The sequence below is a fragment of the Ranitomeya variabilis genome, chromosome 2 (assembly GCF_051348905.1).
Source record: "Ranitomeya variabilis isolate aRanVar5 chromosome 2, aRanVar5.hap1, whole genome shotgun sequence".
Classification (NCBI taxonomy): domain Eukaryota; kingdom Metazoa; phylum Chordata; class Amphibia; order Anura; family Dendrobatidae; genus Ranitomeya; species Ranitomeya variabilis.
Genome location: NC_135233.1, coordinates 431,231,193 through 431,474,985, shown reverse-complemented (window position 1 = coordinate 431,474,985; position 243,793 = coordinate 431,231,193). Strand labels below are relative to the sequence as shown.

Genomic DNA, 243,793 nt, shown 5'->3' with positions numbered 1-243,793 from the left:
TCCACCACCTGAGGGTCCTTCTGACCTGTGGGGACAGAGTGAAACGGCGGTCGAGGGAGGACGGGTTCCCGTTCCACGCCGACAGCAGCGCATGTTGTAGGGGACGGAGGTGAAATTGCGTGAATGGAACCGCTTCCATGGCTGCTACCATCTGCCCGAGAATGCGCATGCTGAAACGAATGGAGTGGGAGACTGGACGGGAAAGACTCCGAGCTCCCTGCTGCAAGGCCAAGGCCTTGTCTTGAGGGAGAATGACCAGACCGCGGGAAGTGTCCAGTGTCATTCCAAGAAAGGAGATCCGTTGAGCCGGGATCGGAGAGGATTTTTCGAAGTTTATCTTCCAACCCAGGCGAGAAAGAGTATCCACCGTGAGATAGACGGACTCTTCGCAAGCTGGGTAAGATGAACCTTTTATCAGTAGGTCGTCCAGGTACGGAAGTACCACCACTCCCCTGGAATGAAGAATGGCCATGGCAGCCGCCATGACCTTCGTGAAAACTCTGGGAGCGGTGGTGAGGCCGAAAGGTAAGGCCACAAACTGGAAGTGTTCCCCGCGAAATGAGAAGCGAAGGAACTGCTGTTGAGGAGGAAAAATTGGGATGTGGAGGTAAGCATCTTTGATGTCTATAGATGCCAGGAACTCTCCTTTTTCCATGGACGCGACGACAGAGCGGAGGGATTCCATTCTGAATCGCCAAATTTTGACAAATTTTTTCAGAAGTTTTAGGTCTAGAATTGGACGCAGCGATCCGTCCTTTTTTGGGACCACGAATAGGTTCAAGTAGAACCCTTTGAACCTTTAGTCTTTGGGAACCGGAATGATGACTCTGTCCCTTTGTAGTGCCCGTATGGCCTGGAGAAAGGCTGTTGTCTTTGGTTTGGGAGGACACGACTGGAAGAAACGTGTAGGGGGGAAGGAAAATTCTATTTTGTATCCGGAAGACACCAGTTCCCCGACCCACTCGTCGGAGACGACCGAGAGCCAGGCTTGACGGAACGAAAGTAGACGACCTCCTACTTTGTTGGTGCCCTCCGGATGTTGCAAAGAGTCATTGAGTGGAGGATCTAAGGGATCTGGATCCCTTAGACCTAGATGGTCTCGGTCTGGGTTTCCAGTTACGGTTAGGTCTGTAAGAGACCTGGGGACCTCGGTCACCGCGCGGACCTCGTCCTGATGCCGAGGAGAAGGATGTAGATGACCAGTTGGGATTGTTGCGAAAAGGCCAGAACCGAGGTTGTTGTTGGTACCGAAACGGCCGGGTAGGCTTTTGTTGGGGGAGAAATTTACTTTTTCCCCCGGTGGCATCCGAGATTATTTGGTCCAATTTTTGTCCAAATAAACGACTAGCCTGGTAGGGCAAAGATGTAAAAGAACGCTTGGAGGTCGAATCTGCTCGCCAATCCCTGAGCCACAGGGCTCTTCTAATGGAGATTGCATTTGTGGCTGCCTGTGCAGCGCAATTGGCGTCTATTGAAGCGTTGACTACGAAGTCCCCAGCCTGGGCTATCTGGTTAGCCAGGTTGATCGCCTCTGGAGGGAGATTGTTGTCTTGGATGGTCGTGGTAGCACCTCAGCCCAAGCGACCATAGCCTTAGCCACCCAAGAGACGGCGAAGGATGGGAAGAGAGAGGCTCCTGTGGCCTCGAAGACGGAGCGAGCCAGGTAATCAATTTGACGGTCAGAGGGGTTCTTGACTGAGGAACCGTCTGACAGGGTTGGATAGTTTTGGAAGCGAATTGTGATACAGCAGGGTCCACTGAGGGGGACTGCAGCCAGTCCTTGATTAGTTCCAGAGCAAAAGGGTATTTGGCCTCGATGGGCTTTTGACCCATGAAGCGTTTGTCAGGACGGTCCCTGTGTTTTTGTACAATCTTCTTAAACTCAGGATGAGTGACGTTTAGTCTTTTTAAACGACACCACGTGTTCTGGAGTAGATACGGATTCCTTGTCCACCTTCAGGGTTTTGTTGACCGCCTCAATGAGAGAATCGAGTGTGTCTTGGGAAGTGGAGGAATCCTGGACGTAAGAATCGTCGGACTCATATTCAGAGTCGTTTAGGTTCTCTGGAGAAGGGGACCGGGATACTGAACTCGCAGATGCTGAAAAACCAACTCGTCCGTGGTCAGGGGATGGAACATGGGTACGTTTTCTGGAGCCCCACATGGGTACGTTTTCTGGAGCCCCGAGTCGTTAGTGACAGTACGCCCCCTGCTGGTGGATGGATCCGTACCGTCGCCCGAGTCCTCCGCGGTCTGACTTGAAGGAGGACCCCGGAGGGAGTCAATTGCCTTGGCTAGGGAAGCCATAGATCGTGACAGGGAAGTGGCCCACTCAAAGGAACTAGGCTCTGCAGGGTTGGCGGGAGGCGGCTGCACACAGGCCTGGTCACAATCCGCACATAAAGGGGTACTATGAGCTCAGGGCAGAGCCGTATTGCAAGTGGCACATGAAGTGAAAAACACTGTGTGCTTCTTGTTACCCTTTTTGGTCTCCTTAGATTGAGACATAGTGTCTTTAGAGACAGAGCAGGATATGCAGTATGTGCAGGGAAAGGGTTAAGCTTTCTTGAAGCAGCTTACCCACGGTCCTTGCCTGTGTCCCCGGGGAGGTATGTAGCCGTGGCGATTCCGGTCAGCGTGAGCCACCTTGCAGGAAGATGTGGCAATATGGCCCCCGAGATCTGCAAGGCGCCTCTCGTCCCAAACGAGAAGCGCCGATATAGGGGGCGGGGTTACGGCCGTGGGCGGATCTGCTCACTGCGGCCTAGTCCGGCTGAAAGCCGGGGACTAAATTTCTGGGCCTGCCCGGCGATGCGTGGCGGCAGCCGCGACGGAGCGCCGCTGATCCCCGACCGACGGCGCCTCTCCCCAGGGACCCGGACCGCACCTCTGTCGCAAAGAAGGAGCGCAGGGGGGGTATGTACTCACAGTTGTGCAGGTGCTCCTGTCACTGAGAGTGCACGCTCAATCCATGCACCCATGGGGGATGGAGAGGCCTCTGATAATCTTCCTCTGTCCGCTCAAGGGGGGGGGCTTTTGTTGGTTGTGCAACGCCATCAGCTGTGGGCCTTGTCTGTCAGGCCCCGGAGAGGGACATCAGAGCCAGGCTCTATGTGCTCGCAGTCTTGCAGGGAGGGGGACGGGGAGGAGAGGGACGGGGAGGTATACTCGCCGTGCTCGCCTGTTGCTGGTCCGGGGGAGAGCGGACCCTATAAAATAGGGATTTTTGTGTGTACTCACCGTAAAATCCTTTTCTCCGAGCCACTCATTGGGGGACACAGGACCATGGGTTATGCTGCTGTCTCTAGGAGGCTGACACTAAGCTGAGACAAAAAAAGGTTAGCTCCTCCCCTGCAGTATACACCCTCATACTGGCTTCCAGACACCCAGTTCAGTGCAAAAGCAGTAGGATAATAACAATAAAATATGAAGAAACATTAGAATATAACATGTCAAACAAACAGTCAAAGACCAAAAAATGTAACGAGCCGCAAGGCTACCAGGGTGGGTGCTGTGTCCCCCAATGAGTGGCTCGGAGAAAAGGATTTTACGGTGAGTACACACAAAAATCCCTATTTCTCCTTCGCCTCATTGGGGGACACAGGACCATGGGACGTCCCAAAGCAGTCCCTGGGAGGGAAACAATACAACCAAATAACTCCGTGCACCATCTGACTACAAATGCGCAACAGCCGCTTGCAGAATACGCCTGCCAAGGGCCGCGTCCGCAGAGGATTGGATGTGGACATTGTAATGCTTTGTGAAGGTATGCAGGCTGGACCACGTTGCGGCCTTGCAAACCTGCTCCGCTGTTGCCTGGTGCCGGATGGCCCAGGAAGCACCCATCGACCGAGTGGAGTGAGCTCTAATCCCAGCCGGGATAGGGCTGCCCCTGACCCGATAGGATTCCTGGATAGCAGATCGAATCCATCTGGCTATCGTGGATTTAGACGCAGCCAAACCCTTTCTGTGACCCTCAGGGAGCACGAAAAGGGCATCCGATTTTCTGAAATGAGCCGTTCTGGAGATGTACCTTCTGAGGGCCCGTACGACGTCTAGAGTATGGAGAGCCTTCTCGACCCTATGCTTGGGCTGCGGGCAAAAAGAAGGGAGGATGATGTCCTCGTTAAGATGAAACGACGAGACCACCTTCGGAAGAAAAGCCGGAGAAGGGCGTAAGACCACTTTGTCCTGATGAAAGGCTAGAAACGGTGCCCGGCAGGACAAGGCGGCGAGCTCTGAAACCCTTCTGATGGACGTCACCGCTACCAGGAAGGCAACCTTCCAAGAGAGGACAGAGAGCGAAACGTCTTAAAGGGGTTCGAACGGGGGTTCCTGAAGAACCCCCAGGACCAAGTTGAGATCCCAGGTTTCTATCGGCATCCTATAAGGGGGAACCACATGGGAGACTCCCTGGATGAAGGTCTTGACTTGGAGGTTGGCGGCGATCCTGCGCTGAAAAAGCACGGATAACGCTGAGACCTGGCCTTTGAGGGAACTGAGTGCCAAACCGGAGTCAAGACCGGACTGAAGGAAATTCAAGATGCAAGGGATAGAGAAAACGAGCGGAGGAAGCCCTCGGAGCCTGCACCATGAGAAGAAGGTTTTCCAGACGCGGTGGTAAATGGAGGCGGAAGACGCCTTACGAGCACTTAACATGGTGGGAATGACCTGCTGAGAGAAACCGGCACGAGTTAGAATCCAGGTTTCAACAGCCACGCCGTTAAACGTAGGGCCCCTGAGCTCTGATGGTAGATCGGTCCCTGGCGAAGTAGATCTGGGTGGTCTGGTAGCCGCAAGGGCACGTCGGCTACGAGCTGGACGAGTTCCGCGTACCACGCGCGACGAGGCCAGTCTGGAGCGACCAGGATGACCGGAACTCCCTCCGTCTTGATCTTTCGGATAACCTTCGGCAGTAAGGGAAGAGGAGGAAACACGTATGGGAGCTGAAACTGATGCCACGGGAATATCAGCGCGTCCACTCCGATGGCCTGGGGATCCCGAGAACGAGCAACAAAGTTGTGAACCTTGGCGTTCAATCTGGACGCCATCAGATCCACGTCCGGGGTCCCCCAGCGAAGACAGATCTGTCGAAAGACCTCTGGGTGGAGTTCCCACTCCCCCGAGGCAAGGCCCTGGCGGCTCAGGAAGTCCGCCGCCCAGTTCTCGACTCCCGGAATGTGCACCGCGGAGATGATGGAATGGTTGATTTCGGCCCAACGAAGGATGTGAGAGACTTCCTGCATCGCTGCCCTGCTGCGGGTACCCCCCTGGTGGTTGATGTAAGCCACCGCCGTGACGTTGTCCGATTGGACACGTATAGGGTGACCCGCAAGCAGGGTGTGAAAGTGACTCAGGGCAAGTCTGATAGCCCGAATCTCCAGGATGTTGATGGGGAGACTGGATTCCCGACCTATCCAACGGCCCTGGGCAGAGTGATGAAGAAACACCGCCCCCCAGCCGAGGAGGCTGGCGTCGGTAGTTACCACTAACCAGCGGATCGGGAGGAAGGACTTCCCCTGGAGAAGAGATGGACCCAGGGTCCACCATATGAGGGATTGTCTGACCCGCGGAGACAGCGGGCAAGGACGGTCGAGAGATGGGAGACTCCTGTCCCAGTTGTACAGCAGAGCCTGTTGTAAGGGGCGGAGATGGAGTTGAGCGAAAGGAACCGCTTCGATTGCTGCAACCATCTTTCCCAGGATCTTCATGGCGAACCGAATGGTTCGCGGGCGAAGATGACGGAGCGTTCGGGCTCCCTGCTGAAGCGCTTGAGCCTTGGACCGAGGAAGCAAAACCAGCCCCCTTGAAGTGTCCAGGATCATTCCCAGAAAGGAGATCCGACGGGCAGGAACGGGAGAGGACTTGTCCAAGTTGATCAGCCAGCCCAGGCGCGAGAGAGAATCCAGGGTAATGTGGACGCTTGACTCGCAGGTTTGGAAAGACGGACCCTTTATGAGGAGATCGTCTAAGTAAGGTAACACGACGACTCCTCGCGAGTGAAGGATGGCCATGACAGCCGCCATGACCTTGGTGAATACCCTGGGCGCTGTGGCAAGACCGAAGGGTAAGGCCGTGAACTGGAAGTGGTCGTTCAGAATGGCAAAGCGGAGGAACCTTTGATGAGGCGGGAAAATAGGGATGTGAAGATAGGCATCCTTGATGTCTATCGAGGCCAAGAATTCCCCTCTTTCCAACGAAGAGATGACCGATCTGAGTGATTCCATCCTGAAGTGCCGGACTCTTACACACTTGTTCAGGAGTTTCAGATCCAAAATGGGGCGCACTGTTCCGTCCTTTTTTGGCACTACGAAGAGGTTTGAGTAGAAACCTTTGAACCTCTCGTGTTCCGGGACCGGAACAATGACCCCGCTCTGGCGGAGGGAGTGGATAGCGCAAAGAAGGGCGCGAGACTGAGCTCCCGAGCTGGGGAGACGAGAGGGGAAAAACCGGGTTGGAGGAGGAGAGGAGAACTCTATTTTGTAGCCCGACGATACCAGGTCCCTGACCCATCCGTCTTGAACGACGGAGAGCCAGGCCTGCTGAAAAAGGAGTAGACGTCCGCCTACTCTGGTGGTATCGACTGGCGCCGTTCCCGAGTCATTGAGACGGGAATCTGGGAGGTCTGGAACCTCTGGTTCTGGGCTGCCTAGGTTTTCCGCGCCAGGAAGGGATCGGCCTGAAGGAGGGGCGAACGTCTCTGTCTGTGCGAGCGGATCGGTCCGATCTGGGGCGACCGGTAGGATTGGACCAGGCTGGGCTGGTACGAAAGGACCGAAAGCGAAAATAAGGTTGACGCTGGAAAGCCGCCTTGGGCCTCTGTTGGGGAAGAAACTTGCTCTTTCCTCCCGTGGCGTCGGAAATAAGCTGGTCAAGCCTTTCGCCAAAAAGGCGCCCGCTTTGAAAAGGGAGAGAGATCAGAGATTTTTTAGAGGAGGAGTCTGCGCGCCACTCTCTGAGCCAAAGAGTCCTTCTAATAGCGATGGCGTTAGCGGCCGCCGATGCTGCGCAATTCGCCGCATCAAGAGATGCGTACATCACATAATCACTAGCCATGGCTAACTGCTTAGCCAGGTCCGCCATCTCAGACGGGAGGTCCTGTTCGTGAATAGATTTCGCTAGAGCATCCGCCCAGGAAACCATTGCCTTAGTCACCCAAGCCGCGGCGAATGAGGGGGACAGGGAAGAGCCTGAGGCCTCATACACTGAGCGAGCTAGGGAGTCTAGCTGGCGTTCAGTGGGACTCTTAATTGAAGCGCCGTCCGGGACTGAGAGAAGTGTTTTAGAGGCCAGGCGCGAGACCGGAGGGTCTACTATAGGGGGATCCGTCCAGTCTTTCACGAGATCTGTTGAGAAGGGATACTTCGATACCAGATCCTTCTTACCCGAGAAACGTTTATCTGGACGCTCCCTGTGACGCTTGACTATATCAAGAAAAGCTGGGTGAGAGGCAAAAGTCTTGTGGGAACGCTTGGTTCTGGTAAAAGAAACCGCGTGTTCCGGAGCGGAATTAGGGTCATCATCCACCCTAAGCGCGTGATTGACTGCTACAATGAGGGAGTTAACCGTGGCTCTGAACTCCGGAGCCTCCGGGTCCAATGATACCTCGGACTCATGTTCAGAGTCTTGAACGCTGCGAGCCCCCAAAGAGGGTGAGCGAGAGGTGGAGCTGCCAGAAACTGAGTGGCGAGGTGAACGCCCAGGAGAGGTAGTACGGATCCGTTTTCTGGACGACCGTGCCTCTATAAGTGGAGAGCGGCCCCTGCTGGTAGACGATTCCCCTGCTACGTAGGGATCCCTTAGGACCTGTAACGGATTGCCCCGTTCCCCGGGAGGATTTTGAATGGATTTGATGGCGTTGGCTAAAAAATCCACGGACTGCGAAAGTGAAACAACCCACGGGGGGGGGGGGCTAGGTACACCGGACTCGGTGGCGGTGGAGGGCTCCTGGGCACCTGGGGCATCGCAGGCAGAGCAGAGGGGAGAGCTTTGAGGGCGGGGAAGAGGAGCCTGGCAGGTGGTACACGCAGAAAAAAAGGTCGAATGCACCTTTGTGGATTTCTTAGTCTTAGACTGAGACATGGTGTAAACTAATGCCAGGGGCTAGCCTGATTCCCTGGGAGGGGAAGCGAGAGCGAGACTGCAGGAGAGAGCTGACGGTCTCCTTACTCTGGTCCTGTGTCCCAACGAGGAAGAGGGAGGCGGCAGGAGAACTAGGCGACAGCCGGCGTGCACAGAGCTGCACGTGGGGGACGCTGCAGCTGGGAGACCTGGTGCTGCAGCGTGCATATGAGATCCAAGATGGCCGCCGAGACCTGGGGGAAGATCTCGCACACAGCGAGAAGCGCCTGGACCGGTGGGCGGAGCCACGTGATGACGCGAAAAGGGGGCGGAGCCGCGCGATGGCACGAAAAGGGGGCGGAGCCTAGCGAAAAGGGGGCGGAGCCTAGCGAGAAGCGCCACTAGAGGTGGGCGGAGCCGCGCGATGACGCGAAAAAAGGGGGCGGAGCCTAACGGGAAGCGCCAGGTTCCCGGTCGTCTAGGCCGAAGCCGGGGACTAAATTTGTACCATCGGCCTGGCGCGCTGCCGCTGAAGGCCGCGGTATCAAGAGGCCCAAGAATAAGGAGTGCCACTAGAACATGGGGAGCCCTCCGGACCGCCGGACCAGTGACCACCCCCCCCTACCCCCGAGACACTTACCCTGATGGAGCAGCACACCGGGACTGAGGTAATTGGGGTGGAAGACAGGGACGGTGCAGGGGATGGGAAGCCTCCATCCACCAGCCCCAGAAACGGGGGGTGGAGAGGAACCGTCCACCCCTGAATCAGCCGCATGCAGTGTTGATGCAGGGAATATCGCACGGACGCCACGGGTACTAGTGCCTCTGTACAGCCGAGGGTGAAACCTGGTGGACAGGGCAGTCCGGCATAAAAAGGCCTGGCTGCAGAAGAGGGTACTGGAGGAAAACACCAGTGCTCGTCTGGACTAAGTGGGGAGAACGGTGCCCTTCTAGGGAAAAAACCGTCGCCCCAAAAAAGATCAGCTCAGGCAGTGGCTCCCACGTCGCAGGAGAGGATACGGAGAGGTGAAACTCCCGTGCTCGCCTGTTGTTGGTTCGGGGGAGATCGGACCATGAAAGAATCCGTCGCCCCCTTCGTCCGGAATAGATTAAAAAGAAAAAATCCATGAGAATAAAAATCAGTGTGCCTCCTACGGACACTAAGCTTGAACTGGGTGTCTGGAAGCCAGTATGAGGGTGTATACTGCAGGGGAGGAGCTAACCTTTTTTTGTCTCAGCTTAGTGTCAGCCTCCTAGAGACAGCAGCATAACCCATGGTCCTGTGTCCCCCAATGAGGCGAAGGAGAAAAAGGAATCCATCGCCCCCCCTTCACTCCGTTAGATAAAAAATAAAAATTTACAGAAAAATAAAAATAAAATAAGAAAGTTGGGGGCTGAAAAAAATCAGACCCAAGTGCCTCCTACAGACACTAAGCAAGAACTGGTTGAATCCTGGCCAGCGAAGGGGTGTATACTGCAGAGGAGGAGTTAATCTTTTTGTGTTAACTTAGTGTCCTCCTAGTGGCAGCAGCATAACACCCATGGTCCTGTGTCCCCCAATGAGGCCAAGGAGAAAAAGAAAACCCCTAAAAGTTAAAATCACCCCACTTCTCCCCATTAAAAATAAAGATATATATATACACATAAAAAAAAAAAATAATATTAATAATAATAATACACACTGTGGTATCGCCACATTCAGGAAAGTCTAGTCTATCAAAATAAATAATTAACTCTATCAGTTAAACGTAAAAAAAAATTTAGAACGCCAAAAAATATTTATTTATTCCACCAAAAACGCTGTAACACGCAATCAAAAAGTCACATCTACCGTATCTCAAAATGATACTAATAAAACCGCTTGCCCCTTAAAAAAAAATAAATAAATAAAGCCATCACACAGATCAAAAAAGGCAGAAAAATAAAAATGTTAAGGGTCTTGGAAAATGGCGACAATCCCAAAAGTTTTTTTTTTTTTTTTTGCAACCTTCTGATCCCCCACCACCACTAAAATAATAAAAAACTGGACATGTTTGGTATCGGCATAATCGTATTGATGAGGAGAACCATACTGCATGGTCATGGTTACCCCCAAAATCTGCACCGTAAAAACAATGTCAGAATTGCATTTTTGGGGATTTTTTCCCCCCCCATTTTCCAGTACACTATGTGATAAAATGAATAGTATTTTCAAAAGTACAACTCCCGCACAAAAAACCAAGCCCTCATATGTCTATGTGGAGTTATGGCTCTATTGGATCTTTCCGCAGCATTCGACACTGTGGATCATCAGCTCCTCCTCACTATGCTCCGCTCCATCGGCATCAAGGACACCGTTCTCTCTTGGTTCTCCTCCTATCTCTCTGACCGATCCTTCACTGTATGTTTTGCTGGTTCCTCCTCCTCTCACCTTCCCCTTACTGTTGGGGTTCCTCAAGGATCAGTCCTAGGCCACCTCCTCTTTTCTTTGTATACTGCCCCTATTGGACAAACAATCAGTAGATTTGGTTTCCAGTACCATCTCTATGCTGACGACACCCAATTATACACCTCTTCTCCTGCTTTCACTCCGACCTTCTTAGAAAACACCAGTGATTGTCTTACCGCTGTCTCTAACATCATGTCCTCCCTCTATCTGAAACTGAACCTGTCAAAAACTGAACTCCTCGTGTTCTCTCCCTCTACTAACCTACCTTTGCCTGACATTGCCATCTCCGTGTGTGGTTCCACCATTACTCCAAAGCAACATGCCCGCTGCCTTGGGGTTATCCTTGATTCCGAGCTTTCATTCACCCCCTACATCCGATCACTGGCTCGCTCTTCTTATTTGCATCTCAAAAACATTTCGAGAATTCGCCCTTTTCTTACTTTCGACTCTGCAAAAACTCTTACTGTTTCTCTTATTCATTCCCGTCTGGACTATTGTAACTCTCTACTAATCGGCCTCCCTCTTACCAAACTCTCCCCGCTCCAATCTGTCCTGAATGCTGCTGCCAGGATCATATTCCTCACCAACCGTTACACCGATGCCTCTACCTTGTGCCAGTCATTACACTGGCTACCCATCCACTCCAGAATCCAGTACAAAACTACTACCCTCATCCACAAAGCACTCCATGGCTCAGCACCACCCTACATCTCCTCTCTGGTCTCAGTCTACCACCCTACCCGTGCCCTCCGCTCCGCTAATGACCTCAGGTTAGCATCCTCAATAATCAGAACCTCCCACTCCCGTCTCCAAGACTTTACACGTGCTGCGCCGATTCTTTGGAATGCACTACCTAGGTTAATATGATTAATCCCCAATCCCCACAGTTTTAAGCGTGCCCTAAAAACTCATTTGTTCAGACTGGCCTACCGCCTCAACGCATTAACCTAACTATCCCTGTGTGGCCTATTAAAAATAGAAAAAAAAACAAAACACATAATCAGGTTCCTTGCATCGTGTTCTCATACACTTTATGCAGTTAATAGCACTCTGTGTCTGTACTGCTACATACTTAGGCAGTTAACTGGTTCATGCAGCTTTACATGAACACCCGAGCCTTACACTATGGCTGGTCCAAATAACTAAAGCAATTGTTACCATCCACCTCTTGTGTCTCCCCTTTTCCTCATAGTTTGTAAGCTTGCGAGCAGGGCCCTCATTCCTCCTGGTATCTATTTTGAACTGTGATTTCTGTTATGCTGTAAGGTCTATTGTCTGTACAAGTCCCCTCTATAAGTTGTAAAGCGCTGCGGAATATGTTGGCGCTATATAAATAAAAATTATTATTATTATATTATTATGGCTCTGAGAAGAAGGGGAAGGAAGAAAAAACAAAAAAACAAACAAACAGAAATTAGCAGTGGTACGAAGAGGTTAAAAGAAAAAAAAAACACCACGTTTTTGAAGTTATCCATATCCTTTAAGCACTTGTAGTGCAACCCCCTAACCGGCCCCCTGAAAGGATCTGCTGAGGTGATTTCTGCAGATGTAATCCTTGTGCATGGTGGTTTGTAGACGCTTTGTATAAGGCAGACGACGTGAGGACGATGTGCTGCAGTACAGCAGAGCTCAATAAACCAGACCACAAAGAACTCTGCAGTTGACGTTAACACAACTTTATTTGAAACTCAAGCAACAATTCACAAGTTTGAAATTTTTTGGGGGGGGGGGAAGAACTGTAATAGCAGGGGGTAAAAACAAATTTTTATTTAGTTTTTGCTTGCAAAAGATAAAATGAAGAAAAAAAATATGAATGTACACAGCCCCATCTTAGTTGGGAAAAAAAAATAGTTAAAGTTTGAAGAAGAAAAAAAATTAAGTTAAAACTTCAAGTTTTCAGGAGAGATTGTTAAAACAAAAAAAAAAAAAGAAAAAAAAAAAAAAAGCCAAGTCACTCTAGCAAAAGGCAAAGTTTGTTTGTGTTTAACTGAGAGCTAAATTGATGCTCAGTGGATTTCAATGGATCCTATACAAAAAAAGCGGAACGTCTCGCTCAGCACCCGAGGGGGCTTTAGAGTTACTACACCTCACACTAGATGTGGTGAGGGACTTTTGGTGGCCGACGTTATCTAGGCATGTTATTGTAGGGGCATAAAAGTTTTCCTTCTGCTCCTCAGGCTTGAAACAGTGACGCCTGGAAGCTGTATTAGGAGTGCATCGCTTGAGAATTACCTCGAGGGGCGCCCCGAGGACCTCCTTGTCCAGTGCCACGTTTAAAGTTTTGTTGGTAGCCATCCTAAAAAAGGAGAAGATTACAGCGGGTCAGTGTTATCGGGGAATAATACAGGTGACAAGTTATGAAGACGCATCTTTCACTTCATTTTCTACAGAAACCTTTTCACTATGCAAAGTTTGTTTCTTCCACTGCTATTGGCATTCTACTACGTTCCAGCCTGACCCGAATACTAGGCTAAAGGAAAAGTCAGATGGCCATATAACTCGGATCAGGATCGCAACGCAGTTCTCGGACTGGTTGGCGGCTCTCCCGACCAGAGAATGACGGGTGCATAGAAACACGTGTGTCACGCTGAGGTCAGGAGAGCCGCCAGCCAGTCCGAGCTCTGCGTTGCGATCCTTGCCCAAGTTATACGGCCGTCTGACTCTTTCCTAAAGCTTAGAGATTACCTTTGGTCACCTGTGAGAGGTGGAAAAATAGCACCGCTGCCCCTATTTGTTTACGACTCGACTTGCTGGCCTTGTCAGTAATCTACTGCCGTCTCAAAAACCACCTCCTTCCTGACGGCATCTGCGGCTCTTCTTCCGACCTAGCACGACGTTGCGCCATACTGGCTAATCAAAAAGACGATTCAAGGTTGCAGACACGAAAAGAAAGGGGTCCTCAGGGCTCCCATCTAGCGGCCACAGATTACTGATGTAGCCAAGGGATGGGTGTGGTGAAATATGTGTATATATATATCTATATGTGTGTAGTGACCTATGTCTAGGGTTATATGTGTGACTAGTGATAATGTAACATCTGTCCTGAAGGCAAGTCGCACCTAGGGTACTTCCTTGGGACTAGTAGGAATTGTGTCTCCATATCCCACCAGGAGGTCTAGCTAGAGCCAAGAAGAAGGTAACATTTGGCACCTCTTAGGTCTTGGAGGGGAGATGCTAATTGCGGCCGGAGGGCATCTATTCCTGAGAACCTTTCCACACATATCTCAAGAGAAAATAATGTATTCATGGGGGGCGCGGCCGTGGCCAATCAAAAAGCCAGCAATTATGATATTAATCTGAGGGGCCGGTCTAGAAACCTGACCTCCAGACCAAAGTTATAAATTTAGGCTGCAGACAGAGAATTGTGTTCACATGTGAGGGCAGCCTGAGAAGCTGATATGTTCCACCAACTCCATTCACCCCCCCTCAGGGAGCAGAAAGCAACTACCAGTTAGATAATTTCTGTAAGATTCTCCTGTTTATTTTGATACTGTTTTGCATAAGTTGTATGTCTTTTTATTATCATATTTTTATACCTTTTTCTTATTGTAAGCATTGAACCTTTTGTTATTAAAGTATAAAACTTTAACAAGTTGAACCTTGAATGTTCTAAAAGAATCCATAGCCTAAGGTGTGTGAGCCTTATGAGTGATAGACATATTTTTATTAGTATTATTATTTCTGGGACTCATCACCCGTGTATTCGATGAGTGGTGGCAGCGTGTATGAGTGGGTGTGTGGCCTGGGTCGGTGTGTGATTTATGCTCCTGTTACAGCATAGGACAGAGGTTGAATGCTGGACTGAGAGTGGGAGATAGATTAACCCTTGCAGGCACAACCCCAAGTGTGAGAGCAGGCACGTGACAAATAAGTGACACCACGGAGAAGGGATCCGTGACAATTGGCGGCAGAGCGGTGGGATAGAATTATTTCTATTAGAACATTAGTGCATGGTTTAAGCAATTATTCCCTGTACTAAAGAATTGGTATCCTTGCGAAGAGTGCACCAGTTATTCAAGGTTCAACTCAGTACTTAGACATACTTGCAAACAGTTTCCGCTCCCCGTTTTTCTTTTATTTGGCAAAGGCTGTTCATCGATATGGCAGCCCAGTACAAGAAGCAGAGCAAAGAGGCTCTGACCGAACTCTGTGAGCAGAGATGAATAGAGACAGCTGACAGATCCAAGGAGCTGCTGATACGCGCCTTGGTCGAGCAGGACATAGAGCAAAGTGCTGGAACATCTGGGCAAGGAGAGAGCCCACCTCAGAGAGACCCAGCAATGCCAGCTCTTGCACCGGAGATGCCTGATGGAAGTGTCAGCAATGCCAGTGCTGAGGAGCCTATGGACTGTACTTTGCAAATGGACTTACAACGGCTGGGAACAAGTGATCCCAATCTGCGCATGCAGCTGATTCTACAGCACCGACAGGCTGAGAGAGAGGCTGCAGAACGCCGGGGGGACAGAGCGTTCCAACTTCAGATGGCTCAAACAGAGCGGGGTATCAGTCCTCAGATAACCCCCTCCCAGGACGTAAATCTAAGGAGACCACGTCTAGAAAACGTCTCTGTGATGGAGAAGGATACGGACTTAGATACTTTCCTGCAGGGATTTGAAAAAACTTGCAGGCAGTACCATCTACCCCGTGAGCAGTGGGCACAGTATCTAACCCCAGGGCTGAGAGGCAAAGCCCTGGATGTTTTTGCTGGCCTCCCACCAGAGCTAGATGCGAACTATGAGGCCATAAAAAGGAGATTTTTGTGTACTCACCGTAAAATCTCTTTCTCTTAGCCTCTAATTGGGGGACACAGGACCATGGGTGTTATGCTGCTGTCCACTAGGAGGCGACACTATGCATAATCTGAAAAAGATTAACTGTGGCTCCTCCTGTGCAGTATACACCCCTGGACGGCATCAGCCTTCTCCAGTTTTGTGCAAAAGCAGTAGGAGGAACGTAACATGAATAACATAATTATGCCTGTAAGAAGGCAACTATGTACGAGCTCAAGAAACAATATGAGAACTCAACAGTTACAACAGCCCGGAAAGGGCAACAGGGTGGGAGCTGTGTCCCCCAATTAGAGGCTAAGAGAAAGAGATTTTACGGTGAGTACACAAAAATCTCCTTTACTCTGTCGCCTCATTGGGGGACACAGGACCATGGGACGTCCTAAAGCAGTCCCTGGGTGGGAAGCAATGGACGAATATTGTGCAGACAGGCCCGTACACTTAGGGCACCGCCGCCTGCAGGACACGTCTACCCAGGCTCGCGTCCGCTGAGGACTGGGTATGAACCCTGTAGTGTTTAGTAAACGTGTGTAAGCTAGTCCAAGTGGCCGCCTTACACACTTGTTGTGCCGAAGCCTGGTGCCGAATGGCCCAGGAGGCCCCTACCGCCCGTGTAGAGTGTGCCGTAATGCCGGCTGGAAGAGGAGAATTCTTAAGGCGATATGCCTCTTGTATGGTGGATTTGATCCACCTGGCAAGAATAGCTTTGGAAGCTGGCATACCCTTGTGGCCGCCTTCCGGAAGGAGGAAAAGGGAATCTAGACCCCCGGAAGGACGCAGTCCTAGACACGTATATACGCAAAGCCCTGACAAGGTCAAGCGTATGCAGAGCCTTCTCCACTCTATGAACCGGAACCGGACAAAGGGATGGTAGTGAAATTTCCTCATTGAGGTGGAAGTCGGACACAACCTTCGGGAGGAAGGATGGGACCGTACGAAGAACTACCTTGTCCTGGTGAAATGCCAGGAAAGGCCGTCTGCAGGAAAGTGCTGTCAGTTCAGACACCCTGCGTAGCGAGGTGATTGCCACCAGGAAAACCACCTTCTGGGAAAGAAGGCGGAGCGGGACCTCCTTAAGAGGTTCGAAGGGTGGTTCCTGCAATGCTGTCAGGACCAGGTTGAGGTCCCACGTTTCTAGTGGTCGTCTGTAGGGGGGAACCAATCGGGAAACCCCCTGAAGGAAAGTCCTTACTTGCGGCTTGGTAGCAATGCGCCTTTGGAAAAGCACTGAGAGGGCTGACACCTGGCTCTTAAGCGAGCCCAAGGACAGCCTGGCCTCCAGACCCGATTGGAGAAAACCAAGTACTTTTGGTATGGAATAAGGGAGTGGGATCTGGCCACAAGATTCGCACCAGGTAAAGAAAGCTTTCCAGTTACGGTAATAAATCTTGGCAGAGGCTGGTTTCCGTGCTCTGATCATGGTTCCAATGACATCTGCCGAGAGCCCTGCCTGGGTTAGAACCCAGGTCTCAAGGGCCACGCCGTCAAATTGAGAGCCCCTGAGTTCTGGTGGTAGAACGGCCCTTGTGATAGAAGATCGTGGCGGTCGGGGAGACGCCAAGGGGCGTCTGCTGTGAGTTGTACGATGTCGGCGTACCATGTGCGTCTGGGCCAGTCTGGTTAAATGAGGATGGTTGGAACTCCCTCTTGTTTGATCTTCCTCACCACTCTGGATATCAGGGGGAGAGGTGGAAAAATGTACAGAAGCTGGAACTGGGTCCAGTCCTGAACCAGAGCGTCTGCTCCGAGCGACCGCGGATCGTGTGTTCTGGCAATGAAGTTGGAGACCTTGGCATTGAAATGGGATGCCATTAGGTCCACATCCGGGGTCCCCCAGCGGAGACAGATCTGTTGAAAAATTTCGGGATGGAGAGACCACTCTCCCGAGTCTATTCCTTGTCGGCTGAGGAAGTCTGCTTCCCAGTTGTCCACACCCGGAATGTGGACCGCCGAAAGAACCGACCCTGTGTCCTCCGCCCAGCGGAGGATATGTGACACTTCCCGCATCGCCTGGGTACTGCGGGTCCCCCCTTGATGATTCACATATGCCACAGCCGTGGCATTGTCCGACTGTATCCTGATGTGAGAGGCTGCCAGTAAGTGATGGAAGGCCCTCAATGCCAGTAGGATGGCACGAATTTCCAGGATGTTGATGGGCATGGTCGCTTCCGCTGGGGACCATTTGCCCTGTGCCCTGTGGTGTAGGTGCACCGCACCCCAACCCGTCAGGCTCGCGTCGGTGGTCAGGACCTTCCATTGACCTGAGAGAAAGGATTTCCCCTTTGCTAGCGAGGTTGGCTTGAGCCACCAGTGCAGGGACCTCCTGGTTGACGACGTTAGCTGGAACTCCCTGTCGAGAGAAAAGGGATTCCGGTCCCAGGACTTGAGAATGGCTAGTTGGAGAGGTCTGAGGTGAAACTGGGCAAATGGGACAGCTTCTATTGCCGCTGCCATCTTGCCGAGAACTCTCATGGCAAACCGGAGAGATCGAGGGGGTTTGCGGAGGAGGGTGCGAACTGCTAGTCGGAGAGCCAGTGCCTTGTCCTTGGGAAGGAGCACTAGACCCCTGGAGGTGTTGAATAACATTCCCAGGAAGGTCAGGGACTGACTCGGGGTTGGTGATGACTTTTGTAGGTTGATTAACCAGCCCATGCGACTGAGAGTATCGGTTGTGATTGAGACGCTGAGCTCGCAGTCCTTGAAGGTGGGAGCCTTGATGAGTAGATCGTCCAGGTATGGAACGACTACTATGCCTCTGGAGTGCAGGACGTCCATGGTGGCTGCCATGACCTTGGTGAACACTCTGGGAGCCGTGGCGAGTCCAAAGGGGAGAGCCACGAATTGGTAGTGGTCCTGGCCTATTGCGAACCTGAGAAACCTCTGATGGGCAGGTGCAATGGGTATATGCAGGTATGCGTCTTGTATGTCTATGGAGGCGAGATATTCTCCCTTCTCCATGGACGCAATGATGGACCGAAGGGACTCCATGCGGAAATGACGGACCCGTACATATTTGTTGAGCTGTTTTAGGTCTAGTATGGGCCGTACACTGCCTCCTTTCTTGGGAACTACGAACAGATTGGAGTAGAACCCTCGGAAACGGTCGGTCGTGGGTACCGGTACTATGACTCCTGATTGACAAAGCGAGGAGACCGCTTGGTGGTAGGCTCGAGCCTTGGCTGGCGGTTTTGGGGGGACAGAGAGGAAGAACCGGTCCGGTGGGTTGGAGGTGAAGTCTATTTTGTATCCGGAAGACACTAGTTCCGTGACCCACCTGTCTTCTGTAATAGGCAGCCAGACTTGATGAAAGAGCAAAAGTCGGCCGCCTACTGGTGTGGTGTCTTCCGGAGTCCGTGAGTCATGAGGAGGAGAAGGTCTGAGATTTTCCTCCTCTGGGCTTAGACTGGCCTGCTTTTGACTGCCAGGTCTTGTCCGACCTTTGCGTCGATCGTGAGTTGTCCCTGCGTGGGGAACGGTTACGATTTTGTACTGGACGCGAGACGGACCAGCCGGAGGAATTCCGAAAGGATCGGAATCGAGTTTGGTTACGCTTCTTGTAAGTGCGTTTAGGTTTCAGTTGGGGAAGAGAAGTACTCTTACCCCCTGTGGCGTTGGATATCATAGTGTCCAACTGTTCACCGAAAAGTCTCCCACTGAGGTAGGGGAGGTGCGTGAGGGACTTCTTTGAGGCTGCGTCCGCTTTCCATTCCCGCAGCCAGAGGATACGCCGAATCGTGATGGCGTTTGATGCTATCCCCGCGACTCCCCTTGCTGAATCCAGAGCTGCATGGAGCATGTAATCTGCTACAACAGCAATTTGAACCGCTTGGTCCGACAGTTCAGGAGCGGATGCTTGGAAGGCTTGTAAATTGTTTGCCCAGGCCAGGATGGCCTTGGCAGCCCAAACTGAGGCGAACGCGGGAGCCAGGGATGCCCCTGCAGCCTCGAAAATTGAACGAGCCATGCGTTCTACCTGCCGGTCTGCTGCGTCCCTTAGGGTTGAGCTATCTGGCAGTGAAAGGAGGGTCTGTGCTGCTAGCCTGGAGACTGGGGGATCCACTTCAGGTGGATCTGTCCATTCCTTGGTGTCCTTCTGTGGGAAGGGGTACCTCGCCTCCAGATATTTGCGATTAGCGAATTTTTTCTCAGGCTGTGAGAGCTGTTTTTTTTAAGGATCGCCTTAAACTCTGGGTGGTTAGAAAAAACCTTAGGCGGCTTCAGAGGTCCTTCAAAGGAAATCTGATGTTCTGGGGCCTCTGGTGGCGGATCAGAAATGTCCAGCACCCGATGGATGGACGATATTATGTCCTCAACTAGCGCTGTATTGCTAGGAGGGATTGGGATCAGGGACCCCTCAGTTTCTCTGTCTGAATCAGAGTCGCAGATGCCTTCCGAATTCTGTGTATCACTGAGGCGTCCCCTGCTGAGTGAGCTGGGGAGGAGGCCTTCTCTGGTTGGGGATTGCGGAGATCTGCATTGTCTGTCCCTGGAATGGGACGGTCTAGATGACCTGGAGCAACGGTGTCTCTCCCTAGAGGGGGATGACCGTGTGCTATGGGATGACGCAGATGGACTTGATCTATGGATCCGCTTGCGTCCTGACCTAGACGTGGATGTGCCAGGGGCATCTTGTTCCTGAGTCAAGCTCTCCCGTTGTTGGGTAACGGTCATAGCCGGGGCATGACCCTGCAGAGCCTGAAGCAATGTGGAAGTTAGGTTATCTATAGACTGCGTCATAGATTGCGATAACTGAGTAGCCCATTCCGGTGTGGCATTAGACACCGAGGCATTGGCAGGGGCTTCTTGAGGCTGTGACACAGTAGTTTGTATACAGTTCTGACAATGCGGGTACGTGCTGCTACTGGGGAGAGCGGTCCCGCAGGCTGTGCAGAATGCATAATAGCAGTTCTGCCTGGTTCTCTTAGACCTTGAGCCCGGCATAGTGCACAGAGTGCAGAAGTGCTGCCAGCAGATGGACCTTACAGGGGTAGAGAACCTACAGGGGAGCCTTATAGGTAATATGGATTCACAGCTGAGTAAAGATAACCCAGCTGTGATCTTACCCCACCAGTGTACCCCTAGGTCCAGCGCCGAAAATCCACAGTCCTGTGCCCCCCGGAGACTGGCTGCCTGGTCCTGCAGACCGGGAGATGCAGGGTTAATCTGCAGCCGAAAATGGCTGCAGAGACAGAGGAGAGAGGAGGAGAAGGGGGCGGAGAGCTGGAAAAAGGCGGCAAGGCTATAAAAAACCCGCCCTTTCTGTCTCGATCCGCCCCTTGTATGACACTGTAGAGTGTCATATTTGTCATCCGGGGGGCGGGCCGGGGGGCGGAGAGGAGGCTGCTGCTTCAGCTAGGCCGAAGCCGGGGCCTAAATTAGATGCCTGAGGCCCAGAAGGGCTCCAGGCCGGCGCGAAAGTCCGGGAGGGGGTCGGATCTGAACCGGACCCCTCCGGATTTGAAGGCAGGATGGCGGTGGGGCTATAAGCGGAAGGGGGAGCCCGGCTGGGGTCCCCCTGAGGCAGTATAGAGCTGGTGCTGCCGCAGAGACAGGGACGCAGGGAACCCTGTGTCTGTATGTGCCATGCCTGCCTGCACTCCCCCCGGCCCCGACAGGAGCCCGCAGCTGGGCTGGCTGTCCCTGGATGCAGGCGCAGTGTGCTGGCCCATTGCTGGGAGCTGTAGGATGCTGCCTGTACAGGCCTTACCTGAGGTGTCTCAACCTAATACCCCCAGAGGGGGATAGGGAGGGTGCTTTTGTCACACACCTTCAGGGGCCTTTATCCTCGCCTCGACCTCAACCCAGAAACCAAAAGGAATTGGGGAAGGAGGGGGGTCTCGACTTCGAACCAACACCCGAGAGGTTGGGGAAGGAGCAGCATGGGGAATAGCCATCTCAACTTCAACTGGGCACCCCATAATAGGGGGCCGAGGAAGGAGCCATGCCGGGGGTCTCACAGGAGACCCTCTTTTCTTCATCTGTAATCCCGTCGGAAAACGGGAAACGGAGTAAAAAGGAGTAAAAATCTTTAGGTGTGCCTCCTTTGCGACACTAAGCAAAAACTGGAGAAGGCTGATGCCGTCCAGGGGTGTATACTGCACAGGAGGAGCCACAGTTAATCTTTTTCAGATTATGCATAATGTCGCCTCCTAGTGGACAGCAGCATAACACCCATGGTCCTGTGTCCCCCAATGAGGCGACAGAGTAAGAGGCCCTGATCAGGAAATACAACCTGACACCAGAAGTGTATCGGAGAAAGTTCTGGAACCTGCAACGTGGATCAACTGACAACTATGCGGATGTTGTGAGCACCTTGAGGACCACGTTCCACCAATGGATTAGGGGACTTTCGGTTAACAGTTTTGAGGACTTAAAGGATCTTATGGTCAAGGATCAGTTTCTTCACATGTGCCCCACGGATGTACGACAATTTGTGTGTGATTGGGAGCCACAAACTGCGGATCAGGCTGCAAGGATTGCGGACTGCTATGTGGCTAACAGGATGCCTGAGGTGCGGAAGCCATCGGGATTCAGCTGGAGGGGAGGTAAGCCAAACGGGGACCCTTCTCCCTCTGCCGGCCGATCACCAGCGCTGTCCAAGCCCACCTTCTATGGGGCCCCGGGGAATAGACATTCTCTAGGCGATGCACGCCGGTGCTTCTCCTGCAATAAAGTGGGACATGTTAGCGCTGTCTGCCCTGATAGGGAGAAATGCCCAACTACCACCACAAAGCCGTCTGTGCCCCCACCGTCTGTCCTCTTTGTAGCCGGCTCTGATGCGAGGGCAAATGAGAACTGCCAATCTGTCACTGTTGGCAATAAAGTCACCATTGGTCTTAGAGACACAGGGCAGAGGTGACCCTGGTGCGTCCAGCCATGATAACCCCTGCCGATATCATACCAGGAAAGACTATGTCTATAACCGGGATTGGAGGGGTCAGCCCTGTCGTGCCCATGGCCCGTGTGTACCTGGACTGGGGAGCAGGGAGAGGACGGAGAGAAGTGGGAGTATCAGAGGCTATTCCCACCAATGTGTTGCTAGGCACGGACCTGGGGAGGATGGTGACCCACTATGTTCCTCCCTTGCAAGTAAATGATGCAGAGAAGGTGGAAGAAAGAGACCCACCTGAGATCCCGTGCGAGGAGGGAAAATGTCCCAATGCACAGGACTGTAATTATGTGGCAGCTGTGACCCGGAGTCAGGCTGCGGCTCAGACTCAGGCCCAGAGATTAGAGGATGAGTCTCAGACAGAACTGCCAGGACAGGAGGCCCATACTGTGGTCCCGGAGCCTCCATACATGGCAGACCCACCAAGGTCCCTGATAACAGACACTGAAAACTCAGCTTCAGACCAGGGACTGGCAGTCACACTAGGCCAGGGCCTGCAGGCTGACCGTCAGAGCTTCCAGGAGGCCCTGCAGACAGATGTCAGTCTGGAGGAGCTCAGATGTCTCGCAGACCGACCCCCTGCTGCTTCTGACAAGGAGAGAGTATACTGGGACCAGGGCAGACTGTATACAGAGACTATACCCACGGATACTACAAAATCTTGGGACCATGAACGGCGGCTCATCGTTCCCATTTAGGGAACAATTATTGAGGATTGCCCATGAAATTTCTTTGGCCGGACACCTTGGAATACAAAAGACTAAGGGTATGTGCACACGTCCGGATTTCTTGCAGAAATTTCCTGAAGAAAACCGGAAATTTTCTGCAAGAAATCCGCATTTTTTTTTTTTTGCGGTTTTTTTTTGCGTTTTTTTAGCATTCTGCAAGCGTAATTAGCTTGCAGAATGCTAAAGTTTTCCAAGCGATCTGTAGCATCGCTTGGAAAACTGACTGACAGGTTGGTCACACTTGTCAAACAGCGTTTGACAAGTGTGACCATCTTTTTACTACAGATGCTGCCTATGCAGCATCTATAGTAAAAGATAGAATGTTTAAAAATAATAAAAAAAATAAAAAAAATGGTTATACTCACCTGCAGGCGTCCGTTCCTATAGATGTCGGTGTGGTTCAGGACCTTCCATGACGTCGCGGTCACGTGAGCGGTCACATGACCGGTCTCGACCAATCACAAGACCGTGACGTCATCGTAGGTCCTTCACCGCACACCAGCTATAGAAACCGAAGCGGCAGCATGCAGCGGAGAGGCGGGAAGACATCGAAGGTGAGTATAGGACTATTTTTTATTTTAATTCTTTTTTTTGGACCAATTATATGGTGCCCAGTCCGTGGAGGAGAGTCTCCTCTCCTCCACCCTGGGTACCAACCGCACATAATCTGCTTACTTCCCGCATGGTGTGCACAGCCCCGTGCGGAAATAAGCAGATCAATGCACTTCCAGGTGTGCGGAATCCCCTGCAATTCCGCATTTTAATGAACATGTTGCTTTATTTTCCGCAATGCGATTTTTTCGCGGAAAAAAAGGCTACATTTGCACAAAAAATGCGGAATACACTGAAAATAATGGGAGGCATATGTTAGCGTTTTTTTCGCGTTTTTATCACGTTTTTATAGCGAAAAAACGCGAAAAATACTGAACGTGTGCACATGGCCTAAAGCTCGCCTGACATAACTTCTATTGGCCCAAGATGGGGACAGATATTGCCAATTACTGACGATCATGTGTAGTTTGTCAGAGAGTTGGGAAGTCCGGGAATATACAGAAAGCTCCATTGATACCACTGCCTGTGATCGATGAACCTTTCCAGAGAGTGGCTGTGGATATCATAGGGCCACTTGCAATCCCTAGCAGCTCTGGCAAAAAGTACATCCTCACAGTGGTGGACTATGCTACACGATACCCGGAAGCTGTGGCACTGTCCTCCATCCGAGCAGACAAAGTGGCAGATGCTTTACTGTGTTCTCTCGTGTGGGTTTCCACAGGGAAATGTGGACAGATCAGGGAACCCAGTTCATGTCTGATCTGATGGAAAGCCTCTGTGAAAGAATACAAGTACAGCATTTTGTGGCCAGCGCCTATCATCCCCAAACCAACGGACTCTGCGAGTATTTTAATGGAACATTAAAACATTAAATGCTCAAAATGCTGGTGGAGACTGAAGGGAGAGACTGGGAGCGGTACCTCCCTCATCTGTTTGCCTACAGAGAGGTACCCCAGGCGTCTGCTGGATTCTCCCCCTTTGAACTGGTTTATAGGAGGAGGGTCAGGGGGCCACTTGATTTGATTAAAGGGCCACTGTCACCCACCAGGGTCGTATTTGCCACTAGGCACTTGAGGGCACGTGCCTAGGGCTGGGACAATGCAAGGGGCGGCACCTGAGCAAGGTTTTTTTTTTTTAAGTACTGGGTCACCTCCCGACCGACCGCCCCTCGTGCCCCCCCCTGGCCGCCCGCCCGCCGCCTCCCACCCAGGGCCGTATTTGCCACTAGGCACTAGAGGGCACGTGCCTAGGGCGGGGACAATGCAGGGGGCGGCATCTGAGCAAGGTTTTTTTTTGTTTGTTTGTTTTTTTTTAAGTCCTGGGTCACCTCCCGACCGACCGCCCCTAACCCCTGGCCGCCCGCCCACCCTCCTTGAAGACGATACTAACCCTGCTCCAGCGATGCCTGGTCTTGGCTTCTGCAGCGCTTCTGAATGAGAGGTCACGTGGTACCGCTCATTAAGGTCATGAATATGCGCATATTCATGACCTTAATGAGCGGTATCATATGACCGCTCACGCAGGAAGAAGGTGCTGCGCCGGGAGTCGGGACAGAGCCAGAGGGATGTAGGCGCAGCCGCGCGGTGAGTAACAGGTAAGTATGAGGGACGGGGGGACAGGGGATGATGGAGGACGTTAAGCCGCGCCATGCAAGATGGGAGCAAGGGGAGCGGGGAGGAGAGATGAGCCATGCATACAGGGGGAAGGGGGGGTGGAGGAGAGATGAGCCATGCATACGGGGGGGTGGAGGAGAGATGAGCCATGCATACAGGGGGGGGGGGGGGGGGGGAATATGAGCCATGCATACAGTGGGGGGAATATGAGCCATGCATAAAGGGGGGGTGAAATATGAGCCATGCATTCGGGGGGGGGGGGGGGGGGAATATGAGCCATGCATACAGGAGGGGGAATATGAGCCATGCATACAGGGGGGGGGGTGAAATATGAGCCATGCATACAGGGGGGGGGGGGGGAATATGAGCCATGCATACAGGAGGGGGAATATGAGCCATGCATACAGGAGGGGGGGTCATTATACAGTATTGAGCATCATGTGGGATCATTATACAGTATGGAGAACTGTGTGTGGCCATTATACAGTATGGAGCATCATGTGTGGCCGTTATACAGTATTGAGCATCATGTGGGATCATTATACAGTATGGAGCACTGTGTGGCCATTATACATTATGGAGCATCATGTGTGGCCATTATACACTATGGAGCATCATGTGTGGCCATTATACAGTATTGAGCATCATGTGTGGCCATTATACAGTATTGAGCATCATGTGTGGCCATTATACAGTATTGAGCATCATGTGTGGCCATTATACAGTATTGAGCATCATGTGTGGCCATTATACAGTATGGAGCACTGTCTGTGGCCATATTTTTTTTTGTTTATAATTATTGTATATAAAACAGTGTAATCAGCAGTGCTAAATGGCTGTGGTTGGGACGTGGATATGGGTGTGATTAGTTGTGAAATGGGTGTGGTCAGAGGCGTGGCCTAAAATTTGCCACGGCGCACTACGCGCGCCACACACTTTATACCGCCTTCCCTTCTTCAAAAGTTGGGGGGTATGGTACCGCATTTGCCAGATCAAGGCAACTGCCGCAAATCCCATAGGGAATGAATGAGGCCGAACGCAGTGTTGCCGTAAGTGATCCGTTACGCGGCACATGCAGAAAAACTGCCGGATCTGCTGCAAAAGGCGACTTCCACAGCAGTGATTCTTGCCAAAGTCACTGCCAATAGTGTCACACTCACCAAAGGTGGAGGCAGCACTAAAAGTGCCTAGGGCAGCAGAAACTCTAAATACGGCCCTGGGTGGCAGCGTGTATGAGCGGGTGTGTGGCCTGGGTCGGTGTGTGATTTATGCTCCTGTTACAGCATAGGACAAAGGTTGAATGCTGGACTGAGAGTGGGAGATAGATTAATCCTTGCAGGCACAACCCCAAGTCACGTGTGAGAGCAGGCACGTGACGAATAAGTGACACCACGGAGAAGGGATCCGTGACAATGGGGTTTTGCGGATCGAATCGCACTCTCTCTAGAAGAAGGGATTCTTTTTAGTTTTACTTTATTTTTGGAAAAAAAAAATAAATAAAATCAGTGAAATTCTGCAATTTACTTTCACGTAATAGCCGGACACCTAACGGAAACCCAACAAATCCCATTATAGTCAATAGTGATCTTGAGGAGTCATTTGTGTCCATGTGACTTATCCATCACCCTGTTCCTACTAGGAAAAGTAGACGTTCTAATGCTTGTGTGATACCAGACTTGAAATGTTGCATTTTAAAAGGTGTATAGAAATCTGTGTAGAAAAACTAACAGGGTAATAGCATCAGCTATGGAGAATATTTCTGCACCGAAACCGACAAATGATGTGGATTTTTAACATTTACAAGATGTCAATTCTTTATATGGAATTAACTCTTGGAAAGTTCTGCTGCAAATAAGCTGCACCAGATCTGCTACATGTGAACATGCTGTTAAAATGTGAGAATGACGTATAAATGAAAAATTTGAAGTACAAGATAAATATGCAGGCTGGAGTCATACATCCATGTGTCGCAGTACGGGTACGGACCGTGTTGGCCGCAGGTCTCCTCATCAGACATATATACTTAGGAGTCAGCACTTACCCGCTGATAGTTGTTGGTATAATCCCGGGGAGAAGTGAACTGTGGCTGTGAATAACCGCTGTTTGGAGTGTTGGAGAAGGCAGGGCGGTAGCCATCATAACCTCCTGTTGGTGTGAAAGCCGCAAGATTAAATGCAAATCTACAAGACACAGGCACAATTCTGTGTGTGAATCCTGCCCTGAGGCTCCAGAGAGTAGAGAAAGCAAACCCCACACATGCATTCACCGAAGCTATCACCCTGCTGCGATAAAAGTGGTGGTGAAAATCCGCACAATGCTGCAGGTTTTGCAATTAAAAGCAGAAAATTTCTGAGCATGTGAACGAAATCTGCAAAGTCTCATCTGCTTTGCCTGCTGGTGTGTTCTGCGGCGGATTTTACATGCAAAAAGCCACAGATAAAATCCACAGCATTTTAGTCCAGCTTAGAGAAGCAGCTGCATTGGTCTTGGTCTGACATTTCTTGATATCGAATGCACCATAGCATCATCCGAGGATCAATGCACATCTGAAATGATGGGAGGTTGTTTCTATACATACCTCTGAAACCATTAGATGGCCCTCTGTAGCCATTCATCAAGCCTCTGCTGCCACGCTGTCCGCCCCGGGGCATCCCTCGGTTGTTGTAGAAGGGTTGGGTGTTGCGAGGAAATCCGGCGTTTTGCTGTTGTGCCTGCTGATGCCCAGCAGAGGCTTGGTGAGACTGGTCCGATGCGGCATGGTAAGGGTTTACCACTACAACAGGCGGAGGAAAAGCAATGAGCATCACTGTCTGCCTTATAACCTGCAACTCTGTGTGCATACAGCTTTACATTTCCAGTCACCTGAGCCGTTACCTGTTTGTAGCTGCTCTTGTTGAAGATCAGGTTGTTCCACTTGATGCGGCTGGCCAGGGAAAGATGGATTGTAACCAGCTTGGTACTGGTTCTGTTTAAGCGTTTCTGCCTCATTCACAGGAGGGACAGGAGCATTCATATTAAATACCTAAAAGATTAGAAAAAAACACATTGTAGACTTTTGGATGAAGAAGCGTAAGGAACAATCAAAGCCATCCATCCCCTCCCATCATAATGACTTACAGTCTGCATGGACTGGAATGGAGCAGCATTCACATTGATACCACTGCTGTGCAGCGGCTTGTTGGACCCGGTCTGAAACACCTGAGGTTGGGAAGCAGCAGGAAGCGACGAGGAAGTCTGTGTTGGATCTGCACTTAAGGATAGCGATGCCTGCAAGCAAGACATGCCCATACAGAGACTGATCCTGGAAGGGTGGGAGGCATTTGGATGATCTACAATGGGTGGATGCTACCTGAATTTGCTCCATTGCATCTTTTGGGGACCTCTGTTCCGTGGGATGAGACGTTTGGTACATCTGTGCAGAAGCGGCGTAGCCTTCACTAGTGGAAGATACCATTGGGACCTCCCAAAAAGAAGCAAAGAGGATGTTCAAATTAATAGACAGTTTTAAAGAACTCCTTTGCCAACAAAACGAAGCATATAAATACTGTCGTCCCTCCGTGGAGGGATGAGGGACCTGTGTTGGCCGTGCTCGTGTCCATTACACTGGTTTGTGGGCATTTTTCAGGAGGGCGACCTGCAGATTATTTTAAATGGCAGCACGGACCTCTCGGTTGCACTACAGGAGTCAGCCAGGATGATTCTCCTTGTGCACAGAAAAGGACGGACTGATTCCGGTCTGCGCTGCTATTTAGGAGGAGACTCTGCAGCGCTACGTATTAATGCCCTGTACCATAATATTTTCTATAGAAGGTGCACTTTAACACTATTCAGTGTATCTCACCTGTGTGCTATCTGGGACTTGGCTGGGCTGGGATAGTCTGGTCTCAGGGTGAACTAGAATAAGAAAGAAAAAAAAAAGTTTAGTTACACTCCAGTCCGCTCTAGTACATTTCTTATGTCCCCGGACAAATTGAATGTTCTTAGATAAATTTAAGAAGTATTGACCTGTAATACCTGGCTGACAAACCATCTGTGGCAGATCCAGGCTCTGAGCTGGATTCATGGGTTGTGCAGACACAATGGCCGGGTCAATCGGTTGGTTGTCAAAGTCCAACATAGAGTCCTATGAAGACAGGAGGATGCAAGAGTCCAATATAGGTGATGTGTGGGAAGGTGGAGGGAGAGGGGGTCTTTTTACTAACCTGCATGAAATTGTATGGACCTTGCATTTGGGCCATCAGGTCCTGAACCCTTTGCCTTCGGACAATGGGATCAGGCTGAACTTGAGGGATAGCATTTAGCGGAAGGGTCTCGGGATTCGGAGGGGATGCAGCCTGCTGTTGCTGGAGTGAGTTCACAACCTTTAAAAATTAAAAAAAAGGACAAATTTTATTATTTTATTTTTTTTTACTGCAAAAACAAAGCTGATCAGTCTAGTAAAGTCTCCCCCCCAAAAAGGTAACACCCATTTACCATAAATTAAGCCTGCCGCGTTAATGTGCAGCAAGTCGTGTAAACTCAGGAATCCAGCTTATAAGGTGCCTGCGCATTTGTGAAAATACAGCAAGTTGTATTTTAAATCCCTTTACGGCCCATGACATATAGGTAGGTTGTCCCAAAGCCTTTGATGCTGCTCTGGCGCTGAGCCTGCATCTTTCCCAGCACATGACAGCTGATCTGAGCCCATCACGTGATCGCGTGGCGCCAATGAGTCATGACAGCCGGGGGTTTGCAGATGAGCCCCGTGCCCGTCATTGTGAGTCTCCTGTGAACGCTGACCCGTGGACATAAGCATTTATGTCGCAGCTTCATATCTCTTCAGGGAACTATTGAAGCCAGTAAAAAAAAAAAAATTGTTTAAAAAAAAAAAAAAACATAAGTTCAAATCACTTCCCTTTTGTCCCATTGAAAATGACAAATGGCATAATGACAAAAAAAAGCGCCAGAATTCCATTTTTTTGGTTGCCGCAACATTGCAATGAAATGCGATAAAAACAATGTATCTACTCCAAGATGGTATCAATAAAAATGTCAGCTTGGTGCACAAAAAATAAGTCCTCACACAGTCCCAGATCAAAAAAAAATGTAAATGCTACAGATCCTGGAAAATGTCGCCTTTTTTCCCCCCTTACAAACTTTGGAATTTTTCTTCACCACTTACGGTAAATAAAAAAGAACCTACACATGTTTGATATCTATGAACTTGTAATGACCTGGAGAATCACAATGGCAGGTCAGTTTTACTATATAGTTAACATGGTAAATATTTAAAAAAAAACAAAACACAAATGTGGAATTGCACTTTTTTTTTGCAATTTCACCACACCGACATTTTTTGCCTGCTTTCCAGTACACAATGTGGTAAATTCAATGGTGTCATTCAAACGTAAATGCTAAAACTGGAAAAATTGGGAGTTGGTGTAGGGGTTAATAATGTGCGAAATGCATAAAAAAAAATATAAAGAAGAGGGGAAAAACTAAAGAAATAAAATGTACTAACTACTTTTGAAAGCTTTGATGGTTACGCTTTTTGAAGGGTGGGAATGAGCCGCACTTACTTCTACAGTTTCTACTGTCCAGTCATCAACTTGTTCCTTCTCGCTGCTGAACTGGCTTTCTGCCATGAACTGTCTGTTCACAAACTGTAGGATAAAAAAAGCAAGATGGCTCCACAAGCAAACTACATAAATCGTCTGTCTGTGGACAGGAGGCTTAAAAAAAAAAAGACAAAAGCAGGAATCTGAAAGTCTAAAACCACCCAGAAAATAGTAACAAAAAAGCATCAGACAAGCCCTCGCCCACCGTTCCAAGGATAGAAGAACTTTCACCGAACACAAGTGACTGATAACTTTACGCCACTGTTTAATTCACAAGATGAAAACAAAGGAAAACCTTACAGGAGTCATGAGATTTTCTGTATATGATCATGCCTGTATGGGGACGGCGCAAATGTTCCACCCCAGAACTGCATGCAGGAAAACCACAGTATTTTACAGTAGCAGCATTTTTGTAAAATCTCATCCTCATGCTGCCGTAAGACAAAAAAAAAAAAAAGAGAGGGATTTTTGGTACTCACCGTTAAATCTCTTTCTTGGAGCCTTCATTGGGGGACACAGATAACCGTGGGTGTATGCTGCTGCTGCTAGGAGGCTGACACTATGCAAAAAAGGAAAAAAACAATAGCCCCTCCCCGGCAGTATACACCCACCGACAGTCACTGAGCACCTCAGTTGGTGAAAAAAGCAGTAGGAGAAACAACAATAACTGAGAACACACCAACTCAATCAGGACTTGTAGGCCCAAACACGATACCAAGAACAAATAACCAGGGAGGGTGCTGTGTCCCCCAATGAAGGCTCCAAGAAAGAGATTTTACGGTGAGTACCAAAAATCCCTCTATCTTTATCGCTTCATTGGGGGACACATAACCGTGAGACTTCCAAAAGCAGTCCCGGAAAAGGGTGGGTAGAAAGGAAGCGAGAAAAGGACTCAGTTCGGCCAGTGTGCAACCTCCGCCTGCAGTACCTTCCTACCAAAACCTGCATCTGACGAGGTCTGGGTATGAACCCTGTAGAACCTCGTGAACGTATGTAAAGACGACCAGGTGGCAGCCTTGCAAACCTGCAAAGCGGAGGCCTGGTGACGAACAGCCCAGGAAGCACCGACAGCTCTGGTGGAGTGGGCCCGTACCCCAGGAGGGGGCTGTGTCTCTCGAGCACGGTAGGATTCCGTTATAGCAGAACGAATCCAGAGAGAAATAATGGATTTGGACGCTTGAAGGCCTTTCCGGCGACCCTCAGCAATGACAAACAGAGAGTCGGATATGCGAAAATGGGCAGTTCTAGAAAGATAGATCCGAACGGCCCTGACAACATCAAGCTTGTGAAGAGACCTTTCCAAGGGGTGAACAGGAGAAGGGCAAAAAGAAGGAAGAATGATATCCTCATTGCTGTGGAAAGTGGAAACCACCTTGGGAAGAAATTCGGGGACAGGTCTTAGAACGACCTTGTCCTGATGAAGAATCAGGAAGGGGGAGCGGCAGGATAATGCTGCCAACTCGGAAACTCTTCTAATTGAAGTGATGGCAATGAGGAAGGCCACCTTCCAGGAAAGAAAGGAAAAAGAGACGTCCTGAAGCGGTTCAAAAGGAACGGTCTGAAGGGCACTGAGAACCAAAATTGAGGTCCCAATGTTCCAGCGGAGGACGAAAAGGACGAGCAAGATGAGCAACTCCTTTCAGAAAAGTCTTCACTTGAGAGACGGAAGCCAAGTCCCTTTGGAAAAGAATGGACAAGGCGGAAACTTGACCCTTTAGGGTACTGAGGGACAAACCCGAGTCGAGACCCGACATGTCGTGTGTCTCGCACCAGCGGAAGAAAGCCTTCCAGTACCTGTGGTAAATGCGAGAAGAAGCTGGCTTCCTGGCTCTGATCATGGTCTGTATGACCTGATGAGAAAAACCAGACTCCCTCAGAACCGCGGCCTCAACAGCCATGCCGTTAAATGCAGGGACTGAGAACTGGAAGTGTGGGCCCTGTGAGAGAAGATCTGAGCGGTCTGGGAGTCTCCAAGGGGTATCCGCGAGCATGTTGACCAGCTCCGCGTACCAGGGGCGCCTTGGCCAGTGTGGAGCTATGAGTATGAACCGGAATCCCCTCTAACTTTATCTTTTTTACTACCCTTGGGATCAAGGGAAGTGGGGGAAACAGGTAAGGAATCAGAAACAGCGACCATGGGATTACCAGGGCGTCGTGGCAGATGGCCAGAGGGTCCCGGGATCTGGCGACAAACTGAGGAACCTTGTGGTTCATCCGAGACGCCATAAGGTCGACGTCTGGGGTGCCCCAACGAAGACAAATCTGGTCGAATACTGAGGGATGGAGAGACCACTCGCACGCCGCCAGGCCCTGGTGGCTGAGGAAGTCGGCTGCCCAATTTTCGACGCCCGGAATGTGGACAGCTGAAATGACCGGAATGTGACGTTCCACCCAATGAAGTATCCTTGCTGCCTCTGCCAATACCTGACTGCCGCGCGTCCCGCCCTGGTGGTTTAAGTATGCCACGGCCGTGGCGTTGTCCGACTGGATGCGGACGGGACGACCGGCCAGGAGTGATTGCCAGTGGAGTAGGGCAAGGAAGATTGCTCTGATCTCCAGTAAGTTGATAGGAAGAAGAGCCTCCTGGTGGGTCCAGCGACCCTGCGCTGTGAGATGTCGGAACACCGCTCCCCAATTGAACAGGCTGGCATCTGTGGTGATGACCTGCCACTGAAGCGGAAGGAAAGACCTCCCTCTGAGGAGCGATGAAGACAGGGTCCACCAGGTCAGTGACTGCCGAACCTGCCGAGGCAGACGAACGGGGCGGTCCAGTGAGGTCGTGGATCTGTTCCAAGTGGAGAGAAGAAACAGTTGGAGGGGACGTGTGTGGAATTGGGCAAAGGGAACGGCTTGAATGGTTCGAGTAGAACCCCGAAAAAGGCTCGTTTGAAGGGACAGGAACGACTACGCCAGCTGTGACCAGGGAAGAGATGGCCTGAAGAAACCCGGGCAGTTGAGAGGGTTGCCTTGGTGGACGAGAGAGGAAGAAACGATTTTCCGGAAGGGAAGAAAATTCGATCTTGTAACGGAAGGTAACTACCTCTCTGACCCAGGCGTCGCTGACTACAGACAGCCAGGCGTCCCGGAAGGAAAGAAGTCTGCCTCCCACCCTGGAAGTCATCTCAGGTGGGGGCGACCCGTCACTTGGAACGAAATCTATCGGAACGGGAGCCAGAGGACCTGAAAGGTTGGCTCTTAGTTCTCCATCTGGGGGCAGGCTTGTAAGAGGGTCTCCTCCGCTCTCCTGAAGCGGAAGGTTGCTCCTGCTGGGAAGAGGAGTCAGAGGTCCGAAATTGACAAAAGTGCCTAAAAGGCCTAGGGCCCTTTTTATTGAAGAAGCGTTTCGGTCTAGACTGAGGGAGGGAAGTACTTTTTCCTCCCGTGCCATCAGAAATGATCTAGTCTAAGCGAAAGCCAAAGAGTCTGGAACCCTGAAAGGCTAGGTTGGTGAGAGACTTCTTAGAAGTTTTATCTGCGCTCCATGCTTTGAGCCAAAGAATGCGGCGTATAGCAATGATGTTGATACTTGCCCTTGCGGAACAGGCCGCTGCATCCAAGGAGGCAGCCAAAACATATTTGCCCGCGTGGCCAATCTGGTCCGCCAAATCAGCCAGTTCCTGTGGGGAAGCCGAAGCCAAAATGCCTCGCCGAAGAATCTTAGCCCAGGCGGAAATGGCCTTTGCCACCCAGGTGGAGGCGAAACTGGGGCAGAGGGAAGCTCCTGATGCCTCGAAAGCTGATTTGGCTAGAGTCTCAATCTGTCTGTCCGTAGCGTCTTTAAGCGACGCACCGTCAGGTAAGGACAGGATCGTCTTGGATGAAAGACGGGAAACCGGCGGGTCCACCTTTGGAGATTCTGCCCATTTGGCAAGAAGGTCAGCACTAAACGGGTATAATACGTCCAGGTGTTTTCTACCTGGGAAGCGCTTCTCAGGATGTTCCCAGTGCTTAGACAGGGTAGACTTAAATTTCTTGTGATTGGGAAAGGAGCGAGAAGGACGCTTGACCCGTTTGAAGGAGACAGAAGGATCCTGTGAGGGAACCTCGTCCTGTTTAAGCTTAAGAGTTTGGGAGATAGCCAAGATGAGACTATCCACAATAGCCTGTATACCAGACGTCTGGTCTGATTCAGAGTCAGACCCGGACTGGGAATCTATGTCTGACCCAAGGTCCTCCTCCGAAGAGTGGAATTGGGAAGAGGTGAGCAGCTTGGGAACTGCTGAGGGACCCAGAGAGCTGGAAGAGGAGCCAGACAGGGACCTCTTTCTAGAACTGCCGGCCGGAGCGCTCTTCTGAGGGTCAATAACAGGTGCGTGCGACTCGCCATGACAGACGGTCGGAGCACTGGTGGCTGTAGCTAGATGCGGAAGTCGTTCAAGCGCCTGGACCAGAGATTGGGATACTTCAGTGAAGTCAAGTCAGAGACTGACTGGGACATAGCAACTGCCCACTCTGGGGGAGGGGGAGTGCACTCATCCCGAGGTACGGAAGCTTCCTGCGGAGCAGACATGGTAGGCGGACTGCAGGATTGGCAGAAGGGTGACGACTGACCTGCTGACCACTTTTTCTTGCAGCGTGAGCAAGCGTAATGAATGATGGTGGGTTTGGAAACAGAAGCCCCAATAGAGTTGGACATATATAAGCTGTGAGCTTATACTAAGAAAAAAAGGGTTGGAAAGCTGTGCCTGTGTTAAGTCTAAACTACTGCAGCGCTGCCTCCGGAGTAGGATATACTGCAGGGGAGGGTTGCTAGGGTACGGATGAAAGCCAACCGTACAGGAAGGAAAGAGCTGCAGCTGAGCCAGTATCTGTGCCCCCCGAGTGGAGTAGCGTCCGGATAGGAATGGATGAATGAATCCAGGATGGAGGAATAGAGGCCTCGTGGGGAAGGGGGGGGGGGGGGGGGGGGGGGAAGGGTGGTTAAGCGCACAGCAAATGACCGAGAAGGGAGAAACCCCTGATAGGTCCAGCGGCAGAAGGGGGCGTGTGAGCTGTATTAAAATATCACTGGGTGCCAAGAAAGGGAGGGCAATTAGGAGGCATGGCCGACCGGCCCGAACTGAGGGAAATTGAAAGTAAAAAAGGGGAGCCGCGGCGCTGAATGGACAACGCATGGAATAGACGGCAGGGCAGCGCTCACGGATCCAGGGGAGGGAAGGAAGCCAGCGTGTAATACAAACAACAATCCCCTTCCCCCGGATATATCTTCATTACCTTGATCTTCAGAGCTGTATGAGGGTCGTCCAGGGGCCCAAGGGAAGGCAGGGAAGCTGGAGAGAAGAACCCTTTTCCAGGAGACGGCATCAACCCCCTTAAGGTACCGTCACACTCAGCAACTTTGCAAAGAGAACGACAACAATCCGTGACGTTGCAGCGTCCTGGATAGCGATCTCGTTGTGTTTGACACGCAGCAGCGATCTGGATCCCACTGTGCCATCGCTGGTCGGAGCTAGAAGTCCAGAACTTTACTTCGTCGCCAGGTCGGCGTGTATCGTCATGTTTGACATCAAAAGCAACGACGCCAGCAATGAACATAGGGGGCGTCGCAGCGTCTCCTTCTAGCCAGTCGGTACACTCCGGCTGTTTGACATGGAGCTAACAACCAGCGAGAAGGAGAAGTGAGTCGCCGTTACGTCACTGGATCGCTCCTGCATCGTTCTGGAGCTGCTGTGTTTGATGTCTCTACAGCGACCTAAACAGCGACGCTCCAGCGATCTAGTTTAGGTCGGCTCGTTGTCTATATCGCCGCAGTGTCGCTGAGTGTGACGGTACCTTTAGGGAAAAAGGGAGGGGGGGGGGGGTCACCGCTGGTGACTACCGTCTCCCTCTCAGCCCTGTCCGAGGAGAGGGGTGAGGAGGAAATTCGGCTAGGACCGGCCACCAAACTCACCCTGAGGCACCAATGAAGGCACAGGGGAGAAATGTCCTGCCAGCAGGCCTGAGTGTTGCGATGTGGGTGACACCACACTGCTCGCTCAGCCGCTAATAATGGGAAGGCAGAGTGAATTAACACCCTGATTCCCTAAAAGCTGAATCTGGAAAACAAAATAAATACTTAGTAAAAACACAACAAACCTGCGAAAGCAAAAAATGATTAGCTGTGGATCTGGGAGATCCAGGTCCGCCTCCTACAGACACTAAGCACAAACTGAGGTGCTCAGTGCCTGTCGGTGGGTGTATACTGCCGGGGAGGAGCTATTGTTCTTTTCCTTTTTTGCATAGTGTCAGCCTCCTAGCAGCAGCAGCATACACCCACGGTTATCTGTGTCCCCCAATGAAGCGATAAAGAAATCTGAGCTGCACTCCGTCATCTAAAGTCACTGAACCGGCACGTCCATTTAAATGGGGGACTCTGGGACCCGGTTTCTCGTGGTCTGAGCAGTTGGATCACCAGCGATCAGACCAACCCTTTTAAGGTGGTTTCATTTAATGAAACCTTGAAACCACAGAGGCAATATCTCCAGCAGGATAAGGCTATGTGCCCACATTGCGGATTTTGCTGCGGATCCGCAGTGGTTTTGACGCTGCGGATTCGCAGCAGTTTTCCATGCGTTGTACAGTACCATGTTAACCTATGGAAATCAAAATTCGCTGTGCACATGCTGCGGAAAATTCTGCATGGAAACGTTGCTGATTATTTTCCGTAGCATGTCAATTCTTTGTGCAGATTCCGCAGCGTTTTATACTTAATCCATTATAGGATTCTGCAGGTGTGAAAAAACAGGTGAAATCCGTGGAAAACCCGCAGGTAAAGCAGGTCAATTTTACCTGCGGATTCTGCGAAATCCGCAACATGTGCACATACCCTTAAAATTCACCTCCCCCACCTGATCTGTAGGAGCCATCATCCTGGGAAGCATTTTCATGTCAGCACAAATGCTATCACTAGTGTGTAAAGGGTGGATGTAAGTAAGAGCTGCCATTATCTGACAGCTATAGTTTTAGACAGTCTGGCAATTTTTCTCCCCAATCGGCTGTGACTCCAGACTCCTTCTTTCTGCAGCGCTGACCGTTCTGGATGCACTTTTTATTTGCTACCGGCATCAGCACAAGTCAGTCCGAGAATCTCCGTGGAAAAGCCCTTACCTCGGTGGACTCGACTTCAGTGGGCTCAGCATATTCCTCCACAGGTTCTGGTTCTAGGCAGAATGAAAAAGAAAAAAAAAAACACATTAGGAGAAAAATACGACTAAACACAAAGCTGTTTTAACTTTTCAATTTTTGGCTATTTTGCAGCAATTTTGTGATACTGTTGAGAAAAAAAACAATGTGGCGATGCCGTTATATTACAGGGGTATTCTCATCCTCCAAAGTGGGGACAGATCGCCAACAATGGGTGTTACTCAGTGGTCAACGGGGCTCTTGGAACTGACTGCATGGCCGCCGTGTAGGAATATACAGCGAGATGGATGCAGAGCTACATCAGCTTTATTTTCGGGGGGACTCCAGCGGATATCGACCCTAATAAAGTGACGGCACACCAATGATACGTCACCACTTTCTAAAACGTATCATCCAAGGAAAAGAGGGATTTTTGGTTCTTACCGTAATATCTCTTTCTTGGAGCCTTCATTGGGGGACACAGGTAACCATGGGTGTATGCTGCTGTCGCTAGGAGGCTGACACTATGCAAATAAAGAAGGAGTAACTCCTCCCCGGCAGTATACACCCTCCGACAGGCACCAGGCAACTCAGTTGGTGCAAAAGCAATAGTAGGAACAAGTAATATCAAACTCAACCTATGTACCAACCCACAACAACGGCACGTTAGCCAACACGGTACAACTTAAAGGGAGGGTGCTGTGTCCCCCAATGAAGGCTCCAAGAAAGAGATTTTACGGTAACAACCAAAAATCCCTCTTTCTTTCTCGCTTCATTGGGGGACACAGGTAACCATGGGACGTCCAAAAGCAGTCCCCAGGGAGGGATATTCCGCAGAAAAAGAGGAGTTAGGTCGGCCGGTGAGAAACCGCCGCCTGCAGTATCTTCCTACCCAGGCTCGCATCCGCAGAAACCTGAGTATGCACCTTGTAGAATTTTACAAAGGTGTGAATGGATGACCATGTTGCGGCCTTGCAAACCTGCGAGGCCGAAGCTTGGTGACGAACTGCCCAGGAAGCTCCCACGGCCCGGGTAGAGTGAGCCATCACCCCCGAAGGAGGCCGCTTGTCTTGAACACGGTATGCCTCCAGAACCGCCGAACGGATCCAACGAGCAACTGTGGACTTGGAGGCGGGGAGCCCCTTTCGACAACCTTCCGAGACGATGAACAGAGAATCGGCCTGACGAAAGGAAGCAGTTCTGGCAAGATAGATCCGGATAGCCCTGACCACATCCAACTTGTGAAGAGATTTCTCCAAGGGATAAACCGGGGAAGGGCACAAGGAAGGGAGGACAATGTCCTCATTGATGTGAAAGGCTGAGACTACCTTCGGTAAGAAGGAAGGAACCGGTCGAAGAATCACCTTGTTCTGGTGCAGGACTACAAAGGGGAAGAGATAGGACAACGTTGCCAGTTCAGAGACTCTCCTAATCGAGGTGATGGCGACCAAGAAGGCTACCTTCCAAGATAGAAGCTAGAAGGAAATGTCCTGAATAGGTTCAAAAGGCACACGCTGGAGAGAGTCTAACACGAGGTTGAGATCCCAAGGCTCGACAGGAGGATGATAAGGGAGAGCTATATGCGAGACCCCCTGAATAAAGGTCCTCACCTGAGGAAGGGAGGCTATGTCTCTTTGAAAAAGGATGGATAGAGCAGAAATCTGACCCTTCAAGGTGCTAAGGGAAAGTCCCGAATCGAGACCAGCTTGAAGAAAACTGAGAAGGGATGGAAGGGAAAAGGTCATAGGAAACAGACTGTTGACCTCGCACCATCGGGAAAAGGCCTTCCAACATCTGTGGTAGATAAGCGAGGAAGCCGGTTTTCTCGCCCTTATCATAGTCTGGATGACGCTGTGAGAAAAGCCCGCGTCCTTCAGGACCGCAGCCTCAACGGCCATACCATTAAATTCAGAGACCGAGAATTCGGGTGGAAGAGAAGCCCCTGCGAAAGAAGGTCCGGTAAATCCGGTAGCCTCCATGGAACGTCCGATAGCATGTTCACCAGTTCCGCGTACCAGGCCCTGCGAGGCCAATCTGGAGCTACCAAGAGCACGGGGACCCCTTCCGACTTGATCTTTTTGACGATTCTCGGGATCAAGGGGAGGGGTGGGAACAGATAGGGCATCTGGAACTGGGCCCATGAGATCACGAGAGCGTCGCATCCGACAGCCATCGGATCCCGAGATCTTGGCTGAAGATTGAGGGAAGGAGAGACCACTCGCCCGCCACGATGCCTTGGCGACTTAGAAAGTTGGCTTCCCAATTGTCCACCCCTGGGATGTGGACGGCTGAGAGAGCGGGAACGTGGCTCTCCGTCCAACGCAGAATCTTTGCCACTTCCGTCATGACTTGACTGCTGCAAGTCCCTCCCTGATGGTTTATGTAGGCCACGGCTGTGGCGTTGTCCGACTGAACGCGGACCGGCTTTCCCGAGAGGAGGGACTGCCAGCGGACGAGGGCTAGGAAGATGGCTCTGATTTCCAAGAGGTTGATCGGAAGACGTGCCTCTTGAACAGTCCAGCGGCCCTGGGCCGTGAGATGGAGAAAGACCGCTCCCCAACCCTGGAGACTGGCGTCGGTGGCGATAACCTGCCAGCGGGGAGGGAGAAAAGACCTCTTGCGCAGAATGGAGGTGGACAGCGTCCACCAAGAGAGGGACTGTTTCACCTTGGAAGAGAGGGGAAACGGGCAGTCCAGGGAAAGCGGATTCCTGTCCCAGGCAGTTAGAAGGCAGTTGGAACTGAGCATAGGGGACCGCTTCCATAGAAGCGACCATTTTCCCCAGAACCCTCATGGCGAGGCGGAGGGACGGAGGGTTCGGGCCCTTTAGTGCTCTGACACCCCGACGAAGAGAAAGGAACTTCTCCTTGGGAAGGAAGACCTGAGCCTGAGAGGTGTCGAATTCCATGCCCAGGAATTCCAAACGTTGGGTTGGAATCAAGGATGACTTCTGGTAGTTGATTATCCAACCGAGGCGAATGAGAGTGTCCAGAGTAAGCTGGAGGCTCTGGCTGCAATCCTGACGGGACAAACCCTTGATCAAGAGGTCGTCGAGGTATGAAATTACCAGAATCCCCTTTGAACGTAGAATGGCCATGACCGCTGCCATGACCTTCGTAAAGACCCTGGGAGCAGACGCCAGCCCGAAGGGAAGAGCCGTGAACTGGTAATGATGTTCTTGGATCGCGAACCGAAGAAACCACTGATGCTGTACGCAAATCGGAACGTGGAGGTATGCATCCCGAATGTCCACGGAACACAGAAACTCTCCTGGTTCCATGGGCACGACCACCGAGCGTAGTGATTCCATCCTGAAGTGTCGAATCCTGAGATGGCGGTTTAACCGCTTGAGATCCAAAATTAGACGGAGAGAGCCGTCCTTCTTTGGGACCATGAACAGGTTCGAGTAAAAACCTGAAAACCGCTCGTGATAAGGAACTGGAACTACGACTCTTGAGGCGAGGAGTGAATCGACGGCCTGGAGAAGCCCTGAGAGATGGGAGGACTGTTTGGGAGGACGAGAGCGCAGGAAACGTCTTCCTGGGGGCGAAGAAAATTCTATCTTGTAGCCTGAAGTGACGATCTCCCTGACCCAGGCATCGTCGACTACAGATAGCCAAACTTCCGAGAACAGAAGAAGTCGGCATCCCACCCTGGAAGGATTTCCAGGTGGGGGCGACCCGTCATTTATTAGCAAACCTGTGGCCCCGAGATCCAGATGGCTTTGAGGGGTGGCTCTTACCTCTCCAGCACGGGTGAGGCCTGAAAGAAGGCTTCCTCCGGTCTCCCTGTGAGGAAGAGCGGTCCTGATTGGGGTTTCCAGAGGAGGTAAAGGACCGAAAGGACTGGGGGCCTCTCCTGTTGAAGGCACGTTTAGGCTTGGACTGGGGTAGGGAGGTACTCTTACCACCCGTAGCGTCCAAGATCATTTGATCCAGCTGCATGCCGAAGAATCTAGAACCCTGGAAGGGCAGACCAGTGAGGGATTTTTTTGAAGCAGGATCTGCGTTCCACGCTTTAAGCCATAGTACCCGGCGAATGGCCACAATGTTACTGTTAGCCCTAGCTGAGCAGGCTGCCGCATCAAGGGAGGCATTCATGAGATATTTACCCGCCAGAGAAATCTGGTCCGCTAAATCAGACAGTTCCTCGGCAGGAGCCGAGGCCAAAATGCCTCTGCACAGGGGTTTTGGCCCAGGCTGACACAGCTTTCGCTACCCATGAAGAAGCGAAACTAGGACAGAGAGAGGCTCCAGAAGCCTCAAACGCCGATTTGGCTAATGCCTCGATCTGTCTGTCCGTGGGGTCTTTAAGAGAAGCCGCGTCCGGAATAGACAAAACCGTCTGAGAAGATAGTCTGGACACCGGCGGGTCGACCTTAGGAGACTTGGACCATTTGCTGACAAGGTCAGAGTGGAAAGGGTATAAGACGTCTAGCCGTTTCCTGCCAGGGAAACGCTTACCAGGATTTTTCCAGTGTCAAGAGGTAGTGTTGTCAAACTCCTTGTGATTAGGAAACACCCTAGAGGGACGTTTAATCCGTTTAAAAGCAACGGTGATGTCCTGAGAGCTTGCCTCGTCCTCCTTAAGAACAAGCGTCTGCATAATAGCCGAAATAAGGCTATCGACCATATCCTGAGCACCGGAAGTCTGATCTGCATCCGAGTCAGATTCCGACAGAGGTTACGTCAGACCCGAGGTCCGCCTGCGGGGAGGGGGAACGGGCAGATAGGGGTATCCCGGTGTGGTCCGGGGAACTGGAAGAGGATCTAGATAGAGTCCTTTTTCTGTCTCCTTTGTCAAGTCTGCCTCTGTGAGGGTCTTGGACAGGTGCGATCGAATCGCCGTGCGAGGCGTTCGTGGCACTGGTGGCATTAGATAGAAGAGGGATACGTTCAAGTGCCTGGACCAGGGACTGAGACACCTTAGTCAGGTCTGACACTGATTGAGACATTGCAACAGCCCACTCCGGGGGAGGTGGGGTGCACTCATCACGAGACCTAGGAGCTTCCTGAGGGATGGACATGATGGAAGGAACGCAGGACGGGCAGAAAGGAGAAGGCTGACCTGAGGCCCACTTTTTCTTACAGTGAGCGCAGGCGTAGTGGACGACCGTAGTGGAATAGCCTGGAGTGGGGTCGGACATAGGTAGAGGTATTAACTTGTGCAGGTGCAGAGAAGTACTGCCGGGAAGGGTAGAGTCCGAGAGAGCAGTAGCGCCCAGTCTACCGAAAAAACAGTGACAGCGGCAGCCGCAGGAATCTGTGTCCCCCAGAGATCCTTGTGTCCCACGCGATGCGCAGGAGACGCTGGCAGGAAGAGGAAGTCGGCCTGTGGAGCGCGGGAACCACGCGACGTAGGTGGGCGTGTACAAGCGTCGAGGGGGGAGAAGAACGCCCCCGAGAGCGCTGGACTCTGTGAAAAGCGTTTCCGCGGGAAAGCAGGGCGGAACAAGGCCGCAAGGGGGCGTGGTCAGCCGGGCGTCAAAAAGCTGGTTGTAGAGGAAAAAGGGAAAATAGCGCGTGCGACCGGTTTGAAATAGAGGAACAATAATGATGCCTGCTGTGCGGGCGACTGACTCCGAAAAAGGCAGAGGAGATCACTAGGGGGGGGGGGCATGAGGCACGCTCCGGTCACATCCCCTGTCTTCAGAACGTAAGTTGCTTCAACCATGAGGGGGCAGGCTGCGCGTTCACACTGAGAAACAGTCCCCAAATGTTGCTTGAAGATTCCCTACCTGAGGAACGACGCATCAGGAGCCCTTGTCCGAGGAGAGGGTCCTGGGATGAAGTCCTCCTTCCCGCGCCACGACATCGGCGCAGAAGACGGCGTCAACCCCTGAGCAGGGGGAGAGGGTCACTGGAAGTGACCGCCGTCTTCCACTCAGCCCACTCCGAGGAGAGGGATGAGGAGGGGAAAACGGGCAAGGACTAGCCACCGAGAAAGGTCACCCTGAACACCCGAAGGGGTGACAGGGGACGAAGTCCTGCCCAGCAGGTCCGAGAGGGTGCGATGTGGGTGATACCACACTGCTCTCTCGGTCGCTCAAAGTGGGGAAAACAGGGTGAGAAAAACTGCACCCTGTTACCCTGAAGAAAAGTATCTGAAAAAGAAAGGGGAAAAGGTTAATAAAACACAACAAATCCCTGCAAAAGAAAATACGGATCTGGGGCTAGATTCAGGTCCGCCTCCTACAGACACTTAGCAAAAACTGAGTTGCCTGGTGCCTGTCGGAGGGTGTATACTGCCGGGGAGGAGTTACTTCTTCTTTATTTGCATAGTGTCAGCCTCCTAACGACAGCAGCATACACCCCATGGTTACCTGTGTCCCCCAATGAAGCGAGAAAGAAAGCCTACAATCACGCTACGTGAATGAAGACGGCCAAAGTGTTAGCGTGTGCGACGTGTACCGTCCCTATTCACCGTGCGGTGGGGACTCCCTGTTTGCACACTGACTAGATTCTCCTTTGCTAAAAAAAAATAAAAAGGAAAATACAAAGGAATTGTGACAGTAAGCACATTACACACTGTCAGGATTCAGCAGTCACTGAGTGATCTGTAGTGATCCACTGTTTCATTCACTGTCTATGGAGCTGCTGGAGATCCCCAGCTACAGTCCCATAGAGAATAAATCGAGAGATGGCGTGTATGCCAAAGTTTGGACACCCACAGATCAGAAGCCTATCACCTGTCCACATGTTGGGGAATAACCCTTTAAATACTCCACAAGTCAGCCACTTATATGCATCTATTCAAGAGGTCTGCACCCACTAAGCACCCTACAGCCATGCTCCCTATTCAGCGACTCTCCAGCATGATGGGAGTAGTAGTTTTACAACAACTGGACAGCTGCACGTTAGGGAACACTGCTCTACAGTAAAAGCATCTGGACTGGGAATGACAAGCGAGTCATGACAATACCAAGCTCGGGCGCTTGTTCTTCTGCAGGCGGCACTGCTAGGGCTTCCTCCTCCTCGCAGAGCCCATTCTGGTGATTCTGGGGGCTATCAAAATATCCACTCTGAAGGACACGATCCAGGAGTTCATGCAGGGTTTTATCTAGAGCAAAAAAGACGAGATCTTAGCAGTCGTAAATGCACAGGGAATAAAACCCTCACATTTCCATAAGCAAACTAAGGCCAAGAAACGCTGACACAAAGTCGGCCTGCTCATTATACATTTAGCTATTTTATAGAGCGCGAATCTACATGACCGTACTGTAACCGTAATCCTTTATCCACATTACAGATGCTTATGATGCCACAAGTTTGGTGTCACGAGACCCACAGTTGGGCTGGAAATTGCACTTTTAATAAAAGCAAGAAATTACAGCCTCAATGCAGTCATGTCAGCTCTCGCCTTCAGGAGGAATGCGAGAGGGGCCCGGAAGTTAGGTGGTGTTCTCCGATGTCGCTCGCTGATGACTGTCAGCAGGTGACTGACGTGTGCGTGCACGACTGGCAAGCATCGGTCGTGCGTCCTAGGCGAATGACTACACAGATGCACGATACCAGCCATTCATGCATCGTCATCACTCCTGACGCAGAAGCGAGCGACCACCGGAGAACCCCCTCTCACAGATCAGCTTCAGAGGTGAAGACATAATTCTTGCCAATTTATCGCAGCTTCTAGTCTGATTGCTAGAAAGAGGTCACATTGTACGCATCAGCAGCAATAATCCTGCTGAGAGAGCAGAAGCTGCCGTACAGCCCGGGTCACTGCTGACTAAGGAAGAGCCAGAACAGGCAATGCAGCATTGTATACGGTGCTCTCCGGCACAGACCATGCAGAAGCTCAGCCCATGGACATTTCTGGAGGAGCCTTACATGTGGTTCCACACACGGCCTTGTCTTTCCCTTCTAGGACGTCCCACAAGTGAATGGAAGCCTGTTCATACTGCTCATTCAACCTAATGGAAAAAGGAAAAGAAGAGGTTTCAGATTTGTCCCATTTGGTATCATAGGATCCTAAAGTGTTAAGAGTTAGATGGGACCTCCAGGGTCCTTGTGTCCACCCCCTGCTCAATGCAGGAGTCACTAAACTGTCTCAGACAGATGTCTGTTCAGCCTCTGTGTGCAGACTTCCATTGGAGGAGAACTCACCACCTCTCGTGGCCGCCTGTTCCACTCATTGATCACTCTCAATGTCAATTTTTTTTCTCCTAATATCTAATCTGTATCTTCTCCTTTCAATTCCATTCCATTGCTCCTCGTGTTTCCATGTGCAAATGAGAATAATGATGACCCTTCTATACACTGTGACAGCCCTTCAGATATTTGTAGATGGCTATTAAGTCTCCTCTTAGCCTTCTTTTTTGCAGCTAAATATTCCCAGATCCTTTAACCATTCCTCGTAGGACATAGTTTGCAGTCCGCTCACCATACGGGTCGCTCTTCTCTTAACTTGCTGTTTGCAACAGACTCTGCACCTGACGCAACGGCAGCCGCAGTACAGGGTGATGGACACGTTATATCCAGCATTCATCTAGTCCCTACATACACCATGCAAATGTACGAAGCTGCTGAAGACCTAGACAGGTCCATTATCCATCCTCAGCCCCAACCAGGAGCTTCTATGTGAATCCATCACCCCCAATTTACCAGCTCCCTTTTAGCCCTGTCTCTTCAGCGTCCACACATGACATTGCCACATCGGATGGTGCAGAATTCCTGCAGATTTCAGCTCTTTCATTGCAAAGGGTCAAATCTGCATTAATTGAGGTCAAATCTCATCCGCAATGCTGATGCTACAAAACTACTAAAAATGTTTCCACCTGAAAAATCGGCTGTATGTTCACCTTGGACACCTACCATCTCGGCTTTCAGAATACCCTCAAAGCCAAGCGGATAGGAGTCTAAGGCTATGTTCACACTAGGTGCTTTTTCAGCAGCAAAACCTGCACTCTTGGCAGAAAAGAAGCAGCGTCAAAAATGCAGGCTTTGGAGCTGTTTATTTTTTCTTTTTCAGGATCTCAAAGTTGAGCTCTGCTTTCACCGAGAAGAATGAACACAGGCCATCAATGTAAGACAAATGTTCATGAAAAAACGGCCACATGCATTAATCAATCTCACACCTTGGTTGGCCACATGCATTGTTCAATTTCACACCTTGGTCAGCTACAGGCATTGTTCAATCTCACACCATGGCCAGCCAATGCTTACTTTGTGTGCATCAATAATTTTAATTAAACTATACTAATCCCAACAGCTATCTCAGGTGCCTAAAACAAGATGCTAAACCTGGGAGAAAAAAAAACAAAAAAAAAATAATGGGTTTCATATAGTGCTGTACTTGCTTTTTTCCATTAAAAACACTTCAAAACCTGATGCCTGCATTATTTCAGTGGGGATTTTTTTCACCACCCATTACTTTCAATGGATGAAAAACGCTGAAAAAAAAAAAACCGCTGAACCAAGTGACATGCTCCATTGTGCAAAAAAAAACAAACAAACAAACATGCAAACCAAAAAATACTGAGGGCAAAAAAAAAAAACAAGGTGTGTGCATGAGATTTCGGAAATCTCATAAGACTTTGCTGGTACTGTAAAACACAGCTGAAAATTTGCTTTAAAAAAAGATGAAAAAATGCCTAGTGTGAACATAGCCTAAGGGGTTGTGCAAAATCCCAGCAGCTTTCTTCTAGAAAACTAGACGACACCTGCCCATGGGTTGTGCCATCAATATTTGAGAAACCCTTTAAGACCATTCGGCCCGTGATCAACATTTGATGCATATTTTTACCTTATCGTTGGGTCCCGATCAGGCTCCACCAGCTTGTAAAACTCGTCCAATACAGTAAGTTCTTCTTCGGATAAGACAGGCACGCCATTTAAGCCTTGCTTCAAGTCGCTGCGGACCTCCTCGTCTCCGAGCTTATCCAAGATGAACTGGAGCTCTAGCACGGTCTTTAAACGCTTCTGTTCCGCTTCTTCACGCATGAGCTGCTCTCGCCGACTCGTCTTTTTGAGAGTTTTCTGAATCTACAATGGTTAAAGTACTAATTAGAACAAACTAAAAGTAATCTGCAAGAAGCCGGAGGGCAAAATAAATCCGCACTAGAGGGGTCAGATGTATTTCCGCCTCCGTATAGCTGTCATAAGTCCCGTCCTGAACCAACAGCATCAAAGACCCCTATGATACGGTCAGTCTGGATCATAAAAGCTGCAGTTGAGCCGTAATACGGATGATAAAATGCCCCCAGATAATGGCAGAGGCTTTATCCGAACAAAGAGGAAGTCACACCCAGTAAATCTACGCCACACGTCTAAGTTATATATATATATATATATATATATATATATATATATATATATATATATATATATATATATATATATATATTACACACACATATATACATACACATAATAGTGTGTGTGTGTGTGTGTGTGTGTGTGTGTGTGTGTGTGTGTGTGTGTGTGTGTGTGTGTGTGTGTGTGTGTGTGTGTGTGTGTGTAAAAATAAAACAACAAGCACTCCTAATGTGAACAGGTGCACGCCGCAAAACTGTATTATATATAAAAAAAAAAGAACACAGCAGCACATGTGCATGAATCTAAGCCATGTGAAAACACAGAAAAACATTAAAAACAGTAAAATAGATTACACTTCTCAAAAACATTTTTTCAAAACAAGGTTTTAAAAAAAATTGTTTTGACAAAACTTACAGTAATAGATGAAAATGAATGTTCTTAGCGCATAAATTGGCCAATTCATATGTGCCCATCAACCACGGCAAGGTGACCTCCCTCTGATGGGTCCGGCTCTACTGTACTTGCCACTTTTGGGCCACCAGCCTACAACTATGGACAAAACATGTCACTCTCGGGCTAAGCCCACAATTTATGGGCAGGTAGTGCTGATTACCGCCACCTGCAAGGTCAATGGGAGGAGTGCAAGATCAGTCTGGAGGCAGCCAGCATCCAGTAACTAAATAGAGAAAAAAACAAACAGCCAGCACTCCTAATGTGAACACGTGCACGCTGCAAAACTGTATTATATAGACAAAATAGGACAAAATAGAACACAGCAGCACATGTGCATTAATCTAGGCCATGTGAAAACACAGACAAATATTCAATTTGAATTATACTTCTCAAAAACTTTTTTTTTTTTAATTTGTAACAATTTTTTTTTTTTTTTTTACAAAACTTGCAGTAATAGATGTACGTGCCAGTAGAGTAGGACCCATCAGAGGGAGGTCACCTTGCCGTGGTGATGCCGATAGAGACAGACAGATGACAGAGACAGACAGATGACAGAGACAGACAGATGACAGAGACAGACAGATGAGAGACAGACAGATGAGAGACAGACAGATGAGAGACAGACAGATGACAGAGACAGACAGACGACAGACAGATGAAAGAGACAGACAAGATGACAGAGACAGACAGATGACAGAGACAGACAGATGACAGAGACAGACAGATGACAGAGACAGACAGATGACAGAGACAGATGACAGACAGACAGACAGATGACAGACAGACAGATGACAGAGACAGACAGATGACAGAGAGACAGATGAAAGAGAGACAGATGACAGACAGATGACAGACAGACAGATGACAGACAGACAGATGACAGAGACAGATGACAGACAGACAGATGATAGAGACAGACAGATGATAGAGACAGACAGATGATAGAGACAGACAGATGATAGAGACAGACAGATGACAGACATGACAGGAGACAGATGATAGAGACAGAACGATGATAGAGGTAAATGATAGCGGTAGATGATAGAGACAGATAATAGAAACAGATGATAGGGAGGAATAGTCGGGGTCGGAGGTATCAACTACTTACATCTTGTCCCAAGGCCATGAAACTTTTTTGAAGTTCACGAGCAAATTCCATGTTTGTCACAACCTCTTGATATTTCGCCACCGCATCCTTATAAAAAAAACGTGTAAACAATAAAGAAAAGAAAAACAAATAAAAAAAAAACTTAGCGACTCCTAATGCGACGTTATGCTGAATTAGCAAAAACCAGATGGCGCCACTATCATTAAAAATCAGAGCTACAATAAGAGGTTCACTCTGTAATTACCAGTTGGTCCTGATTCAGCCGTTCTCCTTTGTTCATTCGATCCCGGTAGTCATCCAACTTGCCCTGTGAGACACAATGTACAATTATGGAGGATGCACAGTCGAGACTTTCATTCATTGCAGGCGATAGGTGTACGGATGAGTGCAGGAGGGTCCCATACTGTAATGTCTTACACTGCATCACTTTTCAGCCAAATAATTTGCAAGTCTCCTGGAAACACCAAACCCAGACTCCTCCATCAGACACAGAGAATCTGTCACTGCACAGAACACGTCTCCTCCAGAGTCCAGTGGTGGCGGCTTTACACCACTCCATCCGACGCTCAGCATTGTGCTTGGTGATGTACGGCTGTATGCAGATGCTCAGCCACGAAGCTCCCGGTGGGGGCGCAGCATTTGGTAGTCCCTATTACAGGACCGCACTGGTATCAGGGGCTGGATGTTATAAACCAGAATTCAATGACTAGGAGGTGCGACCCAATATTGGCCTCCATACAGTGTATGGTATGTGTTCTGCACAGAGTACAATGACAGGCCTAGTATATAGAAAAGAAAAAATCAGGTTGGGAGCAAAAACTTTTAGGAATATGTTTTTTTTTTTTTTTTTTTTAAATGAAAGGAGGAAGAATGGTGGAGATTTCTGGTCAACATAAAACCAAGTCATTTTTTTGTGCATACACACCCTTTAAAAATGCTCCAAATTTCTATAAACTCTTCATTCAGAGCAGCTCTGCTTTTCAGCACTTTTTTCAATCCTACAATTTTTTTTTTTATTTAAAAAAAAAACAAACCTGCATATGATTGGAGATTAAATGTGTAATCCAGTTAAATAAATTACCAAGCTGTGTACTTGAAGGGGGGGATAAATGTTCAATGAATGAGGGTCCAACAAAGGGGACTGAGTGCTCCCCGTCCTCTATGATGCGAGACTGCAGCCGGGCGTTGTATGGAGCGCAGGTTCAGCACTGAGTACAGCACCGGATCGACCGCCAACAATTCAACGGACTCATTACATTCATTACACTAATGAATATGCGGCTCCACCCCTATGGGAGTAGAGCATATTCATTACTTTAATGAGCGGTACCATGTGACCGCTGAACAGAGGAAGAGCTGCCAGAGACCATCGGACACGCAGGGACCGCGCCAGGAGCAGGTGAGTATGTGACAGTCGCCGCTCCCCCTCACCCGCCTACAATGACTCGAGTATAAGCCGAGAGGCGCACTTTCAGCCTTAAAAAAAAATGGGCTGAAAATCTCGGCTTATACTCGAGTATATACGGTATGTTGAATCTTGTGTCACATCTGAAAGAACGTGACAGGCCGGGGTCACAGTTGCGAGTGAGTCTCTCGCATCAACACCCGGCACTGCCGTTGGCACTCGGGACATAGAAATACATGCAGCCGCACGCTCCGGTCCCGAGTGCCGGTGGCAGTCCCGGGTGATGATGCGAGAGACTCACTTGCAAGTGTGACCCCGGCCACACAGGATGTTCCTGAAAGCAGAAGGGTCAGTAATATGTAATGTCCATTCCTTTTTTTTACAAAAATAAAAATAAAATAGCGTGGCATCCCCCTTTGGTAACCAGCCAGAGTAACGCAGACCACTGGAACTGGTATTTCAGGCTGGTAGGGATCCAATATCCATGAACCTTCTGGAGCAGTCTGCTTACCTTGGATGGTTAGCAAAAAGAAACAGCGTGTGGTCCCCCTATATTTGTTAACCAGCCAAGTAAAAAGCAGACTGCTGCGGACTGGTATTCTCAGACTGGCGCGGCCCATGGATTTTGGCCCTCACCAGCCTAAAAGTAACAGCCCGCAGCCACCCAATTCGTGCATCCAACTTTACCCGGCTCTTCCCACTTGTCCTGTAGCGGTGGCAAATGGGGTAATAGTTGTGGGGCTGATGTCACCTGTGTATTGTCAGGTGACATCAAGCTCGGCTTAGTAATGGAGAAGAGTCAATAAGACACCTCTCCATTACTAATCCTATAGTTGGTACATGTTTAATAAAGACACAGCTAGAATAAAGTATTTTATTGAAATAAAACACAGTTTCCCCATCTTTATTACTCTCCTAATTCATGTGACGCCCTCAATCTCCTGTAATAAACATAAATTAATAAACCAACACAAATACTCCCTGGTCCGACGTAGTCCTAAGTAACGAGTGTCCCACGACGAGTTCAGCTCTGCTACACCTTATGCCTGACATCCAGACATAGCAGAGCTTGTAGATAACTCTCCGGCGGTAACCTGCACTGCAGTTCTCACGATCTATCAGCTGACCGTGAGAACCAGCCTAGTGACCGGAGATAACCCTGGCGATCACGTGTACCGCAGGTCTCACGATCTATCAGCTGACCGTGAGAACCGGCCTAGTGACCGGAGATAACCCCGGCGGTCACCTGCACTGCAGTTCTCACGATCTATCAGCTGACCGTGAGAACCAGCCTAGTGACCGGAGATAACCCCGGCGGTCACCTGCACTGCAGGTCTCACGATCTATCAGCTGACCGTGAGAACCAGCCTAGTGACCGGAGATAACCCCGGCGGTCACCTGCACTGCAGGTCTCACGATCTATCAGCTGACCGTGAGAACCAGCCTAGTGACCGGAGATAACGTGCACGGCAGTTCTCAGGATCTATCAGCTGAACGTGAGAACCAGCCTAGTGACCGGATAACCCCGGCGGTCACGTGCACGGCAGTTCTCAGGATCTATCAGCTGACCGTGAGAACCAGCCTAGTGACCGGAGATAACCCCGGCGGTCACCTGCACTGCAGTTCTCAGGATCTATCAGCTGAACGTGAGAACCAGCCTAGTGACCGGATAACCCCGGCGGTCACGTGCACGGCAGTTCTCAGGATCTATCAGCTCACCGTGAGAACCAGCCTAGTGACCGGAGATAACCCCGGCGGTCACCTGCACTGCAGGTCTCACGATCTATCAGCTGACCGTGAGAACCAGCCTAGTGACCGGAGATAACCCCGGCGGTCACCTGCACTGCAGGTCTCACGATCTATCAGCTGACCGTGAGAACCAGCCTAGTGACCGGAAATAACCCCGGCAGTCACCTGCACTGCAGGTCTCACGATCTATCAGCTGACCGTGAGAACCAGCCTAGTGACCGGAGATAACCCCGGCGGTCACCTGCACTGCAGTTCTCAGGATCTATCAGCTGACCGTGAGAACCAGCCTAGTGACCGGAGATAACCCCGGCGGTCACGTGCACGGCAGTTCTCAAGATCTATCAGCTGACCGTGAGAACCAGCCTAGTGACCGGAGATAACCCCGGCGGTCACGTGCACGGCAGTTCTCAGGATCTATCAGCTGACCGTGAGAACCAGCCTAGTGACCGGAGATAACCCCGGCGGTCACCTGCACTGCAGTTCTCAGGATCTATCAGCTGAACGTGAGAACCAGCCTAGTGACCGGATAACCCCGGCGGTCACGTGCACGGCAGTTCTCAGGATCTATCAGCTCACCGTGAGAACCAGCCTAGTGACCGGAGATAACCCCGGCGGTCACCTGCACTGCAGGTCTCACGATCTATCAGCTGACCGTGAGAACCAGCCTAGTGACCGGAGATAACCCCGGCGGTCACCTGCACTGCAGGTCTCACGATCTATCAGCTGACCGTGAGAACCAGCCTAGTGACCGGAGATAACCCCGGCGGTCACGTGCACGGCAGTTCTCAGGATCTATCAGCTGACCGTGAGAACCAGCCTAGTGACCGGAGATAACCCCGGCGGTCACCTGCACTGCAGTTCTCAAGATCTATCAGCTGACCGTGAGAACCAGCCTAGTGACCGGAGATAACCCCGGCGGTCACGTGCACGGCAGTTCTCAGGATCTATCAGCTGACCGTGAGAACCAGCCTAGTGACCGGAGATAACCCCGGCGGTCACCTGCACTGCAGGTCTCACGATTATCAGCTGACCGTGAGAACCAGCCTAGTGACCGGAGATAACCCCGGCGGTCACCTGCACTGCAGGTCTCACGATCTATCAGCTGACCGTGAGAACCAGCCTAGTGACCGGAGATAACCCCGGCGGTCACGTGCACGGCAGTTCTCAGGATCTATCAGCTGACCGTGAGAACCAGCCTAGTGACCGGAGATAACCCCGGCGGTCACCTGCACTGCAGTTCTCAGGATCTATCAGCTGACCGTGAGAACCAGCCTAGTGACCGGAGATAACCCTGGCGGTCACGTGCACGGCAGTTCTCAGGATCTATCAGCTCACCGTGAGAACCAGCCTAGTGACCGGAGATAACCCCGGCGGTCACCTGCACTGCAGGTCTCACGATCTATCAGCTGACCGTGAGAACCAGCCTAGTGACCGGAGATAACCCCGGCGGTCACGTGCACGGCAGTTCTCAGGATCTATCAGCTGACCGTGAGAACCAGCCTAGTGACCGGAGATAACCCCGGCGGTCACCTGCACTGCAGGTCTCACGATTATCAGCTGACCGTGAGAACCAGCCTAGTGACCGGAGATAACCCCGGCGGTCACGTGCACGGCAGTTCTCAGGATCTATCAGCTGACCGTGAGAACCAGCCTAGTGACCGGAGATAACCCCGGCGGTCACCTGCACTGCAGTTCTCAGGATCTATCAGCTGACCGTGAGAACCAGCCTAGTGACCGGAGATAACCCTGGCGGTCACGTGCACGGCAGTTCTCAGGATCTATCAGCTCACCGTGAGAACCAGCCTAGTGACCGGAGATAACCCCGGCGGTCACCTGCACTGCAGGTCTCACGATCTATCAGCTGACCGTGAGAACCAGCCTAGTGACCGGAGATAATCCCGGCGGTCACGTGCACGGCAGTTCTCAGGATCTATCAGCTGACCGTGAGAACCAGCCTAGTGACCGGAGATAACCCCGGCGGTCACGTGTACGGCAGGTCTCGCGGTCAGCTCAGTCATTCCGAGAACTGCAGTGGACGCGGACTTCTGGCGGTCACAAGGTAAGACGTTATTTAAATTACTACACATGTGTAGTAAGCTGTGTTTCCGCAGTTATTACGCATGCAACTAATCATTAGATGCGTTTTTACCGCATCTAATGATAGTCTATGGGAAATTTATGCTGCGGGGACGGAGCGTCTCCGCATTGTAACCAGACATGCTGCGTTCTATAAGGACGCCCCGGTTACATAGGTCTGCCGCCTGCATCTCCAAACGCATAGTGGATGAAATCCCCTCCACTACGCTGTAACATCTGGACGCTGCAGATATACACAATGTCAAACCTGAAGCGTTTACTGACCGTGGAAACACACCCTTAGAGGCTTTGTATTTTACCTGCACAAAAAAAAAGTTTTGAAACAATATAAAAATATTAAATATACAAAAACCTTGAATCAGTTTTCCCCAACTGGAAAAAAAAAACACATCAAAATATAAAAACCCTATCAGTAAACAAAGAAAAACAAAAATTAAAATGTCAGAACTGCAGTTTTACTGCAGCCACTAATAAATAGCGATCAGATCAGCGCAGGCACCGCAAACGGACGTCATAAATCTGACGGATGAAGATTTGGGCAGAAATTTATAGGGGAAAATAAAATAGTTGTATCTTTGGCAAGAAATAAAAAGAATGAAAGTGGGCAAAGAAAAACACCCATGGAGAGAAAGGGTTAATCCGTGTGTTAGATGCCTGGTGAGGAGACGCGGAGCTGCGAACCCCTCGGTCTCGGGATCTTACACACGTATGTCGCCGGTTGCAGTTTGCTATAATAAGGCTCTGATGTATCAGACACAAGAAATCCAGCAGAAGACATATGCAAATCAGGTTAGAGGAGCAGCAATGCAGGTGAACTCCTCTTTGCCCCGCCCCCAGCGCACCTCCAGCCTGATTTGCATGTGTGTGAGGCTCCTGGATTGCTGATGACAGATACATTGTTACTGGGGGGCAGACGCCAGGATCATGACTGCCAGGTATTAAACCGGCTGACAGACACAAAGGAATAAGAAAGCTTCATCTGCTCCTTACACCCAAAGCTCTGCTGGTTACTAAGGGGTTAAACGTCCATAGCAACCACCCCTCTGCCGCAAAAGTGAACGCGCCACGGTTGCTATGGGCGACCAGGAATCTCGGTGCGGCATTAGCCCCGTGCACGCTGGGACTCGCGGGGCATGCCGGGAGTTGTAGTCCCCAGTTTCCCCCCCTCAGCCGAGCACCCGGGGCCCCACGGCGTCAGCAGCATCGCCACATCCGGCCGGGACACAATGAGGCCGCGGACGCCCCTCCCCCTCCGTGCCTGACACTGGGAGCCGCCATGTTTCCCCGCGGCCTAGTCCATGTGCGGCGGCGGCGGCGGCGGCGCCCCGGCACACAAAGAGCCGTGCGGCCTCCCAGCATGCCCCACGCCGGGCAAGGCATGCCGGGACTTGTAGTGCCACCGCCAGCTCTGTGCCACTCCCAGTGCTTTAACCCCTCTCTTTATGAACTACAACCCCCACTAGAAGGGGTTAAAAATCATATATGGGGGCACAGTATGGGAACATTACAGTGTAGTAGAAGGCCAAGTAAGGGTTAATAGCGGCTTACTGGGAATATGACAAAATCAGACCGGAAACAAATGATCTTTAACCCCCCCAGGAGGAGTGATGAGGTCACCTGACAGCTACAGCCAATCACTGGCCTCCATGGAGAAGCTATCATGTGACCACAACAGCCAGCAATTGGCTGCAGCAGACATGATGTCATTGCGGCAGGAATCGGGGGTGATGGGGTCACGTTGTTTTCTTCCGCTGTCCTCCGCCCCAGGGCGGTGCAGTAAGTGGCCATTAGCCCCAGGACGTAGCGACACAAAGCTGCACTTTATTCTTAGCAGGTTTCCCTGTGGACGGCGGCAGCAGCTCCCAATGTTATCAGACTATAACTCACACTGGCAGTAGTCAGCACTATTGGGAGTTGTAGTTCAATAACAGCGCAGGGGAAATCCCGCTCCACCTGTGAGTGTTGGGGTCCCGCAGGGGTGTCCGCTCCGCTCTCAGGCTGCATCGCAGCTGACATGGAGAGGTCAGGTTTATGGGCGGCAGACAATGGGGCCACAGGAGCAGGTAAAGCCGCCCACCCAGGACCAACACGCAGCTCCCAGCTGTGACTCCAGCAGAAAATACAACACCCAGCAACGGGGCGAGGTGCAATACGCCCGGGGTCACAAACCAGCAGCACAAGATGGTGGCTACAGCTGTGTCCAATCCTGTACAAGACTACAACACCCAGCATGCCCAGGCCATTTCACAACAGAGATCCGAACACCATTGCTCTAGGGAGAAGGACCAAAGAAATGCCCAGAAAGGGGGCAACCAGAGACCCTGGTAGAGGGGAGGCCGGTACACAGGTCAGGGGCCCAAGTTGGGAAGACAAAAAAATAGCACCTAGCACCCTCCATGCGGAGACCCCTCACACAAGCGCTCGTGGGGGGGACAGATTAGCATCTATATTACAACCATAAGTCAAGAAGCCAGTGTGCACAAAGCCTTAACCGCAGGCGTCGTACTGCTGTGTGAATGGCGCCTCAGCCACCAGCCTATAGCAGTAAGCAGGTGAATATATAGAAGCAGTCAGACTTTTTCTACAGCCTTCACCGTGCTGACTACTAAACACCGGCCAGCGCAGATTTGAGAAGGATTTTGCAGGCGACAGTGGATGGCCAAGAGACTACAATAGGGCAGCAAAGTGATCCAGGTGCTGAAAATGCTGCAAAAGCGCAACAGACAACGCAGCAAAAAATAATAGACACATTTCCAAGGCAAAGAGCGGTTAGCATTGCAGTCACACATGACAAGGAGATTACGTTACTCCACCTGGAGGGCGAATAATATGCACAAAAACATACAGGCTACCAGGCGCCGAGCGGGTCCAGCCAGGCACTAGGAGCTGGGGCAAGAACTCCCCTAGATCATCATGCTCATTAGTAACACACATCCGCCACGAAAAGTACAAACCTTCTTCTTTTCCAGGTTCCGGATTTTCTTGTCCAGGACCACCAGGATCTGTTTCATGGCCTCACTCTGTACGTTCCCAGTACCAGTCGCTGCTGCCTCGCCGGAGCCCGGCACAGCCTTGCTGCTTGTGGCTGAGGGCATCTGAAGAAAAATATACATATTAGCATCCACCGTAGCAAGTACAACCACTGTAGCAGGTTACTAATGATTTTTAACCATCTAATGAAAACAGGCGAACATACCCTCCCTTTGGTGGCGTTCACACACTAAACAAAATAATGCAATTTTGCACTTTTTTTTCCACAACGTGTAAGCGCAGATGCGGATAATGTTGAGTGCAGGATTCTGTCGATGTTGCATAAATCTGTGCATCCGTAGGGATGACACCAGATAGAGGCAAACAGAAGCCGGTTTGCTTTATATTCAGCATCGGCACAAAGCTGATAAACAGCAGCCGCATCATGGGCAGCAGTAGTTGGCACTGCTATTTACCAGTGTGTACAGGGCTAGACATCTGCAGTTGGGCGCACAGGGTTTTTTCTATTATTTTTTTACATGTTCTTGACGCAGATTCTGTTTGAAAATCCACAAAGAAAACTTCAATGTGAACCCGGCATTCATGTTGGGAACAGGATGACAAATGCTGCAAATATATTGTGTGGATTTACACTTGGGGAACCCGAAAGAGGAAAACGACCCTCTGGGGCAGATCATAAAGTCAGCCGGCAAGTCAATTGCTGCTGCAGATGTTGCAGTAAGGAGATCACATATATGCATCAAGTCTACATTCTGCACAGACAAAATCCACAGAAGCTTTTGCAGCAGGGTTTTCCGTGGACAAACGAGCGAGTTTTGCTCCTTTTCAACATACATTTTTGGTTAAATGCGAGTCGGGGGGCGATCACCATATTTAAAGGGACCAGCACCCTCAACCCTCATACATAAAGGGTCCAGCACCCTCAACCCTCATACGTAAAGGGACCAGCACCCTCAACCCTCATACGTAAAGGGACCAGCACCCTCAACCCTCAAACGTAAAGGGACCAGCACCCTCAACCCGCATACGTAAAGGGTCCAGCACCCTCAACCCTCATACGTAAAGGGACCAGCACCCTCAACCCTCATACGTAAAGGGACCAGCAGCCTCAACCCTCATACGTAAAGCGACCAGCACCCTCAACCCTCATACGTAAAGGGACCAGCACCCTCAACCCGCATACGTAAAGGGACCAGCACCCTCAACCCTCATACGTAAAGGGACCAGCACCCTCAACCCTCATACGTAAAGGGTCCAGCACCCTCAACCCTCATACGTAAAGGGTCCAGAACCCTCAAACGTAAAGGGTCCAGCACCCTCAACCCTCATACGTAAAGGGTCCAGCACCCTCAACCCTCATACGTAAAGGGACCAGCACCCTCAACCCTCATACGTAAAGGGACCAGCACCCTCAACCCTCATACGTAAAGGGACCAGCACCCTCAACCCTCATACGTAAAGGGACCAGCACCCTCAACCCTCGTACGTAAAGAGACCAGCACCCTCAACCCTCGTACGTAAAGGGACCAGCACCCTCAACCCTCGTACGTAAAGGGACCAGCACCCTCAACCCTCGTACGTAAAGAGACCAGCACCCTCAACCCTCGTACGTAAAGGGACCAGCACCCTCAACCCTCGTACGTAAAGGGACCAGCACCCTCAACCCTCGTACGTAAAGGGACCAGCACCCTCAACCCTCGTACGTAAAGGGACCAGCACCCTCAACCCTCGTACGTAAAGGGACCAGCACCCTCAACCGTAAAGGGACCAGCACCCTCAACCGTAAAGGGACCAGCACCCTCAACCCTCAAACGTAAAGGGACCAGCACCCTCAACCCTCGTACGTAAAGGGACCAGCACCCTCAACCCTCGTACGTAAAGGGACCAGCACCCTCAACCCTCGTACGTAAAGGGACCAGCACCCTCAACCCTCGTACGTAAAGGGACCAGCACCCTCAACCCTCGTACGTAAAGGGACCAGCACCCTCAACCCTCGTACGTAAAGGGACCAGCACCCTCAACCCTCATACGTAAAGGGACCAGCACCCACAACCCTCATACGTAAAGGGACCAGCACCCTCAATCACCAGATCCTCCAGACCCATTGTGATCACTTATTGTCAGGGGGGATTTAAAGCCACATATCAATTACACTAAAGTTGGCCGAGTATAGGGGGTCCTCCCGCTAGATGATGTCAGGTGACAAAAAGATCCAGATGTCGGGCTGGTCAGATTTCTAACGATCGATCCATTTATTTTTCAGGATAAGAAAAGTCTGACAGCGGAAGCTACATAGACGACACCGGAGAACACGGCCCTGTGCACGGAGCAGCCGGGAACGACAGCAATCGGTATGGATGAGTTTTATTTTGAAGATTGGACCAGATGGAGCTGTAGAAGTTACTGCACGGCAGCTTACCATCAGAGACAATACATTGGTGGGGATGCAATGCTTAATAGGACCTCCCCCCATTTATAAATAATATTTAGTGAATTTACTATGTGCAGCCTTTACATTAAACTCAAACTACAAAAAAAAAAGTTTATTTAAAAAAAAGAAAAACAAAAGATTTTTCTCTAAGCCACAAAATTAAGACACCGGTTTAGTTTTAAATAAAGTTTTATGAAAAAAAAAAATCTTGTGTTATAGTTATTTTTAAAAAATATTATAATAAAATATTTAATAAAGATAAATATTTATATTATAAAAATATAGAATATATAAAACCTTCTCGGCCCCCTATGAGGGGTTTATTAGAGCCCCCCACCAGGGACCACGGCGGACTGGAGAGGTCACTGCGCTCCATCAGAACCTCATAATTCAAAAATATGGGGATATATATCCATCCGCCGATACAGAAAAGAATCCCCCTCTCGTCCCCATTCTCCCTCCACACATCATTATCATATCGCCCGGAGCACCGGAAACATGGCCGCGCTGTCGCCCTCACATTGTGCCGCCATCACCCTCCCTCCCCACCTTTCAGGGTCTCCGCGGTGTGTCGGTCACGGGGCCTGAGCGCTGGTAGCGGTGTGAGGTTGAGAGAGGAGTCGCCGCCGCCACTGCCGCCTCACCGAGCTAATGAGGCCGAAAGGCAGGAAGCGGAGGGATTTACACAGCCGGGGGCCTGAGAGAGGCTGCCCCCACGCGTGCCTGCCTGAAGTGTGTGAGGCCGCGGAACGTGTTGGCCCCTACCGTTCGCCTGCTGCCGCGCGTGTGAGGCTCCGGAGACGCCGCTCTGCGCTCGGACACTACGTGCGATCTGACTGATAGGGTGAAAGAAAGCGTCGGGCGCCGCGAGGTGAGCCTAAACGGACAATGGAGGCGACAGGGAGGGCCTGAAAGAAGGGGAGGGGTTTATAACCGCGAAAGAGGCGGGGTTAGGAGAAGCGATACCTATAAGCCACGCCTGTTTTTAAAGGGCCTGCTCCTCAGTTATTTTGTACTTTTTCTTCCTGGAAGTTCCTGTCTTTCGAGATCCAGGACATTTTTATTTCCCCGGAGCCGTCTGTGTCTGAGGACTTTTTGTTTTTCCTGTTACAAATTTTGCAATAGAAACATTTTTTTTTATAGCTTCTTAGTGTATTTTTTTTTTGTTTAGTGATGTATGCCACCCAAAAAAAGTTCTGGTGTTTAGATTTTTTTTTTTTCATTAAAACATTTAATGAATAGATGAAATAATTAATTTTATATATTGATCGCACTTTTTTGGAGGTGGCAAAGATATAAATATAAATATACAAATATGATGGGGGGGGGTTTCCCATTTTATTTTTAATGAGAGTCATCTAATTTTTTTTTCTTTGCTATATATAGGGGAAATGACGACGTCCTATGAAGCCCCTGGCCATTTGCACTCCACGATTGTCTCACGGGGGTGAGTGGGGGGTGAAGAGTGACCAATACACAGATATTTGTCATTTATTTTTTAATAATTTATACATATATATATATATATATATATATATATATATATATATATAAAGAGAAAAAACTGGAACAACATCAGATACTACCTTAAAGGGGTTGTCCACTACTTTCAGTTAACCCCCCAATGTATCCCCCCGGGGCCCCTGATGAATTGTGTAAATACCTTCCGTTGCCGTTTTCGCCTGTGAGCGGCGCTATGCTGGCGGCTGAGTCCGGGTCACGTGACCCCCAGGCTGCAGCCACCGCTAATTTCCGCCGACGTCACGTCAATTTCCAGGCTCTGGAAATTGACATGACGTCATGAGCAGGCGTGACCCCAGGCTCACAGTCAGCAGTCACTCATCAAGAGTGACTGGGCTGGGGGCTGCCTGCGGGGCTGTGCTGGGGGGCGGGCGGGGCTAGGCAGGGATGTGCCGGGGGTCTGCGTGCCGGCACCGGTATGTGCGGGGGTCTGCGTGCCGGCACCGGTATGTGCGGGGGTCTGTGTGTCAGCGCCGGTATGTGCGGAGGTCTGTGTGCCAGCGCCGGGGGTCTGCTGCCGGCGCCGGTATGTACGGGGGTCTGTGTGCCGGCGCCGGGATGTGCGGGCGGTGCTGGGGTCTGCGGTGGGTCTGCTGGCCGTGCTGTGGTCTGCTGTGGGGCTGTGCGGTGGTGGTGGCGGCGGGGGTGTCTCTGTGTGCAGGCTTCATCCGATGGGACTACAAGTCCCATCGGGCTCTGCCTGCTACAGTGACAGTGAGTGACACATTAGCCAATGATGGGACAGTAGTATTCCCATCATCCGGCTAATGTGTTGAATGTAAAAAAAAAAAAACACATACACACATACAGTACATACAACATACACCATGTGACATGCAACATGTGGCAACATGCGATGACATGCAACAACATGCGACGTGACGACATGCACCATATGACATGCAGCATGCGAAAATGCGACATGTGATGACATGCAACAAGCGACATGCGACGACATGCAACATGTGACATTCACCATGCGATGACATGCAACATGTGACATTCACCATGCGACAACATGCAACATGCGATGACATGCAACATGCGATTATATGCGACATGCAGCATGCGACATGCGATGACATGCACCATGCGATGACATGCCCCATGCAACAGCATAAGACATGCACCATGCGACATGCAATAGCATGTGACATGCGACATGCGACGACATGCAGCATACGACATGCAGCATGTGACATGCGATGACATGCACCATGCGACGACATGTGACAGCATGCGACATTTGATGACATGCAACAACATGCGATATGCACAATGCACCATGCAATGACATGCAGCATGCGACATGTGACATGCGACGACATGCAACATGCGCCTACATGCGACATGCTATAACATGCGACATGCGATGACATGCAGCATGCGACATGCTATAACATGCAACGACATGCAACATACGACATGCCACATACAGTACATACAGTGCCTACAAGTAGTATTCAACCCCCTGCAGATTTAGCAGATTTACACATTTGGAATTAACTTGGCATTGTGACATTTGGACTGTAGATCAGCCTGGAAGTGTGAAATGCACTGCAGCAAAAAAGAATGTTATTTCTTTGTTTATTTTTTTTTTTAAATTGTGAAAAGTCTTTTCAGAGGGTCATTTATTATTCAACCCCTCAACCCCCCAGAATTCTGTTTGGTTCCCCTAAAGTATTAAGAAGTAGTTCAGGCACAAAGAACAATGAGCTTCACATGTTTGGATTAATTATCTCTTTTTCCAGCCTTTTCTGACTATTTAAGACCCTCCCCAAACTTGTGAACAGCACTCAAACATGGTCAACATGGGAAAGACAAAGGAGCATTCCAAGGCCATCAGAGACAAGATCGTGGAGGGTCACAAGGCTGGCAAGGGGTACAAAACCCTTTCCAAGGAGTTGGGCCTACCTGTCTCCACTGTTGGGAGCATCATCCGGAAGTGGAAGGCTTATGGAACTACTGTTAGCCTTCCACGGCCTGGACAGCCTTTGAAAGTTTCCTCCCGTGCCGAGGCCAGGCTTGTCCGAAGAGTCAAGGCTAACCCAAGGACAACAAGGAAGGAGCTCCGGGAAGATCTCATGGCAGTGGGGACATTGGTTTCAGTCAATACCATAAGTAACGTACTCCACCGCAATGGTCTCCGTTCCAGACGAGCCCGTAAGGTACCTTTACTTTCAAAGCGTCATGTCAAGGCTCGTCTACAGTTTGCTCATGATCACTTGGAGGACTCTGAGACTGACTGGTTCAAGGTTCTCTGGTCTGATGAGACCAAGATCGAGATCTTTGGTGCCAACCACACACGTGACGTTTGGAGACTGGATGGCACTGCATACGACCCCAAGAATACCATCCCTACAGTCAAGCATGGTGGTGGCAGCATCGTGCTGTGGGGCTGTTTCTCAGCCAAGGGGCCTGGCCATCTGGTCCGCATCCATGGGAAGATGGATAGCACGGCCTACCTGGAGATTTTGGCCAAGAACCTCCGCTCCTCCATCAAGGATCTTAAGATGGGTCATCATTTCATCTTCCAACAAGACAACGACCCAAAGCACACAGCCAAGAAAACCAAGGCCTGCTTCAAGAGGCAAAAATCAAGGTGTTGCAGTGGCCTAGTCAGTCTCCTGACCTTAACACAATTGAAAACTTGTGGAAGGAGCTCAAGATTAAAGTCCACATGAGACACCCAAAGAACCTAGATAACTTGGAGAAGATCTTCATGGAGGAGTGGGCCAAGATAACTCCAGAGACCTGTGCCGGCCTGGTCTTATAAAAGACGATTATTAGCTATAATTGCAAACAAAGGTTATTCCACAAAATATTAAACCTAGGGGTTGAATAATAATTGACCCACACTTTTATGTTTAAAATTTATAAAAATTTAACTGAGCAACAAAACTTTTTGGTTTGTAAGATTTATGCATCTGTTAATAAATCCTGCTCTTGTTCGAAGTTTGAAGGCTCTAACTTATTTGCATCTTATTAAACCTGCTAAATCTGCAGGGGGTTGAATACTACTTGTAGGCACTGTACATACAGTACATACATACTACATACATATAGACATACAGTACATATAACATAGATTACATACTTACCATCACTTGTCACTTTGATCCCTGAAGCCAGTGTCATCTGTAAAAAATATTAAAATAATAAACAAACACTATACTCCCTGATCCGCAGAAATCCAATTAAAACGATTGTCCCTCGACGATCTCCCGTGGAGAGCAGGAGCATCAGGTGAAACGACCGCTCTCCAGGGGCTCCAGGAATACAATGATGGAAGGTATCCTTCCACAATATATTCCTCACAATGTATTCCTTCACCCCCGGTGAGAAAATAGTCCATAGTCTCACTTATGGCATTGCTGTGTGAGAAATTTTCCCAGGCAGCAATTGCCATAAAGTGAGACTTTGTCCTAATGTAACCTCTCAGTGATGCACTGCAGGAGCCATTGTCTCCTGTCAGTGTGTCACTGAGGGTCCTATAGAGCAGTGACATCACCCGATGTCACTGTTCTATAGGGGAGATCGTCGTGAGACCCTCGTTATTAATTGGACTACGGCGGACAGTGTTGTGAATTTGCTTTTTGCTCCCTCTAGTGGTTACTAGTTTTTTGACTCTGGTTTTTCTGTCATTCCTTTTATCCGCACCTGGGTCGTTAGTTAGGGGTGTTGCTATATAAGCTCCCTGGACCTTCAGTTCAATGCCTGGCAACGTAGTTATCAGAGCTAGTCTGCTGTGCTCTTGTCTACTGATCCTGGTTCCAGTTATATCAGCTAAGTCTGCCTTTTGCTTTTTGCTATTTGTTTTGGTTTTGTATTTTTGTCCAGCTTGTTCCAAATCTATATCCTGACCTTCGCTGGAAGCTCTAGGGGGCTGGTGTTCTCCCCCCGGACCGTTAGACGGTTCGGGGGTTCTTGAATTTCCAGTGTGGATTTTGATAGGGTTTTTGTTGACCATATAAGTTACCTTTCTTTATTCTGCTATCAGTAAGCGGGCCTCTCTGTGCTAAACCTGGTTCATTTCTGTGTTTGTCATTTCCTCTTACCTCACCGTCATTATTTGTGGGGGGCTTCTATCCAGCTTTGGGGTCCCCTTCTCTGGAGGCAAGAAAGGTCTTTGTTTTCCTCTACTAGGGGTAGCTAGATTCTCCGGCTGGCGCGTGTCATCTAGAATCAACGTAGGAATGATCCCCGGCTACTTCTAGTGTTGGCGTTAGGAGTAGATATATGGTCAACCCAGTTACCACTGCCCTATGAGCTGGATTTTTGTATTCTGCAGACTTCCACGTTCCTCTGAGACCCTCGCCATTGGGGTCATAACAGTTTGCCAGGACAGTATTAAATGTTTAATGCATTGCAGAAGAGGGATTATAAGAAAGAAGATTCTGAGTTTTTTTTTTCTTTTTCCCCTTTACCTCAGAGTGGCTATGCTTGCTGCAGACATGAATGTCCAGACCTTGATTACAAGTGTGGACCAGCTGGCTACTCGTGTGCAGGGCATACAAGACTATGTTATCAGAAATCCTAGGTCAGAACCTAAAACACCGATTCCTGAACTGTTTTCCGGAGACAGGTTTAAGTTTAGGAATTTCGTGAATAATTGTAAATTGTTTTTGTCCCTGAGACCCTGTTCATCTGGAGATTCTGCTCAGCAAGTAAAAATTGTTATGTCGTTCTTACGGGGCGACCCTCAGGATTGGGCTTTTTCGCTGGCGCCAGGAGATCCGGCATTGGCTGATCTTGATGCGTTTTTTCTGGCGCTCGGTTTACTTTATGAGGAACCCAATCTTGAGATTCAGGCAGAAAAGGCCTTGCTGGCTATGTCTCAGGGGCAGGACGAGGCTGAAGTGTATTGCCAAAAATTTCGGAAATGGTCCGTGCTGACACATTGGAACGAGTGTGCACTGGCCGCTAATTTTAGAAATGGCCTTTCTGAAGCCATTAAGAATGTTATGGTGGGTTTTCCCATTCCCACAGGTCTGAATGATACTATGGCACTGGCTATTCAAATTGACCGGCGGTTGCGGGAGCGCAAAACCGCAAATTCCCTCATGGTGTTGTCTGAACAGACACCTAATTCGGTGCAATGTGATAGAAAAACCGCAAATTCCCTCATGGTGTTGTCTGAACAGACACCTGATTTAATGCAATGTGATAGAATCCTGACTAGAAATGAGCGGAAAATTCATAGACGCCGGAATGGCTTGTGCTACTACTGTGGTGATTCTACACATGTTATCTCAGCATGCTCTAAACGTATAGCTAAGTTTGTTAGTCCTGTCACCGTTGGTAATTTGCAACCTAAATTTATTCTGTCTGTAACTTTGATTTGCTCACTGTCATCTTATCCTGTCATGGCGTTTGTAGATTCAGGTGCTGCCCTGAGTCTCATGGATCTCTCATTTGCTAAGCGCTGTGGTTTTACTCTTGAACCATTAGAAAATCCTATTCCTCTTAGGGGTATTGATGCTACACCATTGGCAGCAAATAAACCGCAGTATTGGACACAGGTTACCATGTGCATGACTCCTGAACACCGCGAGGTAATACGTTTCCTGGTTTTACATAAAATGCATGATTTGGTTGTTTTAGGGCTGCCATGGTTACAGACCCATAATCCAGTCCTGGACTGGAAGGCTATGTCAGTCTCAAGTTGGGGCTGTCGTGGTATTCATGGGGATTCCCTGCCTGTGTCTATTGCTTCTTCTACGCCTTCGGAAGTTCCGGAGTATTTGTCTGATTATCAGGATGTCTTCAGTGAGTCTGAGTCCAGTGCACTGCCTCCTCATAGGGACTGTGACTGTGCTATAGATTTGATCCCAGGCAGTAAATTTCCTAAGGGAAGACTGTTTAATCTGTCGGTACCTGAACATACTGCTATGCGTTCATATATCAAGGAGTCTCTGGAGAAAGGACATATTCGTCCGTCTTCTTCCCCTCTTGGTGCGGGATTCTTTTTTGTGGCAAAAAAGGACGGATCTTTGAGACCTTGTATTGATTATCGGCTTTTAAATAAGATCACTGTCAAATTTCAGTATCCTTTACCGCTGTTGTCTGACTTGTTTGCCCGGATTAAGGGTGCCAAGTGGTTCACCAAGATAGACCTTCGTGGTGCGTACAACCTTGTGCGCATTAAGCAAGGTGATGAATGGAAAACCGCATTCAATACGCCCGAAGGTCATTTTGAGTACTTGGTGATGCCTTTTGGGCTCTCCAATGCGCCTTCAGTTTTTCAGTCCTTTATGCATGACATTTTCCGGAAGTATCTGGATAAATTTTTGATTGTTTATCTGGATGATATTTTGGTTTTTTCTGATGATTGGGATTCGCATGTGGAGCAGGTCAGGTTGGTCTTTAAAATTTTGCGTGAAAATTCTTTGTTTGTCAAGGGCTCAAAGTGTCTCTTTGGTGTACAGAAGGTTCCCTTTTTGGGGTTCATTTTTTCCCCTTCTGCTGTGGAGATGGACCCAGTCAAGGTCCGAGCTATTCTTGATTGGACTCAGCCCTCGTCAGTTAAGAGTCTTCAGAAGTTCTTGGGCTTCGCTAACTTCTACCGTCGTTTTATCGCTAATTTTTCTAGCATTGTGAAACCTTTGACGGATATGACCAAGAAGGGCTCCGATGTAGCTAACTGGGCTCCTGCTGCCGTGGAGGCTTTCCAGGAGTTGAAACGCCGGTTTACTTCGGCGCCTGTTTTGTGCCAACCTGACGTCTCACTTCCCTTTCAGGTTGAGGTGGATGCTTCGGAGATTGGGGCAGGGGCCGTTTTGTCGCAGAGAGGCCCTGGTTGCTCTGTTATGAAACCTTGTGCCTTTTTCTCTAGGAAGTTTTCGCCTGCCGAGCGAAATTATGATGTGGGCAATCGGGAGTTGTTGGCCATGAAATGGGCATTTGAGGAGTGGCGTCATTGGCTCGAGGGTGCTAAGCATCGTGTGGTGGTCTTGACTGATCACAAAAATCTGATGTATCTCGAGTCTGCTAAACGCCTTAATCCGAGACAGGCCCGCTGGTCATTGTTTTTCTCCCGCTTTGATTTTGTTGTCTCATATTTACCAGGTTCAAAGAATGTGAAGGCCGATGCTCTTTCTAGGAGCTTTGTGCCTGATGCTCCTGGAGTCGCTGATCCTGTTGGTATTCTTAAAGATGGAGTTATCTTGTCAGCTATTTCTCCGGATCTGCGACGTGTGTTGCAGAGATTTCAGGCTGATAGGCCTGAGTCTTGTCCACCTGACAGACTGTTTGTCCCGGATAAGTGGACCAGCAGAGTCATTTCCGAGGTTCATTCCTCGGTGTTGGCAGGTCACCCGGGAATTTTTGGCACCAGAGATCTGGTGGCCAGGTCCTTTTGGTGGCCTTCCTTGTCAAGGGATGTGCGGTCATTTGTGCAGTCCTGTGGGACTTGTGCTCGAGCTAAGCCTTGCTGTTCTCGTGCCAGCGGTTTGCTCTTGCCCTTGCCTGTCCCGAAGAGACCTTGGACACATATCTCCATGGATTTCATTTCTGATCTTCCGCTATCTCAGGGCATGTCCGTTATCTGGGTGATATGTGATCGCTTCTCCAAGATGGTCCATTTGGTTCCTTTGCCTAAGCTGCCTTCCTCTTCCGATCTGGTTCCTGTGTTTTTCCAGAACGTGGTTCGTTTGCACGGCATCCCTGAGAATATTGTGTCTGACAGAGGATCCCAGTTCGTTTCCAGGTTCTGGCGATCCTTTTGTAGTAGGATGGGCATTGATTTGTCGTTTTCGTCTGCTTTCCATCCTCAGACTAATGGGCAGACGGAGCGAACCAATCAGACTTTGGAGGCTTATTTGAGGTGTTTTGTCTCTGCTGATCAGGACGATTGGGTGACATTCTTGCCGTTGGCTGAGTTTGCCCTTAATAATCGGGCTAGTTCCGCCACCTTGGTTTCGCCTTTTTTCTGCAACTCTCGTTTCCATCCTCGCTTTTCTTCGGGTCATGTGGAGCCTTCTGACTGTCCTGGGGTGGATTCTGTGGTGGATAGGTTGCAGCAGATCTGGAATCATGTGGTGGACAACTTGAAGTTGTCACAGGAGAAGGCTCAGCGCTTTGCCAACCGCCGCCGCGGTGTGGGTCCCCGACTACGCGTTGGGGATTTGGTATGGCTTTCTTCCCGCTTTGTTCCTATGAAGGTCTCCTCTCCCAAATTTAAACCTCGTTTTATTGGGCCTTACAAGATATTGGAAATCCTTAATCCTGTATCTTTTCGTCTGGATCTTCCTGTGTCGTTTGCTATTCACAATGTATTTCATAGGTCCTTGTTGCGGCGGTACATTGTGCCTGTAGTTCCTTCTGCTGAGCCTCCTGCTCCGGTGTTGGTTGAGGGCGAGTTGGAGTACGTGGTGGAGAAGATCTTGGATTCTCGCCTCTCCAGGCGGAGGCTTCAGTACCTGGTCAAGTGGAAGGGCTATGGTCAGGAGGATAATTCCTGGGTGGTCGCCTCTGATGTTCATGCGGCCGATTTAGTTCGTGCCTTTCATGCCGCTCATCCTGATCGCCCTGGTGGTCGTGGTGAGGGTTCGGTGACCCCTCACTAAGGGGGGGGTACTGTTGTGAATTTGCTTTTTGCTCCCTCTAGTGGTTACTAGTTTTTTGACTCTGGTTTTTCTGTCATTCCTTTTATCCGCACCTGGGTCGTTAGTTAGGGGTGTTGCTATATAAGCTCCCTGGACCTTCAGTTCAATGCCTGGCAACGTAGTTATCAGAGCTAGTCTGCTGTGCTCTTGTCTACTGATCCTGGTTCCAGTTATATCAGCTAAGTCTGCCTTTTGCTTTTTGCTATTTGTTTTGGTTTTGTATTTTTGTCCAGCTTGTTCCAAATCTATATCCTGACCTTCGCTGGAAGCTCTAGGGGGCTGGTGTTCTCCCCCCGGACCGTTAGACGGTTCGGGGGTTCTTGAATTTCCAGTGTGGATTTTGATAGGGTTTTTGTTGACCATATAAGTTACCTTTCTTTATTCTGCTATCAGTAAGCGGGCCTCTCTGTGCTAAACCTGGTTCATTTCTGTGTTTGTCATTTCCTCTTACCTCACCGTCATTATTTGTGGGGGGCTTCTATCCAGCTTTGGGGTCCCCTTCTCTGGAGGCAAGAAAGGTCTTTGTTTTCCTCTACTAGGGGTAGCTAGATTCTCCGGCTGGCGCGTGTCATCTAGAATCAACGTAGGAATGATCCCCGGCTACTTCTAGTGTTGGCGTTAGGAGTAGATATATGGTCAACCCAGTTACCACTGCCCTATGAGCTGGATTTTTGTATTCTGCAGACTTCCACGTTCCTCTGAGACCCTCGCCATTGGGGTCATAACAGGACAGGTAGTATACGGTTTATTATTTTGCGTTTTTTGCAGGCGCTGAAGTATGGCAAGTATGGTTAAATGAAGAATATTAAAATACTTTTTTCCTAATGTGTGTGTGTGTTTTATTAACCCTTTATTAGTATTGGATTAATAATGGATAGGCGTCTTATTGACGCCTCTGCGTTATTAACCCGGCTTAATGTCACCTTACAATAGCAAGGTGACATTAACCCCTTATTACCCCATATCCCACCGCTACACGGGAGTGGGAAGAGAGGAGCTAAGTGCTGGAATTGGCGCATCTTACAGATGTGCCATTTCTGGGGCGCCTGCGGTCTGGTATTTGTAGCCGGGGGGCCAATATCCATGGCCCTCCCTAGGCTATGAATATCAGCCCGCAGCTGTCTGCGTAGCCTTTCTGGCTATAAAATATAGGGGGACCCCACGTCATTTTTTTGGGGGTCACCCTATTTTAATAGCCAGTAAAGGCTACGCAGACAGCTGTGGGCTGATATTCATAGCAGGCTACAAATATTGGCCCCCGGCCGTCGGCTTTCTCCCTCTGGCGCAAAAAATTGTGCGGGAGCCCACGCCATTTTTTTTTTTTTTTTGTTTAACTGAACCATATTGTTCATTAACCCCTTTCTGCCAGCTGACGGAATAGTACGTCAGCTGGCAGTATCCCCTGCTTTGAGGTGTGTTGTGATTCGGTTATTTGGCTCCCCCAGTGGTCGCTTGTGGTACTGGTGTCTTGTGAGCTTTTCACCTGTTTCTATCAGGATGTGGGAGTTTCCTATTTAGCCTTGTTCCTCAGTCATTCCAATGCCGGCCATCAATGTAACCAGAGTCTTTCTGTTGCATGTACCTGCTCCCAGTCTGCTGACCAGCTAAGTTGGATATTTCTGTTTTTAGTCTATTTTTGTATGTTTTGTCCAGTTTGCAGTTATGTGATTCTCTGCAGCTGGAAGCTCTTGTGGGCTGAAATTGCCACTCCGGTGCCATGAGTTGGCACATGAGTTTAAGGTAATTTCAGGATGGTTTTTGATAGGGTTTTATAGCTGACTGCGAAGTCCACTATTGTATCCTTCTGCTATCTAGTTAGTGGGCCTCGCTGTGCTAAATCTGTTTTCATACTACGTTTGTCTTTTCACCTTAACTCACCGTTATTATATGTGGGGGCTACTATCTCCTGTGGGGAATTTTCCTCTGGAGGCAAGCCAGGACTGTGTTTCATCTATTAGGGGTAGTTAGTCCTCCGGCTGGTGCGAGACGTCTAGCGAAAACGTAGGCACGTTCCCTGGCTACTATTAGTTGTGTGTATAGGTTTAGCATCGCGGTCAGCTCTAGTTTCCATCACCCGAGAGCTTGTCCGTTTTTCTATGTTTCTGATGTTCCCCTGCCATTGGGAACCATAACAGTATGGCCGGCCAACATGTTTAATCTATGGGCTGAAGCAGGAGAGAAAAAGGAACTGTGTGGAATTTTTTTTTTTTCTCTGAAGTTGCACTCCAGCTCTAATTGCAGTCTCCTGCTTTCCTCTCCTCTTAACCCCTGAATGGCTCAGATTTTATCTGTTGAAATATGGATCTCCAGAGTCTGGCTACAAATTTGAATAATCTTGCTGCTAAAGTTCAGAATATACAAGATTTTGTTATACATGCTCCTCGGTCTGAACCTAAAATTCCTTTACCAGAGTTTTTCTCCGGAGATCGATCTTGTTTTCTGAATTTTAAATACAATTGTAAATTGTTTCTTTCTCTGAGATCTCACTCTGCTGGAGATCCTGCACAGCAGGTTAAAATAGTGATTTCATTGTTGCGGGGTGACCCTCAGGGTTGGGCATTTTCATTGGCGCCAGGGGATCCTGCGTTGCTCAGTGTGGATGCGTTTTTTCTGGCCTTGGGGTTGCTTTATGAGGAACCTAATTTAGAGATACAGGCTGAAAAGGCCTTGATAGCCCTCTCTCAGGGGCAAGATGAAGCCGAAATATATTGCCAAAAATTTCGAAAATGGTCTGTGCTTACTCAGTGGAATGAGTGCGCTCTGGCGGCAAATTTCAGAGAAGGTCTCTCTGATGCCGTAAAAGACGTCATGGTGGGGTTTCCTACGCCTACGGGTCTGAATGAGTCCATGACAATGGCTATTCAGATTGATCGGCGTTTACGGGAACGCAAACCTGTGCACCATTTGGCGGTGTCTTCTGAGAGGGTACCAGAGAGTATGCAATGTGATAGTTTTCTGTCCAGAAGCGAACGACAGAATTATAGGCGCAAAAATAAGTTGTGCTTCTATTGTGGGAATTCAACTCATGTTATATCAGCATGCTCAAAACGAACAAACAAAGTTGCTAAATCCTCTGCTATTGGCACTTTGCAGTCCAAGTTTATTTTGTCTGTGACTTTAATTTGTTCGTTATCTTCTATTGTCGCGGATGCTTATGTGGATTCTGGTGCCGCTTTGAGTCTTATGGATTGGTCCTTTGCCAGGCGCTGTGGGTTTGATCTAGAGCCTCTGGAAGTCCCTATACCTTTAAAGGGTATTGATTCTACACCATTGGCTTGTAATAAACCACAATACTGGACACAAGTGACTATGCGTATGACTCCAGACCATCAGGAGGTGATTCGCTTCCTTGTGTTGTTTAATCTACATGATGTATTAGTGCTGGGATTGCCATGGTTGCAAACCCATAACCCAGTCCTTGACTGGAAAACAATGTCTGTACTAAGCTGGGGATGTCAGGGAAATCATGGGGGCGCACCTTTGGTTTCCATTGCTTCATCTATTCCCTCTGAGATTCCGGCTTTTTTGTCTGATTATTGTGATGTTTTTGAGGAGTCTACTCTTAATTCTCTTCCCCCTCACAGAGATTGTGATTGCGTCATAGATTTGATTCCTGGCAGTAAATTTCCTAAGGGTCGTTTATTCAATCTGTCTGTACCTGAACATGCTGCTATACGAGAGTATATTAGGGAGTCCTTGGAAAAAGGACATATTCGTCCTTCTTCGTCTCCTTTAGGAGCAGGGTTCTTTTTTGTAGCCAAAAGAGATGGTTCTTTGAGACCTTGTATTGATTATAGACTCTTAAATAAGATCACAGTCAAATATCAGTATCCTTTGCCATTGCTGACAGATTTATTTGCTCGCATTAAGGGAGCTAAGTGGTTCTCTAAGATTGATCTTCGCGGTGCGTATAATTTGGTGCGAATTAAGCAGGGGGATGAGTGGAAAACCGCATTTAATACTCCCGAGGGCCATTTTGAGTATTTGGTAATGCCTTTTGGTTTGTCAAATGCCCCTTCGGTCTTTCAGTCTTTTATGCACAATATTTTCCGTGAATATCTGGATAAATTCATGGTTGTGTATCTGGATGATGTTTTGATTTTTTCGGATGACTGGGAGTCTCATGTTCAACAGGTTAGGAAGGTTTTTCAGGTTTTGCGGACCAATTCTCTGTTTGTAAAGGGTGCAAAGTGTGTTTTTGGGGTTCAGAAGATTTCTTTTCTGGGGTACATTTTTTCCCCTTCTTCTATTGAGATGGATCCTGTTAAGGTTCGGGCAATTTGTGACTGGACGCAGCCGACTTCTCTTAAGAGCCTTCAGAAATTTTTGGGCTTTGCTAATTTTTATCGTCGATTCATAACTGGTTTTTCTAGCGTGGTCAAGCCTTTGACTGATTTGACTAAAAAAGGTGCTGATGTGGCCGATTGGTCTCCTGCTGCTCTGGAGGCCTTTCGAGAGCTTAAGCGCCGCTTTTCTTCTGCCCCTGTGTTGCGCCAGCCTGATGTTTCACTTCCTTTTCAGGTGGAAGTTGATGCTTCCGAGATTGGAGCGGGGGCAGTTTTGTCACAGAAAAGTTCAGATGGTTCAGTGATGAGACCTTGTGCGTTCTTTTCTCGAAAATTTTCGCCCGCCGAGCGAAACTATGATGTTGGTAATCGGGAGCTTTTGGCGATGAAATGGGCATTCGAGGAGTGGCGTCATTGGCTTGAGGGTGCTAGACATCAGGTGGTGGTCTTGACTGATCACAAGAATTTGATTTATCTTGAGTCGGCCAGACGTCTGAATCCTAGACAGGCGCGCTGGTCGTTGTTTTTCTCTCGGTTTAATTTTGTGGTCTCGTATCTGCCAGGTTCTAAAAATGTGAAGGCTGATGCCCTTTCTAGGAGTTTTGAACCTGATTTCCCTGGTGATTCCAAACCTACGGGTATCCTTAAGGATGGGGTGATATTGTCTGCTGTCTCCCCTGACCTGCGACGTGCTTTACAAGAGTTTCAGGCGGATCGGCCTGATCGTTGTCCGCCTGGTAGATTGTTTGTGCCGGATGAGTGGACCAGTAGAGTCATCTCGGAGGTTCATTCTTCTGCGTTGGCAGGTCATCCGGGAATTTTTGGTACCAGGGATTTGGTGGCTAGGTCCTTCTGGTGGCCTTCCCTGTCTCGGGACGTGCGTGCTTTTGTGCAGTCTTGTGATGTTTGTGCTCGGGCCAAGCCTTGTTGTTCTCGGGCTAGTGGATTGTTGTTGTCCTTCCCTATTCCTAAGAGGCCTTGGACACACATCTCTATGGATTTTATTTCTGATCTCCCTGTTTCTCAGAAAATGTCTGTCATCTGGGTGGTTTGTGACCGTTTTTCTAAGATGGTTCATTTGGTACCTTTGCCCAAGTTGCCTTCCTCATCTGAGTTGGTGCCTCTGTTTTTTTCAGAATGTGGTTCGGTTGCATGGTATCCCGGAGAATATAGTTTCTGACAGGGGATCTCAGTTTGTGTCCAGATTTTGGCGGGCGTTTTGTGCCAGGATGGGCATTGATTTGTCTTTTTCGTCTGCATTTCATCCTCAGACGAATGGCCAGACGGAGCGTACTAATCAGACCTTGGAGACTTATTTGAGGTGTTTTGTGTCTGCTGATCAGGATGACTGGGTCACCTTTTTGCCGTTGGCAGAGTTTGCCCTTAATAATCGGGCCAGTTCTGCCACTTTGGTTTCCCCTTTCTTTTGCAATTCGGGGTTCCATCCTCGTTTTTCATCTGGTCAGGTGGAATCTTCGGATTGTCCTGGAGTGGATACTATGGTGGACAGGTTGCATCGTATTTGGGGTCAGGTGGTGGACAATTTAAAGTTGTCCCAGGAGAGGACTCAGCATTTTGCTAATCGCCATCGTCGTGTTGGTCCTCATCTTCGTGTTGGGGACTTGGTGTGGTTGTCTTCCCGTTTTGTCCCTATGAGGGTCTCTTCTCCTAAGTTTAAGCCTCGGTTCATCAGTCCTTATTGTCATGATCTCTGCAGGCAGAGATCATAGCAAGCCTATAGAGGGACAAGCTCTCGGAAGATGGAACTATACTGACCATGAACTAAGCCTGCCGCGCAACTAGAAATAGCCAGGTAGCATTTCCTATTTATCGCTAGATGCCCAGCTCTGGCCTAAGACCTAAATAGCTAGCAGAGGGAAATATAAGACCTGGCTCACCTCTAGAGAAATATTCAAAGAAGACAGTAGCCCCCCACATATAATGACGGTGAGTTCAGATGAAACAACAAACGCAGCAGGAAAATAGTCTTAGCAAATTTGAGGTCCGCTTACTAGATAGCAGAAGACAGATAGTATACTTTCATGGTCAGCAGAAAAACACTAACAAAACACCATCCAGAGATTACCTTAAACTCTGGCATTAACTCATAACGCCAGAGTAGCAATCCCTGATCAACGAGAGCTTTCCAGACACAGTAACAAAACTTCAGCTGTGAACTGGAACAAATAGGCAAAACAAAACATGGACAAAAGTCCAACTTATCTAGTAGTAGTCTAGAAGCAGGAACAAGCACTGAGAGACATCAGATAACATTGTTGACCGGCAAGAAACCACCAGAGAAATGAGCTTAAATAGCGACACCCACTACTGATGGAACCAGGTGAAACAGGAAAGAGGATGACAAGTCCAATTCCACAAGCGGCCACCGGGGGAGCCCAGAATCCAAATTCACAACAGTACCCCCCCCTCAAGGAGGGGGCACCGAACCCTCACCAGATCCACCAGGGCGACCAGGATGAGCCCTATGGAAGGCACGAACAAGATCAGAAGCATGAACATCAGATGCATTGACCCAAGAATTATCCTCCTGGCCGTAACCCTTCCAGTTGACCAGATACTGGAGTTTCCGTCTGGAAACACGAGAGTCCAAAATTTTCTCCACAACGTACTCCAACTCACCCTCAACCAACACCGGAGCAGGAGGCTCAACTGAAGGTACAACAGGTACCTCATACCTGCGCAATAACGACCGATGAAAAACGTTATGAATGGAAAAGGACGCAGGGAGGTCCAAACGGAAAGAAACAGGATTAAGAATCTCCAATATTCTATAAGGGCCGATGAACCGAGGTTTAAACTTAGGAGAAGAGACCCTCATAGGGACAAAACGAGAAGACAACCACACTAAATCTCCAACACAAAGCCGAGAACCAACACGACGATGACGGTTGGCAAAACGCTGAGTCTTCTCCTGGGACAACTTCAAATTGTCCATAACCTGCCCCCAGATGTGATGCAATCTCTCCACCACCGCATCCACTCCAGGACAATCCGAGGATTCCACCTGACCGGAGGAAAATCGAGGGTGAAACCCCGAATTACAGAAAAACGGGGACACCAAGGTGGAAGAGCTGGCCCGATTATTGAGGGCGAACTCTGCCAATGGCAAAAAAGCAACCCAATCATCCTGGTCAGCAGAGACAAAACACCTCAGATATGTCTCAAGGGTCTGATTAGTCCGCTCGGTCTGGCCATTAGTCTGAGGGTGAAAAGCAGATGAAAAAGACAAATCTATGCCCATCCTAGCACAGAATGCCCGCCAAAATCTAGACACAAATTGGGTACCTCTGTCAGAAACAATATTCTCAGGAATACCGTGCAATCGGACAACATTCTGAAAAAACAGAGGAACCAACTCAGAAGAAGAAGGCAACTTGGGCAGAGGAACCAAATGGACCATTTTAGAGAAACGGTCACAGACCACCCAAATGACAGACATCTTCTGGGAAACAGGCAGATCTGAAATAAAATCCATCGAGATGTGTGTCCAAGGCCTCTTAGGAATAGGCAAGGGCAACAGCAGTCCGCTAGCCCGAGAACTACAAGACTTGGCCCGAGCACAAACGTCACATGACTGCACAAAGACTCGCACATCTCGTGACAGGGAAGGCCACCAGAAGGATCTTGCCACCAAATCCCTGGTACCAAAAATTCCGGGATGACCTGCCAATGCAGAAGAATGTACCTCAGAGATGACTCTGCTGGTCCAATCATCCGGAACAAACAGTCTATCAGGCGGACAACGATCCGGTCTATCCGCCTGAAACTCTTGCAAGGACCGCCGCAGATCAGGAGAAACGGCCGACAAAATTACTCCCTCCCTAAGGATACCTGTGGGTTCAGAATTACCAGGAGAGTCCGGGTCAAAACTCCTAGAAAGGGCATCTGCCTTAACATTCTTAGAACCCGGTAGGTATGACACCACAAAATTAAAGCGAGAAAAAAATAAAGACCAGCGCGCCTGTCTAGGATTCAGGCGTCTGGCAGTCTCAAGATAAATCAAATTTTTGTGGTCAGTCAATACCACCACCTGATGCCTAGCCCCCTCGAGCCAATGGCGCCACTCCTCAAACGCCCACTTCATGGCCAAAAGCTCCCGATTCCCAACATCATAATTCCGCTCTGCGGGCGAAAATTTGCGAGAAAAGAAGGCACAAGGCCTAATGACGGAGCAGTCGGAACCTTTCTGCGACAACACTGCCCCAGCTCCGATCTCCGAAGCGTCAACCTCAACCTGAAAAGGCAGATTCACATCAGGCTGACGCAACACAGGGGCAGAGGCAAAACGGCGCTTAAGCTCCTGAAAGGCCTCTACAGCATGAGGGGACCAATTAGCAACATCAGCGCCTTGTCTGGTCAAATCAGTCAGTGGTTTAACGACATCCGAAAAACCAGCAATAAATCGGCGGTAAAAGTTGGCAAAGCCCAAAAATCTCTGAAGACCCTTAAGAGAGGAGGGCTGAGTCCAGTCACAAATAGCTTGCACCTTGACGGGATCCATCTCAATGGAAGAGGGAGAAAAAATATACCCCAAAAAGGAAATTTTCTGGACCCCAAAAACGCACTTAGACCCCTTCACACATAAAGAATTAGACCGCAGAACCTGAAAAACTCTCCTGACCTGCTGGACATGAGAGTCCCAGTCATCAGAAAAAATCAGAATATCATCCAGATATATTATCATAAATTTATCCAGAAAATCGCGGAAAATATCATGCATAAAAGACTGGAAAACTGAAGGGGCATTAGAAAGACCAAAAGGCATGACCAAATACTCAAAGTGGCCCTCGGGCGTATTAAATGCGGTCTTCCACTCATCCCCCTGCCTGATCCGCACCAAATTATACGCCCCACGAAGATCAATTTTAGAGAACCACTTAGCACCCTCTATACGAGCAAACAAATCAGTAAGCAATGGCAATGGGTATTGATACTTAACAGTGATCTTATTCAGAAGCCGATAATCAATACATGGTCTCAAAGAGCCGTCTTTTTTTGAGACAAAGAAAAACCCAGCTCCCAAGGGAGAAGAAGATGGACGAATATGTCCCTTTTCCAAAGACTCCTTTATATATTCCCGCATAGCAGCATGTTCCGGCACAGACAAATTAAACAAACGACCCTTTGGATATTTACAACCCGGTATCAAATCTATGGCACAATCGCACTCACGGTGCGGAGGTAACGACCCAAGCTTGGGTTCGTCAAAGACGTCTTGATAATCAGAGAGGAACTCAGGGACTTCAGAGGGAATGGACGACGAAATAGAAACCAAAGGTAAGTCCCCATGAATACCCTTACATCCCCAGCTCAACACAGACATTGCTCTCCAGTCCAAGACTGGGTTGTGAGACTGCAACCATGGCAATCCCAGTACCAAATCGTCATGTAAATTATACAGCACCAGGAAACGAATAATCTCCTGGTGATCCGGATTGATACGCATGGTTACTTGTGTCCAGTATTGTGGTTTATTATTAGCCAATGGGGTGGAGTCAATCCCCTTCAGAGGAATAAGAGTCTCCAAAGGCTCTAAATCAAAACCACAACGATTGGCAAAGGACCAATCCATAAGACTCAGAGCGGCGCCAGAGTCAACATAGGCGTCCGTGGCAATGGATGACAAAGAGCAAATCAGGGTTACAGACAAAATAAACTTAGACTGAATGGTGCCAATGGAAACAGACTTATCAAGCTTCTTTGTACGCCTAGAGCATGCTGATATAACATGAGTAGAATCCCCACAATAGAAACACAATCCATTCTTCCGTCTAAAATTCTGTCGCTCGCTCCTGGACAGAATTCTATCACACTGCATACTTTCTGGCGTCTTTTCCATAGACACCGCCAGATGGTGCACCGGTTTGCGCTCCCGCAGACGCCTATCAATCTGAATAGCCATTGTCATGGACTCATTCAGACCTGCAGGCACAGGGAACCCCACCATAACATCCTTAACGGCATCAGAGAGACCTTCTCTGAAAGTTGCCGCCAAGGCGCACTCATTCCACTGAGTAAGCACGGACCATTTACGGAATTTTTGGCAGAAAACTTCAGCTTCGTCTTGCCCCTGAGATAGTGCCATCAAAGTTTTTTCTGCCTGAAGTTCCAAATGAGGTTCCTCATAAAGCAAGCCCAAGGCCAGAAAAAACGCATCCACATCGCGTAACGCAGGATCCCCTGCTGGCAATGAGAAGGCCCAATCTTGAGGGTCACCCCTGAGCAAGGAAATCACAATCCTAACCTGCTGAGCAGGGTCTCCAGCTGAACGAGACTTCAGGGACAAATAAAGCTTACAATTATTTCGGAAATTCTGGAAGCTAGCTCTATTCCCTGTGAAGAACTCCGGCAAAGGAATTCTCGGCTCAGATACCGGAGCATGTACCACAAAATCTTGTAAATTTTGTACTTTCGTGATGAGATTATTCAAACCCGCAGTTACACTCTGGAGATCCATTATTGTCAGGTGCACACAGAGCCATACAGAGATTAGGAGGAGAGAGAGAAAAAAGACTGCAGCAAGGCAGACTGGAGGAAAAAAAAAAAAAAAAAAAAAAAATTCCAGCAGACTTCTTATAACTCTCCTTTCTCAACCTGGGTCTTTAACACTTTATTGGCCGGTCAAACTGTCATGATCTCTGCAGGCAGAGATCATAGCAAGCCTATAGAGGGACAAGCTCTCGGAAGATGGAACTATACTGACCATGAACTAAGCCTGCCGCGCAACTAGAAATAGCCAGGTAGCATTTCCTATTTATCGCTAGATGCCCAGCTCTGGCCTAAGACCTAAATAGCTAGCAGAGGGAAATATAAGACCTGGCTCACCTCTAGAGAAATATTCAAAGAAGACAGTAGCCCCCCACATATAATGACGGTGAGTTCAGATGAAACAACAAACGCAGCAGGAAAATAGTCTTAGCAAATTTGAGGTCCGCTTACTAGATAGCAGAAGACAGATAGTATACTTTCATGGTCAGCAGAAAAACACTAACAAAACACCATCCAGAGATTACCTTAAACTCTGGCATTAACTCATAACGCCAGAGTAGCAATCCCTGATCAACGAGAGCTTTCCAGACACAGTAACAAAACTTCAGCTGTGAACTGGAACAAATAGGCAAAACAAAACATGGACAAAAGTCCAACTTATCTAGTAGTAGTCTAGAAGCAGGAACAAGCACTGAGAGACATCAGATAACATTGTTGACCGGCAAGAAACCACCAGAGAAATGAGCTTAAATAGCGACACCCACTACTGATGGAACCAGGTGAAACAGGAAAGAGGATGACAAGTCCAATTCCACAAGCGGCCACCGGGGGAGCCCAGAATCCAAATTCACAACACCTTATAGGATTTTGGAAATTCTTAACCCTGTGTCTTTTCGTTTGGACCTCCCAGCATCCGTTGCTATCCATAATGTTTTCCATCGGTCGTTATTGCGGAGGTATGAGGTGCCAGTTGTGCCTTCTGTTGAGCCTCCTGCTCCTGTGCTGGTTGAGGGTGAATTGGAGTACGTGGTGGAGAAAATCTTGGACTCCCGTGTTTCCAGACGTAGACTTCAATATCTGGTTAAGTGGAAGGGCTACGGTCAGGAGGATAATTCTTGGGTTTCAGCTTCAGATGTTCATGCCTCTGATTTGGTCCGTGCCTTTCATAGGGCTCATCCAGATCGCCCTGGTGGTTCTTGTGAGGGTTCGGTGCCCCCTCCTTAAGGGGGGGGTACTGTTGTGATTCGGTTATTTGGCTCCCCCAGTGGTCGCTTGTGGTACTGGTGTCTTGTGAGCTTTTCACCTGTTTCTATCAGGATGTGGGAGTTTCCTACTTAGCCTTGTTCCTCAGTCATTCCAATGCCGGCCATCAATGTAACCAGAGTCTTTCTGTTGCATGTACCTGCTCCCAGTCTGCTGACTAAGTTGGATATTTCTGTCCTTAGTCTATTTTTGTATGTTTTGTCCAGTTTGCAGTTATGTGATTCTCTGCAGCTGGAAGCTCTTGTGGGCTGAAATTGCCACTCCGGTGCCATGAGTTGGCACATGAGTTTAAGGTAATTTCAGGATGGTTTTTGATAGGGTTTTGTAGCTGACTGCAAAGTCCACTATTGTATCCTTCTGCTATCTAGTTAGTGGGCCTCGCTGTGCTAAATCTGTTTTCATACTACGTTTGTCTTTTCACCTTAACTCACCGTTATTATATGTGGGGGCTACTATCTCCTGTGGGGAATTTTCCTCTGGAGGCAAGCCAGGACTGTGTTTCATCTATTAGGGGTAGTTAGTCCTCCGGCTGGTGCGAGACGTCTAGCGAAAACGTAGGCACGTTCCCTGGCTACTATTAGTTGTGTGTATAGGTTTAGCATCGCGGTCAGCTCTAGTTTCCATCACCCGAGAGCTTGTCCGTTTTTCTATGTTTCTGATGTTCCCCTGCCATTGGGAACCATAACAGAGGTGGGCTTTGTGGTGAGCCCACTTCAAAGCCGCAACATGTCAGCTGTTTTCAATACAACCAAAAAAATTTACATGATCGCTAAACGGCGTAGCGAGAAAAAAAAAATCAAAAGCCAAAATTATGTTTTTTTTGGTCACCGCGACATTGCATTAAAATGCAATAACGGGCGATCAAAAGAACGTATCTGCACAAAAGTTGTATCATTAAAAACGTCAGCTCGGCGTGCAAAAAATTAGCCCTTACCTGACCCGAAACCACAGAAAATATAGACGCTAGGCGTATCAGAAAATGGTGCAATTATTTTATTTCTTTTTAGCAAAGTTTGGAATTTTTTTCACCACTTAGATAAAAAATAACCTAGACATGTTTGGTGTCTATGAACTCGTAATGACCTGGAGAATCATAATGGCAGGTCAGTTTTAGGCTGTGTGCACACGTTGCAGATTGGGGTGTAGAATTTTCTGCACAAAATCTGCATCTCCTTGCAGAAAACGCAGCTGCGTTTTTGATGCATTTTTTCACGGTTTTTTCACGGTTTTTGCGCGGTTTTGATGCCGCTTTTTTGTGCGGTTTTCGGTGCGCTTTTTTGTGTGGTTTTGATTCAGGTTTTTTATGCTTTTTCATGCAGTTTTTGGTGAAGTTTTGATTCAGTTTTTGATGCAGCTTTTGGTGCAGTTTTGATGCAGTTTCTGGTGCAGCTTTGATGCAGTTTTTGCTGCGTTTTTGGTGCAGTTTTTGCTGCAGTTTTTGGTGCAGTTTTGATGCAGTTTTGATGCGCTTTTGGTGCATTTTTTGCATGGTTTTGATGCTTTTTTTTAAGTTTTTTGGTGTGGTTTTTGCGCGGTTTTTCTTCTGGGCTCTGTCGCAATCCGTCGTTATGGGCAAAAAACGGATGTGCTCGCAGGATGTGTGCTCGCAAATGTGCTCGCAGGATGCGTTTTTTGCCCATACACTTGTATTAGCGACGGATCCGTTGTGTTTTAACGAACGTGACGCACAAAAAAAGTTCAATGTAACATTTTTTGTGCGACGTGTCCGCACATGCGCTGCCGGAACGCCGCCCCCTCCTGGGCAGCAGATGCGTTGTAAAAATTTAGCACAACGTCCGTCGGGCCGGCGGTTTGCGACGGCCCCGTACCGACGGAAGTGTGAAAGTAGCCTTACATCTGAATTAGCTGCAGATTGGATGCTGCGTACTTGTAGTCCCATCGGATGATGCCTGCACACAAACCCCAAAAGACCCCCCGCACAGCCCTGCACACACCCGAACAGTCCCGCAGACCCCGCCGGCACACACATACACGCATAGCTCCCAACCGTCCCTCATTGTGCGGGATTGTCCCGGATTTCATGCTGTGCCCCGCTGTCCAGCGCAGGACGCTGTGGTCCTGGACACAGAACAGGAGAAACTCTGCCACGCCCCCTTTTGTTAGGCCACGCCCCTTCCCCTGTATGTTCCTGAGTCTCCCAGCGTCACCATTCAGAGAGGGGGAGAGAGAGGGGACACTTGTAGTTTGAGGTATGTAACAGCAGAGCCTGGGTGCCGGCGGCAATGTAAGCAGCTGCCAGCAGACCAGTGTGGACTGCTGACAATGCCTGCTAGTATAAATCGTGCGTGGAATGAGTCTGGGGCTGAGCAGGGAGGGATGGACACTCACAGCCTCCCTGTTTGCCTCGGCTGCTCAGTGCTCACAGATCGATGACTCACTGACACTCCAGTCAGTGCATTTCAGAGGAGGAGAGGGTGACGACGCTATTGTGGCTGCTTTTTTCCCCACGCAAAAAAGGGCAAAGCCAAAGCCCCTGTGACAGTCTGACACTATCATCATGTGCTATAATGAGACAGCAAATCATGGCACAATTAAGGTGTGTGTGCGAGGTGTATGGAGCGGAACTGTGTGTGTATGAGGTGTATGGAGCGGAGCCGTGTGTGTACTAGGTGTATGGAGCGGAGCCGTGTGTGCGAGGTGTATGGAGCGGAGCCGTGTGTGTGCGAGGTGTATTTAGCGGAGCCATGTGTGTGCGAGTTGTATGGAGTGGAGCCATGTCTGTGCGAGGTGTAAGGAGCGCAGCCGCGTGTGTAGGAGTAGCTATGTGTGGCTATTATATAGTACGAAGTATCATGTGCAGCCAATATACAGTATGGAGCATCATGTGCAGCCAATATACAGTATGGAGCATCATGTGCGGTCATTTTACAGTATGGAGCATCATGTGCAGTCATTATACAGTATGGAGCATCATGTGCGGTCATTATACAGTATGGAGCATCATGTGCGGTCATTATACAGTATGGAGCATCATGTGCGGTCATTATACAGTATGGAGCATCATGTGGGGTCATTATACAGTATGGAGCATTATGTGCGGTCATTTTACAGTATGGAGCATCATTTGGGGTCATTATACGGTATGGAGCATCATGTGTGGCCATTATACAGTATGGAGCATCATGTGCGGCCATTATACAGTATGGAGCATCATGTGCGGTCATTATACAGTATGGAGCATCATGTGCGGTCATTATACAGTATGGAGCATCATGTGTGGCCATTATACAATATGGAGCATCATGTGTGGCCATTATACAGTATGGAGCACTGTGTGGCCATATTTTTTTGTTTATAATTATTGTATATGAAACAGTGTGATCAGCAGTGCTAAATGGGTGTGGTTGGGACGTGGATATGGGTGTGACTAGTTATGAATGGGTGTGGTCAGAGGCGTGGTCTAAAATTTGCAGCGGCGCGCGTTGCGCGCCGCTAACTTTGTCCCTCTTTCCCATCTTAAAAAGTTGGGAGGTATGCATACACGCACACAGTCACCGCCCACACACTTCCCTCCTCCTGAGCTGCAGGGTTTTCGGACCCACATCCACAGCAAAACTGCAGATCTTTTTTACATCTGCAGTTTTGCTGTGGATGTGCCCGACTCAATGAAATTCTAAGGCCGGAGTCAGACTACAGCGAGATACGGCCGAGTCTTGCAGGTTAAAAACAAGCTCTGGCACTGGCAGTCCGGAGCGGAGCGTGCAGCTCCATGTATTGCTGTGTGGCTGCACGCTCCGTTCTGGAGTGCCGGTGCCAGAGCTTGGTTTTAACCTGCGAGACTCAGCCGTATCTCGCTGTGTGTGATCCCAGCCTAAGGGTGCAGAAACGCTGCAGTTCCGCACAAAAGAAGTGACATGCTGTGAGAAAAAAAAGCTGCGTTTCGGTGCAGCCTTTTCCGCAGCATGTGCACAAGTCTGCGGCTCCCATAGACTTACATTGGTTGTGCACTACACTGCGGATTTGATGCAATTCTGTGCAGCAAAAAAACGCTGCGGATCTGCAATCAAATCCGCAACGTGTGCACACAGCCTTAGCATTTAGTGAACCTAGCAAAAAAGCCAAGCAAAAAACAAGTCTCGGATTGCACTTTTTTTGCAATTTCATCGCACTTTGACTTTTTTTCACATTTTCTGTTACACGACATAGTTACATAGTTACATATGGCCGCGGGATTCCGCGCGTGCGCAGATGGAGATCGCGGCGGCCATTTTCCTGAAGCCCCGGGCAGCAGAGCGCTCCATCTGCGTAGGCGCGGCCACAGGAAAGATGGCCGCGCCCACCGGTAAACGGCTGAATAGCGAAGACCGCGCTGTTATTCATCTCCTGGGCAGTGGATTCATCTGCTGGACATGCGCACACCACTACGCCACCAACGTAATGATGAGCAGGATCCTGGGGGAGAAACAGCGCTGTGACCACGCCCATCCGACCTGACCAGCTTGAGTGACAGGACAAAACGGACACTTCACAAAGGTATTTCGGCAGCCTAACGGGGGTGTAAAGGCACCGAAAAGGCAGTAATGTAAAGCCCAGCTCTGCCCCTATTTCACACTATTTTTATCTAATCTTTAAAAAACGGGGTGATAGGTTCCCTTTAAGACAGAGGGGGGAGAGGAGGGAGAGGTTGGGGTGTGTTTTGGAGTGGGTGTGCCAGGTGCAGAGTTACAGGCGAATGCAATGCATCATGGAACTTGTAGTATTAGAGCACAATAACTCAGGAGAAAGGAAGTTGTCGATTAACCCCATGAGAGCTGGATCCAGCACTGAAGATGTGCTGCTACAGCATGATAAAAGGTAATATTGCTAAAATAAACACAGTGGATGTTTTCAGTGGCACATAATAGCAAGATTTATGAAAAAAAAAAAAAAAAGTTATAGTAGTGGACAACTTCTTCTGTCGTGCAAAGCTTCCCCAACCAGTAATCAAATGGTTTTCAAAATAGAATTAAAAAAAAAGGAAAACGGCACAAAAAACTGAAAAAAAGGTGGACTTTATTGCCCAAACGGCGTGGCAACGTTTCGGATGTAATATATAGTGAATACATAGGTGTGACAAGTTTTTATAGGAAACACATACATTTCTGATCAATACAATCATTAGAATCAATAATAAAAAATACTAAAAAGTGCATCAGTGACAAGTGATCCGTAAAAGTGCATATGTGCATGTTGAAGCAATCCCTTCAAATTTATTATCCATACGAATAAAACATAATATAATATGTCATAATCATAAAGGTTCACTAGATGATCAATTAAATAAATTACCGCATCCAGGTGTCCCAGTCCCATGAAACATAATGAGACTACACTTACAATAGCATATTCCTCATGCGTGCCATATTCTCGGCGTGTGCCTACTGCGCATGCCCATGACATTAATGTCTAGGACCCACAATGCTCGAGTACGCAGTTGCGCAGAGCAATTCCAGAGAGTAAGGCGCCATATCAGTTAAGGTATTCCAATACTATGTACCTATTACGCATGTCTGACGTTTGTGTTTAAGACCCATAATGCTCAGTACGCAATTGCGCAGTACCATCTCAAAATGCCATATTAACTATGGTACTCCATTATTGGTGTATCTATATACGGTGGAACTAAAATAATAGAAAACGAAGCAAAATTTTATGAAGGACTCCAATTATCTCTCCAAGAGGGCAATATGAGGTAACATTAACCAAAAGAACGCAGCAAAGTTCGCTTATGGGATGGACTTACATGTGCTGCAGAGATACAGGGTCAGGACATAAGCCCATTTATGTGTCACTAGGTCCGGGATGACCCTCCCCAATTAAGTGGGGTCTCCCATTCCAATGCATGGACCCAGAGACCTTAGGAGGCGGTTAGACCCCTGTGTTTCTCCAATCCATTGCATGTGACACATGAAGACCTCAGATCTTTAGCCCCATAATCCAAATCCCTTCTAGTGAATATAAAGAAAAATGCCACAAAAAGTTTAAAACTGCTAATGAGAATTTATTTTTTTTTTTATTTTTTATATCTTTTACCTTTACATTGCCATCGAGAGAAAGTGCATATACATTATAGTTCCATCAATTTCAATATACGACATTGATTACAAAAAACAAAGGAAAATAAGGAAAATAACAAATAAAAAAATGAAAATAAGAATATTTGTTTCATAGGATGGGACACCTTGAAGAAAAAATAAAAAGGAACAGACATTACTTTAAATCCAAAAGGATGTCTATATAAAAACAAGGTATAAAATGCGGAGAAGAATATATACAATGTATGATTACATAAGCTGATTTAATTTAAAATCTACATTCAGACCATGTGGTTTAAGAGTATTCAATGTCACTATCCATTCCAGTTCCCTCTTTTTCAATAATCGCACACGATCTCCTACTCTCCTTTGGATAGGTATCATATCTATTATGCGGAAACGCAGTTGTTTCTCAGTATGTGATTTCTCCGCAAAATGTTTAGAAACCGGCAGGTCCATGCTTTTTTTCCTTATGGTATGTCGGTGTTGATTGATTCTTGTCTTAAAATCACAAGTGGTTTCACCGACATACCATAAGGAGCAAGGACATTGTAATAAATATACAACAAATTCTGAATCACACGTCAGGAAGTGTCGTATGTTGAACTCCTCATTTGTTACAGGATGAGTGAAATTTGAGCCCTTGAGCATTAGACAACAATTAACACAAGATAAACATGGAAAACAACCCTTTCTGCCATAACCAGTAAATGTTGGTTGACAAGATTGACAACATACGACACTTCCTGACGTGTGATTCAGAATTCGTTGTATATTTATTACAATGTCCTTGTTCCTTACGGTATGTCGGTGCTGTTTTCCTTTATATATATATATAATTTTTTTTTTCATTTTATTATTTATTTTTATTATTATGTAATTATTATTATATTTATATTTTTACTGGGAGTAATGTAAATGACCATGACCATGAAGCCTCGCCATTTTCGCTCCACAATTGGCTCACCGGGGTGAGTGGGGGGGGGGGATGAGCAGATGCTACACAGATTTTTTTATTATTATTTATTTGATTTATTTTTTATTTTATTTTTATTACTTTTTTTTATTTGTGTTACTTATTTATTCTTTCAAATGTATTTATTTTTCATATTTTATTTTATTATTTTTATTTTATTTATTATTTATTATTATTATTTTTCTGGGGGTGATTTATATGACTCTCTCTAGCCATTTGCACTCCTCGATGGTCTCACAAAGGTGAGTGGGGGCGATGATGACGCTTCACTGATTGTAACCATTTAATCCCCACTGTCACAGATTGACAGCAGCATTTCCATGGTTAAGCAGCAGTAAACATCGTGTGTGCACCCTCCCTAATAGTGCTGGCAGGACGCTTTTTTGTGTGTTGCACTACCCCATTTTCTCCACCAGATGGAGCCTCTCACCTGCTTTACTATAAACACAGGCCAGATTCATTATTACATTTGCACCTGTTTTTTTTGGGCCATATAAATCTTTCCATTTGCACTTTTTTAATGTCAGGTTTGTTTGTTTTTCCTGTTTGTCAAAAGAAAAAAAATGCAACAATAAAAAAAAAGTGATTAAAAAAACATAATGTGATGAATTGGACCCACAGTTTTCAAACATAATGGCCCTCGATTTGTCATTTACATTTTTTAAAGTCACTTTTACTTTTTTTTTTACTTGTGGTATCGGTTGACGTTTTTTGCGACAATTTCTATTAAAATGGCGGACGTGGTTCATGAATGAAAAACTGTCTTTTTTTGTCTTTAACCTTTTCTTTGTGCATTCCTAGACCACAAAGTCACGTTTTAGAAAAAATTTGCATAAAAAATTCTGCAAAAACAAAAGTCATTCCATGTTGGGACTGGAGTACATATTCGCAAAAATATAAAAAAAAAATTGCAACTTTATAAAAAGTCGCATGGGATAAGTCAGCAGTCTGCGCCTTTGCTAGCTAGTAGTGGGGATGAGTAGCACTCCCTGATATATCGTAAGGGCAAGGAAGAACAAAGCAGAAATCTTCAGTCTGTACTGCCATCGGTCAAGGAGACCATCCCATCGTGTAGCAGACAGGACTATTCTTGTGAGTGATGTGCATGCATTCTCCTGACTGTGAGGATAGCCGCACCAGAGGAGTATGACAAATCATACCACACCACAGAGAGGGCGAAGGGTCTGGTATCTGAGCGTGAGAGACCGATACACTGTGACCATGTTAGTGTAGGAGTGCGCAAGATTGTCGTAACTTTTTTAGACTGACATGGAAAAGCTGGCTGCGGAGCGGCTGAGGTCATTGCCAGCAGTTTGTGTAAAATGCCGTAATCCCACTGTTGATGTCATTGTCAATCATCCATCTCTGTTCAAGGTGTTGCCTCTTATGAGAATGACTGTCACCACCAAGCTCGTTTCCTGAATTGTCTCCAATACCCGTCTGCAGTACTTCCACCATCCTTGAGAGGGGGCACTAGACACCACTCTGTGTCCAAGACACCAGTATCCCCTACACCACAATTGTTCTGATCTTTGAGCTCGGCCTGGGTTGGCAGCGGGGTCTCTGAGCCTTCGGGGGGCGGCTGCATCCTCTGCACCCCCGATACCCACCCTATTAATAAATGGCCGCTGTGTTTTTGCATCTTTTCTCACCACTGCGATACATGAATGCTGAGATGGGATCTCCTACGGGCAGAGGAAGGAAGCTTCATCATGATAGCGCCCCCAGTGATGATCAGATCTCTTCCTGATTGCCGGGTGTAGATCGGTATCTAACGCAGCGAGGTTTTCCCACCCACCAAATAAAGATACAGGTCCTGGTTTTCGGCACATCACAACTCTACGAACCTCGTCCTATGAGCCGGAGCAGCGCCGCCATAAAGCAAATACAACACGAGTATGATATCACTGCCTAAAGGCATGTATTTGGGGCTAAGAATCTTTTACTATTGTGTTTGTTATAAATTTTGCACCCTTTACCTTCTATAGTGTCTGCATGGTACTGTCTATTGCTGTCTGCAGAATGAGTTAACTGAGAATCTGCCAGTGAGCTCATTCTGTATTTTTCTGAGCTCCTCTCAGTAGATTTATGACCACAGACCACCTCAAAGTTGAAAAATTAATTAACCTGTATTATAAAAAAAAAAAATCAAAATGCCTAAATTGTCGGGGTTTTCGGTAATATCGTATTCAATCCCCCCAAAAAAATGGAATAAAAAGTGACCAAAACAATGTTCTAATAATATCCACAACTGACCATCATAAGTAAATGAGTCTTCAAACAGCTGCAGACAGAAAAAAATGTTAAAAAAAAAATAAAATTTTGTATTTTTTTTAACCAGTAAAATTATTAAAAAAAAAATAAAAAATACAAGTTTGGTATAGACACAATCGTGTCACAGTGAACAATCATGTTTCCAGGTAATTTTTAACTTTTTTTTTTTTACATAATGAACATCATAATAACACCCCCCCCCCCAAAAAAAAAATAAAAAAATAAAAAAAATAAAAAATGGTGCATTGTATTTTTGGGATAATTTTTTTTCTCTTATTTTGTTTGGTAAAATGAATGGCTTCGTTCAAAACAACAAATTGTCCTACAGAAAAAAATCAAAGCTATATCGATGGAAGAATTATTATAAGTTACATCTCTTGGAAAAACGAAAATGCAAAAATTGGAGGCGACGGGAAGGTTTTAGAGGGTTCTCCGCTTTGAACTCTCTTTACCAGGTGATCACAGAGTTTCTATTCTGGGAATGACCAGTTGCAATCTATGAAAAAAACTGGCAGCAAGTGTTCCTACAGCGCCTCCGCAGGGGAAATGAAGAATTACACTATGTCCATCTGCAGGATGGAAAAGACAGGACACTTGGCCAAGAGATGAGGATCCTGAAGTAGGGCGTATGAAAAGGGGTTTTCCTATCTGGACACCCCCTTTAATCCCATGGGTAAAGTCACCATACACATGGATTTTATTTTTAAACCATACTGGGTGTGAAGTAAGAAGGAGAGAGGGTGAATACGTGGTCCGGTACCATGTGCTAGTGATCACGGGGGTCCGGGCCCCGCAATGTTTGGCATATACAGGAAGCAGTTTACATGGCTACGCCGGGCTCTGGGTCCGCTGTCCCTCTCGGAAATGGTATTATTGTAAAGGGATCATACAGATTACGGGGTCTCCGGGAGACGCACTGGCCTTTTATGGCTGACTCATTTCCTGAGCCTGCACAACTTCATTTTGATATGGCTCTGGAGAGAAGGCACGCCCTGGACATCCTCGGGGGGATCTGTTCTGACAGAGAGGCCCTATGGGTGTGCACAAATTGGGGTCCATGTACCCAGCAGCATATGTGGAGGAAAGGGGCCCCCGTGCCTGCGATAGAACTAGGGCTCCATTTTTTTGTCATATGCAGCAGCTTTCTTGGCAAGTATTCAGGAGGATCCAGTTTACTTAGTGGCGGCAAAGTTGAACCATAACCACACTTTTCCTTGAAGCTCTCCACCTCCCTAAATGAAGAAACCCAAGAAGATAACACGTTTTTGCAAGGTTTCGGGCAGGTTCGACAATTACCTTTCCAAAGAGGGAGGTATATGCTATAAGGGGGCTCCCTTTATACTGGAAGCCCCCAAAAGTTCCAGGAGAGTTGGCAGGTATAACTTTTAGTGCAGGTTCTTTCTTTCCTTCCTTCCTTCCTTCCTTCCTTCCTTCCTTCCTTCCTTCCTTCTTCCCTTCTTCCTTTCCTTCCTTCTTCCTTTATTAGGGTTGAACAATTAATATAATGTTCAATTCTCTAGTTGCCTACTCCTGGCCTAATGGATATTGATCATGTGCACTAAAGAAATACACCAGACACAGTCAGCTGTAACTCTCCTTGATCAATGTGTGGCTCAGCTCCAAGAAGGGAAGTTTATTAGTCAAACACAATGTTATATATCTCCTGTAAGGGGGCTCGGTTAGCTCTAAAATGGGAGTGATCGGATGTATTCCATTGGTTAGTGGGTTGGGCATGAGCAAGTCCATGGGTGGATCCATGAGGTCATCAGGGTGGGTTGGTCCGTGAGGTCATCAGGGTGGGCGTCACTGTGGGTGGATCCATGAGGTCATCAGGGTGGGCGTCATCTTGGATACCAGAGCACACGGCATGCTGAAACAGGAAATGGCGGCCATCTTCAGTGTCTTCATTGTTCATCTTGGATACCAGAGCACACGGCTCTGGTAGAGGAGATGGCAGCCATCTTAAGTGTCTTACTTTGTCTGAGGAAAACTTATGTAAGGTTAAACAATACATGTTATGGGTTGCTTCCCTCAATTACCTTATGTGTTGAGGTTAATTAAGTATTTGATCTTATGGCTCTCCTCAACAGTCCCCCCTAAATACTTTATTAACCTTTTCTTTTATCTTGATCCCACCGTGGTTCCCTAACCCATCGATGTTAAGTGTTATTATGACATCAGAAGCTTCATGACAATATGGATGCTATAGACACCAGAGAATGTGTGACCAATTACGGGTATACCGGAGGTATATCGGAGCGCGTTACCCATGTCTTCGGGACTTCCCTACCTGCTGGATCTATTACTCTCCAATCTCCCATCTCCATGGTGACTTAGAGTAAAATACACATGTGCGACTAACCCTGATGTACACATCCTAGATCTGACCGTCTTGCCCGGGAGGGGGAATTGGAGTTTTCACCAGTTTGAGACAAGTTTTCCCTTGTGGAAAACCTCCCTTTGTAGCTGGACTTTGACAAGCAAGTCAGATCCTACTCTGTCCCTAACTGTCTAACAAATTTACAATGTGAGAGATGGATCCAGGAGGCGCTCAGCAATCCTGACCGAAGTAGGAGTAGTCAGGAGCACTTGGTAGGGACCCTTAAATCTTGACTCCAGGAATGTCTTTTCTGATGAACTTCTTTACCAGCATGTAGTCACCAGGTTAGAAAGTATGGGTACCGTCACTGGAATCTGGACCTGGAATGGATGATAAAACTTGTACATGTGTTACTGACAGTTCTTTAGTAACAACAATTACATAATTTACAAGAGTATCACTTCCCAAGGCTAGCTGTTGTGGAAAATATTACCCAATCTTGGAGGCCCCCCCAAAAAAAAAAATCTCGTATGGTGTGAGTTTAGTGGGACCCCTTGGAGTGTTTCTGACTTATAAGGCAATGGGCAAAATGTCTGTCCAAGGAAGTCTGACCTCCTGACTGGCTTTCAGTATTTTATTTTTCAAGGTGCCATTCAATCTTTCTACTTTCCCACTGCTCTGAGGGTGATATGGAGTATGTAAACCCAAATCCGCTCCCACCAGTGTCCATAGTTCCTTAGTCAGTGCTGCAGTGAACGCAGGTCCTTGGTCACTCTCAATTACCTCTGGGACCCCATATCTGCATACTACTTCAGTCACCAGTCTCTTAACAGTCACTCTGGCAGTCATGTTTGTTACTGGATAGGCTTCGGGCCATCCTGAGAACATGTCAGTCACTACCAGTACATACTCGTACTTCCCTACTTTTGGCATTTGAATGTGATCAATCTGAATCCTCTGAAAGGGATAAAGTGGTTTAGCCAAATGTTTCTGAGTAACTTTCTGAGGCGGTGCTGGATTGCATGTTGCACACACAAGGCAGGACTTGCAATATTTTTGGGTAACAGTAGAGATTCCAGGTGCCATATAAGTCTTCCAAATTAGGTCATTCATCTGATTCTTGCCTCTGTGGGTGATACCGTGTGCCCATTCTGTCACTGAAGGGTACAGATTACGGGGTAGACAGACCTTTTTGTTCATCCTCCAGACTCCATCTTCATCCTTTTTAGCTCCTCCTTCTTGCCATGACTTCTTTTCATCATCTGATGTCTTGTCTTGATGTAGATGGATGATCCTCATAAGAGAGCCTTTAGTCCCTTCTTCAGTGTCTTGTGACACGTACACCGCTGCTTTTTCTTTCCCAAATGGATCCACAGCATAGGTTTTTGCTGTTTTGTCAGCAAAGGAGTTCCCCCTTGCTTCTGGAGAATCCAATCTCCCGTGAGCTTTGATCTTGATCACTGCAACCTCCAAAGGTAGATCTAGAGCGGCCACAAGTTCTTGTATGATAGCAGCATGTTTTACAGGAGTTCCACTGGACGTTAGGTATCCTCTGGCTGCCCAGATACTGTCGAAGTCATGAGCCACTCCAAAAGTGTATCTTGAATCCGTGTAGATGTTGACCACCTTCTCCGTCGCTTCCTGACAAGCCAACGTCAAAGCTTTAAGTTCCGCTTCTTGTGCAGACATGTGCGGTGGTAGCGATCCAGCTGAGATGACCTGGTCATGTGTAACCACGGCATATCCCGTATGGAATCTTCCTGTTTCATCTGCAAATCTGGAACCGTCAGTGAAGAACGTCAGGTCAGCATGTGGGAGTGGGTCTTCAGACACGTTTTTCTTGGAGGTTGCTTCTTCCTGCATTTGTTCGAGACAGTCATGATCCTCTGAGTGTGTAGAGGCATCTTCTCCGAGAGCATCAGTATCATCATCCACATCCCCCCTGGAAAGAGGAAGCAGCGTGGACGGGTTGAAGATGGTGCAGCGGACAAGAGTGACATTATCCGGAATCAAGAGGGAACATTGGAGTCTCATATGACGCTGTAGCGACAGGTGTTTAGGTTCAGTCTGGCCTAGAATAGCTTTTATGTCGTGTGGAGCCATTAAGAGAACCGGATGTCCTAAGATGATATCAGAAGTTTTGTCCAGAAGCATATGTGCAGCATGAACAGCTTTGAGGCAAGTCGGGGAAGCTTGAGACACAGAGTCCAGGCGGGCAGAGTAGTAGCCGATTGGTCTTGTTCTTCCCCCATGTTTTTGTGCTAGGACTCCGGAAGCATGTCCTGCTACTTCACTGACAAACAAGTAAAAAGGTAGTTGATAATTTGGGATTCCAAGAGCTGGTGCAGACTGTATGGCCTGTTTAAGAGCATAGAAGGCTTCAACAGATTTGGGACATAGTGGAAATGCTGACGTCTTAAGGTCATCGTACAATGGTTGCATCAGCTTGGAGGCGTCTGGAATCCATTGGCAACAATAATAATTGATAGGTCAGCCAACTCATCCGAGGCCCTTGTCTTAGGTTCTTGGCAGAACTCAACACCAGAGTCCCATGTCTCGTCATGCTCCTGTAGAAAGGCATCGGCTGTTTTTCTGGATCTGGAAGCTGGTTCAACAGAGTAGCAGCTTGCTGGGGTGTAAACTTGACATAGAGGGTGGGCACTTCAGACATGAGCATCGGCACTGTTGGTGGTGGCACCTGAGGCGGGAGTAGAGATGGCACCGCGAGTACAGATGTAATCCCTTGTTTATGAGGAGCAGGAGGAGGTAACAGTCCTGGAATGAGGGGCTCTATTTGGGCAGCTCCAGTATCATGGTGTGGGCTCCAGGTGACGCAGGCAGTCTTAAAAGCTTTAACAGTCCTGTCCTCATTAATGCGAGTTATTGCTGCATTAAGTTGTTGAGCACTGACGTCTGGATGAATAGGGTCATAAGTAGGGGTCACAGTGTGTATGATCATTCTACATGGAAGATTGCCAGCTTTAGTCACCGCTATGTCCCCAACAGCTATCTGACCACGTGACTCAACAATGATTTGACTGTCAGCTTGAATAGTCGCCCCTCCTGCTTCCACTATAGCTCTAGCTACACCTCCATTGTGCTCTAACCGAGAATTGGCAGCATTAACAATAGCGTCTGTCTCCATTGTTGTTATGTCACCCTTTCCCACCACTAACAAGGGTCCCTCAGGAAGTTCTTTTTCAAAAAAAAAAAGGTTGCCAACATTCCCTCCCTGCTTCCTGTGCTATTGGTATCCTCCTCCCAGATTGAGCCCCCCCTTGATACAGTCGCCACCGTCCCATACAGGTGTGCGCTTGGCTGCGAGACAGCCTGTGAGGTACCGGGTATAGGGTTAGGTAGACTGCATGAGACTGCTGTTGTGGAAGCATTGGGAGGAGAGGCCGCTGCTTGGAGCATCTCATGTGGGTGTGCGGCTAAATTGGCATTGGAAGTGATAGTAGAAAGGGTTGGTGCCTCATTGGAAACCACTGAGATAGGAAACATGGGTAAAGCCTTTTTATTTCCCGAAGGAATATAGTATTGGCCATCAGTGGTCATTACTGGGTAACAAGGATTTGGTGATGTGGCGTGTAGCCTTAATCTGAGATGTTCACCACCAGGAGCAGCACATTCGCCATCCACAACATGGCTGCCGTCAGAATTACATTTGCCATCCACGAAATGGCCGCCGTCAGAATTATATTTACCAACAACAAAATGGCCGCCGTCAGAATTATATTTACCAACAACAAAATGGCCGCCGGCAGAATTATATTTACCACCAACAAAATGGCCGCCGGCAGAATTATATTTACCACCAACAAAATGGCCGCCGTCAGAATTATATTTACCACCAACAAAATGGCCGCCGTCAGAATTATATTTACCACCAACAAAATGGCCGCCGTCAGAATTATATTTACCACCAACAAAATGGCCGCCGTCAGAATTATATTTACCACCAAAATGGCCGCCGTCAGAATTATATTTACCACCAACAAAATGGCCGCCGTCAGAATTATATTTACCACCAACAAAATGGCCGCCGTCAGAATTATATTTACCACCAAAATGGCCGCCGTCAGAATTATATTTACCACCAACAAAATGGCCGCCGTCAGAATTATATTTACCACCAACAAAATGGCCGCCGTCAGAATTATATTTACCACCAACAAAATGGCCGCCGTCAGAATTATTTTTACCACCAACAAAATGGCCGCTGTCAGAATTATATTTACCACCAACAAAATGGCCGCCGTCAGAATTATATTTACCACCAACAAAATGGCCGCCATTACATTTAGCACATGGCTCTGGGCCACCATTTTGGCTGCTATTACATTTAACACATTTGCCATTAACAAAATGGCCGCCATTACATTTAGCACATGGCTCTGGGCCACCATTATACGGTGGTGGCCGCTCACAGGATATATTTTTGCAATACACAACTCAAAACTCTATTCTTTCTATTCCTTTTCTCTTCCACCCAATTTCCAATTTTTTTTTTTTTATTTTTTTTTTCTATACAGACTTTCAGAGACTCTTTCTCCTGCCCTAGCAATAGACAACAATCCATTATCTTCTAGGATACCTTTTCTTTTATCTCAAGACAAGCTTCCACTCCAGGGGCTGTAACCATCCCCCCTTCTGGCATTCCACACAATTTCCACTAATGTGCATGAGTCTAACGTGCCATCTGAATTTGGCTTAGTGCCCATACGGCAGAACTGCATTAATTTCTCCATCTTTCTATAGATACACAGTATATATATCTATCTATCAAGATAACAAACACCAAACAAACAATAAGACGGGGGAGATGACTCAAACCTGAGATTCTAAAGGGAACTGAGTCTGCAGTACTCAGTTCCTATTGCTTCTTCTCACGTGGTCCCTGTCTGACTTCCGTGCTCCGTACTTTACAAACCAATTATTCCCTACTTTGTCAAATTGCTCCCTAACTTACCGCTCCCCGTGCAGAGTCACTCACTCGATGTCACGGGGCAAAAAAAAAGAAAAACTATAAATTTAATTGGCTCAAGCTGAGTCAATCACTCCAAGCTTTGACGAGCCGCTACACAATTTATTATGCCCGAACTGAGCCAATTCGCTCCAAGCTTTACCAGGCCCCCCTAGGCCGAGTCAATCACTCCAGGTCCTAGTCTCTCTTGTACAGAACTGAAAATCTTATCACAGGCGACAACCGTATACCACAGACAAAAATTATTATTATTTATTTTATTTTATTTATTTATTTTTTTTCTACTTGCTTGCTTTCCTTCTCTAAAAACAAACTTGTTTTTCCCGTCCTACCACATGCTTATCCTTCTGTAAACACTTGCTTATTCTTTCCTAGAAACCTGCTATTCCTGTTCCAAACACAATGCTTTTCCTAACTACCAGTCATCTCCTTCTGTAAAAACCTGTTTTTCATGTTTTATCACACATTGCTTATCCCTCTGTAGAGAAAAAAAAAACTTGCATCTTTTAACCTACTAGTCATCTCCCCTCTTCACAACATGTAACAGGCAGTAGGCAACTAAAACGTGACGGTTCTTGCAATTAAATGACCAGCAGCGGAGAGACCCTTCTGCCGTCTTACAGATACCAAGGAAACCGGACACGGTCAGGCAATCTGCACAGGATACCCCGAAGGACACAGGTAAAGACTACAGATTATAAAAATCAGCAGACTTACCGTGTTCTGTTAAAGAGGTGATCAGTCTCCAGGTTCGGGGTACTCAGTGCATCCAGCCGTTCCACTCGCCGGTCCTCACGGTTCAGGGCTCTTCCTCTGCTGGCCCCACGTTGGGCGCCAAATATTAGGGTTGAACAATTAATATAATGTTCAATTCTCTAGTTGCCTACTCCTGGCCTAATGGATATTGATCATGTGCACTAAAGAAATACACCAGACACAGTCAGCTGTAACTCTCCTTGATCAATGTGTGGCTCAGCTCCAAGAAGGGAAGTTTATTAGTCAAACACAATGTTATATATCTCCTGTAAGGGGGCTCGGTTAGCTCTAAAATGGGAGTGATCGGATGTATTCCATTGGTTAGTGGGTTGGGCATGAGCAAGTCCATGGGTGGATCCATGAGGTCATCAGGGTGGGTTGGTCCGTGAGGTCATCAGGGTGGGCGTCACTGTGGGTGGATCCATGAGGTCATCAGGGTGGGCGTCATCTTGGATACCAGAGCACACGGCATGCTGAAACAGGAAATGGCGGCCATCTTCAGTGTCTTCATTGTTCATCTTGGATACCAGAGCACAAGGCTCTGGTAGAGGAGATGGCAGCCATCTTAAGTGTCTTACTTTGTCTGAGGAAAACTTATGTAAGGTTAAACAATACATGTTATGGGTTGCTTCCCTCAATTACCTTATGTGTTGAGGTTAATTAAGTATTTGATCTTATGGCTCTCCTCAACACCTTTCCTTCCTTATTCCTTTTCTTCCTTCCCTTTTTCCTTCTTCCCTTTCTTCCTTTCCTTCATTTCCTCTTTCCTTCTTCCCTTTCTTCCTTTCCTTCCTTTCTTATTTATTTCTTCCCTTTCTTCATTTCCTTCCTTCTTCCTTTCCTTCCTTTCCTTTCCTTCCTTTCATTCCTTCTCTTTCCTTTCTTTCCTTCTTCCTTTCATCCTTCTTTCTTTTTTCCTTCCTTCTTTTCTTCCTTTCCTTCCTTCCCTTTTTCCTTCTTCCCTTTTTCCTTTCCTGATTCCTTCTTCCTTTCCTTCCTTCTTCTTTTCCTTCCTTCCCTTTTTCCTTCATCCCTTTCTTCATTTCCTTTTTTTCCTCTTTCATTCTTCCCTTTCTTCATTTCCATCCTTCCTTCTTCCTTTCCTTCCTTCTTCCTTTCCTTTCCTTCCTTCCCACAAACAATTAGGCAGTAACATTGATGATAAAACAATCTCCATTAAGTTGCCCTATTATTTTTCTTTGCAGCCATTGTTCTTTGGTGGTGTTTTTTTTTAGCTCTATGGTTCCCATCATTACTGTACAGCTGGGAAAAATAAAAAAAAAATTGGGTAGGAGACGAGAGTTTTTTTCATGAGAATTTCCATTAAGGGCCCCTTTAAATTTCCATTAACAACTGCAGGGAGATATGAGAACCTTGTAATCTCTCAACAACTTCCCTCTTCTCTGTATCTTTCTTCTCGGTGCTACATTGTGGTCATTATAAGAATGGGTCTTTCTTACTTTTGCTCCATTACATAGGACAAGGTAACCGCTGCCATCCAGTATTGTGCAAAGACCCTGACTCCACCAGTGACTTTTATTATAGGTTATTAAAGTTACAGTTAGAGGAATAAACTGTGAAACGTTACTACATCAATCCTACAGATGCACAACAGCAACATTAATGGAACAGGAAACATATAAAATGCTAAAAAAATATCCAATCACTTTCTTCTTTAATGCCCTCTAATTGAATCCATTTTATTTTGTCTCATAGATAAAGTAAGAAATATGCCAAAAAACCTCTATGAAGAGCTCAGCTGTGTCCCCCCTCCTTGTGTGTGTGGATGTAAGATAACTGGCTGCAGCAGGAGCCCCCCCCCTCCTCCTCACTGTCCTATGTCTGGCTGTATGATAACTGGCTGCAGCAGGAGCCACCCCTCCTACTCACTGTCTTATGTCTGGCTGTATGATCACTGGCTGCAGCAGGAGCCCCCCCTCCTCCTCACTGTCCTATGTCTGGCTGTATGATAACTGGCTGCAGCAGGAGCCTCCCCCTCCTCCTCACTGTCCTATGTCTGGCTGTATGATAACTGGCTGCAGCAGGAGCCTCCCCCTCCTCCTCACTGTCCTATGTCTGGCTGTATGATAACTGGCTGCAGCAGGAGCCTCCCCCTCCCCCTCACTGTCCTATGTCTGGCTGTATGATAACTGGCTGCAGCAGGGGCCTCCCCTCCTTCTTCTCCTCACTGTCCTATGTCTGGCTGTATGATCACTGGCTGCAGCAGGAGCCTCCCCTCCTTCTCCTCCTCACTGTCCTACATCTGTGTTGTGAATTCTATTTTTGGGCTCCCTCTAGTGGTCACAAGCGGTACTGTGTAGTGTTGTCTTTCTGCAGGTTGGCTGCATCAGCTGGTTCGTTATCCTTGGTTGGTTTCCTATTTAGCTCACCTGGAGACTCAGTTCCTTGCCTGCTATCAATGTATTCAGTGCTCTTCAGATTCCTTGTGGCTACCTTGCTCCCAGTCTCTCCAAGACAAGCTAAGTTTTTGTTTGATCATTTTTTGATTATCAGTGTTCATTATGTTTTTAGTCCAGCTCACTAAAATGTGATTTCCTCACTTGCTGGTTGCTCTAGGGGACTGAGTTTCTCCCCCCACACCGTTAGTTGGTGTGGGGGTTCTTGAAATCTCAGAGTGGATATTTTGTAAGGGTTTTTTTACTGACCGCATAGATTCCCTTTTCTATTTTCTGCTATCTAGTATTAGTGGGCCTCATTTGCTGAATCTGCTTTCACCCCTGTGTATGTGCCTTCCTCTTACCTCACCGTTATTATCTGTTGGGGGCTTCTATATCTTTGGGGATTGTTTCTCTGGAGGCAAGAGAGGTCTTTCTTTCTCTCTAGGGGTAGTTAGTTCCTCAGGCTGGCTCGAGATGTCTAGGATTTTTAGGTACGTTCACCGGCTACTTCTAGTGTGTTTGGATAGGTTCAGATTTGCGGTCAGTCCAGTTTGCCACCTCCCTAGAGCTTGTCCTATGTTTGTTACTTAGCTGGAGTAATTTGTGATCCTCAACCACTAAGGATCATAACAGTATAGCAGGCCAAAAAGTGTTTAATGCATCGCAGAAGTGGGATAAAAAGAAGACCTGAGTACATTTTTTTTTTTTTTTTTTCCCTCCCGCTTTTCCTTTGCTGCAGTCTGTTTAGCTTCTTTCATCCCCTTGAACTCTGGGTGGTTTTGAGCTCAGCTGCAGACATGAATGTTCAGACTCTGACTTCTAGTGTGGATCGTCTTACTGCACGGGTGCAAAGTATTCAGGATTTTGTTATTCGTAGCCCTATGTCAGAACCAAAGATACCCATTCCTGAGTTGTTTTTTGGAGATAGATCTAGGTTTCAAAATTTTAAGAATAATTGTAAGTTATTTCTATCTCTGAGACCTCGTTCCTCTGGTGATTCTGCTCAGCAAGTTAAAATTGTTATCTCCTTGTTGCGTGGCGACCCTCAAGATTGGGCTTTCTCTCTGGCGCCAGGAGATCCTGCTTTGCTTAATGTAGATGCATTTTTTCTGGCTCTTGGACTGCTTTATGAGGAGCCTAATCTTGAGAATCAGGCAGAAAAAGCGTTGCTGGCTATCTCTCAAGGTCAGGATGAAGCAGAGGTGTATTGTCAAAAATTTCGGAAATGGTCGGTGCTTACTCAGTGGAATGAGTGTGCCCTGGCTGCAAATTTCAGAGAAGGTCTTTCTGAGGCCGTTAAGAATGTTATGGTGGGGTTTCCCACCCCTACAAGTCTGAGTGATTCTATGGCTTTAGCCATTCAGGTTGATCGGCGTTTGCGGGAGCGCAAATCTGCTCATCCTTTGGCGGTATTTTCTGGACAGAGACCTGAGTCTATGCAATGTGACCGAACTCTGACCAGAATTGAGCGACAAAGTCATAGACGTCAAAATGGGTTGTGCTTCTACTGTGGTGATTCTACTCATGTTATCTCAGCATGCTCTAAACGCTTAAAAAAAATCGCTAAACCTGTCACCATTGGTACTATACAGCCTAAATTTATTTTGTCTGTTACTTTGATTTGTTCTTTGTCGTCCTACCCGGTTATGGCTTTTGTGGATTCGGGTGCTGCCCTGAATCTGATGGATTTGTCGTTTGCCAGGCGCTGTGGTTTTGTCCTGGAGCCTTTGGAATTTCCTATTCCTCTGAGGGGAATTGATGCTACGCCATTGGCTGAGAATAAGCCTCAGTATTGGACGCAAATGACCATGTGCATGACTCCCGTACATCAGGAGGTGATTCGCTTTCTCGTTCTGCATAATTTGCATGATGTTGTCGTTTTGGGTCTGCCATGGCTGCAAGCTCATAATCCAGTTTTAGATTGGAAAGCTATGTCTGTGTCAAGTTGGGGTTGTCAGGGAATTCATGGCGATACTCCGTTGGTGTCTATTGCTTCTTCCACTCCTTCTGAGGTCCCTGAGTTTTTGTCTGACTACCAGGATGTATTTGATGAGCCCAGGTCCAGTGCCCTGCCCCCTCATAGGGATTGTGACTGTGCTATAAATTTAATTCCTGGTAATAAATTCCCTAAGGGACGACTTTTTAATTTGTCTATACCAGAGCATGCCGCGATGCAGAGTTATATAAAGGAGTCTTTGGAGAAGGGACATATTCGCCCATCCTCTTCCCCTCTTGGTGCAGGATTTTTTTTTGTGGCCAAGAAGGACGGTTCTTTGAGACCTTGTATAGATTATCGTCTTCTGAATAAAATTACAGTCAAATTTCAGTATCCTTTGCCACTATTGTCTGATTTGTTTGCTCGGATTAAGGGTGCCAGTTGGTTCACCAAGATAGATCTCCATGGTGCGTATAACCTTGTGCGCATTAAGCAGGGAGATGAATGGAAAACAGCATTTAATACGCCCGAAGGCCATTTTGAGTACTTAGTGATGCCTTTTGGACTCTCTAATGCTCCTTCTGTGTTTCAGTCCTTCATGCATGACATCTTCCGAGAATATCTGGATAAATTTATGATTGTTTATTTGGATGACATTTTGGTCTTTTCTGATGATTGGGAGTCCCATGTGAAGCAGGTCAGGAGGGTGTTTCAGGTCCTGCGTGCTAATGCTTTATTTGTGAAGGGCTCAAAATGCCTCTTCGGAGTACAGAAGGTCTCCTTTTTGGGTTTTATTTTTTCTCCTTCTACTGTGGAGATGGACCCAGTCAAGGTCCAGGCTATTCATGACTGGACTCAGCCCACGTCTGTTAAGAGTCTTCAGAAGTTCTTGGGGTTTGCTAATTTTTACCGTCGTTTCATCGCTAATTTTTCTAGCGTGGTTAAACCTTTGACGGATTTGACCAAGAAGGGTTCTGATGTGACTAATTGGTCTCCTGCGGCCGTGGAGGCCTTTCGGGAGCTGAAGCACCGGTTTTCTTCAGCTCCAGTCTTATGTCAGCCAGATGTCTCTCTCCCCTTCCAGGTCGAGGTTGATGCTTCTGAGATTGGAGCAGGGGCTGTTTTGTCGCAGAGAAGCTCTGATGGCTCTGTGATGAAGCCATGTGCTTTCTTTTCAAGAAAGTTTTCGCCTGCCGAGCGGAATTATGATGTTGGTAATCGGGAGTTGTTGGCTATGAAGTGGGCATTTGAGGAGTGGCGACATTGGCTCGAAGGAGCTAAACATCGTGTGGTGGTCTTGACTGATCACAAAAATCTGATTTACCTTGAATCTGCCAAGCGCCTGAATCCTAGACAGGCTCGTTGGTCGTTGTTTTTCTCCCGTTTCAACTTCGTGGTCTCATACCTGCCTGGTCCGAAGAACATGAAAGCTGATGCACTTTCTAGGAGTTTTGTGCCTGACTCTCCGGGAGTTTCTGAGCCGGCTGGTATTCTCAGAGAGGGAGTGATTTTGTCTGCCATTTCCCCAGATTTGCGACGAGTGCTGCAGAAATTTCAGGCGGATAGACCTGACCGTTGTCCACCAGAGAGACTGTTTGTCCCGGATAGATGGACCAGCAGAGTTATTTCCGAGGTTCATTCTTCGGTGTTGGCGGGTCATCCTGGGATTTTTGGTACCAGAGATTTGGTGGCTAGGTCCTTCTGGTGGCCTTCCTTGTCGCGGGATGTGCGTTCCTTTGTGCAGTCTTGTGGGATTTGTGCTCGGGCTAAGCCTTGCTGTTCTCGTGCCAGCGGTTTGCTTTTGCCTTTGCCTGTTCCGAAAAGGCCTTGGACACACATTTCCATGGATTTTATTTCGGATCTTCCAGTATCTCAGAAAATGTCTGTCATCTGGGTGGTGTGTGATCGTTTTTCCAAGATGGTCCATTTGGTGCCCTTGCCTAAGTTGCCTTCTTCCTCCGATTTGGTTCCTCTATTTTTTCAGAATGTGGTTCGCTTGCACGGCATTCCTGAAAATATTGTGTCTGATAGAGGATCCCAGTTTGTGTTTTGGCGGACTTTTTGTGCTAAGATGGGCATTGATTTGTCTTTTTCGTCGGCCTTCCATCCTCAGACTAATGGCCAAACCGAACGGACTAATCAGACGTTGGAAACTTATTTGAGATGTTTTGTTTCTGCTGATCAGGATGATTGGGTGACTTTTTTGCCTTTGGCCGAGTTTGCCCTTAATAATCGGGCTAGTTCTGCTACTTTGGTTTCACCTTTTTTCTGCAATTCTGGTTTCCATCCTCGTTTTTCCTCGGGTCAGGTTGAGTCTTCTGACTATCCTGGGGTGGATTCTGTGGTGGATAGGTTGCAGCAGATTTGGAACCATGTGGTGGACAATTTGAGGATGTCACAGGAGAAGGCTCAGCGCTTTGCCAACCGCCGCCGCGGTGTGGGTCCCCGACTTCGTGTTGGGGATTTGGTGTGGCTGTCTTCTCGGTATGTTCCTATGAAGGTCTCCTCTCCTAAATTCAAGCCTCGCTTCATCGGTCCTTATAAGATCTTGGAAATCCTTAACCCGGTGTCTTTTCGTTTGGATCTCCCAGCATCGTTTGCCATTCATAATGTGTTCCATAGGTCTTTGTTGCGGAGGTATGTGGTACCTGTGGTTCCTTCTGTTGAGCCTCCTGCTCCGGTGCTGGTCGAGGGCGAATTGGAGTACATGGTGGAGAAGATTTTGGATTCTCGTATCTCTAGACGGAGGCTTCAGTATTTGGTTAAGTGGAAGGGCTATGGTCAGGAGGATAATTCCTGGGTTGTCGCCTCTGATGTTCATGCGGCCGATTTGGTTCGTGCCTTCCACGCGGCTCATCCTGATCGCCCTGGGGGTCTTGATGAGGGTTCGGTGACCCCTCCTCAAGGGGGGGTACTGTTGTGAATTCTATTTTTGGGCTCCCTCTAGTGGTCACAAGCGGTACTGTGTAGTGTTGTCTTTCTGCAGGTTGGCTGCATCAGCTGGTTCGTTATCCTTGGTTGGTTTCCTATTTAGCTCACCTGGAGACTCAGTTCCTTGCCTGCTATCAATGTATTCAGTGCTCTTCAGATTCCTTGTGGCTACCTTGCTCCCAGTCTCTCCAAGACAAGCTAAGTTTTTGTTTGATCATTTTTTGATTATCAGTGTTCATTATGTTTTTAGTCCAGCTCGCTAAAATGTGATTTCCTCGCTTGCTGGTTGCTCTAGGGGACTGAGTTTCTCCCCCCACACCGTTAGTTGGTGTGGGGGTTCTTGAAATCTCAGAGTGGATATTTTGTAAGGGTTTTTTTACTGACCGCATAGATTCCCTTTTCTATTTTCTGCTATCTAGTATTAGTGGGCCTCATTTGCTGAATCTGCTTTCACCCCTGTGTATGTGCCTTCCTCTTACCTCACCGTTATTATCTGTTGGGGGCTTCTATATCTTTGGGGATTATTTCTCTGGAGGCAAGAGAGGTCTTTCTTTCTCTCTAGGGGTAGATAGTTCCTCAGGCTGGCTCGAGACGTCTAGGATTTTTAGGCACGTTCACCGGCTACTTCTAGTGTGTTTGGATAGGTTCAGATTTGCGGTCAGTCCAGTTTGCCACCTCCCTAGAGCTTGTCCTATGTTTGTTACTTAGCTGGAGTAATTTGTGATCCTCAACCACTAAGGATCATAACACATCTGGCTGTATGATCACTGGCTGCAGCAGGATCCTCCCCTCCTTCTCCTCACTGTCCTACATCTGGCTGTATGATCACTGGCTGCAGCAGGATCCTCCGCTCCTTCTCCTCACTGTCCTATATCTGGCTGTATGATAACTGGCTGCAGCAGGAGCCTCCCCTCCTTCCCCTCACTGTCCTATATCTGGCTATATGATCACTGGCTGCAGTTGGAGCCTCCCCGCCTTCTCCTCCTCAGTGTCCTATATCTTGCTATATGATCACTGGCTGCAGTAGGAGCCTCCACGCCTTCTCCTCTTCACTGTCCTATATCTGGCTATATGATCACTGGCTGCAGTAGGATCCTCCCCTCCTTCTCCTCCTCACTGTTCTATATCTGGCTATATGATCACTGGCTGTAGCAGGATCCTCCCCGTCTTCTCCTCACTGTCCTACATCTGGCTATATGATCACTGGCTGCAGCAGGATCCTCCCCTCCTTCTCCTCCTCACTGTCCTATATCTGGCTGTATGATCACTGGCTGCAGCAGGATCCTCCCCTCCTTCCCCTCACTGTCCTATATCTGGCTATATGATCACTGGCTGCAGCAGGATCCTCCCCTCCTTCCCCTCACTGTCCTATATCTGGCTATATGATCACTGGCTGCAGCAGGAGCCTCCCCGCCTTCTCCTCCTCACTGTCCTATATCTGGCTGTATGATCACTGGCTGCAGTAGAAGCCTCCCCTCCTTCTTATCCTCACTGTCCTATATCTGGCTGTATGATCACTGGCTGCAGTAGGAGCCTCCCCTTCTTATCCTCACTGTCCTATATCTGGCTGTATGATCACTGGCTGCAGTAGGATCCTTCCCTCCTTCTCCTCCTCACTGTCCTATATCTGGCTGTATGATCACTGGCTGCAGTAGGAGCCTCCCCTTCTTATCCTCACTGTCCTATATCTGGCTGTATGATCACTGGCTGCAGTAGGATCCTTCCCTCCTTCTCCTCCTCACTGTCCTATATCTGGCTGTATGATCACTGGCTGCAGTAGGAGCCTCCCCTTCTTATCCTCACTGTCCTATATCTGGCTATATGATCACTGGCTGCAGTAGGATCCTCCCCTCCTTCTTATCCTCACTCCATTCCAACAATCCCAATATCTGGTTATTCCAGTACCCCGCCTGAATGCAGCAGAGGTTGATCACGTGCACCTCCCTCCATCTATCCATTGCTGAGGAATGTCGAGTACACCCCCATAGACAATGAATATAGCAAAGGTGCATTTGGTCAACCTCTGCTCCATTCAGATGCGGTTCGGTAGAGCTCCACTCTCGGGATCTCGGGGGTCCCAGCAGTCAGACTCCCATCGATCAGTGAGTTACCCCATAGCCATTGGATAGGGAATTAACTATTACTTTGGCAAATAAGACTTTACACAGTAACCGACCTTCTAGCAAACTTTATAACGTCAGGATCGATGGGTATCCAGGTGCCGAGACCCCATGAATGGACGCGAGTGCTCAGCTGCTCAAAGGTGCTCTTTTTAAATCATAATGACAACCCAAAACATCCATGAGTGGAGAAAAAGTATTGGTGTTATCATTCATATTCCCTAAAAAAATACCAAGAAAGCAAAAATTCTGCCTGGGTATGCAAACTTCTGAGCACAACTGTAAGTTTCTCCCTTGGTGATGTAATGAGGACCTTCATCTAAAAACTGGCCATGAGCAAAAGAGAAAAAAATGGCCAAGTGAACATTTTTAATATTTCTACAGATCAGATAAGATAAGCGGCCCCAGATATAAAGACTCCGCTTATCCCATGAACACAGAAGAGAGGATGTTTTTTTTTATATTAGTTGGTCCCATTAATTTTCAAAAAGTTTTCCACAGTCCAATAATGGATACAGAACATTTCTCCATAAAGTCTTCGGCAATTTTTAGTTTTTGCGTTTTTGTTTTTTCCTCCTCTTTTATCAGTAACCAAAAGTTTATTTCTCCATTTCCACGGCCGTACAAGGACTTGGTTTTTTTTTTTGGCGGAAAGAAAATATAATTTTGAAGGACACCTTTCATATAAAAGTACTGAATAAGGGGGTGAAATTATGGGGAAAAAAATTCCGCCGTTGGTTTCTGGGAGGATTTGCTTTCACAGTGTTCTTTATGCAGCAGCAATAACCTGGCCATACGATTCTACGGGTCGGTGCGATTACGACGATATCAAACTTGCATAGTTCTTTTAAATATATTTTAGTGGTGAAAAATATTCAGAACTTTGTGAAAAAAAAAAATCACAAAAACATTTGTGTCTCCATTTTCTGAGACCCGTAACTTTTTTATATTTCCATAGATGGGCTTTTTTTTCTGGGGTGCGTTCGTTGTTTTGATAACTTTTTATTGCATTTTTAGGAGGAGTTTGGTGCCCAAAAATGGCAATTCTGGGGTTCAGGTTTTTAGTTTTCTTCTCATTGTTTAATGTACAGTTTATATTATTTTGATAAATTGATTTTATGACACCAAATACGTTTTAATTTTTATTTATTTATTAATTTTTGAACTGGGAAAAGGGGGGATTTAACCCCTTAACGACCAGAGGTATTTCAGGTTTTCGTTTTTCGCTCCCCTCCTTCCCAGAGCCATAACTTTTTTATTTTTACGTCAATATCGCCATGTGAGGGCTTGTTTTTTTTTGCGAGACAAGTTGTATTTTTGAACGACACCATTGGTTTTAACAAATTGTGTACTGAAAAACAGGAATAAAAATTCCAAGTGAGGTGAAATTGCAAAAAAAATTAACTAGTTAACAGCCGCAGGTGGATTGTGATTCCACCCGCGGCTGTTGCAGGCACATATCAGCTGTATATATAAGCTGTCATGTGCCCGGAAAGGTGCGGGCTCAGTGCCAGAGTCTGCACCAAACGGGGAGTACTATTATCCCAATGTCGGAAAGGGGTTAAACATATATTTTTTATTTTATTTTTTAGAGGACTTGAATCTTTGATCATCTGATCTCTTCTTTCTATGAAGCCCCACCACAGGCACAGGGTGGGCTTCACAGGGCCACCTTCATGTCGGTGATGTAGGCTTCCGGCAGGCCTTCTGATCTGTCTCAGTTCCTCCTATTTCGCTGCTGTTTTCCCTGTGGAAGAAACAATATTTTTCTGTTTGGACAAAACTTTGTAGGATGCAGCTGATCAGCTGGCAGTGATTGGCTGCAGTGGTCACATGACAGTGTCCATGTCAAATATTTTTGCTGCATTTTTTTTCTGGGTTTTCCCCTTTAAATGATGATTTGAAGCATAAAAACAACTTAGACTCTGCCCTTAAAAAAGCAAATGCATTTTTTTATCTGCATTTTTTGGGAGCGTGATGGAGAAAAAACGCACCATAAACGTCACAGTTGCACAGCATCTTCAGACGCACGGCGGGCATCAGTTTTTATGAACTCACTGTTGCTTTTCTTTAATTTCTTGAATAAATGCAGAAGATTTTTTGCACAAAAAGAAAATGCAGCGGAAAAAGGCAGAATTTACTCTATGTGTGAACACGGCCTAACGTTCCATGTTTCTACAGCTCATAGACCGATGTATAAAGTCGCAGCTTGAGGCGCGCGCCCCTTTTGTCTGCCGACCTCGTGACCCTTATCCTGGAGGTGCAGCCGCTTCTTAGGGACGGAGCAGGAAACTGTAGAGATATTAACGCTTGAAAAGGAGCCAGAGAGTTATCATAAAACAACAGAGCGGGGAGCGTCCGAGCAGGAAGAGGATGCCGGGGAATCTTTAGTGCTCGCCAATTAGCCATTTATGTGATTAGTGTGCGAATAATGGAGCCGAAGAACCACCAAGTGCTCAGGGTCCAGTCCGTAAGGAAGCGAGCGCGGGCCTGAGCCCTCTGGGGTGCTGCCCCCCTGGAGCACAGGATGGGGGTCCTTATACTTGTTAACTGCAGGAAGAAGGGTCTGTAACAGATTTCCTTGTGAATATTAATGACATCAACCCATTCACCTGCAGGCTATGCCATGTCCATGCCAAGGAGACCGCACAGGCCCGGGCCCAGTGGTCAGTGGTGCATGCAGTAATTTATCATGGGGGATGTCACACATCCAGAACATATGGCAATTTTTTTTGTTTACATCTAAGCCTCAACCCTAACTAGACTAGGTCTTTATTGTGAGCCCCATATAACAGTCTCTTAATACTCCCCAACGGTATGATGCCCCAACATGTCCTACAATTACACTAATGCCACCTTTATACACATTACGAGGCCCCCAAAGTTCCCCAACATGATACAATACCTATGTAGTGCCCCCACACAGTATAAAGCCCCCATAGAGCCTTACCACACAATATGATGCTCCTACAGTGCGCCTCACATAATGATAATGCCCCCACTTCAGCCCACACAGTATGGTGTCCATAGAGCGGCCCCCACACAGTATGATGTCCCCACAATGCCCTTACACAGTATCATACCCCTCACTGCCCTCACACAGTATGACGACCCTACAGTGTCCCACATATAATTATGTTCCACACATAATTATGCCTCCACATCACCCCACACAGTATGAAGCCCCTACAGTGACTCCAAAATAATGATGCCCCTGCTTCACCCCACACAGTATGATGCCCCCACAATGCCCTTACACAGTATCATGCCCCTCACACAGTATGATGACCCTACAGTGTCCCACATATAATTATGCTCCACACATAATTATGCCTCCACATCACCCCACACAGAATGAAGCCCCTACAGTGCCCACCACGGTGTGATTCCGCTACAGTAACCCCCAAATAATGATGCCCCCGCTTCGCTCCACACAGTATGATGCCTCTCCAGTGCCCACCACACAAAATGATGCCCTTACAGTGCCCCACAATGATGCCCGCACTTCACTCACAGTGTGCTGCCCCTGCAGTGACCTCCGCATAGTATGATGTCCTCACAGTGCCCTACACACAGTATGATGCCATCACAATGCCCCCATACAAGGATGCCCCCTTTGTGTCCCCACACATTATAAAGCCCCCATAGTGTCCCCTCAGATTGTACAATGCCCCTGCAGTGCCCCACACACATTATGATAACCCCACAGTGCCCCTCGTACAAGGATGTCTCCACGGTGACCCCCCAAGTAATAATGCACTCTGTGCCCACAACACATTTCGATGCCTCCAGTTCCCCAGACACAATATGATCCTTGTGCTGTGACCCCCGTATAGTATGAAGCCCCTAACATAATAATGCCTTCCCGTATAGCTGGTTGGGTAATTTATCGATACTGGCATTTCATACTCCAGTCTTGTACCCATAACCATCTGTAAAGAATACATTTGCGCTGTCCATGTGCCAGAAGGTGAAGCCTACGCCAGCTCTGATCTCGGACACAACGTGCGCCAAGTCTTCTGGAGCAGGATACAGCACGCTGTGCGGGATTATGCATTGACGCCCCCATACAGTTTACTGTATCCCGCCATATAATGTCCAAAACTTGTATCAATGGCACATTCCAGTAGCTTCGGGCACAAGGTTTTCTCTGGGGCCATCACCTGCATTATCCTCCCCTCCCTGAGCTCCCACATGTGTGAGTTTTGTGACGCCGCCAGGTCCTTGTTCCACCTCACAAAGAATTTTCAGTAAAAACAGGAAACAAGGCATCTATTACCCGGGTGTCAACTCTTCAACGAGGCCACATTTCAACATCACATCTGTAATTTCCTGCCTGTCACTGGCAGGGGGCTCTTATACTCTGCCTAATGGGGGGATTGTACGCAGGGAACATTATGTAGTAATCCTCTTCCTGAGTGGACGGGGGAGGGGAGCACTAGATTGCAGTGACTTTCATGGTTTCCATCTCCCAGGTATTATTTCTGTGGTATCGGAATGAGACGTTTCTACGTTGACTTGATGAGACCTTCAGGGGCAATTCCACTCATTGCTGCTATTAACTTCGATGGTGCGGTAAATAATCCTAAACGTAAAGGTAAAGATATTTTATTAAATATGTTTTGCTATATATATATATATATATATATATATATCCATATATACTTTATTTATTCAAATGTAAGAATAATACAATTAATAAATAATAGTAAGAAAGAACAAAAAATGGCTGCACTCACCAGCTCTTGACAATTCTTGACAGTACGGCACATTTCTGATTGGTCGCTCGCGGCAGGCGACAACCAATCAGAAAAGTGCCGCGCACCACGAAGGCATATATCTTTGTCCACCCTGAGCGGGTGTAGGACGCTGGTGACGTCACTTATCTCCGGACATTATCTCCGGACAAAGCCACGGAAGTTGGCACAAATTGCCGGAAGTAGTATTCTAGGCAATTATATATTAGATTTTAATGTTATCAGTGTTTACCTTTGAACGTTTATATTGTATTGTCCTGTCACCAGCCATGTGTACGATTATCGGCCGAAAGCCTCTCTGGAACCAATAATCACCCCATGTAAAGGTATCTTTATAAGTTAAAGATTCAGAATACTATGACTTTTATCATATCCTGAACAGTCAAGTTTTTTATGAACCGTTAAGGTTTTCTGGTTGAAGTAAAAAAAACTCTGAGTGTTTACAGTTTGAAACCATAAAATGTTGAAAAACTATGTCATTCTTGAGTATATCACTCAATGGTGCTCATAAACGTGTCACATTTGATCTATAATATACTTTAATATACGTTACTTTAATCTTTAATATACTTAAGAACAGGGCCCCAGACATCACACAGGGGGTCTAAAACACCGCACAGTGGTCCAAAATATCGCTGTGCTCTGCCTGGGGCCCCATATGCTGCCTGGGGCCCCTGTGCTCTGGCTGGGGTCCCTGTGCTCTGCCTGGGGCCCCATATGCTGCCTGGGGCCCCTGTGCTCTGCCTGGGGCCACTGTGCTCTGCCTGGGGCCCCATAGGCTGCCTGGGGCCCCTGTTCTCTGCCTGGGACCACTGTGCTCTGCCTGGGGCCCCATATGCTGCCTGGGGCCCCTGTGCTCTGCCTGGGGCCACTGTGCTCTGCCTGGGGCCCCATATGCTGCCTGGGGCCCCTGTGCTCTGCCTGGGTGTAGGACACTGGTGACGTCACTTATCTCCGGACATTAGCTCCGGACATTAGCTCCGGACATTAGCTCCGGACAAAGCCACGGAAGTTGGCACAAATTGCAGGAAGTAGTATTCTAGGCAATTATATATTTGATAGCAGTTTTTGGGCTGATCCATAGAATTCAAACTCCTTTTACACTAGAAGAAGCTTTCTACCATGATCACCATCGCCCCCTAGTGAAGTGGAGGGGGAAGAGACAAACAAAATGGTGTATATTTATGGTTCAAAAATGGCATGACCGCTTTTAGGGCTTGGCGATGTAAAGAAGTGCAACCAAAGAAATGAACGGTCCCTGATGATAAATTCTCTATTTTCACGCTACAAATTCCTTTTTCTTCGTCGCCCTCCAGTCAGTGTTGCCGGGGTGAACGCCGTGTCGGTGCCAGTCTGGTCCCCCTGGTATTTCCTTAGCTCCACAAGGCGTAGATAGGCTTTATGCTATTTTTGATTGCTCCCTCTTGAGTGAGGAGGGAACATAAGTGCGGGATGAGTCAATGCGACATCTTATCCGGGGCCTCGAAGCCTCATTGTGGATCTTCACTAATTGTCTCTGCTCGGGATGACGAAAAACTGCTCATTAAGATGTAAACAAGGCCTAACGTCAGCCATTACCCAGGCGGCCCTCTGATTAGGCCCGGCTCTGTGGCAGCTCCTGTCATTAAGCTCCAGAGTAAACAAACAGCGCTAATTGCTGAAGAAAGTCAGTAGCCTGTGTTAACCCTTCCTGGACCGGATCGACCCCTGAGATTGCAAAATCTGTATCATCAACCTATTTATGGCCTCCGGTAGTGAGACCGCACCACACATTACACTGCGGCCTCCATATTTACTGACACTTATGGACCTACATTATAACGCCAAACCTTGACAGTAAAGAGGGACACATAAGGCGGCACGCAGCAACATTTTATTGTTTTCAGTTTGCAAAGTTTAACCCTTCATCTGGACAGTCACTTTTCTGCGCAGTCACAGAAATATTGCCCCTGGTGAAAGCTCATAGTGTTCCTACCCACTATAATAGCCCTTCAATAGGTGCCATACTGTATCATGCCCCCATAAAGAATGATGCCAACACAGTGCTCCTCACACAATATGATGCCTACACAGTTCCCCTCATTAAGATGCCCCCACAGTGCCCCTCACAGTATGATGTGCCCACAGAGCCCCTCACTCAGTATTGTGCCCCCTCACTGCCCTCACTGCCTTCACACAGTTTCATGCCCCTAGAGTGCCCCTCACACAGTATTGTGCCCTTCACACAGTATGATTCCCCCACAGTGCCCCTCACACAGTATGATTCCCCTAGAGTGCCCCCACACAGTATAATTCCCCCAAAGTGCCCCTCACACAGTATGATTCCCCTAGAGTGCCTCTCACACAGTAATGTGCACCTCACACAGTATCATGCCCCTAGAGTGCCCCCACACAGCAGTGTTCCCCTCACACAGTATGATTTCCCCACAGTGCCTCTCACACAGTATGATGCCCCTTGAGTGGCCCTTACAAAGTATTGTGCCCTTCACACAATACGATGCCAACCTATTACCCTTCCTTAAAATACCCCCAAAGTGCCCCTCACACAATGGTGCCCGCAGTTCCCCTCATTAAGATGACCCTACAGTGCCTTTCACACAGTATAATGCCTCCACAGAGCCCGTCACACTGTATGATGTCCCCCACAGAGCCCCTCACACTGTATGATGTCCCCCACAGAGCCCCTCACACTGCATGATGCCCACACAGAGCTCCCCACACTGTATGATGCCCACACAGAAACCCTCACACTGTATGATGCCCCCACAGAAACCCTCACACTGTATGATGCCCCCACAGAGCCCCTCACACTGTATGATTCGCCTGGAGTGCCCCCACACAGTATGATTCCCCCAAAGTGCCCCTCAAACAGTATGATTCCCCTAGAGTGCCTCTCACACAGTAATGTGCCCCTCACACAGTATCATGCCCCTAGAGTGCCCCCACACAGCATTGTGCCCCCACACAGTATGATTTCCCCACAGTGCCTCTCACACAGTATGATGCCCCTTACAAAGTATTGTGCCCTTCACACAATACGATGCCAACCCATTACCCTTCCTTAAAATACCCCCAAAGTGCCCCTCACACAATGATGCCCGCACAGTTCCCCTCATTAAGATGACCCTACAGTGCTTTTCACACAGTATAATGCCCCCACAGAGCCCCTCACACTGTATGATGCCCCCACAGAGCCCCCCACACTGTATGATGCCCCCACAGAGCCCCTCACACTGTATGATGTCAACACATCCATCATTAATATGTCTCTCACACAATATGCTGCCCCCACAGTGCCCACTATACATTGATACCCCAGCAGTGCCCTTCATACTGTTTGTAACTCTGCTGTAATACTATAATTTCCCTGGGGATCAATAAAGTGTATCGTATCATATTATAATGCCTTCACAGTGCCCCCGGACAGTACGATGCTCCCACAATCCACACCCCCAAGCCCATGCCAAAATGGGCTAAAAAACAGACACCTATCTCTGTAGCAGAGCAGACCTACTGCCCTGAACCTCAGAGGGCAGGCATGGGCTGGATGGTGGAGTGGGGGGGGAGGGAGGATGGCCATCCAATGGTATCTGTGTCCTAAGGATGCAGCTACAGTTGAAACCAGAATATACCCACGACCTCCCGGGACAGAAGGACAGCTCCCCAAATCTGGGAATGCCCCTCGGGATCCGGGCCGTTGGGCGGTAAGGCTGCATTGTGACATGGAAATCAGAGTGTCACATAATGATATCTCGTATAATGATCGTCCGTGTGACTGACGCCACTTCAGCACAAAATAACACCATGTTAGATGTTTGTCCGCAGGTCTCATGCACACACGGTGATAAACTCAATGTTGACATCATGGCATGGAAAAACTAATTTGTGAAATGCCTACCTGAATCAAGCGCTTTCTAATGTCAGAGGTTAATGGAAGCCAAAGATCCAATTCTGTGTAATGTCACTGGTCAAAGGAAGCTCCTACAAGGAAAGAAAGGCCACATCCTGCCTTCCCGTCCATCACTTTTCTCCATCCTAATAAACCTTTCCTGTTTTCTCTTGTAAAATAACCAAATTGCAGTCTGTGTGTTATTTACTATAGGGCTACAAAGGAGCCGTCGTATCCAGGGCCGTATATATATGCACACTTGCAGCAGACGAGTGTGCATGTGTTCACAATAGGGAGTTGGGGAAAAGTGGCTGCCAGATACCTCTGACGGAATCAAAAGAATGGGGCATGATGGAATCCAACAGTCCAATCATTCTTTTCACCAATAGCAGGTCTGCCAATGACACAGCTTACACATTACATGGTCGGCCTTTGGTGTTCCTACAGCTTTGATTTGGTGGTCTTATTGTAGTTCATTTTCATAGCAAAGCCACCATATCTGGATGGGTTAAAGACCCCGATCAGATGAAAATCTCTACAAGAGGGGACTGGCCCATCATCTGACGTGTATGTGAGTCTTCCGACTATTCCGGGCAGTTGGAATTTCAACAACCGATCCTGTTGCTTCATCTGTGATAGGCCACCACTAGAAGAGTCCGGATGCAAGGACATCACACGCTCGGCCAGGCCAAGTGGTTATGTGTACGGAGTAGACGGGAAAGATAGCTGCCGACTGTACAAACGTTTGCACACCAACTTTTGATTCCTGCAGTCAATTCGATAATTCTAAGACAAAAACTTGGGTCCTGGGATCCAATTCAACCAAGGAGGAAATCTGCTGGAAGTTTGAATGTTCTTCCTATTTTTCGTGGGTTTCCTCCCATACTCCAGAAACAGAACCTAGAGTTTATTGGTTTCTTATGAAGTTGACCTTAGCGTACATGACTGATATACTGTAATATTCGCCCATTGGGCCAGTCTGTCCCTAAATATATTGAGGGACAGGCAATGGGAAATAAATATTTGGGGTGACCTAATGAAAGCTTTAATGCAAATCGTCTAAGTCCTTTTTTAAGGTAAATTCTCGAAAATAGGATGAATTTGTCTCCCGATCTTAATTCCACCTCGTTACTTGTGAGCTGGAGGTGGAGTGATAATTGGTATGTGCCACGTAAATGAATCTTACCTCCCGCAACTAATTAAGAGCTATGGTTTCATCTAGGCACCTCTCAGTTTGACGTTGTGTGCCTTAATGAATCAACCAATTTAGGAGCATAGTTGCGTCTAATGAAGCGGCTAATTACTGTGCAGCGTTGAGCCTAATTAGTCGATACGTTAGAGAATGGCCTTGGGGCACGCACAGTATGTTGGCTCCAGAGCTCAGCGGAGGACCTGATACATGGAAACGAATATCATCTGAGTAAACAGGAAAAAAATGAAAAAGCTAAGAAGCATTCGGAAACTCAGACACAATTCACGTATATGTTTTGCATGAGGACATCTCACCGTTACATCCATGTCAACTTGTCAACTTAGACATCCCATTCCAAAACTAAGGGCTTGAATATGGAGTTGGGCGCTCTTTTGTGGATGCAAAACCTGGATGAAAAAGAAATGAGACAGAAGAAGAATCTACAACGTCGAAATGTGGTGCTGGAGAAAGATGTTATCAATACCATGGAAGGCAAGAAGAACGAACAATTCAATTTTGGAACAAATCAAAACAGACATGTCACTCGAAGGAAGGATCACCAAGCTACGACTTGTCTACTGTGGGCACATCATAGGAGGAGAGCAATCACTGGAGAAGGACATCATGGTGGGAAGAATAGTAGGAACAAGGCCAAGAGCAAGACCAGATACCATCAAGGTAGCGGCAGAGAAGACCCTGGTGGACCTATCTAGATTTGCACAAGATCCATCAAGTCACCATGGCTCAGGATTGAGCTGAAGGTCATTAAATAAATAATTAATTAAATTGAGTCATTGAGGTAGGCTTTGTACAAAACTTTGTAGTTGTGCTCATTCAGACCAAAAAAGAATTTCCATGATTAGCATCCCAATTAATCCGAAAAAGTATTGGATTGGGTTGAGGTCATGGCTCTGTTCCTCAACGTCAAACTCTTCATCCCATATCTTTATGGCTTTGCTTTTTTCATGGGAACAGGGAAGGATGTTTCGTAAACTTTTGCTACAGTTGTCTAAAGGGTTATTCTCAAAATTCGTAAGTTATTCCCTATCCATAATATTGGGGCTCTGACTGATGAATCAGACAACAACGATAAGACAACAGGACTCTGGATCCCAGAAAACTGGGTTCTGTAAACATCGCTGTCTTGAATGAGGCAGAGTTGAACACGCTTGATCCCGATGCCGAAGTCGAGTACAGCGCTGCACTTTTTCCCTTGGTCCCAAAGACAACGAATGGAGGCCAAGCATGCGAACCTCCACTATATTCAAGAAAGCACAGTTTCCGAGATCTAGAGTCCTGTTCTCAGGATTGCTGAGGTTCTAATGTGGTAGGGTCCTGATTGTCCCCCAACTGCAGACGTCGGCAGAAAGCATTCATGTGTATGGACGGGTAGTAGAAATAATTGTTGGTCTGCAATGAAGTCTGCTTCTCCGACCGAATACCCTCATCTTAAGTCAGTGTACCTGTCTATTGACCCGAGGTTTGGTTTTCTGCACCAAAACTAGGACCGAGTTTGGCCATGCGACCTTGACACTATTGCCCCTTGAGGTGCCAGTAGGTCAGTAGACAAGATAGCGATGGGCAGACAGTCCTCAATGTCTGTCTGCACTGGACAGCGACACAAGTCCTTACATCTGGGGTCGCTGTGTCTGGGGAAGGGGTTCTGGAGTTTGAGTCTTATCTACAAGGCGTGAGATAGGGCGAGGACAGGTAATGGCTTTATCTATCCCTCCTCAGTCAGCAGAAGAGAGAGATAGATCCAAGTCATGAAAATGTGCTACTGATTCCACCATGAGGTTACAACTGAGGGACAAAACCAGCGAAGGGGCAGAGGTCGAAGTCGCACCCAAGTCCAAGTGCCTAAGGCGACCCAAAGGTGCTTAGGACAGCACTAAAAGTCTTGCGGAGGACCAGCAGAAGTTGTCAAGTATGCCAATAATAGACATTGCTTCATAAAGTGACTCACCTTCCCCAGGTCCAGCACTGAGTCTCTGCCGATTGCTCTTGGTGTCTGGTGTGGTCTGCTGTGCTGCAGCCAATCACTAAGCTCTGCCAGAGTTAACAGCACGAGCCACCAGAACTCACTGATTGGTTGCAGCGCTGTAAACGTGACGTCAGCGCTGCAGACAATAGCAGACACCGAGAGCTGCGACAGAGACTTGGACCTGGTAAGGGTGAGTAAAGTCAAAGTTTAAAAAAAAAAACGAAGTGCAGCCGGGGAGCAGTTTTTTTTTACAAAGCTAGTTATGTCTGTAGGGGGAGGAGGGGTGTGCAGCTGCAGAACACATGATGTCATAAAAGATTGGCGGTGCTAATGACGCTATACATTGAGCGCTAACTTCCCATGTTTGAAGAGTAAAGCTGGTTGGGTCACATGTCTACATGTCTCATGTCAATCACCTTAGACCACGTTATAGGGCGTAACCGTATACCGACACATTTCAGCCAAGCAGATGCCACTTTTTGAGCACATTTGCAGAACGAAAGTCTAGGGGCACGGTTAATTTTTCCTAGTATAACATGGGAAGACCCCAAACATGATGTGAACCCTATAGGCTGAAGGCCAGATCATGGAGAGTAGAATATTAAGTCTTATCTGAGCAAATCATGCTGAGACCACACAAAATGTGTCAGCTCCGCGCCCGGCCCCTGTTATCAGCGGGTGGCAGGCACGGGGCGCACAGCCGCTCCCTGCATCAGAAGCCTCGGGGAAAAGTGAGACCAGCTCTGGTTTTGGCTCCTAGGAGTCAGTGTATAACTGTGACCTGGGGCGCATCTCACTGCTCTTCAAAGTCTCCTACCGGGGAATTAATGGGTGTGATGAGGAGACAGAACCATCGCTACAGAAATGATGCAAAAGTCTGCGGCATATTAAGACTTGGTTATAGATTTATGGGGCGGATTATCGGCAGAATATTCACCACATGCGTGATCCCAACCGGGCCTTACGGATCCAGGAGTGTTCTGCAGCACCAAGGCCGGCTCCAGGTTTATGGGGTCCCAGTCAGCCTCTATTCACTTTCAATTTTTCCACCACCGCAATTTTTTGTACCACCACCATTACTATAGACAGTGAATGGAGAGGTAGTGAAGAAGTGCCATCACCTCTACTATAGACAGTGAGTGGAGCGTTAGTGAGCGAGTGCCACCTCCAGTACTATAGACAATGAATGGAGCGGTAGTGAGCGAGTGCCATCACCACTACTATAGACAGTGAATGGAGCGGTAGTGAGCGAGTGCGACCACCTCCTATAGACAGTGAATGGTGCGGTAGTGTGCATGTGCGACCACTTCCTATAGACAGTAAATGGTGCGGTAGTGAGCGAGTGCCACCACCACTACTATAGACAGTGAATGGAGAGGTAGTGAGCAAGTGCCTCCACCACTACTATAGACAGTGAATGGAGCTGTAGTGAGCGAGTGCCATCACCTCTACTATAGACAGTGGAGCAGTAGTGAGCGAGTACCATCACCTCTACTATAGACAGTGGAGCGGTAGTGAGCGAGTGCCACCACCACTACTATGGACAGTGAATGGAGCGGTAGTGAGCATGTGTTACCACTTCCTATAGACAGTGAATGGTGCGGTAGTGAGCGAGTGCCACCACCAGTACTATAGACAGTGAATGGAGAGGTAGTGAGCGAGTGCCACCACTACTACTATAGACAGTGAAAGGAGAGGTAGTGAGCGAGTGCCACCACCACTACTATAGACAGTGAATGGAGCGGTAGTGAGCGAGTGCCATCATCTCTACTATAGACAGTGGAGCGGTAGTGAGCGAGTGCCACCACCACTACTATAGACAGTGAATGGAGCTGTAGTGAGCGAGTGCCATCACCTCTACTATAGACAGTGGAGCGGTAGTGAGCGAGTGCCACCACCAGTACTACAGACAGTGACTGGGGCGGTAGTGAGCGAGTGCCACCACCAGTACTATACACAGTGACTGGGGCGGTAGTGAGCTAGTGCGACCACCACTACTATAGACAGTGACTGGGGCGGTAGTGAGCGAGTACGATCACCACTGCTATAGACAGTGAATAGAGCGGTAGTGAGCGTGTGCCACCACCACTGCTATAGATAGTGAATGGAGCGGTAGTGAGCAAATGCGACCACCACTACTATAGACAGTGACTGGGGTGGTAGTGAGCGTGTGCCACCACCTCTACTATAGACAGTGAATGGAGCGGTAGTGAGCGTGTGCCACCACCACTACTATAGACAGTGAATGGAGTGGTAGTGAGCGAGTGCCACCACCAGTACTATAGACAGTGAATGGAGTGGTAGCGAGCGTGTGTGACCACCTCTATAGATGGTGAATGGAGCGGTAGTGAGCAAGTGCCACCACCACAACTATAGACAGTGAATGGAGCGGTAGTGAGCGAGTGCCACCACCAGTACTATAGACAGTGAATGGAGTGTTAGCGAGCGTTTGCGACCACCTCTACTATAGATGGTGAATAGAGCGGTAGTGAGCAAGTGCCACCACCAGTACTATAGACAGTGACTGGAGAGGTAGTGAGCGAGTGCGACCACCACTACTATAGACAGTCAGTTGAGCGGTAGTGAGCGAGTGCGACCACCACTACTATAGACAGTCAGTTGAGCGGTAGTGAGCGAGTGCGACCACCACTACTATAGACAGTCAGTTGAGCGGTAGTGAGCGAGTGCCACCACCAGTACTATAGACAGTGAATGGAGCAGTAGTGAGCGAGTGCCATCACCACTACTATAGCCTTTACAATGCAGCTTTTCCTGGGGTGCAGGTCACTACAGGACACTGAGCATTTGCAGGAAGATGCAGCTTTCTTATTGTCCCAAGAGAAAGGGAATAAGTGTTGGGTAAGTTTCCATCGGCTTCCAGGTTATTTTATCTCCTCCTCACACCAGGTTCTGACGTTTCAGCTGAACCAATGTGAACTTTGTGAGCAGAGAACACTGACATTTTAAAGGGGCGATTAAAAGTTTAGCGAAATAAGCGGCTTCAGTTAATCAATACATAAAGCCGCCATCTCACATATCTTTCAGTCTGACATTTGGATTGACACAACCTCCGATATTCAGAAATGGAAAACAAGTCCAGACGCCCTAATGTGCCCTGTATAAATGTAGGTTACTTACAGGGTCAGAGGAAAACCCACCGTGGACGAAACCTCCAGGAACCGCGGCTGACGTCCGCCCTTCCCCGGGGCTGTTCTGGGCAATGGCGGCTTGTGTCATAGATTGAGGGTGATGATGCAGCTGGAAACTCACCTATTTTGTGATCACTTCGGACCACAGAAAGTCCGGTAATCAGAACAGATTCATTTCATGATATATCTTTTCTAGCTGGAGCTTATTCTCCTGATACAGAGCTATAAAACCTTTGTTTTCTATCACCATAAAGTTATACATCCGTCTTCCACTAGGGGGAGCAATGGAGCTTCTGCATACACATCAATGGGGCCTGTACACTGAGGTCAGCGAGAGCTGCCCCTAGTGGTGGCCGCAGGCAGTCAGAATATTAACAAGCATTTTACCAGAATTAGGTTTTTCTGGGTTTGTGTGATGTGGACCTTCTCTGGGTCCGGATCAGATACCAGATTCAAGCTCTATTTGGTGCTGAAGACCAAATACTTTCCTGCAAAAATCATTAGTGAGATCAGGGAACGGTTGCACCTCACTTTGTCCACTACTGACCTCTGGTGACGTGGGGGATCCGATCTGCTGCAATGTTCTGTAACTTTTCGATTTTTAAGGTTCTGATACATTTTTACCATTTTCTCATTTTTACACATTTATCATGAATATGATGCTCATTGCCCAGGAATTTTATTTCATGGCGTCATCTGAAGTTTGCAACTTCTAAGGAAAAAGCTCAATGTAGCTTCACACTTTGCACACAAAAAAAAAGCATTATGGAAAATGTGGTTTGGAGATGACGTGTTCGTCCCCCGCACATCAACCCCTCAGCAGAGCGCAGGATGGAGATGATTCAGCGACATGACCCATGATGCTCCGCATCCAGGCTGCTACATGGTGCATTCAGCAAATCAACAGGATTAATGTCTGAGAAGCTACAGGGAAAAGTATATATACAGCAAACATACACTAATACCAGCCGACGAGGTGTGCCTGTCCCCGACCCGATCAGCGCCATCATAAGAGACCCCCGAAAAGTGACCGCGACATTCCCGCATCAGCCACACGCAGATGGCTATCCACAGAAGAGAGTAAGTGGACACTGCAAGGATTGAAACCTTTGGCTTAAGGATTATTTGCAAAAAATAAAATTCATCCCCCATCTGTAGGCTGGAGGTTACTTGCGGATTTCTGGGGATGCAACCGCGGACAGCAATAACGAGAGCTGCAACCCCATCCTGAATGGAAGGAGCGCTGTGCTCGACTGTCCCATAGATGGGAATGGAGCGAGCGCTGTGCTCGACAGTCCCATAGACCGGAATGGAACGAGCGCTGTGCTCGACAGTCCCATAGACGGGAATGGAGCGAGCGCTCGACAGTCCCATAGACCGGAATGGAACGAGCGCTGTGCTCGACAGTCCCATAGACGGGAATGGAGCGAGCGCTGTGCTCGACAGTCCCATAGACCAGAATGGAGCAAGCGCTGTGCTCAACAGTCCCATAGACCAAAATGGAGCGAGCGCTGTGCTCGACAGTCCCATAGACCGGAATGGAATGAGCGCTGTGCTCGACAGTCCCATAGACGGGAATGGAGCGAGCGCTGTGCTCAACAGTCCCATAGACCAGAATGGAAAGAGCGCTGTGCTCGACAGTCCCATAGACCAGAATGGAAAGAGCGCTGTGCTCGACAGTCCCATAGACGGGAATGGAGCGAGCGCTGTGCTCAACAGTCCCATAGACCAGAATGGAAAGAGCGCTGTGCTCAACAGTCCCATAGACCAGAATGGAAAGAGCGCTGTGCTCGACAGTCCCATAGACCAGAATGGAGCAAGCGCTGTGCTCGACAGTCCCATAGACCAGAATGGAGCAAGCTCTGTGCTCGATAGTTCCATAGAAGGGAATGGAGGAGGCGCAAATCCGCTTTCGTCAGGACATGGCTGCAGCTTTGCTCCAGAGCCCCGATTTTGGATCAGTTGGGGTCCCAGTCAGATCCTCAGATTCCCGTAGTGGGCAGAAATCCCCCCCATTCACAGGGACAGCGATGCATCAGAGCTTCCAGGGGAACCAAGACACAAACTGGCCATAAGCATAAAATGCAGCATTCATCATTTAGCAACTGTATAGCAGTATTATTTGCCCAGTAAAAGGCTGTGTGGACCATATGAGAAATATTACTGTGCTTCTGTATAGCATTATCGTGTGGCCTATGAACAGCTGCACTGTGTAGAAGTATTATTTGACTATTATATGGCGGTATTATTTTGACCATTTAATAGCTGTCCTGTGCGGTCTGTTGACATATTTTTGATTGCTTTATGTCAGTATTATTTGACCACTGAATAGCTTTATTGTGTGGTCTCTATGTGGAAGTATTTTTGGCTACTATTTGGCGGTATTATTTAGCCATGGAATTGATGTATTATGTGGCCCCTATGTGGATGTATAATTTGGCTACTGTATGACGGTGTTACTAAATAACTGTATAGTATGGCTCTCGTGTATTTTGGATACCGTCTGGCATTATTATAAGGTCAATGAATAACTTCATTATTTTGGCGCCACGTGGAAGTCGTATTTGGCTACTGAGCGGTTGTACTATTTGGCATTATACCTATCAGAGGGTTCGGTTCCCTGAATTTCCATTATATCCATTCTTATTTCTGCTAGATGGCGGTAACAACCTTTCCACCATGCGACAAAAGACGCATCAGTCGCAAAATTTAAAAAAATGAAGAAATGGTCGAAAAAAAAAAAAGGAGAACAATGAGACATATCCCATAACTGCATTGGTATCTGCATGTGGCCCTATCTAGGGGCCACCGCCGTCCTGACAGCAGGTATCGCTGCTGCAGTGACAGGAGGTCAGGCTGCGACTTTACTGATGACGGCGCCGTCTCCAATCCTCCGCGAGCTGCGTGCAAATGCAATGCAGCCCCTATACATGATACTTCACTGTATATACACCGCCATATAACCATGGAAGAGTTAACCTTTGCAATCCTAAAAGCTACGTGCAATGTAAGGCAGCTCTCCATTTTCTCCCCCCAGGGATCCAGGGGGTTAATGAATCAGACAGCTGCAATATAACAGTCTTCTGAGCCTGGTGCCCTGGAGGGCTGGAGAGAAGTGAGCATCTGTGCCTTTAAATACCATTTCCTTCTATTGTATTTGAATGGTCATCAGGAAAAAGGAAATGAAAGCAAAGGGGCTGAGCTAAGGCGGTGATGCTGCAAAGGGGACAGCAAGCCGCTATATAAGTGACAGCGACACAGGCTTCCCTCTCAGACCTGCCCTTCTTGTACCAGGACTCCTCCATCTGCCAGGAATACAGATGTGGCTGCTCAGTGATGGAGACAGGCAAGCGGCCATCTCCATTGAGTGACACCGGCAGTCGGGGGGCAAGCAAAGTCATTAGGGGACCCCGATCCATGGACTCGTGACGGCGGAATCCTCGATCGTGGCTCGGTGCAAAGAAGACAACGGGTCGTCGATTTGGATAATAAGGGGGGACGCACAGGAGAAGGCAAATGTCATCAGCCATAGAGCGGAAGAGCCTGGACCCTGCAGAGTAAGCACATGGGGTGGGGGGGTCTTATTGTTATAGCACATGGGAGGTGCGGGGTGCCACCTTGACGTAGGACCCAGGTAACGGTTATGTGGATATAGAGGGTCGTTGGAGACAGGTTACAGGTATAGAGATGATTGCCAAAACGAAAGCTGGTGGGCAATGGTTTGCATTGGGGCTGCAGTACATTAAACGGGGCTGAGTGGGCAGCTTGAGGCGTGCGGAGAGAAGACTGGCACACTAGAGGCTGGAGTTTTGGCATGACTTTTGCGCTACAGAATGATCGAGCCCCAATATCATGCAACGTAAGACCCCAACAATGCCCACGATACATAGTAACACATGGGATGCCAACGCCGAACACAATGCAGGAGATTGATACATCGTGTCCAGTTGTCCAGGGCCGGGAGATGAGATGTAGCAGAGACTGATACTTATGAGATTTATAAGACTTTATTCACACATCAGTATTTCATCAATATTTCTATGCCAAAACTCAGAACAAGTATCAGTCGTCCGCTCCGGGTTTTGGCATAGAAATCGGGACATGTGAATAAGCCCTTAGAGGGGATTGCAGGTAAAACCTAGACGTCAACTTAAAGTCAAAGAGCTCAAATGAAAGGGTTAAAATGCAATCTCCCCCTTGGCTGTATGCACGTGATTAACCCTGAATTGCCTGGCAGAAAGGTGATGTGTCAAACAGAAAGTAGTTGGGTTCTGGCACATAGCTTCATGGCCATTAAAAGTAGGAAAAATGGAACGCAAGAAAAATAGACGTAAAAAATAAGAAGAGAAAAATAAATAAAACGAAAGGAAAAATAGAGAGAAAGAAAGAAAGGAAAAGAAAGATAACATGTTGAATATTATTGTAGGTAAAAACTAATATACCGTAGATAGGAATACAAAACAATGTAGGCAGCTCCAAAGAATATTCAATGCAACCATTTATTTTACACATGGGCAAATACATTTTTGAACTTCTCGCATTGAATACTTCCTGGAGAGCTGCCTACATTTTCTACAATTTTTTTTTATAGATGCATAGATAGTAGATAGATACATATTTATGAAAGATTAGATAGTTATTATATAGAAAACATTGATTTACAACAGAGAGATAGATCTGCCAGATGTGTAACCAGGCTCGGACTGGCCGGTAGGAGGACAGGAGAATCCTCCGGTGGGCCGCCCCCTTTTATATGAGCAATACTTGGCACAGTATACATGAATCACTATGTACAGACATTCAGCATCTTATTTATCTAATAATCCATCCAGTTCATTGTTATATAGATTTGTGATTGAGGATAATGTCACATTTTCATGTAGCTGAAAAGTGGGGCCCTGGAGTTGGTTACTGGTGGCCCCTTGGCCCCCAGTCCGGCACTGTCTGTAATGCCGTCATTCCAGTGGTCACTGTCCTTCCCATACATTTATGAAGCAGCTGAATAAACTTTTGAACAACTTATCAGCGGAGAACAGAACTTCATATTTTCGTTTTTTGCTGCTCCCATCGTTTCCTATCTTCCAAGCTGATGCATGACTGGGGGGTGTGTGAGAACCAGGGGTGGTCTTTGCCTCTGGACCCCAATACCCCTGTATCCCAGGCACTGTGATTTAGACCTCAGGAGCCATCGGATTTTAGTTTCTTCACTTATTTAGCGTCTTTCTTGTCCTGCTGTAGGGAGATTGAGGACTCCTTGCCAAAGCCCTTCACAGATGACAGCTTTTAGTTGGGGGGCCACAGAGGCGGCCCCTTATAGTAACTGCCCTACCATGTAAAATGAGAAGTGGAGTGGCCCCATACGTTCTGAGGATCACTGCAACCAGTTCAATCATGCAACCCTGATTATAGTGGTTGGAGACCCCCTCGGATCTGATATTGGTGCCATATTTTAGTACCACTATGCTACACACAACTTGAGTAATGGTCGTAGCCACATGCACGCTCAGTTCAGCACAGTGCGCATGTGTTCTTCATAGGGAGAGTGGTGTAAGCTACTGTCAGAGACCTCTACTGATGGCCTACAGTGCAGAAACACTCCCGGGGGGTAAGTCAGCATTCTGTACCCCAGTATTAGTCAGGAAGACCCCAGATTAGAGGTGAGACATTTAGTAGCTGTTTGGAATTTTTTCCTAAAAAGGTGAATGTTTCTTGCCAATACCGTCAGTCCTCCATAAATGGTTTAGTACTAGATACGTCCCTGAGGTCAGGATGCAGAGTGGACGCCATGTGCTACTCCATCGGGCCACGTGCTTTACTCGTCTTGCTTTTTGGATCTGTGAATTCTGGTTGGGGGATAGGAAGTTCTCCGATGGCTTCAGGAATAGGACGCTCACTGGCCCATTAGGTAAAGAAATAGTTAAGCCACACTATTGTGTTAAAATTCCCAAGTGCGGGTAGTGCAGTGTTCACACGGCCATTCTGCCCCCGGTGGGTGACCTTCATCCAGAGGTGACAGCCACTTGGTGGTCCTCACCGCTAATGACTTCTCCTTGGCAGGTGATATGGGAGGATGTGGGAAGACACCTTACAATGTCCACACACTGTGACCTCTGTGAATATTTATTCCCAACAGTGAGCCCGTGGATGAAGTCCTGCAGATCCCACCCTCACTTCTGACATGTGGGGGTTGCCAGCAAAATATTGGGGACCGCTACTTCCTAAAGGCCATCGACCAATATTGGCACGAGGACTGTCTAAGCTGTGACCTGTGTGGATGCCGGTTAGGGGAAGTCGGGAGGAGACTTTACTACAAATTAGGACGCAAGCTGTGCCGGAGAGATTACTTAAGGTAGAAAAATGGTTTACGTTCTGTATACCGTCATCATACATTGTAGAGCACAAGCGATATACTGTATGATTGTAATGTCCATCATCCCACATTGTAGAGTCATTTTACATTGTACAGCCCATCATCATCCCCCATTGTATAGCCCATCATCACACATTGTACAGCCCATCATCCTATATTGTACAATCCATCATCATCCCACATTGTACAGCCCATCATCCTATATTGTACAATCCATCATCATCCCACATTGTACAGCCCATCATCACACATGGTACAGCCCATTATCCCACATTGTGCAGCCCATTATCCCACATTGTACAGCCCATCATCACACATGGTACAGCCCATTATCCCACATTGTGCAGCCCATCACACATTGTGCTGTCCATCATCCCACATTGTACAGCCCGTCATCCCACATTGTACAATCCATCATCATCCCACATTGTACAGCCCGTCATCACACATTGTACAGCTCATCATCTCACATTGTACAGCCCATCATCATCCCCCATTGTATAGCCCATCATCACACATTGTACAGCCCATCATCCTATATTGTACAATCCATCATCATCCCACATTGTACAGCCCATCATCCCACATTGTACAGCCCATCATCACACATGGTACAGCCCATCATCCCACATTGTGCAGCCCATCACACATTGTGCTGTCCATCATCCCACATTGTACAGCCCGTCATCCCACATTATACAGTTCATCATCTTACATGGTACAGTCCATCACCCCCCATTGTACAGCCCATCATCCTATATTGTACAATCCAACATCATCCCACATTGTACAGCCCGTCATCCTACATTGTACAATCCATCATCATCCCACATTGTACAGCCCGTCATCACACATTGTACAGCTCATCATCTCACATTGTACAGCCCATCATCCCACATTGTACAGCCCATCATCACACATGGTACAGACCATTATCCCACATTGTGCAGCCCATCACACATTGTGCTGTCCATCATCCCACATTGTACAGCCCGTCATCCCACATTATACAGTTCATCATCTTACATGGTACAGCCCATCACCCCCCATTGTACAGCCCATCATCCTATATTGTACAATCCAACATCATCCCACATTGTACAGCCTGTCATCCCACATTGTACAATCCATCATCATCCCACATTGTACAGCCCGTCATCACACATTGTGCTGTCCATCCTCCCCCATTGTACAGCCCGTCATCCCACATTATACAGTTCATCATCTTACATGGTACAGCCCATCACACATTGTACAGCCCATCATCCCCCATTGTACAGCCCATCATCACACATTGTACAGCCCATTGTACAGCCCATCATTTCACATTGTACAGCCCATCATCCCCCATTGTACAGCCCATCATCACACATTGTTCAGCCCATCATCACACATTGTACAGCCCATTATCCCACATTGTGCAGCCCATCATCACACATTGTGCTGTCCATCCTCCCCCATTGTACAGCCCGTCATCCCACATTATACAGTTCATCATCTTACATGGTACAGCCCATCACACATTGTACAGCCCATCATCCCCCATTGTACAGCCCATCATCACACATTGTACAGCCCATTGTACAGCCCATCATTTCACATTGTACAGCCCATCATCCCCCATTGTACAGCCCATCATCACACATTGTTCAGCCCATCATCACACATTGTACAGCCCATCATCACACATTGTACAGCCCATCATCACACATTGTACAGCCCATCATCCCCCATTGTACAGCTCATCATCCCCCATTGTACAGCCCATCATCACACATTGTACAGCCCATCATCCCCCATTGTACAGCCCATCATCCCACATTATACAGTTCATCATCTTACATGGTACAGCCCATCACACATTGTACAGCCCATCATCCCCCATTGTACAGCCCATCATCACACATTGTACAGCCCATTGTACAGCCCATCATCCCCCATTGTACAGTCCATCATCCCCCATTGTACAGCCCATCATCCCCCATTGTACAGCCCATCATCACACATTGTACAGCCCATCATCACACATTGTACAGCCCATCATCCCCCATTGTACAGCCCATCATCCCCTATTGTACAGCCCATCATCGCCCATTGTACAGCCCATCATTCCACATTGCGCAGCCCATCATCCCCCATCGTACAGCCCGTCATCCCCCATCGTACAGCCCGTCATCGCCCATCATACAGCCCGTCCGTCATCCCCCATCGTACAGCCCGTCATCCCCCATCGTACTGCCCGTCTGTCATCCCCCATCGTACAGCCCATCTGTCATCCCCCATTGTACAGCCCGTCTGTCATCCCCCATTGTACAGACCGTCATCGCCCATCGTACAGCCCGTCATCCCCCCATCGTACAGCCCGTCATCCCCCATTGTACAGCCCGTCATCGCCCATCATACAGCCCGTCCGTCATCCCCCATCGTACAGCACGTCTGTCATCCCCCATTGTACAGCCCGTCATTGCCCATCGTACAGCCCGTCATCCCCCCATTGTATAGCCCGTCATCCCCCCATCGTACAGCCCGTCATCCCCCATCGTACAGCCCGTCATCCCCCCATCATACAGCCCGTCATCCCCCCATCGTACAGCCCATCATCCCCCCATCGTACAGCCCATCATCCCCCCCATTGTATAGCCTGTCATCTCCCATCGTACAGCCCGTCATCCCCCCATTGTGAAGCCCGTCATCCCCCCATCGTACAGCCTGTCATCCCCCCATTGTATATCCCGTCATCCCCCCATCGTACAGCCCGTCATCGCCCATCGTACAGTCCGTCATCCCCCCATTGTATAGCCCGTCATCCCCCCATCGTACAGCCCTTCATCCCCACATCGTACAGCCCGTCATCCCTCCATTGTATAGCCCGGCATCCCCCCCCATCGTACAGCTCATCATCCCCCCATCGTACAGCCCTTCATCCCCCCATCGTACAGCCCGTCATCCCCCCATTGTATATCTCATCATCCCCCCATGGTACAGCCCGTCATCCCCCCATCGTACAGCTCGTCATCGCCCATCGTACAGCCCGTCATCCCCCCATTGTATAGCCCGTCATCCCCCCATCGTACAGCCCATCATCCCCCCATCGTACAGCCCGTCATCCCCCCATCGTACAGCCCGTCATCCCCCCATTGTATAGCCCGTCATCCCCCCATCGTACAGCCCGTCATCCCCCCATTGTATATCTCATCATCCCCCCATGGTACAGCCCGTCATCCCCCCATCGTACAGCTCGTCATCGCCCATCGTACAGCCCGTCATCCCCCCATTGTATAGCCCGTCATCCCCCCATCGTACAGCCCATCATCCCCCCATCGTACAGCCCGTCATCCCCCCATCGTACAGCCCGTCATCCCCCCATTGTATAGCCCGTCATCCCCCCATCGTACAGCCCGTCATCCTCCCATTGTATAGCCCGTCATCCCTCATTGTATAGCCCGTCATCACCCCATTGTATAGCCCGTCATCCCCCCATCGTATAGCCCGTCATCCCCCCCATCGTACAGCCCATCATCCCCCCATCGTACAGCCCGTCATCCCCCATCGTACAGCCCGTCATCCCCCCATCATACAGCCCGTCATCCCCCCATTGTATAGCCCGTCATCCCCCCCCATCGTACAGCCCGTCATCCCATCATACAGCCCGTCATCCCCCCATCGTACAGCCCGTCATCCCCCCATTGTAAAGCCCGTCATCCCCCCATCGTACAGCCCGTCATCCCCCCATCGTACAGTCCGTTATCCCAAATTGTATCATCCATTGGACCATTCCCATGGTGGCCGCCGTGACTCCTACCACTGTGTGCTGCCCCTATCAGTACCCTGTTTGTGATTCTATTTCCAGGCTTTTTGGCCAGGACGGTCTGTGCGCCTCATGTGACAAGAGGATCCGAGCCTACGAAATGACCATGCGGGTGAAGGACAAAGTCTACCACTTGGAGTGCTTCAAGTGCGCGGCTTGTCAGAAACATTTCTGCGTCGGTGACCGTTACCTGCTCATCAACTCGGACATTGTGTGCGAGCAGGACATCTACGAATGGACCAAACTGAACGGGATGATGTAGCATCGGACGGACCCTCTGAGTAGATCACACACTATGACATTCACAACTGACATGGAGTTACTTAGGACACTGAAGTTATTCATCCAAGGTGGTCTCGGCCAGCGCAGTCACAGGATGGTCTGACTTCAGGCCTCACCATGGTGCTTCTACAGTGACTAGAATAGGGCAATATTTTGGGGTGCATTGTGGAAAACCTACAAGCTACTGAAAACCCATCTGGTGACACCGGTGCCAGGCTATGCTGCAATTTTTGGCAGCGACTGGAAGAATAATTTGTAAATATCATTGGCCGATGCCGGATAATCTATGCAATACAAAGGTCTCCGTCCTTAGTTTCCACGTTTTGATTTTTAACATTAATCTTTCTTTGTTGTTGAAGGGTCAATGACCATGTAAACGTAACTGACATGCTCCTTCCTGCGTGGAATGGTATATACAGTATATACAGTATCCTCCGAAGCTCCAAGGTGAGGGAAACCACTGACCTCATGGATATTGCATTACAGAAAGTTAGCCTCACATTTGCACTTTCACACAATTTTATTATTTTTACAACAGAATGCAGAATTATGTCTTAATGCTCCAGAGCTGCACTCACTATTCTGCTGGTGCAGTCACTGTGTACATACATTACATTGCTGATCCCGAGTTACATCCTATATTATACTCCAGAGCTGCACTCACTATTCTGCTGGTGCAGTCACTGTGTACATTACATTACATTACTGATCCTGAGTTACATCCTGTATTATACTCCAGAGCTGCACTCACTATTCTGCTGGTGCAGTCACTGTGTACATACATTACATTACTGATCCTGAGTTACACCCTGTATTATACCCCAGAGCTGCACTCACTATTCTGCTGTGCAGTCACTGTGTACATACATTACATTACTGATCCTGAGTTACATCCTATATTATACCCCAGAGCTGCACTCACTATTCTGCTGGTACAGTCACTGTGTACATACATTACATTACTGATCCTGAGTAACATCCTGTATTATACCCCAGAGCAGCACTCACTATTCTGCTGGTACAGTCACTGTGTACATACATTACTGATCCTGAGTTACATCCTATATTATACCCCAGAGCTGCACTCACTATTCTGCTGGTGCAGTCACTGTGTACATACATTACTGATCCTGAGTTACATCCTATATTATACCCCAGAGCTGCACTGACTATTTTGCTGGTGCAGTCACTGTGTACATACATTACATTACTGATCCAGAGTTACCTCCTGTATTATACCCCAGAGCTGCACTCACTATTCTGCTGGTGCAGTCACTGTGTACATACATTACATTACTGATCCTGAGTTACATCCTGTATTATACTCCAGAGCTGCACTCACTATTCTGCTGGTGCAGTCACTGTGTACATACATTACTGATGCTGAGTTATATCCTGTATTATACTCCAGAGCTGCACTCACTATTCTGCTGGTGCAGTCACTGTGTACATACATTACATTACTGATCCTGAGTTATATCCTGTATTATACCCCAGAGCTGCACTCACTATTCTGCTGGTGCAGTCACTGTGTACATACATTACATTACTGATCCTGAGTTACATCCTATATTATACCCCAGAGCTGCACTCAATATTCTCCTGCTGCAGTCCGTGTACACCAGCAGAATAGTGAGTGCAGCTCTGGAGTATAATACAGGATGTAACTCAGGATCAGTAATGTAATGTATGTACACAGTGACTGCACCAGCAGAATAATGAGTGCAGCTCTGGAGTATAATACAGAATATAACTCAGGATCAGTAATGTATGTACACAGTGACTGCACCAGCAGAATAGTGAGTGCAGCTCTGGAATATAATACAGGATAAGTAATGCATTGTATTTACAAAGTTACCGACTTTTTACCTAGATGAATTCTATGTATGTTGGTAACGGATTCTCAGTTGGACATAAAAAGTAAATAGGAAACAAAATAAATACTTTTAGATTCTGGAATAACAGAGCAAACGTATAATGTGTTATGCATTTGACACAGCTCAGTACAATGTGTGCCGCCATATGATGCTGCCGTGATACAGTGCACATTAAAACATGTGATCACTGTATTATGGATCTGTAATTCGTCAATATGAATGAGGCCGGACCCTGAAAGGACAAGGAGCAGAACCAAATACTAAGTATAATGTGATGTATTTTTTTGTGCCAGCAGACAATTTACTGAATTATATGTAAATGGTGTGTAATAATGTTATTTTCTGTTAGTCGGTTATAAATTCTCGTCTGCTTTCAGTATCCTGTGTCCTAAGTGTCCTAATAGATTATTTCCCCAATTTAATGACATCGTACATAAAAGAAGCAATACTCACCTCTCCGTGTCCCTGGAGCAGCGGGAATCCGGGCAGTGTGGGTACACGAGTGCAGGGGGATCAGTGAGAATAAGGATCGTTCATCATGCTTAAAGGGGTTTTGTTGTCCACTCCTATTAATAAAAAAAAGTCTCAGCATGGGCAGTAAGATAATAATCCTATCACCTATCAATCCCACTCATCCTGTATGAATGATCGTGTAACTACTGCAGCCGATGAATGGCCAGATCTGCAGCTCTGTACATCCTGTTCCAGTTTTATACACATGTGACCTCTGCAGCCAATCACTGGCTGCAGCGTTCATATGCCTGGGAAGATATGCCATAGAGCATCAATATCTGGTCAGTTGGTGGCATCCCCACCTATTAGATATTGAAAACCTATCCTTAGAATAGGCCATCATTATAAAAGTCCCGGACAACCCCTTTAAACTAATGTATTTGGGCTAAAAAAAAAGTTTGTTTTTTTTTTCCCTGCACATTTAACTTTGATGTGGTCTGTGGTCATAAAATAGCTGAGTGGACGTCAGGAAAAGATAAGAGTTACAAAGTCTCCTTCCAGACCATCAGAAGGAGCTCACTGACGGATTTTCAGTTAATCCATTCCGCATCCAGCAATAGACAGTGCAACACGGAGACTGTAAAAGGCAAACGGTGTAAAATGTTTAATGAAAGCCAATTACAAAAATGATGGTTAGCCATCAATACATGCATTTAAGCGAGAATAACAAATATTCTCAAAGGTCGACAACCCCTTTTATAACATCACCAGTTAGCATTAGTGGGGATCCGATGCTGCACAGTCCTCGCTTCTAGGGTTTAGATGTATTTGCATTGTAGTAAAAGATGTCATCTCAGTAAAATGCTTACTGATTTTGGGGTCCGCCTAACTGGACCCTTGCCAATGTTATAACAGTTTGAATGATAGGGGTCTACCTGTAGGACCCCCACTGATTGAATATTTTATACCTATTCGCCCCATACACATGCACACTGGGCTCAGCATGTCGTGTTTTCAATGGGGAGAGGTGAATAAGTCGTTAACAGCTAATAAGAAGATGGGTCATATTGAAGTCCAACAGCCCGATCCTTTTTTCGCTCGAAGAGTAAACACCCCATACAAATTAGATGACTCTATGGTGCCACTGAAATCTGCAGGTTTGGTTGGCATTGATATAAAGTAAATGGCCTCCTCTGACTCTGTGTCTGGAGACATTACGCTACACTCTCTCAGACGCCAAGGAAAACATGATGCAAGCGTGAACATAGCCGCAAAAATGACCTGTCACATACCATAAATATGTAATTTTTGCTATCCAGGGTAAATCCCGCTGTTCTCCTGAGTCCGGCTATGTTTTTGTTTTGTTCCTACTCCTCTCTGTTCCTGAGATATGGCCCACTTTTATCTATACATAAATCTTGTCTTTTCAGCCAACTGGGCGTGACCCTTAACACCTTTCTTGAGTATCACACCCTCTTGTAAATACAGGGAACAAAGGGCCATATCTCAGGAACGGATAGGCGTAGGAACAAAAGAAAAATATCATCGGATTCAGGAGAACAGCGGCGTTTACACCAGATAAAGCAAAAATACTAATTTGTGGCAAATAACTTGTTTTAAATTCCCTATTCCAGTATGATCGATGGGCAGTGGACACTGATCACCATGAGTCTGTGAAAGGTGACATATATGCATGGACATCAATGCTGCCAGTATCAACCCCACATCAAAGTGCTCTAGAGATCCAGTGATAGTAATGTGGTGAGATCAGAAGAGACTGCTGTCTGCCAGGATTTGGCCCCGGCAGCTTATCAAACCCAGGCTTCACTTCGGGCTGATACTTTGTCACTGCACTCATTGCCTCCTAAGATCGCTGATACTTACAGATCATTCGTAATGATAGCAGGAGAGGAGTGTGCTGAGGTTCCTGGAGACAGTGACCACATACTCATCAGAAGATATTTCAGTGGAGGAATGGGTAGAAGGAGAGCTTCAGTAAGGCCGGCGTCACACTGGCGAGTTTTACGGACGTATGAGCGCAGAAAATACACCCGTAAAATACGCTTAACACACGGCCCAATTATTCCCTATGTCCCAGCTCCTATCAGCCGTATTTTACTGATCCGTATTATACGGTCTTGTACGGCCGTACAAAATCGCAGCATGCTGCGTTTGTCACCGTATTGCACAAATAAATCGCCAATGAAAGTCTATGGGGGCGAGAAAAATACGGATTACACACGGACCAGCAGTGTGACTTGCGAGAAATACGCAGCGGTGTTCTATAGAAAAGCCGGTAATTCAATTGCCGGCTTTTCATTTCTCCTTCCCAAACCCGACATGATATGAGACATGGTTTACATACAGTAAACCATCTCATATCCCTTATTTTTTTTGCATATTCCACACTACTAATGTTAGTAGTGTGTATGTGCAAAATTTGGGCGCTGTAGCTTGTAAAATAAAGGGTTAAATCGCCGAAAAAATTGGCGTGGGCTCCCGAGCAATTTTCTCCGCCAGAGTGGTAAAGCCAGTGACTGAGAGCAGATATTAATAGCCTAGAGAGGGTCCATGGTTATTGGGCCCCCCCTGGCTACAAACATCTGCCCCCAGCCACCCCAGAAAAGGCACATCTGGAAGATGCGCCTATTCTGGCACTTGGCCACTCTCTTCCCACTCCTGTGTAGCGGTGGGATATGGGGTAATGAAGGGTTAATGTCACCTTGCTATTGTAAGGTGACATTAAGCCAGATTAATAATGGAGAGGCGTCAATTATGACACCTATCCATTATTAATCCAATAGTACGAAATGGTTAATAAAACACACATTATTACAAAGTATTTTAATGAAATAAAGACACATGGTGTTGTAATATTTTATTAGACTCTTAATCCACCTGAAGACCATCATCCTGAAACAAAGTTAAAAAAACAAACAATATTCCATACCTTCCGTCGTTATGTCCCACGATGTAAATCCATCTGAAGGGGTTAAATCATTTTACAGCCAGGAGCTGTACTAATGCACTCGCTGGTGCCTGTAAAACCCCGGGTACTGAATGGAAAGCAGGGTGCTGCTTTCCATTCAGTACCCGGGGTTTTACAGGCAGAAGCTGCTGCATTAACAGGCTTCTGCTTGTAAAATTAGTTAACCCTTTCAGATGGATTTACAACGTGGGACAGAATGACGGAAGGTATGGAATATTGTTGTTTGTTTTTTTGAAACTTTGTTTCAGGTGACAAGGGTCTTCAGGTGGATTAAGAGTCTAATAAAATATTACAACAACATGGGTCTTTATTTCATTAAAGGACTTTGTAATTATGTGTGTGTGTTTTATTAACTATTTCGAACAATTGGATTAATAATGGATAGGTGTCATAATTGACACCTCTCCATTATTAACCTGGCTTAATGTCACCTTACAATAGCAAGGTGACATTAACCCTTCATTACCCCATATCCCACTGCTACACGGGAGTGGGAAGAGAGTGGCCAAGTGCCAGAATAGGCGCATCTTCCAGATGTGCCTTTTCTGGGGTGGCTGGGGGCAGATGTTTGTAGCCAGGAGGGGGCCAATAACCATGGACCCTCTCTAGGCTATTAATATCTGTCTTCAGTCACTGGCTTTACCGCTCTGTCGGAGAAAATTGCGCGGGAGCCCACGCCAATTTTTTCCGCCATTTAACCCTTTATTTTAGCAGCTACAGCGCCCAAATTTTGCACATACACACTACTAACATTAGTAGTGTGGAATATGCAAAAAAAAAAGGGGATGTGAGATGGTTTACTGTATGTAAACCATGTCTCATATCATGTCGGGTTTGTGAAGGAGAAATGAAAAGCCGGCAATTGAATTACCGGCTTTTCACATATATCGCGCTGAATTAAATATAAATACAGAATATATATATATGTGTCTCAATGACATATATATATATATATATATATATATATACTGTATATATGTTTTAACGAACATTTGAGCACATAAATCCATTAGATGTCGGTTTTGCAAGCCTGCGAGAAAATATCGCAGTACGGATGCCATACGGATTACATACGGAGGATGCCATGCGCAAAATACGCTGACACACCCTGCCTACGCATGACATACGGATCACTATTTTGGGAACATTTCTGCGTATTACGGCCGTAAAAAACGGACCGTATTTACATACGCTGAGTGTGACGCCGGCCTAAGTATGAGGAAGTGTTACAGCAGCACAGAGTATTTTTGGAGAAGAGGCCTGACTAGCGATGATTGCGCTAGGTCCTGGAGCATCAGAGGACCCCATAAAATGAGACCAATATTATAAAATGACCCTGTTACCATTTTTATTTTATTTGCGGCCAAGAACTTCAAGTGTCTCCCCACCACCACCCCAATTTTGGGCACCAATGTGCCAACATATTTAACTTTGGGCCATGTTTTCCTTAAACACAGGAATGTACATTTATGCTATATCTCAATGAGGTGCAGTCTGATGTTCTGTTACTCCCCCATGCTGTACACTGCAGTTCTGTTTATTTTTATTATGTGTGAAAATTATAGGGTTATTCGCATCTTAACAGGCAGATATTGTCGGATAGTGCTTTAAAAAATAACTACTTTTGCAATTTACTGCTTTTTAAAATTCGCAGCCGTTCTTGAGATATTAGCATTTTCCTTTTTGCTTACAGTTCAATTCCTAGGAGACCGACCACCGATGCTAAAGAGTAGAACATGCGCAGCGCTCACAAGCTCTTTTATAGACAGCTTGTAAGCACTGCTCTGAAGCTGGCCGGGATTAGTAGGTAGCAGCTGTAGTGCAGCGGGGTTGGTGCACTGTGACAGACAGGCAGTGACCACAGGAAAGTTCAAAACAAAGTGTCTTTAATGCCCAACATGCTCACAAACGGAAAAAAAAAATGGTATCCTCTGGATCGCAGCCAGGAAACAAGACCGTCCGTATCCGAGACCAGTTGCTGTGGGCGACTGCACCACCGTGCTACTCTCAGGAGTGCCAGGCCTTCTGGCTTCACTTGGCTCCATGTTACTTCACACCGGCTGAGCTCCGCAGAGCCACCTGCTCTGCAAGTTTGCAAACCAAGACTGATACACCCAACCCTTTGCTGCAGGGCTTTTAAAATGGGATCTGTGGCCATGGGCCACTTGTAAGGGCTTGTGCACACGCTGCGGATTCCATTACGGAATTTTCCGCAGCGGATTTCATAAATCCGCAGTGCAAAACCGCTGCGGTTTTTACTGCGGATTTATCGCGGTTTCTATTGCGGTTTCCTCTGCGGGTTTTCACCTGCTGCGTTTCCGCGCGTTTTTTTCCGCAGCATGTGCACTGCGGATTTCGTTTCCCCTAGGTTTACATTGTACTGTAAACTAATGGGAAACCGCTGCAGACCCGCAGCTACGGAAACGCTGCGGTTCCGCAGCAAAATCCGCAGCGTGTGCACATTCCCTAAGACCCGGCCTGGAGGGAGCGAACCGCCCCACTACCACCCTGTAGTTCGCTCCAAAAATAAAAGCCCATGCCGGGTTTTCTTAAATCTGCCTTGGGAAAATAGCTTGCCCAAGTCCAAACTTACTTTTATTTTGCACTGCAATCACAGCTATGCCTGTGACTGCAATGCACTCCCACGGCCTTAATAAGCTTCTGAGCACATCCTGGGGGCCTCAATACGCTTCTGAGCGCATCCTGGGGGACACATAGTGCATATAACACCTGTCTCTGCCTCACACAGCTTTCTCCTTTGATTCTGGCCAGCTTCAAATCAGCGCTTACAAGCTATCTAGAAAAGAGCTTGTGAGCTCTCTGCATGTTCTTCTTTTTAGCAGCGGAGGTCGGTCTCCTTGGCAACGAGCTGTAAACTAAAGAAAAGTGTTAATATCTCTAGAATGGTTGAAAATTTAATTGAGCAGTAAATTGCAAAATTGGTTGTATTTACAAGCACAATCCATTCATGAAGGTGATAATAACCCCATTAACTCAGGTGGAAGTTTGTGCATTGAGAACTAATTATTAAAAAAAGATTTTCAGGTAACGGGCACACTTCAGTGAGTGGTAATATGGGGCAGTGACATTCACCATTTTTTTCAGATGTGCTGTTACCTTGTGAGGCCCCCAAATATCTGCTTCTACCGGATCTCACTGCCAGCTACTGTCCTCTGTTATCAGCCGCTAGGGCTTCAACGCTTCTGCATCAAGATGTGTCCTCATCTGCTGAGGCTGAACCAACTCCTGATAATTAATCCCTAATCTACAGATAACGCTATCAGACCCCATTTACATATATAGCTGACAGCACACGCTGCAAGACGGGCAGATATCTGCAGCTATCGGTGGTTCTGCGAGTGAAGACAGGTCCTGATCCCAATAATCGCTGCGGGTGAATGTCAGAAGATGGATTATGGCCCACAATGATTCAATAGTTCTGCCATTTTTTTATGTGTTTTTTTGGGGGGGTACAATTTTTTAATTTCACAGGCCTCATTTATCCAAACTATCTAAACGAAAATCTTTGTTGCCCATAGCAACCAATCCCAGCATAGATTTTATTTTACCAGAGCCCTTCATGGAATGAAAGCTGAGCTCTGATTGGTTGCTATGGGCAGCCATGACAGTTCTTGTTTTTTTTCTTTTAGACTGCCCATAGCAACCAATCAGAGCGCAGCTTTCATTTTTCCAGACCAGTTTAAGACATGAAAGCTGAGCTCTGATTTGTCACTATGGTCAACACAGAAGACAGTTTTGATAAACGAGGCCCGGTGTGTTTTTGTACCGGTAATTTTTAATTGGACATCTTGTGATATGACATTACATTACAGGCAGGAGCTAAAGCGATTGCAGCCACTAACCCCACAGGCAGGTGCTACTGATACACTGCTGTGTGCAATGTATGTCCTCATATTCTAAGGAATAAAAGAGATATTTTTCTACCTATAAAATGGCTGCTGGGGGCCGCACGTGCGCAGATTTAAATCTCGGCGGCACTCGGCTTCAGGGAAATGGCCGCCGAGATTTCAATCTGCACGCGCGTGGCCTCTGGCGGCCATTTTCCTGAAGCCTCCGGTGGCCCATGGCTTCAAGAAGATTGCTGCAGGGAAACCTGTGATGCACTCGGCTCTGCTCACCATGGACACCGGACCGCGGCGTCGCCACATTTCTGCCGCCGGCATCCTGAAGAAGGGACCCTGCTCCAGCTGTGCCTCACCGCCGACACTGGACGCACAGCATCGCACCCTGGGACTGCAGCATTGCCCCACTTCTGCCACTGCCGGCTTTCTGAGGAAGTGATCATGCCTTCTGTGACCCCGCTGTACCACCACCGGCGCTCAGGTAAGATACCTTAATTTCGGACAATAAGATGGACCCCTATCTTATAAAAAAATCTTTTTTCTGCTATTTTCCACCCCAAAATTTGGAGTGCGTCTTATGGTCTGGTGCGTCTTATAGTCTGAAAAATACAGTACTAAAAAATAATGAAAAACAATTACAATATTGTCATCTTTAATGCACTTTAAAAATAATAAATATAATAAATATCACAAATCAGCAAATAACATGGACCTATTTGGTTCTCCTGTTATCATAACGATCCACACAACACAGCAATCAGAATATCTACGAGGATCGGAAAATTGTGTTAAAAAAGGCGAAATTGATTTTTTTCTATATTAAACCCATAAAAAATGTAATAAAAATGTAGCACTGAGGCCGGGTTCGCACGTAGCGTAAATGCTGCGTTGTTTCTACTGCATATTTTCTACAGGTTTTTCTGCCAAAACAATCTTCTCTGATTATTGCGTGTTTGCTGCGTTTCTTTTATGCGTTTTTTTCCCTTTATTTGATGCGTTTTGGGGGGCAGATGTGAAGCAACGGTGTTTACTGGGTTTTTTCACCTTTTTTCAAGCTCCACATAGAAGCTTATTGAGATAAAAAGCACCAAAACCGCTCACTTCAGCGGCGTCATTAGACACAGTTTTCACGAAATCACATTTACTTTGCTTGGACATTTTAAGAACAGAATTATAACTTTTCTGTACCATAAAATAAAAACACATTAAAAACGCAGCTTCACATCTGCACAAAAAAATGTATCTGCTGCCAGCTACCACTGACCCGCACATTGGACCAAGACCCTGAATCGATCCGCTCATCTCTAGTCCCAAGTGTCCCAGATACAGCGGACAGTCCCGGATTTGGTTCTATGCCCATAGTATTGCCCCTTCACCCGCCATCAGTGCCATCATGGTGATATTTAGCGCCACTGTGCCAATCTGGTAACTGTGACTGACATCTAGTGGCAGAAATGAGGTCCTACAGCATCACATTTATGCATGCAGTGCAAAGATAGACCCAGGTAATAACAAATGGATACAACACAAGTTTATAAGGTTTTGAAAACCCGTTTCTCAGATATCGTACCTCTTCTGCATTTTTGTTTATTCCTTCCCTTCTTCCAAGAGTTACATATATTATTTTATCATTCTGTAGTCTTATTTTTCTATTTGCAGGACAATTGTAGTTTGGAATGACACTGGTCACTTTACCATAAAATGCATTGAGGAACGGAAAAAAAATCCAATAGTGGAAAAAATGCACTTTATCCATTTTTTTTTAGGGGCGTGGGTTTGTTTTACTTTTTTTTTGTGCAATAAAACTGACCAGGCAGCATGATTCTTCAGGTCGGTATGATTACATTACCAAACTTGTGCGTTTTTTAATTATCTTGCCTTTTTGTACTTTGTATATATAATGTTATTCTCTTTATAAATTGGACTTTACAGACTTTTGTGAGATTTTTCCCCTGTTCTAATGCATTTATTACATTTCGTTACATTGCACTTTATTCCCCCACCAGCAGTCATCTGATCGCTGGCATTTCAGTATTGCAGTATTTAGGGTAAATTCAGATATCCTGCGAAGTCTGTCGCTTCCTGACGACATGTTGGTGTTTGGGAGTATTGGATGAATGCTACAATGGAATCATTACCAGGAGTGACCCATTTCTTATGTATTTACTTTTTTAAACTGTTATTTATGAGATTTTTGATGTTATAAATGTAAAGAAAGTGTCATTTAAGGGAATCTGGCAAAGAAGGGCCTTCTGCTTATATCAGCTTTTTGTGTTACATGTATTAAAAAAAAGACAATGTTTTTCTCTCCATATCACAATCTATATTCATTAAATATGAGGAATCTTCCTATTTTCACACAGGCTATTGTGACTTTATAAACTAACTTCCTGTTGTTTCAGGAAAAAAAAAACACATGTATATTATCTGCAAAGACCAAACACTGACACTTTATTTTTATTATAATTATGACAGAATATTGATATAATAATGATAATATTATTCTCAAATGAGCGTGTGCAAAAGTCATTGTGTAAAGAGGAGGAGGAGGTGAGCTGTGACATCACCTATTGTGAATGGTGGATCCTGTGTTATCTACTGTATATAGCGGTGTTATCAGTCATTGCACAGGAGGAGGAGGTGAGCTGTGGTATCACCTATTGTGAATGGTGGATCCTGTATTATCTACTGTATATAGAGGTGTTATCAGTCATTGTACAGGAGGAGGAGGTGAGCTGTGACATCACCTATTGTGAATGGGGGATCCTGTGTTATCTACTGTATATAGGGGTATTATCAGTCATTGTACAGGAGGAAGAGGTGAGCTGTGACATCACCTATTGTGTATGGTGGATCCTGTGTTATCTACTGTATATAGAGGTGCTATAAGTCATTGTACAGGAGGAGGAGGTGAGCAGTGACATAACCTATTGTGAATGGTGGATCCTTTGTTATCTACTGTATATAGGGGTATTATCAGTCATTGTACAGGAGGAAGAGGTGAGCTGTGACATCACCTATTGTGTATGGTGGATCCTGTGTTATCTACTGTATATAGAGGTGTTATCAGTCATTGTACAGGAGGAGGAGGTGAGCTGTGACATCACCTATTGTGAATGGTGGATCCTGTGTTATCGACTGTATATAGAGGTGTTATCAGTCACTGTACAAGAGGAGGAGGAGATGAGCTGTGACATCACCTATTGTGAATGGTGGATCCTGTGTTATCTACTGTATATAGAGGTGTTATCAGTAATTGTACAGGAGGAGGTGAGCTGTGACATCACCTATTGTGGATGGTGGATCCTGTGTTATTTCCTGTATATAGAGGTATTATCAGTCATTATACAGGAAGAGGTGAGCTGTGACATCACCTATTGTGAATGGTGGATCCTGTGTTATCTACTGTATATAGAGGTGTTATCAGCCATTGTACAGGAGGAGGAGGTGAGCTGTTACATCACCTATTGTGAATGGTGGATCCTGTGTTATCTACTGTATATAGAGGTGTTATCAGTCATTGTACAGGAGGAGGTGAGCTGTGATATCATCTATTGTGAATGATGGATCCTGTGTTATCTACTGTATATAGAATATAGAGGTGTTATCAGTCACTGTACAGGAGGAGGAGGTGAGCTGTGACATCACCTATTGTGAATGGTGGATCCTGTGTTAGGCCTCTTTCACACGTCAGTGTCTCCGGTACGTGTAGTGACAGTCTTCTCACGTACCGGAGACACTGACACCCGTAGACCCATTCAAATTAATGGGTCTATGCACATGTCTCCGTGTTTTCACGGACCGTGTGTCCGTGTGCAAAACACGGAGACATGTTCGTTTTTCTCCCGCAGCACGTACTGCAATACGTCCTGCACACGTGCACACGGAGAACAGTGTGCACTCTCCTCCGTGTGCTCGTACCGCCCGCAGGAGAGACAGCGCTACACTAAGCGCTGTCCCCCCCGCATGTGGTGCTGAAGGCAGAATTCATCTCTTCTCCCCCAGCGTTCGTTGGAGAGAGGAGATGAAAGATTTTTTTTTTTTTGGGGGGGGGTGAAAAATAAAGTTTGCATGTGCCCCCTGCCTCCCCCCCAGTGCGCCGCCTGGCCCCTTGCTGAAGAAATACTCACCTAGCTCCCGCGATGTCTCCTCTGTCCTCTCCGCGCTGGCAGCTTCTCCTGTGTGAGCGGTCACGTGGTACCGCTCATTACAGTCAGGGAATATTCACTGACTGTAATAAGCGGTACCACGTGACCGCTCACACAGGAGAAGCTGCCAGCGCGGAGAGGACAGAGGAGACATCGCGGGAGCTAGGCGAGTATTTCTTCAGCAAGGGGCCAGGTGGCGCACTGGGGGGGAGGCGGGGGGCACATGCAAACTTTATTTTTCACCCCCCCCCCCAAAAAAAAAAAGATCTTTCATCTCTTCTCTCCAACGAACGCTGGGGGAGAAGAGATGAATTCTGCCTTCAGCACCACATGCGGGGGGGACAGCGCTTAGTGTAGTGCTGTCTCTCCTGCACGGTCCGTGTGGTCCTCAGGCGGCACACGGGCTGCACACGGATGCCGCACGTGTGCCACACTGATGTGCCACTTGAGCACACGGACACACGGACACGGATAACTCCGGTACCGATTTCTCCGGTACCGGAATTATCTGGACGTGTGAAACCGCCCTTATCTACTGTATATAGAGGAGTTATCAGTCATTGTACAGGAGGAGGAGGTGAGCTATGACATCACCTATTGTGAATGTTGGATCCTGTGTTATCTACGGTATATAGAGGTGTTATCACTCAGTCATTGTACAGGAGGAGGAGGTGAGTTGTGACATCACCTATTGTGAATGGTGGATCCTGTGTTATCTACTGTATATAGAGGTGTAATCAGTCATTGTACAGGAGGAGGAGGTGAGCTGTGACATCACCTATTGTAATCCTGCCTCTGATGATAATGAACCTGCTGAAAACTCTTCCTCTAAGTACAGGAGGTCGGTGTGAAGATTACAGGTTTGCTTTTATTATCTACAGATTGAGATATAAAAAAAAAAAACATTTCCAGCAAGTTTAAGGCTGGTTTCACATTTGCGGTTGTGTCCGCAGCATTTGTACCGCATATATCCGCATGCGTTGTGTATTCCTATATTTAACATTAGGGACGCATGCATTTTTGTTTGTTCGCATTTTGCCGCGTTTGACGACGCATGCGTCGTTTCGTCGTTTGCGGCTTGGCGCGGAAATGCAACATGTAGTAATTTTTTTTTTTAAATCAGATATTTTTTATTGTACATACCAAATACAACAGTATCCATACAAATAAACAAGGTACATTTGTGTTTTTGTTTTAAAAGAAACAACCCTTCCCCCTCCCCCCTCCCCTCTAAAGACCCATCTCCGACCAAACATTACTCCTGGAAAGAAGAGAAAACAAAAAAAAAAAAAAACAATACATACATACTATAATATTTGCAACTTTTTATCACAATCTCTGTCAATACGAGATAGAGAGCCACATGTCGCCGAACAGCGTAAGAAACAGTATGTATCAGTATTACGCCCTCTCCACAAGTCTTTCCATGCCACTTCTTTCAAATAACTACCGAACGCTGTCAAATTCCCCTCCTTCCTCAACATAGCATGCTGCCCCCTATCCCAATGATAGTCAATGACATTGCCAACATCCCCCACTATGAGCAACGGGACTCCTCCCCACCTGCCAGATAAATTTAGGATTTCCTGTAGTTTTTTCCCCCCCCGAGAACGGTGGAGGAATATACACTGACACGACACATATCAGTCTAGCAAACACCTTACACACAAGAAATATATACTGTCCATCACTATCTATTACCACCTCCACCTCCTTGAACGGAACACTTGTATGCACGAGGATTGACACTCCCCTGGCGTAGATCGAGAATGTCGCATGGTAGGCCTTCCTCACCCATCTTTTATGCAATATACCCGTTTTTCCTTTTAGTGAGTTTCTTGAAGGCACACCAGCGAGGGTCTCCGTTTTACAATATATTGCAAAATAGCCTTACGTTTTGTATCATTGGATAGACTTCTAATATTCCAGCTCAAAATTTTAACTCTATCTCCCATCATTTTGCATAATAGTTAACCATCTCTTCCTCTTTCCATTGGTCTTCTTTACCCCCCTAAACTGGGCCCTCTTACCCAAACCTCCCCCCCAAGCCCTCATTATTACAAAATAACCCCTAACCCTACCCTTCCCTTCCCTCAATAACTTCCTCCCCCAAAACGTTATAACAGACAACGTACAATCTCCTACTCCCTCTCTGTATGAGAAAGGGGAACGCGCTGTTGCTATCCCAGCAGTGGCTCAGAAGCCGATACCAACCAACAGTAGATTTCCCTCTATCTTTCATTCGTTCCTCCCCCCGCCCTTTAGAAACAGGATATATAAACATTTGCGCCGCCGAACACAACCTTAGCGCCTAAGAACCATACATCAAATTCTTTTAGTAGCCAATCAGTATTAACCATCAACTCGATTTTCCTCCCCCCAACCTATCACAATAGCCAGAAGACCACATTTGACCCTCCTCAGCGGTTCTTTTCTGCTCCAATACGTTTTGAATTCAAGTCCAGCCAATGTGATACTTCCTCAGGATTTTGAAAAAAGTGGACCTTGTCCATGGCCACCACACGTAATTTAGCCGGATACAGCATAGAATAAACCAGGCCCAGTTCACGTAAGCGTCTTTTAGCCTCTCCAAACTTCATCCTGAGCTTCTGTACAATTGTAGAATAATCAGGATATATAGATACTCGGTTGCCGTCAATAGACAATACCTCCATATTCCTGGCCCTCCTTAGCAGAATATCCCGGTCTCTGTAATTCAGGATTTTAGCTAGAAAGGTCCGTGGGGCGGAGCCAGGGGGCAGAGGTCTGGACGGCACCCGGTGAGCTCTTTCGACCGCAAAAAGTTTAGTGAGACTGTCCCCTCCAACCTTAGTTTTCAGCCATGTCTCTATAAACTCAGTGGGGTTGTTTCCTTCTGTCTTTTCAGGCACACCAATAATTCTCAAGTTGTTCCTGCGCGAACGATTCTCCAAATCGTCAGTTTTAAGCTCCAACTCCGCTATGCGCTGGACATATTTTTTCTCTCTCTTTGCCAGTTCAGCAATCTGATCCTCCGCTCCTCCCACACGTTCCTCCAACAATTCAACTCTCCCCTCCATCTTATGCATAGCTGAGCGAAAAGAGGCAACTTCCCCCCTAAGGTCATCCACCTGGACAGTTAGGGTTGTCAAAGCAGACTTACAGAACATGACCGCAGAAAAGATATCCTTCAGGGTCGGCTCCCCAGTCTCATCAGCACACACATTCCCCATTTGAGCAGCATATTTCGGGGTCAGCTCAGCTAACTCAGTCAGTGGGGCATTTCCCATAACTGGAACATTGCTGGGTGTCATGGTGGATCCGCTCATCCTCCCCTCTGCCTGTGCCCCAGCCTGCTCACACACCTGTTCCCCTGAGTCCGCCGCTCCTCCTGACCCCTCTCCACCGGCTCCCTGCATCAGCTGTACTGCACCTTCTGTCCTGGCAAATTGCTCCAGTCTGGTGATCACCTCCAGCCGCTTCTGGTAGGCAGCGCTTGCTTTTGCCGCCTCTTCCACAGCGCTGTCGGCACCATCCTGGGAGCGCGTGCTGCCCGCCATCCCGACCTCCTTCTGCCTCTTGCGCATCATTCTTTGGCTTCCTCGCTGTGCGGCTGGTGCCCACCGCTCCCCGGATACTCAGGGACTCCTCCACTGGTAATTGGCGTTCGGCAGCGCCTCTAATATTAGCGCTGCTCTCCTTGCTGCTGGAGAGCACGCTGCAGTAATGGCTGCTGTTTCCCGGGTGCCGCCCGCCGCTCCGGGCCCAGCACCTGTACCTCAGCGTTCCACAGCGCTCCCGCCTCAGCGCAGGTGTCCGCTCCCTCCAGGGGAGATGTGTCCGGCTTCAGCAACCGCCGGCGCCGCGTCCCTGTGTAGTGGAACACGCGCCCAAGATGGCCGCCGCAGCCCGGGGATTACACTGCCCGTCCAGGCCACTTCACTTCCCGGCGTCTCCGGGCTCCAAAACCGCCGCTTTCAGGGGGTCGCCGGTCTCCTGGGATCCTAAGGGCACCTCTCCAGCCGGTGCAGCCGGTGAAACTGGAATTTATGGCAGGATTCTGTTCAGGATAACCGGAGCTCTCCTAAGGTGCGTCCTTTCTCCTGGACTACATAGCCACGCCCCATGTAGTAATTTTTAGAGGCGTCAATTTGCCGCCTGGAAACGCATGCGGTCGATTGCGCAAGGATTGCAGAAGAAAAACGCATTGCTGTCTATATGAATGCATGCGTTTACAAGCACATGCGTTTGCTTGCGTTCGTGAACGCATGCGTTCCACAAGAGAAAAACATGTCTAGACTCTGATAAGCCACCCCCCACATACAAGGTGATAAAGGGAGGGAGTGGACATTTGCAGGTCACAACCCAGCAGACAGCCAAGCAGAGCAGACAGACCACAGCAGACAGCCAAGCAGAGCCTACAGACCACAGCACCTTTGAGAAAACAAGCCTCTGAACAATGTGAGTATATCGTAGCCAATGCCTTTATTTTCTATTTTCTTTCTCTACATGTCCTAATTTCTGCCAATTCTTTCTTTCTGCATGTATCAGAATGTCTTCATCTTCTTCATCTGATGAGGAGTTTCGTCCTGGGCCGTCGGAAGTCGAGCATGTCAGTGAGGTGAGTACTTGCCTCGTCAGATTGGTAAGTATTCACTGTCACATCGACACGTGACAAATTGAATTTTTCTTTTTTTAGAGCTCTTCTTCTACTGCGGCAGAGACAGGGCAGGAGCAGCGGAGTCAAGGTCCGGTGGAAAGACGGCAGCGGGTACGTATACAAGGCTGACTGTTTACTGTATCCTCAGTGTAATATTCTTGAATCTTCCTTTCTTTCCATTCGGATTTCTTTACTTTTTTCTTCTGGAATCCTTTTGTATGTTGACTTTCCTATTCATGCCATTTTTCAGCATCTTTTTTTCTTTCTTTTCCTTATGTTAATTGAGCAAACTTTAATGACTTTATTAAATTTTTATGTTTCACAACGGGAGGATGATCTAATTAAGAATGACCTCCTCATCTCCCTGGTCCAGGAGCGAGTCCCGTTGTGGGACACCAGGGATCCACTGTATTCAAACAATGTCACGATCCGGCGCTTATGGAATGAGGTGGCCCAAGCGATGTGGGATGGCTGGGACAACGCCCTGATATGGGTCCGAAATGCATTTGGTAAGTATTGCACTGCAGTGTGAAGCAGCAGAGACCTTGGCCGTGCTCACTCGACTGTGTGTGATGAAAGAAACTCTCAGGAGTTTCTGTCTTCACACACAGTTGTGTGAGCATGGCCAAAAGTCCTTTTTCTGACCACAATTTTTTTTTAACAGTGGCCAAAGTCAAAACACGTTGGCGTTCGATGAAGGACTGCTTCAACAAGGACCTGCGTCAAGAGAGCCGTGTTCCAAGTGGTTCAGGAGGAAGGATCAGAAGATACAAATACCATTGAGTTCTGGCATTTTTAAGACCGGTCCTTGCCCAGAGAACGTAAGTATTTATCACGTGCATTAGGTTGTATTGTATTGCCATAATCTGTATTTTTATATTCCACAGGATTTTGCGTCTGGTTAATTTTTGGTATTAATTTTATTTTTCCTTTTTTCACAGCACATACAGCACTACTGTTGGCCCAGGTTCTGGAGCGGTCCTTCATCCGACAGCCACGGACCCGTCCCAGCCATCCAGCAGCGCTGCAGCAAGTGAGCCTTCCACACTAACTGGAGACCAGGGAGCTGGTCCATCAGGTCTTCCCCTTTCGCAGTCCTCTTTCACTGCCCCTTTTTTTTTGGGCTCCTCCCGGCAGCGGCAGAGGGCTTCGGACAGGTCACTCATTCCCGAGTTTTTGCACTTGAGCTCGGTTTTACACGAAGCAATCAAGGCTTTGGGTAACCGAATGGATGTTTCACATAGCCTCTTGAATGCACGTATCCAGGAGGTCAGCAAAAGCCTTGACCAAGTGAAAGCCGGCCTCCAGATGCCAGCACATCATTTTTTTAACCAAATTGAGCAGGGCATGTCGGAACACCTTACTCCTGATCTCCAGCTGAGTGTCATGTAGGCCTGCAATGCTGCTTACGTGCAGGCTATGCAGCAGAGTCTGTATTTCCAGCAGACAGTGTTGGCATATCCACCTGTGCCTTCACTGTCACGCTTAACCTCAATGCCGACCTCTGCTGCATACCACTGCACGGCCACCTCAATTCCTAGCAGTGCCGGACACCACTACAGCACCACCACCATGCCGAGTACAGTTGGACATCCCACCGCCACCACCATGACAACCGCTGCTCCTGCTTGGACCTCCTCCACTGACACCACGATGCAGCAGGACCCTGGCATGGCCTTCCGTACCGCCACCACCACGATGCAGCAGGACCCTGGCATGGCCTTCCGTACCGCCAGCACCACGATGGAGCAGGACCCTGGCATGGCCTTCCGTACCGCCACCACCACGATGCAGCAGGACCCTGGCATGTCCTTCCGTACCGCCACCACCACGATGCAGCAGGACCCTGGCATGGCCTTACACTCTACAAGCGCTATGGACTCTGGCATGGCTGCAGGTTCTACGAGCACTATGGACTCTGGCATGGCTGCACGCTCTACGAGCATTATGGACTCTGGCATGGCTGCATGCTCTACGAGCATTATGGACTCTGGCATGGCTGCACGCTCTACGAGCACTATGGACTCTGGCATGGCTGCACGCTCTAAGAGCACTATGGACTCTGGCATGGCCTTACACTTTACGAGCACCATGGACTCTGGCATGGCCTTACGCTCTACAAACGCTAAGGACTCTGGCATGGCTGCAAGTTCTACGAGCACTATGGACTCTGGCATGGCTGCACGCTCTACGAGCACTATGAACTCTGGCATGGCCTTACACTCTACGAGCACTATGGACTCTGGCATGGCTGCATGCTCTACGAGCACTATGGACTCTGGCATGGCCTTACACTCTACGAGCACTATGGACTCTGGCATGGCCTTACGCTCTACAAGCGCTATGGACTCTGGCATGGCTGCACGCTCTACGAGCACTATGGACTCTGGCATGGCTGCACGCTCTACGAGCACTATGGACTCTGGCATGGCTGCGCGCTCTACGAGCACTATGGACTCTGACATGGCTGCACGCTCTACGAGCACTATGGACTCTGGCATGGCTGCACGCTCTACGAGCACTATGGACTCTGGCATGGCTGCACGCTCTACGAGCACTATGGACTCTGGCATGGCTGCACGCTCTACGAGCACTATGGACTCTGGCATGGCTGCGCGCTCTACGAGCACTATGGACCCTGGCATGGCTGCACGCTCTACGAGCACTATAGACTCTGGCATGGCTGCACGCTCTACAAGCATTATGGACTCTGGCATGGCTGCGCGCTCTACGAGCACTATGGACTCTGGCATGGCTGCACGCTCTACGAGCACTATGGACTCTGGTATGGCCTTACACTTTACGAGCACTATGGACTCTGGCATGGCCTTACGCTCTACAAGCGCTATTGACTCTGGCATGGCTGCATGCTCTACAAGCACTATGGACTCTGGCATGGCTGCACGTTCTACGAGCACTATGTACTCTGGCATGGCTACACGCTCTATGAGCACTATGGACTCTGGCATGGCTGCACGTTCTACGAGCACTATGTACTCTGGCATGGCTGCACGTTCTACGAGCACTATGGACTTTGGCATGGCTGCAAGTTCTACGAGCACTATGGACTCTGGCATGGCTGCACGCTCTACTAGCACTATGGACTCTGGCATGGCTGCATGCTCTACAAGCACTATGGACTCTGGCATGGCTGCACGTTCTACGAGCACTATGGACTTTGGCATGGCTGCACGTTCTACGAGCACTATGGACTCTGGCATGGTGCAGCCGGACCCTGACAGGTCACCCACCACTATGCCACGCCATATGAGCCCACCAAGGCTTCCCAGAACCCGGCAACCCCCAAAAAAACAATGACAAAAAACAAACAGAGGACTCTTAGCATTCCTCCCCCTTCACCTCCCAATGTGTCTGTAATGTCAGGTTTTTCTCACCCTTCCAGTGCGTCTCAAGCCTCTCATGTGTCAAGCCCCATCCTCGAACTACCAGACCCCACTAGTTTCATTGCCCCTTCTCCTGCCACCTCTGCGCCATCCACGGTTAGCCAGGCCTCAGTGCTTCACACCCCCCGTTTACATCACTCTACCCCAAGCAGGCGCAGTTAAATAAATATTTTGGGTTGTTAAAAAATAAAAAAAATTTGATTTGCCCCAATTATGTTTGGTTTATTGTGTCTATGGCCGCCAGCAACACACACCGTGCGCCAAATAAGAAACTTCGCCACACACTTTATTTTTTGGCCACATCTTATCTCCAGTAGTTATAAAAAAAAAAGACTGCAGTTTTGTGTGTCTTTAGTATAGAGATATGAGGTGGGCCAAAAAATGTATAATTGTATTATCTCCATAATCTCATCTTTCTAATTTGTCTGTTACTTGCGTTGCAGTCAGAGGAGAAAATGGCGAACATACAGTGCAGAACTGTACTGAACAGGACAGGTGTCAAAAAACTCATTAGTTAGGACACCTGACCTGGTGAGTAGAGAACTGCCTTGTATAACCTCCATTTTCCCTTCTGTGTACATAATCTATTCCACACAAATTGAAGGGACGATGGTGAACACACACGGCATATCTATGCTCACCTGCACAGGTGTCAGTGAATTCATGAGCCTGTATATGTTTATCATGAATTCATTATTTCTGACACCTGACTTGATGAGTATAGATCTCTTTAGTGTGACAGTCATTGCCTCTTCTCTCTTGATGCTTAGATCCAGGTTGAAATAAAAGCTCTCCATGCGAAGATCCATCATGACACAGGATACAGGAGCAAAATCTGAAGATTCCAGCTGTTCAGGGGTCTATATATAGAGATCCCATAATACACGCCCTCTGTAGTCCCTTTGGCGGTGTCTGGTTATCTAGATTTTTCTCCTGTGAAATTTCTCATCATGCGCACCAAAAACGCAAACGCAGGAAAAAACGCATGGAAACGCTGCATTTTTTTAACCGCATGCGTTACTGTATGCTTCTAAAAAAAGCCGCGTTTATATGCGTTTTTTTCCACCACTTGCGGATTAAACGCTGCGGATTTAAACGCAAATGTGAAACTAGCCTAAGACAGACACAGCGGCAGCTCATTTCCTGATGACACGTTCCCTCTTCAGTTTGATGGCAGGCGCTGACAGCGGCATTGGAGGGGTTAATCAGCAGTGATGGGCGCTCTGGGCGCACATTGCACCGGGGAATACCGGCAGGTCCCGCCCCTGACAGAGGGGGAGTGAGGGCAGAAAGCGGAGAAACCTCGGCACCGCCTCCTCTGTCCTCCTCCGGCACCTATCTGTGACTCGCTCTTGCTAGGGGGCGTGGCTATTAATCAGAAGGGGCGAGGGTTAATCTGACAGTCCATAATAAAATATGGGGGCGTGTCCTTGGTGAAGGGGTGGTCTGTCACTACTAAAGGGCGGAGTTACGTGTCGCACTTGTCGTTCGGACTGTAGGAGAGGCGGGGTCACAACGTGCAGTGGGCGGTCTCTACCAGGAGCAGGTGTTGAGGATGTTCGGGGGCTGCAGTTCGCCCTATAGAAATCCAGTGTGGAGCGTGGATTCTGTTTGCACGGAGGCGTGGCCTGTCAATGGCAGGGCGGAGCTTTCGCTCACCTTTAGCTTTAAGAATCCCGGATAGGGCGTGGTCTCAGGTTTAGGTGGGCGGTGTCTGTCAATGGGAAGGGGAGGGGTCCCGCCTGCTCAGCTGGTCGGCTCCAAGATGGCGGGGAGCACAGAGCTGAGTCTGGCGGAGCTGCCGTCCGACCCGCTGCTCCTGATCCTGTCATACCTGGACTTCCGGGACCTGCTGAGGTAACAGTGGCGGCCGCTCCGCCGTGCGTCATCGTGTGCACCGCACAGACCGGGCCGGACAGCGAGTCACTACTGACGGCGGAGATTCCGTGCTTATTCATGTGGATATAGCATTGTCGCCATGACGACGCTTCTCGTCACTGTGTATGGGGGGCCGTGTGTGTGTGGGGGGGCCGTGTGTGTCCGTCACTGTGTGTGTGTGGGGGGGCCGTGTGTGTCCGTCACTGTGTGTGTGTGGGGGGGCCGTGTGTGTCCGTCACTGTGTGTGGGGGGCCATGTGTGTCCGTCACTGTGTGTGTGTGGGGGGGGCCGTGTGTGTCCGTCACTGTGTGTGTGTGGGGGGGCCATGTGTGTCCGTCACTGTGTGTGTGTGGGGGGGCCGTGTGTGTCCGTCACTGTGTGTGGGGGGCCATGTGTGTCCGTCACTGTGTGTGTGTGGGGGGGCCGTGTGTGTCCGTCACTGTGTGTGGGGGGCCATGTGTGTCCGTCGCTGTGTGTGGGGGGCCGTGTGTGTCCGTCACTGTGTGTGTGTGTGGGGGGGCCGTGTGTGTCCGTCACTGTGTGTGTGTGTGGGGGGGGCCGTGTGTGTCCGTCACTGTGTGTGTGTGGGGGGGCCGTGTGTGTCCGTCACTGTGTGTGTGTGGGGGGGGCCGTGTGTGTCCGTCACTGTGTGTGTGTGGGGGGGCCGTGTGTGTCCGTCACTGTGTGTGTGTGGGGGGGCCGTGTGTGTCCGTCACTGTGTGTGGGGGGCCATGTGTGTCCGTCACTGTGTGTGTGTGGGGGGGCCGTGTGTGTCCGTCACTGTGTGTGTGTGGGGGGGCCGTGTGTGTCCGTCACTGTGTGTGTGTGTGGGGGGGCCGTGTGTGTCCGTCACTGTGTGTGTGTGGGGGGGCCGTGTGTGTCCGTCACTGTGTGTGGGGGGCCATGTGTGTCCGTCACTGTGTGTGTGTGGGGGGGCCGTGTGTGTCCGTCACTGTGTGTGTGTGGGGGGGGCCGTGTGTGTCCGTCACTGTGTGTGTGTGGGGGGGCCGTGTGTGTCCGTCACTGTGTGTGGGGGGCCGTGTGTGTCCGTCACTGTGTGTGTGTGGGGGGGCCGTGTGTGTCCGTCACTGTGTGTGTGTGTGGGGGGGCCGTGTGTGTCCGTCACTGTGTGTGTGTGGGGGGGCCGTGTGTGTCCGTCACTGTGTGTGTGTGGGGGGGCCGTGTGTGTCCGTCACTGTGTGTGTGTGGGGGGGCCGTGTGTGTCCGTCACTGTGTGTGGGGGGCCATGTGTGTCCGTCACTGTGTGTGTGTGGGGGGGCCGTGTGTGTCCGTCACTGTGTGTGTGTGGGGGGGCCGTGTGTGTCCGTCACTGTGTGTGTGTGGGGGGGCCGTGTGTGTCCGTCACTGTGTGTGTGTGGGGGGGCCGTGTGTGTCCGTCGCTGTGTGTGGGGGGCCATGTGTGTCCGTCGCTGCGTGTGGGGGGGGCCGTGTGTGTGTCGGTCGCTGCGTGTGTGGGGGGCCCGTGTGTGTCGGTCGCTGCGTGTGTGGGGGGCCCGTGTGTGTCCGATGGTGCTTTTCTTGTCAGAATGACAGCGACGCGTCTAGCGAAAAATTGGGAAAGTAAACCAAGTCCGAGGGTAAAATGGATTCACAAGACGTTTCTCTGTGGGACATCACAGTCCGCGCCCCGGCTGCTGCAGAACCTCACGACACACCTGCTCTGCTGTTTTTCTGCAGACTTTATACCCAGCTTGCAAAGACCTGAAATCTGCATTACTTTCCTCTCCCACCGCCCCTCCCCCCACCTGGCTGTAATACTGGACGTTGCCTGTGCACCTGGGTGGCGCTGTTCTGCTGGATGCAGGCTTTCTCTCCCGTCTTCCTCCTGATCTTTGCTTTGGGCTGTGGTTCTGCATAGTCAGTGTTTGCACATGGAGCCCGGAGATAAGCAGTTGTTGTTACAGCGGCCACTGAGGGATCGGTATCTGGTGGGGACAGATCCTGGAAGCTGTAAACAGCCCCCCCCACATCGGGCCCCATTCCAGCTCTTCTCCCCTGGCTGCAGTGACCGTGCCTTCTCTGGGGTGATGGGTTGACGTGAGCCCCTCTAACCACCCATACACTATGGTCAGTAGTGACTGCGGCACATAGGGGGTTAAACAAGAGGGGTTGGAGCGGATTACATGGAGGCAGTGCCCCCTGATCATGATGGATCAGGCATTAAGTGGTTAATAATATGATCTGTGCCCTTCCTTATTAACCCTGCGGCTGCCACTGGTGTTCCCCATGATCATTTCCCTCTTTATATATATTCTTCCAGCTGCAGTCTCCTGAACAGAAGATTTAACCAACTGTGCAACCATGATCCTCTGTGGAAGTGGCCGTGCCGGCGGTACTGGCTGGTGTCAGAGTAAGTGGTGCAGAAAAATCCACTCGGCGTTACATGCAGACGTGCCGGATATTTGCAGCGGATTTAATGCCCTGACACGTCGGGTTCTGTAGTTTGCAGCTTTTTTATTTTATTTTTTTTATTTTATTTATTTTTTTAAGGGGTTGCCCTCCTATGGGTCACAATTTTTTTTTTTACTTTTTGTAAATGCATGGATGTGGATCTAAAACTAATTTTTGTAATTGGGCTGCTGTAAAGATTTCCCACCGTTTGGCTTTTTTACAGGCTCATTTTCTTATGACATTAAAATTTAAATGGAGCTCAGAAAAAGAATTGTCCCAGACATCAGCACAAGCTCACTGTTGGTTTCTCAGTTAACTCATTCTGCAACGAGCAACACAGAGGCTATAGCAAAGGAAAGGGGCAAAATGGCTAAAAGAATCCAACTTCAAAAATGATATTTTTTTTTTCTCTCCACAAGTTCATGCATGTAAATAAGTCCCCTAAGGCGAGCACCCACATTAATGGCCGCATGGTGAAGATGACCATTAATAATCAAAGGGTTTTTGGCTGTTGTCGTTTGAATCAGTTTATGGCTTCATCATGGCTGCACCTTGTGTGAATGCAGCCTTAAGGGGGTTTACGATATTGGGGGGGTTATCAGACTCTACTGTTGCCATCCAGTCTTGTTGCAGCTTTTATTTTCTGAAGCCCCTCTGAAAAATTCAGCTTACAACGATGGCCAATAAAGTCTAGTTTCTTCTTCCAGGGACAAGAAGGCCCAGAAGAACTGCAGCTGGAAGGCGACATTTTTGGAATATTATAATGATTTGGGAAGGTACATGCATCATTACGCCAAGCTGAAGGCGGCCTGGGATACCCTGAAGGTCTATCTGGGAGAACACTGCCCCAGGATGATCAGTTCTCTGAAAGGTATTGTATTTCTTACATTATACCTTCAGAGCGGCATTCAAACTTTTGCTGATCACTGCAAACATGCACTGTGCTGGGGATGACACCGATTGTTTGGTACAAGCCCGATGTGCTCACAACATCATGACAATGCAGCGCAGCAGAAAATGCTTCTTCCAGAATGATGTCATACTGCCGAATTCTGAATGCAGCTCCGGATGGGAGCAAATGGTAAAACAGGCTAGAAGCCACGACAATCAGGCATTTAACATTATCAATAGGATGAGATGCAAAAAAGAAAAAACCTCGCAAGAATGTTGGACTGTCTGCATGGTTAGGGTTTTGTGATGGTCGTATTATATCGCTTCTATTTCTGAGCGATATTTGCACATTATCATTTTTGCCATTTTTCGTGCTGTGACTTAATATAACTGGAGCCTGATTCCCTTTGTGCAGACGGTGTGCAGGAGGAGGATCTGAACGCCATCGAGGAAAGAATCGGCTCCAGACTCCCTGACGATTATCGCTGTTCCCTGCGGATTCATAACGGGCAGAAGCTTGTGGTACCGGGGTAAGAGCCGGCACCCGATGGCGCAGCTGCTGCTTTACTTCTTGCAGTCGTGCGTCTCTTACCTTCATCTTCACGCAGCTTGATGGGCAGCATGGCGTTATCTAACCACTACCGGTCTGAGGACTTGTTGGACATAGACACGGCGGCGGGCGGCTACCAGCGCAGGATCGGCCTCAATCAGTGCCTTCCCATCACCTTCTGCATCCACACCGGCCTCAGTCAGTACTTGTCTCTGGCGGACACGGAGGGGAGGTGTCGCAATGAGATCTTCTATCAGTGTCCGGTAAGAGACTAAAAGTCCCTGCCGCTTGGATTGATTATACCACTACTGCCCTAATGCTGATGGTTCCCTATGGGGGTCTTTCTTACCATGTCCCACAATTGGAGATCTATAAGCATTTCCCTATTATACGACCATTTGCACAATTGACACATCCTTAGTTCGGGTGATCTGATTGCTCCAGCATGTACACGGTTAATTCTAGACAGGCCGCAGACCATTGCAAAACAGTCTATAGCAGGGGGCACTGATGAAATGATTGACTGCCCCCAAAGTAAAGATCCCTGTGGAACCCACTGATTTTTATGGATGTTTATTTTAATAAAAAGGGTCCTCCGTCTCCACTAACGGCTGATCAGGTGGTGAGGGAGCGGGTGACGGCTCATTATTGGGGCCTGCAATATATAGGAAGGTGTTGACCATGTGGTCTATCCCTTTAAATGAAGACTTTTTGCATAATACATGGATGTGATCGATGTTCCGGGTTTAGTGTTGTTCCTTACTGTGATAATTAGGACGTTTGTAATGAGATGTTCCAGATAATCAGACCCTTCTGTGTTTTAGGACCAGACGACACATAACCCCGCGGCTCTGGACATGTTTATTACAGGTAGGGTTTCCTTGGGGCGAAAAAGGCCTTAAGTCCCGTTAAAAAAAAAAAAAAAAAAAAAACTTAAAGGGGTTTTTCACTATTGTATACCTCCTTTATGCCTAACAAAATGTATGGAAAAAAAGCAAATCACCTTCCAAACTGGCCTCCTGCAATGTGACCACCAGCTATCCTATAATTTCAGTTAGTTCGTGACTGAGTTGTGGAGGTTGCAGCGCTTATGACAAACAATGTCGCAAGATCACCGGGGGGTAGAGCGCGAGAAGCAGTCTGAGTCCAGGAGGAGAAAGGTTTTGTTTTTTTGCTTTTGGACCCTGGAGGCATTCAAAAGGGTTAGTTCAGTGGTAGACAACCCCTTTAAGGTTGGCCATATCTGCTGATTTTGAGCCAAGCATTGATTATTTTTGGGGGGAGTCTCTTAATGTGTCGGCGAGAGAAGAGTCATAAGTTGGATTTTTTTCTTGCTCAATCCTTTTGTTCCCAGAGGAGAAGAACCGCAACTAGAGACCATGGAAGCGATTGACTCCCCTGTTGTCATTGTGCACGCTCTGCTTAAATGATCGTGCATGTGTACGGAGGGCTTGTCGCTGTGACTTCATGTTGTCGTTTCCTCTGCCGCAGGTACCTCTTTCACCCAGTGGTTTACGTCGTATGTGAATCATGTTGTCTCGAAGGACTTTCCTATCATCCGGGACCAGATTTTCAGGTATGGTGGATCGATGTCACTGCTGTGGATCTTGTCTGGTTTCACTGTGTGTATGTTTACTTAAGGTTTTTCCTCAATTACGTAAATCTTTTCAATATCTTCGCTTGCTGTCAGTGAATAAATGCATAGTTCACACTCAGAGGCTGAGAATACGGATAATGTCCAGCTGACACACGTGTGCTCAGACATGGAGCCTTTGGTGGCCATTTTTTTTTTTTTCTTCTAGCCTGAATTCTCCACTACAAGCACCGTGTTTGTAAAAACTGACAATTCGCTGTATAACAGTGTTGGCCATGTGACATTGACATATTATCACTGTGACTACGGGCAGCTTTATACTCGATGAGCTGTGCCAGATAATTGTGATTTATGATTTTTCAGCTCCCCAGAAAAAGGATTCAATTCACACAGCAAGCTGGAATATTTATTGGTGCAGAATTAACATACAAAACTTTTAGAAAAGTTGCAGAACTTTTTTTTTTTTTTTTATTGTGGTTGAGCTTTTCTCCATACGTGTGTAGAGCAAAAAATTGCTGCAGTCTGGAAATTGCATCAGATGAGTATGCGATGAAGCCACCGGGTGGCGCTAGACTCAGATATTAGCATATATCATCATTATTGGACGCTGGCACGGCTATGACATAATTCCCTTTGACTTAAACAGAGCCGTACACATGTGCAATCAGTCATCGGCCTCCCTTAGTTTTACCTATTCCCCGTTCTCTCTGCCAGGTACGAGCGGGAAAAGGACTGCGTGGCCACAACGGACGACATCACCATATCCGTCTCCACATCCTTCCTGCCTGAGCTCAGCTCCATTCACCCTCCACATTACTTCTTCACCTACAGAATACGGTGAGTACACGGAGCTGGGCTGTATCTGATGGAAAATGTGGCGGATACAGGATGACTCAGGAGGGAAGTCTACTCCATACAGGGCAGGTGCTCGCTGTGCTGTACAGCGAGCACCTGCCTCTAACTGCAGTGATCAAGACTAGCTCCAATCGCTGCTATTTCAGTCATGTCGATCACCTGCGGCGGCATTTAAATGGTGTGAAAGGGTGCAGGTGTCCATTCAGGCAACGGTTGGCAACCCGCCTGCAATACAAGTGCATTACCATAACACCCTAGGGACCTAACGAAGACCCCCGTCACAGCTACTGCTATGGTGGGGCGTCATGGGAGATGGTTATTTGCACTGAAGTATTGCAGTTTATAAATCATTGATTGCAGGTTCAACTCTCCTGGCAAGAACTAAAAAAATGAAATTAAAAAAAGTGAAATCATATTTTCTCAGTCGCCCATGACAGCACTACCAGAGAGGGGATCCGCCCTTCAGGGACAGGAAACCTACAGGATAAAAGGGCGGTTCCTCTCCCCTGCATCAGTTTGGTTTCCTGTCCCTGACGGGGAACCTCCTTGGACGGTACCTGCGTGAAGAACCGACCGACGAGGACCGGGGCCGGCCAGTCCGACTTCTGGCGGCGGGGACGCCTCTGCCACGGCTGGTCCGGTATCCGAAGCCGTCACAGCTCCGACTGAGGGGTCCGGTAGTGTGTGCAGGGGGAAGCGCAGCCGCCGCTCTGATGGGAGCCTGGGGCTTCATTCTGCTGTGAGAAACGCCGAAATCCAAGATGGCGCCGCACCGGAAGTAGTAGTGGAACTTCCGGTTCAGGGGCGACTCTGTGAGTGACTGCACCAAGATGGCGCTGCCCCGGAACCGGAATACTCCATTTCCGGGTTGCTGGCTGCGGGCATGCGCAGTAAGAAGGAAAAAAAAAAAATGGACGCTTCCTCTTTCGGCAGCCACAGGTGACGGGGGTTAATAGCGCTTATATGGAGAAGGCGACGGAGGCTCCTGGCTGCAGGCTGTTCCACGGTAATACCATGGAGGACAGCGACCAGCAGCTCCATCCGCCGCTGCCACCACCGCCGCAGCAGCAGCAGCAACAGCGCCGTCGGCAGAAACTGGATGTTCAGGAAAAACGGATTTCGGCAGGCAATCGAAGCTCTCGGTCTGATAGCCGTTCCACTCAGCGCAGTAAAAGCTCCAGTGTGGTAAATCAGCTGCCTCCCACGGATGCTTCTCAGACGACCCCTCCTCCTCCAGAACTGGTACCTGTGGCTGCGTCAGAGTGGTGTGATCTTCGTGAAAGTTCACCTTTTGTAACTAGGGTTCCCCTTCTCTATCTATCCTAGGCAAGGAAGAGAACGGGGAAGATGAAGCATAGAACCTGCCCCCTATGTGAAACAGCTTTGTCACAGACGTGGGACAAAAAGCTATGTGGGTCTTGTATAGAACGAGTCCTCTGTGAGGAGACCCCAAACTTTGCTTCTGAATTACGGTCCGTAATTAAATCGGAAGTTGAGACTGCGTTTAGCTCCTTTAAAAGTGGGAAGGCTACTAAAAAACAACCTATTTCCCCTGCGGATTCTGACCCTTCCTATTCCGGGAGTAAGAGCTCAGATACGCATGACTCCTCATCCTCTTCTTTGGATAACGAGAGTGGAGGTCGTCATTGTTTCCCCCTAGAGGAGGTCGATGGCCTTGTTAAGGCGATAAGATCTACAATGGGGGTTCTGGACCCCCGTCCTGACAAAACCGTTCAGGACATTGTTTGGGGGACTATCTCAAAGGAAGCGTAAAGTATTTCCCCTTAACGAGAATATACAGGCATTAATTAAAAAGGAGTGGGAGAAACCGGAAAGGAAAAACGCATCGGTCCCCTCTATTAAAAGGGAATACCCCTTTGAAGATGAGGCTTCTGCTACATGGGATAAAGCCCCCAAACTAGATGTTGCGGTGGCTAAAGCCTCAAAAAAGTTTGCCCTACCGTTCGAGGACATGGGAACCCTGAAAGACCCTCTCGATAAGAGGGCAGATACCTTTCTCAAAGGGGCCTGGGAGTCAGCAGGAGGATGCCTAAGACCTGCCATAGCGGCAGCTTGCACGTCACGCTCTCTAATGATCTGGGTTGATAACCTAGAAAAACAGCTCAGAGATGGGGTCCCGAGAAATAAAATCTTAGAGTCTATCCCTATGATTAGGGGAGCTGCGGCGTTTCTGGCGGATTCTTCGGCCGACTCAAACTATCATCTAAATCCGCAGCCCTTTCAAATGCAGCACGTAGAACCTTGTGGCTGAAAACCTGGCCAGGGGACTTGCAAACTAAACAGAAACTTTGTTCCATTCCGTGTGAGGGCAAATTCCTCTTCGGAGAAACTCTGGATGATATCCTGCAAAAAGCGGGTGATAAAAAGAAAGGGTTTCCTGTCCTCGCCCCAACATATAATAAGCTTCCCTTTCGGAACAGGAAATCTGTTTCCAAACTGTTTTATGATAGTTCTAGATCTCAGCGATGCATATTATCACGTTCCCATCCACAAGACTTCTCAGCAATTCCTCAGACTAGCGGTAGTCATGAAAGGACAGACAAAGGAATACCAATACAAGGCTCTCCCATTTGGTATATCAATTGCCCCTCGCGTCTTCACCAAGCTGATAGCAGAGATGATGGCGCATCTGAGGGAGGAAAACGTCTTGATTATGCCATATCTAGACGACTTTTTGATCGTGAGCAATTCGGCCGAACTCTGCTGCCAACAACGCGACAGAGTCATAGACGTTTTGAAAAAATTGGGGTGGCTAGTGAACCTCCAGAAGTCGAAGCTGGAACCAGCCAGGGTTCAAGAATTTTTGGGTCTCATCTTAGACTCAAATTCTCAGATGTGTCTCCTTCCACACGAGAAAAAACAAAAAATAATTCACTTAGTGTCAGAAGCACGTGCGAACCCTACCATGACCCTAAGGAAGGCGATGTCACTACTGGGGTCCCTCTCTGCTTGCCTTCCAGCAGTTCAGTGGGCGCAGCTCCACACAAGACCCCTCCAGTGGGATGTCTTAAAAAACCAAAGACTGCTGGGAGGGCGGTTAGAAGGTCGCATGACTCTAGGTTTGCCTGCTATTCGTTCCCTAGCCTGGTGGTTAAATCTCAACAACTTGTCAAAGGGAGTTCCCTGTGTGATAGAGACATCTCAGATACTCACTACAGACGCGAGTCCCGCAGGGTGGGGGGCTCACCTGGGCAACAGAATCGCTCAGGGGCTATGGACAAATCAGGAGCTCGTGTCTTCCTCAAATCAAAAAGAACTGAGAGCGGTAAACCATGCCTTACTGTATTTTCTAAACGAGCTACAAGGTCACCATGTCCAAGTATTCTCGGACAACAGAGTAGTGGTAGCTTACCTAAACCACCAGGGGGGAACCAGATCTCAAACATTAATGAGGACCACCTCTGAAATTTTCAGCCTGGTTCAAAACAATTTTCTTTCCCTATCGGCCCTACACATAAAGGGGGTAGAAAACCAGAAAGCGGACTTCTTAAGTCGTACCCAATTAAGGCAGGGAGAGTGGTCTCTAAATCAGGGGATTTTCAACAAAATCACAGATCTATGGGGAGTCCCCGTGATAGACCTCTTTGCCAACTCTCACAACAGGAAGGTGGAAGCCTTCTGCTCCCTGGACTCCAGGGGGAACCCCCAGGCTGTGGATGCGTTCACAATTCCCTGGACACAAACACTGACATGCGTTTCCCCCCCACCATTCTCATTCCAGCAGTCCTGCGGAAGGTCAGGCAGGACAGAGCCAGACTCATCCTAATAGCCCCCTTCTGGCCCAGGAGAGCCTGGTTCTCATGGCTGAGGATGCTATCAATCACCGATCCCTGGGTCCTTCCGGATCTTCCGGACCTCCTGTCTCAGGGACCGGTGTTCCACCCCCAGTCAGAGAATTTACATCTGACAGCATGGTATTTGAGAGGTCACTATTGAGGGAAAGAGGGTTTTCTGACAAACTAGTGTCCACTCTAATGAAAAGTAGAAAACCTGTAACTACAAAAATTTACGGTAAAACCTGGAAAAAATTCCTATCATCCTCGGGGGTAAGATTGCAGGACGGGGTCCCAATCACTGAAATACTAGAGTTTTTACAAAAAGGGTTAGACCTAGGCCTTTCAGTAGTAAGTACATTAAAGGTACAAATAGCAGCTCTGGGAGCCCTATACTGTGAAAACATAGCCGCCAACCCTTGGGTAGTACGGTTCGTCAGAGCAGCTGCAAGGTCTAAACCCGTAACTACACGGAGGTTACCATCTTAGGATTTGAATTTAGTATTGTCAGCCCTAACAGAATCCCCGTTCGAGCCCTTAGAATCACTTCCTCTTAAGATTCTTTCACTTAAAACGGCCCTCCTAATAGCCCTGACTTCGGCCCGTAGAATAAGTGACCTCCAAGCCCTATCTGCAAACCCTCCATTTACACAAATCCTGGATGATAGTTATACTAAAAACAGACCCTGCCTATTTGCCAAAAGTTACATCCTCATTCCATAGATCCCAGGAAATAATACTTCCTTTTTGTCCAGACCCTAGGAATAAGAAGGAAGAAAAATTCCACACACTAGATGTGAAAAGATGTCTAGCCCAATACCTTAGGATCACCCAGCAGCATAGGAAGGAAGGGTCTCTTTTTATCTGCTTCCAGGGGCCCAGAAAAGGACTCAAAGCTTCTAAAGGCACTATTGCTCGATGGGTAACAGACGCAATAGCCTTGGCGTACTCATCCACTGGAAATGCTGTTCCAGAGGGACTGAAGGCCCACTCTACGAGGGCTATGGCGACCTCCTGGGCCAAAAGGCCGGAGGTACCATTAGATCAAATCTGTAAAGCGGCCACCTGGTCATCACCTTCAACCTTTTTCAGACACTACCGCTTAGACCTAGCCTCTTCATCTGACCTGACCTTCGGAAGAAGGGTTCTGCAGGCTGTGGTCCCTCCCTAAGCAATAATCTCTGAAATTCTCTCTGGTAGTGCTGTCATGGGCGACTGAGAAAGTCATAGTTACTCACCGATAACGGTGTTTCTCAGAGCCCATGACAGCACCTGCTTATTCCCCCCCTCATCACGTGTGCGGTGAGCACATTATTTTGTGTGAAGTGGTTTTCCATATAGACACGGTGTTTACTTGCTAAGAGATACGTTAAATTGTATATTTTTTGTTGTTGTTGTGACTAACCTGGAGGACCTCCGATGCTCTGTAAACAAAACTGATGCAGGGGAGCGGTGCCGCCCTTTTATCCTGTAGGTTTCCTGTCCCTGAAGGGCGGATCCCCTCTCTCTGGTAGTGCTGTCATGGGCTCTGAGAAACACCGTTATCGGTGAGTAACTACGACTTTTTATCCCACATCTGTAAAAGTGTGATAAACATAGAATACAAGCTCACAACCCCATGGAAATAAAGTTGTAGGTCTAAAAAAAAAATAAAAGCACAAAACTAATTAAAAACAAAGATATATGTATGTTTAGTGTGTGTTTTTTTTTTTTTTATATTAAGCTGTAAGATAAAATGAACCAAACAAACTGTATACGTTTTTTATCTCCGTCATTGTCAGGTCACTTTTACTGTGCAATGAACAACTGAAAAATGCCACCAAAATTCCGTCGTGTGGTCGCCGGAGTGTTATCTGCACAGTTAAGCAGGATGTGTGAAGGCAGGTGACGGCATTTCTGCAGTGGACTTATCTTTGTCTTTTTTTTTTTTGTTGTTGTTTTCTTGTGCTCCTTTTATTTCCCAGGATGGAGATGGCCAAGAATGCATTGCCAGAGAAAGCGTGCCAGCTCGATAGCCGCTACTGGAGAATCACTGATGCAAAGGGGAACGTGGAGGAGGTGCAGGGCCCGGGAGTGGTGGGTGAGTGGATGCTGCGATGTATCATACAGAGGATGCACACACGTGTACGATGCTGATTATAGGGGCTGTCTGGGCACAGGTATTGATGACCTGGACATAGAATAGGTCATCAATATGATGCAGGTGGGGGTCCGGGACCACAACCGTTCTGACGTTTTCTCTTGCAGCAAAGTTCTTATTCCTTGAATGCAGTTGTGCTCAGCAGCTTTGTTCAAAGTGTATAAATCCGGCAGCCGCCAGAGTAAATGATAGCCGAATGGTGGGATGTGACACCCGCCACCCCATCAATCTGAGCAGGTCATCAATACTTGTGCCAGGACAACCCCTTCATTCAGATTGTTTATAACTTGGCTTACTGCAGACACTGAAGTTGGAGTATTTTCTAGTATCTAAATACCTTAATTAATTGGCGCAGGTAAATTACACTGTAATTGGGATCCCACTACCCCAATTACTAAAATTAAAGGGATGCTCCCATCTCCGTACGTATTGGCAGATCGCTGATTTTTGGGACTCTCTCCAATACCGAGAATGATGAGGCCGAGACTGATAGATGGGGGCTTCCAGATCCTTGGGAATATCCCATTCTACAGGAAAACCTATACAGAGGACCCAGCATCGCCTTAGTTCTGAGGATCGGGGGTGCTTCCAGAGGTTCGCCTCCCCCCCCCTCCCGATCAATAAGTAACTCATTTAAAGCTCCCACCACTCTCTGCTGAGAGTTGTGCTCCATCTGCTTTGTTTTCTGAGACCTCTATTTTTCCAAGCTTTGCATTAAACTCTGCCTTGACTCCACACGTGAACTCTGCTAGAGGAGAAGGCCAAGCTCCATGATAAGTCTCCAAATGTTCAGATATCAAATCATTGAAGCCGATCTCAAATCATTGATCTGCAGTACTGAAGACTGCAACGACAGTGTACAAAGCCGGGACCTGAAAACAGCTGATCAGTGGTCTCTCAGACCCCCCAATGACGACTTATCCTAAGGTCGTTCATAGCTAGGCTTCATTTTGTTCTTTCAGGTGATTATCCCCAGCTGAGGCCGGGGCGAGGATACGAGTACACCAGCTGCACGACTTTCTCCACAACCTCAGGGTACATGGAGGGGACGTACACCTTCCATCGGATGGACAACAAAGGCGAGGTCTTCAATGTCACCATCCCCCGCTTTCACATGAAATGCCCCACATTTCGAGTGTCTACCATTTCTTCAGTAAGTAGCAGTGTGACTGTTGTTGGCATCACTAATAAAATAAACTCCCCCCTCCATGTCTGTATGGAGCTTGTGCACTGGGCACAGTCATAGGGGGCAGATAAGGGTCTTCCCCAAACTGTTCCCACAAAGCTGAAGCTACAATTGTCCACAATGTCTTGTGCTGAAGATGAAGATTTCCCATCACTGGAGCTGAGGGTCCGAGGCCGCCCCTGATAACAAACCCATAGCATTATCCCCCTTTACCATCTGTACAGGGGCACAATGCAGTCAGGGGCTAACGTCCTCCTGGAATCCCCAAACCCAGCCTCCTCCATCAGACGCAGATAGAGAAGTGCGATCCGTCACTGCACAGAATACGTCTCCTCCAGAGTCCAGTGATGGTGGCTTTACACCACTCCATCCGACGCTCGGCGTGGAGCTTGGTGATGTACGGCTGCATGCAGCTGCTCGGCCATGAAGCTCCCGGTGGGGGCGCAGTGTTTGTGCCGATTTCAGAGGAGGTCTGGATTTTGCAGGTATAACGTCCAACTAAGCTGTACATTATACCTATGGGATGAGGGGAACCTGGGGAGTGAGTGCGGCAACTGGGTTGGATGTTATACACTGGTGAGGAGAAGAGGTCAGTGAGGCCAGATGTGAAACTGGAATTCAATTATTAAAACGTTAGCAAAAACTGTAAGGCCATGTGCACACGTTCAGTATTTTTCACGTTTTTTTGCGTTTTTTCGCTATACAAACGCGAAAAAACGCTTACATATGCCTCCCATTATTTTAAGTGTATTCCGCATTTCTTGTGCAAATGTTGCATTTTTTTCTGCGAAAAAATCACAACGCGGAAAAAAAAGCAACATGTTCATTAAATTTGCGGAATTGCGGGGATTCCGCACATCTAGGAATGCATTGATCTGCTTACTTCCCGCACGGGGCTGTGCCCTCCATGCGGGAAGTAAGCGGATCATGTGCGGTTGGTACCCAGGGTGGAGGAGAGGAGACTCTCCTCCACGGATTGGGCACCGTATAATTGTTAAAAAATAAAGAAGTAAAATAAAAGTCATATACTCACCTTCGATGGCCCCCGCAGTCTTCCCACCTCAGCGGTGCATGCTGCCGCTTCCGTTCCTATAGATGGTGTGTGTGAAGGACCTGCGATGACGTCGCGGTCACATGACCGCGATGACGTTGCGGTCACGTGACCGACGTCATCGAAGGTCCTGTACACACCATCTATAGGAACGGACGCCGCTGAGGAGATCGGCTGTCTGCAGAGGGTGAGTATAACCATTTTTTAATTATTTTTAACATGATATCTTTTTATAGTAAAAAGTTGGTCACACTTGTCAAACACTGTTTGACAAGTGTGACCAACCTGTCAATCAGTTTTCCAAGCGATGCTACAGATCGCTTGGAAAACTTTAGCATTCTGCAAGCTAATTTCGCTTGCAAAATGCGAAAAAAGCGAAAAAAAACGGGAAAAAAAGCGAAAAAAAAATGCGGATTTCTTGCAGAAAATTTCCGGTTTTCTTCAGGAAATTTCTGCAAGAAATCCTGACGTGTGCACATACCCTAAGTGTGAAAAGACCCCTGAAATCCACTGTCTGCTTCCTTGGTGTTAACCCTTTGTGGTGCACTGTAGATCATATGAGTGTAGTTTCTGCTCTTCTCCTGATGGGGGCAGCACCTGACGAGTGTTTGTGTTTCTCCTGTGCAGGAGGAGAGCTGCAATGATTGCTTCCTACATGACGACGACTCCACAGACACTGATGATTATGAGGAGAGAAGGCGAGTACTGAACATGCCCCATCCTCCGGCCCGGTGCACCCGGTACAACACCTGAGAGGCAGTGGCGGTCCCTGCAGCCAGTGGTGCCATCCTGCCAGGATCCTTATTTCTTTTCCTCTGCTTGCGGCGTATCTACGCAGTGATGTCCTGTCTGCGTATTCTCTTGTCATTTACTACTATGGAGGGAGATTTTGCTCGGTGCGGACATCATTGCTCGGCTGAGTCCTGGCCTGGAGCTCCCGGCTGCTTTATTTTTCTAATTTATGTACAAATCTTATTGTGACCACCGAGCTGGGGGTCTTCAGCTGAAAGAGACTAAGCAATGAACATTTTTCGCTTTTCTAAGACTGGTAATTTTCGGGGTTTATCTTTGCAGGACGCTTGGCGATGAAGATGATCGGATATATTATATGTGCATCCCTCTATCGGGCAGGTGCTTTTATGCAGACCGTGCCAATAATTCTCAAAGGGGATGTCCACGAAAGACAACCCCCAGTCAAATGTAGCCAGGAAAAGCTGCTAGCACCTACCCTGTGCAGTAACACATGTACCGAGAGACCACCGTACGGAGACCCCCACTGTAAATATATCCAGTGGTTGTCCTGAGCATGCAAACACTATAATCTAGAAGTTGTTCAAAATGCTGTGCAGCCCATTCACTAAAAAGGTTAACCAGGGTTAAAAATATCATGGCTGCCTTTTGCCACAAGCGGCATCACCCCTCTCTACAGGTTGTGCCCGGTATTGCAGATTTGCGCCATTCTTTTCAATAGAGCTGAGCTGCAAAACCCAGACATGAGCTGTAAACGGGCGTGTGGTGCTGATCGTGGAAGATGGACGCCATCTATTTTTTTTTTTTTTTTTTTTTTATTCTGGACAACCCATTTACTTAGATCTGATTGTAGGAAAGTTGGGTGACCACCACTCTTTCTACAAACTTGGAAAAACGGAGACCAAAGAGAAAACAGACCCCCCAAAAAAATATATATTTTTTTAAAGCATATTGAACTCCCAATCATATAAAAACAGAAATCCTACAGGGTGTCTAAGGAAAATAAGGTTTAGTCTCGTTTGACAAGATGGAGAGACCAGATACTGGACCAATCAAGTCCCTTTGTCTTCTCCATACCTGGCAGCGGAGGTTGGCACCCTAATTTCTGTGAAATGGAGCGCCTGATCACCCTGAATAAACCCGAATTTAATATGACTCAGATAGTGAAAGAAATGAACAAAATACAGACATGTAAATCAACATTTCTGAGCAAAAACCACAATCTTATGTATATGTACATTGTTGGTTCTTTTCAAATTTGCTCTGTCTTGAAAAAAAGCTCAGAGTTGTGCCGGCCTGTCCCAATCCAGACAATTGCATCTGACATAGTATGGTTATGGACACTTACCATTATGTAGAGTGCCAACCTCTGCTGCCAGGTAGGGAGAAGAAAAAAGGGACGACTAGGGTCTAGAAAGGTCCGGTTTTAGCACTACCTGGTAAAGCGAGGCTAACCCTGTTCATATTCCCCAGACATTCTGTAGGATTTCTGTTTTTTTGTGGGATTTGGAATTATGAGTCCTATATGCTTAAAAAATAAAACTTTTTTTTTTTTTTTTAAGGGGTTTATATTCTCTTTTGGTTTTAAAGCTTATGAGACCCCATTTCCTTATTTATGGACTGGTTTTCATCCAAAAAACAGAAATGCAGCAGAATTTAATATCTGCAATTTAATCTGCAGGTTTTCTGCTTTGTGGAATCTGCGGTGTATCAGTCCCACATGGACGTAATTCTTAGGGAAGAGTCACCCGGCCGTGTAACTCGGATGAGGATTGCAGCACATTGCTCGGACGGGCTGTTGGCTCTCCTGACCGGAGAGTGACAGCTGCATAGAAAGACATGCCATCCTGCTCGGGTTGGGAGAGCTGCCGACCAGTCCAGGCATTGCGTTACGATCCTTGTACGTCTCATTCTTCCCATATAGGATCAAAAACACAGCTGCTTTCCTGCACACAGCGCCACCCCTGTTTTAAAGGTTGCTTCTTGGTATTGCACCCTTCCCTATTAACCTTAATGGGGCAGGGTGGTGCTGTTTCTGGAAGAAGGTCGCCATGTTGTTTTCTAATCCTCTACAGTCTATCAGCTGTTTGTGATCTTTGAGCTTTTGCGGCGAGCCCATCATGTGCGCTCGGTGGCTGCCATCGCTGGTGTGTGAGACCTGACTTCCATGCGACTATTTTCCTGCCTATTGTTGGTAATTACGACAGAACGGATCAGTTTGCGCCCCTTCCGTCAGATCAGACCTGCTTACAGAAACGCTTTGGGTTTTTACTTTTATGATACACACGGCATAAGAATTTTTTGGTAAATGAAAATAAACCTTTTGGGGTTAAGAAATGTGGTGTCAATGGGAACTGTGCTGCAGGTCTAATGGGGTTGCGCTATCAAAAGGTTTCCTAAAAGGCTCTAACCCAGTGTTTCCCAACTCGGGTCCTCAGGCCGGCGTCACACTAGCGAGTTTTACGGACGTATGAGAGGTGCTGAGAATACGGATTGCCTACGGTACAATGATTCTCTATGGCCCAGCTCCTATCTGCCGTATTTTACTGATCCGTATTATACGGTCTAGTACGGCCGTAGAAAATCGCAGCATGCTGCGTTTGTCACCGTATTGCGCAAAAAAATCGCCAATGAAAGTCTATGGGGGTGAGAAAAATACGGATTACACACGGACCAGCAGTGTGACTTGCGAGAAATACGCAGCGGTGTTCTATAGAAAAGCTGGTAATGCAATTGCCAGCTTTTTCTTTCTCCTTCACAAACCCGACAGGATATGAGACATGGTTTACATACAGTAAACCATCTCGTATCCCTTTTTTTCTATTCACCACGACAGCACCCACTGAGAGAGAGGGGATCCGCCCCTAGGAACAGGAAACCTACAGAGAGATAAAAGGGGCGGCCCCCCCCTCGCTCCTCAGTTGGTTTCCTGTTCCCGGGTGGAACACCTCAGAGAGAAACTCTGCGGACTTAAGGAAGAGGAAAAGCTTGCCTGGATTGCCGCCTGTTCGTCTCTGTTGAGCGGCAGGGGCTCCAGAGTAAGTCTCAGAGAAGGGGGATATCCTGTTGGCTTCCCCCTATCCTGATAACATCAGCATGGATACCGAGTTAATAACAGTCTCCCTGATGGGAAACGGTTATATCGCTCCACCGCGTGTACGAACCCTTCAGCTATGCCTGGTAAGAGGTTTCGTTTTCTTTGCTTACCCCTCGATGATGCGGTGGGATGTGGCGGTGTGCAGTGCGGCAGCGGCAGCCTCGGTAAGCGGCGGCTTCAGCCGCATGGATAAGAGGGAGTGTGCGCATGCGCAGTCTGGTAGCGTCCCGGAAGTGGATTGTAGGACTTCCGGGGACGCAAGGTCAGCCTGGGTTCGGCTGTAGGTACCAGTATGGTTACCAGTGATTGAGGTGCGACAGCATCTGTGGCTGGAGGAGGAGACTGCGGGCCGCACACCAGGGCTAATCGCTGAACTCCCTAAACGGTCAGTTACAAAAAAAAAAAAAAAAAGAGGTGTGTTTTTTCTCAGCATGAGGCAAGCAGGGCTATATAAGGCAGTTTTAAGGCACTACAAGTTGCGCAACATGTCGTCCCAGGAGGATATCGAGCGCCCACTGGTGGATTTAATCCTGCCTAGTGGTGATGCGAAAAAGAAAAGCAGTGGACACTCGAAAATGAGTGACTCCACTGAGAAATCTGTGAAAAAATCTGGCCGCTCTTCGCCAAAAGCAAATCGTACCCGGCAGACGGTATTTAAACCTTATTCCTGGGTGAAGGATTAAGTGGGTTTATGATGGCTAATAGTAGTTTCTCCCGCTTCTGTTTTATAGGGTAAGCGGACGGAGAAAACTAGACACAAGCAGTGTGCGATGTGTAAAGAGCCCTTGCCAGACTCATACATTAAAAGATTATGTCAAAGCTGCATAGATTATACCTTGCAGCAGGAGAGTTCGGTTAGGATGAACGAAATTCGTCTCATTATAAGAGAAGAACTTCAATCTTTGGGAGGTAGTCCAGCTAGGAGTATGGAGAAAAAAACCAGGAGAACACCTTCACCTGCAGTGGAAACATCAGTTGAAAGTGGGGAAGTTAATTCAGACATTTCTCAGAGATCAGGTTCCTCGGATGATGAGGACTTTGTCTGTTTCCCTACGGACAATGTAAATAATCTGATTAAATCAGTGAGAGGTACTATGGGGGTGTCAGAGTCTAAGGAACCTCAAACCCCTCAGGACATTATGTTCGCTGGTCTTTCACAAAGAAAGGGCCAAGTATTTCCGGTAAATCAGGCCATCAAGGACCTTGTTAAACGGGAATGGAGTAAAGGACAAAAAGGGTTTGTACCTGTCTCATGTAAAAGACGGTATCCCTTTGACGATGAGGACTTGACCACTTGGTCTAAAGTTCCTAAAGTGGATGCAGCGGTGGCATCCACCTCCCGCCGTTCCTCCCTACCAGTGGAAGATGCGGGTTCCTTATCGGATCCTATGGACAGAAAATCTGACACGCTCCTTAAAAAATCATGGGAGGCCTGTGCTACTGCCTTTAAACCTGCAATTGCAGCCACATCCACTAGCAGGTCTATGCTGGTGTGGTTAGACCAGCTAGACCAGAACATCAAGGCGGGGGTATCCAGGGAAAAACTGCGCGCCGCTATTCCTTTAATTAAAGGGGCGGCTGCATTTATATCCGATGCCTCTATAGACTCGCTCCGTCTGGCGGCCAGAACAGCTAGTCTCACCAATACGGCTCGTCGGGCCTTATGGTTAAAGAACTGGAAAGGAGATGCCCAGTCCAGGTCCAAGTTGTGTGCCATACCCTGTCAGGAAGGGCGTTCAGGAAGCCACCGTTCGGGAAGAAGGGAGGCTTTAAAGATCGATGGAACACTAATAAAGAATTTAAACAAAAAGGGAACTTGTTCAATAAACGCCCCTTTAAGCCAGCAGATAAATTCCATTGACCCCGTTTTGCCAGTGGGAGCTAGACTTCTACACTTTGTGAAACAATGGAAGGAAATAACGGTCAATCCATGGGCCATCAATTTAGTGTCTTCAGGCCTTGTGTTAGACCTCATTCAAACACCTCCAGATTCCTTCCTTCTCACATCATTAAAATCTAGACCTCAGCAGGAGGCCCTTGAAACAGAAATTAAAACATTAATATCCAAACGAGTATTAATAAAGGTTCCATCATCCCAGATAGGAAAGGGCTTCTACTCCCCCCTGTTTCTGATTACTAAGCCCGACGGCTCTTTCAGAACCATAATCAATTTGAGAAAGCTGAATTCCTTTATAAAACACAGGTAATTTAAGATGGAATCTATTCGTTCAGCTATTAAAAATCTATTTCCAAATTGTTACATGGTAGTATTGGATCTCAAAGATGCTTATTACCATCTCCCCATACACCAATTACACCAGCAATTTCTTCGGGTAGCAGTGGTTGTAGATGGGGAGGTCTGTCATCTACAGTACCGGGCAATGCCATTTGGTTTATCCATGGCTCCGAGGGTTTTTACCAAATTATTGTCAGAGGTAATGTCTTTCCTACGAGTAAGGGACACACTGGTAATCCCGTATTTAGATGACCTGTTGATTGTAGGTAAAAATTCTCTACAGTGTGAGGAAAGGTTAGAGGAAGTATTATTTTCTTTGCAAAAACTGGGCTGGATTATAAACTGGGAAAAATCCAAACTCCAGCCAGTGACATGTCAGAAATTTCTGGGGCTCCTATTGGACTCAGTTGACCAGATATGTAGACTTCCTGATGAGAAGAAGACCACTATAATTAATAAAGTGAGTTCAGCCATTAGTAAGCGCAGTATGTCATTGAGAAATGCCATGTCTTTATTAGGTTCCCTAACCTCTTGTATTCCTGCGGTCCAATGGGCGCAATACCACACTACACAGCTTCAGAAATTTATATTGCAAAGTGAAGGAGACCTGGATAAAACAGTTGTTTTAACGCCAGAGGTGTTACACTCCCTTGCATGGTGGTTAGATTGGAGCAATCTGTCTAGGGGAGTTTTGTGGGTAATCACTTCATGCACTAATATTACCACGGATGCTAGTCCTGATGGCTGGGGGGCACATTTTCAGGATCAGGTAGTCCAGGGTCTCTGGTCTGGTGCTGAGCTTGAGAATTCCTCTAACGTAAAAGAGTTGAAAGCTGTATTTTATTCCCTGCTCCACTTTCTCCCTCAGCTGAAAGGCTCTCACGCAAGGGTCTTCTCCGACAACACTACCGCAGTGGCTTATCTCAACCATCAAGGAGGTACACGGTCGGAAAATCTTATGGGGATTGCTTCAGACATCATGGAGCTAGCCAAAGGTCACCTACTATCCTTGTCGGCAGTTCATATCAGAGGCATAGACAACTTTCGTGCAGACTTCCTCAGCCGCCACACTCTGCACCAGGGGGAATGGATGCTCAACAGGGAAGTTTTCAAATTAATAACAGCCAAATGGGGTGTACCCCAGATAGACTTGTTCTCCACACGAGCAAATCGTCAGGTCAAGACGTTCGCCTCTCTATGCAGAGAGGACCATCCGGACATATTCGATGCCCTCCATATAACGTGGGCATTCGATCTAGCCTATGCGTTTCCCCCATGGAATCTACTGCCGGTGGTAATAAGAAAAATAAGGGAAGAAGGGGCAAGAGTTCTGCTGATAGCCCCATTCTGGCCCAAGAGGCCATGGTTTTCATGGCTCAGAGCGATGTCAGTTTCAGACCCCTGGATTCTGCCTCAGTCCAAGGACCTTCTATCTCAGGGGCCGTTCCTACACCCTCAAGTAAAAGGAATGAACTTGACTGCCTGGAATTTGAGAGGCAGTTACTAGAGCTTAGAGGTTTTTCTAGAGGACTAATAAATACCTTAATGAAAAGCAGAAAGCCTTCCACCACCAAAATCTATGTTAGAGTTTGGAAGAAGTTTCTTGAATTTCATACCGCACAAATCTCTTCGGAGATTCCTATATTTCCAATACTGGAATTTTTACAGAGGGGTCTGGACTTGGGGCTCTCGGTTAGCACGTTAAAAGTCCAAATTTCGGCTCTAGGAGCTCTCTTTAATTCTGACATTGCGGGCAATAGATGGGTATCTATGTTTATTTCTGCATGCGAAAGATCAAAACCTATTAAAATACCGCAGATTCCTCAGTGGGATCTGACGTTAGTCCTGGACGCATTGACACAAAGTCCTTTTGAGCCTCTTCAGACAGCCTCATTAAAGCATATCTCATTAAAGACGATATTGTTAGTGGCATTAGTATCTGCCAGAAGGGTGAGTGATCTCCATGCCTTATCTGTAGATCCTCCATTCCTATCAGTGACTTCTGACAGAATAGTGTTAAAGACAGATCCATGTTATCTCCCTAAGGTGGCCACTAATTTTCATAGGTCTCAGGAAATCTTGTTACCTACCTTTTATGAGAGCCACTCAACTCCAGAAGAAGCTAGGCTTCACACCCTAGATGTTAAAAGAGCTGTTCTAACTTATATAGATAGAACTAGGGACTGGAGAGAGAGTAGGGCTCTCTTTGTGTCTTTCCAGGGGAAAAACAAGGGATCCAGAGTCACAAAGAACACACTGTCGTGCTGGATCCGGGATGCTATAGTCTTGGCGTACAGATCTAAAGGAAGAGATCCTCCTCTGCATATCGGAGCACACTCCACTAGAGCCTTATCGACCTCCTGGGCAGAGAGAGCGAACATGCCAATACACCTTATATGTAAGGGTACCTTTACACAGTGCAATTTTGATCGCTACGACGGCACGATTTGTGACGTTGCAGCGTCGTATGATTATCGCTCCAGCGTCGTAGACTGCGGTCACACGTTGCAATACACAGCGCTGGAGCGATAATTTCATGACGTATTTGCGATGTAGAAGCCGTTGGTTACTGTGCGCACATCGTATACAACCTGTGTCACACGATGCAATCATGCCGCCACAGCGGGACACTAGACGACGAAAGAAAGTTTCAAACGATCTGCTACGACGTACGATTCTCAGCGGGGATCCGGATCGCAGTAGCGTGTCAGACACAACGATATCGTAAATGCATCGCTGGAACGTCACAAATCGTGCCGTCGTAGCGATCAAAATTGCACTGTGTAAAGGTACCCTTAGGCTGCAACTTGGTCTTCGCCTAATACCTTCTATAAACATTATAGGTTAGACCTTTCTGCTGCTTCTGATCTAACCTTTGGGGTTTCGGTTCTCGGCTCAGTTAACCCACCCAATCTATAATCTCTGTAAATCTCTCAGTGGGTGCTGTCGTGGTGAATAGAAAATACCGAATTACTCACCGGTAATGCTCTTTTATAGAGCCCACGACAGCACCCATTCGATTCCCTCCCTTTTCTTTATGTAGTACACGTGGTGTCTTAATAGGGAGTTGTATATAATACAGTATAATGACATGAAGTTGTAAATATGTATATATGTCTAAACCTGTTAAACTAAAAAACCTGGCGGCGGTTCCTCCTATTCTCTGTAAAACAACTGAGGAGCGAGGGGGGGGCCGCCCCTTTTATCTCTCTGTAGGTTTCCTGTTCCTAGGGGCGGATCCCCTCTCTCTCAGTGGGTGCTGTCGTGGGCTCTATAAAAGAGCATTACCGGTGAGTAATTCGGTATTTTTTTTTTGCATATTCCACACTACTAATGTTAGTAGTGTGTATGTGCAAAATTTGGGCGCTGTAGCTTGTAAAATAAAGGGTTAAATTACGGGAAAAAAATTGGCGTGGGCTCCCGCGCAATTTTCTCCGCCAGAGTGGTAAAGCCAGTGACTGAGGGCAGATATTAATAGCCTAGAGAGGGTCCATGGTTATTGGCCCCCCAGCCACCCCAGAAAAGGCACATCTGGAAGATGCGCCTATTCTGGCACTTGGCCACTTTATTCCCACTCCCGTGTAGCGGTGGGATATGGGGTAATGAAGGGTTAATGTCACCTTAATATTGTAAGGTGACATTAAGCCAGATTAATAATGGAGAGGCGTCAATTATGACACCTATCCATTATTAATCCAATAGTACGAAATGGTTAATAAAACACACACACATTATTACAAAGTACTTTAATGAAATAAAGACACAGGGTGTTGTAATATTTTATTATTCTCTTAATCCACCTGAAGACCCTCATCCTGTAAAAAAGGTAAAATAAAAAATCAACAATATCCCATACCTTCCGTCGTTCTGTCAGTCCCACGGTGTAAATCCATCTGAAGGGGTTAAATCATTTACAGCCAGGAGCTGTGCTAATGCAGTCGCTCCTGTCTGTAAAATGTTGTGAATGAATGTAATGCTGGGGAATGTCCTGTAGTTACCTTGAGTCGCGGTGATGCGCCCTCTGCTGGATGTTTTCATATGAACTCGAGCCTGGGAAAAATTCCCACGCTCGAGTTCATATGAGGACATCCAGCAGGGGGCGCATCACAGCGACTCAAGGTAACTACAGGACATTCCCCAGCATTACATTCATTCACAACATTTTACAGACAGGAGCGACTGCATTAGCACAGCTCCTGGCTGTAAAATGATTTAACCCCTTCATATGGATTTACATCGTGGGACTGACAGAACGACGGAAGGTATGGGATATTGTTGATTTTTTTATTTTACCTTTTTTACAGGACGAGAGTCTTCAGTTAAATTAAGAGAATAATAAAATATTACAACACCCTGTGTCTTTATTTCATTAAAGTACTTGGTTAATAAAACACACACACACATTATTACAATTTCGTACTATTGGATTAATAATGGATAGGTGTCATAATTGATGCCTCTCCATTATTAATCTGGCTTAATGTCACCTTACAGTAGCAAGGTGACATTAACCCTTCATTACCCCATATCCCACCGCTACACGGGAGTGGGAAGAGAGTGGCCAAGTGCCAGAATAGGCGCATCTTCCAGATGTGCCTTTTCTGGGGTGGCTGGGGGCAGCTGTTTTTAGCCAGGGGGGGGTGTTATGGACTGGTAATTTAGGAGCGACATGCGACTAGCTCTGGGCAGGTGGTAACTATACAGACCACAGTCCCTGATCTTAACACAACACTAGCAGTAGCCGTGGAATGTTCCTGTCACTCCCTGGACATCTCGTCACAGCCGGAGAACTAGCTACCCCTAAAGGTAGAAACGGAAAGCTATCTTGCCTCAGAGAAAATTCCCAAAGGATAGGACAACCCCCCACAAATATTGGCTGTGAGAGGAGAAGGAAATTACATACGTAGTATGAAACAAGATTTAGCAAAGGAGGCCAATTCTAGCTAGATAGACAGTAAGGAAAGAAACACTGTGCGGTCAGTAATAAAAACTAGAAAAAGTCCACCGCAGAGATATGCAAAAATCTCCACACCTGACTAAAGGTATGGAGGGCAAAATCTGCAGCCCAGAGCTTCCAGCTTAGCTAAATAGATACATACTGATAAGCTGGACAAATGAACAAAACATAAATGTGCTGAACAATAAGTCCACAAAAGTGGACTGCAAAAGGACAAGCAAGGACTTAGCTTTGCTGAACGGGTCAGAGTGTCAGGGAAATACAAGAGCCGTGCCTCCAGGCAAGAACAATTGGCAACTGGCATTGTTTGAGGGATAAAGCCAGACTAAAATAGCCGAGCAGAAAGAAGATCAGTGGAAGCAGCTGCTGATACTAAATCCCAGAAGCAGCTATACCACTCAAAACCACAGGAAGGGAGCCCAAGAGCAGAATTCACAAAAGTGCTACTTACAACCACCGGAGGGAGCCCAAGATCGGAATTCACAACAGTACCCCCCCCCTTTGAGGAGGGGTCACCGAACCCTCACCAGAGCCCCCAGGCCGATCAGGACGAGCCAAGTGAAAAGCACGAACCAAATCGGCAGCATGGACATTGGAGGCAACCACCCAAGAATTATCCTCCTGGCCATAACCCTTCCACTTGACAAGATACTGAAGCCTCCGCCTCGAAAAACGAGAATCCAAAATTTTTTCAACCACATATTCCAATTCCCCCTCAACCAACACCGGGGCAGGAGGATCAACAGAGGGAACCACAGGTACCACATATCTCCGCAACAACGATCTATGGAAAACATTGTGGATGGCAAAAGAGGCTGGAAGGGCCAAACGAAAAGATACTGGATTGATAATCTCAGAAATCTTATAAGGACCAATAAACCGAGGCTTGAACTTAGGGGAAGAAACCTTCATAGGAACATGACGAGAAGATAACCAGACTAAATCCCCCACACGAAGCCGAGGACCAACACACCGACGGCGGTTAGCAAAACGCTGAGCCTTTTCCTGAGACAACGTCAAATTGTCTACCACATGAGTCCAAATCTGCTGTAACCTGTCCATCACGGAATCAACACCAGGACAATCAGAAGGCTCAACCTACCCTGAAGAAAAACGAGGATGGAAACCAAAATTACAAAAAAAAGGCGAAACCAAAGTAGCCGAACTGGCCCGATTATTAAGGGCAAACTCGGCCAACGGCAAGAAAGCCACCTAATCATCCTGATCAGCAGACACAAAGCATCTCAAATAGGTTTCCAAGGTTTGATTAGTTCGCTCAGTTTGGCCATTTGAGGATGGAACGCCGAAGAAAAAGACAAATTAATGCCCATCCTAGCACAAAAGGAACGCCAAAACCTGGAGACAAACTGGGAACCTCTGTCAGACACAATATTCTCCGGAATGCCATGCAAACGAACCACATGCTGAAAAAACAATGGAACCAAATCAGAGGAGGAAAGCAATTTAGACAAAGGTACCAAATGGACCATTTTAGAGAACCGGTCACAAACCACCCAGATAACAGACATCCTCTGAGACACAGGAAGATCCGAAATAAAATCCATGGAAATATGCGTCCAGGGCCTCTCAGGGACAGGCAAAGGCAAAAGCAACCCACTAGCGCGGGAACAGCAAGGCTTAGCCCGGGCACAGGTCCCACAGGACTGCACAAAAGAACGCACATCCCGCGACAAGGAAGGCCACCAAAAGGACCTAGCAACCAAATCCCTGGTACCAAAAATCCCAGGATGACCGGCCAACACAGAACAATGGACCTCAGAAATTACCTTACTTGTCCATCTATCAGGAACAAACAGCTTCCCCACAGGACAGCGGTCAGGTTTATCAGCCTGAAATTCCAGAAGCACCCGCCGTAAATCAGGGGAGATGGCAGAAAGAATCACCCCTTCTCTAAGAATGCCAACCGGCTCAAGAACTCCAGGAGAATTAGGCAAAAAACTCCTAGAGAGGGCATCCGCCTTAACATTCTTAGATCCCGGAAGATACGAGACCACAAAATCAAAATGGGAGAAAAACAGGGACCATCGAGCCTGTCTAGGGTTCAGCCGCTTGGCCGACTCGAGGTAAATCCGATTCTTATGATCGGTCAAGACCACAATGTGGTGCTTGGCTCCCTCAAGCCAATGTCGCCACTTCTCAAATGCCCACTTCATAGCCAACAACTCCCGATTGCCGACATCATAATTGCGTTCCGCAGGCGAAAACTTTCGGGAGAAAAAGGCACATGGTTTCATCAAGGAACCATCAGAATTCCTCTGTGACAAAACGGCCCCTGCCTCAATCTCAGAAGCGTCAACCTCGACCTGAAAAGGAAGAGACACATCAGGCTGACGCAAGACCGGGGCAGAAGTAAATCGGCACTTAAGCTCCTGAAAGGCCTCCAGAGCCTCAGAGGACCAATTTGCCACATCAGCGCCCTTCTTCGTCAAATCGGTCAGGGGCTTTACCACACTAGAGAAGTTGGCAATGAAACGGCGATAAAAATTAGCAAAGCCCAAAAATTTCTGAAGGCTCTTCACAGATGTGGGTTGAACCCAGTCATGAATGGCTTGGACCTTAACAGGGTCCATTTCTATAGACGAAGGAGAAAAAATAAACCCCAAAAAAGAGACCTTCTGGACCCCAAATAGGCACTTAGACCCCTTCACAAATAGAGCATTATCACGAAGGATTTGGAATACCATCCTGACCTGCTTCATGTGAGACTCCCAATCATTGGAAAAAAACAAAATATCATCCAAATACACAATCAAGAATTTATCAAGATAATTGCGAAAAATATCATGCATGAAGGACTGAAATACAGAAGGAGCATTAGAAAGCCCGAAAGGCATCACCAGGTATTCAAAGTGGCCTTTGGGCGTATTAAATGCAGTTTTCCATTCGTCACCCTGTTTAATACGAACAAGATTATATGCCCCTCGAAGGTCAATCTTGGTAAACCAACTAGCCCCCTTAATCCGAGCAAACAAATCAGAGAGCAAAGGTAAAGGGTATTGGAATTTGACCGTGATCTTATTAAGAAGGCGATAATCAATACAGGGTCTCAAGGAGCCATCCTTCTTGGCAACAAAAAAGAATCCTGCTCCCAATGGTGACGAAGACGGACGAATATGCCCCTTCAATAAAGACTCTTTAACATAGCTCCGCATAGCGGCATGCTCTGGTACAGACAGATTGAAGAGTCGGCCCTTAGGGAACTTACAGCAGGAACCAAGTCGATAGCACAATCACAGTCCCTATGAGGAGGAAGGGAACTGGACTTGGGCTCATCGAATACATCCTGGAAATCTGACAAAAATTCAGGAACATCAGAAGAGGGGGAAGAGGAAATTGACATTAAAGGAACGTCACTATGTACCCCTTGACAACCCCAACTAGTCACAGACATCGATTTCCAATCCAACACTGGATTGTGTACTTGTAACCATGGAAAACCCAGTACAACAACATCATGTAAATTATGCAACACCAGAAAACGACAATCTTCCTGATGTGCTGGAGCCATGCACATAGTCAGCTGAGTCCAATACTGAGGTTTATTCTTGGCCAACGGTGTAGCATCAATACCCCTCAAGGGAATAGGACTCTGCAACGGCTGCAAAGAAAAGCCACAGCGCCTGGTGAAATCTAAGTCCATTAAATTCAGGGCAGCGCCTGAATCCACAAATGCCATGACAGAGAAAGACGACAATGAGCAAATCAGGGTCACAGACAGGAGAAACCTAGGCTGTACAGTACTAATGGTAACAGATCTAACGACCCTCTTAATACGCTTAGGGCAATCAGAAATAGTATGAGCAGAATCACCACAGTAAAAACACAGCCCATTCTGACGTCTGTATCCCCTCTGTTCCGCTCTAGTCAGAATCCTATCACATTGCATAAGCTCAGGATTCTGTTCAGAGGACGCTGCCATATGGTGCACCACTTTGCGCTCGCGCAGGCGCCGATCAATCTGAATGGCTAGGGACATAGATTCGCTCAAACCAACAGGCGTGGGGAACCCCACCATAACATCTTTAAGGGCTTCTGAAAGACCCTTTCTGAAAATTGCTGCCAGAGCATCCTCATTCCATTTAGTGAGCACAGACCATTTTCTAAATTTCTGGCAGTACAATTCTGCTGCTTCCTGACCCTGACACAGGGCCAAAAGTGTTTTCTCAGCATGCTCTACAGAGTTAGGTTCGTCATACAATAATCCGAGCGATTGAAAAAATGCATCTACATTAAGCAACGCCGGATCCCCTGACTCAAGGGAGAATGCCCAGTCCTGAGGGTCACCACGCAGCAGAGAAATAATTATTTTAACTTGCTGAGTGGGGTCACCAGAGGAACGGGGTTTCAGAGCAAAAAACAATTTGCAGTTATTTTTAAAGTTCAAAAACTTAGATCTATCCCCGTAAAACAAATCTGGAGTAGGAATTCTAGGCTCTAAGGCTGGAGTCTGAACAACATAATCTTGGATACTCTGAACTCTTGCAGCAAGCTGATCCACACGAGAAAACAAACCCTGAACATCCATGTCTGCACCCAAATCCACCCAGAGATTAAGAGGAAGGAAAAAGACAAAACAGACTAAAGAAAAAAAAAAAAAAGGCTCAGAACTCTTTTTCTTTTCCTTCTTTTGAGATGCATTCAACTCATTCTTGGCCAGTTGCACTGTTATGGACTGGTAATTTAGGAGCGACATGCGACTAGCTCTGGGCAGGTGGTAACTATACAGACCGCAGTCCCTGATCTTAACACAACACTAGCAGTAGCCGTGGAATGTTCCTGTCACTCCCTGGACATCTCGTCACAGCCGGAGAACTAGCTACCCCTAAAGGTAGAAACGGAAAGCTATCTTGCCTCAGAGAAAATTCCCAAAGGATAGGACAGCCCCCCACAAATATTGGCTGTGAGAGGAGAAGGAAATGACATGCGTAGTATGAAACAAGATTTAGCAAAGGAGGCCAATTCTAGCTAGATAGACAGTAAGGAAAGAAACACTGTGCGGTCAGTAATAAAAACTAGAAAAAGTCCACCGCAGAGATATGCAAAAATCTCCACACCTGACTAAAGGTGTGGAGGGCAAAATCTGCAGCCCAGAGCTTCCAGCTTAGCTAAATAGATACATACTGATAAGCTGGACAAATGAACAAAACATAAATGTGCTGAACAATAAGTCCACAAAAGTGGACTGCAAAAGGACAAGCAAGGACTTAGCTTTGCTGAACGGGTCAGAGTGTCAGGGAAATACAAGAGCCGTGCCTCCAGGCAAGAACAATTGGCAACTGGCATTGATTGAGGGATAAAGCCAGACTAAAATAGCCGAGCAGAAAGAAGATCAGTGGAAGCAGCTGCTGATACTAAATCCCAGAAGCAGCTATACCACTCAAAACCACAGGAGGGAGCCCAAGAGCAGAATTCACAACAGAGGGGCCAATAACCATGGACCCTCTCTAGGCTATTGATATCTGCCCTCAGTCACTGGCTTTACCACTCTGGCGGAGAAAATTGCGCGGGAGCCCACGCCATTTTTTTCCGCGATTTAACCCTTTATTTTACAAGCTACAGCGCCCAAATTTTGCACATACACACTACTAACATTAGTAGTGTGGAATATGCAAAAAAAGGGATATGAGATGGTTTACTGTATGTAAACCATGTCTCATATCCTGTCGGGTTTGTGAAGGAGAAAGAAAAAGCCGGCAATTGAATTTACCAGCTTTTCACATATCTCGCGCTGAATTAAATATAAATACAGTGCGTGCGTGTCCATTAGCTGTCGGTTTTGCAAGCCTGCGAGAAAATATCGCAGTACGGATGCCATACGGATTACATACGGAGGATGCCATGCGTGAAATACACTGCCACACCCTGCCTACGGATGACATACGGATCACTATTTTGGGAACATTTCTGCGTATTACAGCCGTAAAAAATGGACCGTATTTTCATACGCTGAGTGTGACGCCGGCCTCAAGAGCCACCAACAGGTCATGTTTTCAGGATTTCCTTGGTATTGCACAGGTGATGGAATTCTTGCCTTTCCAGGTAATGCAGTGACCACCTGGGCAATACTAAGGAAATCCTGAGAACATGAGCTGTTGGGGAACACTGCTCTAAACTCATCATCCACACGTTGTAAATGGTACGGGGTCTCCTTTGCAGTTCAGAAATGGAAGCTTCTGTCACCTGCTCCTTGTACAGTGTCCGGCTGGGGTCTCGGGGGGGGGGGGGGCGATTTCTCGTGCATGTGTGGTCTCCTTGTATGGCCAGATCGCTCGGCCTCCATTCTGGTCTATAGAACGGATCCTGCTCCAAAGTCGTTCTGGTGGGTCACTGCTGCAAACCTCATACAGCGACGTCCGGATCGTGCGCCTTCACCCTAGCGGCACAATACTGCTTCAGATATGAACTGTCAGTCAAGCAGGAGCGTCCACCCTGAAGGCGGCAGCCCCTGGGGAAGTGGGGACTAACGCCTTCAACAAATGTGAAGATACAAGAGGTTCTGCATCAGTGCGTGAGCTCAGTGACTGGGCACAATCCATCGCAGCCAGAAATCAGACGTGAATGAATTTCGTCACCGCTGCCACGTGCATCCAATTAGTTGGGATACCGCGGGCGTCCCGTGGTTACACAGCCTATATATAGGTTTTGGGGTTTTTTTTTATAAAGGGGTTGTCTCGTTTTGAAAACAATACTTGGCAAAAATAAGTTAAAGGGATTGTCTGCGGATGGGAAGCTACTTCTTAAATGCTCTAAAAATAAGTATTCCCTTCTTGGACAGCTTTTAGTGATGTTGTGGTGCGGTCTCTGGTTATTTGACATAACAATAAATTGTTTATTTTATAATAATTAGCTGCTGATGGGCTGCAGCGGTCACATGACAAACACTGTCACGTGACCACTGGGAGATGAGTTTTGTTTTTTATTACACAGTCATGACCGAAAGTGTTGGCACCTTTGAAATTGTTTCAGAAAAAGAAGCATTTCCTCCAGAAAATTATTGCAATTACATGTTTTGTTATACACATGTTTATTTCCTTTGTGTATATTGCAACCAAACAAAAAAGTAAAAAAAGACAAATTGGACATTTCGCACAAAACCCCCAAAATGGGCTATACAAAATTGTTGCCACCTTCCAAAAATTGTGGGTAAACAACTTTGTTTCAAGCATGTGATGCTCATTCAACTTCACCTGTGGCAAGTAACAGGTGTGGGCATAAGGAAAATCACACCTGAAACAAGATAAAAAGGGGAGAAGTTGACTCAGTCTTTGCATTGTGTGTCTGCATGTGCCACACTGAGGGTATGTGCACACGTAGAATGGTCCACTGCGGATTTTTCCGCAGTGGATTTGATAAATCCGCAGGGCAAAACGGCTGCGGTTTTTCCTGCGGATTTATCGCGGTTTCTATTGCAGATTCCGCTGCAGGTTTACACCTGCAGTTTTCTATTGGAGCAGGTGTAAACTCGCAGCGGAAATCCGCACAAAGAATTGACATGCTGCGGAATGTAAACCGCTGCGTTTCCGCACGTTTTTTTCCCGCAGCATGTGCACTGCGGATTTCATTTCCCATAGGTTTACATTATACTGTAAACGCATGGGAAACTGCTGCGGTCCGCAGCAAAATCCGCAGTGTGTGCACATACCCTAAGTATGGAGAAGAGAACAGTTTGAGGACTTGTAACCTTGATATTGTTCAATAATTTTGGTTCTGAAGTCCATCTCCAGAGATTGTGATGTTTCTTTGTCCACGGTACGAAACATAATCAAGCAGTTTACAACCCATGGCACTGTCGCTAATCTCGATGGACATGGAGAGCAGAGAAAAATTGATGAAAGGTTGTAACGCGTATGGTGGATAAGCAGCCCAATAAAGTTCCAAAGAAATTCAATATGTCCTGCAGACTCAGAGGGCGTCAGTGCAAACTGTTCATCCACATGTGACTGAAATCTAACTTCATGGCAGAAGACCCAGGAGAACCCCACTGCTGACAGACATAAAAAAGCTAGACCGCATTTTGCCAAAATGTATGTGAGTAAGCCCAAAATCCTTCTGGGAAAGCGTCTTGTGGACGGATAAGACCAAGATGGAGCTTTATGGTAAAGCACATCATTCTACTGTTTACGGAAAACGGAATGAGGTCTTCAAAGAACAGTACCTACAGTCAAATACAGTGGAGATTCAAAGATGTTTTGGGGTTATTTCGCTGCCTTTGGCACTGGGTGCCTTGATTGTGTGTAAGGCATCGTGAAATCTGAAGATTACCAAAGAATTTTGGGTAGCAATGTAGTGCCCAGTGTCATAAAGTTGGGTTTGCGTCATGGGTCTTCCAGCAAGACAATGGCCCCAAACACACTTCAAGAAGCCCCCCAGAAATGTATAGAAGCAAAGCGCTGAAGATTCTGGCACCAATGAATCCGGATCTAAATCCCATTGATCACCAGTGGAGAGATCTGAAAATCGCTGTTGGGAGAAGGCGCCTTCACATATGAGAGACCCGGGAGCAGATTGCTTAAGAAAAGTGCTGCAAAATTCCAGGTGAGAGGTGCAAGAAGCTTGTTTATGGTTAAAGGAAGTGATTGATTGCAGATATTTATTCCAAAGGGTGCAACCAAATATTAAGTTGAGGTTGCCAACAATTTTGTTCGGCCCATTTTTGTTCAATGGAGGAAAACTGTAATGAGTGGCAGACACAGTTAGTAGGCCCAAGTAATAAAGTGGGCCAAATGAAGATCAAAATTGGTAACAGGAGTAAACAGGCGGCACTGCTTTGTTCAGTGGAGGAGAACAACAAGCAGCGGCAGACACAGTTAGTAGGCCCAACCAAACAAGTAGGCCAAATGCAGTTTCATATTTTATATAGGCTGAAAGCCTGAAAATTGAAGCTTAGATTTGTTCAGTGGAGGAGAAAAGCAAGCATCGGCAGACACCGTTAGTAGACCCAACCAAACAAGTAGGCCAAATGCAGTTTCATATTTCTTATAGGCTGAAAGCCTGAAAATTGAAGCTCAGCTTTGTTCAGTGGAGGAGAAAAGCAAGGAGCGATAGACACCGTTAGTAGGCCCAACCAAACAAGTAGGCCAAATGCAGTTTCATATTTCATATAGGCTGAAAGCCTGAAAATTGAAGCTCAGTTTTGTTCAGTGGAGGAGAAAAGCTAGCAGCGACAGACACCGTTAGTAGGCCCAACCAAACAAATAGGCTAAATGCAGTTTAATATGTGATATAGGCTGAAAATTGAATCTCAGCTTTGTTCAGTGGAGGACACCTGCCTTGAGTGGCGCAGACAGACACACGTAGTAGGCCTAAAATAAAAAAGTTGGCTCAATGCAGTTTAAAATAGGTTACAGGGGTACACAGGCGGCATTGGTTTGTTCAGCGGAGGATGATTGTAAGGAGTGGCGCAGACACACTTAGTAGGCCTAAAATAAAGTTGTCTCAATGCAGTTTAAAATAGGTTACAGGGGTACACAGGCGGCCTTGGTTTGTTCAGCGGAGGACGATTGTAAGGTGTGGCGCAGACACACTTAGTAGGCCTAAAATAAAAAAATTGGCTCAATGCAGTTTAAAATAGGTTATAGGGGTACACAGACGGCATTGGTTTGTTCAGCGGAGGACGATTGTAAGAAGTGGCGCAGACACACTTAGTAGGCCTAAAATAAAAAAGTTGGCTAAATGCAGTTCAAAACTGGTAACAGGAGTACTGGCGGCATAGGTTTGTTCAGTGGAGGACAACTGTAAGGAGTGGATGACACAGTAGGCCAAAATAATAAAGTGAGGCAAATGTCTGCCAAAAAATGTTTTCATAAATAAACAGGTGGCATAGCTACATACAGGGGTGGGCTCCTCTGCTGAGTAGCAGACAGTGGTAGTTGGCACAAAGTATTAAATGGTCTAAATGGAAGCCAGGGCCCCTGTATATTTTTACTATAATCTATCATTTCAACACATTTTTATTGGCAGTGCCATTGAAGGATTTAACAGCACAGACTACACAGTGGTGGAGCCGGGAGAGGTAAGTTTTGCAAGTGGTAGAGCGCTGTTCGAGCTGGGGGAGGGGGGAACACTCTCTCGTGGGCGTCGGTACTGGCCCAGGGCCCCTCATATTACGACAGTGTGTCTGACGTTGGTTGTGCACCACCACCGTCAGAGACACTTCATTGTACTATGAGGGACCCGGTGCCAGTGCCGTCGCCCAAGACTGGGCACACCCACCTGTCCAGGCAAACTGCACTCGCACGGGTGCTTGCGCTAGCTGGTGACCACAGCCCTGTGGGGGGAGTCAGCCCATTTATGGAGGTAAAAAAATGGCCTATGGTGGACATTCAGCAGCTGCAAATGGAGGAATTGGAGCAGTCAGTAAGAGGAGGCCAAAAGCAAGACATTTTTCAGGCAAACTACGTGTCAGCAGGGGAAGGTGGGGCAAAATAATTAGAAATCCATGATTGGTTCATTTTAATGAAGGTTAGATCATCAACATTTTGGGTAGCCAGACGAGTATTGAACCAGCAGCACTAAAGACTCTTTCTGATAGCACACTAGCAGCTGGGCAAGCGAGCTCCTGTAATACAACCATCAGAGGATAGTAACCCGCACTAACCCTTGTACTGTGAACGCTCCGGACCGGAGATAGTGACGCCACTTAGCTTCTGATCTTGGGTGCTGAAGCCAGAAATAAACTAGCAAGCGATTAAACTGAAGAAAGAATGAAGGCCGCACTCACCGATCTCTTGGCAGGTATCTTTATTACAGTTGCATCTTCACGGCACGGGGGTGTATTTGCAAGACATGTGAGGGCCGAACGACGGCCGTTTCGCACCGACCAGGTCGGTGCGAAACGGCCGTCGTTCGGCCCTCACATGTCTTGTAAATACACCCCCGTGCCGTGAAGATGCAACTGTAATAAAGATACCTGCCAAGAGATCGGTGAGTGCGGCCTTCATTCTTTCTTCAGTTTAAGAGCTCCTGTAATGCATATTCTGCCAATTCAGGCCAGGTGTCTATTTTAGATGCCCAGTAATCAAAGGGGAATGACGTGTGAGGGAGAACATCGATAAGGGAGGAAAAATAGCTCGTAACCATACTGGACAAATGTTGTCTCCTGTCACTTTGAATCGATGCAGTAGTACCTGTCGTGTCTGCGGTCATTGCGAAATCACTCCACAACCTGGTCATAAAACCCCTCTGTCCAACGCCACTTCTGATTTGTGCACCTCTAACACCTCTGCCATGTTGACCCCTGCAGCTCGTGTGAGAACCATCACCGCCGCTGTGTGCTGGGAATGCCTGAACCAAACGGTCTACAAGAGTTGCTTGTTTTATTTGCTCAAGGTTCTCATGTGGCATGATATTTTGTAATTTCCCTTTGTAGCATGGATCCAGGAGGCAGGCCAACCAGTAATCGTCATCGGTCATCATTTTTATAATGCGGGGGTCCCTTTTTAGGATACGCAAGGCATAATCAGCCATGTGGGCCAATGTTCCAGGTGTCAATTCACTGCTTGTGCTGGGTTGAGGAGCACTTTCTTGCAAATCAACATCACTTGTCTTCCGCAAAAACCCTGTACCTGACCTTGCAACGCCACCTGTTTCTATTGCCCCCTGAGAAGCATCCTCCTCCCATAAATATTCATCCCCATCATCATCCTCCTCCTCTTCGTTCGCCACCTCGTCCAGGAGAGTTCCCTGAGCAGACAATGGCTGACTGTCATCAAGGCTTCCCTCCTCCTCGGCTGCAGACACCTGCTCCTTATTGTGCGTCAAACTTTGCATCAGCAGACGCATTAGTGGGATGCTCATGCTTATGATGGCTTTGTCTGCACTTACCAGCCGTGTGCATTCCTCAAAACACTGAAGGACTTGACAGAGGTCTTGTAGCTTCGACCACTGCACACCAGACAACTCCATGTCTGCCATCCAACTGCCTGCCCGTGTATGTGTATCCTCCCACAAATACATAACAGCACGCCTCTGTTCGCATAGCCTCTGAAGCATGTGCAGTATGGAGTTCCACCTTGTTGGAAGCACTGCACCACCAGGTTTAAGGTGTGAGACAGGCAAGGTATGTGTTTCAGCTGTGAAAGGGCTATGGCAGCCATAAAATTCCTTCCGTTATCACTGACTACCTTGCCTGCCTCAAGATGTACACTGCCCAGCCATGACTGAGTTTCTTGCTGCAAGTACTCTGCCAGTACTTCCACGGTGTGTCTGTTGTCGCCCAAACACTTCATATCCAACTCAGCCTGCTGACGCTTACCACTAGCTATTCCATAATAGGACACCTCGTGTGCAACACTGGCAGCTGCATATGGAGTGGTAGGGCGACTGCACTCTGTGGACGAGCTTTCGCTTCTGGAGGAGGAGGAGGAGGGGTGTCGAACGCCTACTGCCAATTGTTTCCTAGACCGTGTGCTAGGCAGAACTGTCCCACTATGGCTGTCCCCTGTGGACCCTGCATCCACCACATTAACCCAGTGCACCGTGATGGACACGTAACGTCCCTGGCCATGCGTACTGGTCCATGCATCTGTTGTGAGGTGCACCTTTCTACTGACTGATTGCCTGAGTGCATGGACAATGCGGTCTTTGACATGCTGGTGGAGGGCTGGGATGGCTTTTCTTGCAAAGAAGTGTAGACTGGGTAGGTCATAGCGTGGTACTGTGTAGGCCATCAGGGCTTTGAAAGCTTCGCTTTCAACCAACCGGTAGGGCATCATCTCTAACGAGATTAGTCTAGCAATGTGGGCGTTCAAACCCTGTGTACGCGGATGAGAGGATGAGTACTTCCTTTTCCTAACGAGAGTCTCTTGTAGGGTGAGCTGGACTGGAGAGCTGCATATGGTGGAACTAGCGGGGGTGGTGGTGGACATGGCAGATTGAGAGAGGGTTGGTGATGGTATTCTTGATGTTGGCCTACATACAGTGTTTCCTACCAAGAGCCTGGTGATTCCCTGACTGCCTTGGCCTTGCGACGATACCTCCACATTTGCTGCAGGTGGTGTCCTAAACAGTGGGCTTACAGTGAGGGAAGCAATGTAGCGTTGCTGGCTACCTTCATTCTGAGCGGGTACACCAACGTTACAGGACGTTTTGTAGTTAGTCCAGGCTTGCAAGTGCATACTGGTTAAATGTCTACGCATGCACGTTGTATTTAAATTTAGGGGATTCTTCCCTCTGCTAAAGGTCTTTGAGCATTTCTTACAGCTAACTTTGCACTGATCATTTGGATCTTGGTTAAAAAACTCCCACACTGCACTCTTCCTACTATCGAATACCTTTTCAGGCATTGCACGCTGTGCTACTTTCACTGGATGGCCATGCTGTCCTAAAACTGTTTTTGTTTTAGACACACGTTTTTGGCCTGATACGGGCCTGCCAGATGAAAGCTGTTGCGATGTTGATGCCTGCTGTGGATCATCCTCCTCTGCTTCAGAGCTACTGCCAGCGGCACCCTGTTCCCCCAATGTCTGCCAATCTGGGTCAACAACTGGGTCATCTATCACCTCCTCTTCAATGTCCTGTGCACCTTCTTCTGTGTCACCGTGTAAGGTGCTATAGCGTTCGGGACGGGGCACCATAGTCTCATCAGGGTCAGATTCTGGCTCCGTACACTGCGAGGGCAATGTAGTGATCTGAGTCAATGGAACAGCATAATAATCTAGCTGTGGCTGTGCATCTGTGCACTCCATGTCCGATTCATCTTGTAATGGGCTGTTAACTATTTCCCTTTCTAACCCTGGCATGGTATGTGTAAATAGCTCCATAGAGTAAACTGTAGTGTCGCCTGCCGCATCCTTCACTTTTGCTTTGGGTGAAGGACACAAGGAAGCGACTTGTTCCTGACCGGGAGCATCCACTGACGACTCGCTGCTTTTATATTTTGAACTTTCTGAAGAGGAGGCGAAAGAGCTAGAGGCTGAGTCAGCAATGAAAGCCAAAACTTGTTCCTGCTGCTCCGGCTTTAAAAGCGGTTTTCCTACTCCCAGATAAGGGAGCCTTCGAGGCCTTGTGTAGCCAGACAATGACGCTGTCTGAACAACGCGAGCCTTAGGTGCTATTTTGCTTTTCCCACTAACACCAGATGCTCCACCACCACCACCATCATTACCAGCTGGCAATGACCGCCCACGGCATCTTCCACCAGACTTCCTCATTTTTGGGAAAATGTAACCAAACTAACAACCGTTATATGGTACTGTAAAACAAGGTAGAAGGTGTATATAAACTTGTTGGCAATTTAAATCTCCTTTTTTGTGTGGGAGACTGCTGCAAAAATCAGGCCCGCTGTATTACACTACACAATGTAAGTGGCAGAACGTGGCTGGCAGATATACGACAAACAGAACTGACGCAGATCCACTTAGGGGCAATTTAAATCTCCCTTTATTATGTGGGAGACTGCTGCAAACACCAGGCCCACTGTATTACACTACACAATGTAAGTGGCAGAAAGTGGCAGGCAGATATACGACAAACAGAACTGACGCAGATCCACTTAGTGGCAATTTAAATCTCCCTTTTTTGTGTGGGAGACCGCTGCAAAAACCAGGCCCACTGTATTACACTACACAATGTAAGTGGCAGAAAGTGGCAGGCAGATATACGACAAACAGAACTGACGCAAATCCACTTAGTGGCAATTTAAATCTCCCTCTATTATGTGGGAGACTGCTGCAAAAATCAGGCCCACTGTATTACACTACACAATGTAAGTGGCAGAAAGTGGCAGGCAGATATACGACAAACAGAACTGACGCAGATCTACTTAGTGGCAATTTAAATCTCCCTTTTTTGTGTGGGAGACTGCTGCAAAAACCAGGCCCACTGTATTACACTACACAATGTAAGTGGCAGAAAGTGGCAGGCAGATATACGACAAACAGAACTGACGCAGATCCACTTAGTGGCAATTTAAATCTCCCTTTTTTGTGTGGGAGACTGCTGCAAAAACCAGGCCCACTGTATTACACTACACAATGTAAGTGGCAGGCAGATATACGACAAACAGAACTGACGCAGATCCACTTTGGGGCAATTTAAATCTCCCTTTATTATGTGGGAGACTGCTGCAAACACCAGGCCCACTGTATTACACTACACAATGTAAGTGGCAGAAAGTGGCAGGCAGATATACGACAAAGAACTGATGCAGATCCACTTAGGGGCAATTTAAATCTCCCTTTTTTGTGTGGGAGACTGCAGCAAAAACCAGGCCCACTGTATTAAGGCCCCGTCTCACATAGCGATTTACCAACGATCACGACCAGCGATACGACCTGGCCGTGATCGTTGGTAAGTCGTTGTGTGGTCGCTGGGGAGCTGTCACACAGACAGCTCTCTCCAGCGACCAACGATCAGGGGAACGACTTCGGCATCGTTGAAACTGTCTTCAACGATGCCGAAGTCCCCCTGCAGCACCCGGGTAACCAGGGTAAACATCGGGTTACTAAGCGCAGGGCCGCGCTTAGTAACCCGATGTTTACCCTGGTTACCAAAAAAAACAAACCGTACATACTCACCATCTGATGTCTGTCAGGTCCCTTGCCATCTGCTTCCTGCTCTGACTGAGTGCCGCGGTACAGTGAGAGCAGAGAGCAGCGGTGACGTCACTGCTGTGCTGCGCTCTCACTGCACGGCGGCACTCAGTCAGAGCAGGAAGCAGACGGCAAGGGACCTGACGGACATCAGATGGTGAGTATGTACTGTTTGTTTTTTTTTACATTTACGCTGGTAACCAGGGTAAACATCGGGTTACTAAGCGCGGCCCTGCGCTTAGTAACCCGATGTTTACCCTGGTTACCAGTGAAGACATCGCTGGATCGGTGTCACACACACCGATTCAGCGATGCCAGTGGGACCTCAACGACCAAAAAAAGGTCCAGGCCATTCCGACATGACCAGCGATCTCGCAGCAGGGGCCTGGTCGCTGGTATGTGTCACACATAGCGAGATCGCTACTGAGGTCGCTGTTGCGTCACAAAACTTGTGACTCAGCAGCGATCTCACTAGCGATCTCGCTATGTGAGACGGGGCCTTTACACTACACAATGTAAGTGGCAGAAAGTGGCAGGCAGATATACGACAAACAGAACTGACGCAGATCCACTTAGTGGCAATTTAAATCTCCCTTCATTGTGTGGGAGACTGCTGCAAAAACCAGGCCGACTGTATTACACTACACAATGTAAGTGGCAGAACGTGGCTGGAAGATATATTAAAAAAAAAAGGGACCGTACAACAATAACAATCTCCCTACAATGATCTCAGGACAAGTATGGCAGCAATAAAAAGGACTGCTGCACACAAAAGTGTGGACAAATAAACAATAGAACTGTGCAGAAAGGAGCAACAGGATTTTTGCTTTTAAAAAAGCAGTTGGTTTGCACAGCGGCGTACAAACAGCAATGCAGCTATCAGGGAGCCTTATAAGCTACAGAGCTGATGCACAAAAATCTAGCCTCCACTGTCCCTGCAAAGAAAAGGTGGTGTTGGACAGTGGAAATCGCTACAGCACAAGCGGTTTGGGGGTTAATCTTCCCTCCCTAACAATATCCCTGCTTCTGACGAAGCTGCAGCAACTTCTCCCTACGCTCAGATCGGCAGAAGTAAGATGGCGGTCGGCGTGCATGCCCTTTCATAGCCCCTGTGACGCCGCAGAAAGCAAGCCAATCACTGTCATGCCCTTCTCTAAGATGGTGGTGACCGAGACCTATGTCATCACGCTGCCCACACTCTGCGTCCTCCTTCATTGGCTGAGAAATGGTGAAAGCGTCATACGAAACGCGACTTTGGCGCGAAGATTGCCGACCTCATGGCCGATCCCACAGTGGGATTGGGTCGGGTTTCACGAAACCTGACTTTGCCGAAAGTCGGCGATATTTCAATTTGTCCGATCCGTTTCGCTCAACCCTATTCTTCACCCCTCTGTCCTGTGCGATGTGACCGCTCTGACATGTTCTGCCGGTGCATCGGGCGCAATGTGACTGTAGAGCAAAGGGCTCGTCATGGAAATGTAACACAGCGTCACCCTTCAGGCTAAATTCACACGTGCCTTTTTCATTACACTCCGGCACTGAAGTCAACTGGAAATTGCTGCACGGCTCAAAGCATTAAAAATGTTTTTCCATTTTTTTTTTTCAGTAGCGTATACTGTATATCTGCACCTTTTCTGCAGAGAAATCCACAGCGGTATTTACCTGCTGATTTTTGCTGTGGTTTTCTTGCATTGTGTGCACACACGATATTTACGGTGGTGACTTATTTGCGGAAATGTAGCAGTTCCGTGGCACATTTTCACTTTTTGGTTTGCAAAGCACAGGTTAACCTGCTGGGGTGTTCAGATCCATGGCGCCGGATATTTTCTGCAGCATTTGCATGAAAATCTAACTTGCAGCAGACTTTTAGATAAAAACAGCTAGTTGTGTTCGCCTCCTATCCTTATTGGTTTTCAGTCAAGTGGGAGGCACTGGATCCCTGAAGACTCAATCTAAGTCCCTGTTCTGACGCAGGGTAAAAAATTCGAGGTTGTGTTTTGTTTTTTTGTTAGCAAATCTGCAAATAAGGGCTTGTTCACATGTAGATTTTTTGCTGCAGGAAACAAAAACTTACAAAAAGTAAAATAAATGAGATTTCTTCAATCTCATTCACACACTGCTTTTTGAGCTATGGTGCTTTTTTTTTAACCCTTCCTCCACCGTGTCATTGCTTTCAGCTATTTTGCTGAGGCTTTTAATTCAATTGAATGCATAAAAAATGCATGAAAAACGCGTGTAATGTATACTGCGTTTTCACTGATAACACTTTTTTCATGTTGGTAAAAAAATAAATTGAATGAATGTGTGAATGTGGCCTTAGGAGCCTCCATTCAGCCCACTGGGATTTTATCAATGTTCCCAATGTCACGCTGCCCTCTGTACAAAGTTTGCGCATGCCATGAACTAAACAAGTGGTGACATTGGGAAAAATTCACCCCATCAATCAGACTCCCAGGGGGCTTGAGTAGATGATCTGTAGCAGCGCCTCCCATTTAACTGAAAACCAGTGTCAAGGATAACAGCAGGGGGAGTCGGGCAGATCCCACCGCTGCCACCAGTTTGTCTGTAGATGCAACTCCGCTGCCTCGAATTGTCAGGACAATTACGCAATTGACTGATGAGTGATGGACAGGGGCCGTGGCTGCTTCCAATCCTAGGCTGGTTATTGGGGAACTCGCGGTGAGCGTATGGTGTACACACCTCCGATTCCAACACATGTAATATATATATATCGTTTATACAAGTCAGTCGGACACCTCTTACAGGTAGCGTATGGCTTCAGGAGTACGGTTTACAGAGCAAGAGGAATAGAGCTATTACATTTTATATATTTAATCTGGAAAGGTAGGCAGAGTTTATAAAAAATATACAAAGATGATACAAAATGGGAACAAAACAATAAGGTATATACAGTTACATACCATAAAAGGGATAACAAAAGAATAAGTACTAAATCTGATGTCACAGAAATGGCTCAGAGCTTAGCGGAGGGAGGTACTCCTAAGGAAAACGGAGAGACTTAAATCAAGCTGCACCATCCAGGACTAACAGAATTCAATAACCCAAATTCTGATTTTTATTAGACCAAGGTTACACCCACATACCTCCCTTTGGTGAACTCATGTGGGGGCTGGGTGTTTTAGAAGATCATCAACTTTTGGGATATCTTCACCCCTGGAGGTCACAGGTGGTTGATATTGTTGTCATTTTTCCTATTGCAATTTTACCTTTCTATAGTGATGAAACATGGCATGGATAGCATCATTCATCAGAATATTATTAAGCTGGAGGGGTTAGAATGGCCTTATGGTGATGTGAGTGAAAGCATTATGTTTGTCCCTTCTCTATAAAGCCGAAAATATATCTCCCATAAATATTGGATAGATGCAAACCCCAATAGTCATCACTGACCACTGGCTCCAAAACGTCTGGGGACCAGTGCTTTGAACAGAGGAAGATCTTACACTGGAAGTTTTACTTCTCCACCTCTGTGTAAACGAATCCTGGGCTTGGTGTCTGGTTCTCGGAGAAGATTTCCTGTTGTAATTACCTGGTCACTGCAGGAGGTCCCTAATTCAATGAAGGTTGAAGTGTCAGCTCTTTCTCACTTCCCAAGTTATAATTAATCCCATATGTTCAAAGTGAGGGTGATATGTTCCCTCTCTGGCGATGTCTGTATAGATTTAGTTGTTTTCTATGACACCTGGTAATTAACAAAGGAGACAGGAATTCAATAAAATTTATGAAGGTTTGTTGTTGTTTTTTTCGGGGGGTGGGGGGGGATTTAACATTGCCCTATGGTGGTTTAGGGGACCAAGGTAGAGCAGCACAAATCCCACAGATGATTGTGTTGTCACATTTCCATCATGGCAGGAACAAAGCTGATGATGACTATTCTCATCATGAGACGCCAGAATCCACCAAGAGCTGATGGAAACTTGTCTACTGTAAAAATGCTGGGAGTTGTAGTTTGCAGTAACTGAACAGCCGCAGATGGAAGAGCATGTCTTTATGTGATGATATCGCTGGAGGCTAGATCTAGAAACTGCAGAACTTGTTCCACCAGATTCCAGACGTCTGATGGAAGTCCGTCCTCCAGGGCCGCACCGAATCTGGGTGTTGGTGTGACACGGTACAGAATGTGACCTCGGCCCGGGTGTCTAACCACCGCGTGCGTCAGGAGGAATGCTTCATACAAGGACCCAGCACAACATGGCTGAGCCTTAAATACCTTACGGCTGATGAATCAAATGTCTTCGGATGTACCTGACAAGTGTTAAATAATCCATCGATACCCAGAGCTTTCTCCCATATTCATTGGGAGAGAGTGAATATTCGGCTGGCAGCATTAGAGTATGAGCGCCGTAGAGGGACGTGATCTTGGGGTGTCTGAAATCACTGGGGATGGGATATTCTGGGAAGGGATGTGTGGCTCTTTTTGCAATAGACTGCATTTTTTTTCTCATTTTAAAGAGACATGCACCATTTTTTTGGAACAATTCATCAGTATGCAAGTGTCAGGGTGGATTGATTTAAATCACGCCGATTTAAATCATGATTTAAATCAAAAGATTTTTTTCTATTTAAATCGGATCGATTTAAATCATGATTTTAATCATGATTTAAATCACTGATTTAAATCAAAAGGTTTTTTTTAATATAAATCACGATTAAAATGAGAAGTGAGAGCAGTGCGCATGTGCGCCCATAGTTACACGGACGAAACTAGGGGCAACGATCTAACGCCAGGGTGAGGGGGGGACCCCAAAGTAAGTAAAAATCTTTTTTGTTTTACTATATGGCAATAGGTAGGTGTTTAAAAGCAGCATGTCTTAATTGTATAAACTATTAATAGCCTCCACATTTTGTTCATACTGCCCCTTTAATTCCACACTTCTAGCTTGGTTTCACTTTTGGTTTAGTTTCTTTTTCCATTCAGTTGACATGCCCAAACTTGTTGGATAGTCAGCATCCTACAGAAACCTCTGGAAGAGCATGGCATTGTGAATGTTACACATATACAGCCTTTATTCTACTGAGTTAAACAACTCAGCTTTATCTCATGATGGAAGAACCTTTGGATGGTAAAATATTTTCCTCAAAAAGCAGTTTATTGAAAAAAATCCGATTTAAATCAAAAAAATCCGATTTAAATCAAAAAAATCCGATTTTTTTGATTTTTTTAAAAAAACATTGATTTTTATCCACCCTGGCAAGTGTTCGATTTCCCTACAGCGCTCCCGCTTGAGAAATGAGGCATTGCACAGTCCCCATTCACATCAGCAGGTTGTCTCCTCCAGAGCAAGAGACGCTTTTTGTAACTACTCGGTCCAATGGATGAGGTTTGAGAAGTTAGGGTCAGATTAGGGTGTATTTAAGGGGGATTTCTAAATGGGGACAACCCCTTTAAACTGATCTCCAGGTCTGGCTGCTGTATAAGGGTGTAGGGTATAATCCAGTGATATGATCTCAGATGGCTGCAGTCACAGATCCCACATGGTGACTTCTCAGGTACAGAATGACGCTGATGACACAGCTGCGGGTGCGTTCTCACGTCACAGCCCCGTGTTCTGCCCCGGGGGTGTGGGCCGGTCTGTGTCACACAAGATTTGGCTCCAGATCCTCCCTGTAGTATTAGAAGAAGCACGATCCCTCCAGACAGCAGATCTCCGGGACTAGGAGTGGAGGCCGTCAGCATGATCCACCAAACCTTACACCTCTGCGTTCTCATCTCGTCCATCGGAATCTCATCTTCTGCAGACTCCATACAAGGTGAGCCGATCCCACCAGGTCTTGGCCGTAGCCCTCTGACTACAACATTTGTGCTTTCTTCTACCCTACATTGGCAACTGTGGCTTTAACCGGGGGGCTATGCTATATTGAGGGCAGAGGTAACTATTCAAGCAGAGGGGACCTAAAAGCCCCTCTACACACTGACGGACACAGACAGAAGAGGCCCCTGTACAAAAACAATACATGGGCCCCTTTGCAGTCCAGTAGCTCCTCATAATGCACAATTCCACCTGCTTTGGGGGTGTTAGTGGCCCCCTTACCACTTGGGCCCCAGGAAGAACCTATTATATGTCAGCACATAGAAAATCCAGTGCTGTAAGTGGCACATGGCGGGTGCGGACCCCGTTATAGATTTTGCATTAGAGCCAAGGGCATTTGCAATATACAGAATGGTTTACAAAATAAACCCGCCTTCTCCGCCTCACTAATAATACTGCAACCTCACTCCGCATCAGCCAGCTACAATCCCTTTAAGGTTAACTTCTTAAAGGTGTGCTCCTGTGTTTTATACACTTATTACCTCCTGTTTAGGTCTATGCTATATATTATGTTCCTGTCTAATAACCTTGCATCTCTGTGTTTATATACTCCGTACCTAAAGCAATGGAGACTTTGTAGAAAATGCAAAAACGGGGACCCGTAATGGGTCATCACAGACCTCCCCCCCCCCCCCCCCCCCGGGATAAAAAGGCCCCAAACCTAATTCATTTTTAAGTTCCCTTATGGGACCTGAAGGTATTTTGATTATTTATTCTGTATACTGTGATATCACTGTGTTGCAGTATATAGAGGTGCTTCTCACAAAATTAGAATATCAAGAAAACATTAATTTAATTTAAGTTCTTCAATACAAAAAGTGAAACTCATATATTATATAGAGTCATTACACACAGAGTGATCTATTTCATGTGTGTCAATGTTGCCTTCTGGACATCTGTCAGGTCAGCAGTCTTCCCCATGATTGTGGAGCTACTGAAACAGACTAAGGGACCTTTGTAAACACTTAGGAGCCTTTGCAGGTGGTTTTTGTTCATTATTCTAATTTACTGAGATAATAACTTTTGGGTTTTCATTGGCTGTAAGCCATAATCATCAACATTAACAGAAATTAACACTTGAAGTAGATCACTCTGTGTGTAATCACTCTATATAATATAGGAGTTTCACTTTTTGTATTGAAGAACTTAAATACATTTAACTTTTTGATGATTTTCTAATTTTGTGAGAAGCACCTGTAAAAGAAATGACCATGCTATGGGCCCCGTAACAATTACATGGCGCGATTGCTCTGCTCTGTGGTTACACAGCAGCGATCAGAGCTAGCTCCGGTTGCTGCTGTTAGAGGCAGGTGCTGGCTGTATAACACAGCCAGTATGGACCGTGAATGGTGTATGCTTCACTCGTGAGCTCGCTCTATACTCCCACTCCCAACATACACGCTCGTCACACTTCACAAAGTAGTTAACATTTATATTTCCATCTTATAAAGCGATAGCATATGGCTAGGATTGGCCATCATTTTACATTTAGTGGCGGTCCAACATCAGAGAACCCCTACGATCCTGAGAATGAAGGGGTTATGTAGGTGATTAAATATTGAGTACGGCACAGAAAAGACAGCCAGTACAATTCCCAAGGTCCTGGAGGGCGGTTGTCACCCATAAATCGGCTCCATTTCTGCCCATAGATTGGATCAGGCATTATAGATCAGACTGCAATACCAAACACAGCCAAGTGTGGCGCTACACTAACATATGCATTTCAGCATCTCTCCATCAATGTAATAAATCTTGTGGTCATGGACCTTCCTTTCCTTCTGTTTCGTCCATGCATTATACAGAGAGTCCATAGATTTCAATGGGAACTTGTAATGCTCTGTTTCACCTGCAGAGGCACTGCAGGGAAATTTAACACAACCCCTGCATTGTTAACCCTTTAATTAACATCTATTTAAAAAACAATTAAGTAAATATTTTTTATTTTTTTTTCCTACCAGTAATTTCCGGAGTGTTCATGCCAAATAATATCTCAGTTGATTATGATGGCGCCAAAGTGGCCTGTGCCGCGCACTACAGCAGACTGGCGACATTGGAGAATATCACTTTTGCGTTTACAAAGGGCTACGAGTTCTGCAAGTAAGTAAGGCCGACGATATGGGAAAGCCTGTTATATGTTTATGACCATGGCTGTGATCAATGAGTGGAACAGGCGACCACGAGAGGTGGTGAGTTCTCCTTCAATGGAAGTCTTCACATAGAGGCTGGACAGACATCTGTCAGATGGTTTAGTGAGTCTTGCATTGAGCAGGGGGTCGGAGACGAGGACCCTGGAGGTCCCTTCCAACTTTTTGCATTAAAAAGACACTCTGTTATTAGAGATGGAAGACCACTAAGTCTCTATCGTTTGCAACAATGAGAGGTGGGAGGTTTTGTTTCGGGGGTGAATACATATAGTAAAGCTGATATTTAACTTTCTTTTTTTTTTTTTAACCAGGTGGGGCTGGATAGAGGAGAAGAGACTTGTCATGCTCCGTCTGACGCCATTTAAAGGGTGTGCTGATTATAACGTTGGTGTTATGATCAGAGACTGTCCGAACATCAGATCCACATTCTGTGTCAATAGCTCCTCAGGTGAGTCCATCCACGGAGATATCTGCAAAACTATTATCTTCTCAGACAACCTGGTGCTGCTGATATCGTACACGAGACTTTCTATTTATGTATCGGGATCAGTAGGATGCAGGCAAGTTCAACAGTTTGAGCACAGCAGGTCAGTATGAGCGCAGCAGAGCAGTATGAGCGTAGTAAACCAGTTTAAGCACAGCGGTCCAGTTTGAGCGCAGCGGACCAGTATGAGCACAGCGGACCAGTATGAGCACAGCAGACCAGTATGAGCACAGCAAACCAGTATGAGCACAGAGGAACCAGTTCGAGTGCAGTAAACCAGTTTAAGTACAGCAGGCCAGTTTGACCGCAGTAAACCAGTTTAAGCACAGCAGATTATTTTGAGTGCAGCAGGCCAGTTTGAGCGCAGCAGAACTGTTGGAGCGCAGCAGGCCAGTTGGAGCGCAGCAGGCTAGTTGGAGCACAGCAGACCAGTTTGATTGCAGCGGACCAGTTTGAGCACAGCGGACCAGTTTGAGCACAGGGGACTAGTTTGAGCACAGCAGACCAGTATGAGCACAGCAGACCTGTATGAGCACAGCGAATCAGTTCATGTATGACGTAATGATGAAATTTGGTCCTTTCCATACATCCAGGGACGATTCAGATACTTCCTATACCTACCAGTCTAGTCCCATCCTATGAAAACGCCAGCAAAACCTGCACAGGCAGCGAACTCACCATAGCCACCAAAGAGGAGGTGGAGGAGAATAAAGGTCTCATAGCAAACAGCGGGTAAGATGTGATCCATTGAGTGCAAATGGGAGGTATTTTGTGCTGTTCATCCTGATCCTCCTGGTTCATGACTTCTAGAACTACTGAGACCCTCAGGATGTATCTCAGATAGATGTACAGTAACAAGTCTCAGCCGTGAGCCTAAGAACTGATATGGCCGGACTTCTTGTTGTCAACAAAAACGTAACTCTGGCATCTTCTCTCCAAATGTCTTAATAAAACGGATTTATCCTAAAAATGCAACAAACTTTTGCTGTTGCCGTAACTTTTCAACCATTCTTTTCAAAAGCAACACGTTGGCTTGAATTAGGAAAAAACTTGGCTGCCCTCGTCCACAAACAGCACCACCTCGATCCACAGTTTGTGTCTGGTCTCCATTGAAGTGAATGGAGCATAGCTGCAGTACCGCACACAACCTGCGGACAGCTGGGGCACTGTGGTTTTGTCTTTTTTTTTTAAGAAAGCTGCCATGTGTCTCTAATCCTGCATAAAGTTATATGTGTCATATAATAACACCGTGCGATGTACGATGTGTGACCATGTCGGTACTTTTTCTTCCATCAGTCTTGCCTGGTATAATTGGGGAGTGGGAAAGGTGAGCGGCAAGATTTTTGAACAGAATACCTGTGATGATACGATAAGTTACGGTTCAGCCTTCTGCTATAATCCGGCCTGTAAGTATTCACCAAACAATCAATAAGTACAAGAATTATCATCGGGAAATAACCTGATAATGCCTATCATATATATAGATAACACAAGACCCACCATTCACAATAGGTGGTGTCACAGCTCACCTCCTCCTCCTGTACAATGACTGATAACACCTCTATATACAGTAGATAACACATGATCCACCATTCACAATAGGTGATGTCACAGCTCACCTCTTCCTCCTGTACAATGACTGATAACACATCTATATACAGTAGATAAAACAGGATCCACCATTCACAAAAGGTGATGTCACAGCTCACCTCCTCCTCCTCCTGTACAATGACTGATAACACCACTATATACAGTAGATAACGCAGGATCCACCATTCACAATAGGTGATGTCACAGCTCACCACCTCCTCCTGTACAATGACTGGTAACACCTCTATATACAGTAGATAACATTGGATCCACCATTCACAATAGGCTATATCACAGCTCACCTCTTCCTCCTGTACAATGACTGATAACACCTCTATATACAGTAGATAACACAGGATCCATCATTCACAATAGGTGGTGTCACAACTCACCTCTTCCTCCTGTACAATGACTGATAACACCTCTATATACAGTAGATAACACAGGATCCATCATTCACAATAGGTGGTGTCACAACTCACCTCTTCCTCCTGTACAATGACTGATAACACATCTATATACAGTAGATAACACAGGATCCACCATTCACAATAGGTGATGTCACAGCTCACCTCCTCATCCTGTACAATGACTGATAACACCTATATATACAATAGATAACACAGGATCCATCATTCACAATAGGTGGTGTCACAGCTCACCTCCTCCTCCTGTACAATGACTGATAACACCTCTATATACAGTAGATAACACAGGATCCACTATTCACAATAGGTTATATCACAGCTCACCTCCTCCTCCTGTACAATGACTGATAACACATCTATATACAGTAGATAACACAGAATCCACCATTCACAATAGGTTATATCACAGCTCACCTCTTCCTCCTGTACAATGACTGATAACACCTCTATATACAGTAGATAACACAGGATCCACCATTCACAATAGGTTATATCACAGCTCACCTCCTCCTCCTGTACAATGAGTGATAATAGCTCTATACACAGTAGATAACACAGGATCCATCATTCACAATTGATGATGTCACAACTCACCTCCTCCTCCTGTACAATGACTGGTAATACCTCTATATACAGTAGATAACACAGGATCCACCATTCACAATAGGTGATATCACAGCTCACCTCTTCCTCCTCCTGTACAATGACCGATAACACCTCTATATACAGTAGATGACACAGGATGTTCCATTCACAATAGGTGATGTCACAGCTCACCTCCTCCTCCTGTATAATGACTGATAACACCTCTATATACAGTAGATAACACAGGATCCACCATTCACAATAGGTGATGTCACAGCTCACCTCCTCCTACTGTACAATGACTGATAACACCTCTATATACAGTAGATAACACAGGATCCACCAATCACAATAGGTGATGTCACAGCTCACCTCCTCCCCCTGTATAATGACTGATAACACCTCTATATACAGTAGATAACACGGGATCCACCATTCACAATAGGTGATGTCACAGCTCACCTCCTCGTCCTGTACAATGACTGATAACACATCTATATACAGTAGATAACACAGGATCCACCATTCACAATAGGTGATATCACAGCTCACCTCCTCCTCCTGTACAATGATTAATAACACCTCTATATACAGTAGATAACACAGGATGTTCCATTCACAATAGGTGATGTCACAGCTCACCTCCTCCTCCTGTATAATGACTGATAACACCTCTATATACAGTAGATAACACAGGATCCACCATTCACAATAGATGATGTCACAGCTCACCTCCTCCTCCTGTACAATGACTGATCATACCTCTATATACAGTAGATAACACAGGATCCACCATTCACAATAGGTGATATCACAGCTCACCTCCTCCTCCTCCTGTACAATGACTGATAACACCTCTATATGCAGTAGATAACACAGGATCCACCATTCACAATAGGTGATGTCACAGCTCACCTCCTCCTCCTGTATAATGACTGATAACATTTCTATATACAGTAGGTAACACAGGATCCACCATTCACAATAGGTGATGTCACAGCTCACCTCCTCCTCCTGTACAATGACTGATAACACCTCTATATACAGTAGATAACACAGGATGTTCCATTCACAATAGGTGATGTCACAGCTCACCTCTTCCTCCTGTATAATGACTGATAACACCTCTATATACAGTAGATAACACAGGATCCACCCTTCACAATATATGAAAACAGATTTTCTAAACCCATTAACCCTTTTAAGGATTCAGTCTGGCCCCCAAAAAATGATGTATGTGTATTTAGCCATCATTCTCAGGGCCATGTTATGGGTCTGTAATACTGATCTCTCAATCTAGGGCTAATTTATACCCTTTAGGGGTCTGTTCACATGATGCATTTCTTGGGTACACTATTTTTGTCTCGCATTGTTTTTGCCCCGTTCACACATAAGGTTTTTAAACATTTTTTGCATATGACAAGAAAACCGCAGATGCATATTTTGATCTTTTTTTTTTACTATCCCACTTTGATCTCAATAGAGAAAAACTTCAGTAAAAATTATCAAAGAATTGAATATGCTGCAGATTTTAAAAAATGGTTAAAAAAAAGCAAGCAAAAAAAATGAAATGTGTGAATGTGATTTTAGATCATAACGTGAGAACGCAGGATAAGGAATCTTGTAAAAAAAAATGTATCATGTGAATAAGGCTTTGCATGCAATTTTGCAATTTTGTAAAATCGCTGTAAAAAAATTTATAGTTTTTGCATCAATTTCAGAAATGTATAGTAAACCGTGAACTCATCATGTGAACATGGCCTTAGTACGTTTTTGCAGTCTGTGCAAGGAACATCATGTAATGCATTTTGTTGTCTTACAGTGTCTGATGTCCTCATAATACAAGATAACCAGAGTAAGTTCCTGTTATTATTTGTTGTGATTTTATATATTTATTTTATATAATTCCACATTAAACATTACACCAAGTGCGTGGCCGTATATATAGGACTGGCCTTGGCACTAAATCTATGCCATATGCCCAGCGCCCTAATTCAGCCATGTACATCAACTTCAAAGTTGTTTTTTTTTCATTATTGTACGTTGGTGCTTTTGTACCGATTTGTATCTATTTTATTTTTCTTTTCTCTATTTGTATCAATAAAGTATTTGAAGGATTCACGGAAGGTAGGGATGAATTGGTCACTGTTCGACAATTAAAATGACGCCTATATCATCCCGATCGGTTGTTTAATTGCGGAGAAATCCTTACTTTTATCCATATGTAAATTTGACTGCAAGTGCACTGGGTGTTTCATGTGCACTTGCAGTCCACAGCTTCTCTGCAGTTGCTGCTCGATTGGCTGCAGAGACAGATGATGTTTTTTTGTAGATAATATTATTTACAACAGCTGCCGATCGAGCAGATGAGAACGACGCTGGACAGGGAGAACTGAAGAGGAGTCATGGACTGCAAGTGCATTATCAACGTCCTGCGCACTTGCAGTCTGATTTGCATATCGATAAAAATACTGATTTCTCTGCAATGACACAACGGATCGGGATGATATATATATCGTTTTAATCGTTAAACAGTGACCAATACATCACTCTTCCTGACTGCCGCTTAAAACGTTGCTGACAGATTGCCCCTGTGCAAAACGGGAGCCTATGGGCAACATATGCCATTGTATGCCTATAAAGTGGAGCAGGTCACATACTTTCATTCAAGAAAGTGCTCTCTTCATATATCTCAAATGGAAGGATCCAGTGCAATGTGAACAGAGCCCTGTTCTCAGGAGTCCCACAATGCATTGCTCCCTGAGAATTGGAAACCTGCAGAATTCTGTATTTCCATGTAATTGATGACTCTTCCTCACCCTTCTGCTTCTTGTTATTTACAGCCTGGAAGAAAATCGCCATCGGGTGCATCATTGCCTTCATATTTGTAACATTACTTCTAACCGCTGCCTTCATGAGAGGGTGAGTAGCAGGAAAAACCTGCACGGCTCCATCCGGTAGTCGGAGCTACTCCTTGCTTAGGTTAATGGAGTGGATTAGAATAGAAAATGCTCCTTTATTACCTTCAGTTCTTTTTTTTTTTTCCTGAAACAGCACCACCCCCTATGGATAGGTCTTGCCTGGTATTGCAATCACACAAAACGAGCTAAGCTGCATTACCACATACAACCTCTGCAAAAGGGTGGCGCTGTTTCTCATTAGAAACTAGCTAAGCATCTTTCTGATCGTCCTGAACATAACGTATATATTTTTATTCTCCAGAAATAAATGTATATGCTGCATGGGAGAACAGAGAAGTCACGCATCTGAGACCACACAAGTCCCTGTACCCACATGGAACACCACCAGTATTTACCGGCGTATTAGTCACGCAAGCAAGGACATCGTTTATGACAACATGGTCAACCCGGCTAAGCGTCTCCCGGTGATCCAACCGGAATTGAGCTTCTATAAGACGCACTACAGTAATATGGGATTTGACACCACCGGGGAAGAGTGAGGACAACATATGGGAAGATGGGGACGAGTCGGAGACCTGGATTCATTCAAGACCTTTAATTAAAAATCCTATTTAAAGTGGGAGTCAAAATGCGAATCCCAGCGCCATCAATGGGGGACGATTTTCTGTGGAAAACCAGGAATATCCTTTGTGACAGCCACTGGAGGGGAATTGTATTATTACATAGCGACCATTCAGATGAATGGATGTCCAAGGAGTCCTGGAGCTGCTTGTAGGGGCCACCTCTCCTTTATGGCTCCTAGGAGCCCCCTTTATGATGTCTTTATGCCCCAGTAAGACAGAAATCCTGATGATTGACAGTTGGGATCAGCAACATGGAGGCACCACTGGCCCTTTCTGTGAGCTCTCTGATGTTGCTACATTAGGCAGCTTTGTTTCTGGAGCGCAGGAGCACCGAGGCCGGCCAGATGCCGTGATCCTGCCAGCTTCAGAGCAGCGCTTACAAGCTCTATTGGAAAGCACTTGTAAGTGCTGTGCTCCTCACTTAGGAAATCAACCACTGCTGATAGACTGTGCACAGTGACTGGTATCCTAGACAGTAAACCATAAAATTAAAGATCCCTATATTTTAGAGACCGTGAATTGTAAAGTTGCTTGTTTTACAAGCTCGTTGCAATTTTAACCATTTATTATTGAGAAAACCCCTTTAAGTGATGTCACTGCTTTTACATGTTGCTTCAATCATTGCCCCTTTGCAATATATTATATATATTTATATATATATTTACTAGTAAAATCCAGTGAAAACAGGACGATTAAACTGTAACAGGACAGGTTTTAAAGGGCCACTGTCACCCCCCTCCAGCCGTTATAAACTAAAAGAGCCACCTTGTGCAGCAGTAATGCTGCATTCTAACAAGGTGGCTCTTTTAGTTTTTGGTTCAAGTATTCCCAAAATAAAGCGTTTTGAAACTTATCCAAAATACCTGTCTTTAGCCAGGGAGGCGGGTCCTCACTCCCCAGCTTGAACCGCTACTCTGCCGTCACTCAAATCTTCAGGGGCTTTCGGCGCCGCCCCCTCCACGCTTTTTTCTCTTCAAAACCGGCGCCTGCGCTGTGTTTAAGCTCTGGCCGTCTGACGTCCCAGCCAGGCTTGCAGACTGCGCCTGTGCGGGCATTGCGGCCACCCACCTTGGGAATCCCAGCCCCGCAGTGTGTTATGCATTATGCACAGTGCGGGGCTAGGATTCCTGGGCATGCGCACTGCGTGTGTCAGCCTGTCACCCAGGTCCCCCGCCTTACAGCGTCTGTATACTGTATACTGTACTGTATACTGTATGAGGAGGCACGATCAGCTGAATACAATATACAGACGCTGTAAGGCGGGGGACCTGGGTGACAGGCTGACACACGCAGTGCGCATGCCCAGGAATCCTAGCCCCGCACTGTGCATAATGCATAACACACTGCGGGGCTGGGATTCCCAAGGTGGGTGGCCGCAATGCCCGCACAGGCACAGTCTGCAAGCCTGGCTGGGACGTCAGACGGCCAGAGCTTAAACACAGCGCAGGCGCCGGTTTTGAAGAGAAAAAAGCACGGAGGGGGCGGCGCCGAAAGCCCCTGAAGATTTGAGTGACGGCAGAGTAGCGGTTCAAGCTGGGGAGTGAGGACCCGCCTCCCTGGCTAAAGACAGGTATTTTGGCTAAGTTTCAAAACGCTTTATTTTGGGAATACTTGAACCAAAAACTAAAAGAGCCACCTTGTTAGAATGCAGCCTTACTGCTGCACAAGGTGGCTCTTTTAGTTTATAACGGCTGGAGGGGGGTGACAGTGGCCCTTTAAATAATTGTTTTTACTGTGTTGTACATCATAAAATGGCCTGTAGGTGTCACTATTTCTATTGTAAAATTGCGCCGCTATAATAAAACATTTTTTTTTAAGTGAGAGCCATTCAGTTTATATTTGCATTTAGTGATTTGCAACTTATGTGTCTAATTTTTGCAATAATTACTGGAAAAAAAAATTGTTTAATATGAGTGGCGTGCAAAAGTTGCCGCTGCAATGTACCCCTTTGACAGTGGCATTATATTCAAAGTATGAATTGGTAGTACAAGGGCACTTTGTCTACCCACACATTTCACCTGTGCAAATCAATGATAAATGCAGCAACATTAGTGGTATTATTATTATTATACTATTATGATTATTAATAGGGGCAGTCGCCATAATAAAGGGACTTCATTTTGCTACAATTTGACCCATTGTCCTTGTTATCACTGTATCCATGTAGATACTAACGTAATGTAACTATCCCTTTAAACATTTGGTTGTCCGACTTCATGAATGGGGGAGAGTATTGATAACTATGAACCCAATTTAAAGGCCTCTTGTCTGATTTATTTATTATGTGCTAATAAAATGTATTTCTATAGGATTGATAGTACATTTTATACCTTTTTTTAAATTTTTTTTTACATATTATAAGCCTGGAATTAGCCATTGATTGGATTGCATTGTTTGTGTATAGAAAGGATGAAATCGATCACTGAAGCCCAAAAGTGAAAAGTTGGACCAACCTGGTGATAGAAACATGTCAATATATTATTATTATAATTATTATTTATTGTTATAGCGCCATTTATTCCATGGCGCTTTACATGTGAGGAGAGGTATACATAATAAAAACAGGTACAATAATCTTGAACAATACAAGTCACAACTGGTACAGGAGGAGAAAGGACCCTGCCCGCGAAGGCTCACAATCTACAAGGGATTTGTGAGAATACAATAGGCGAGAGGACCCTGCCCGCGAGGGCTCACAATCTACAAGGGATGGGTGAGGATAGCGTCGGACTGGAGCACCTTGGGCCCACCAGAGAAAATCATTCTTGGGGCCCACTATGTAGCTACATAGAAATAGATACAAGACCACCAATTGTGCGGTAAAAAGCGCTAATATCAGGGTATAATATAAGGTAGTTCATGTCTTAATTATGCAGCAAGGGTTGGGGTAGTTCCCTCACAGAATATAATGTAACCCCCTCATAAAATATAATGCGGTCCCCTCTCATAGAATATAATGCAGCACTCCACAAAATATAATGCAACCCCCTCAGGTATGACGCAGTCCCCACCATAGAATATAATGTAGCACCCCCATAGGGTATAATGCATCCCCCCTCATATAGTATAATGCAACCCACTACAGAATATAATGTAGTCCCCTGAGAGAATGCAGTTCTACCACAGAATATAATGCAGCCCCCCCATAGAGTATACTGTAGCCCCCTCATATAGTATGATGTAGCCCCCATAATATAATGTAGTCCCCTGAGAGAATAATGCAGCCCCACCACAGAATATAATGCATCCCCCATAGAGTATACTGTAACCCCTCATATAGTATGATGTAGCCCCCATAATATAATGTAGTACCCTGAGTATAATGCAGTCCCCCCACAGAATATAATGTAGCCCCCCAGGGCCGTATTTAGAGTTTCTGCTGCCCTAGGCACTTTTAGTGCTGCCTCCCCCTTTTGGTGAGTATGACACTATAGGCAGTGACTTTGGCAAGAATCGCTGATGTAAAAGTCGCCTTTTGCAGCAGATCTGGCAGTTTTTCTGCATCTGCCGCGTAACGGATCACTTACAGCAACACTGCATTCGGCCTCATTCACTCCCTATGGGATTTGCGGCACTTGAAGAAGGGAAGGAGGTACAAAGTTTGCGGCTCGCGTAGTGCGCCGCGGCAAATTTTAGGCCATGCCTCTGACCACACCCATTTCACAACTAGTCACACCCATATCCATGTCCCAACCACAGCCATTTAGCACTGCTGATCACACTGTTTCATATTCAATAATTATAAACAAAAAAAAATATGGCCACACAGTGCTCCATACTGTATAATTGCCACACATGATACTCAATACTGTATAACAGCCACCACACATGATGCTCCATACTGTATAATGGCCACACACAGTTCTCCATACTGTATAATGGCCGCACACAGTTCTCCATACTGTATAATGGCCACACATGATGCTCCATACTGTATAATGGCCACACATGATGCTCAATACTGTATAATGGCCACACATGATGCTCCATAGTGTATAATGGCCACACATGATGCTCCATAATGTATAATGGCCACACAGTGCTCCATACTGTATAATGGCCACACATAGTGCTCCATACTGTATAACGGTCACACACAGTTCTCCATACTGTATAATGATCCCACATGATGCTCAATACTATATAATGGCCACAAATAATGCTCCATACTGTATAACGGCCACACATGATGCTCCATACTGTATAATGTCCATTGGCCACACATGATGCTCCATACTGTATAACGGCCACACATGATGCTCAATACTGTATAATGGCCACACACTCCTGTATGCATGGCTCATCTCCCTCCCATCCCATATGCATGGCTCATATCACCCCCTATATGCATGGCTCATACCCCCCCCTGTATGCATGGCTCATATTCCCCCCTGTATGCATGGCTCGTATTCCCCCCTGTATGCATGGCTCATATCCCCCCTTCCCTGTATGCATGGCTCATATCCCCCCCTGTATGCATGGCTCATATTCCCCCTCCTGTATGCATGGCTCATATTCCCCCCTGTATGCATGGCTCATATTTCCCCTGTATGCATGGCTCATATCCCCCCCTGTATGCATGGCTCATATCCCCCCCCCTGTATGCATGGCTCATATCCCCCCCCGTATGCATGGCTCATATTCCCCCCCTGCATGCATGGCTCATATCCCCCCTCAATATGCATGGCTCACATCCCCCCCTGTATGCATGGCTCATATTCCCCCCCTGTATGCATCGCTCATATATTCTCCCCTGTATGCATGGCTTATCTCTCCACCCCCCGCTCCTACTCCCATCTTGCATGGCGTGCCGGCTTATGTCCGCCTTCATCCCTCCGTCCCCCCGTCAGTGGGGGCCCTAGGCAGCTGCTGGCCAGTATGCCAGCAGGTGTCAGTGCCTGGGCCCACCGGAGAATCCTCCGGTTCTCCGGTGGGCCAGTCCGAGCCTGGTGAGGATACAGGAGGAGAGAGGACCCTGCCCGCGAAGGCTCACAATCTACAAGGGATGGGTGAGGATACAGTAGGTGAGGGTAGAGCTGGTCGTGCAGTGGTTTGGTCGATCGGTGGTTACTGCAGGTTGTAGGCTTGTCGAAAGAGGTGGGTCTTCAGGCTCTTTTTGAAGGTTTCGATGGTAGGCGAGAGTCTAATATGTTGTGGTAGAGGGTTCCAGAGTAGGGGTGATGCGCGAGAGAAATCTTGTATACGATTGTGGGAAGAGGCGATAAGAGGGGAGTGGAGAAGGAGATCTTGTGAGGATCGGAGGTTGCGTGTAGGTAAGTATCGGGAGACGAGGGAGACGAGGTCACAGATGTATGGGGAGACAGGTTGTGGATGGCTTTGTATGTCATGGTTAGGGTTTTGTACTGGAGTCTCTGGGCAAGGGGGAGCCAATGAAGGGATTGACAGAGGGGAGAGGCCGGGGAATAGCGGGGGGACAGGTGGATTAGTCGGGCAGCAGAGTTTAGAATAGATTGGAGGGGTGCGAGAGTGAGAGAGGGGAGGCCACAGAGCAGGAGGTTACAGTAGTCAAGGCGAGAGATGATGAGGGCATGGACTAGGATTTTTGCAGATTCTTTGAGGAATGTACGGATTCGTGAAATATTTTTGAGTTGAAGTCGGCAGGAAGTGGAGAGGGCTTGGATATGTGGTTTGAAGGAGAGATCAGCGTCAAGGATTACCCCGAGGCAGCGAGCTTGTGGGACTGGGGAGAGTGGGCAGCCATTTACTGTAATGGATAGGTTCGTTGGGGGGGGGTCGCGTGAGATGGGGGAAAGATGATGAATTCTGTTTTGTCCATGTTAAGTTTCAGAAATCTAGCGGAGAAGGATGAAATAGTGGACAGACTGTTGTGAAATTGGATTCTGGGCTCCCCCGGTGGCCACTTGTGGAATTGAACTTGTGTGCATCATCCCCTCTGTTCACCTGCTCCTATCAGGATGTGGGAGTCGCTATATAACCTTGCTCCTCTGTCAGTTTCTTGCCGGTCATCAATGTAATCAGAAGCCTTCTGTGCTTGTTCCTGCTACTAGACAACTCCCAGCTAAGTTGGACTTTTGTCCTTGTGTGTTTTTGCATTTTGTTCCTGTTCACAGCTGCTGTTTCGTTACTGTGTCTGGAAAGCTCTTGTGATCGGAAATTGCCACTCTGGTGTTATGAGTTAATGCTAGAGTCTTAAAGGAATTTCTGGATGGTGTTTTGATAGGGTTTTCTGCTGACCATGAAAGTGTCCTTTCTGTCTTCCTGCTATCTAGAAAGCGGACCTCGATTTTGCTAAACCTATTTTCATACTACGTTTGTCATTTCATCTAAAATCACCGCCAATATATGTGGGGGCCTCTGTCTGCCTTTTGGGAAAATTTCTCTAGAGGTGAGCCAGGACTGTCTTTTCCTCTGCTAGGATTAGGTAGTTCTCCGGCTGGCGCTGGGCATCTAGGGTTAAAAAACGTAGGCATGCTACCCGGCCACTTCTAGTTGTGCGGCAGGTTTAGTTCATGGTCAGTATAGTTTCCATCTTCCAAGAGCTAGTTCTCATATATGCTGGGCTATGTTCTCTCGCCATTGAGAATCATGACAGTTTGACCGGCCCAAAAAAGGGTTAAATTACTGGCTGAGAAAGGAGAGAAAAAAGAAGTCTGCTACAATTTTTTTTTTTTTTTCCTCTAGTTCTGAGTGTGCTCTTAATTGAATCACTTGCTAGTCTGCCTATACTGCAGCCTTCCTCTCTTTCTCTCCTTCTAATCCTTGAATGGCTCTGTGTTCACCTGTTTCAAATGGATCTTCAGAGTGTAGCTACAGGTTTGAATAATCTCGCCACAAAGGTACAAAATTTGCAAGATTTTGTTGTTCATGCACCTATGTCTGAGCCTAGAATTCCTTTGCCTGAATTCTTCTCGGGGAATAGATCTCACTTTCAAAATTTTAAAAATAATTGCAAATTGTTTTTGTCCCTGAAGTCTCGCTCTGCCGGAGACCCTGCACAGCAGGTCAGGATTGTAATTTCCTTGCTTCGGGGCGACCCTCAAGACTGGGCTTTTGCATTGGCACCAGGGGATCCTGCGTTGCTCAATGTGGATGCGTTTTTTCTGGCCTTGGGGTTGCTTTATGAGGAACCTCATTTAGAGCTTCAGGCGGAAAAGGCCTTGATGTCCTTGTCTCAGGGGCAAGATGAAGCTGAAATATACTGCCAAAAATTCCGCAAATGGTCTGTGCTTACTCAGTGGAATGAGTGCGCCCTGGCGGCGATTTTCAGAGAAGGTCTCTCTGATGCCATTAAGGATGTTATGGTGGGGTTCCCTGTGCCTGCGAGTCTGAATGAGTCCATGACGATGGCTATTCAGATCGATAGGCGTCTGCGGGAGCGCAAACCTGTGCACCATTTGGCGGTGTCTACTGAGAAAACGCCAGAAAATATGCAATGTGATAGAATTCTGTCCAGAAGCGAGCGGCAGAATTTTAGACGAAAAAATGGGTTGTGCTTCTATTGTGGTGATTCAACTCATGTTATATCAGCATGCTTTAAGCGTACTAAGAAGCCTGACAAGTCTGTTTCAATTAGCACTTTACAGTCTAAGTTTATTCTATCTGTGACCCTGATTTGTTCTTTGTCATCTATTACCGCGGACGCCTATGTCGACTCTGGCGCTGCTTTGAGTCTTATGGATTGGTCCTTTGCCAAACGCTGTGGGTATGATTTGGAGCCACTGGAGGCTCCGATACCTCTGAAAGGGATTGACTCCACCCCATTGGCTAGTAATAAACCACAATACTGGACACAAGTGACTATGCGTGTTAATCCGGATCACCAGGAGGTTATTCGCTTTCTGGTGCTGTATAATCTACATGATGTTTTGGTGCTGGGATTGCCATGGCTGCAATCTCATAACCCAGTCCTCGACTGGAGAGCTATGTCTGTGTTAAGCTGGGGATGTAAAGGAACTCATGGGGACGTACCTTTGGTTTCCATTTCATCATCTATTCCCTCTGAGATTCCTGAATTCTTGTCTGACTTTCGTGACGTTTTTGAAGAACCCAAGGTTGGTTCACTACCTCCGCACCGGGAGTGCGATTGTGCCATAGACTTGATTCCGGGTAGTAAATACCCTAAGGGTCGTTTATTTAATCTGTCTGTGCCTGAACACGCTGCTATGCGAGAATATATAAAGGAGTCCTTGGAAAAGGGACATATTCGTCCTTCGTCATCTCCCTTAGGAGCCGGTTTTTTCTTTGTGTCTAAGAAAGACGGCTCTTTGAGGCCGTGTATTGATTATCGACTTTTGAATAAAATCACGGTTAAATATCAATATCCGTTACCACTGCTTACTGATTTGTTTGCTCGTATAAAGGGGGCCAAGTGGTTCTCTAAGATTGATCTCCGTGGGGCGTATAATTTGGTGCGAATCAAGCAGGGGGATGAGTGGAAAACCGCATTTAATACGCCCGAGGGCCATTTTGAGTATTTGGTGATGCCTTTTGGTCTTTCAAATGCCCCTTCAGTCTTCCAGTCCTTTATGCATGACATTTTCCGCGATTATTTGGATAAATTTATGATTGTGTATCTGGATGATATTCTGATTTTTTCGGATGACTGGGACTCTCATGTCCAGCAGGTCAGGAGGGTTTTTCAGGTTTTGCGGTCTAATTCCTTGTGTGTGAAGGGTTCTAAGTGTGTTTTTGGGGTTCAAAAGATTTCTTTCTTGGGATACATTTTTTCCCCCTCTTCCATCGAGATGGATCCTGTCAAGGTTCAGGCTATTGGTGATTGGACGCAACCCTCTTCTCTTAAGAGTCTTCAGAAATTTTTGGGCTTTGCTAACTTTTATCGTCGATTTATTGCTGGTTTTTCTGATGTTGTAAAACCATTGACTGATTTGACTAAGAAGGGTGCTGATGTTGCTGATTGGTCCCCTGATGCTGTGGAGGCCTTTCGGGAGCTCAAGCGCCGCTTTTCTTCCGCCCCAGTGTTGCGTCAGCCTGATGTTGCTCTTCCTTTTCAGGTTGAGGTCGACGCTTCTGAAATCGGAGCTGGGGCGGTGTTGTCGCAGAGAAGTTCCGACTGCTCCGTGATGAGACCTTGTGCTTTTTTTTCCCGTAAATTTTCGCCCGCCGAGCGGAATTATGATATTGGGAATCGGGAGCTTTTGGCCATGAAGTGGGCTTTTGAGGAGTGGCGTCACTGGCTTGAGGGGGCCAGACATCAGGTGGTGGTATTGACTGACCACAAAAATTTAATTTACCTTGAGTCTGCCAGGCGCCTGAATCCTAGACAGGCGCGCTGGTCGTTGTTTTTCTCTCGGTTTAATTTTGTGGTGTCGTACCTACCGGGTTCTAAGAATGTTAAGGCGGATGCCCTTTCTAGGAGTTTTGAGCCTGACTCCCCTGGTAATTCTGAGCCCACAGGTATCCTTAAAGATGGAGTGATATTGTCTGCCGTTTCTCCAGACCTGCGGCGGGCCTTGCAGGAGTTTCAGGCGGATAGACCTGATCGTTGCCCACCTGGTAGACTGTTTGTTCCTGATGATTGGACCAGTAGAGTCATCTCTGAGGTTCATTCTTCTGCGTTGGCAGGTCATCCTGGAATCTTTGGTACCAGGGATTTGGTGGCAAGGTCCTTCTGGTGGCCTTCCCTGTCACGAGATGTGCGAGGCTTTGTGCAGTCTTGTGACGTTTGTGCTCGGGCCAAGCCTTGTTGTTCTCGGGCTAGTGGATTGTTGTTGCCCTTGCCTATCCCGAAGAGGCCTTGGACGCACATCTCGATGGATTTTATTTCGGATCTGCCTGTTTCTCAGAAGATGTCTGTCATCTGGGTGGTGTGTGACCGTTTCTCTAAGATGGTCCATCTGGTTCCCTTGCCTAAGTTGCCTTCTTCTTCCGAGTTGGTTCCTCTGTTTTTTCAAAATGTTGTTCGTTTGCATGGTATTCCTGAGAATATCGTTTCTGACAGAGGGACCCAATTCGTGTCTAGATTTTGGCGGGCATTCTGTGCTAGGATGGGTATAGATTTGTCTTTTTCGTCTGCTTTCCATCCTCAGACTAATGGCCAGACCGAGCGGACTAATCAGACCTTGGAGACATATTTGAGGTGTTTTGTGTCTGCGGATCAGGATGATTGGGTTGCTTTTTTGCCTTTGGCGGAGTTCGCCCTCAATAATCGGGCCAGCTCTGCCACCTTGGTGTCCCCGTTTTTCTGTAATTTGGGGTTTCATCCTCGATTTTCCTCCGGTCAAGTGGAATCTTCGGATTGTCCTGGAGTGGATGCTGTGGTGGAGAGGTTGCATCAGATTTGGGGGCAGGTGGTGGACAATTTGAAGTTGTCCCAGGAGAAGACTCAGCTTTTTGCCAACCGCCGTCGTCGTGTTGGTCCTCGGCTTTGTGTTGGGGACTTGGTGTGGTTGTCTTCTCGTTTTGTCCCTATGAGGGTTTCTTCTCCTAAGTTTAAGCCTCGGTTCATCGGCCCGTACAAGATATTGGAGATTCTTAACCCTGTGTCCTTCCGTTTGGACCTCCCTGCATCCTTTTCGATTCATAATGTTTTTCATCGGTCATTGTTGCGCAGGTATGAGGTACCGGTTGTGCCTTCCGTTGAGCCTCCTGCTCCGGTGTTGGTTGAGGGTGAGTTGGAGTACGTTGTGGAAAAGATCTTAGACTCTCGTGTTTCCAGACGGAGACTCCAGTATCTGGTCAAATGGAAGGGATACGGTCAGGAGGATAATTCTTGGGTCACTGCCTCTGATGTTCATGCCTCCGATCTTGTCCGTGCCTTTCATAGGGCTCATCCTGATCGCCCTGGTGGTTCTGGTGAGGGTTCGGTGCCCCCTCCTTGAGGGGGGGGGGTACTGTTGTGAAATTGGATTCTGGGCTCCCCCGGTGGCCACTTGTGGAATTGAACTTGTGTGCATCATCCCCTCTGTTCACCTGCTCCTATCAGGATGTGGGAGTCGCTATATAACCTTGCTCCTCTGTCAGTTTCTTGCCGGTCATCAATGTAATCAGAAGCCTTCTGTGCTTGTTCCTGCTACTAGACAACTCCCAGCTAAGTTGGACTTTTGTCCTTGTGTGTTTTTGCATTTTGTTCCTGTTCACAGCTGCTGTTTCGTTACTGTGTCTGGAAAGCTCTTGTGATCGGAAATTGCCACTCTGGTGTTATGAGTTAATGCTAGAGTCTTAAAGGAATTTCTGGATGGTGTTTTGATAGGGTTTTCTGCTGACCATGAAAGTGTCCTTTCTGTCTTCCTGCTATCTAGAAAGCGGACCTCGATTTTGCTAAACCTATTTTCATACTACGTTTGTCATTTCATCTAAAATCACCGCCAATATATGTGGGGGCCTCTGTCTGCCTTTTGGGAAAATTTCTCTAGAGGTGAGCCAGGACTGTCTTTTCCTCTGCTAGGATTAGGTAGTTCTCCGGCTGGCGCTGGGCATCTAGGGTTAAAAAACGTAGGCATGCTACCCGGCCACTTCTAGTTGTGCGGCAGGTTTAGTTCATGGTCAGTATAGTTTCCATCTTCCAAGAGCTAGTTCTCATATATGCTGGGCTATGTTCTCTCGCCATTGAGAATCATGACAACAGACATTGAGGGATTCTGGTTAGTAGGGAGGTGATATCTGGTCCAGAGATGTAGATCTGTGTGTCATCAGCATAGAGGTGATACTGAAAGCCATGAGATTCTATAAGCTGTCCCAGGCCAAAGGTGTAAATGAAAAAGAGCAGGGGCCCTAGGACTGAACCTTGTGGGACTCCGACAGATAGGGGGCGAGGTGAGGAGGTGGTGTGTGAGTGGGAGACACTGAATGTCCGGTCTGTTAGGTATGATGAGATCCAGGATAGGGCCAAGTCTGTGATGCCAAGGGATGAGAGGGTCTGTAATAATAGGGAATGGTCCACTGTGTCAAAGGAAGCCGACAGGTCGAGGAGGAGGAGGACAGAGTAGTGTCGCTTGCTCTTGGCGGTTAAGAGGTCATTGGTGACCTTAGTTAGGGCAGTTTCAGTGGAATGGTGTGACCGGAAGCCAGATTGTAAGCGGTCAAAGAGGGAGCAAGAAGAGAGATGGGAGGACAGTTCAAGGTAGACGTGTTGTTCCAGTAGTTTTGAGGCATAGGGGAGAATTGATATAGGGCGATAGTTAGATACAGAGGATGGGTCAAGAGAAGGCTTTTTGAGGATAGGTGTGATAGAGGCATGTTTAAAGCTTGAGGGGAAAACACCAGTTGTTAGTGATAGGTTGAAGAGATGGGTTAGGGTTGGGATGAAGACTGTTGTGAGGTTTGGGATGAAGTGGGATGGGAGCGGGTCAAGTGCACAGATGGTGAGATGCAATCTTGAGAGTAGAGTGGAGAGTTGATCTTCTGTAATGGTGGAGAAGTTGGTTTTGGAGGTGGAGGGCTGGGAAGTCGGGAGGAAGGGCTCTGGGGGTCGTTGACCAAAACTGTCTCTGATGTTATCAATCTTCTGCTTGAAAAATGAGGCAAAGTCTTCAGCTGAGATAAGTGGGGAGGGAGGAGGTACTGGGGGACGGAGGAGAGAATTGAAGGTGTTGAATAACTGTTTAGGGTTGTGAGACAGGGAGGATATGAGAGATCAGAAGTAGGTTTGTTTAGCTGTGGCGAGTGTGGTCTTGAAAGTAGTGAGGGACTGTTTGAATGCGATGAAGTGCTCGTTGGAGTGGGATCTTTTCCATCTGCGCTCAGCAGCCCTGGAAGCTTGCCTCCGTTCTTTGGTCAGGCTGGTGTGCCAGGGCTGTCTGTTGATATTGCGAGCTTTGGTATGTGTAAGTGGGGCAGCAGATTCCAAAGCTACAGCTATTGTGGTGTTATATGGAGCGGCAGCATCATCCGCATTGTGTAAGGAACTTATATCTGTGAGAGGGGGGAGGGATTCAGAGAATGAATGTAGGTCAAGATGTTTAAGATTTCTGCAAGGGTGTGAAAGTTTGTGGGGTGGGGATTGTAGACATGGAGTGGAGACGGAAGAAAATGTGAGAAGGTTGTAGTCAGAGGGAGGAAGAGGTGAGTTAGAGAGGTTAGATAGGGAGCAGAAGCGGGTGAAGATGAGGTCCAGTGTGTGACCATCTTTGTGGGTGGCTGTAGAAGACCATTGAGTGAGGCCAAAGGAGGAAGTGAGAGATAGAAGTTTAGTGGCAGCTGAGAGGGAAGTGTCAATGGGGATGTTGAAGTCGCCCATGATGATAGTGGGGATGTCCGCGGAAAGTAAATGAAGTAGCCAGGTGGTGAAGTGGTCAAGGAAGGTGGTGGCTGGCCCTGGGGGGCGGTAAATGACAGCCAGTTGGAGGTTGGAGGGGGAGTAGATGCGCACAGAGTGCACCTCAAAGGAAGGGAGGGTAACAGAGGGTGGCAGTGGGATTGGGGTGAAGGAGCAGTTATCTGACAGGAGAAAACCAACTCGTCCGCCATGTTTGCTGCTGGGGCGGGGTGTGTGAGAAAGGTGGAAGCCACCGTAAGAGAGTGCAGCAGGGGAGGCTATGTCAGAAGGGGTGAGCCAGGTTTTGGTGATGGTGAGGAAGGAAAGTTTGGTAGTAACAAAAAGATCATGGATGTAGGAAAGCTTGTTGCAGACAGAGCGAGCGTTCCACAGAGCTCCTGTTAGTGGGACTGGGGAAGCGGGGGTTGGGTGAATGGGTATAAGGTTAGAGAGGTTACAGAAGTTTTTATGATAGAGCGTGGATGGGAGGTAGAAATGACTGTGGGAATGTGGTGAGGAGGACCAGGATTTGGAGAGATATCACCAGCATTGAGAAGGAGCAGAGAAAGGGAGCAGGAGAGGGCATGAGGGGGCTGTCTGTGTTTGGAGGCAGAGGATTGTATGTTAAGACCAGTTTTGAGGAGGAAGTGAGATGGATGGGGAGGATTGAAGCAGAGATAAACAGTTCCTTACTGGGTGTAGGGATTAGGGGAGGTAGCATAAAGTGAATGATTATAGGTGTGAGAGTGAATATAAACAGAAACATTGTTTACAGTGACATAATATTAGAAATACACTGTAATAAACAGGATCACAAAAGGAGTCGGCCACCGTTTAATTTCCGTTTAATTTGTTTTGTGATTGGGTTTCATTCAAAATTTTGCATTGTTTGGCTTTTACAGGCTCTTTGTTTATCTGCACATTCAACTTTGAGGCCGGCGTCACACTGGCGTATTGCATCCGATGCGAGATCATCGGATGCGATATGCTAATGACACTCGGCTCCTGCTCGCAGCAGAGCAGGAGCCGAGTGTCATGCGTCTGTGCTCCGATTCTCTCGCACAGGGAGGATCGGAGCACAGCTGCGGAGGAGGCGGAGAAATGAATTTCTCCATCTCCTCCATTGCTGGGGTCCGCTTATAACGCACAGCACTCGGATGATATCCGAGTGGTGTGCGCTGTCTCACTCGCACCCATAGGCTTATATTGGTGCGAGTTTGCCGAGAGTTTTCCTCGGTCCGAGACAATCGCAGCATGCTGCGATTGTCTCGGACTGAGGAAAACGGCCTACAAAAAGTCGGCTGGTGGGAGCTTCCCCATAGCTGAACATTGGTCCGAGTGCAATGCGATTTTTATCGCATTGCACTCGGCCGTTTAAAACGCCAGTGTGACGCCGGCCTGACGTGGTCTGTGGTCATAAATCAGCTGAAAGAAGCTCAGAAGTAGAGGGTTACAAACTGAACTTGCTAACCTCGATCTTGTTGATCTAGTTGATCTTTTTTTTTCCTAGGACATAAAACTTATCTTCCATTTGTAAGTAAAACCAGAGAAACCAGAGCACATACCAATGTAACAGTAGCATAAAACATGAAAAATATGTAGTTGTTTTTTTAGGAGGCAAATCAGACCATTTTTTTTTACACTTGTTTGAATTCAGACAAAAGGACAGAAGTATCGGCAATTTTTTATCACTTCTCATATGGGGGTAAAAAGCACTGCAACTTTATAGGCTATGTGCACACGTAGGAAAAGAGGTGCAGAATTTTCTGCACAAAATCTGCATCTCCTGGCAGAATCCGCAGCAGCAGATTTGCCACGGTTTTTATGCGGATTTTGTGCTGTTTTTATGCGGAATTGATGCGGATTTTGGGCGGATTTTCTGTGTTTTTTCCACATCGTGTGCACATAGCCTTAAGCACGGTAGTTTTTTTTAAAAACATTTTTTTTGTTTTATTTGTATTATTTGTATTTTTAATTGTATCTTTATTTAACTAATTCATTTATTTAATGCTTTATTGCCATTTTTCTGTCCAAATATTTTCTGTGTATTTTTTCTTTTTTTTTTATTTAATTAATTTAATTGCAACAGGTCGGCAAAATATATATTATATATAATATTATAATATATATTATTATTATAATATATATATTATAATATATATATATATATATATAAATATATATAGATGATCATGCGAAGAAAGAAAATATTCGGCACTCACCCTTTTCTTGCAGTGCGTTCGTGTACTTTATTGGATAAAACTATAGCCGGTTACAAACATCCATGCTTGGACATCAGGTAGACGAGAGGGTGCAGAGATGGAGCGTGGACAACGGCCGTTTCGCACTTGTGTGCTTCAACGGGTCCAGGTGATCAATTACTAAACGTCATTTCCTTTTAAAGGATTTTAGACGTGAGTGCAAATACAAACTATAAGGGTATGTTTCCACGGTCAGGAAACGCTGCTTGTTTGACGCTGCGCAGAGCTGCAGCGTCAAACAAGCAGCGTCCAGATGTTCCAGCATAGTGGAGGGGATTTTATGAAATCCCGTCTCCACTATGCGTGGAAACCCGCACGCGGCGGCCCTGCGACTACGGACATGCTGCGCGTCTTTTCAGATCGCAGCATGTCCGTACACCTTGCGGGGACGCAGCGTCCCCGCAAGGCATATCACAGGGCCCTATGGGACAGAGCGATCATCCCGGATGTGAAGAGTTAACACATCCGGCATGATCGCGTCCCAGAAAGGGGGCGGGGCTTAGCGCCGACCGGCTTCGCCGCTGCAGCGATACCGCCGGCCATCCTGAACGTGGAGACATAGCCTAAGACAATTTTATACAAAAACTGGTGAAAATACATTAGTGAATAAAGTGCAATAGTAACAGATACTTATTTTTCTTATGCAGACTGCTATTACCACATATTAAGTAAATAACTTAAACATTAATACGGACCCTTTCCTTTAATATTGCGTTAAAGATGTTTGTACTATAAAGATATTATAAAATTATTATAAAAATACCGACATATCTAATCTATCGTTCAGTCTCTTCAGTTTTCTTTCTTCGCATGATCATCTAGCTATTTGCCATTCAATGCTGAGCACCTTATACCCAGCAAGTTTGTGTCTACTGCAAGTCAGTTGTTAATGAGTCCAAGTCTCTGAGAGTCAGCACACTTCTAGTGCCGTCCAGTTCTCGTCTTTCGTATTGATATAGATATATATATATATATATATATATATATATATATATATATATATATATATAATCGTCTAAGGGGCACTTCCATCTGTCTGTCTGTCACGGAAATCCCAAGTCGCTGATTGGTCAGCGACAGGTACAGTCCGGCCGCAAAATGGCCGCTTCCTACTCCCCTGCAGTCAGTGCCCCCTCCATACTCCCCCCCCCCCAGTCAGCACCCACTTAGCGTTTTAGCAGTCCGTTAAACCGACTGCGTTACACCGCAGCATAACGCGGTGTAACGCAGTCCGTTAATGCTGCTATTAACACTGTGTGAAGAACTTTTTACTATTGATGCTGCCTATGCAGCATCAATAGTAAAAAGATATATTGTTAAAAATATTTACAAAAATAAATGGTGCTATTCTCACCTTCCGCTGTCCACCGATGCGCACGAGCGGCGAGGCTGCCGCCAGCTTCTGTTTCCAGAGATGCATTGCGAAATTACCCAGATGACTTAGCGGTCTCACGAGACCGCTAAGTCATCTGGGTAATTTCGCAAAGCATCACTGGGAACGGAAGCTGGCGGCAGCTTCGCACGAATCGGGACAACTTCGGTGGATGCCGGAGGGTGAGTATATAACTATTTTTTATTTTAATTCTGTGCCATATACTATACGGCTGTGCTATATACTACATGGCTGTGCTATATACTACGTGGCTGCTATATACTACGTGGCTGTGCTATATACTACGTGGCTGCTATATACTACATGGCTGTGCTATATACTACATGGCTGTGCTATATACTACTTGGCTGTGCTATATACTACGTGGCTGCTATATACTACGTGGATGTGCTATATACTACGTGGCTGTGCCATATACGACATGGCTGTGCTATATAATACGTGGCTCTGCTATATGCTACGTGGATCTGCTATATACTGTGTGGCTGTGGTATATACTATGCGGCTGTGCTATATACTACATGGCTGTGCTATATACTACGTGGCTACTATATACTACGTGACTGTGCTATATACTACGTGGCTGTGCTATATACTATGTGGCTGTGCTATATAATACGTGGCTCTGCTATATATTACGTGGTTGTGCTATATACTCTGCGGCTGTGCTATATACTACATGGCTGTGCTATATACTACGTGGCTGCTATATACTACGTGGCTGTGCTATAGACTACGTGGCTGCTATATATTACGTGGATGTGCTATATACTACGTGGCTGTGCTATATAATACGTGGCTCTGCTATATACTACGTGGCTCTGCTATATACTGCGTGGCTGTGCTATATACTATGCGGCTGTGCTATATACTACACGGCTGTGCTATATACTTTGTGGCTGCTATATACTACGTGGCTGTGCTATATACTACGTGGCTGCTATATACTACGTGGCTGTGCTATATACTATATGGCTGTGCTATATACTATGTGGCCTGTGCTATATACCACATACTACGTGGCTGTGCTATATGCTACGTGGCTGTGTTATATACTACGTGGCTGAACTATATCCTGCACCCCGAACCCCCGACATCCAGCACCCCAAACCCCTGACATCCTGCGACCAATCAGCGACAGACGCAGTCCAGCCGCGAATTGACACGGGATTTAAACACCGCTTCAGTCATTGGTAGCTCACAGCCGGCCGCGACCAATCAGCGATATTGGCGCAGTATTTAAACACTGCTTCGGTCATTGCCCGGCTGGCCGATCAGCGAAGCACGGTTCAAATCTGGTGCCAATTCGCGGCCGGACTGCGCCTGTCGCTGACTGGTCGCGGCCGGCCGGGCACGACCAATCAGCGATATTGGCGTGGAATTTAACCCCCACTCACAGCGCTACATACATACATATGCAGCGCCCCAGAGTCCTGGTCGTTGCAGTACTGTGGCTCCGCCACTAAGGGGAGCTATGGTACGTCTGATGGCACTGAAGGAGTTCATCTGACCAGGTATCACAGACACCAATACATTTCACAGCCGGGCCTCCAGGGGGAGCTAAGGGTTCTATTCATTAGGCCACTCCCCACCATTGTGGGTAAACTGGGGGTCAGGCAGGAAGTCAGGCAGAAAGCTGACTGGGTTGGAACCAGGCAACACCTTGTGGCAGAGGGTGTTGTGGGAGAAGATTCGGTAGGGTCCCTGTCAGGGGTGGGATCCTGACAGAGACTTGGCAACTTGAGCGAACGTAACGGGACCGTGCCTGCTCAGTATAGCGGCGGTACCCAAGGAGGGATTGGAAGCGAGATAGATTGTGCTGAGTGAGAAACGAGATCAAAGCAACAAGGAGAATACCAGTAGGAGTCGTGCTGTAAGACCGAGGCAACATCCTACTGAGGCGCACAACCGGCGGCCGGAACGCCGAGGGAGTATTACAATATTCAGCTTCAAGCAATACTCTAAACCAACGGCAGGACAGTCAGTCTAAGGCGGGCTGTCTCACCTAAATCACTTATGCAGTCTTGGGGGGCAACTTGTGGAGAGGGGCGACTCTAGGGTCCCGGAAGAGCTCCGAGCCTACCCGTCATACGGGTGCCGTCCTAACCGTAACATCAGGGAGGGACGGAGGATTAGCAGAACATCATCTAATCGAGTTGTGAGGGAACTTAAGAAACGGACACAACAGTTGTGGGGACTTTCCGTAAGCACAGCAGGGAAGGACCACAACACATAGCGCTAGCAGGAAGGCACAGATTTCCACCTGTTAAGAGAACTCTGGAGGTGCCATTGGACCGGCTGGACCTGTGCAGCCTGGTTATCCGGATTCCGGACTGAGGACCAAGAGATCTTCAGTAAAGAGGTAAAGAGACTGCAACCTGGTGTCCTCGTTATTTACTGCACCGCACCACTACAGCATCACCACCACCATCATCTATCCACATCTATTACTGTACGCCCCTCAGCAGGGTCATGGACCGAGTCTAGCCACCGTGACAACTCCAGAGCGGAGACTCAGAGGCCCGGTACCGGGTACCCCTCGGCCCTGCGGCAGTGGGGGCGCTACAACTTGGCGTCACGAACAGGATCTGCTTAAGCCTGAAGAATCAGGTCATGTGTGCCTTAGAACTGTGATTTATTGTGCTTGGACTGTGATTTATTGCAAAGACTGTGCTGTGCCACTTGCCGCCAAAATCCGCCGCCATTACAGCGCTGAGGAGAGCGCAGGAGAAGAAGAGGGGCGTGGAGTGGGCGTAGACAAGCTGGAGAGCGCGAAGGACAATGGCCGCCCAGTCTAAATATTTCTGTGTCCTGAGGACGTGTCCGTCAACAGCTGAGGTCCGCCTCCTGATCCTGTTTGGAGGGTGGAGACCATGGAGACGGGGCCGCCCACGAAAGAGACCGCGGGAAGAAGACGCTGGGGAGGAGATAAAGATGGCGACGCCGGGAGCACCGCGTGGGGATGACCTGACTCGGCATGGAGCCGCATCACCGGACACAGCCTCGGAGACGCCATCGTTGCGGGGACTGGCCCTCACGGAACCACCGATGGGTCGACCCAACTGGCAGATGTCCGAGGAATGTGTGGCCGCAGCCGAGGCCCGACAGATAGCACGCCGCTTGGAGGCTGATACCCGCGTGCTCGCTCGGCTGGGCCAGCCCACGGAGGTCCGCCTGTCTCCGGTGTCCCCTGCCCCTCCCAACCCGGCCGCGGCTGAAGGTATGCTGCAGGTACAGGGCCTGAGGATCCTGCCGGAGGCAGAACACCTGCGGCGCCTGATGACAGCATGGCGGAACAGACCCCAACCTGCAGCCCAGGTAGATCTGACAAGCGTCGCGGAGACCCCACCGTCACACTGGGGTGTCGTGGTGTCCTTCAACTCCCGGAAGGGAAGGGGAGTTATCCAGGAGATCGGGGAGCCACTACGGGTCCATGTTGACCGGGAAGAAGTAGAGCCCTGCAGGGGAAGGTATGATTCTGACCTGGAGCCTGGCGACGCAGTGACCTATACCCGGTGGAGGAGGGAAACTGGCGAAACTGGCTGGATGGCTCGGGGCGTCCAGCGGTGTGTCGCACTCCAGGCTGATACTGGGACATCTGAAGACGAGTCTCCTGCAGAGAAGGTGATGGAACCTGTCCCCGTGGGACCTCCAGAAGTCCGGGCTCACCATGTGCCCCTGGGTCGCGCTCGCCCACAAGCAAGGAGGGCATCCCGGCGAGGGATCCTGTCGCTGCTGGAGCCAGGACCGGCCCTTGCTGTACCAACGCGGCCCGTTGGCCGGGTGAGGCCTGGAAGGAGACCACCCCCTACACTACAAGACTGAGTAAGCAAGAACGCTTCATTAATGTAAATAGTTCCTTAACTGTTTGTTCGTTTCCTGATTTTTGCTGCTAGACCCGTCCAGGGTTAACTCTTAAGGGGATCCCTTTGTTGACCCGAGATCCCTATTGTTTTGTTTACTTTTTCTAAGTTTTGCACAAGTTTCCAGAACTGCCGCAATCATGAACAGTGCATGATACAAACTGCTTGTAAATAGTTTGCACCTTCTTAAAGGTGCTCCCTACTGGTTTTACTTAACAAGAGACTCTTTGCGAAGATACCGCACCGGAGCCTTTGCTGAGTACGGACTGGTAGCTTGAGAAGATATGCTACCTCATAGAGACTTGGTCACCCCTTAAAGGGGACGTTCACCTGTTGCACTTAAAGGGTGATATTGCTTTAAGACATTTAGTAATAATGTCTTGATAGAAGGAAATGATGATGATGTTTATATGAAGAAGTTATGTGTATTTAACAAGTTAATTGTGAAAAATGTTTAATAATGTTGATAGAAACATGGGGACAGACAGTGAACCCGTACGGGGTTAGTTAGTGAGTCCTCTTAGGAGCCATATAGAGATGGCTCATTGATCCAAAACTGAAAGTAATGTTATGTTCTATACTGTGTATAGTAGTTGAAAAGGCAGTAGGCCCGGGCTGAACGGGGCGGTCCTGTAACAGAAAGGAGAGGCAGAAGGTCTGGTGTCGTTAGGACAGGCGGTCCTGCAGATTTAAAGAGGGAGAATGAAAAAGTTAAATTGCCTTATGATGTGATTATAAGAAGGTCTTTAGTGGATTCAGAGTGTACGTCCTTAAAGGCAAAGTTAAATTATTGTTCGAGCATTTGTACTAAGTAGAATACCCGGTTGGGTAAAGAGAGTTATTTATAGAAAAGTTATTTAAAAGTATTTAACCATGTTTGTAACGTTCAAGTGTCCTCACCTCCCATAAAGGGAAGCTCTGTTCAAGTATACTTATTGTTATTGCACTCAACAAAATTGTATGTCTTTTTGCTAACCTGTATTGTTGTTTTCTTCCCAGTCCAGGAGTACTGGATTTAACCGGGGGGGAGTGCAGCGCCCCAGAGTCCTGGTCGTTGCAGTACTGTGGCTCCGCCACTAAGGGGAGCTATGGTACGTCTGATGGCACTGAAGGAGTTCATCTGACCAGGTATCACAGACACCAATACATTTCACAGCCGGGCCTCCAGGGGGAGCTAAGGGTTCTATTCATTAGGCCACTCCCCACCATTGTGGGTAAACTGGGGGTCAGGCAGGAAGTTAGGCAGAAAGCTGACTGGGTTGGAACCAGGCAACACCTTGTGGCAGAGGGTGTTGTGGGAGAAGATTCGGTAGGGTCCCTGTCAGGGGTGGGATCCTGACAGAGACTTGGCAACTTGAGCGAACGTAACGGGACCGTGCCTGCTCAGTATAGCGGCGGTACCCAAGGAGGGATTGGAAGCGAGATAGATTGTGCTGAGTGAGAAACGAGATCAAAGCAACAAGGAGAATACCAGTAGGAGTCGTGCTGTAAGACCGAGGCAACATCCTACTGAGGCGCACAACCGGCGGCCGGAACGCCGAGGGAGTATTACAATATTCAGCGTCAAGCAATACTCTAAACCAACGGCAGGACAGTCAGTCTAAGGCGGGCTGTCTCACCTAAATCACCTATGCAGTCTTGGGGGGCAACTTGTGGAGAGGGGCGACTCTAGGGTCCCGGAAGAGCTCCGAGCCTACCCGTCATACGGGTGCCGTCCTAACCGTAACATCAGGGAGGGACGGAGGATTAGCAGAACATCATCTAATCGAGTTGTGAGGGAACTTAAGAAACGGACACAACAGTTGTGGGGACTTTCCGTAAGCACAGCAGGGAAGGACCACAACACATAGCGCTAGAAGGAAGGCACCGATTTCCACCTGTTAAGAGAACTCTGGAGGTGCCATTGGACCGGCCGGACCTGCGTAGCCTGGTTATCCGGATTCCGGACTGAGGACCCAGAGATCTTCAGTAAAGAGGTAAAGAGACTGCAACCTGGTGTCCTCGTTATTTACTGCACCGCACCACTACAGCATCACCACCACCATCATCTATCCACATCTATTACTGTACGCCCCTCAGCAGGGTCACGGACCGGGTCTAGCCACCGTGACAACCCCAGAGCGGAGACTCAGAGGCCCGGTACCGGGTACCCCTCGGCCCTGCGACAGTGGGGGCGCTACACATACATACATATTCTAGAATGCCCGATGCGTTAGAATCGGGCCACCATCTAGTATATATATATATATATATATATATATATATATATATATATACAGTATATATACGGTATATAAATTTATCACTAAAAATATCAGGGAAATAATCAGACTGTGTTCGCACTACCATTTTTAGGCTGCCGTCATAGGTACTTGTATTTTTTACAGCAACAATTGACAAACCAGAGCACATACCGATGTAACTTTTGGAAATATGTCATACCATAAAACATGAAAAAATGGTGTTGTTTTGTTTTTAGGAGGCAAAACAGACCATTTTTTTTACACTTGTTTGAATTCAGTCAAAAGGACAAGTATCAGCATTTTTTTTTTCTCATGGGGGGGACAAAGTACTGCAACTTTTTAAGTAGTTTTTTTCTTCCATTTATTTTTAATTGTATAACTAACCTATTTATTTTGTACTTTATGGCCATTTGTCTCCAAAACGTTTTTTTTTTTTTTTCTTTGTACTTTTTAATTTAGTTTTTATTTCATTGTTATTTACTTACTGGTCTGCAAAAAATAGTATTTCCTTCTTTCTAATTGTATTTTTATTTAATGTAATATTTTATTATTATTTTTAGTGTAATTGACCTCTAAAAAGATCAGGGAAGTGATCAGAGTGTGTTCGCACTACCATTTTTAGGTTGCCTTAAGCCATTTTTTTGTTGAGAGGACGATTTTCTCAATTTTTGACAACTTTTTTAAGCAATGAACAAAATACTAGAGTATTTTAATTCAAAAACAGTCAGAAAATGCTAAAAAAAAAAAAAGCCGAGATTTTTTTCTTTTTTTGGGGAGGCCTAACTACTGATTTCTATTGTAAAGCATAGTGCAGAAGCTTCCTGAAGAATAATCCACTCACTTCATTTAACCGCTTGGCGCTTTTGGAAACCTGAACCCTAAAATACACAGAAAAATCCAAACATATGAAAAATAATGTAGTTTTTCAGCAAAAATGAATAGGAAGAGTCTTTCAAGTATTTTCTGATCTCTCTTTTTAGGCGATTTGGGGAGCGAACATGCTCTAGAAAAACACCTGAAAAAAAAAAACATAGTATGAACACTGCCTTAAACGCTTCAAGGAAAAGGAAATCACCACAGCACAGTGGTTGCCGATAGCAACCAATCAGAGTGCTTCTTTCGTTTCTTAGAGACCCTTTGCAGAATGGTAGAAGCGACCTGATTGGTTGTCACAGTCAATGGCTCCTCTTCCTCTTTCCTCGGTGTCAACAATCAACCCGAGTCTGACCTGACCAGAGGAAAGTGAACTGATAAAACGTGTCCCTGAATATGATCAGATAGCGACATTTGTTCTTGATTACCCCGCTCCTCTGATCATTGAGTACTGCACATATTTTATTCATGTCGATGAGACAAAGTGCTAATGTAGATTTAATGCAGCATTCATTATAAACCTTGAAAAATTCACCAACGTTGTTAGAAGCAACCATAGGGAATGCCACCCAGCAGCCTTAAAGGGATATTCCCATTTCCAACATCCTATCCCAATATGTAGTAGGTGTAATAATATTAAAATTAGCAAATGCCTCCAATTAGATAAGTAGTATAGTTTTTCTGATTAGCTAAGTCGCTTACCCCATGTGCAGGGCATTACAGTAGCTAAGGTATCCATGGTTATGACCACTAAGTAACTGTCTGTTATTATTACTTTTACACCTACTGCATATTGGGATAGGATCTTGGAGATGGGAATACCCCTTTAAAGAAGTACTACAGCCCCCCCCAAAAAACATTTATCACTTAGTCACCGGGCTTAGTTTTGAATGGCAGCGTTAATTTTTACCATAAATTACGTGAAAAACAGGAAAAAATCCCAAGTGAGATAATCTGATAAAAAACAAACAAACGCAATTCTGCCTTTTCTGGCTGTGGGGGTGGAGGGGTGTTATTGTTGCAGCAAATATTATGTAGTAAAAATAACCTGGTAACACGATTCCCCAGGTCCATATAAATACGACGATACCAAATTTGCATATTTTAAAGCTTTGAATAGTACAATTTTGGGATGCATACAGGGTTTTTATTGCGGTCTTTCTTTAGCGCAGAGTGGCAAGCAAACAAAACGGCAATTCTGGCATATGTATGTGTATATACAGTTCTGTGAAAAAAATATTTGCCCCCTGCCTGATTTCCTATTCTTTTGCATGTTTGTCACACTTAAATGTTTTCAATCACCAAACAAAGGTAAATATTAGACAAAGAGACACAAGTAATAACAAAATACAGTTTATAAATGAACGTCTTTATTATTTTGGGAAAAAAAATTCCAAACCTACAGGGTCCTGTGTGGAAAAAGTAATTGTCCCCCTAAACCTAAAAACTAGTTGGCCGTCCTTAGCAGCAACAACTGCAATCAAGCGTTTGCGATAACTGGCAGTGAGGCTTTTACAATGCTCTGGAGGAATTTTGGCCACTCATCTTTGCAGAATTGTTGTAATTCAGCCACATTGGAGGTTTCCAAGCATAAACCGCCTTTTTAAGGTAATTACAGCATCTCACTCGGATTAAGGTCAGGACTTTGACTAGGCCACTCCAAAGTCTTAAGTTTGTTTTTCTTAAGCCATTCAAAGGTTGACATGCTGGTGTGTCTTGTATCATTGTCCATGTGGAAATAAATAACGTATGCACTACCGAAAGAGGTGCCAAGGTAGGTTCCCACACCGTGTTACAGTGAAATAAATAAAACCTGGCACTCAACTTAAGGTGAATCTCCTTTTATTGTGGCAAAGGAGAAATTTAAAGCTTTCGGCCTTTTAGGCCTTCCTCAGTAACTAAATATAGAATAAAAACTAAATGAGTAACAGTGGTCAAAGAACATTATATCTGAATATCTCCTGCCGTTTGAAAGCAAATAGCCTTACTATGGGATTATGTGGATGTACAATATGTTGTTGTTTACTTTCTCCGTGGATGTATCTATTTGACATGTTCTTTGACCACTTTTACTATTTATGTATATACTTTATTTATTTTCGGAGTGAAGACAACTCATTTTGTTTTTTATTCTATATTTAGTTACTGAGGAAGGCCAAAAAGGCCGAAACGTTTAAATTTCTCCTTTGCCACAATAAAAGGAGATTCACCTTAAGTTGAGTGCCAGGTTTTATTTATTTCACTGTAATACGGTGTGGGAACCTGTTGTGAATTCCGCTCTTGGGCTCCCTCCGGTGGCTGTAAGTGGCACTATTATGAGTTCTGTTCTTGGGCTCCCTCCGGTGGTTATAAGTGGTACGGCTGCTCCTTGGATTTAGCAGTCTGCAGCTGCTTCCACTGATTGTCTATTCGGGCTCGGCTATTTAGCCTGGCTCTATCCTTCAGTTAGTGCCAGTTGTCAATGTTCCTGGTTGAATTCACATCTTTGCTTGGATTTATTTGCTATTCTGATCAGATCATCAAAGATAAGTCCTGGCTTGGTTCTTTGCAGTTCATATGTTGTGGACTTAATAGTTCAGTACATTCTATGTTTTTTCTAGTCCAGCTTGTCAGTATGGATTTATTCAGTTAAGCTGGAAGCTCTGGAGAAGCAGATTTATCCTCCACACCTTTAGTCAGGTGGTGGAGATTTTTGTAAACTCTGTGGTGGATTTTTCTAGTATTTTAATACTGACCGCACAGTATTCTGTCCTGTCCTATCTACCTAGCTAGATTGGCCTCCTTGCTATATCCTGGTTTCATTCTGTGTATGTCATTTCCCTCTCCACTCACAGTCTATATTTGTGGGGGGCTGTCTATACTTTGGGAATTTTCTCTGAGGCAAGATAGCTTTCCTGATTCTATCTTTAGGGGTATTTAGTCCTACGACTGTGACGAAGTGTATAGGGAGTGACAGGAACATCCCACGGCTACTTCTAGTGTTGTGTTAAGTTCAGGGTCTACGGTCAGTAAAGTTACCACCTCCCCCAGAGCACGTCCCATGTTGCTCCTAAACCACCAGTTCATAACAGTACAACTGGCCCTCAATGAGTTAAATGCATCTCCAAAGAAGGAAAAAAAAGTTGTGAGCCATTTTTTTTCTGCAGTTTGTTATGTCTTTTTTTTTTCCTCTTAATCTCTGGGTGGTTCAGGATTTTGGCTCTGGCATGGATGTTCAGGGTTTGTTTTCTCGTGTGGATCAACTTGCTGCAAGAGTACAGAGTATTCAAGATTATGTCATCCAGACTCCGGCTTTAGAGCCTAGAATTCCAACGCCTGACCTGTTTTTTGGGGACAGATCCAAGTTTTTGAACTTTAAAAATAACTGCAAATTGTTTTTTGCTTTGAAACCCCGTTCCTCTGGTGATCCCATTCAGCAGGTTAAAATTGTCATCTCTCTACTGCGTGGCGATCCTCAGGACTGGGCATTCTCCCTTGAATCAGGGAATCCGGCATTGCTTAATGTAGACGCATTTTTTCAAGCGCTAGGATTATTGTATGACGAACCTAATTCAGTGGATCATGCAAAACTTTGTTAACCCTGTGTCAGGGTCTGGAAGTGGCAGAATTATACTGCCAGAAATTTAGAAAATGGTCCGTGCTCACTAAATGGAATGAGGATGCTCTGGCAGCAATTTTCAGAAAGGGTCTTTCTGAAGCCGTTAAAGATGTTATGGTGGGGTTCCCCACGCCTGCTGGTCTGAATGATTCTATGTCTCTGGCCATTCAGATTGATCGGCGCCTGCGCGAGCGCAGAGTTGTGCACAATATGGCATTGTCCTCTGAGCAGAGTCCTGAGCCTATGCAATGTGATAGGATTTTGACCAGAGCAGAACGGCAGGGATTCAGATGTCAGAATGGGCTGTGTTTTTATTGTGGTGATTCTGCTCACTGCTTCTGATTGCCCTAAGCGTACTAAGAGGGTCGCTAGGTCTGTTACCATCAGTACTGTACAGCCTAAATTTATCTTATCTGTAACCTTGATTTGCTCATTATCGTCATTTTCTGTCATGGCATTTGTGGATTCAGGCGCTGCCCTGAACTTAATGGACTTAGAATTCGCCAAGCGTTGTGGTTTCTCCTTGCAACCTTTGCAGAGCCCTATTCCTTTGAGGGGCATTGATGCTACACCGTTGGCCAAGGATAAACCTCAGTATTGGACACAGCTGACCATGTGTATGGCTCCGGCACATCAAGAAGAATGCCGTTTTCTGGTGTTGCATAATTTGCATGATGTTGTTGTGCTGGGTTTTCCATGGTTACAGGTACATAATCCTGTGCTCGATTGGAAATCTATGTCGGTGACTAGTTGGGGTTGTCAAGGGGTTCTTAGTGACGTTCCTTTGATGTCTATTTCCTCTTCCCCCTCTTCAGAAGTTCCTGAGTTTTTGTCGGATTTCCAGGATGTATTTGATGAGCCCAAGTCCAGTTCCCTTCCTCCTCATAGGGACTGTGATTGTGCTATTAACTTGATTCCTGGCTGTAAGTTCCCTAAGGGCCGACTTTTCAATCTGTCTGTGCCAGAACATGCCGCCATGCGGAGTTATGTTAAGGAGTCTTTGGAGAAAGGGCATATTCGTCCATCTTCGTCACCATTGGGAGCGGGATTCTTTTTTGTTGCCAAGAAGGATGGCTCCTTGAGACCCTGTATTGATTATCGCCTTCTTAATAAGATCACGGTCAAATTTCAATACCCTTTACCTTTGCTTTCTGATTTATTTGCTAGGATTAAGGGGGCTAGTTGGTTTACTAAGATTGACCTTCGAGGGGCGTATAATCTTGTTCGTATTAAACAGGGTGACGAATGGAAAACTGCATTTAATACGCCCGAAGGCCATTTTGAATACCTTGTGATGCCTTTCGGGCTTTCTAATGCTCCATCTGTATTTCAGTCCTTCATGCATGATATTTTTCGCAATTATCTTGATAAATTCATGATTGTATGTTTGGATGATATTTTGATTTTTTCCGATGATTGGGAGTCTCATGTGAAGCAGGTCAGGATGGTATTTCAGATCCTTCGTGATAATGCTTTATTTGTGAAGGGGTCTAAATGCCTATTTGGAGTTCAGAAGGTTTCTTTTTTGGGTTTCATTTTTTCTCCCTCGTCTATAGAAATGGATCCTGTTAAGGTCCAAGCCATTAATGATTGGATTCAACCCACATCTGTGAAGAGCCTTCAGAAATTTTTGGGATTTGCTAATTTTTATCGCCGTTTCATTGCCAACTTTTCTAGTGTGGTTAAGCCCCTGACCGATTTGACGAAGAAAGGCGCTGATGTGACGAATTGGTCCTCTGCGGCGGTTGACGCCTTTTAGGAGCTTAAACGCCGATTTACTTCTGCCCCTGGGTTGCGTCAGCCGGATGTTTCTCTTCCTTTTCAGGTTGAGGTTGACGCTTCTGAGATTGGGGCAGGGACCGTTTTGTCTCAGAGGAATTCTGATGGTTCTTTGATGAAACCGTGTGCCTTCTTTTCCAGAAAGTTTTCGCCTGCGGAGTGCAATTATGATGTCGGCAATCGGGAGTTGTTGGCTATGAAGTGGGCATTTGAGGAGTGGCGACATTGGCTTGAGGGAGCCAAGCACCGCATTGTGGTCTTGACCGATCATAAGAATCTGATTTACCTCGAGTCTGCCAAGCGGCTGAACCCTAGACAGGCTCGATGGTCCCTGTTTTTCTCCCGTTTTGATTTTGTGGTCTCGTATCTTCCGGGATCTAAGAATGTTAAGGCTGATGCCCTCTCTAGGAGTTTTTTGCCTGACTCTCCGGGAGTCCTTGAGCCGGTTGGCATCTCCCCTGATTTACGGCGGGTGCTTCAGGAATTTCAGGCTGATAAACCTGACTGCTGTCCAGTGGGGAAACTGTTTGTTCCTGATAGATGGACTAGTAAGGTAATTTCTGAGGTTCATTGTTCGGTGTTGGCTGGTCATCCTGGGATTTTTGGTACCAGAGATTTGGTTGCTAGGTCCTTTTGGTGGCCTTCCTTGTCGCGGGATGTGCGTTCTTTTGTGCAGTCCTGTGGGACTTGTGCGCGGGCCAAGCCTTGTTGTTCCCGTGCCAGTGGGTTGCTTTTGCCTTTGCCGGTCCCTGAGAGGCCTTGGACGCATATTTCCATGGATTTTATTTCGGATCTTCCTGTTTCCCAGAAGATGTCTGTTATCTGGGTGGTTTGTGATCGGTTTTCTAAGATGGTCCATTTGGTACCTTTGCCTAAATTGCCTTCTTCCTCTGATTTGGTTCCGTTGTTTTTTCAGCATGTGGTTCGTTTGCATGGCATTCCGGAGAATATTGTGTCCGATAGAGGTTCCCAGTTTGTTTCTAGGTTTTGGCGGGCCTTTTGTGCTAGGATGGGCATTGATTTGTCTTTTTCTTTGGCGTTTCATCAGACAAATGGCCAAACTGAGCGAACTA

At 47.3% G+C, this 243,793-nt stretch overlaps 4 protein-coding genes and 1 long non-coding RNA gene across 9 annotated transcripts; 3 read left to right on the top strand and 2 right to left on the bottom strand.

Annotated features, from left to right (window-relative positions):
* Positions 1 to 12,144: 12,144 nt before the first annotated feature.
* CAPRIN1 (cell cycle associated protein 1) lies at positions 12,145 to 60,938 on the bottom strand. 2 transcript variants are annotated; one of them, XM_077287014.1, is made up of 18 exons: positions 60,793 to 60,938; positions 57,776 to 57,916; positions 49,815 to 49,877; positions 49,571 to 49,657; positions 47,498 to 47,736; positions 45,583 to 45,665; positions 44,678 to 44,815; positions 37,742 to 37,794; positions 30,617 to 30,700; positions 29,261 to 29,419; positions 29,064 to 29,181; positions 28,900 to 28,952; positions 28,408 to 28,518; positions 28,176 to 28,325; positions 27,933 to 28,080; positions 27,637 to 27,831; positions 27,100 to 27,203; positions 12,145 to 12,785 (listed from the first exon to the last, which is right to left on the bottom strand). In XM_077287014.1, exons 2-18 carry the CDS (start codon positions 57,914 to 57,916, stop codon positions 12,696 to 12,698), a joined length of 2,016 nt encoding a protein of 671 aa, XP_077143129.1. In that variant the 5' UTR covers positions 60,793 to 60,938; the 3' UTR covers positions 12,145 to 12,695. The 2 variants fall into 2 exon arrangements, with proteins under 2 accessions (XP_077143129.1, XP_077143130.1); XM_077287015.1 differs by having other exon boundaries at positions 29,073 to 29,181; positions 60,793 to 60,937.
* A 39-nt stretch (positions 60,939 to 60,977) lies between these two features.
* On the top strand, positions 60,978 to 136,198 carry LMO2 (LIM domain only 2). Of its 3 annotated transcripts, XM_077287018.1 has the most exons (4): positions 60,978 to 61,114; positions 61,630 to 61,690; positions 130,268 to 130,483; positions 134,355 to 136,198. In XM_077287018.1, exons 2-4 carry the CDS (start codon positions 61,635 to 61,637, stop codon positions 134,572 to 134,574), a joined length of 492 nt encoding a protein of 163 aa, XP_077143133.1. In that variant the 5' UTR covers positions 60,978 to 61,114; positions 61,630 to 61,634; the 3' UTR covers positions 134,575 to 136,198. The 3 variants fall into 3 exon arrangements, with proteins under 3 accessions (XP_077143133.1, XP_077143134.1, XP_077143135.1); XM_077287019.1 differs by lacking the exons at positions 60,978 to 61,114; positions 61,630 to 61,690 and adding an exon at positions 123,710 to 123,844; XM_077287020.1 differs by lacking the exons at positions 60,978 to 61,114; positions 61,630 to 61,690 and adding an exon at positions 127,338 to 127,691 and having other exon boundaries at positions 134,355 to 136,195.
* LOC143806460 (uncharacterized) lies at positions 113,431 to 144,251 on the bottom strand. Of its 2 annotated transcripts, none has more exons than XR_013221464.1 (3): positions 144,053 to 144,251; positions 136,925 to 137,037; positions 113,431 to 113,748 (listed from the first exon to the last, which is right to left on the bottom strand). It is a non-coding gene; the product is annotated as an uncharacterized LOC143806460 (long non-coding RNA). The 2 variants fall into 2 exon arrangements; XR_013221463.1 differs by lacking the exon at positions 144,053 to 144,251 and adding an exon at positions 143,031 to 144,015.
* A 13,407-nt stretch (positions 144,252 to 157,658) lies between these two features.
* FBXO3 (F-box protein 3) lies at positions 157,659 to 175,405 on the top strand. Its single transcript, XM_077287016.1, has 11 exons — positions 157,659 to 157,824; positions 160,127 to 160,216; positions 160,965 to 161,128; positions 161,564 to 161,678; positions 161,757 to 161,961; positions 162,523 to 162,568; positions 163,190 to 163,274; positions 164,007 to 164,129; positions 169,906 to 170,021; positions 171,044 to 171,234; positions 172,946 to 175,405. The coding sequence occupies exons 1-11, from the start codon at positions 157,688 to 157,690 to the stop codon at positions 173,069 to 173,071; spliced, it is 1,398 nt and encodes a 465-aa protein (XP_077143131.1). The 5' UTR covers positions 157,659 to 157,687; the 3' UTR covers positions 173,072 to 175,405.
* A 28,748-nt stretch (positions 175,406 to 204,153) lies between these two features.
* LOC143806439 (uncharacterized) lies at positions 204,154 to 214,254 on the top strand. The gene is made up of 8 exons (XM_077286990.1): positions 204,154 to 204,681; positions 206,699 to 206,837; positions 207,196 to 207,332; positions 207,962 to 208,100; positions 208,665 to 208,774; positions 211,794 to 211,826; positions 212,815 to 212,893; positions 213,194 to 214,254. The coding sequence occupies exons 1-8, from the start codon at positions 204,606 to 204,608 to the stop codon at positions 213,429 to 213,431; spliced, it is 951 nt and encodes a 316-aa protein (XP_077143105.1). The 5' UTR covers positions 204,154 to 204,605; the 3' UTR covers positions 213,432 to 214,254.
* Positions 214,255 to 243,793: the final 29,539 nt, after the last annotated feature.

What these genes read in the sequence shown, in the direction of transcription:
- CAPRIN1 (XM_077287014.1), bottom strand. Translation starts at nt 57,916, where the DNA reads ATGCCCTCAGCCACAAGCAGCAAGGCTGTGCCGGGCTCCGGCGAGGCA. An exon ending in GGCCGTGTGTGGAACCACAT is followed by an intron (nt 44,816 to 45,582) that starts GTAAGGCTCCTC and finishes TTTTTGCTCTAG; the next exon opens with ATAAAACCCTGCATGAACTC. An exon ending in AGAACAAGCGCCCGAGCTTG is followed by an intron (nt 37,795 to 44,677) that starts GTATTGTCATGA and finishes CATTCTGCCTAG; the next exon opens with AACCAGAACCTGTGGAGGAA.
- LMO2 (XM_077287018.1), top strand. Translation starts at nt 61,635, where the DNA reads ATGACGACGTCCTATGAAGCCCCTGGCCATTTGCACTCCACGATTGTC. An exon ending in TCCACGATTGTCTCACGGGG is followed by an intron (nt 61,691 to 130,267) that starts GTGAGTGGGGGG and finishes TATTCCCAACAG; the next exon opens with TGAGCCCGTGGATGAAGTCC. An exon ending in TGCCGGAGAGATTACTTAAG is followed by an intron (nt 130,484 to 134,354) that starts GTAGAAAAATGG and finishes TTCTATTTCCAG; the next exon opens with GCTTTTTGGCCAGGACGGTC.
- FBXO3 (XM_077287016.1), top strand. Translation starts at nt 157,688, where the DNA reads ATGGGAAGGGGAGGGGTCCCGCCTGCTCAGCTGGTCGGCTCCAAGATG. An exon ending in GACTTCCGGGACCTGCTGAG is followed by an intron (nt 157,825 to 160,126) that starts GTAACAGTGGCG and finishes ATATTCTTCCAG; the next exon opens with CTGCAGTCTCCTGAACAGAA. An exon ending in GATGATCAGTTCTCTGAAAG is followed by an intron (nt 161,129 to 161,563) that starts GTATTGTATTTC and finishes CCCTTTGTGCAG; the next exon opens with ACGGTGTGCAGGAGGAGGAT.
- LOC143806439 (XM_077286990.1), top strand. Translation starts at nt 204,606, where the DNA reads ATGATCCACCAAACCTTACACCTCTGCGTTCTCATCTCGTCCATCGGA. An exon ending in AAGGGCTACGAGTTCTGCAA is followed by an intron (nt 206,838 to 207,195) that starts GTAAGTAAGGCC and finishes TTTTTTAACCAG; the next exon opens with GTGGGGCTGGATAGAGGAGA. An exon ending in CATAATACAAGATAACCAGA is followed by an intron (nt 211,827 to 212,814) that starts GTAAGTTCCTGT and finishes TGTTATTTACAG; the next exon opens with CCTGGAAGAAAATCGCCATC.